The sequence below is a fragment of the Ictalurus furcatus genome, chromosome 25 (genome assembly GCF_023375685.1).
Source record: "Ictalurus furcatus strain D&B chromosome 25, Billie_1.0, whole genome shotgun sequence".
NCBI classification, from domain to species: domain Eukaryota; kingdom Metazoa; phylum Chordata; class Actinopteri; order Siluriformes; family Ictaluridae; genus Ictalurus; species Ictalurus furcatus.
In genome coordinates, this window is record NC_071279.1 from 3,150,783 (window position 1) to 3,439,140 (window position 288,358).

Consider the following 288,358-nt stretch of genomic DNA (forward strand, 5'->3'; position numbering starts at 1 on the left):
GTGATGTGCTGTGGTTTTTGTGCCAAACATATCTTATGGTATTCTACCCAAAAGGTTCACCTTTGGTTTCATCAGACCGTTACACATTATTCCACATGTTTTGGGAGATCAGATGTATTTTTTACATTTATATCTCGGTCTTGCCACCCTACCTCATAACCAAGAGATATTAAGAATTCAGGAGATTGTTGTCACACAGGGAGTAACCAGTACTTTCCAGGAATCGCTGCATTTCTTTTAATGTTGCTGTAGGGCTCCTGGCAGCCTCGCTGACCAGTTTTCTCCTGATCTTCTCATCAATTTTAGAGGGAAGTCCTGTTCTTAGTAGTGACACTGTCGTGCCATATTTTCTCCACTTGTTGATTTTTGTCTTTACAGTGCTCCATGGTATATCCAATGCCGTGGAAATTTTTTCGTAACCCACTCCTGAAAAGCCCATGGCTTTTCCAGTTGGATATTACCAAGACGATATCGGGAAAACCCTACATATTCTTTTTACGTCACAAAAACCTGCCATTTTAACAGGGGTGTGTAGACGTTTTTATATCTACTGTAAGTGCAAAGGCCGTTTCTCACAGAATGATCTGCTGGACCTCAAATGGTCTTGGGATTGAGCAGTAAGCCAAGACCACCCCATTGAATGTTGTTAGCATTAACACAAGACATGATCTGGCAATTCCCCAGTTCTTATTCTACTGGATATATCTGCTAATTATTTATTTATACAATGAATCATCAGATTCCCCTGGCCAACTGCTCTAATCTTAGCACTCAGAAGATTGGAGTCTGACCTCTTGGACAGATTATGCAGGATATTATGGAAAGCGCCAAGTCACGTCAGGTAATGATTGATCTACGTCAAGGATCTGTGCTTTGCCGTCTCGACCAGCGTGCTGCACTTAATCAAAAACTCATTCTCAGACATGATTCTAGAGTGTAATGATCTACCCAATTTAATTTGCTCAGCAGATTCCCTCATAATCTTCAAGAAGCTCCTGGAGGCTAAACTTTTCAGAGATAACCTGAACATTGGAGCAGAAACCTCTTAAGCATGTGTGTCATGTTCCGAATGAAGTTATTATTTTTTTTAACGTGATAGAGTGTTCTTCATGGTTATTCGTAACACTCTACACTCTTAGGGGAAAAAAGGCACTTGGAACCCTCTTTTAAAGGCAGACCATCTGTTGCAGAAATCTACACAGAACCTGAAAGTTTTTGATGAGATGGCGGAGATAAGTTCTGTAGCACTTATATCGCTGTTGAGTCCTTGAACAGCTAGATAGACATGCATGGCATGTGCCTCAAGTTGTGTTGAATAAAAGTAAATATCAACCGAATAAGAGTAAGTGTGAATGCGACAATCAAATGGAAGTTAAAGCACACCAATCAGATGTCTCTGTTTACTGATAAAGGCTATCAATAACTAGATGATAAGCTTTTTGGACAAAGTCAAGACCATTAAAAAAATTGAGCAGTGGGATCATCTGATAAGTTGTAAACTGGATTACATGTGTGTGCGCTCAGCTTTAGGAGGTAGTCCGAGTGTAGAGATCGATATGGTGGATAAAGAAGTTCAGGACTCCTATCACCTTTCATCCTCTTCCACCAGTGGAAACACGTTCACAGTGGCGGTGGTGAAAGCCCACTGTCTGTGGAGCCACTTCTTTACATTCATTTACAGCCTGTATCTTAACAAGCACATTAGTCGGTTTCTCCATTAGTGTGTACAGAGCTCTCATTCTTTTCTATTATTTTTACATATCTAGGCTAGGTTTAATTTAACGGTATTGTGTAGGATCATGAGTCAATGTCACCACACAGTGCGTTTCAGCTCTCACAATACTCAAATATGTTCATTTACCTGATCATTTACTGTAAATGTTTACTTTATAGAGATATACAGTTGGGTTAAAAAAAAAAATAATAATAAATCAAAGACCACATTGAAAATCTTGGATTTTTTTTTTTCCTTTAAGAAATGGAAATAAACTGTTTTAGACTTCTGAAATATTTCAACCAAATAAAGTAAATATTCAGTATCTTGACTATTTTAGAACCATGATTCTGCATTCAGGTTACTGTTGATAATATAATTACGTTAAAGTATCAAAATATTGAATGAATTTTTTTGACTTAAAAAGAAACAATGCAAAATAGAAGCATTTGCACTACTGGTCTCAGACTTTTGGACTCCAGTGTATAACAGCTGAGCTCATTGACATTCTGTAGAAAAATTGGTGCTCAAAATTCAGTGAATAAAACAAATTTTCTTTTCCTGAAGATTAAAAAAAAAAAAAAAACACATAACCCCAATCTCAAAAAGCTGCACTGAAATTAAATGTCTTGATTATAGGGGTGTAACACAATACCTATAGCTGTATCTGTGTACTGCTCCAAATATCTGTCCCAGTAGCTGCATTCAGAATTAAATCCAAATGAACCATAACAAACTGGGAAACACTGGGGAAAATAAAAAAGGTAGAAATGCCAGCACTGTCAGCAGTTCAGCTCTGATAGGTCATAAGTGGTCTCAGCTAGCGATGACTGCTTTTTAAATCCTACATGAACAATTATTATTTTTCATTGTACTTGCCTGCGATATTTTCTAATGAATGTAGTCGGTTCTAATTCCCAAAATATAACAAACTAGTAGCCTAATTTAAAGCACTGTGACCCTGACCAGGCAGTGATTAAAGATGAATGAAGGACTGATGTACAGTGCACTCCACTAATATTGGCACCCTTGGTAAATATGGGCAAGGAAGGCTGTGAAAAGTTGTCTTTATTGTTTAACATTTTGATCTTTTGTTAAAAAAAAAAAATTCACAAAAATACTCTGCTCACATGGACATCAAACAATTACAAACACAACACAGGTTTATCAAAAAAAAAAACTTTGTTAAATGTAGGTGTGCAACAATATTTCGCACCCCGATGAATTCATATGAGAAAAATGTATTTGAATTATATTCCCATTGATATTAAAAACAACAACAACAACAACAAAAAAACAAATTGTACACCTGGGTGACTAGGGACAGGAAATTGTTCAACCATGACTTTCTGTTTCTCAGGGGTATAAATATGAACTAACACATAGGCAAAATTCCCTTAGCTGAGGGCAAAAGGCTGAGGCACAAAATGGGAAGTGTCTAATCTTCATTTCCACCCTCAGGGCAATAATTAAGAAGTTCCAGTCAATTGGAAATGTTATGAATCGACCTGGAATTGGACGTGTGTCTATATCGTCTCAACACACTGTGAAGAGGACGGTTCGAGTGGACAAAAAATCCCAGAGGGTCCCAGCAGGACAATTGCAGAAGTTAGCTGTGTCTTGGGGTCAGAAAGTCTCCAAAACTACAATCCGAAGTCACCTACATCACCACAAGTTGTTTGGAAGGGTTTCAAGAAAAAAGCCTCTACTCTCATCCAAAAACAAACTCGAGTCTCTTCAGTTTCCAGACACTACTGGAACTTCAAATGGGATCGGGTTCTATGGTCAGATGAAACCAAAATAGAGCTTTTTGGTAATAAACACCAGAGGTGGTTTTGGAGCACACAGAGAGGTAGCCATATGGAAAAGTACCTCATGTCCACGGTTAAATATGGAGGTGGATCTTTAATGTTTTGGGACTGTTTTTCTGCCAGAGGACATTTTGTTAGGATACATGGCATCATGGACTCTATCAAATATCAACAGATATTAAATGAAAACTTGACTGCCTCTGCCAGAAAGATTCAAATGGGCCGTGGTTGGATCTTCCAGAAGGACAATGATCCAAAACATACATCAAAATCAACACAAAAATGGTTTACTGACCACAAAATCAAGGTCCTGCCATGACCATCCCAGTCCCCTGACCTGAACCCCATAGAAAACCTGTGGGGTGAACTGAAGAGGAGAGTCCACCAGCATGGACCTCTAAATGTGAAGGATCTGGAGAGGTTCTGTATGTAGGAACGGTCTCAGATCCCTCGCCATGTATTCTCCAACCCCATCAGGCATTATAGGAGAAGACTCAGAGCTACTATCTTGGCAAAGGGAGGTAGCACAAAATATTGACTAAAAGGGTGCCAATAACTGTTGCACACATATATTTAACAAAGATATATATATATTTTTTGATAAACCTGTGTTTTCTTTGCAATTGTTTGAAATCCATGAGAGCAGAGTATTTTTGTGAATTTTTTGAACAAAAGATCAAAAGGTTAAACAATAAAGTTAATTTCTCACAGCCTTCAATGCTCATATGTACCAAGGGTGCCAATATTCGTGGAAAGCACTGTAGATACAGTGTGTAGCATCATATGTCCATGGTCTTCGTTTGTTTTTGTGAGCTTCATATCTGACCAGTCTCTTGCGCTCGCGTGAAAGTAAAATTTGCCTGCTTGTGAGATTTTTTTTTGCTGCGTCCCATTTGCCCACCTCTAACCTTAATCAGATGCCTTGTGAAATGTCATATTCGAATACTTCCCTAGTCTTGATTACAGTCAATAGACGTACAGTTAATTATATAATATATAATTCCAGATATGTTAAAATATATGTAGACAATAACTGTCCCAATGAAAATATATGTAACATAAGGAAGTATATGTAAATAATTGCTGAATATAAGTAATTTGTAAATAGTTTGACCATCAGATGTGTTCTGGTCACATATTTCCAACCATATAAGCCCTGACTCTGGGTGCTCTCTTTGCCTCCAGGAAAACAGTTAATGTTCCAAGAGAACAGTTAATGAACTTATGTTCGCTGAAAGAATAGCAAGGTCATCATCTGTTCTCTTCTTTCAATCTCTCTCTGTCCTCCCTCCATCTCTTCTATTCCTCATGTTCTACACTGTTTGTGTGTTTGTGTGTATATCATAGGTTAATATAGAACATATACACTGACCTTGCAAACAAATGATATATCTGTGTCAGATGGATTAGACTGTACTCGATGATATTGCATTAATATTTACACAGGTTTTTAAGTTATGTCTAACTCATCCATCGGTACAATGCTGTAACATTGGTTCTTTCACTGGAATAATGGCATTGTAATATAAAGCGTTACCAATTAATGTTTATTACATAAAGAACGATTGTTTCAGTGCATCAGGCTTTGTCAAAATGTAGAACATTATCTTAATTATAAATATGCAGCACTTATCCGGCACTTTTTACAGTGGGGAATTCTTTAAGCGGCGTTCTGTTCCAGGTCCTCCAAGTGACAGATAGAGATGTTAGTAGTCATAAGTAGTCATGAGATGTCTCAGCAAACAGTGTGGTCCATCCATCCATCCATCTTCTATACCGCTTTATCCTTTTCAGGGTCACGTGGAACCTGGAGCCTATCAGAGGGAGCACCGGGCACAAGGCGGGGTACACCCTGGACAGGGTGCCAATCCATCACAGGGCACAATCACATACACATTCACACACCCATTCATACACTACGGATACTTTGGACACGCCAATCAGCCTACCATGCATGTCTTTGGACTGGGGGAGGAAACCGGAGTACCCGGAGGAAACCCCCGCAGCACGGGGAGAACATGCAAACTCTGCACACACAGGACCACGGTGGGAATCGAACCCCCGACCCTGGAGGGTGGGTTCTGAGTGTAATTATGTGTTATGTTTTGTTTTGAGTTCCTCCATTTGCCTTTTGTTTACATTGTTTTGGTCCTGTCTCCACCCCATGTCATGTCATTGATCTGTTAGCTAATTTGTACGCCTGTTCTGAGGGATAACAACCATTGACTGGTTTGTCTATTTAGACTGTTCTGTTTCTTCGGCTAATTGCAAGGTCTTATCATGTATTTTTGTAACTTTATGTCCGAGCCATGTTTTTGCTGTGTATTTCTATGTTTGTTCAGTGTCTTGACTCTTGCCTCTTTCACAAGGTTTCATCATGAATTGTTCTGTTTTAATGTAACCAACCTTTTTTTTTTTTTTTTTACTATGCTATGGACATTGACTACAATTCTTGCAGTAGACTGAACATAAGTCCATATTGTAATTCTGTTTTTCTATATTTAGCTACATGTAACATTGGTACATTCCATGTACAACAGATCATATACTTGAATAATGGTATTGTAATATAAAGCAGCACCCTTTTTCTTTTGCATCATGATGAATGGGATTAGGAAAGTAACAGCAAAGAAATATACTGTGCACTACCTTCCACTGACATAATTATTAATGGAGATAATTACTGCTACGCCTTCACCAAAACTAACCCTATCATTAACAAACAGGAAACTGTTTAGTGGGTTTTTTTTTTTTGGTTTTTTTTTCAATTACAAAATATTTTGGGAAAAAATGAAAGTTTTCCTTGTGGGGACCAGCCAAATGTCCCCATAAGGCCAAAACTGTCAATGTTTTCCCATCGTACATTTGGTCCCCACTAAGACATAAAAATATCCACACACACACACACACAAACACACACGGTAAACAGTGCTGAGTCCAGCAAAGGGAGAGCTATTATTATGACTCTCTTGGCTCAGAGCTTCTACTTGGCTGGGTTCCTCTGGGATTCATTTAAGACTTTTCTACGTTAGATCCTGGTTAGGTCCTCCACTGTTAGCTTTAGAGTTCAGCACTGCAACAGGATATTGGGTGAGGGCAAAGAATCTGGATTTTCACACTCTGTGGTTTTTTAAACCATGGTCCGTTCATTCATTAGACACTACACCCACAACAGCACAGGCAATCGAAAGCATATAAAATATCTAGATTTGTGAAGGCTTGGAACTTCATGCACCTCAGGGTTTCAAAGCAAATCTAACAGGTAGGGAAAGTATTCCATACATTTAATATATAGAATAACATAAAAAGAAAATGTATACCTGAAGTGACAATCGGGATGTGTGCATCTTCCCCTTTAATTTTCCGACTGCAGTGGGTAAATGTTAACTTCCTGTCTTTGCACCTCCTCTTCCTCCTCCTCCTGTTTTCATGGGAGTGGTAGGATTTTAATTAGCTCTGATCAATCTAATTTCATCTTTGCCTTAAAAATGATTTTTAAACTAATATTCTTTTTCTAAATCATATTTACTGCATTATTTCCCATGTATGATTTATTATTTTCATGTTTTTACTTTAATTAAGGTTTATGATTAGTTTTATATTGGCATCCTGTCCAGGGTGTACCCCGCCTTGTGCCCGATGACTCCTGGGATATCCATGTTCCCCCATGACCCTGAAGAAGGATAAGTGGTATAGAAGATGGATGGATGGATGGATGGATGGATTAGTTTTATGCATCATCCGTGAGCTTGAGGCACGTGTTAATTGCAGTGGACTTCTCATTTATTTTACAGAAATGTTGCGGGCGAAAGCACACATCGTTTGAGACTGTGTTATCTCTTTCTCAGGTATGTTTTTTTATTTATTTTTTTGTCATTTATGTTAAATCTTTATTTTATTTACCTCCTCTCTTCCCCCCTTTCCGCAATGTGTTTTCATGGGAGAGAAACGTTGAGGGCGAAAACACAGTGTATGAGACTGTGTTATCTCTTTCTCAGTAAATGAAGAGTCGTCCCAGATGCCGTCCGCCGATTTATTTGGTCAAAAGAAAACACACAACGGAGACAACAAGCAGTTACACTAACACTGGCTCTTTTGAATCATAGGATGTTGCGAGCAAGTCAATAACTATGAGCTCATATACTGCAGAGGAAAGTCAGACTTGATAACTTGCCAACCTCTACAATTATGAGTACTTGCTTAAGGCTTTAAACTCCTCAGCTCTGACTCCGGCATATTCTGCACATCAAATACACTGCATTGCATCTCTAAATTACTAGCTTTCAAAGTTGAAAACTTGAAACCAATGACATCAATAACAACACATCTCTGACTGTTCCTGAAACACGTGGCTATTCTCTGTGGTATGGCCCTGCGGCATTAACACTTACACCCCTGCTTACAACACTAATATATATGTCAAGCCAACCTTTCTAAATATGCTCAGAAACAACGATTTTAAAACAGTAGTATTTACATTTACTAAGCATTAGCATTACTGTTGCAACAAGGCATTAATTTTATCCATTAACAATGCATTAGCCTGGGCACATTTAATGGCTGCAAGCTTCTGAAATTAGAGAAGAGCTGACACATAAATACAAATACTCACACTCATTACAAAAAAAAAAAAAATAGCTTTCATGACAGCCATTAGATTGCAATTGCCTAGAATCAGCTGCAGGGGTACAGGAAATGGGATTGTCTGACTATAATGTATAAATTAACCAGAGAATCTGTATCATACCACCTGAGTCATACCACTTATTGCTATGTTTTAGTGCTGTTAATGTTCATCAGTAGCCAAAGGAATCATAAAGAGACTGCTAATGAAGGACTAGATGGTGTTACATTAGTGCTCTTTTGAGTGCCAAGCATCTGAATAAATGGTAGTATGGTAATTGATCTTTTGCACAATCCATATTTTTTTTCCACCCAAAAAGTATGGAAATTGTGAGACATGTCTGGGATTAAATCTTACGTAAGCCTCAATCGTTGTCTCTTCAACAAAAAAAAGTTTGTCCTTGTGTAAGGGCTCTTCTCTGTATTGATGATGATGTGACAGTACAGTAGCATCGGAGGCATTTGTGACAAGCTGTATCTGATTACTGGGAGAGTAACAGAGCACACTCTGTTCCTGTATCTGTATCTGTTTAGTTTTCCAAATATCTCTATCTGTATCTGTACCCAAATCCAACCCAAACCCAAAAGTGGGTGTGGCCTAAACCTGAAGGGGAAACTAACACCTCTAGTCTCAGCCTGACACCTAGACTAGTATGCCTCCTATTCATATCTCTTTTTATATCCATCCATCCATCCATTTTCCATACCGCTTATCCTACCCAAGGTTGCAGTGGATAGGGTGCCAACCCATCGAAGGGCACGATCACACACATTCACACTCTACAGACAATTTGTGTCTTTGGACTGAGGGAAGAAACCGGAGTACCCAGAGGAAACGCCCAAAGTATGGGGAGAACATACAAACTGCATGCACACAGGGCAGAGATGCCCAACCCAGGAGGTGCAAGGTGAGTGTTCTAACCACTGTGCACCACTTATATATGTCCACTTCAAACACAACTGTTCAATTCGAAATATGGATTTGGTTACATCCCTATTGATTACAGACAAAACTGTAACATTGGCTTATGACCATCCGTCCATCCATCCATCCATCTTCTATACCGCTTTAACCTTTTCAGGGTCACGGGGAACCTGGAGCTTATCCCAGGGAGCATCGGGCACAAGGCGAGGTACACCCTGGACAGGGTGCCAATCCATCAGGGCACACAATCACATACACACTCACACACCCATTCATACACTACGGACACTTTGGACATGCCAATCAGCCTACCATGCATGTCTTTGAACTGAGGGAGGAAACTGGAGTACCCGGAGGAAACCCCCCGCAGCACGGGAAGAACTCCGCACACACAGGGCCACGGTGGGAATCCAACCCCCGACCCTGGAGGTGCGAGACGAACGTGCTAACCACTTGGCTTATGTCTGTTTTGTTAAATCATTTTACTATAACAAAATGTTATCAAATTGTGAGAAATTAAATATATTTTTATCTGCCAAGGTTTCAAACATCTTTAGACAGCCTGACTGTATGGAAATAAGGATGCCCATCTATAATGCAGGCTTAAACTGTAGTAATCTTTGTTACTAATATAGAAATATGTGCAGGTCTGGATGAAACCTTGTAAAGGTTGCCGAATTACATATTCTTGAGTACCTTGAGGACTGGAGATGCTGGACAGGAAAAAAGCCCATAAAAATACCATTCATTCTCTATAATCAATAACACAACAATCTCTCATATGTTCTCGCATCGTGCCATGATTTAGTCTACACTTGCCGCTTTCTGCCACTGGCAAAAGTCTCTCTCTATTTAAGATATACACATCTCCTTTATTCTCATTATTGCCTTTTCCTGGTTAAGGAAAACAAATGCATTCCTTGCCGTTTTACTGGCAAAGCACACTCTGAATAACATTAGTGCTTGATCTGAATATAATTTCAGAAATATATCTTAACATCCATTTCAATATCTTGCTATAGATGTGAGTACAGAGCTGCCCAGGATAGGCTCATGGGGTCCTGGACGACTAGCTCTCTCATCCACCCTTTCAGACAATCTTCTCTGGCGTGATAGACTAGACACAATGTCAGATTTCCACACCTATCTGTTAAAACCATTTTATGTTTCATTTGTAGACCTGGAAGCTTCACTGAATACTAAAAGGTTTGGTGTGCAATGTTAAACCATAAAGCTTAGAATTAAATTACATTTCATTTAATTGAATTAAAATTAAACTGAGGGCTCTCACTATTACCAAGAGAAGCTATATCGTTTCAATGCAAATTCCTTAAATGTAATTTAAAAAAATAATAACTTCATTTAGTTCCTTGGGTCTTTACCTTCTTTTAACCATACTGGAAACATTATGAGCCATGCATCTCTTGGTAAAACGTATCCTTGTGTGAATCTGATTTACACCACACAATAATTTGGACCCAGCTATAATATGTGCTACTCATAAAAGAAAGAAAGAAAGAAAGAAAGAAAACCCCACATTTATGCAAATTTTGGTTAAAAGTAACAATTGCTATGCAGATGCTGTAGAAACAACACTTTATTTTTGGTTATTTTTCAGGAGCATTGCTTAAATTCAGCATACTTCATTGCATTCTGTTATTGCTTTTGACAGTTTATTTTTTATTTTTTTTTGACTGAGCTCAGTTACACAATTCTCATTCACATATAATCATCATCATACAAAACATCTGCAGTTAGAGAAAGAATTATTACAATGCAAATGGATTCGCCCCATTCAGGCAGGTTTAAAAGATACAGTATTTATGTACAGTATATCATGCTTGACTTTCAGAGAGGTAGAACAAATATAAATATTGTAAAGTAGGTGGCTTGGCACAAAGAAAATAAAATGCACAGTAAACAAGCTAGTGCACAGTATAATAAAGCCAATTAGTTCATGAATTCTGAAATGTTTCATTTAGTATCATGATCCTTTAGATTACTTTGTAAGGTCATTTTTTTTCTTCACTGACTTTTTCACCCATTTCCTTCATATACACTCACCAACTGCTCTATAAGGAACACTTGTACACCTGCACATTCACGCAAATATCCAATCAGCCAATCAAATGGCAGCATTGCGATGCATAAGGGCGTGCAGATAGATATACATGTCAAGAGCTTCAAATAATGCTCAGGTTAATCATCAAGAAAAGTAATCTCAGTGACTTTTACTCTGGCATGGTTATTGGTTTGAGTTTCAGAAACTGCTGCTCTAGAATGTTCAAGCGCAGGACTATCTACAGTTTACACAGAATGGTGCAAACAACAACAACAACAACAACATTGGGAATGCCTTGTTGTAGAGACAGGACAGAGGAGATTAGCCAGACTGGTTTGAGCTCATATGAAGTTGACAGTAACTGAAATAACCACCCCTATCTTATCCACACTGCATTGGCTCCAAGTAAAATTTCACATTGATTATAAATTACTACTATTAACCCATAACGCACTAAATGCTCTCGCACCACAGTATGAACACAAACCTTTGGTCTTTTATAATCCACCAGACCTATTTGTTGGTACTTCACGTAGTGAAGGCTACAGCAGGAGGAAGAGCTTTCTCTTACAAAGCCCTACAGTTATGGAACAGCCTTCCGATTAGTGTTTGGGACTCAGATATAGTGTTCAAGTCCAGGCTGAAAACATATTAGTTTGGTCAAGCTTTTTGTGAATAGTTTTTTCTTAGGTAAAGGAGCAGATTTAGAGGGCTCGTAGGCATAGAGTGTTGTGGTGAACTGGGATGTTTGGATGCCCCCCATGCGTTCACCCAGGTTTGTTGATGGTGTAGTGGCTCCATGCTTTATATCCCAGGGCACTCTGATGTCTGTGTTACCTTTTGGCTCTACCTTTTAGTTATGCTGTCATAGCTAGTCTTGCCGGAGTAACTGCTTGCACTCACACAAACTACATTATCCTAAACCATTACGGGGCAGTAAGCATACCTAATAATCTCTCCCGCTCTTTCCCTCTGTCTTTCTGTCGAGCTACACACGATACTCCTGATTCTGACCCCTTCTGCTCTCCGAACCTGCCTGATCCATCCTGTTGCCCTACTTTTGGTTTAAGTTCTCATTAATTGGAAGTCTCATGCTGCTGCTGAGGATGGCTCAACACGGTGCAGCCTAAAGATCATTGAGATTACAGAGGATGGTACCACTTAAAAACAATGAAGATGGCTTTGGACCTCAATTAATATGAACAGTTATGCTACGATGGCTAGGACTACAATTGCCACAAACAGTTTTGCACTCAAGTCTCCATCAGTGAACAGTGGAGAAGTTCAACAAAACATGTAAAAACTGTAATGAATTTTCCTGGTTACACAGCTGCATCATTTGACCATGTCGTATTAGCACATTTATAGGAGGGATTTATTTATAATTGTACTATCCGGTGTCACCCAGATGAGGACGGGTTCTGGTTCCTCTCAAGGTTTCTTCCTCGTATCGTCTCAGGGAGTTTTTCCTCGCCACTGTAACATCTGGCTTGCTGATTAGGGATAAATTCATACATTTAAAATCTATATCCTGAATTGATATATTTCTGTAAAGCTGGTTTGGTTTAACAACAATGTCCGTTGTTAAAAGCGCTATTCAAATGAAACTGAATTGAACTGAAGTCCTGTCAGCCAAGAACAGGAATCCGAGGCTCGTGTTCATCGAAACCTGGAAGGTGAAGATTGGAAAAAGACTAGACAACATTTTTCCAGTCTTTGTCTGCCCAGTTTCTACATGTTTATCCTAAACAGAAATATTTTTCTATTTTGCATTAGTACTGTATCTAAACCAGAAGTAAAGTTCTAGGATTTTAATGTATGGCTACCCCCAAAGGTGAGAGAATATCACATTTAAATATTGATTAATTCCAACCACACTCTACATCTATAATCTAATCTACTTATAGAAAAAAAAAAAACATTACTGCTCAATTTTCCATATTGCCAATGAGAAATGAGTTATCACTGATAATCAGCATCATCCATATCAGTCTCTCCACCTAAGATATAAGTCACTCATATCAGTATCAGTGGGGAAATAATCGCTGATTGCTTCAGTCAGTTCTCTTCTGCTGGCTAAATTTCTTGCTACTGATGTTCCCTTTCAAAGGGAACTTCGATGTTGCGTTTAGCATAACACTATGGGAGCGCCTCTCGTTATGCTAAACGCAACGTCTCGTTCCCTTCTCAGGGAGCAGGGCTACATGCGTAACCCAGACGTTTTTCTTGGGACATTTATATATTTTTAAAACATCTGACAGGTTTTTGCAGACACACACATATATATATATATATGTATATATATATATATATATATATATATATATATATGTGTGTGTGTGTGTGTGTCTGGCAGTTTATTTCTTCAAACCGCTGTCCATATGGCTTCAGTTTTGGGCTCAAATGTTAACGACTGAGAATCTTTCCTCTCAGTGTCACACAACAAACTTTCAAACCATTCAAACTTAAATATCAGCTGTAGGGTGTAAAATGCTTTCTAAATGGAAGCACTATATTTCTGTTCTAGTGAGCAGAAGGCTGTGAATTCAAACCCCAGTACTGATAGATGGATGGGTGGATAGATAGATAGATAGATAAATACATACTGTTATGCCCCTGCACCACCTATAAGCTTACACTGTATTCCACCACATCGATTTTCCACAATATTGTATTCTGTACTCAAATGTAATCTAGTCAGAAAGACAGCTGAGTCTCATTCTACTTCTGATAAATGGACATGTTTTGTGCTTTGTTGATGAAGGTATATTCTATATATTGATGGTTTGGAAGTGGCACACTGCAAAGTTATGGCCATTGTCTGCTTTTTGTTTATGCTACACATTAAAAAAAAGTCTCTCAGAGACTGTTAACGTGATTAAAATCTATCACCTCATTCCACGGTTCACTGATTCATTTACAGTTTCTTCATGAAGCAGATTAGAACTTGGACAAGACACGTTTTCCCAACCAGCTAATTTTTTTTTAGCTGTTATATTTACAGCCATGGGCCATATCATTTCATTGTAATGTATTGCTGTGCCTATTTTGACCTTAGTAACATTAGAATGTTGCCAGTAAAGCCCTAGGCATGAATTTGAGATTTGGTTAAAATGTTAAAATACCTCTATCTTGGAGATGGAAAATGTCTTATTGAACATTTCATGGAAGAGAGAAAAAAAAGACGACATTTCCTACCTTCTTAACAGTTACTATATATTATCATGACAGTTCCTCAGTAGGAAAGCATGTAGGAACCATTGCCTATAAAGCAGGCAGTCATACCTTTATTGTGTATGTGTGTGTGATTAGATACCAGTGTAAGTGACTTCTTATAAAGGTGAGCACACAAGCACTCGCTCAGCCTGCACAATCTTGGTGGCTGCCCTACTTTTCTCTGGAATAAATAGTGTTTGGCCTCGCCAGTGAACTCATTACGAATGATCTGTAATTGTTTGAAACATGTAAAGCACTGACCCCTTTGTAGCTTTTTTCCAGTGCTTTTCTTTGTTGTACCATCTATATATATATAAAAAAAAACAACAAAAACCACTCAACGGTATTCCTGAAGAGAAAAGGTAATTGCAGAGAGTGCTTTGAGGCTGTGTTTCAGGGCTGTGTCATTCCAATTTGAACAACTCCCTGGTGAGAGTGAACAAAGACTCTCTTGTTGTACAGATAGAAGTTCAAAGTAATCATTCGCCTCAAATGCCACATTTGTGCAGCGATGTCGACAGTAGACACAGAGGAACAGGAAGCTTAGCAGTGAAAACGAGGTAGGCTAATGCTCATTATTTTAGCATCGGAGGCTTAGAATGCCTCCTACACTTGAGCACAGCAAGACCTCTTCTATGGAATTAGTCACATGGGTGCCTTACAATTAAAGCTAGCCTTTATTTATTTATTTATTTATTTATTTTTATTACAGTACCTCATTAAAAAGAATAATAATACCTTGTGATATAAGCACAGCATATTCTTCCTGGGTGGGAGTTTGTGTAAATAACTTATCGTTTCATATGTTCATAGTTCTCTGTAGATTCATGTATCACTTTTACAGCTGTGAAGCATAACAGGAAAAAAAAAAAGTTTTAAGTAGATATAGGCCTCTGATGGTATGAGAGCACAGGAAAGGAAATTGAAGAAGATAATCTGTGTTAGACAGATGGAGCTTTAACTCTGATCCTCCCTCATGCAGAGCTGCTTCTGTCTATATAGGATGGATCACTGTAAAGGACAAACATAGAGTGAATGATCAGCAACAGACAGATGGGAGTTTAATTCTTAAACTAGCTGATGGCATACACTCCCACAAGTGCACACATGCACATTTACCAAGTGTAACATGTGTCATGAGCATATCATGGACAGCGAGACAGAGAGAGAGAGAGAGAGAGAGAGAGAGAGAGAGAAAGAATTATGCCTCTTGTGAGAATTGTGGATTGTTTTGTTAATTTCAGAGTGTGTGTGTGTTTCATATTTTCACACATACACACTATATATAATACACATAATAATAATAATAATAATAATAATAATAATGTTACTGTATAACAATATAACAAGAGAAATTGGGTGCAGTTTTCCCATATGAAACTGCACAACCGTCAAAAGGGGGCGCTGTTTTAGCCATTAGCACCAATCCTTGTTCACTTTTCTGAATGAGCAACTATTGGTAATCCGATAGGAAACAATAATTAACTTTTTTAATAAGAGTTAAGTGAAGAGTATCATGGTGTCATGGTCGATAACAGAGCCGAGGGGGACCTTCCATTTGCAGGAAATGTCCTGGAACAGTGATATATTATATATATATATATATATATATATATATATATATATATATATATATATATATATATATATATATATATATATAAATAAATGACTGATCCAGGACATATGTATATATGTATGTACTCCATCATGGTCCTGTTCTGTGTGCACCCTGCTCTGTGTGGATGCTGTAATAACTATGCGACGTGTACTGAATGCGTTCCATTGTATTATGGGATGTCTGGGACGATGCCAGTATCACAGAGAAAAGATGAAACCTTCAATGATTTTGTTGATTTTCAGCTTTTACGTTGATGTACTGTTCCAGTTTCCACCCCTTCATGCCCAGGCTACATTTCTCATGGTTCCTTCCGTGTGCGCTGCATATGTGTGTGTGTGTGTGTGTAGTCTTCCATACTGATGAGAGCCGCGAATGTCATGCGCGCGCTCTCGTTGACGTAGCGAAAAAAAAAGAAAAGAAAGAAAAAAAGAAAAAAAAAAGCGCTGCCGCGTGCGTCGCCACTCCGTTTCCATAGCGCGCGCGTCTTGCGCAATGTGACGGATTGACTGTCCGCACGGTCAGAAGCCCCGTCGCGTCGTGTAGTGGATGCTGCTGTTGCTAGGAGCGGGAGAGGGACTTTTATCTACCCAGTTCGTTTGTGCGGTTACACGCTACCATCCAGAAATAAACCGCGGTGCACGCGCCATTCTGTCGCGTCACGAGCCGAACCGTCTCCGTCATCCGTGCCGGAGGAAAAGTCGCTCTCCGGATGTGATTGTGGGAAAAAAAGAACAACTTCGGATGTCGCGAGCGCACTGGTGCTCGGCGAGAGGGCGAGCTTCGGGCAGACAGACGGACAGACACTGTGCGAACGCTGGAGAAGGAATAACACCGACGCTCGGAATTGCAATCACAGCTCGGTAATCGGCGATCTGCCGCCGAGGCGTGCTCGGCATCACGCTCGTGTGTGTGTGTGTGTGTGTGAGATTCAGAAGCTTTCCGCCGTTATTCGACGCTGAACTAGATTACTCGTGCGGCTTGTCATCAGCTGGCATCACAGCAGATCTGGGCTAGCCTCTACATCATACCGCTACTAGGCTACATATGGCACACCCGCCTTTGATGTGACGGCGGTTTGGGTCACATGTGCAACAATAACAACAAACAAACAAACAAACAAACAAAAAAATTAAAAACACCCCGGTCCGATTGATTGATTGATTGTTTTTGAGACCGAGTGGAAACCGCGCGCGCCGTGATCAGCGCGCGCCGTGCGTTCAACCCGTCCACCAGTGTCCAGAGCGCAAATCAATCGGCGCGTGAGCTCTGTGAGGCTGCTGTATGTGATCCCTCCACCAGCTGTTCTACACCAGGAAACACTTCTCTCGTTTCGACCAGATATGCGGAGATGCAAGTAAAGATGGATGGGATTATCAGCATTTTTGGGCTTATTACGCTGATCCTGGACGGCATTTCCGCTGAGGGAGTGTACGGTAAGTCAGTCGGCTCGATCGTGACCTTGGAGAAATACTAAATAGAAATAATTTGGATATCACCGTCTTCCTGATGCTTTAAATCTATAGTTGGTGCTGTTTTTTTATTTTTTTTATTTTTTTAGGAGTGCTGAATCACATGATATTTGAACACAGGTCACTGACGCGACTGATTCACATCCTACATGATCAGTAACTTAATGATGAATGCAAACTGATAGTTTTGTCAATACGAGCCATGAATAAAGTATTGGCTCCCTCAGTACCCCTCAGTAATCATGTTTTAATAAAAAATGATTTATATATATATATATATATATATATATATATATATATATATATATATATATATATATGTATATGTATATATACATACATGTATGTATGTGTGTATGTTGAGCCTGAAATATAGGTGTGTTCATGAGTAATGTAGTAGCAAAGTGAAAAAATTTCAGAAGTAGTGGCCATCCCTGAAATGCGGACTGCCCCCTCTTCTGTAGTGCACAGATAATGCAACTAGTGTCATTCTGGCAGTGTTAGTCCTTACAGGGAGAGCTGAGTGAGTCTTGCATCACTGTGAATCATAATGGGCATGGTGCAAAATGTCACAGGGGAAAACATCTTAGCGCCGTTTGCTCCGAGCTGCCGTTGCTCACGGACAGCGCAAGTGGAAATCATGGCAGATCTGGTCAGATGATAGGTCCACTCGTTGAAATGCTAGGAATAACTACAGAATGATTCACCATCCCTACCATATCAGTTCATGTATTGCAGCATGCATCACTGAAGAAGCGGAGGTTCTGCTGAACCATGAGAGACGACTTTAACCCCGAGCAAGTGCAGGAACGGATCATGTCCGTATCAGATGGACTTTGTTTCAGTCACAAATTCTGACAGAACAAGGCGGTATGTATGCAACTGAATTTTTAGCCGTTATCCATATTGGAGTTATTACAGACGGGATTAACCTGGACGACTGGTTAATGGGGTTTGACTCTCAGCTTAGCCGTTATGATTCAGTTATCAATCATACAGGACGTGATAGCACACCATGATGCCTGTTACACCAATGGTGGAGCCACTGTAACCGGAGAGTGTGTGAGAGCTGAGTAGCCTAGTCATTATAGCCAAGGTGTATCACTTATCTAGCAGGAGCAATTTATTTAAAATGAGGCTGAGGTATGGGATCTGCTGGGCTCACAGTATACATTGGCCCAAAGAGCCATTGTTTTATAGGTATTATAATTATCGCCTGTTGATTATCAGCTAACCCAATAGACTAGAAATGCTCCAAATTGGACCAAAAAAAAAAGAGGCTCATTTAGGGTTGAGTAAAGCTTATTACTTTGACCATAAAGTTGTTTTTGTTATTCAGTTCCAGTTACTGATGACGTATTCAACCGAGAGAGCAGAGACAGTCATTTGTGATCTACCATTCGACCGCATCACCCAAATCTCTGAACAACCCTCTGGTTGCATGTTTATGTTTGGCACAGTAAAATCCATTTAGGTGTGAAATTCCTGCTGTGTTTCTGTCTGTTCCTCTGCAAGTTGAGTAAAATGCAACCGTCGTTACTCTTATGTAACAACAGGTTCTGAATTTTTTTTTTTTTTTTTAATTTGCTTATTTTTGATGTTGGAAATATTCGTTTTTTTTTTTTTTTTAACAATTTAGTGTAATCAGTGTGTCTGTTTGCGTGGTCAGTTGGGAAATAAACAAACAAATAGTAGTTACGCCCAGACGTCTCATGAACAACATTTCGTGTCCCTTGTAGTTCTGTAACTCAGTTTTAATGAAAAGCATTAATCAAGGCACAATTGTATGCAATAGAGAAATAAATGTATAAATGCATGAAAAGCTTTAGTACTCAGGATTTGGTCACTGTAGGTATCTGAGCCAGGGTTTCCTGAAACTTACTAACAGCAATACATTAGACCCATATGTATATCATTTACATGTTACAGCACTTTCATACATCCAGTAGGCTGCTCAGTGTTTTCCACTGATTTAAACGGACCCTTGCTTGTTCATGTAATTATCCAATCAACCCATCATTTAGAGCAGCACAATGCATAAAATTATGCTGATGCATGATGGGGGGAATGCCTTGTTGATTAGAGAGGTCAGAGGAGAATGGGCAGTTTGGTTTGAGCTGACTGAAAAGCTATGGTAGATTAAATTACCGGTCTTTACAACCACGCTGAACTGAAAAGCATATCAGGATACAAAAAGCGCATTGAGCCTTGAGGTGGAAGGGCTACAAGAGTAGAGGACCACATCAGGTTCCTGAGGAATCTGAGGCCATGGCGGGCCCAAGCTTACCCAAACTGGACTGTTGAAGAATGGAAAAACATCACCTGCTCAGGTTTTTACTTTCATGCGGTCATGAGCGATGCATTTACTGCAGTAACTGCCTGATCTGGGTCGATGTGGTTTCAATTATGTGACAGTTTTGTTTATAATGGAAATAGTAGCAACTAAATTCTTAAAAAAAAAAATAATGAGCATGTGCAAACAAAAAGGGGCGCACGGTGGCTTAGTGGTTAGCAGATTCGCCTCACACCGCCAGGGTCGGGGGTTTGATTCCCACCGTGGCCCTGTGTGTGCGGAGTTTGCATGTTCTCTCAAACATGAGTTTGCATGTTCTCTCCATGCTGCGGGGGTTTCCTCCGGGTACTCCGCTTTCCTCCCCCAGTCCAAAGACATGCATGGTAGGCTGATTGGCGTGTCCAAAGTGTCCGTAGTGTGTGAGTGTGTATGTGATTGTGCCCTGTGATGGATTGGCACCCTGTCCAGAGTGTACCCCGCCTTGTGCCCCATGCTCCCTGGGATAGGATCCAGGTTTCCCCGTGACCCTGAAAAGGAGTAAGCGGTATACAGGGTGGATGGTGCAAACAAAAGAATAATTTATTTTTTTTAACACAGTGCAAGCTGTGAGCATGTGTAGTTGAGATGAGTGATGGAGGTGAGGTTGAGGACGCCAGACTTCACAGACCATGTAACTCATTAATCAAGCTGGATATGAACGGATTCATTTGCGAATTGTACGTAAGAGCATTTACACAAGAAATTCGATATTCGTGAAAATCCTGTAAATTCGGTAAAATGTCTCGTATTCATGGGAAATATTTGACGAAATATTAAATAAATAATAATAAAAAAAAATATATAGACAGTATATACGGCAGCCGTAAGCTTAGCTGGTACAAAGGGTACAAATGATATTACTGGAAGAGTTCGCAATGCCGATCTTAGGAGGGAACACTTATTTAAAGATCCGCACGATTTCTTTCCAGATTATGAAAGCTGGTTTATATATCACTTTCATTTTCCCTGGTATCTTTTTTTTTTAAAATCCTGTTCATACTAGAGCCAGCACTAATTCATCTGACAGCAAGATTCCTGTGCATGTCCAAGTGTTGTCCACGCTTGGATTGCTTGCATGTTTCAGAGAGAGGTAAGTGACCAATGTGGGATATCTTAAACTACAATGAGCCATAGACTCCCTAGTGTGCTGCATGCCTGAATACATCACAGCACAAATCCTGCTCCAACCTTAAACGGAAACTGTAGTGAGGACGTGTTTGGTGCAAGTCAGCGCCTCATCACGTCGCTCTAAAGCAAAGGTTTCTGGCGTAAATGGGAGAAATTCAGCCATCCATTTAATTTACTTTACTTTTTTTTTTTTTTGCAGTGACGGGAATATTTGTTTTAAACTTGAACTAATTTCCCCTAGAGTTGCTGCAATGTCCTTCACCGTTCCGAGCATAGCGCCCTGCTTTACCAAGACAGCACAGGACAAGACTCTTGCTTTCTGTCCATATTTCGGCCTTTTCAGGTGCTGTGACTGGTGGTTATGCTGCTAAATAATCATTTTTTTAATTCTCATAGATGTGAATCACAAACACTCCCACTCTGAGAAATTCTTCTTTCTTCCTTTTTTTTTTTTTTTTTTTTTTTTTTTTTGGGCAGTTTAGAATTCATTTTGTGCTTTCTGTTCTGTGAGCTTTGCCTTTTAGGAAGTTTTTTTTTTTTTGTCATCACAACCATCAAATATGCATGCGAGTATGAACAAAGTCAGTGTTTACGAAACTTCAGAAACAGAAATGTTTCACTGCGGTTCGGCTTGTGTAAACATACAGTATATACGCACGGCACTTCTGAAAGATTGATGAATGACTATGTCTGGGTTTTTCGACAGTGTTTTCCAGTGTTTCCACGAGAGCATATTGATTGTTTAATTGGGGAAAAAAACAAAACAAAAAAAAAACTGCAACCTTTCTAGTTTAGGCCATACCTTAAAAATATTCGGTGCACTGAACAGATACCGAGACTGTCAATGCGTTCCACATGTGCCCCGTTACAGCATGAAATTTTGGCACCTCCGCAAGACCTATGCTTCGTATTAAAATCATGTTTTAATACATCGCCTGATCGACAGAACAGTGCTCTGCGCAAGCCTGAGCTTCTCCTCAGCAGTCACTTAAGTACTACTCAGTTATAAATAGTCCGAGGCAGCATTTTATAAACAACTATAATGTATTTCAGTAGACTGTCCACTTTATTGTTGATGGCCGGTCATGATCATATGTACTGCTATAGCCACAAAATATATGTATAATGAGATTGTGAATATTAGGAGCTCCTCTGCCAGACTGTAGATATATATATCATGAATTTACACAGGCTGACTACTAATGCAGCACTTTGTCGGCTTCTTAACAATCGGACATTACTGCCTAGAAATCAGACGCCTAGAGTATTAATAGTTTCAGCATTAATAGGAAAAGAGAATGTTTTACCTGCTTTATCTGGTTCTTCTCTGTCATTAGTTTATGCTTCTGCCTCTCTGTTCTGTCTCTCGCCTCCTCCTCGTGGGTCACAGAACCCACAGTATACCACATAGGATACAAGTGAATACAGCTAGATTGCAGCTCTTAGCGGATTTAATATAGCATTACATGAATGATTGTCTTTCCTGTTTACCTTCCTATCCAAAGCCTGACTGCTCTTGCAACATTCGTTTGGTAATTTGTGTGTGTGTGTGTGTGTGTGTGTGTGTGTGTGTTTTAACAATCCAGTCTGGCCTTGCTGTCCTACTTGAGGCCAGCTGCATAACATAAACACATTTTAGGCAGATTTTCAATCACTAACACTAATGAGTTTGGAATGGAATTGGCGAATAACATGATTTGAAGCCACAGAAAGATTGTTTTTGCATGTTCCTTGTGAATAGCTCTGGTGGAGAAGTATTTACTAGAGAATCATTTTAATTCAATTGAAAATGCTAGAAAAGGGGGTTAATATATATATATATATATACGTATATATATATATATATATATATATATATATATATATATATATATATATATATACATATATATATATATATATATACGTATATATATATACATATATATATATATATATATATATATATATATATACATATGATAAGTTTCAATGTATAATCATTCATACAGTGGCAGGACATGTTCTTTAAATCGCCTTTTTTTTTTTTCCTTTTTCAGACTGCATATATTTGGGTGCTCATTTAATGTATTCTTTGCTTCACCTAAACAGTTATCAGCTCTTTACACTCATACAGTCTGGATATTAACTATGCGTCTTCATTTTTTTTTTTTTTTTAAACTATTCCTAATATATCTGATCAAGCTCACGAACAGCTTGCGAATTAGCTTTTCAGCTGGATCAGAGGATCTGCAGTACTGGAGCGGAGATCTGCAGTAATTAGAGCCTACAGTGAAAGCACTACCATACAGTCTCAGCTTTAGATGCACCACCCACACTTTTCTGGTTGCGTGCTTCAGGATCTTTATGGTTGCTATTAGTTTGCCTCTCTGTATTTCACTGTATATCCGTATATATGTGCTGGTTTATACAGGAAGAATAAAATTAACACTGCCACAGACTGAACTTTTTGGAGCAAGATAGCGTTTTATTTTTTTTTGTGATTGTTGTGGCCAAAAATGCTTGCTTTTGTTGTGGCTTTTTTTCTTTTCTTTTTAAACTTGTGACACAATTTGTGGAGTTTTTTGTGCTTTTTTTTTTTTGCAGAAAACTACTTGAATTGGCGAAATTGCAATTGCACGAAATTGTTTTGTATGGTCTTTCGTGGTGATGTTTGTTGGTAAATGAGACCTTTTTGCTGTGCTCATGTTCGACACAAATGAATCAAAGAGGGCTTCGGTTGCTGGTGCATTGTGATGATGTCACATGGCACGTCTTGGCCCAAATCTGTAGAAAATCTGTGGTAATTCTGAGAAATTGCAAGCTCGTATGAATATCGCGATGTTTCCTTGATTTTGCACAAATTTCTGTGATCGCAAAATCACAAAATCCTGGAGGGACTGAGATATAGTCACTAGTTTGAAAAAAAGAACACAAGTTTATGGGGTCCCGTATATAAAATAATTTGTTGTAGTATGTCATGAAATACAGCGTTGTGAAAAAGTATTACTTCGGTTTTTGTGTATATCTCAATAAATTGTTTCAGAAATGAAAACAAAATCTAGGATAAAAACAAAGGCAACCTGAGTAAACACAAAATACAGATTTTAAATGATAATGCTATTTATTGCAGTAGAAAAAGTTATCCAATACCAACTGGGAATGTGTGAAAATGTATTTACCCCCTGTAGTTAGTAATTCACCAAATCTATGAAGCTGCATTCATAATGGGGTTCAGCTGGACTAGACACAACCAGGCCTGATTACTGCAAACCCTGTTCAATCACATCAACACTTAAATAGAACGTTCTCAACAGCATGAAGTTGGTTAAAAGGTCTTACTCAGTAACACACTATGCCAAAATTGAAAGGAATTCCAGAAATGATGAGGAAGAAGGTGATTGAAGTGCATCAGTCTGGGAAGGGTTACAAAGCTATTTCAAAGGCTCTGGGACTCCAAAGAACCACAGTGAGAGCCGTTATCTCCAAATGGAGAAACTCGGCACAGTAGGAACCTTTGGAAGGTCGGCCAAAAAAGAATGTTCTGTGGATAGATGAGTCGAAAGTGGAACTGTTTGGAAGACAGGGTCCCGTTACATCAGGCATAAACCAAACACAGAATTCCACAAAAAACAACGTCATACCTATGGTCAAGCATGGTGGTGGAAGTGTGATGGTGTGGGGATGCTTTAACCCTGGGTAATTTACAATAATTGAGTGAAATATGAATTCTGCTCTCTACCAGAAAATCCTAAAGGAGAACGTCCGGTCTTTAGTCTGTAAGTTGAAACTCGAGCGCAACTGGATTATGCAGCAAGACAGTGATCCAAAGCGTAGGAGTAAAACCTAGTCCTAGAAGTAAGTGAAAGACTGATCTCCGGTTATCAGAAGCGTTCGGTTGCATTTATTGCTGCTAAAGTTTGCACAGCCATATTTTAAGTTTAAGGGGGCAATTAGTTTTTTCACATGGTGATAGATGTTGGATAACTTTTTGCTTCAATAAAAAAAAAAAAACAAAAAAAAAACTGTATTGTGTGTTTACTGCGGTTGCCTTTATTTTATGCTGCATTTCGTTTGAAGATATTTAGTATGAGATGAGAAGAAATCAAATGCTTTTTCACAGCACTGTCTCTTGATTGCGATTAGCTAGTTAACCTTCAAAGGCCTTTTTTCAGGCACCAACATAACTAGCATGCTAGCTGAACGTATAAATAAAATGCTTGGTTAGTTATTACCATTACAAACTTTGTAGATAATTGTAGATCATTTGTAGAAATGATGTAGATAATATAGCCACTTATTTATAGTTGGTATTTTTATAATTGCGCTTTCAATTGTCAGCAAGTAAGAGGTATTCAATATAGTCACCTGGAATCATTGTTTGTGCAATTAAAACCATTTTCAGTAGGTATTGTACTTTTGGTACACATGCTCATGTTAATAATGCATGTTAACATGCCTGTGACCGAGTCTTCAGGCTATGGGAAATACATGTGCGTTAGAAAAAAGAACCAGCTCTTGACTGTAATCTGCACGCTTATGCCTGGTTTACGCATGCTTTCTTCTGAAGAGGGTTTCTAAACTTTTGGAACAGCACACTGGAGGAAGAACAGAACTATCTGAAGCTGTCACTACCTTCACAGCAGATGACCAGCAGTGTTGTATGGAGGGGGTAGGAATTGATGGCAGCTTTGATTCATTCTGCTGCTGTGTTGAGATGAACATGAACATGAGTAGTGGTTATCTAAGACACAGTATTATTGCTACAGTATTGAAGATATGAACTACATTTTCCATTTGAAATCAATTAGCTATTAGTTTATTTTATCGCTTTATTAATTATCATCGCCTACACGGTATATACAGATAGTACGGGTGTAACGATACGGCATATCGTATTGTTTTGTTTGAGACAAGGCTAGGTATCAAAAAGTACATTCAACATAATGCATAATAAAATATGCCAGCACTAGCGTATTAGCTTGTGAAAAAAACCACAACAACAACAAAAAAAAACAGCAATGGCTGGGAATAGCAGCAAGCAGAATTCCCCCCAAAATTGTTATGTTGTGGTGTATGGGAGAACTTTGGATTCCCGGTAAATTACAACGCTGACGGTTAATGTGTGGTGGACAAAAAACGATACGGTGTGCCGAGTCTGCCGAATAAGAGTACCATACACGGCACTGAGAGCACAAACGCATCCATGCATCTGCTTCGACATCACCCTTTTTTGTTACTTGGCAGAACATAGATGAAAAACGTGAAGGAAGTAACACACACACACACGCACACACACACACACACACACACAGCATTTCCTGGCTGAATCAATCTGGGTGATTAGGAAGTTCATAGCTGCAGATATAAGATTGAAAAATCCATCTAGTGCTACACAGAGCTACCTGACTGACAGAACAACTACCTAACAGCAGAACAGGAAATTAAAATGCCCTGTGATAACCCAGTGAAAGCTTGGCCAGAGAGCATATATTTAATTAGCCATTTATAATTTTGTAACATTCTAATGCACAATATTTCTTGCTGCTATATGGTTGCAAGGATCAGGCAATACTATAATGCCATGGTAAAGTTTCATTGATTGTACTTTAATTATGGTCAATAATGGGCACATATTCAGGCTATGCTTATTTTTGTTGTATTGGAAAACTGTATCGTATCCAGGCATCACTGTATTGAATCAAATTCAGTTTAGCATTTTGTATATTGATACACTGTTAACAGACAGGTGACAAATTAAAAGAGAAAACAAGTATCTTGTTAAAGTGTTGGGACACGGTGAGCTTCTAGAACAGCTTCAGTGTATCTTGGCATTGATGCTACTCTATATCTCTGGAACTGTACATTGGCACACCATTGCACACAACTGTTGCATTGGCACACCATTCTTCTGAAAGATATTTCCACGGTTTTGATGATGGCAGTGGAGAGTGCTGTCTAACACGCCACTTCAAAGATGTTCGATCGGCTTGAGACCTGGTTGTGACGTAGGTCGTAGCGTAAGATTTACGTCCCTGGAAGAGACCACTCGCATCAGCATAGAAATGTTTTTCTCATAGAATAAAGGTGATCAGGATTTTATTTATTCGCAGTGATATTTGCTTCCCTCTAAAGAAACAATAAAACGCCCCAGCAAAAGGCCCACTGGTCCCAGCAGAACCACTGCTTTGTCCTTAAATCTTTCAATTTTTCACTTGTCTGTGTATATATATATATATATATATATATATATACACACATATGCTTTTTCAGCAATTCGTGCTACAGTAGCTCTTCTGTGGGATCGGACCAGACAGGCCTTCACTCCACACAGTGAGTCTTGGGTGCCCATGACCTTGTCGCCGGTTCACCGGTTGTCCTTCATTGGACCACTTTTAATAGGTACTAACCACTGCATACTGGGAACATCCCACAAGACCTGCCGTTTTGGAGATGCTTTGACCCAGTCGTCTAGCCATCACAATTTGGCCCTTGTCAAAATCGCTCAGATCCTTATGATTGAGCATTTGTCCTGCTTCCAACACATCAACTTAATGATATATCCCACCCCTTGACAGGTGCCGTTATAACGAGATAATCAATGTTATTCACGTCACCTCTCAATGGTTTTAATCTTACGGCTGAGCAGTGTATATATATATATATATATATATATATATATATATATATATATATATATATATATATATAAACCATCAGTGTACGAATTATGAGATTTTAACTTATGTTTAGATATGTTTAGAAGCTGTTTTTATAAAGTAACATTTAGCATAGCCAACTACAATTTAAAATACTTTGAACTAGTTGCAGTTGCAACTTCTGAGATGGTGCATTATATATCGTGGTCCTAAGATGACAATGAGAACTGCAACATCCTGCATCTCTGTTGAAGCATGTTGCCTTTTGCGTTTCAACAGACAACAACAAAACACATTCTTTCACCTATTTCTACGTGCTGTTTACTACACCACCCTTCCTGTTCGAAGGACCTCCTGCTGTTCCATGAACGTTGCTGGTTGTGCTCAGACTTCTGACAAAGCCTAAACCACTGCAAAAAAAAAAACAAAAACACAACAACAACAACAACACTTCAGCAAAAAGCTGACAAGGAACTCCATAGTTAAATGTGATGGCTGAGAAAAGGAGAGATGGTGGATCTCTCCGTTTCTCTCTGTTATTTTGTAAGTTGACAGGATCTTCCTGTTCCTGTTAGCACTGCAATTTTTTTTTTTTTTAAACCATTCCTTTTTTCCCTTCATTGGTTACTTCTGAACCTAACACAGCTTTTTGGGTATCTTTTCATGAGCTGCTTCAGATGCTGGACTTCTAAACTATGCAAATGTATTCGACGGCTGAAACTAAAGCAGCCTTTGTTGCTTTCCAGAGCATCCTCCAGAGTCCTTCATCAATTCCCTTGGATTGAGACCCTCTCATTTCCTACAGTGATGAGAAGAAACGAAAGACTAAAATTATTTTGCCGGCTTGAACTTTACTGAGCGGACTACTGGAGCACGTAGAGCCGTTCTGAAGACTGATCAGGGTTCATTTGCTCATGGCCGAGTCAGATGGCATGATTATGTGGACATTTCTTCTGAAGATTTATGCGGAAATTACTCTGTAATGAATATGAGCTTTATGTGGCTTGCTGCTACTTAATCGTGTAATGAGGATTTTAGTCCAAAATATTTCTCATAAATGTTTCAGAAAAATAGCATTAGCTCCAGCTTGACGGATGTTAGGGGCTTTCTGCAAGATGATGGTGTGTGATGTGCTGGGTTGTTTGAAGGCTAGGACCCACAGTTGCACAGGTTAGGATCAATAGACACATCTCGTCTCTAAGATCAATAAAGTGACAAAAGTCTTTGGTACTCTGTGTATGCTGTCAACACTGAGGTAAAATATCAAGGTATTTAGCACCATTTCTCCTGTTTGTAGCCAGCGATGTTTCACACTTCCTTTGCCCTGGATTACTGAATGACCCATTGGCTTTTGGTCTTTCTTGGGTTTTTATAACATATGCCCATTAAATCCATTACATCCATTACATTCAATTAAATCCCTTAGAGCAGCACTACTGCTTATTAGCACTCCCAAGACCAAATGTTTGTCTTCAGAAAAATGGCCCACAATCCACTGTGATGTTGTAGGTGGCCTCTCGTTGATTAAGATCGTGTTGATGACATGGGTGAGCGAGCGTTTGGCATGAGACTCATTGGCAGTCTCACGCTACACTTCCGTTGTGTCGCTCCCACACATCCTACACACCCATTCCATGTGCAGCTCCTCTCTGAAGTGATGTCTGTTGTCATGGTGACAAAATCCACAGCACACTCCTACTCAGACCCCAACTTCCTTGTTTGTCCTGCTCTTTACATGTCAGGGAATAAATCGCTGTAGAGAATGTGAAGTGATTGCAACCCGAGAGTCCTCCTCGCCCTACGCAAGCGTCGCACAAGAGAGTTAGAAGAGGCTTGCATGAAAAAAAAAACAAAAAAACAAAACAAAACACAAAACAATAATAATCTCCCGGGCAACTCGAAGGGGCTACTTATCTCGCTAGCAATCAGGCTTTTAAGCAGCTCTGACAAGCACAGAGCAAGGCTGAGCCAAGCGTGTTGACAGTGATGCCTTGAAAAGCTTTAAAATTTCAAATGTCAATGATAAACAACACGGCCGCAAACATATCTTTCCTTTTACCCATGCTTCTGTCTCCCATATTTTCCTCCTTCTCCTCGCTCATCTGCACCAGGGAGTCAGACAGCAACAAGCCTGGCTTTGCTGCTTCCTTTCACTCTAGAGCACTACAATGTTTCGGCATGTATGTAGGCCAGGCGAGACGAAGAGCCACAATTTAATGGGTTTTGTGCAAGTGTCCGTAGTCTGGTACATCAAATAAACGTAAGCAGATTCATCAAGGCATGGAAGAGACTCCATTAGTGCACATGTGACAGTGTGATTATGCATGTGATTAAACTCCCAAACACTTGCGAGCTCTTTAAGGCCATCAAACGTCAGATTCATTGTGTGGAAGAAGCACAGTATAATTGGACTCAGTAGGCAAACAACAAGGCAGAGTTATATTTACTATTCAAAAACCAACAGTGATGGTATCATCAGAGCAAAGTAGTGATTGCAGTTATTTAACCTACAGCGTATGGCCAAATGTTTGTGGACACCCGTACCATCACACCCATATGTCCTTGTTGAACACCCCGTTTCAACTTTAGTCCTGTCTTTGCTGTTATAATCACTTCCACTCTTCTAGGAAGGCTTTCCACTAGATTTTGGCTGTGGAGATTTGTGTTCATTCAGCCATAAGAGCATCAGTGAGGTCAGGCAGTGATGTTCGATGAGGAGGCTTGGGGTGCGGTTGGTGTTCCAATTCATCGTAAAGATGTTCAGTGGGTTGAGGTGTGAGCTCTGTGCAGGCCACTCGGGTTCTTCTACTTCAGCTTCGGAAAACCATGTCCGCACGCAGCTCGCTTTGTACACGGGGGCATTGCCATGCTGGAAAAGGGTTAGGCCCTGTAGTTCCAGTGAGGGGAAATTGTAATTCTACAGCATACACACATCCTATAAAATTGTATGTCTACAACTTTGCGGCAACATTTTGGGGAAGAGCCACATATGGATGTGATGGTCAGCTGTCCACAAACGTTTGGCATTATAGTGCATATTTAAATCACATATAATGTTTCTCTAGAATCTGGAATACATTATACGCAACCAAAAAATTGATCATGGATATTATTTACTGCCGTTCATGAATTCATGAATGAATTATCAGAAAATAAAATGTATATACAAGCACAAGACGTTATAAAGACAGCTCACTTAGTATTAGTAGAGGGAACCGACCGAGGAACCTCATGATTCAATATTGATAGATTAAAAATAGATTGTTTATGCATCTTAATTTTTAGTTTTTCATTTCTATCACCTACATTTGTACATTTTCAGGAATGACCACGTGCTGCTTTTATAAAAAAATAGTAATATAATAGTAATAGTAATATAATTTCTTCCATGATGAAAAAAAATTACTGTATTTCTTTTTTCATGGCTATCAGAATGAGTTTCATTGCTCAAACCATATTTCATAATATTTAATCATTCAAATATATAAAAAAAAGGACATTTTGGGATTAAAAACGCATGAAAATAAATGCATGGAATTTATAACATACTATATTTCTTTTTTTTTTTCTTTAAAAAAAAAAGAAAATAATTTTATGCTATGCATTGAGCTACAGATTTATTTTTATAGATAACTTACATAGTGGATAGTATATCCATCCATCCATCCATTCATCTTCTATACCGCTTATCCTTCCTTCAGGGTCACGGGGAACCTGGAGCCTATCCCAGTGAGCATCGGGCACAAGGCGGGGTACAATAGTGCCAATAGTGGATAGTATAGAACTGTGTTCATTATTTAGCTCATATCCTTATACTAAAAAAAAATATTCAAACGTTTTAGCCAAATGACGAAATGTCCTAGTTATCTCATAGTCTCTTTCGTTCTTTCTGTCTCTCTCTCTATCGCACTCTCTCTCTCTCTCTCTCTCTCTCTCTCTCTCTGTCAAATACTGTCAATGATTTTACATTTACCACAGTGTAGCCACAATGAGTAAACACATCTTCTCCAGTGTCCTCTTTCCTGACATTCTAATGACCTTTTGCTTCTAAATATTCTTATACGTTGCTAGTAGGAGGGTAATGGCAGTGCTGTGTAATATTATATGACCCTGCTGTTTAATACCAATTATTTTCCACTAAATCTCCACAGTTAATCTAGCATATCCATTTAGAACCTTCATTTAACACTATAGTTTATTTTGTAACTACATGAACGCATGCAGCTGTCACAATGACGCAGCAGGTAGTGCTGGTTTCTCACAGTCTGAGCTCCAGTTAGGGTCTGCATGGAGTTTGCAGATTGTCCCTGTGTCTGCATAGAATATCTCTAGGGTACTCAGGCTCACCTCCTCGACCCCCAGCCCTCCAGCAATACGAACTGTAATGATATAACATTCCTTATTCCTTTCTTGGAGATGAATTTTATTTGAAAAATGAGCAATTAACCACCATCCAGAGATTGCAACCTTCACAAATGTTTTGTTAAAACATGTCAGTTGCTCCCATAATAAATAGCACAACACATTTAATTCTATATTTGTTTGAGAGGGAATATGATTTAATATAACATAACATTCAACGCGCAGTATACTGAAGATTTGAAACTGGACTCGTGAAATCTGCAAGGTTTGGGGGAAAATCGTATTAACAATCCAACAAGAAAAGAGCAAGCACTGCATATTTCCTGTGCATACTGAATATAAATGAGATTGTATAATACAGATCAATCAGACGATACATTCAGGTTTTCACAATGACCTTTCACATTATAATTAATACTTCATCTAACACAGTCATTTTAAATGTATAGAATTGAAATAACTTTCATAGCAGGAATCTTTCATAATGGCATTTATTCCACAGTGCTTCCACAGTAGCTTACTGCTCAGAAGGTATTGATTCGTTTTCTATAACAGCACAGCTCTGGCAGTAGTAAAGTCTGAAACGCGAATCACAAGTTTATATCGACGCACTTGTTCTTCTACATCATTGTTTCAGTAGTGTCTAACTCACAGGGACTTGTATGATGGACACTGATCTAATCCTATCTGATATAGTCAGATTTATTATGTAGACACATGACCGTTACACCCATATGTAGGTCTTCCCCAAACTGTTGCGACAAAGTTGACAGCACACAGTTATATAGAATGTCTTCGCATGCTGTAGCGTTACAATCTCCCTTCACTGGAACTAAGCGGCCCAAACACGTTCTAGCATTACAGCGGCTCTGTGCACAAAGCGAGGTCCATAAAGATATGGTTTGCCAACGTTCTTGTGGAAAAAAATCGATTGACCTGCATAGAGCCTTGACCTCAACGCCACTGAACATCTTTGAGATGATCTGAAATGCCGACTGCATCCCAGGCCTCCTCACCCAACATCAGTGCCTGACCTCACTAATGCTCTTGAGCACAAATCTGCACAGCCATGCTACAAAATCTAGTGGAAAGCCTGCCCAGAAGTTTAGAGGATATTATAAAAGCAAAGCGGGACTGATTCTGGAATGGGATATGTGGCTGTGCAGGCCAAGTGTCCACAAATTTTTGGCCATACAGTGTATAATTTCACTATAGTGAAGCTTGCTGTAAAGAGAATGTTTATTTAGCATTTTTGGAAGGAGATTAGAGTCTGTGCTAAAACGGTTCTGTGCAGAACTGTGTGTGTTCTGTGTGTGAACGTGTTCAGTGCCGTCCTCATGCTTTACCACAAATGAGACTTGCTGCAGTTATATATTATTCACACGGGAGAGAAAAAAGAGAGGGAACTGCTACTTAAAGCGGTTATAAGATGATATCAAGAACCAAATTGTTTTGGGAATGTTCCACAGAATTAAAAGTAAGATACCTTTCTTTAATAAATACTAAATTGTAGATAATGGCGAATTGCTGTAGTATAAAGAGAAATAAAATGCTTCTGTTATAGGAAAATAATCACCTACACTTTGTGTTGGGCTCCAACACACTGCGCTGTTGTTGATCGGTTTCTTATAGTTGTTTCCACCCTGTCATTTCTTTTGTATTTTGTACCTTACATGCACAAAGGCATTTCATAAAAAAAATAATAAAATAAAATAAATAAAGCAACAACTTATATTTCACTCGGTCACCGTGACAGCGAGCATCACTTTTGCTGTCTGTAATTTCTGAACATTTCTTCCAGCAAATCACTAACCAATCATGAAGCCACAGTTGTGTAGAAATGTGCAATGAAGTGGGTCAGTTAATGGAACTATTACTACAGAGGTAAAAAAAAAATAAATAAAATAAAAACATTTTAACAAAAATGGTTCGTTATTGGATGTTTGGAATAACGAGGTTGAAAGTGTGAAATGAACAGAATGCTATTTCAGATTTTACTGTAAAGGCAAAAGTCATTTGGAGAAGGAAGATGACTGTCATTTGGCTAGTACGACAAAAATCAACGGACCAAATGATGTTTGTAAGTTTGAAAACATTCCGGACTTTCATAAAATAATCAGTAATTCAATTCCATTCAATTCTCAATTGAACTAACGATATCATGCTTAACGCAAACAGGGACAAATGATCACGAAACTCATCTTGAATGGTCGATCGATGTAAATTTCTGATTTTACATTTCAAACTTCGTCTCGCTAAATCCTCCCACGTGTTCTGAAAAAAGGAACGAAGCAGAATGGGCGAAAGGTTATATTCTCATGTATTTTAAATTGCGCAGTCATTACTTAAAATGTACAATCTGCAACAGATAAACTATTGCTTAGTGAGTTATAAGGATGGAAATCTCTCACTGTGTGCTGTCGATACATTTTGAATATTCATAACAAGCTGTTGGCGCTCGTGTAAATATGCAGTTTATCATTTGGGAGTCAGCTGGCATCCATCGGTGGTGATACAATAGACTGTCAGTGATATATTGTGAATACTGAAACGCCCTTATTGTTTATGTTTCACACCGCTGTAAGACAAATGCACATGTCCTCTGAGCAGATGCAGAGTGTTAAACCAGGTCGAAGCCCTGTGCTCTGTATCAGACACTGCCGTGGAGTGTGCACATTACAGGAGTATGAAATTATCACAAAGCATTACCTTCTTCTTCCTCTTATTATTATTACTATTATTCACATTAACATAAGCCTACATTGACATGTGCAAAGCTTTATTCCAACAGGCGTGGGTAGAGGTGCATGAGGTCTAAATGCACTTTTAACACTGAAACATGATAAGCAGTTCAATTCTATATCATTTAATACATTAGATGCTAAGGGCGCACGGTGGCTTAGTGGTTAGCACGTTCGCCTCACACCTCCTGGGGTCTGGGGTTCGATTCCCACCGTGATTCCCCCTGTGTGTGCGGAGTTTGCATGTTCTCCCTGTGCTGCGGGGGTTTCCTCCGGGTACTCCGGTTTCCTCCCCCAGTCCAAAGACATGCATGGTAGGCTGATTGGCATGTCCAAAGTGTCCGTAGTTTGTGTATGTGATTGTGCCCTGCGATGGATTGGCACCCCGCCTTGTGCCTGATGCTCCCTGGGATAGGCTCCAGGTTCCCCTGTGACCCTGAAAAGGATAAAGCGGTATAGAAGATGGATGGATGGATCCTTTATCCAGGTCAGGGTGATGGTGGATCTGCAGCGTATCCCAGGAACACTGAGTGCAGGGCAGGAATGCATTCTGTTTAGTTACTTATTTGTGTTATTTCATTTATGAAGAGGTTTTTTTTTATTCATTAAAAGGGAAAAAAAAAAATTAGCGCTAACGATCTCAATTTTGGGTGTTCAGTGACTTCAGTGGCACCAATTGTGTGTGTTTTCCCATTTGATATGGTTTTGGTATTGTAATACTACACCCGGTATTGGTATTGTAGTGAATATTTTGATATTGTGCCATAACAAATGAACAACTTTGCATTCATGGAAAAAGGTGACGAGAAGATACTAATATACAGAAAGTCTTCAGCTGAAAGCAGTTAGAGATTTGTAAAGCCTGTGTCCCAAGTCACTCTTTCATACACCTGTACGAGTTAAATGAGAACGTGTGGCAGAAGCAGACAGAAAGTTCTCTTTACCTGAGCAGGGGATTGCTGCAGAGAGAACAGCGCATGTGCAATATCACTCCTGCTGAGAGCATGGTAGACTGACAGCTCAACTATATTGAATAAAACATTGGATATTTGGAATAAAATGTTGTGTGTAATATTACATATTTAATGCTCATTAATGACAGACGAATATATTTTTTTTGCCAGATTAATTGATTAATCAAAATCATAATGGACCGATTAAAAAAAATCTGTTAGTTGGAGAGCTAGATATGACAAATATCCAAAAAAACAAAAAACAGAAGAGCTATGTCATTGTAGCATCATGACATAAAAATCTTCCATCCATCCATCTTCTATACCGCTTATACTTTTCATCAGGGTCACGGGGAAACCTGGAGCCTATCCCAGGGAGCATCGGGCACAAGGTGGGGTACAGCCTGGACAGGGTGCCAATCCATCACAGGGCACAATCACACACACACCCATTCATACACTACGGACACTTTGGACACGCCAATCAACCTACCATGCATGTCTTTGGACTGGGGGAGGAAACCGGAGTACCCGGAGGAATCGAACCCCCGACCCTGGAGGTGTGAGGCGAACGTGCAACTCACTTTACTTTATATTACTTTACATAATTACCATTATGCTTTATGGCATATCAGATGTACGTGCTACAAGGGCAGTTTTAGCTGAATCTGCTTAGAAAATGTCATTCATTCATTCATTCATTCAGTCAGTCATTAATAATCAAATAATAAAAAAAAATCTTCGTAACTTGTATTAGGTGTTATGTCAGCTGACATGGCGGTCTTTAAAGCTGATATCTGCTGGAATAAACCTTTGTACATGTTTATGTAGGGAGGCACAGTGGCTTACTGGTTAGCATGTTTGCGTCGCACCTCTAGGATTTGGGGTTCAATTCCCGCCTCCGTGCATTATCGGGTTCCTCCGGGTAGTCCAGTTTCCTCCCCCTGTCCAAAGACATTCATTGTAGGCTGTTTGCCATTTTTAAATTGTCCATAGTGTGTGTGCTCTCTGCAACCCTGTGTAGGATAAGCAGTACGGAAAATGGATGGATGGACACGTTTATGTTAGTCATCATCACGGGTGGAAAGAGTACCGACAAGTCATACTCACGTAAAAGTATTACTACTTCATAACGAATGTATTGTGAGTAGAGTAGAAGGATCCCAATCCTAAAAACGACTTACGTAAGCATAAAACAGTAGCTTGTTTAAATGTATTCAGAGTATTTCTTTAATTGTTAAGTGCCCTCCCTTCCTCCCTCCTACCCGCCTCTTTGCACGTCTCGTTCTTGACTTTGGAAAGCTCTTGCAGGTGAAGCCATGGATGTTCTGGTGTTGGAACGTTAATGCTGTTTATGGCATCCTCCACATCTACAATTACACCCTACAACCTACTATTATCTGCATTTAGTACTAGTTCTACTGTTGTTCTACCGACTGTTTTCTAGGTGAAGTGGAAAACAATTAACAAACTAATAAAACGAGGAGAATGAAGCACACACCTGAAGGAAAATAGCAGAGTACTGTAACAGTGCCTAAAGTGCACTAAAATAACAATAAAACTACACCCATTTTAATCTACTTAATTAAATACAATTCCTGTGGGGGGAAAAATGACTCAATTACAGTATTGAGAGTAATTGTAATCTGTTACGTTACACCACTGGTTGTCATCAAGGGCTTATAAAGGTACCATGAAGGTAGCCGTATGCACATGAAGCGCACTATTTCTAGGTAATCCAGCTTTTTCTTTCCTCGCAATGTCTTCAGTTTTTCTCCTGTTTCTATATTAAGGTTGGGATACAGCGAAGGAGTACGACACGGAGAAAAATAGACTGGAGTGGTCATGAGATTGGCGGCACGTTTTGCTGTGTGTAGAGGCCTGCATATCATCATGGAGATCAGAGAGCTGGTGATGGTTGCCCTCAGCCAATCTCTCTCCTCCTCTTCTGCTTGAGCAGGCAGGCACAGTGAGAGGCAGCAGCTGACACACAGAGTCTTGATTTCCTCCTCTTATTGCCTTCTCACCACAAAGCAAAGGCTGAGCTCTTGACACTGCTCCTGTAAAGATCCCCAAGGCTCAGCACTTCAGCTCCTCCATACTGCTTTACACCTCTCTCAGCAAAGCCTGGTGGAGCATCTTTTCTTCTACAAGTCAGCTTCCAAATCCTGCCTCAAATTCATAACGGCAGACATGGGCGATTCGATTTTTTTTCCGGGTTGGGGGGGGGGCGGCTTTGGGAGGTGCGCAAGAAATAAAAATGAAGTCTTTTTGTACCTTCCTCAGCAAAATATTTGCAGAACTTTTAAGCAAACGAGTTTAAGTATCAAAACAATGACATACTTAGTGAAGGGCTGAACGGCGTCCACCAGGCACGGCATCAAAGCGATTCACTGTTTTAAACCAAATCCACACGTTCAGTGTTCAGTACTGCAATGCCTGAGAGTCTCTCCTGTCTCATTGCGTTTCTCATGTGTGTTTTCAGTTGTCGCAAGCGAGAAAAATTTCTTTCATGCGATGCGGTGTTCATCGGCACAGTCAAGAATAACTTCAAGAGGTTGGCAATGTTTACCAGACTGTAGACTAGCTTTGACTCTCTGAACACTGACAGTCGATGTTCAAAACTCACTTCTCCAGTTGACCTAGCGTTGAAAAGTGACAATTCTGCATTCGTCTCCTCTTCTGGAAATCCATAGTGACGACAAATAAATGTCAGGTCCTCTTCGGTGTCCGAAATTAGAGCTGAGGATGTGATTAAGTGCAATCAAAGTTGTTAATGTCATTTTCCTGAAATCTCTCACGGATCTCATTAATAGTGTTGTTCAGGATGCTGAAATGCAATTCCTTGTAATAGTCCAATAGAGTTGAGGCTGAATTCGGTCCAGGAAGCGTTGCTTTGGTTGTTCTCGTCCATGGATGTTGCGGGCCGTGGTAGTTCAACTCGCGGGCACAACTCGACTGTGAACTCCCAAAGCTGCTGAAAGTGTTGATCAGTTCTCATTGCTAAAAGAGCAGAGATTGTGGAAGATGCTAGGCTTTTTACACTGGTATAATGTAAGGTGCATGACTGTAACGCTTTGGACAGTACATTGCACTGTATGAGAATTTCTATATGGGAACAAAAAGTGAAAATCGGTCACAGATGTCAGCAGACGACTTGCCTGTCCACCGACTCGCACACCGTGTACAGAAATTTCACTAAGAGTGTCAACGATAGTCTCAAAGTTATCAAGTATGGCCTTGAGAGCCTCTTGCACGGCAGCTCCATCCTGTGTCGCTTAGAGATTTCGGTGTAGTAGATTTACCTGAAAAGTCACAGCTCCGTTCTTGCAAAGACTCAGAAACCGCATGTCGTTTTGCTGACCTCTCGATGAAGTTATAGAGTGATTGAACGTTGGTCAGGACGTGTCTCACAGCTGTATCGGGTGCGACAGACATCCACAATGCAGAGGTCGAGGAGTGACGATGGACGTACATCGCCGGTGGATTTTCGTTTAAAATGCATGTAGCTACACCACGGTAGATTCCTCGCATACTCGCCACACCATCGTAAGATGTTTCCAGATTAAAGCTTGTCAGTACATTCTTTAAAAGAAGGGCCAAAGATTCACCATCTGTTCTGTCAGTCTGATAAAATACGATGAATGATTCATGGACGTCGAGGTCTCTGTCGACAGATCTTAAAACCACTGCTACTTGCTCATGCCTACTTATGTCTTGCGTTTCATCTGCAATAAGGGCAAAATTTCCGGCTTCGTGCACTCGTTGTATGATGTCACTTTTAACCTGACTGGCCATTATATTGATCAACTCATTCTGGTGCTTGCTATGAACATAATTAAATGATCTCTCTCTGTTTTTGAATAGCCGGTTAATTAGTTGGTTATCAGTGGCCCTTAAATCCATGAACAGTATGAAATTAGCCTGATTTTCTGATTCATCCGTTTCATCCTGACCTCGAAGAGCAATACCGGAGCGGCAACAGAAGAGCAAAGTCTCGCATATTTTTTTCAGATATTCTCTGTTCTCATCCACTCTCTTTGCTCTTCACGCTGATTTGCGTGGCTACGCTTCCCGTCTTAAGTGTCTACTGATGACTTTTCATTTCGAACCGAGAAGAAATGTGTACGCTGCTTTTCCGCACTGAATTTTTCAGTGGATTTTTTTTTTTTCCCAGTAGGCAAATCCAGTCACTTGAAATGTGATCGTCTTTGGTGAAATGCACGACACGTGAAACAAAAATGCTCGATCAATGGTGGGACTGTATTCAAGCCATTCATAAATCCCACACCGTTCTTTCCTGAACTTTCTACCGTCAGTCACTGGAGATGAAATTATTGGTTGATACGGCCCAGTGAATAAAGTTTGCAGATGTTTTGGGTCAGTGAACTGGATCTCGCGCAGGGCGCGTGCTATCTGTGGCGGCCTGACTAACCGGTTCAAATTGCTGTCGTACTAATGACGTTAAACTAATAAGTAACTGCTCTTATTTTGTTCCGTTGCCCCCTATCAACGTGGAGATGTACAAATAAATACATATTAAACAATTTTCTAATGTGAAACTCCATTACTACAATAAATTGATGGCGATATGGACCCCTTGCACCCCACCAATGTCGCCCATGAGGGCAGATATATGAGAATACGCCAGTCCACTTCTCCTCTACTGACTGTTTTCATTACATTAGACGTGCTCATAGTTAACCATTTATTTTACTCACTTCACCCATCATGGTAACAATATCAACATTACTTAAAATTTTGTCTAATGTCTATCATAGTTGTGTAGGTTCATTTTCATTCCGTCGAACTTGGTGTATTCTTTATGCATGGAAATAACTCTTTGGATGAATTGGAGTTATTTCACATACTGTCATGAGCATGATATCTATAATCGTACGTGTACAAAAACGTAATGAGCTGCTTGATTGTATCCTAGGTGACTGTATGTTGTTGATATTACTCTAAAATTCACTAGATAGTAGCCAATAGGCCATAGGCTATAGTATAAGTGTTATAAGTCAAGTGTTATAGCCTCTCAACTTAATTTAGTTTGAGGCTATGTGGTTATTAATGTTGTCTTGCCACATTAATATCTATGGTCATGAGCCGCTGCTGAACTAAACATAGCAGTTAAAAAATATGTGATAAATTAGTGTGCAAATAAGAACATATTCTGGGTGTAATTATGTTCTCATCTGGGAATGAGAGGCATCAAGCACTAATACCTGATCCAAAATCCTCTGGCTCCTCTTTACTGACATATTCTTTGTAGAGGTTTTTGAGAATCAGCCTTGAAAGCATGCTTATATATACAGTATGTCTCAATAACATGACATATAAGTATAACTTGTGTATACTTATTAGAAAGGATACATCTATACCAACACACTTTACTTGCTTATCCTTACTTTCGCTCTCTTTTTTCGGTTGTAATAATTGGATGTGTGTGCTGTCCCAAAATCCCCTGTAGCCCTAGGCAAACTCTGATTTTAATCCCCGTCTGTCTCCGTGGAGAGAACAGACTAACAGACAGACACCTTCTTTTAACTCACAAATATGAAAATGCTCCTGCTGGTGAACGGATTGCACCTGAAGGTGTCTTGCCGTTACCGCGGAAAGAACACAGAAAATTTAAGAGCAGCATAGGTAGGGAGTAGCAGTAATAATAATTTAAAAAAAAGGATCTAGAACTGAAGCTTCATTGGGCCTCCATCCAAAATAATCAGTAATCGAGTTTACTGCCAGGCTTGATTGACATGAATGAAACTTTACTAGAGGTGTACAGCAGTGGTACTTTTGTATATACATATCCATGGTTATCATTAATGTACAGTGTGCTTTTTAGTTCCTCGTTTAGTGAGAAATCAAAATTTGATTGAGGACCTTGTGTGCAACCAGGCTTAACTCTTGGCTCGTACATTTGCCAGTATTCTGCTTGTGTAAATGGAAGGTTCTGCATCGCGCTGTGCGCTAGTGGGCTTTAATCCTTAATTCTCTGTACCAGTGATGTGCATACTTCACTGCACTTTTCCCTCTTTAATACGACTTACTTTAATTATGAATGACAAACAAGCATAAGAAAAAGGTTGGAAACATCCGAGCTTGTCTCATTGGATGTGCATGAGAGTGCTGTCTTTTCCTGCGTGTGTGCATGTGTGTGTGTGTTGTTCAGTGGGGTGGGGGGGCGGGGGGGGGGGGGGTTGCTTTGATCAGAACTTGGCATGATTACTGCTTGCTTTTTATAGCTTTGTGCTCCAGAAAGACCCCCCTCCACCTCCAGTCATAGCCTAGGAAAATGGTTCTCCCTATGCTCACTGTTAGTCTGCCTCAGCCTTATTTTTCCCAGTATGCAGTGGGAAAGAATGAAAGAGAAAGAGTACCACGGGCTCTCTGCCACAATCGAGACACTTTTTCAGCAGGATTTTTGTTTGCTTCCCATTATCACCCTCTACCTTTTCTTTTTCCTTTCATCTATGCGCTCTTTTTTGATTACATAACATAGAGGAAATGTGGCATCGCCTTTTTTTTTTTTGGGTGGGATTATTCACTTACAGGGTCGAATGGTGGGTGGAACTGAAGCGTTTTTGAATTTTTAATTAACCTGAGACGGCAGCTTGGATTCATACTGTCACACGTCTTATACAAACATAAGTGTGTAGGTGAAAAAGCACTGGGACTCTCAGCACCACAACCTATCCTCTGTGTTCATTTCATATGTCTGGGGTTAACACACAGAGTGCTCACCTCATCTAAAATAGCACCACTGAATACATTTCCTGCAGCTGGTCTAACACTAGACGAGACATCACATTGAAGAAAAGTTAAACAAACTTAACATAGTTGATAGTCAGTTATTAGTCCTTGGTTTTGTGACTCACTCTGGCTCAAACCACCCGTTCATTTTTCTGCCAAAGCCCCGCAGGTTATAACTCTGTGGTGCTAGCAAATCTATGGCTGCTCCTTGGGGGACAGACCAAGCAATAAAATTACTTAAGTCTTATAGTGCAGTGAAAAAAAAAAGGTTTTTAACCTTCATTGCACTCCAAGGACTCATTACTTCCAGACAGTATCAGAGATTTCCATACAACATGCACTCTGCATTTTATGAACCTTTTAAAATTGTACTGTATCAACATCATTAACAGAACCCAAGGTGATTGCGATAAATGTTTCTGAATTGAATTGCCACGTGTCATCACATGCATTCTGGGAATTTAAAAAAAATATATTTATCCTTCACTTTTATATTCACTTTTATCCTAAGAGTGTAGTGAGGAGTTAATATCAAAGCATCCATTAATATTGTACATCAGTATTCAGCCCTCGGTATTAACAGCAGAATTAACACGGCTCACACAGTTAGGCGCAGTATAATGAAATATTACAGATGAAACAGTATAATATTGAAGATAATATTACATTTAGAAATATGAATTTCGATTAGTGGACATGATTACGATTAGGTGGTAGAGCGGGTTGTCCGCTAATCGTAGGGTTGGCGGTTCGATTCCCGGCCCACGTGACTCCACATGCCGAACTGTCCTTGGGCAAGACACTGAACCCCAAGTTGCTCCCGATGACAAGTTAGCACCTTGCATGGCAGCTCTGCTACCATTGGTGTGTGAGTGTGTGTGTGAATGAGACACAGTGTAAAGCGCTTTGAATAAAAGCACTATATTAGTGCGCCATTTACCATTTGCAATGGAAGCCATGCACCTTGGTTCAATCCTGATATCAGGTTGCTGTTTATGCAGCGTTTCACCTGTTCTCCAAGTCTGCATAGATTTCCTTCATGTTTTCCGGTTTTCTCCCAACTCCAAAAACATGTAAACTGGCTACGTTAAACTGTCCATATGTGTAAATCGGTGTGTGCATAGTGCCCTGCGATGTACTGGGGTCCCATCCAGGATATAATCCTGCCTCATGCACGTGTTCCCAGGATAAGTTCATGACCCATCTAACCAGGGTAAAGTGGTAACTAAGGACAAAAGAATAAATGAATGAATGAATGACAATTGCTTACACAAAGCCTTGGACCATTTTCTTATTTCCTCCACATGGAGGAGCTCAGAGGAGGTAGTGTATTAAACAAAGACAATGCTCCTGCACAGTACAACACTGACTATAGACAATTATACACTTTGAACTCTTTACGGTTATTCCAGAAGTTGTTGGCTTGCTGTCTTTGTCAAAAAAGTTCTGGGACTTTGACACTTGTACTCTTCTAAAAGACCAAATGCACTGAGTCACCCATTTTATATCACTAAATACAGCATAATGACCTACATAAATATTACATTTGCAGCTCCCGTTTATATTGGCCATGTCCATGTAATTAATGTAAAGTTTATTCATTTTGACCCAAAGATATAGTAACTGCTGACCCGAGACCTTCAGCACGACTTGCGTGTAACCACTGGCCCTGTGCTTTCTACTAAGCCTAGCTAAGCCATTTCCTGCTCTATTATAGAGGATTGTTAAAATAGATGATTAATAATTGATCATTTGATTAGATTACAAGATTATTTATTCCCTAGAAAGCTGTGAATGTACACAGTAAAATCCACATTTGTGTCCATTGGACTTATTTAAACACTGGGGTTTTTTTGCTGTGTACCTTTTGTTTTTTTCCAAACAAATGATCTTGTCATTTGTCACTTACAAAACGTGTTCATGATACAATACAATATATTAGCTTGAACAACACTATGTTTATTTTAAAAATATTTTCAAAGGTGTTTCTTGATGTAAATAAAGCTGAAATGTCGTGCCTTTCTATTATTTACTATTATAACCACATAATACTTGTTCTTGCCAACCTGAGCAAGTGGTACACCTCAATTAAGAGACCAGAATGAGCTGGTGCCCCTCAGGGGCCAGACCCACGGTTTCTATAGTTCTGGCCGAGGGTGATAAATCAACCTTCTGGCTTGAGACAGTAGATCCCTGTGAACAGGAATCTCCCAGGGAGTGCCATCTAGCAGGGATATTATCTCTGAGAACCATGTTCGAGCTGGCCAATAAGGTGCTACTTAGCAGCAGACGTAGATGGTCTTGGCGAACTCTTGCTAGAACTTGTGGGAGCAGAGCGATTGGGGGAAAAGCGAACAGACATGACCTCGGCCACGTGTCCACCATGGTGTCTAGCCCCAGTGGTGCAGGAGGAGTGAGGGCGAACCACAGCGGGCAGTGTGTTGTCTCCTCGGAGGCAAACACATCCACTTACGCTTGGCCGAACCTCTGCCATACGGACTCCACCACTTGTGGGTGTCAAGACGGTTTATATGCCACTCCAGATGAGGGCCGCTCCAGAGACCGTGAGTTGGACAGCACCCCAGCCTGTGAGGGAGGCGTCTGTCATTACCATCTTGCAATAAGGAGACGCCTTAAGAATGTGTGACCCAAGGCTAGAAACCGGGGACACCTCCAAATTTTCAGAACACGTAGGCATCACTGCATGACACTGATTATTCTCACTTTATTCTGACTTTTCAGCCACCACTGAAATGGTCTCATGCGCAATAGACCCAAATGTATGACCTTGGCTGCTGCTACCATAAGCCCTAACAGTCTCTCATAGAGACTGAAGGGGATGCCCAGACCCAGCTTTATCTTGCTCAATGTTGATACGATTGACCCTACGCTTGTTGGGGATAGAAAAACCCTCACTGTAGTAGAATCCCATATAACCCCAGAAAAGTTGTCCTCTGCACTGGAGAAAGCATACTTTTCTTGAGGTTCAACCTGAGCTCCAAGTTCCTCATTTGGGAGAGAACAACATCTTGTTGTTGAATCACCAGTTCCCTGGATCATGCTAAAATTAACCAGTTTTCCAGGTAGGTACATGGATGCCCTGGAGTCGCAAGGAAGCCAGAAAGGAATCCATGCACTTTGTGAAGGCGAGAGGGGATAACGCTAGCCTGAAGGGAAGAACCTGATATTCGTACGCATTGCCTCCAAATGTGAACTTCAGGAACGTCTTTTAAATCTATAGTCACAAACCAGTCCTTGAACTGAATCTGTGGAACGATAAGTTTGAGCATCAGCATCTTGATCCTGTATGTCCAAAGAGTACAGTTCAGATGGTGCAGATCTAAAATTGGCCGCATACTCCCATCTTTTTTGCAGATCAGGAAATAATGGCTGTAAAAACTTTCCTCCCTCAGGGACGGGGTACATGTTCTATTGCCCCTTTGTCCAAGAAGCATCTTACTTCCTGTGCTAATGTCGGGCTCTGCTCTGTGCTGACTACTGTGGTGAGCACACCACTGAATCGGTGGGTCGAGCTCTGAACTGGACCCGGCAACCCTTTTCTATGGTGGACAGAACTCATGGAGACACATTTGGCAGTAGTTTCCATGCTGCTAGATGGTCATTTAGTGATGTTAAATCTTCCATGTTCTGTTGTTGGAGGGAAAGAATCAGATTTTCATTGCCGTGTGACAGCTCGCTGACCAGAGAAGACTGAAAACTTGGGATGACATTGGCTAGGGGAGGCCCTACAGTAGTACGGGGGCTAACTGCCCTAACAACCTCATGTCCCATGATACTTCCCACCGCGACCCATCAGGACCGCTCCTTCTTTGACTGCTTGGCCTTTATGATCATCCTCAGATCAGGCGTACTAACAGGCTGTGACTTTGGCTGCCCTGTCCCCCTGGCTTTCCATGGGGGGAGACAGGCCACATTTGCCTTCTGTACCTCCCTTGCACAATTGCTGGCCCAGGCTCCGCTCATGGATGCCCAGACAGACTCGACATAACGGGAAAGGAACTGGCTGAACGCCACCGTTTGCTGTTTCGCCTCGTAAAACCTGTTGGTGCTGGTATTAACCACGCCACTGAACAGGCTGGAAGAGTTAACAGAGGTGTCTAGCAGGGAGACCTTATCTTTATCCCTCATCCCTGCGAGGTTCAGGCACAGGTACCTCTCTGCTGCAACCAAGCTACCCATTGAAAGGCCAATATGATGGTCTGTTTGCTTGGTCGCCCGGAGAGACAAATCTGTGGCACGGGGAAGCGCCACCACTGCCTCGGGCCCAATTCCCTCCCCGTTGTCTGGCTCACACAGCAGGTCTGCTTGGTAGGCCTGCAACACTGCCATTTGTATGCAGTGACCCACAAGTGAGAACCACTGCCGCATAGGCTTTGCCAACTAACGCCATGGTGACCTTACATGACTTGGATGACAAAGCCGGCCCCCCTAAATTTCCTGCCATGGATGGAGAGGTAGCTCGCAAGTGCCTCTTTGGCATAGCTAAATATCTGTGCTGTTCATTCCCCACAATTGCCAAATAATCCGACGTCTCAGGGTTTTAAACATGGCTGGTGTATGGTTTTCCCTAAAAGTGTGATATATCATCATGCACTTCTGGAAAAAAAGGGGAGTTTTCTGTGGAGTGAGGGAGATTTATTTTCACTGGGGAGCCACTTCCTCTTCCCCAGGACAGTCTAGATTTAGTTTTTCTACCGCCTAGTAATCACTTCAAGCAGCTCTTTATATGCTTGAGAGCTTCTCTCTGTTTTTGGTGCAATGGTTCCCCCCTCTGGCTCCTTGGAGGGTGTTTTGGCTTTCCATAATGGAAGCCAGCTTTCCTCCGTTGGAAGCCAAAATCTGACGGAGAGCCGCACCCGGAAGACAGAGTAAGAGATAGAGCAGCGCTCGTCTCCGGCTCCTCTTCCAGATCCATATGAGATCCCCAGCACCTGAGCTGTCTGGCTGCCTCGACATCAGCAGGCCCAGATCCGTGAGGCTCTAAAACCCAACTCCCTTTGGCTGAGAAGAGAGCGAGCCGTGAACGGAGCTGCCTGATTGTAAAGCGCTAACATTGCATGCAGTCAGCCCGGCTGTGGCAGGCTCCACCCCCAGGCAGTTCACACAGAAAGTGTGACCAGTCAACCAAGAAGAATAAAACAAGGGCAAGGTGTGACCCACTTCCTGCATTCTCTCTCACTCATACTCATTTCTCTTTTTTTCTTTTTTTAAAAGGACAGAAAAGTAGAGATTTAAAAAAAAAATAGAGAGGAAATGAAGAGTCTTTTTGTGAGCATTCACACAAAACGACCGCCATGCAGTCTCGCTGAAGATAATAAGGCTGACGGCATGGTTCATAGGTGCCATTTTTATAATCGTGTGACGTGCTTAATTGCCATGTCAGGCCTATAAATAAGTGTGATTTCAGACAAGCTTCAGATACCAGTCACGCGTGAGGGCACTTCCCACAGCGCAATGCTCACGCAACATTGAGTTCCCTTTGAAAGGGAACATGAATTTCGTCCCCCTGAAAAAGTAGTACCGTCTGAATGGTACTTTAGTGTACATAGTGTATACTGACAGCCATTAGACATTATTTTTTGAGAATAATGACTGTAATTCTGTAATTGTTTTTTAGATATAAGGCGATATTTGCACTCAGAGTATATTCCACATGAGAATTGGTGTTATTGTTGTGAAAACATCAGCGATGACACTTTATAGGGAATCACACTGTATGTTTTAACCCACAATTGCTCATACAAGCTTTTATTGCTGCGATTTGTAACAAAATAGGATGTGGGTTAGGGGGATGTGAGAGAGAGAAAGAGACAGAGAGAGAAAGAGAGACAGAGAGAGAGAGAGAATCATGATAGTCATGAGAATCATGAGGTATGGCCTCGACATTAGATCACCTCATCAACTTCTTGTAGCTGGATTAATTTGAGAGTGAGTGTCTGTAGCTGGCTGGGCTAATGTGGAACCTGCCTTCTTTCCTGAGCACGGCGGTGTTACCATGTGCATCCTGGTTGTCCATAAAACAGGTGCTCTTCTAAAAAGGATGCATTTTCAGCACCATGGACAGCAGCCCGCTTACTTTGAGTGGTGCTGTGAGTAAAATACAAGACCCACTATAACATATTGGATAATAAACAGAATTAAGCAAGTTCATTCTGTTACGTTACTGCATGTATAACGGATCTCTACAGTGAGGGAAATAATTATCTGGACACTTTTGTTTTTGTTATTTAAGATACTTCTAATGCATATATGTAATATCTTTTGACTTTGAATTTATAAATATAAACCAAAAATGTTGTATTCTGAAGCATAAACAAAGAAATATTAATACTTTGTTGCAAAGCTGTTGTTGGCAGTTACAGCCTTGTGATGTCTAAGGTAAGTAATTAGATTTTTACAGCATTGTGGATCAGTTTTGACCACTCTTGCCAAATCTTCTTCAACTCCCCAAAGTTATGAGGGTCCCCCTGATGGAGTTGCAATTTCAGAATCGTCCATAAATCTTCAATGGGATTCAAGGCAGGACACCGGATAGGTCATGCAAGGCCTTCTTCAGTTGTTTTGGCTATATGTTTGATGTCATTGTCTTGTTGAAACCTCAATCTTCTCCCCAGATTAATTTTCTTGGTAGATGAAATTAAATTCTCCTCTAATATGTCCCAGTACCGTCCATTCATATTTCCTTTGATGTCGTGTAGTGTCCCAGTACCATTTGCAGAGTAGCAGTCCGATATCATGAGACTCCTACCTCCATATACTTCACTGTGTATATGGTGTTCTTGGTATATGTGCAACTCTTCTTTATCTAAACATGATGAGTTGAATTATTGCCAAAGAGTGCTATTTTTGTTTTGCTGTTCCCAAAGAGGGTTTTAATTTTTTTTTTTGTAATTTGTCTAAATGCTTTAAGAATCACAATCCTGTGTTTCTTTTTTAGCAGAGGAGATTTGCATGAGGTGTAGGAATGGAGATGATTACAGAGCAGTTTGTTGCTTAGTTTTCTCTGTGTAACTGTTGATCCTGCTGCTCTCAGCGTGCCCTGTAGCTCTTTTTGAGTGACTCCTGGCTTGTCTCTTACCTTCATTATCATTAGTCTGTGAGCACGTTGTGAAGTCTAGCATGTTGCTCCTGTCCTGGGACAATTAGTTGCGGTTCCATGGATATTGCACTTGCATATTGTCAGGGATTTCCCCTCCCGCTGAATGCTTCGGCACTCGGCGTGAGGATGAACTGCCCGAAGAGCAACAACGCACTTAACATTGACTTTCTTTACTTTCTACATGTGTGTTTTGTTATGGTTTCTGTCCTGTCTCCACCCTTATATGTTATCAGATATCTCCCTCACACGTCCTCATCATTCACAGCTGTTTATGTTTTTACCATTGATTACATTTATTATTTAAACCCCCCGTGTGTCTTTGTTTGACGCGAAGTATTGTGTGTTTCTGTGTGTTTATTGCGAGACCCGTACCAACCACAAGGAATGGTACAATTTAATACCATTTGTTTCTGAGCATATATTAATATAACACTAGTGGCTGTACCCACATTGTTCCTTACCACAACTGTATTTTTTGTCTTGGCGCTCCACAAAGTTGCATGGGCTCTACCATGGCTTTCAGAGGCACTCTGTATTTAGTATTGGCAGACACTGCAGCAGAGGGAGCCCCAGCAGGGAACAGATTAAATTATCTTCCCCGGTAGGAGTACTGGTGTCTTCATTGGACTAAGGCTATTGTTAATATGCAGTGACACATGCATACATCTGAAATGATCCTGAATGTCTTGTCATGGATCATAAAATTCCCCAAGGTGCCTTTTTGCACATCACATATTCAGAACAGTTCCTGCACCTCTGTTATAAATCATAGTCTTTCCATTATTCGGAAAAAAAATGTCTTTATTATATTGGCCAAGACAAAGTTGTACTGATACTGCGCAATTTCACTACCTGGCTGTTGGTATCACTCTCTTTTGAGTTGGGGAGAGCAAATGGACTGATTTTCTGGTTCATGTGGTCTGTAAATAGGTGTGTGATTCCTTTGGGACACGGTGAAGAAAGCAGAGATGATTGATTCACAGCCCACCCTGACGGTACATTTCCCACATTTATTACTAAAATGTGTCTTTCAGCTAATGACCCTCCTTAGAATTCATTTTACACTTCCTTTGTAAATGACCGCGAAATGAGCTAACAGGAAAGTGAAATCTCTTTTCATCTCTGTTTTGAATACACTTTCTCCTAAAGTGTGTACATCGTAAGTATACTTCTACACTCTCTCTGTCAATTTGTCAAATCTTATTTAGATGGGCAAGTATTGAAAATACTTCAGTATTGAAGCGGTGGAAGCAAAGACTGACAAATTATTATTATTATTATTATTATTATTATTATTATTATTCATTCATTCACACCACACACACACACACACACACACACACACACACACACATACATATATATAATGTGAGTGTGTGTGTGTGTGTCCTCCACTTATATTGGCACCCTTGGTAAATATGAGCAAAGAAGGCTGTGAAAAATTGTCTTTGTTGTTTAACTTTGTGATATTTTGTTAAAAAAATTCACAAAAAATACTCTAATGGATATCAAACAATTTCCAACAAAACACAGGTTTGTAAAAAATTACTTCATTAAATATAGGTGTGCAACAATTATTGGCACCCTTTTAGTCAATACTTTGTGCTACCTCCCTTTGCCAAGATAACAGCTCTAAGTCTTCTATAATACCTGATGAGGTTGGAGAATACATGGTAAGGGATCTGAGACCGTTCCTCCATACAGAATCTCTCCAGATCCTTCACATTTCGAGGTCCACACTGGTGGACTCTCCTCTTCAGTTCACCCCACAGGTTTTCTATGGGGTTCAGGTCAGGGGACTGGGATGGTCATGGCAGGACCTTGATTTTGTGGTCAGTAAACCATTTTTGTGTTGATTTTGATGTATGTTTTGGATCATTGTCCTTCTGGAAGATCCAACCACGGCCCATTTGAATCTTTCTGGCAGAGGCAGTCAGGTTTTCATTTAATATCTGTTCATATTTGATGGAGTCCATGATGCCATGTATCCTAACAAAATGCCCAGGTGCTGTGGCAGAAAAACAGCCCCAAAACATTAAAGATCCACCACCATATTTAACCGTGGGCATGAGGTACTTTTCCATATGGCTACCTCTCTGTGTGCTCCAAAACCACCTCTGGTGTTTATTACCAAAAAGCTCTATTTTGGTTTCATCTGACCATAGAACCCGATCCCATTTGAAGTTCCAGTAGTGTCTGGCACACTGAAGACGCTCGAGATTGTTTTTGGATGAGAGTAGAGGCTTTTTTCTTGAAACCCTTCCAAACAACTTCTGCTGATGTAGGTGACTTCGGATTGTAGTTTTGGAGACTTTCTGACCCCAAGACACAACTAACTTCTGCAGTTCTCCAGCTGTGATCCTTGGAGATTTTTTATCCACTCGAACCGTCCTCTTCACAGTGTGTTGAGACGATATAGACACACGTCCAATTCCAGGTCGATTCATAACATTTCCAGTTGACTGGAACTTCTTAATTATTGCCCTGATGGTGGAAATGGACATTTTCAATGCTTGTGCTATTTTCTTATAGACACGCCCCATTTTGTGAAGCTCAACAACCATTTCCCGCACATCACAGCTATATTCATTGTCTTACCCATCATTATGAATGACTAACAGAATTTGGCCTGTGTGTTACTTCATATTTATACCCCTGTGAAACAGGAAGTCATACTCGAACAATTTCCTATTCCTAGTCTCCCAGGTGTACTAAAAAATTTTTAAATATCAATGGGAATATATTTTTCTCATATGAATTCATAGGGGTGACAGTAATTGTTGTTTTGGATAAACCTGTGTTGTGTTGTGAGAGTATTTTTGTGAATTTTTAAGGTTAATCAATAAAGACAATTTTTCAGAGCCTTCTTTGCTCATATTTACCAAGGGTGCCAATATTAGTGGAGGGCACTGTACACACACACACACACACACACATACATATATGTGTATACATACATACATATATGTGTATGTTCTGCCTGATCAAAACCACATCATGATTGTCAGTGGCATCTGTTTCCATGGCAACACAATCTAGCCAACAACAGTATTGGAAAAGAGAAACATTTCTTCTTTTTTGCTTACAAACTTTACAGGCCACAATGATACAAGGTCGTGTTTTTTTTTCATATGCCTAGGGCCGTGTTGTTCTCGGCAAGTGGTACAGTATAAAAACGTGGTTTGTGCACAATTGATTGCTTCTTGTCCACTTATTTCTTGCAATTATTTTTTTTTAAATGCACTCATTAGTATAGCACCATAGTGCTACAGCATTGTACAATCAGCACAATTCTGCTACTTGTTTAAAATGCTACTGAGCTACATCAATTAATTGAAATGGATTGAAGTTGGAAGTGGACCTAACCATATTTGTATGACTAATGCCTTGGTTTTCTAATGACTTGTAATGCTTGCATTTTGCACATTCCCAATTATTATTAAACTTTTTGCCACTTCACTGAGTTCACTAGGCCTTGGTAATTATTATTCATTATTACTTTTAGTGTTGCCTAATGGAGATGGGGACACAATAGCAATGATATGAATTTTTTTTTTATTTGATACATACTATGTCATATAAATATCATTTTGACTGCCTAAGTACATTCATTTCTGTGATAGTTCCTCTCTGATAACGCACAATAAAATTTCCCATGCGGTGCCTAGAATTCCGTGGTTGCTATTATAAGTTATTGAAAAAATATAATTTCAGAATATATTACTTATCTTGTACCCTAGTAGTTAAGTATGCTTGACAGAAATGTCGTGGATTTGTTATTTTACCAGCCAATTATTTACCAATTTTGGGCCAAGTAATATGCAATATTAGAAAAGTAAAGTAATAGGACCAGTGTAGTGTAAGTTTGATTAAAATTCCTAAAATTGTATCATTAAAGCTTTGAGCAGACTCTGTCCAGCAGATGCGTAGCTCATTAAAATAAACGAATCAGTGTCAAGCATGGCTGTAGGGGTTAAATATATCTAAGCGAGGCAATGGTTGTTTACTCAGTAATTGAAATTTCAGCTTTCTCTCCCTCAGCTAATTAAATGAGCTGTCATCCATGATTGATTTTCACATTTTCACATTTCAAGGATGTCTGCCTTTTTGGTGTATCATTAGCAACCTCATATTGACTTGGCTATGTGGCGTTTAAATCTGAGTAGCGCAAATCCATGTGCTATCACACTCAGGTTGCACGGCGATGTTTCAGTAATAGTGTGTGACAGGGCACCGTACTGGCTCATGTGACAGTGTTCTTGTTTGTCTACACGAATCATATGATTTCAGCTGTAGTGGTATCAAGACTCTCCTGCTGACCTGTTACTGAACATTGAGGCATTGTCTGAATGTGGGCGGTCCTTGAATGACTAATGTATGATATTTTGCCACATTCATTATGGTATTTTATACCGTGGGCTTTCATAGACAAGGCGTTTGTGTTCTGCTAAGATGGAATAGAGATGCGTAGCGAGGTTCCAGATACTAATTCCTCTTTCTTGGTGCTTACAGCAAATCTCTTGCACTGTTGTAGCTCAGCCGATAAGGTACTGTTCTAGTGATTGGGATGTTGAGATCAAATCCCAAGACTACCAAAGAGCCACTTTTGTACCATTCGGCAAGGCACTTAAACCTCAGCTAGTCAGCGTCTATAGAAGATCACTTCCTGAGCTGTTCTGAGGATTGGAGGAATTTCAGTGGCCCTAAGAATCTACTTATTTTCAATTCATGGCTTTTGGATTAATGTAGATTACTGATTAGATCGCATCTTGAAATTAATAAATTTTTTTGCTGCCGTTTAATAGAAATGGTCCAGAATAGCTTTTCTCAGTCCTGGTGTACTACCGTCTTCTACATTTTGCTATTATTCTTTCCTCTAACTCAACGAGTTGTTTGTTGATTAGCTGATGAGTTGAAAGAGATGCGTGTGGAGCAGGAAAAACATCAACATGTGCAGGCCAGTGGTCCTCCAGGACCAGGATAGAGAAAGACTAAAACACTAATTTAGTTGTGACGCTACCTATGTATGTCAAAAACTAAAACTCATTTCCATAAAGCTATTACAGTAGTGTACATATTTTGCTTGAGAGTATCTTTATCTCATAACTGCCATCCATCACATTTATTAGTTAAATTATCATATTTCTATGTAAGAGCAATGCTCTCAGCGCTGCTGCTGTGCAACCTGTGCAGGCCTAGTCTGTTGGCTATTATTGAGCTAGCTCCTACTGTGTGTCCTGGTTAAAAGGACTCATTGAAAAACACGCTGCAGCACTGATGGAATCTGCAAACAAAGAGCTTCTCAGTGGCCCACTTAATCACTCAGCTTCTCTGCTGTGGATTTGGCTCCTTTGGCCTTCACGTTTAAATGCCATGCATGTGTGAGATTAAGAGACCTGGACATACCAACGCTTTATTATGTCCTCTGAAATTTAGATGTTTAAACGAATGCATGTGTATACCTGTACACCCTATACTGTTTATACACCCTATACTGTTTATACACCTTATACTGTATATACACCCTATACTGTATATACACCCTATACTGTATATACACCTTATACTGTTAATACACCTTATACTGTATATACACCCTATACTGTATATACACCTTATACTGTTTATACACCTTATACTGTATATACACCCTATACTGTTTATACACCTTATACTGTATATACACCCTATACTGTTTATACACGCTATACTGTATATACACCCTATACTGTATATACACCCTATACTGTTTATACACCTTATACTGTATATACACCCTATATTGTATATACACCCTATACTGTTTATACACCCTATACTCTTTATACACACTATACTGTATATACACGCTATACTGTATATACACCCTATACTGTATATACACCCTATACTCTTTATACACCTTATACTGTTTATACACCCTTTACTCTTTATACACCCTATACTGTATATAGCCTATACTCTTTATACACACTATACTGTATATACACCCTATACTGTTTATACACCTTATACTGTATATACACCCTATACTGTTTATACACCTTATACTGTATATCACATTGGGTGTTACAAACTGAAAAAATTGTTAATTGATGTTATTTAATACATATAATGTGATATACAATAAAAGATTATTTCCAGTGGACACTTGGCATTTCTGAGTTGTGAAACATTTGCCCAAAGGCTACACAGGCATTTTGAAAATATGTAAATGTAATTTTACTTTTAAAACATTTAGCAGATGTTCTTACCCAGATTTCTTACAGAAATTCTTTGTAGTCTCCAAAGGTCAGGGTTGAAGAATACAGAAAATACCCCCCAAAAAGCAAACAAAAAAACAGTTGCAGTGGTTTTAATACAATGAGTTGATACAGCAACAGAGTGACAGTGTTTGTGTTCTGCTTTAGGGGGATTAGTGGTGAACACGTTTGCCCTGCATCTCCAGGGCTGGAGGTTTGATTCCCACCTCCGTCCTGTGTGTGCAGAGTTTGTATGTTCTCCCTGTGCTTTGGGGTATTTGGCATTTCCAAACTGATTGTAGTGTGTGCGTGTGTGTGTGTGTGTGTGTGTGTGTGTGTGATTGTGCCCTGCGATGGGTTGGCACCCCATTCAGGATGTCCCCCGCCTTGTGCCCCAAGGCATATCATATGATATAGATGTCTATGGACTGATATAAACAGTGCAACTGTGTAATTCAAAATAGATCAAAATATGCTTTAGCACTAGGCTTTGATATTGGCCTTAATTTTGGACGTATTGAGCATATCTGACCCTCCTCAGATACTGGTGTGTAGCAGGGCTGGGAAATCCCACATAACCTGGATCCAGGTGATAACTGATGGCAGAGTGTGTATCAGTGAAGTATGAGTAAATCTCTGGGGGACACCAGCACAGCTTGAAAGCTGTTTTGCTCTAGGCTTTGACTCATTGTAGCATTCACCTCATGCTGATGTGAAGAATTGGTTCACACTTAATTCTGATGAACATCACGGGCCACCGAACATTTTTACGCTACAGTATTTCATTGGAAACGTCTCACAGTTAAGGCTAGTGAATATTCGGATGCCAATTTACCATGTGCTTTATTGTACATGTAGTTCTGTGCAATGTTATTGTCAGAATTGGGTGTACCATGTTACAAAGTAACGCATTACTGTATTCTAATTACTTTTTTCTGATAACGCAGTAATGTAACGCATTACATTTAAAATTTATGTAATTTGATTACAGTTACTGATGTCAATAAAATTACGTTACTTGCGTTACAAATTTACTGTTAAGAAAACAATATTAAGTAAAATGTATTTTGAAATAAATCATGTTTTGCCCTGAAGATTTTTTCTTCAGCCCAGAAGAATTCTCCGCTCGGAGCGGTTTGTCAATACGTAACCGAACGTCAGTAAAAGAAGACGGTAACTTTAAATCTTCAGTGAACGGGGGTGAGAACAATCAGACGGGGTTTACAGGAAAATACGTGGAAACACTCGTGTCTTATTGGCTGACAGCTCTCAATTCTGCCAAATGCTAGCTCACAGTCCTCACATGTGAGGAAAAATGGATGTGCGCCGATTTTTTTTTTTAAACCAGTAAAGGTGTTGAAGCAGAAACAGTAACATCCTCTGAAGCTGAGCAGGAAAACAAGGTGTGTAAATATCTACATGAGTTCCAGTTTATGTGAACATGATATGAGCAGAGCATAAGGAAAGATAATGTACTCTGCATGGCACTGTAGCAGCTAAACCCATAGCTTAGCTGTGCCTCCACTTAGCTAGCGACACCAAACTAGCCTAGTTAGAACAGTTTATATTTCATCAGTCTGGTAGTCCTACAAACAGTAACAACACCCGAGGCAAGTTTTATGATAAATCCAACTTCTTCTGATCATGTCACACATTGATGCACGCTAAAATGACTGAAAGAACTACGAGTTTCACGTTGTAGTGTATTTTTGTAGGTTTGACTGGTTTTGAAAGTAAAGTAATTAGTAATCTGATTATTTTTACATGCAGTAATCAGTAACGTAATCTGATTACAATTTTAAAGTAGTAATTAGTAATCTGTAGTGGATTCCTTTTTTTAGAGTACTTACCCAACACCCAATTACTTACCCAATTATGTTATTGTTAACATAATTTTACAGTGTAGTACAACAAGCAATCATAGATAAACCAGGAAGTGTTGCATCAGCTCCTACCTTGCAGTTTTGCCTGATTAGTTGTTACTGACAGACCGAAAAGCTTACACGTACACAACACTGCAGATTCTAGAGATGTCTTGGTGCAACATGCATTCACATTATTAGCATTCGAGTCCACTGGGGGTTGCTGTGTCCATTTTGCTTGTGTCAGTGCTAATTAAGACCCGTAATAGGAAGTAAGAGGAATCCCAAAGGCACCGTACCGTATAGAATAGCAACTCCCTTTCGGAACTCTTTCCATCCCTGCTAACATCAACCCTAAACTCTAAAAACCTTGTCACTTTCTTTAAAGAGAAGGTTAGCAATATTTTCCCCGCCTGCCTTCACTCTCCCACAAGTCATATTCCCCCTTTCAGCTTCCTAACATATTTCTTTTTACTTGCTACCGCTACTAATACTCAGTAATCCCATTCTGAGTATTACATTACATGTACTTCCTCTTCATTACATGCATCATAAATGGTTCCATAAAATCAGACCATGTACTAAACACCTCCAACACTGTCAGGTTGTTAACACGTTATCAGAAAGCCCAGACCGAACCTCTCCGGCATCAGTAGGCACCCACTTGTATCTCTGCATTCTTTTCTTTCATAACGCATGCGCATACTGTTTACAATCAGTCGTCCTTCTCCAGACCCATCTGGCTTCAATCTGGCATTTGTCTAGACCTTTACATCAACCAAACTGTCCCACAAGACCTGGTATTTGTACTTGTATATTTTTCTGTCTATACCTGTTTTCTTGGGGATGTTATACATGGATTTTCCTACCATATTTACGCTGATGGCAGCCAACTCGTTCTTTCCTCCTCGCCTGGAGATTCCCATCAACTTGTATCTTGACACGTCTGGCAGACATCTCATCATGCAGGTCATCCTCTAAAGCGAAATCACCGAGTTAACAACTGCTAAAATCTGAGCTGCCATATTTTGGCAGCTGGGGTACCTTATACGGGAGTGCATGCCCATGTCTTGATCTTGTCAACTCCTTGATCACTCTGTCCAGAAATTCATGAAATGTTGGTGTAGTGTTGGATGATCAGATCTTGTTCTTGGTACACAATGCAAACCTTGACCTTCCATCCATGAAGAGACAAGACGGACAGGTTTCTTTTCTGTACTGCTGCACAGATGGCAGAATAAACCTCCCGAGGTTGTCGTTAAATACACACTGAAGACCACGTGTGCACTTGATATAAAAAGGAAGTATCGTTTTTTTTTTTGGTATCTTTAGAATTGGGCCATTAGCTTGTTTTTCACTATTTCCAACATTCATGCAGAAGAGTACTTCTAGAAGTAATGCTCAATAAAAGCTTTCGCAAAACACAGAAAATACACATAACATTAATGTAGCCGTCGTGTAAACATTTATTCTGTAACTAATCGCAGAAGTATTATTGAATGATTTTAGTTCAAAATGTGTTCGGCTTATTTATTCATCTTCAGTAACTGCTTTATTTACCGATAAGGGTCTTTGTTGGATCTGGAGCCTATTGTGGGAACACTGTGTGAGGCAGGAATACACACTGGATAGGATGGCAGTCCATTGCATGGCACCATGTGCACACAAATTCACACCTGGGGGACCTTTTGAGTAGCCAATCCACCTACTGGCATGTTTAAGGGAGGAAACCAGAGGACATTGGGGGAATCCACATGGACATGGCGAACAGGCGCAGAGAGTAACCTGAGCTCATGATTGACCCATGGACCCTGTGAGGTGGCAGTGCTACCATCTCTGTCACTGAGCCTCCTGTTTTGCTTTTTTTTTCTTCTTTTTTTCTTTTTTAAACACTTTTTGGTATTCCTGATGATTTTATTGTATTATTAATTGAATCATCCCCCCTCTCCTCTGAAAAACAGACGTGTAGTGAGTGAACGAGTGAATATACTGCTTTTCTCTAACGAATCTACCCTTCAGTCATTCCTTATGCTGAGGTTAAGCTGTAAACTATAAAATAAATATCTATACCACATTCTTTCACTATGTCTTTTCACCGAATTAGTTTTAATGTCTCACATTTCTTTATGATACGCTTAACTCCCCACTGAGAAGCCTTTAGTCTCGGATAAAAATTTATTTCTCCGAAAAGAGAATGGCTCAGGGGTTCACTCCGAGTCCCGTGGATCGCTCTGAAAAAGCTCGGTGTGGATTTTTACAGTTCTGATTCATCTTAAAAATAAATGATCCATGAATCCATAACCCTTCTGTCATACCAGACAGGAGGAAAAGCCTTTTGAAAGATTGCTGAGCTCTTTTCTTTCCTCCTTGTTTCTTCACCGGCCCAACGTTTAAGGAGTGAACCTAGTGTCTGACGAGGCTGCACAGGAGTAGAAATGCAGTACTAGCTCTTCTGTTGTGACAGGTATCTATAGATGCCATTGACTTTAAATTAAAGTGAGGTGTGTGGTGATCAGTCATAAGAGAACACCCTAGACAGAGGCTCAGAACTTTGATGCATTAGCCTGCTTCTTTCAGCTTCACAGCTATCATGCAGGGATCAGAGCTGAATTAGCCCAGTGACCCACAGCATTGTGTCCACACTCCCAGTTCCCCAACTGCACCCCACACAGAACAAAGGCTCTCTAGTAGGATCATATAAGCCTTTCTCTAGATATAGCCTTGTTTGCCAGTACCAAACTGTGTTCTTTTTGTATAGGCCATCCATCCAGTGCCACCTTTTAATAACAGTGCTATGCTCTGTATTGATGTTTGAACTTTATGACAAATGCTCATTGCATCATTTGATCAATTTGACATTTTTTTTTCCATGCGAAAACAGGCAACTGCACATTTTCTCTAGAGTCATTATTCAGCCATTGCTGCTGATAACGAGATAGTGTTTCAGTAATAAATGGTGCAGTAGGTGGGACTGTATAGTGTGCTCGCAAAGCACAGATTAGACATGGAGAACAATAGACCCATTCTGTAGAAAGCAACATGGTAAGCAAAAATAAATCAACAATAAATAAATAAATAAATAAATAAATAAATAAATAAATAAATCAGTCAAGCATACTATTCATAAGTTGTTGACATAAGATGGAAATCCCTTTTTTTTTGTTTTGTTTTGTTTTGTTGTTTTGTTACAAGAACACATTTAGAGCATTGCCTAACTGATCATGGAAAAAAAACAAACAAGTACATAAACAGAAAAATATCAGAGATTACACAACAAAGTTTGATAGCTATACACACTAATAGGTGTATTAACAGATACTACAGAAGAAATATTAGCCGAGGAAAGCCAGGCATAATGAAACGTAACAGTCATGGGTTCAGTTTTTAAGTCAGGCGAACACTTTTTGGGCCAGTGACTTTATTTTATTTTATTTTGTTATTCACACAAAGTGCTACCTCTGGCAGAAACCCAGCACTGCTCATCACCCTAAGAAAACCATTCCCACAGTGAAGCATGGTGGTGGTAGCATCAAGTCAAGTTGTCCTTGGCCTCTTGGTTGCTGCTCTGGCTAAAAGCCTCCTTCCTTTTCCACTCACTGACTTTTGATGTACGGCCTCCTTTAGACAGCGTATTCTTTCCATTTATTAATAATGGATTTCATTTATATTGATATTAGGTACAAGTAGACTATATTATATTACACGATACAGACAATAGTACATCTCTTTCTTTCTCTCTCTCTTTCTCTCTCTCAGTACTGCATAACTATATAAAGTCCCACTACTCAATTTCATGCTCTCGTGCTCACCTCATTGCTTGAGAGCGCATATTGACACACACTGCATGCCAGGTTGGTTATGATTGGCCATGAAATGTATTTTGGTCACTCTTTTGTATCACTGAATTGGGTTTCCAATACTTACTTTTTTTTTTTTTTGAAAAAGCAGCCACCCTATACTATTTTTCTGCACTTTATACACCAAAAATAACCAAGGAGAAATACACACTAATAAACATTCTGGAATGTCAGCTAATGAACTTATTAACTAGACTTGGTAGAAAAAAAAATGCTTAGATGACTTGTTTACTGTTGTTAAACAATTAGCCATTTATTAAACCGACGCTGTACTATTGTTCGTTCAGAAACTTGTTTTGATAGGAGGTCAATTGAGTAATTGAGCACTACAACTAACTGTCTAAAAAAACAAAAACAAAAACAAAAAAGAGAGGCACGACCCAAACCAAAACCCTTTTTTTTTCTATGTCATGTCTGTAGTACATCTTAGTTAGACTTTGTTATCATGGGATACCCCAATGTCTGTCAACACTAAAAGTGATGATGATCCCGTCAAACCAAGAAAAAGCTTCTATGACTTTTCAATTGTGCAGCTCATTTATTGCACAAAATAAAAAGGTGCCTGCGTTGTACAGGGTGGGCTTTAAGGAGATTTTGCTTTTCTATTCGTAAAGTAGTTAACCTGACATAACAGTAAAACATGATCAGAAAGAGCTTACTTACACTCTTAGGTAAAGTTAATTTAATTTCTGGAAAGATCTACTTAGTTAATATTAACAGGCAGTAATCTACTTAACATTCAATAAAATAGTGGCGTTTGGTTGCTTGCTGCAATATTCAGATGTTTCCACGTGGCTAGGACTATTGTTTATGTACACACTACGAAAACCATCCCCACAGTGAAGCACGTTGGTGGTGGTAGCATTATGTTGTTTTATCCTTGGCCTCCAGGTTGCTGCTCTGGCTAATGGCCTCCTTACCCAGTCACTGGTGCATGGCCTCCTCTAGACTCATGGTTGTGCCATATTCCTTTCCTTTCCTTTTTAATGAATAAATGTAATGGTGCTCCATAAGTTTTTTAAAGTTCATGTTTAGTTAATGTTTATAGGCATTAACCATATAACATTGAATTAAATAGCTGCAATTGGTTGTTTGCTGCAATAATAATAATAATAATAATAATAATAGTAATAATAATAAAGCTTGTCATCATTACTTATTTCACACTGGCTGATACTAGTTATTAGGGTAAATACTTGAAGGCAGCACTTATGATCCATCCATACAGTTACCTATTTTGATCATTCACAGCTTCATTATTAATTCAACAGAAATGACTCAACACCTAACGCTACCTGTCAGGACATCACTGTCAGCGATCTGACTGTCAGACTACGCATCCCAAGACACGTACACCTTAGCACGTCCACAGTCACCTGACTTCTAAACCATGCACACCTGTCGCTTATCATCACCTGCACTATATATTGGACTTTCACACACTGTTGTATTTAATTATTATTATTATTATTATTATTATTATTATTATTATTACTATTATTATTATTATTTTAACTTTTGCTAGCTTCTTGACTTTTGTATTTTGCCTGAGCCCTGATTATTCTGTTTGTGCCTTGCCTGACCTAGTCTGTTTTGACCCTGCTCTTCCCTTTTTATTTTTTTTATTTTTAATTTTTATTAAAACATATTATCAATTGCAACTGCTACTGTCTCAGCCTACTGCCTTATGACACTGTCACTCCTGATCACCTTCTTAACCATCTAGTGAATCAATGGCAATAACAAAAAAAAAGGATAACAAATTCCCCACTTTTGTTTATATTTAAATGATTACTTGGACTGGTTATGTGAAGAGGGGGAAAGTAGCAGTGGTAGATGCTTCCTCGTGAAAAAGTAGTTTGTTCACGAAAATAGCATCCATCCATCTTCTATACCGCTTTATCCTTTTCAGGGTCACGGGGAAACCTGGAGCCTATCCCAGGGAGCATGGGGCACAAGGCGGGCTACACCCTGGACAGGGTGCCAATCCATCGCAGGGCACAATCACACACACACTCACACACCCATTCATACACTACGGACACTTTAGACACGCCAATCAGCCTACCATGCATGTCTTTGAACTGGGGGAGCAAACCGGAGTACCCGGAGGAAACCCCCGCAGCACGGGGAGAACATGCAAACTCCACACACACAGAGCCGTGGGAATCAAACCCCCGACCCTGGCATTGAAATTTGTGATACTGTTGATTGTACAGTAGAAAAGCCTACAAGGCTGGTAAGACACACGTTTTCATTTGTTTGAAAACAAAAACAACATATTTTCACGGTCAAAAGTATACTTGGTGCGAATAAAACTTTCAGCATGAGCCCTGTTAAGTCTTATTAGCTTCAGCTACATCGCTGATTTAAGACTGCAATATGCTTTTTTTTTTTCTTTCCCCCTACATACTGTAGGTTGTTCTAGATTTTAAACATTAATTTTTAATGCACAAATAAGCCACTGATTTATTGTTCATGGGTCTACCTTAAAGTATGTGTACTGCAAGTATAAAGCTGAATCAGTTATGTCCTTAATTGGGCAATATACTATGCTATGCTAAGTTAAAAATATCTTCAGGCACAGCACATTTCCATAGGGACGACCTGCCTTCTTAGGATTACTGCAGTTTTAACAAACAACACAGAAACTTTTAGACTGAAAGAAGCAGCATTTGTCCACACTGATGTTCTAAAGCATGGGTAGGCACTTGATCTACTGTACAGCATGTTTGCTGTTTCACACAATAGCACATGTTTGGGATATCAGTAACACTAAATCGCAAATGTATTACAGTGCGTATCCGTTTCTACTCTGAATTGTGTTTAAATAATTCTCCTTAATTCTACTTTCAAATGGCTCTTAACTGAAATTACTTTATGTTCCTATGCTAAACTGGGCACAGCACGATCTGATTTATTTTTTATTCACTTGAGCATAATTCATCTCCTTGCATGGTATTTGTAGCTTGCTTGCCAAGATTTGAGCTTGGCACGATGCGATATGGGAACTATATGTATGCTAAAGAGAAATTTCAACAGTGCGTCACTGTTAATGGTCAGTTAAACTAAAAACTTGATTAATTACAAATGCTGCTCGTGCACAGAGCGAACAGGAAACAGAATCTGTTTAGGCAGCGTTCCTTCTTCCGCCACTTTGGAATAATCGCCCTTATTCCATTTGACTGTTCTCGTCAACATCTCCCGTGATTATACCCGAGTAATTATGTTGGGTTTGTGAGGATGTAATTATTTCTCAAAAGATGTCATTATGCAGTCACACCTTTGTTGTTCTGACACTGACGCACCGTGTGTTGAGGATAGAACCATTGTCGCTTCCTTGTTTAGACAAAAAAAAAAACAAAACAACAAACATGAGGTAACTAGACTTGTTTATAATATGCAAATTAATGTCATGTCAATTACAGCGTTAATCTGTTTTGAATGGCATGTTGGCATGGCGTGGTACGCTTAATCTAAACTTCCTGTAAACTGCTATTTTTTTTTGATCGAGATCACCTTTGGTTTTAATTGAACTCTTGTTGGAAGCCAAAGTGCTTGGAGTGTGCAAGAGACGACATTAATGAGGTGATGTAAATACACACCAATGTTTTACCCGTGAGGCCTTTTCTCTGCTCTGGTTTGTGAGTTCAAAAAAGTTTTAAAAAAGTGTCCTGTCTTTCAGGCCGTTTTTATTTCTCTGTCCCAGTCGTCTTCGGTTTCTTTCGAACTTCCGTTTTATCTTTTTTTTTTTTTGGCTTTATCATTATATTTTGCATCATTATCTATTACAGTCTTCCTTTGCTCGGATTTTTACGAAATGTTTTTCTTTGCTGTCGTTCCTTCTCGGGGACATTCTTTTCCTCTCGCTCTTTCTCTCTTAAAAACCCCCACAAGCTGCAAACACCATTCCTCAACCTCCAAATAAGCACCTTGTTATCATTTTGTCCTGGCAGGTACTTTTTTCCCTATCAGTTTTTTCCCCTCAGTGATGTTTGACTAATGGCCTCCCATCATTCTCCACAGAGACACTTTCTCAAAAGTGACACACATTTGCCGAAAACGAACTGTGTGAGCCAGTGGCTAATGCCCGCTGTTTGATTTACACCCGTTTAAAACCTCACGACGATTCTTTGTCATAGAAACATTTCACACAGCTTTCCTTTTCCCAGAGCACATTCATCATCATGTTGGGGGGATTTGAACAAAATGGATCATTTTGCTCCCACCGCTTTATTTCTTTATTTCCTGACATTAAAGCCTATAATGATGCATTTTAGTCACAGTCATATGGATTAACACATGGGATATCACTATTATTGTGTTTGTCAGTAATAATGCATTCTTTCAACATTGGAATCAGCCCTGCTGTGTAAAATTAAGCTCGCACAACTTTCAAGGTCAATGGAAAGAACTGAATGTTCTTCGAGTTGTTGTGTTATCCTTCCATCAAATGGATCCATCATGAAATATTATTGTGCCCTTATTGATGAATGCACTGCAGCTTATCATTATTGTTTTAATCAATAGTTACGCTTAGCCTAGCTTTCTTTTTACACGTGTATTATTTGCTTGTTGAAATATGACTCATTTTTTAAAGTCCGATAGAAGACTTGCGTCACAATCCAGTATTCCAGCCCTTGTTGCTTTACATGTATTTATCGAGTTTCTACACGCAGAAGACAAGATACATATGTCGTAATTGATGTCAGCCGGCCGCTTATTTCCATCTTTCACAGCCTCGTCCTTCTCACCCATGCTTCCCATGGCGACAGTGTTATTGTCGCAGTATACATCACAGAGCCTTATTCTCTGCTCGTCTGTCTATATTTGTCATTGACAGACATTCGCTTTGAAAAATCCTTGGCAAATTTTTTTTTTTCCCCCCTCATTTACACCTTTGAATCTTTGTATTGGATGGATATTACTATATGTGACCCCTTGTCTGTTTTTAAACTGCGGATTTTGAACTGTTGGCGAGGTTTGCACTTGTATCCCAGTATTTGTGACACTATACTATACTAAAACTGTGACAGAAAAGAGAGAAAATGTATTTGTAGTCAGTGATGTCAGCCAGTTGGTTATTTCTACCACTAAAATAGCAGTGTGAATCAGAGTGCCTTGCACACACCTGATTGCTAGCTGTTAGCTGTTAACATTTTTTTTTTTCTTTGATTGACATGTTTAAATGTGGGGTGATGGCATAATGTACTAGTAGTGGAGTTAATAGCTTATTAAACAGGAAATGGAATTCTAATAGACTTCCGTGTTAATTAAGGCAGCCTCATTGTAATCAAACACAATATACAGTATTTATTTTGTATTTATTTTACATTTACATTAATGGCATTTGGAGGACACCCTTATCCAGAGCGACTTACATTTATTTCATTTATACAGCTGAGCAATTGAGGGTTAAGGGACGTGTTCAAGGGCCCAACAGTGGTAGCGTGGCAGTGCTGAGGCTTGAACCCCTGACCTTCTGATCAGTCACCCAGAGCCTTTCATGTTTCTAATAAATTGGCAGACATTTCCCTGCTTTGTTTAGTCAATCATGATGAGAAAACACAGAAATGAAGAGCCATACTTCTCTGATGCCTGTGAGTGACTGCACAATGAATTAAGATTATGATTTTTTTTTTTTTTTTTTTTACTTGGTACTGATCTATAATTAATGTTAAATGTGTTTGAAGAAGAAGAAGAAGAAAAAAAAAGGTCATTGCTATCACTCAGGGTACTTGTGCCAATTCCAAGAAGATAATAAGTAATCAAAAAAGAAATAACGAAAATGGCTTGTTGTTATATACAGTATGTCATTGTTTCTATGATACTCAAAGCTGAAAGCATTTTTCTTTTACGTGCTGCATTCCAGAAAAAAATCATAATAAAATAAAACCTACCATGCAAAGGAATTACTAAAGGCAAATTAAAAAAACAATCTTAACAATCTTAACAATCTTCCCAGTTCTGTGACCACATGTGTAGCTGCAACAACCTGTGACTTAAGACTTAAGACTAATGTAACGTCTGTCTTCGTACCTTTTCTCTCCACTGGGATAGGAATAGCGTTTGAAAATGATTCCTCATTGACAGATTTCATCTGGTTTCTCATTTCAGCTCCCATTATTACCATCCATCCATCCATCCATCTTCTATACCGCTTTATCATTTTTCAGGGTCATGGGGGAACCTGGAGCCTATCCCAGGGAGCATGGGGCACAAGGCGGGGTACATCCTAGACAGGGTGCCAATCCATCGCAGGGCACACTCACATACACATTCACACACCCATTCATACAGTTTGGACGTGCCAATCAGCCTACCATGCATGTCTTTGGACTGGGGGAGGAAACCCGGAGGAAACCCCCGCAGCACGGGGAGAACATGTAAACTCCGCACACATAGGGCCACGATGGGAATCGAACCCCCGACCCTGGAGGTGTGAGGCGAACGTGCTAACCACGTGCATTTTGACAGTTCGTCAAATAAATAAGCCATGCTCCAGGTTCATGATGAGGATTATGGTACGCAACACACGTATAATGTCAACTCATAACCTTTTTGGCAGATATGCTGATAACGGAACTTTAAGGCCCCTAATGTCCAGATTCTGATGTATTTCGTCGAATATTTTAGCCTATATTGATGGCACCCACCAGAGTTACATGACCTACTGTTGTGTTTTGGTTATAGGCACTTGGGTATGAAATGTTAGTTTTTTAATAATAGTGTTGGCTTGTTTTGATATCCTGAAAACAATGTGTCAAAGCATTGCTATTTTTGAACCCTGGATGTGATTTATCTCGCTGGCCCTGTTGCTGTTTGGACTCTTATTGCTAGTGACATGCGAACTCATCTTGCATATCCAGCAGTCCTTCTGAGTCTCTTGAGGACAGGACGGGCTGTGGTGCTGGATATTAAATGCCCAACATGCATGAACTTAACTAAGTGAACTCAGGAAGAAGAGAAACTTGAGAGACACATTATGCAGTCTGCTGCTTAACTCCAGGAGCCATAATGCTGTTAATGCTAACCGTAAACATAGACTTATCATTCTATCATCACACTTGACCGAGCAGAATATAATCTCCATATATTCCCCGTTATTGTTTTTAACCCATAGTTTACGTTGATATGAGAATACAAATGATGGTGCGTTCTTAGTTGGGATTTCATTTCAAGAGTTTGGTGCTAGCCACCTGCGTAATTCTAACATTTATGGACATTCATGCGTATGATTTTAAAAATCCTCTTAAGGCCATTTTATACCGGCTGTGTCGTGCCAAAAGTCATCTGTAGCCTGACTTCGCAATTTGTGTCAAGGCCTCGTGTAGTTCCATTTAAAAAAGTGTTTCACCCCACGCCTGCTGTATCAGAGATGAGTCAGTGAAGTGTCAAATCAGTTCCTGAGTGCTACTCGGCCCTTGTTTGATGCTTTGTGTCTATTTTTAAGCCCAAGAGTGAAGTGTAAATTCCATAGATTCTCAGAGAAATCACACAGCCATACTTTCTCTATGCTGTAAAACATAATCAATAAAAATGTAACATGTGCACATGCACAGCAAAGTGTTTATACTGTATGATGCTCTTTTTTTTTAATGCCAACATGGGGAAACAAACACAAACATACCGTTTGTTCACTGTCCCACTGTCGTATGTTGAATTTTCAATATTGAATGTTGAAAAACAGCAAAAATTTTTCGGTCAGAAGAGGCACTTTGGGTTTTTTTCCGGCTGAAGAAAGAAAACCCTCTGCTAGTCACTGCAGAAGCATTCAAGCACTTTGTGTAGCAGCAAAATAACAGAAATGCAGAATGTCAGCATTATGTTTTATAACGGTTTACTGCTCATTACTGCGGAATGACCTAAAAATCCACCATCCTGCAGAGTTGCTGTGATCGCAGCGGTCGCAGTTCCCAACTGCACCTCCCATACTGTCCTTGAAATGGTACAAGGAAATGTTGTTTTGTTTTTTTCTGTCTTTTCCTAGGCTATTGGTTGTGGATGAATATATAATAATAAAAAATTGAATCAGCAGGGAAGAATCTATGTTGCACAAGCTTAGTCCATAGAGACATTTTGTGTCCGTGATCTGCAAACACACCATCATTGGACTTAACGTCCATCCTTAAAATATTAGGCAAAATATCGTGAAAACATTATAACAATAACAAAACTTGCTGGTTTGCATGACTGAATGGATTCCTCCACTCGAATTAAAAAAATACCCTGGGGTTCTACCCGTGATGTTATTCACTGCACGCTTGGAGTGATTTTTGCTGGATGACCGCTCCTTGAGTAACAGTGGTGCTGAATTTCCTCTATTTGTATAGCATCACAGTGGATTGGTGGAGGCCAAACTCTTTAGAAATGTCCAGCCTGGTGAGCATCAATAAAGCTTTTTTTTTTTGAAGTCCTCAGGAAATTCATTTGAATGCGGCGTGGCACACTTCCACATAAACCTGTGTGGTGAGAACCAGACTTTGATAGTGAAGACCCAATTTTATGTCTTGAAACATGGGAGGGCCTGCTAAACTCACACCTGATAAAGCCATCCCCTGGATTGAAACACCTGACTTCAATTACCCTTTTCAATTAACTCATAATCCTAGAGGTTCGCATACTTTTTCCTGACAAAGAGAGTGGATCATTTTGTTCAATAAATAAATAAATGTAAAAACTAGAACGTGTTTGCATCATTTGTTTAATTGGGCTCTCTTTATTTCATTTTAAGACTTAGATGATCACATTTCAGGTCAAATGTGTGCAGAATTACAGAAAATTGTAAAGGGTTCACAAACTTTCTAGCAGCTCTGTACAGTTACCCGAACTCAAGATTGAGCAGCCGTGAGGCGGGAATGTTACCCGCAGCACCACTGTGCCAGCGTAATGAACCTCACTGGTTCAAATCGGTTGAATTATGGTTAATTAGTTAACGATTATTGATAAGATGTTCTTTCAGTATTATTGTTGTAATGAATTTGAAACCACTTCCCAAGAGAAATACACTTTGCATACATACAATGCCAAAGAAAGCAGTGTAGTTATTCGAAATGTTTTTGTTCCAATTTGCAGCGGACCCTTTTAATTATCCTGAACTGGAAAATAGTGTTTAATAATTCATCATGGTTAAATAACTCACTTTAATCTCACAGCAGCAGGAAAAGGGGGAAAAAACAGACCGTGACAAATGTTCAGTAACTTTATAAGACACTATTTTCTTCTTTAGGACATGTACGTTAATCTGTTTTATGTAAGAATTCGGGAATTCAAGTAAATTGCTTTACATCTTTTTACATGAACGTATTTATTTCTGTAAAGCTGCTTTGTGACAACATTGTTAAAAGCACTATTCAAATAAAACTGAATTGAATTGAATCTTTTTACTTGACAATATTTGAAACAAAAGAGAGAAAATGAGAAGTAGGGAGGAGAGAAAGAATCTATCCTTGGTTATGTGGATATTCAATATTCAGTTCAGGAGTGAGCAGTCAGATATAAAGCCGGCGGGACAAGGAAAGGCCAAGTATAATATATTATCATGGGAGCATACTGTATAGTTCACACAGTGCTGTGCAAAACGTTTACCATGCCCATTCATTCATCGTTAGTAAATACTTTATCTTGGCCATGGTCATGGCGGTTGGAATTAAATTGGGAAACAGAACCGACTACGTTTGACAGGGTCAGTGCAAGTACGTTGTGGGAATGGAATTTGCATGCTCAAATTAATGCTGTCGAACAATAGATATTGCATGTATGTAATTTCCCCTATTTGAAGTTCTGAAATCATCCATCCATGCATTTTCCATACTGCTTATCCTAATGCAGGGCACAATCGCACACACATTCACACCCCCCTGACTATTTAGAGATGCCATTCGGCCTATAACGCATGTCTTTGGACTGGGGGAGGAAACCCCCCAAAGCAATGGCAACTCCACGCACACAAGGTGGAGGCGGGATTTGAACCCCCAACCCTGGAGGTCCGAGACGAACCACCTGAAATCATTTTTTAAATGATCTCCCAATATGTTAATATTATAAAAAGGGTTTCTCAAAAATTCTGACTTCATTTAATTATACATTAAACACATGAAATCCTGTGAAGGGTTTTCTTTGTGTACATTTTATGAACAGAGCAGACATCCTGTGTACACTTTTAAGTTAGATTCATATCATATTTTGAACAGTTGTTGTTGTTGTTGTTGTTTTCTAGGTCTCATGCACACATATGGCAAGTTTCAGTTTGACTCTTTTTACACGCTCTTTGAGATCTTACGTCATTACAGCTGTGGAGAACACGGATCACACCTTTCAATTTTACTGTACTTGACATCTGTCACGTATCCACGTAAGGGAGGTTTAGGACGGATGCAAGTGCAGTAAAAGACGTTTATTAGAGAGAGAGAGAGGCAGACAAATCCAAAACGGTAATCCAAAGCGTGGTCAAATAACATGCAAAAGGTCAGGCGATATACAAACAGGCATGAACAGGGCGAGGCTAGAATCGAAATGAGAAACAGAGAACAACCGCTTGGTAAAGAGATCAACTCAATACTACGCAATGTGCTATGAGACACGAGGGGTTTATATAACAAACGTAATCATGGGTTAAAGAAGGGACAGCTGAAAACAATGATGACACATTCGGGAAACAACCACTGACAAAATAGGGGCGGAGACAGAACATAACCATAATAAAAGCACGTGTCCAATGTAAACAAAGTCAATGACTACGTTTACATGGACAGCAGTAATCTAATTACTGACCTTACTCTGAGTAAGATAATAATGTGATTAAGGTGTTTACATGAGTCGCTTTTATAAAACTCCTGTCATGTTCCCATTTTACATGTTTTAGAACATAATTAGATTAACGGCACACGCCATTACGTCCCCACGCCACGCCATCCGACGTCCCTCCAGAATTTCACGCGTCAACATAGAGTTCGTCTTCGTTATGGTACCGTATACAGTTTTGGGTGTTTTTATGTATTTTTTTTCCGAACGCTTAAAGTGCAGTTAATTATTTGTCGTGCTGTACGTGCAAATAGACGACTGTTTGAAGCCGTGGGCTGCGTCCCAAACCGCGTACTTACCGTCTATATAGTAGCCGAGATACATGTATTTTTCCCCACTACAGGCCTATAGCAGGTAAGTACGCGGTTTGGGACGCAGACGTGCTCTCTTGTTCGCCGTAAAACGGTTGAGCGCTGCCATGTGTGATCGTGTCCTGTTGCAAAATGCGGTGAAAACTCTCACACGATGTTCATAGTGTGATTAAGGTGTTTACATGTCTGTAATACACGTCCATGATGCGAGTAAAACAGGAATACTCCACATGTCTTAATTCGATTTGTGTTTACTTCGAGTACGACCTTAATCAGATTAAGGTAATTAAAAATAGCTGTTTACATGGTAGTTTCTTAATCACAGTATTGTCTTAATCGGGTTAATAGTGGATTATTGTTGTCCATGTAAACGCACTGAATGTCACTGAAGACTGAAAATTTTGTGTTCGCTAAGAGCTCGTGCTCGAGCGTGCGCTTCGGCTTTCCGAGCACGCTGCAGTACTGCAGCGCTGACTCAAGGGGAAATCGTGACATCATTTACTCGATTCATTTTTGAGCCACAACACATTCACTAACTGCATGCGTAATTGAATATCTCGCACATGCCATTTAGCAGTATTTCTTTAGGATCTTAGTAAATCAGGGCTGTACGTTTATGGGCAAGCAGTTTATTTTCAAAAGGTTATGTTGATTTATGGTCTTATTGTTCATTTGTGGCATTTTTTCTGAACACAGACTTGAACAATTACTTTAACAGTGATACTTTCTGGACACTAATTATTTTTATTGTCTTGTTATTGTTAATCTATAACATTTTTGCAGTGACCTGAACAATTTTTTAAACAATGACTTTCTAGATGAATTTGGGCAACGTGTCAGGAGTAGACCAGGAATAAATCTCAGTTGAAATGAATGTGCAGTGTTGGTTTGATTGAAACGTTACCATTTGTCTCCGCCTTTTCCAGGGAGGAGTAATGATAAGCCTGGGGTATTGGCAGTAATTGTGCCCTCACTGGCCCCTGTTGTGGTTATGGATAGCTCAAGCTAAGCCAGTGGGCAAATCCAGCTCTCTGCATGCAGTACGGCCGCTGATGGGATGATCACTCAGCATCTGACATTTGCCAGATAGTCATTGGAGAGTTGCTTGGCACTCAGTAGTACATGCAAATCTCGGCGGGGAAACAGGCGGCCTATTCCCAGCCTTAATTCACATTTTTGGATCACTATTCAGCCAGTTCAACCTGGAGCCCATCACTGGTGTAGTTAATACCTCCGCCGAGCAAAAAAAAAAAACACCTTATTCTTAGTTTGGTGTAAACAGAACATTAATATTTATGACAATGAAAGGTCTTCACAAGGATAGTAAGACAAACATATTGTATGTGTGTGTGTGCATGTATAATATTTATGGGATAGAGTTGTATATGTGATGATTAGCCAAGTTACCACGGTAACAGTAAAATTGACAGTAAAAACGTTCATTTATTGATTTATTCCATGAAAATCCTAGCAAGTATTCCCACACATTAATATAATAGAATATTTTTGAAAAAGTCGGATGATGTGCTATAATAAAAAATAGAAACGACATGTGCAAATCGAGGTCAATTCTCGAAGCTCAGGTTATATCATTTAAACAGTATCTTTAAAAGAGAGTGTGAGACCTGCTGACCTGAGTGCACAGAGCACAATCAGCAAGTGTTGTCATTACGAATAAGCACAGGGTGCCTTGAATTGCGAGCACACAAAGGTATTCATGAGCAGTGGTGCAGTGAAGGGAGTATACAGAGAAACTGTCGCACATGAGAAAACTCGGGTAAACACTTTGTGGAGAAAAAAAAAAATGTTAAAGAAATGTAACAAAAAAATGATGGCCTTTACCCCATTGAGGTTCACTTTAATCTCCAGCCACATCACCAGTTTAACCATTTCCGTCCATCCATCCATCTTCTATACCGCTTATCCTTTTCAGGGTCACGGGGAAACCTGGAGCCTATCCCAGGGAGCATCGGACACAAGGCGGGGTACACCCTGGACAGGGTGCCAATCCATCACAGGGCACAATCACATACACACTCACACACCCATTCATACACTACGGACACTTTGGACACGCCAATCAGCCTACCATGCATGTCTTTGGACTGGGGGAGGAAACCGGAGTACCCGGAGGAAACCCCCGCCGCACGGGGAGAACATGCAAACTCCGCACACACAGGGCCACGGTGGGAATCGAACCCCTGACCCTGGAGGTGTGAGGCGAATGTGCCCAGTTCAACCATTTATTGTGCTTATTTTTCTCATGTAAGATGATTCTGTTTCTGGTATAGACAGAAGCGAACTGTTTAAAAGCACATTGTGTATTAATCACTATCGAACAGAGTTTTTAGTTTAAGTAAAATGCTCTAGTCAAAATAATTCACAAAATTTGAAACAGTTTTGTTCACTCTTTAATTAAAGCTGCACGTTGTGATTTTGCTAAACACTTTTATTAACCTGTCTGTATATTCTCACAGCTATCAATTAAGTAGGTGCTCAAAATTAAGTAATTGTCTATAATCAATACATACATACGTAACCCCTGAGCATCCCATGCGCCCGAACACCATCCCCACCTCGCCCCAGCGTGTCCTAACTCTATTCCTACGTCCTTCCTGTGAGTCCTAACACCACTCCCATCCTGTCTTCACATGTCCTAACACCACTCCCAACTCTTCCATATGTGTGCCTTACACCATTCTCACATCTTCCCTACATGCCTTGCACCATTCTCACCTTGTCCCCATTATATTGTTGGATGAGAAGGCCTGGATTACAGTTAGTGTTCCAGTTCATCCCAATGGTGTTCAGTGGGGTTCAGGTCAGGGCTTCGTGCAGGCCACTCAAGTTTTTCCAGTCCAACCTTGGCAAACCATGTCTTCGTGGACAGCACTTTGTGTACAGCGTCACTGTCATGCTTGAACAGGTTTGGGCCTGTTAGTTCCAGTGACGGGAAATTGCAATGCTACAGCACAGAGAGACATCCTATACAATTGTGTGCATCTGACGTGGCAACAGTTTAGGTAAGAACCACATATGAGTGTGATGTCCATAAACCTTTGGTCATATAGTGTACCTCATCTAATGTTATATGACATAGTTATTTAGATTTTTTTGTGCATTTTTGCTCTGTCTGCTTGCTGTTCTTTGGTCAGAGAGATTTAGCCAGACTATTAATGTAGTAGAGACAGTGCTAAGTTTGTTGAGGTTGTGTTAAGGATGTGTCTTCTGCCTAATTTTAATATTCAGACATCTGTAAGAGTTCCGTAAGAGTTACTGTTAGGAGAGAGTCTTTAATGTGGTGTAATAAAGTATCGTTTTCCCACTGCAATTCATTTCATTAATAACATAACAACCAGAAATATGAAACACAGTAGATCCTGCATCCCCGTTTTATTGGCAAAAAAAATATCGTTATACTTGGCTTTCCTTTTTCTCATTGTCGTCATGTGGATATTAGACGTAATGAATGCCTAAACAGTTATTTCAGTATTTGAGTGCTGATTTTTAACTGATTATTTGATTACCCATGCACACACTAGCTTCCTGTGGCCTGCTCTCTATTTCCTACAACAGTGCATTATCGATATTCTTTACTTTCTAGGGCAGGTGTCCAATCATGTGGCTGCAGGTTTTCATTCCAACAAAGCAGGAGTCACACATAATTCCATCTGTCTAATCAGTTTATCTTGGCCACACCGGCCAGATAGGATTGGATGCCCCTGATCCAGTGTATATCATTTGGACACCAGTCCTAACCAGTGATTTCATTAGTGTACTAGGCTTGCATGATATCCATCCATCCATCCATTTTCTATACCGCTTATCCTACAAGGTCACGGGGAACCTGGAGACTATCCCAGGAAGCATCGGGCACAAAGCGGGGTAGACAGGACAGGGTGCCAATCCATTGCAGGGCACAATCACATAAGCATTCACACACCCATTCATATACTGTGGACACTTTGGACATGCCAATCAGTGTACCATGCATGTCTTTGGACTGGGGGAGGAAACCCGGAGTACCCGGAGGAAACCCCCGCAGCACGGGGAGAACTCCGCACACACAGGACAGCGACAGGCGGGAATCGAACCCCTAACCCTGGAGGTGTGAGGTGGACATGCCTCACACCGCCTCTCACTAAGCCAACCGGTAATGTCCGATAATGTTTCATCCAATTAAAGTATATTATAATTAGAAGACCAGCCAAATTTGAAACATTTTGCATAGGAACTCTTGACTGGGCTGAAATGTTTTTAATTCATTCAAGTGAAATCTGTCAATGCAACGTTTGACTTTAACATTCAACGTTTGACTTTATTTAACATCAGTTAACTATAAATACTGTATTAGGAATGCACCAAAATTTTTCATCCAAAAATGGCCAAATCCAGCACTTTCAAGGGATGTGACTTCTGACCTAAAAATCTAATTTAATCTAATCTAATTTAATCAAATCGTGTCAAATCGAACACTTTACAAATAATATTACTTGTGATGGTAATTCGAACGCGGTTAAATACACTTTTTGTTCCCCTGCGCTGATGGATTTTGATGGATTTGCAGCAGATCAACAGTGAAAAAGTCGGCCATGTAGACATTACACCACCGATTGTAAAAGGAAAATGAAGTGTTATGCTTTATATTACACATTAATGCAGAATCACCTAAAAATGAGTTTTGCGATTGGCCCAGCTGATAATATTATACTCTTATACATGGCTACTAGTTCTAGTGCACTGTCTCGTTGCCGTTTTAAACATTCCACTTGTTTCATATATTCAAAAAAAAAAGTAATCATACGTGCTGTTTCAGGTTGATTGTTAAACGAATCAGTTATTTATTTTCCTACTAGGGAAAGTACTTGTTATTTATTTGTGCTTGGTAGTTTCTCCCAGAGACTATATGATGAAGAATTTGCCAGAGATATGCAAGAGTCTTTGAAATCTCCAACACTTTATCATGCAGTATGAAACTGTAATGCAATAAAGCCTGCTATTTTTATAACATTAAATTAAGTAGCTCTTGGTCATCAGTATATTGACTTAGTATGACTAGTGTATAGGCAATAACATCCTTCTTTCCCTGACCACTGCCAGACTGAGCCTTACAGCAAGGAAAGCTATCAGTGTACTTCCTTCGTAATCCCTTAAACATCCTCGAGCCAGCAGTGGGTCCAGATTTAGAGTCCGTCCTCACTGTCACGTCTGCATAACACAGTTCTGAGTGTTGAAACTCAACGTGGCCTTGTTTTTGTGCTGTTTTTCTTTCTGTTGTTGTTGTTGTTAATTTTATATCCATTTAAGACCTCAGTTTGACTCCAAACAATTGTGCTAATTGGAATTTGTGAAATCCACAGCACACTTCCTATTCATAGCAGTGTGTAGTGCACTTGTGTTAGTGGCTCTGGTCTCAGCCTCAGTGTTACAGGTGTCTCTACAGTCAATATGCGCTGTTGTTAAAAATAGCTGCCTAATCCTATAGTGGTGCTGGATCAAATTTATGCCATCAAATGAGTATATGGATAAACAGACTGACAGCTTTCGCTTGAAATGTTAATTAGTGAATTGAAACAAGAGCAAACATCAAGCCTCAACGAGGCTCTCGATTGCGTGAACGGAACCGACACATTTTGATTTTTATGACGTCTTTTCGCACTTTAAAGTATGGGATCTGCTAGAGTCTACACACGCCGACATTTTTCCTTGTTTGTGAGACAAATGCACTATTTTGTACCCCTAATACTTTGAAGAAATGCCAATCAAATGTGAACTATATAATATTTGAATTTGAATATTCTTTGCTGACAGTGTCATATAATTCGTCAGCCAGGGTCAACAATATTAGCTTTTCCTGTCTCATTTTACTGTAGGATGGAACAACACGCTGTGGTGCTTTACATGATTTTTGTTCACGTTAGGTAGTGACAAAGTGACAGGCAACCAGTCATTTTGCATTTATGTGTGTAAACTGGACCTGTGATTTAATGACAAGTGATATTTGAATTAGGATTTCCTCAACTCTGCAGTTGCAATCAAAATGATCCAACTCTCATTGCAAATCAGGTTTATTGTCAGAATGTACAGACTTTCAGCTGTTTGCGATGAACAAATCAAACAAAAGTAATTGAAATAGTTCAACACGGCGAATGCTTCAAGTGGTTTCCCCAAATTCAACTGAAAATGCAACTTATAATGACTTCTCCAATTTCAAAATTATTCACCCCCCTGTATAGAATCCCTCACAACAGCACAAATATGCAAAACAGGTGTTGTCTCGAGCACACCTGATGCAACTAATCAAGGGCTTCATTAGTTGCACCAGGTGTGCTTGAGCTGGAACACATGAACTACCTGAACTTTCTAGGGGCAGAAAATGTATTAAATACCTGGACGGGGCAGAAAAAGGAAACTATCAACAGCTGCATCCAGATTTCTGAGAAGGCAGGTTGTGAAAAACCCTCGAGTGACTGCAGAAGACCTGCAGCGAGACTTGGTGTAACAGGCACTGAGGTTTCAGTGAGCACAGTAAGGCTTGTACTAAACACAGAAGGTTTCCATGCCAGAACTCCAAGACGTTCACCACTACTGACCCCAAAGCACAAGAAAAGTCGTCTCAAAATTATATAAATAATCCACAGAAGTTTTGAGATTCTGTTCTGTGGAGCGATGAAACAAAACTGGAACTTTTCTGCACGATGGATCAGCGGTATGTCTGGAGGAAGAAGAATGAAGAAAGAACACTCTGTCCACAGTCGAGCATGGTGGTGGCTCGGTGATGCTCTGGGGCTGCTTTGCATCCTCTGGCACTGGAAACCTGTAGTGTGTCGAAGGCAAGAAGGATTCATTGAAGTATCAGGAAACCCTTGGAGAAAACCTCATGCTGTCTGTGAGGAAGCTGAAGCTTGGGCATCACTGGACCTTCCAACAGGACAATGATCCCAAGCATACCTCAAATTCCACCAAGGCTTGGTTGCAGAAGAAGTCCTGGAATATTCTACAGGGCCATCACAGTCACCTGACTCACCTGACCCATAGAAAATCTCTGGTGGGATTTGAAGAAGGCGGTTGCAGCACGCAAACCCAAGAATATTACTGAACTGGACGCCATTGCTCATGAGTAATGGGATAAGATTCCTCAGGAACGCTGCCAGAAGCTCTGCATCTCGTTTGCAGCAGGTCATAACAGTAAAAGGGTGCTCTACTAAGTATTAAAGATTCTTGCCATGAAAGGGTTGAATAATTTTGAGACTGGAGAAGTCATAAGTTGTATTTTCAGTTGAATTTGTGAAAACCACTTGAAGAATTCGTCGTGTTGAACTATTTCAATTGCTTTTGTTTGATTTGTTCATCACGAACAGCTGAAAGTCTGTCAATTTTGACAATAATCCTGATTTGCAATGGGGGTTGAATCATTTTGATTGTAACTGTATATAAATTAGGTATGATTCAGTAAAAAGACAGGTCCAAATGATTGGAGTGATTAATCCATCAGACCAACCATATGCTGTGTGTCATCTTACCTTTCCCTTTAGATTCTTTTAGTTTTTTTTTTTAGGTTTAGGAACTTTAGTTCCTATATGTAATTAGTTCTCATTTACTGTTTGACACACAAGAATAGAAGAAAAACGTATAAGTGTGATAAGTTCATCCTACCCTGTCATGTATGACCACTCATTAAAATGTGTATAGACAAGAAAAATATGAAGGAAAATAAAACTTGAAAAGAAGTAGCAGAGATCATTGGTGTCTCTGGTGAGTGTATGTAGCTATTACCGTTAGCTTGCTTTGCTATGTCAACAAAGGTAGAATTTTCTATATATCTCCATAAATATGACCTAAAACATCATCACATCATCACAAGAGTTAGAGTGCTAACTGTGTTGACAGGAACTTGAGTATGAGCATGATTTGAATTTGAATTTTAAGTCTATGATATGAAACTGAAGTTATCAACTGTTCACTGATGGAGACCTGAGTATAACAACTGTATACACTGATTTTATTAAGTTACAATATGTAGACATTTGTCACCTGGCTGTTCATATTAATGATGGTACTGCTGATTTCACTCAACACATGGAAGCACTGCTTGCATTACTATTAAATATATAAATCTAGCTCATTTCCTGCTATCACACAAAAGCTAACAATCTGGAAGGGTAAAGGTTCTCAGTGGGACAATCACCAGCTGTCGAACATGTGATTTCTTGAAGACAGACCCACCAATTTACTGCTGTGCCACTCATTTAAAAAAAAACCCAAATCTGTTCTGTTGTTTGTCACAAGTCAAGTCTGGTCGACTCTATTTATGTACCACAGTTAAAACCAAATGTCATCCAAAGTGCTGCAAGAAATCAAGTTAATATGAATTTATTTTGAGAATAACGTAAACTACTGTATTCAAACCTGGGCGCACGGTGGCTTAGTGGTTAGCACGTTCACCTCCAGGGTCGGGGGTTCGATTCCCACCGTGGCCCTGTGTGTGCGGAGTTTGCATGTTCTCCCCGTGCTGTGGGGGTTTCCTCCGGGTACTCCGGTTTCCTCCCTCAGTCCAAAGACATGCATGGTAGGCTGATTGGCATGTCCAAAGTGTCCGTAGTGTATGAATGGGTGTGTGAATTTGTATGTGATTATGCCCTGTGATGGATTGGCACCCTGTCCATGGTGTACCCCGCCTTGTGCCCGATGATCCTTGGTAGAGGCTCCAGTTTTCCCGTGACCCTGAAAAGGATAAGCGGTATAGCAGTTCTATTCAAACCTGAGACCCGAGTATTTACTGTAGGGTACTCACAACTGAATTTTAGCTGAGGTAGTAAATAAAAAAGTAATATTAACCTTGTTATTTGTAATTCTGTGTAATTGAGTTAGCAAAGACAGTTGTTACTTAAGTTTTGGCAAATGGGTGCTCGTAACCATGAAATGAAATGAGAGAATACTAAATCCTGTATTGATTCATGTAAAGATTATTAATCACAAGCAACTTTGCAATCAACCCAGACAGATTTGTCCTCATCTTGGGACTAATTATAAGAAGCTTAGTGGAGTAAAACGTGTTAGACTTTGTTTGTATGAATCCCTAGAGTCACTTTTTTTGTGTCTTAAGTGTGAGCTTCATGTGCTACTCCATAGTGCTTTGTCAAAATGCTATAAAACCTTAGGAATAGAAAATTGCTAATGTAAGTGTGAGATACACAGAAAGCACGGCAGATCCTCGTCCCTGGGGAACTGGTTAGTTTGGATCAGTTCATATATGATTTGTTTGTAGAAGCAGCGATAATGAAGTGAACCAACAAAGCAACGTAGTATTCAGTCATGGTGGAATAGAGACCGAACGAAAGGTGTTAAGATGTACGATAGTCACTTTGTACCGGGAAAAAGACACAGCTAGCTTCCTCAGACCTAAAGGGAAGACCTTGTTCTTCTTCTTAGCACCAGCGGAAAGAATGTGTAGGGGGCTTCTGTACAGGATCTCTCACACATCAAGTGCTTTTGATACCTGAGCATGAAGCAACCTGTTTCTCTCTCACACCTCGAGAGAGCCCTAATCATCTCCTGGAGATTTCCTGAATTAATGAGCTGACAGACAGGAATGTGATGGAGGGATACCTCACCCTTGTTCCACATCTCTGTCTTTCCTAACTGAATGATGTTCAAATGCAGATCTCTTTTGACTGTCGTTAAAATCAACTGTTATGATCGTGATCATCATCAGCATCGAGGTACATTCACACATAAAGTGACTCGCAGCGACAAAGTGACTGGAGAGCCGGTGACTTCTGGTGTCATGAGTGACACGTTACCATTGGCAACTAGATGTGGGCGTGTCCAGCGATGCGACAAAGTTGAGAAAAGAAAAACTTTTTGCAGATTTGGTGAAGCGACTTGATGCAGTGAATACCAATGGGAGTGAAGACAGTAGAGCGCACGTGATCCGCCATTTTGCCGGCGGGTCTGAATTGCTTTGTGGACCCAGACAGTCTGGAGTTTGCGCTTTTGCCGCAGATAGATGGCTGCAATGGCAAGGAGCTCACACTGCTTCTCCTTCAACTTGTAGGATATGATGCATATATAGACTGGTGATTTTTATATACAAACCCTCTCCCTTGGGCACACGGTGGCTTAGTGGTTAGTACGTTTGCCTCACACCTCCAGGGTTGGGGGTTCAAGTCCCACCGTGGGCATGGCTGTGTGGAGTTTGCGTGTTCTCCCAGTGCTGTGGGGGATTCCTCCGGGTACTCCGGTTTCCTCCCCCAGTCCAAAGACATGCATGGTAGGCTGATTGGCATGTCCAAAGTGTCTGTAGAACGTGTGTGACTGTGTGCCCTGCGATGGATTGGTACCCTGTCCAGGGTGTACCCTGCCTTGTGCCCGATGGTTCCTGGGATAGAAACACCGTTTCCCTGTGACCCTGAAAAGGATAAGCGGTATAGAAGATGGATGGATGGAAACCCTCTCCCTCCAGCATGTTTAATTTTAGGGGCAAGTAAACTGGTTTGTTTTTGTCTGTTTGCGCCACCCACTGATAAATTCCACTATGGCAACCAGTAGTAGGAACGCTTACTGGCGACTTCATAGTACAGCAACTGGCGACTATAAAATCACTGTATATGTGAGCGTATCTTCAGTCATTGTCGTTGTTTTCAACCTGATAATGATCGATATTGTCATCGTCATCATCGTTGTCATCGTCTTCGTCATTTTCATTGACACCCTCGTTGTCATGGGCATTATCATCATCATCTCAACCGGAATCTAATGACAAGTTTAATATAACACTTAAAATAAAATAAAAATACTTGTTCCATTAAATAGCCACAATTTTATCATACGCATTCAAATACTGTGCCTATTTTATTTTGAATAGTTTGTTTGTAAAAGAAAATGTGTATCGAGGGCGTCCATGATTTATTTTTGTGCAATTAAAGGGGTACTTGACTGTAAAACATCTGCGAACCTCTGCTTTGATTGATTCATTACTTATAATTAACTTTCAAGCTGGATCTGTTTATCTTAGAGAAGAATTCTCAGACTGTGTCTGTCATATATCTTTCCTGGGTGTGTATTTGACCCGTTGTATGTAGCCCCTTCAGCTTATTATTCTCTATAAGTGAGCATATCTTTTGCTTAGGTTCTTTTTTTTTTCTCCTCAGTTTCCATTCATTACTATGCACTATTGTGCAAAGTAATGCATGTCACCGCAAACTAGAGACTCCGTTTCCCAGAAAGCACCGCAAACTACAAACATGGCCGATGACTACACCTCCCAGTGGAACACACAAACACGACACCTTCTCCTGAGAACTAATCACACACACCTGTTCCCAAATCGCACTGGCAATCACACCACACTATATAAGAGACCGCTCATTCACAATGTCTTTGTAGAGTATACGCACAGTTGATATTTGTTGATTGTCGTTTACCGAGCCTTGATCTCACGTTGTTATTCTGGTTTTGCCTTTGTTTCTAGTTTCTTACTTCGTGCCCGTTTCCCGATCGCCTGACCTTTGCCTGTCTTTGTTTATGCCTTTTCCTTGCCCTTTGGATCACCCGTTCTTAATAAAACTCTAAACTACACTTGCATCCGTGTCAGCCTCCATTACGCGACAACTACATATTCATGAACTTTGTGTTTCATATCAAAAGATGAATGAGACTCAAGTACAGAAGTACAGTGGCACGTCTTGTTTTTAATCTTTCCAGTATTATCTGAGGATAAGAGTGTGTTCATGTAATGTCAGAATTACAGCGCTTACACGCTACTGATTTGTAAGAATCGTTCACATCTTTGTTAAATCTATAATTGCCAGTTTGGAGCCACTGACTCTTCTGAAAAGTCTCACCTGACAGTGGAGAAATGGCACAAGGCTTCCGCAGTTAAAGACAGCAAAGTGCATGTGGTCTACATTTAACTCTGTATGTCTCTATCAGACATGAACTATTATTTTCTAGTGTTAACACTATAATAAATAGCACAGTGTAGTTTAGCTTTTTATTCAAAAACAAGCACGGTGTTTGGGTTTCCATAGAAACTCATTTCTGTGTCCAAGGAGATTAACAGCTCCAAGTCGTCATCTCGTAATTACTGTAATTTCAGCATGAGGTGAAAGCATTGTTAGTATTAGCATAACACAGTGAAAAGATTTCCATTTGAAAAATATAGTCGTATATATATATATATATATATATATATATATATATATATATATATATATATATATATATATTGGAATGGCTGTAATCCTGCTTTTTTCTCTTCAACCTTGGTTTTGAAAGAATGGTTTCTTTGATGGTTCTTTAAGGGTTAGTTAGAAAATGAAGACTTCTGACTTTCCAAAACAGGTTTCTACTTGGAGCCATTTCTGAAACGTAAACAGAAGATGTCTAAATAAAACATTTAAGGGTTCCCTCTGAGGGACAACCAAGTAACTCTACATTGTTTAGGAGTACATTTGTACATACTTACACAATTTGAAGATCCAAACTAGCGACCAAACTCAGATTATTTACAGTAATGAGCGTAGGAGAAGCTTTATAAGATCCACATGTAGGTTCTTACATGTCGTTATTGCTGTTGTTTTGCTACCTTACACTTTTACCTGTAATGCTTTATGACAAACAGGTTAACAATACCGGTTTAAATTTATTGGTTATTTCCCCTTTTATTTTGTGTCTTTAGGGATAATTTTATGGAATTCTGCTAGTGACATTTTGCCCTTTGCTTTCGCTCTGTCCACAGCACCCCCTACTGTCCGGATCGTGCACTCAGGCCATGCATGTAACGTGGAGGAGGAGCGCTACACAGAGAGGGTGTACACTATCCGGGAGGGTGAGACCCTGGAGCTCACATGTCTGGTGACTGGCCACCCACGGCCACAGGTGAGGCTCCTTTACTCATCAGCCACGTATCGGCTTTCTTTAATAATGTTAAAATTGTGTCCATCTTTCAAAAGGATCTCCCTCTGGATTCGCAGTGTCTGCAATATTTTGATATTTCTATCTCACTCAAACGCAATGAGCTCACAGTTTCTGTCTTCTGGAACACATTTCCAAAAACACTAAAAACAAAACCAAGTGCTAGAGGGACTTTCTTGACTGCATTGCTCTGCAAAAATCAATCTCTGGATGTAAAACTGCACTCAGTCTCTCCCGGCTGTCCCCCTCCAAATCTCCACCCTTTGCCAAATCTGGGCAATTAAGACTTTAAGGTAAATTGAGGTGTCAGTTTTATTTATGAATGCTTTAAATGAGCCAGGCATAGTTGTAGTACTCATCATCTCCAGAGTTTCCCCAGGAGAGGCGGAGTGCTGCTGGGAGAAAAGGCTCTGCGCTCTAATCCATTCTGGTGCACCGGGTTTGCTCCTCAGATATTTCCCAGTTGAACATGGCCACAAAACCAACCGGATAAACACAACTAAACCAGAATAAATCTATTTGCTGGAGCTAAGTCAAGCGTTAGCTTACTTCACAAGTATACATTGTTAGAGGAATAGTCTTCACAGATCATACTGTTGCTTTGTGTATGTGTATATGTATATATATATATATATATATATATATATATATATATGCACACACACACACACACACAGTTGTGCCCAAAGGTTTGCACACCCCTTGCAGAGTCTGCTAAAACTTAATACTGTTAACAAAATAAGAGCGATCATAAAAATCCCATGTTTTTTTCTTTAGTTCCATCCTGAATAAGCTAATTCACATAACAGATGTTTACATATAGTCCAGAACACAAGATAATAGCTGAATTTATAAAAATGACCCTTTAAAAGTTTACATACCCTTGTTTCTTAACACTGTGTGTCGTTAATTGGATGATCCATGACTGTTTTTATGTTTTGTGAGAGTTCTTCATGAGTCTCTTGTTTGTCCTGAGCAGTTAAACTGCCCGCTGTTCTTCAGAAAAATCCTCCAGGTCCTGCACATTCTTTACTTTTCCAGCATCTTCTGCATATTTGTTAGTATTTTATCTTCTGGGAGACATGTAACTTTCTTATTTAGCATCTGATGGGCAGTACTAAATGGAAAAAAAAAAAGATCTTTAAACAAAATAATAACAATTTACACCGATCATAATGTTGAAAAGTTTACATCCCCCTGGAACTTAATGTATTGTGTTGAACTTCTTGAGCATCGGTGAATGTTTTGCACCTTATGTAATAGTTGTGTACGAGTCCCTCAGCTATCCTCAGTGTGAAAAGATGGATCTCAACATCATATAGCCGCTGTTGGAAAGGGATCAAATATGCAGAAGATGATGGAAAAACAGAGAATGTGCAGGACCTGGAGGATTTTTTCTAAAGAAATTTATTTGAACACTTAACAGAATGTAAATGAATATTTATAATATTTAGAAAATATGATAATGTTTAAAACAAGATAACAACTCAGTCTACAAAAAAAGTATTGGTGCAGCAAGGCTAATTCTATTGTTTTCACAATACACTGAAGACATCTGGGTTTGACATCAAAAGATGAATATGGAATTTCATATTTTATTCAGCTTTTATTTCCTCATATTTAAATCCATTATGTGTTAAACAACTTAGAACATGGCACCTTTTGTATGAACCCACCTATTTTTTCATGTGATCAAAAATATTGGAACACACGACTGACTGTGGTTTCTTGCTGCCCACGTATGCCCTGTAAAATGTAATGTTTAAAGAATTATTAACTCTGAATGTCTACTCTTGGTCTAAGCCCTAGGTTTTGCCTGTGAAGACTGTATTTGTTGTTAAAAATGATAAACCAACACGTAGACCTGTCTACGTCAAGCCGTTTTGAAGCTGAGAGAAGATGGAAAATCTATCAGAGTCATTGCACAAGCATAGCGAATACAACAATTTGGAAATCACATGGAACGGGTCAGCCAAGGAAAACAACAACAGCTGATGACAGAAACATTGTGAGAGCTGTGAAGAAAAACACAAAAACAACAGTTAGTGTCATCACCAACAACCTCCACAGGGCAGGGGTGAAGGGATCACAATCCACCAATTGAAGAAGACATCAAGAGCAGAAATATAGAGGCCATGCCACAAGATGCAAACCACTCATCTTCAGTAAGAATCAGAAATCCAGACTGGAATTCACAAAGAAATACAGAGATGAGCCACAAAAGTTCTGGAACCAAGATGAACCTCTACCAAAGTGATGGAAAGGCCAAAGTGTGGAGAAAGAAAGGATCTGCTCATGATCCAACACATAGAAGCTCATCAGTCAAGCATAAGCATGGTGGAGGTAGTGTCATGTTTTGGGATTGCATGGCTACTTCTGGAACAGGCTCACTAATCTTTATTGGTGATGGAACTCATGATGGGAGAAACAGAAAGAATTCAGAAGTTTACAGAAACCACAGAGAAATTTACAGAGAAATGCATCCAATCTAATTGGGAAGATCTTCATCATGCAGGAAGACAATGATCCAAAACACACTGTCAGCTCAACGAAGGACTTATTGTGGGAGGGGTTGGTGGAACTTTTTATACTGACCAAGTCAGTAACCAGACTTTAACCCAGTTGAGCAGCATTTCACCTCCTGAAGAGGGAAACTGAAGAGAGGAACCTCCTGAAACGAACAACAACTGAAAATGGCTGCAGTAAAAGCCAGGAAAACCATCACAGAAGAATAATGCACCAGTTTGCTGATGTCACTGGAAAGGGATATGCAACCAAATATTAAGTATTATTTACATTTAAGACGATCTTTACCTACACTTTTGCTCACCGAAATGTTGGGTGGTTTGCCAGGAAAGGTGCCATGATTTAAATTGTTCAACACATCTAGATGTGAATTTCAGGAAATGAAAGCTGAAATTCTGACCTATAAAATCATATCCATCTTTTGATGTTAAACCCAAATTAAACAATTTTTTTTTTTTTGCCATTTTAATCACTGTGGCTGGCATTTCGATTTTGGCATTATGACACATTAAATACTTTTCAGTGAATATCAGGGTGTTTCTTGTCTTTGAAGCATATTCGATGGTGAAGGTGAAGTAAATATTGAGATCTTGAAATGTAGGGATCAACTCCTGGAAACAGCCATCTTGGATTTTCAATTGAATCACCTCTGTGCTCATTCTTGTTTCAGTCTGTATACAGAGAAGTATTACAATTTAGAAAACATACAGGATTAAACAATGTATACTCTCTCTCTCTCTCTCTCTCTCTCTCTCTCTCTCACACACACACACACACACATACACCCACAGATAGAGAGAGAGGAGAGGGAGAGAGAACATTATACAGTAAGGACAAAAAATGAAAAATGTCTTTAAATAAAACATCTGGAATAGGTCTTAAGGTGTTGTGACCGTGCTATTCACTAAATAATTAACTCCGGACCGTTGAATTATAGAATTCTTATCATGGCTGCATTACCACGTCGTGTGTGCTTAATTTCTCAGTGGCCTGTTGTCGATTATTCCTTAGGTAACACACACCTAAATGTTATTATGACATTAAGTTAATGTTGTTTTTGTAGTTTTTCAAAATCAATGAAACTGGGCAATCTTGCAACCTCAGACAATAGCAGTAACAATAGTTCCCTTTCAAAGGGAACTCAACGTTGCGTGAGCTTCAGGCTGTGGGACCGGTATCTAAAGTCTGTGTGAAATCATGCCTATTTATAGGCCTGCCGTGGTCAGGTGACATGGCATTTTGCGTGTCGCGTGATTAAAAAATGGCGCCTGTAAGCCACGTCATCAACCTTATTATCTTCAGCGAAGACCACATGTCAGTTGTTTGTGTGAACACTCCTAAAAGCTCTTCACTTCATCTCTATTTTTTTTAGAAAATTAAATATATATCTTTACTTTTGTGTCCCTCAACTTTTTGAGAGAATGAGTCAGAGAGAGTTCAGGAAGTGTGTTACAGCCGTTCTCGAAGGGGGGGTGGGGCGACAGACACACGTTCTGTGTGAAGTGTCTGGGAGTGGAGCATGCGGCGGCAGCCCTCGAGGGGGCTGACTGTACGCATTGTGAACACTCCGGTCTCGGATCGCTCTCTTCTCAGCCGAAGGGAGTTGGGTTTCGGAGCCTCAGGGCTCTGGGCCTGGGATCCCATATGGAACTGGAGGAGGAACCGGAGACGAGCGCTGCTCCATCTCTTGCTCTGTCCTCTGGATCCGAGTCTCTGCTTCCAGGTTTGGAGCTCGCATCGTGACTCCTCCTTCCAGTATCGAGAGTCAACCCGCCCTCTCTGACTCCAAGGAGCCAGAGGGGGGAGCCAGTGCACCAAAAAATTTGACATAAATAATTTGACATAAAGAATTTTTACATAAATATTTTGAGAAAAAAATTTCCTCAGCAAAAATGCCTTAGTAAATAAATCTATCGTGAATAAAGGAAAACTTATTTAATGTTCTTCATTATGAGATTGTAACAAGTATTAGATCAATAGGCCAATTTCTAATCATAATGACTAATTAGAAGCTTACAATTGCAGATTATTTTGTTTCTTTATAGAAAATAAACATTCAAAATAAGCAATCCTGTCAAAAATTAAATCTGGCAAAATTCTGTAAAAAAAATCTACCAATAGAATACGATCATTTCAAGCTTGAATTAATTGAGTTAAAATATGTAAATAGGCTTATTAATCTAATTTGTTTATAAACAATCTAATAAGGAGAAAGCTTTGTTTAATTTGCCTATATGTTCAAGAATTTTACTCACTAAGATAGCATTGTTTTTGCAGTGCATTATTTTAAAACTAAGAGAATGATTTTGTTTTAGGAAAGGTAGATATTTTCTCCAACTCTTTATTATTATTTTTTCCTTCACGTGTATATTATTGCCTGTATCATCATGGTGATATTGTGATGGTACAATACATAATAAATATATGAAAAATGATTGAATACCCATATACTCCTCAGTACATGGATTATTGCTGTATAGCATTTTATTGTATGTTGCAATAGAATTTGTTTTCTTCTGCTCTAACAAGCATTCAGCATTCAGGTATCAAGGAGCAAATCTGTGTCACTGCAACACCATAACCACAGGTGGACCATGTGCTCCTGAGTGAACTTTATAGAAATTCTCCTGTCTCAAATATTCGTTAATTTAGAGCTTAAGAAAAATCTTGACCAATAGGTTGTTTTTGTAGAGAGCTTAATTGGTTGGATTAGATAAATGAAATGAGACCTGTTGGTGTCTTGGGAATTTACTCTGCCCATTTACTTTAATTAATATTTAATATGCCTTTGATCAATATACACCCCATTAATTTGCACACACTTGCCCTGTTTCTCGTGCATCGAGACTCTTATGTTCCATTTAAAAAGGTGAAACCTCTTGAAATAGTTTCGATGCTACAAATGTTTTCATTTTCAAGATTTATCTCCTCCATTCCACATGCTGGTGGCCTCTTGTTTTCTTAATTAAAAATTTAAGAAGTAGTGGAAGGGATCAAGAGTATTTCCTATGAAATCATATTATTATGATTATTAGCAAGAAGATGAGTCTTCTGGCTGTGCACCACAATAACCACCAGTGCAGCTGGGAAGAAATCATTCAATCACATCTTGGTTTCCCACTAGGAGGGACCATTTATTGGCAAAAAGATAATCTTTTATTCAAGGATATTTGAATTCATTTTAACATGTTTATTTAGTGACTTACCAATGAAAAGCAACCATTTTGCCCGCTTTGTTATGCTTTTGGCCCAATTGCTTGTAATGTTGAATTGTTTTCATTATTGGCTATTTGTGTGTACTACTTCATTTTCTATTTTAACACATATTCACACTGTGATCTATTCTATTCAAATTCTTTGAATAGAATCTTGTGTGGAAGTTTTTCTCTCTAGAAAACATAGTTTATCTAAAACAAAATAAATTCTTGTACGTATTGGGGTGCACGGTGGCTTAGTGGTTAGCACGTTCGCCTCACACCTCCAGGGTCGGGGGTCCGATTCCCACCGTGGCCCTGTGTGTGTGGAGTTTGCATGTTCTCCCCGTGTTACTCCGGTTTCCTCCCCCAGTCCAAAGACATGCATGGTAGGCTGATTGGCGTGTCCGTAGTGTATGAATGGGTGTGTGAATGTGCCCTGGGATAGATTGGCACCCTGTCCAGGGTGTACCCTGCATTGTGCCTGATGATCCCTGGGATAGACTCCAGGTTCGCCGTGACCCTGAAAAGGATAAGCGGTATGATGGATGGTTTTTCAATGCATGTAGCATACTTTTTTAATTGACAGTAGTAACGGATAGCATGGCCATGTAATGTCCGTCTAATTTCACAAGGGCTGTATGAATTATGTAGCATTGCTGTCTCAAAGCTTCAGAATTCCCAGTTCAGTGCTGAGCTCAGGGTACTGTCTATGTAGAGTTTCACATATTGTATGTAGGTTTCCTCAGGGGTTCTCCGGTTTCCTCATAAAAAACATGCCAGTAGGTGGATTGGTGACTGTGTGTGTGTGTGTGTGTGTGTGTGTGTGTGTTCGGGGTAGAGGGAGGGGGGTATACATGGTGCCCTATATTGGACTGCCATCCCATCCAGGGTGTATTAAATTAATTCTCAGATATTTTCGGTACCAATAGGTACCAATACTTCTTTCCTGTTCACCAAATATGACAATTAAACAAATCTTCTACACGTGTATATTACATGTTTATTGTCCAATTTCTTGTCGAGCAAGCGAAACTAAAAGACAGTTTTCCTGTTTAGCAAACCCAATAAACTGAATACTGCCTCATTATGATTGGTGATAAAAAAAATACATTTCGGGTTTAATTTTATTATCTAAGATAGGTGCTGAATCTCATCCCTCATGGCCATGAACACCCAAAATCTGTTCCAGTTTGTTAATCAGGAAAGATCAATGCACAAGTCAATCCTATCATAGAGGAGAGCTCCAATGATGTTCTTTTTCATTCGTTACTGAATGAACATGAGCATATTTGTGAATACACACTGTTTACAATAATATATGTATAATAATACCGAGCACAAACAAAATAATCTATTTATAATAATACCGAGCACAAACAAAATGTGTACTCAAATACTCAAGACTAATCAATTAATCAGGCCGTATTGATACCAATTGGAAAGCCACACTTTTAATTCCTCAACTGGAGATCAGCCAAGGCCTTCTGTTTATGAATGACCATTTCCATGTGAAGAAAGACCAAACCTCCTTCTTCTACCAACAGACCAAAAAGTCCAGTCTAGATTAGAACCTTTTTGTGGGTAGTAATCCAGTAGAAAAGAAAAGACTGAGGAGGACTGAATGACGTAGTTTTGGTAAAGAAAAGCTGAGTAAAGAAATGTATAAACCTCAAGCGCGCATTAAGATTCTGATCAGGGCGTAGATGTAAAACTCAGAATCTGCAGTTGTTTCAGAAAGGTATTCCAAGGTTAGAATATTAACCGTGGTCATCAGTTTCCTATGTCCTCTACTATGCTCAGCAGGGCAGCGGAAGGCATGTTGCTACAGTACCACAACAGCTAGTCGGTACTTCCATTAAGGTTCTCCTGAAGACAGCTAAGAGCTAGTGGTGTTGATTAGAACCACAGTAGGAGCTAGTCTTGCTCAATTTTGCTGGCCTCAATTCTCACAAAATGGTGACAGTACAGCACAACATTAAGACAGATGAAAGGCCTCTCAAGGCAGTGGGACAGCAAAGAAATGGCACATGACAACAAGCCATAGTAGTTACCAACCAATTCTGTTATTCACAGTTGCGACCATAGTTGGTGGGGACCAGAAATAATTTCCAGAACAGTACATGAGCCAAATATGTCGTCTTGCCTTGGAGAACTTGTTCTACCAACTCCTTGAACTCCAACATAAATGTTACCAAAGATGACACCATATTTGGTAATATGTGAGCACTGGGCCAACCATTAGTGCAGAAGGGATCATCCATTATATCCATCAAAGCTATAGTTTTAAACACTTACCTCAGGATATTAGCCCTTCAAACTACCCTGTTCTTCTACTCCTGTGTGTTGTGAGGGAGCAGAACCATTTTACTGAATGCATGCGTATAATAGAATCAGTAGCATGATCAGCACATGGGTCATTTGTGCTCTAAATAGAGCTGTGGTTGGCACTTTTACCAGCATTTCATTCTTTTCATGTTTTTCAATATGCTGCCACAATTAGCCAGACTCCCTTGGGTGGTCACTCTTAGATGGAGCTTCTGGATCTTGGCCAATGCCTGTGGCAGCTTTCACTGCAAGCTGTGGCCTTCCTCATTACACCGTGAAGGTTTACCCCTCCCCCCCCCCAAAAAAAAATGCATTTACCAACAATTGTAGTACAAAATCGCATTATTTTGAAGAAAAAGAAAAAAGACCTGCCTATGTGGATGTATGATGTAAAATGTGTATATACTATTGTGTATGTATACTTTTTAATCAGGTCACGTGTTGTATTACGATGTTATTCTTGTGTTGCCTGGTTACAAGGTCAGAGTTATAACCGTTATAAGATGTCCTCTATTGTGTTCAGCAGGGCATCAGAAGACATGTTACTACTACAACATCAGGTCAGAGGAAGGAACTAAGGCTCTCCTGAGGACAGCTAGAGTTAGAGCTAGGGGTGTTGATTAGAATCACAGTAGGAGCTAGGTTAGCTCTGTTTTTGCTGGCCTCAATTTTGACAAGATGATCATAGAGAGGTTTTGTTCTTTCTGCAGGATATGCAGTATCTGTATACAGTCTTTAATTTTCTCTCAGACTATACCAGAATACTGGAAAAATTACATTTCCAGATAAACTGATCACAGCAGGGTAACATGGGTTTATTATATGAGCTGTTTCCACATCACCTTGTTAGATTTGGATATCTAACATCTACTTTTACCAATGACTTGGACTGACAAGAAATGCTGTGGAGGTGGTTGCTTCTTTATTCAGAAAACAGATGAACATCATGATCTCAACAACCCACACACAGAGTGTGCGTCTGTACAGTGTATTTATTTTCACCTGAACTTGATGTAAACAAAAGACATTCAGAGTACAGACACCAGTGCAGACACAGCTGCCAGTAAAGCATATACACTCATCAGCCACATTATTAGGAACATCATTTTTTTATACTAGTCGGGACCCTTTTAAGAACAGCCTCGAATCTTCGGGGCGTGGATTCCACACGGTGTTGAAAACTTTCCTTTGAGATCCTGGTCCATGTCGTGATGATTGCATCATATCATCTCTGCAGATTTATCAGCTGCACATTCATGCTGCGAATCTCTGCATTCTACTGCAGGTGCTCTATTGGATATAGATCTGGTGACGGGGAAGTACACTAAACTCAATTTGAGAAGGTTTGTGATTGGTTACATGGTGCATTATCTGAACCGTTGACACAAGGCAGGTTAGGTCCGTGGAATCATGCTGTTGATGCCAAATTCTGACCATAGCATCTGCATTTTGTAGCAGAAATCAAGATTCGGCCATGTTTTTCCAGTTTTCAACTGTCCGGTGAGTCTGTCCCCACTCTAGCCACAGATTTCTGTTTTTGGCTGACAGGAGTGAAACACGATGTGGTCTTCTGTTGTTTGAGTGTAAGAAAGGAACAAGAAAGGAAATGCTTACACCATTTGAACACAACATTACAATCTTTACACTTTAATTGGTATTAAATACACTATTTCTTTTGACATGCTGTAGTCTTTTTATTTATGTCCTGAAACACTAATTGCTGGACTGAAATGCTGAGGATTATTGCACGAATAACAATAGAAGACAGTCATTGTGTACATGAACGAACAGATGATTAATTCATTTTCATTAATACCCTGGTCAGGGTCATGGTCGATCCAGAGTCTCTCCCAGGAACACTGTGCATGAGGTGGGAATATACCCTGCACAGGGCACTAGTCCATTGCAGGGCTCCATGCACACACAAATTCACCCGGTCGTTCACACCTAGGGGCAACTTATAGTCACTAATCCACCTACTGGCATGGTTTTTTTTTTTGAAGGTGGGATCTCTCAAACAATTCTGACCATTAACTGTCATCTGTATCTTGTGTGACATCCTCGTACTTCTTAGATCATGTCTCCTGTCAGTCTGCAGAAAATGTATAACCTTTAGGAACATAATGGAGCAGCTTATTTCACACTCAGTACGTTTACATGGACAACAACAATCCGATATTAACCCGATTAAGACGATACTCTGATTAAGAAACTAGCATGTAAACAGAGATTATTGATGACCTTAATCTGACTAAAGTCCTACTCGAAGTAAACACAAATGGTATTAAGACGTGTGGAGTATTCTTGTTTTAGTCGCATTATCGACGTGCGTTACAGACATTTACACCACACTATTAACGTCGTGTGGGAGTTTTCACCGCATTGTGCGACAGGACACGTACACACACGGCAACGCTCAACCGTTTTACAGCAAACAAGAGAGCACGGCTGCGTCCCAAACCACGTAATTACATACTATATAGTAGGCGATATACATGCATCTTGGCTACTATATAGAAGGTAAGTACGCGGTTTGGGACGCAGCCCACGGCTTCAAGCAGTCATCGATTTGCACGTACAGCACGACAAATAATTAACCGCACTTGAAGCGTTCGTAAAAATTTTGAATAAAAACACCCAAAACTGTATACGGTCCCATAACGAAGACCAACTGTATGTCGATACGTGAAATTCTGGAGGGACGTCGGATTTTTTTTTTTAGCTATTTTAATCTATTAATCATCCAAATTATTTAATCGACCTGGTCTTCTATGAGTACAGCAATTTCAAGAAGCATGTACAGAACAGTTTGTATGCCAGCCCTGGTACTCATATCTATACTCAAATAATAAGGACTAAAGGACACAGGATAAGGGATCTGTGTGTTCTCTCCATCTCTCTCTCTCTCTTCATCTGGAATGTTTGAGGGCATAGTGTAACAACACTGCAGCACTCTGGGTAAACACCCTGCGTCCCTGTTTCAATTGTCAGCCAGGTTCAAGCAGTGGAGAGCAGCGGGTCAGCGGACAGCAATTAGTGGACACAGAGGGTAGAGCTCACACAGCTCAGTGCTGCTGGCTCAAGAGCAAACAAGGCTACAAAGCCGTTGAGTCAGTCTCTGCAGCTGCCTATGCGGTGATCGAACACTCCTTTCTTTCTCTTTCATTCTGCGGACCGTCCTAGTCATTTTGGAATTTTTCAGCTGGTCTCTTTTTCAAACACTCATTATAAACACATTCAGCCAGCCAAAGTTACGCTGAGGCTCTTGATGACAAGAATGTGTGAAATCCCATGCCATGTTCTCACTAATAGCAGGCAATGGTGTGAGAGTCACTGTTTATTCTCTGATAATTGCAGCTCGGCCAGAAATGCTGTTTTTGGCCTTGTTTTTGTCTCTATTTTTAATTTGTCTCTGTTTTATTTAACAAGTTTCAATTTGGCTTTCATAGACTCTGTTAATTGCAGTTATTTTTTTATAAACAGTTGTGAAATGAACAGGATAAAGTATTGTCAAATTAAGACTTTTTTATTAGAGGAAAAAAAAAGAAAACTAAACAGAGCATTAGTTTATAATGGTAATAACCCTACCATAACCTTTTGATAAAAGCGCAGTGGTGTATCAGATAGGGTGCGTGCCTCACAGCTCCAGGGTTTGGGGTTCAGTCTTGAGCTTGGGTTACTGCCTGTGTTGAGTTTTGCATGTTCACTGCATGTTGGTGTGCGTTTTTCTCGGATATTCTGATATTACAAAAAAAAATCCAGAACAACCAATATGCGAATTGCCGCCTAATGCGAAAGAATTGGTTTGATGCCATGTGATGGATTAGAGTTCCATACAGAGTGTGTTCTTGCTTTGCACCCAGTGTTCCAGGCAGGTATGGCTGGTATAAATGGGCTAACTTTCAAAGTTTAAAAAAAGACATGAATATAAGGTTTCATTTTTGGCATTCATATCAGATTATTTGCTGTTAACCAATGTTTTAAAGCAGGAGTTTTGTAACAAAGCACAACAGCACCACCAGTGGTTGTAAGAAAAAATGCACAGAATGGTATGAAGACGTGAGGCTGGGGCTGATTTCTTTCTAGATTTACACAGCCTATCAGTAACACTCATATCAGGTGATTACACTGAGTGAAACTCCCCTTAGATTTGATCTTTATGTGGACTGATAGAGTATTTCTCAGCCCATTTTCACCCCATCTGTAACATATCATCAGCAGTGACTGGCCTTTTCCCTCCCAAAATGCCCTTGAGAATGACAGACTAAAAATAAACGAAGCACACGCTGTCCACATACAAATTACACAAAAGAACATATAACAGAACTGTAAGATTAGTGTTTTTGGGTTTTTTTTTTTTACAATTACAATTTTTCTGTTTGGCATTTAGCGTTATGGACTTGAATTTGCATTTAAGTGTGTGTAATCATTATTAAGCCATTGATGAGACCCTGTGATTTATAATGCATTTTTTCAAGTTTCAATCTATTAATAGATATTAGCTTTAGCCCTAATATAACCCCTAATATTATGACCTGATATCCCTGTTTCTGGGCGCACGGTGGCTTAGTGGTTAGCGCGTTTGCCTCACAGGGTCAGGGGTTCGATTTCCACCGTGTTCCTGTGTGTGCGGAGTTTGCATGTTCTCATCGTGCTGCGAGGGTTTCCTCTGGGTACTCCGGTTTCCTCCCCCAATCCAAAGACATGCATGGTAGGCTGATTGGCGTGTCCAAAGTGTCCGTAGTGTATGAATGGGTGTGTGAGTGTGTATGTGATTGTGCCCTGTGATGGATTGGCACCCTGTCCAGGGTGTACCCCGCCTTGTGCCCGATGCTCCCTGGGATAGGCTCCAGGTTTCCTCGTGACCCTGAAAAGGATAAGCTTTATAGAAGATGGATGGATGGATGAATCCTTGTTTCTAGGAATAGACTCTGGGTGAACCCTGGATCGATCCTGAATACCATAAAGCAGTTAATGCACATAAATGACTGTTTTTTTTTTTTTGTCTTGTTCTGTTTACTTTAGCTCTTATTGGAGATTTTGAGTTTGCTGTAGTATTCCTGGCTTCACTTATCACACTGTCCAAACCAACCTTTGATGGGGGGGGGGCAGTGCTGTAGTTAGAAAAGCAGTGTGTGACCTTTGGTGAGGAGTAATCTCAGTGGATTGTGGAAGAGATTTACTCACAGTTCGTGTCTTGGCATGTGTAGGCAGCATCACTGTAGCCACGCGCAGCATATCAATTAGCTGTCCTACTGACAACGTTTTCATCTTTGTTGTCAAACCCTCAGATTCCCCTGGCTGTGGATGATACAGGATCAGTGGTTGATCTTTGTTCTTAGCATTATACTGTATTTCACCTCTACTGAGAGCTAAACCGGCTTGGATAGTTCAGTTCAATTTAATAAAGTGCCACAAAGCAGCATTGCAGAAACCCTAATGCAGATTTAGATCTCTAATGAGCAAGCCAGCAGCAACAGTGGCAAAGGAAACAAAGAGACAATATAAAGGGGGAAAAAAAAAAAAACCTTGAGAGAAATCAGACTCAAAAGGGAACCCATCCGCTTCTCGGTGACACCAGATATCAGGTAGTACTAAGTGTGTTGACAGGATGTTCATATACATATATACTGTATGCACACTGGTGACTTTAATAGAAAAGTTCCATCAATATCATTGCAAGGAAAGTGTTAATATCAATAGAGTCTGATTACACACATTTTAAGTCAGTTAAAAAAAATTGAGGGATGCAAAATGTGGACTGAAGAAGGAAATTGTGTTAAATGTAATATGATATATTAAGCAAGAGAAAACTTAAAATGTAAAATCTGAAAAGAATATAATGACGTATGAGTGAGAAAATGGCAAGCGTTGAAATAAACATCTAATAGGAGTTTAGTATATTGTCAGTTTTTGATGCAGAAGAAGTTTAACAATATGGCTTCCATTATTCTGCAGCTTATAAACTAGCACTTGATCCAGCACATCCTATTATTTTGCAGTTTAGCTTTGATATTCTGCTACTACAGTTACAACTTAAATGAAGCCACAGAATGCTACACTGAGGTCATGAAATGACACAAACTGTCAATTGATAACCCGCAAGAAAACTACGCTTAAGTTCAAAGTCAGAATTACGGGTGACTGAGACACACCTATTTTCTACAAACTCCGCCATGCTTGCATAATTCTTGCAGATCTCCTTAAATAGCTCTAGTTACAGTCCCCTTTGAAACAATTGGAACGGCAAGGCCAATTCATTTGACATTTGGGTTTGAGATCAAAAGATGGGTAGGATTTATTTCCTCGTATTTACATCTAGATGTGTTAAACAACATAAAACATCGAAACTTTTGTATCCGATCACCCAATTTTTAGGTGAGCAAAAGTATAGGAACAGATAAGTCTTGAAGTAAATGAAACACTTTAATATTTGGTTGCATATCCCTTGCTTGCAATAACTGCATCAAGCCAGTGACCCACTGACATCACCAAACTGTTTGTTTCTTCTTTTGTGTTGCTTTTCCAGGGTTTTCCGCATCTCTCACAATGTTTCTGTCATCAGCTGTCGTTGTTTTCCTTGGCTGACCCATTCGGTGTCTGTTGTTCAGTACACCATTGGTTTCTTTCTTTTTATGGACAGTACAATGTTGTATTGGCTATTCCTAATGCTTGTACGATGACTCTTACTGATATTCCCTCTTTTCTCAGCTTTAAAATGGCTTGCTTTTCTCCCATAGACATCTCTCTGATCTTCATGTTGGCCTATCCTTTTTAACAACAAATGCAGGTGAAACTGAAGGCTAAAACCAAGAGTAGATGTTCATAGCTCTTTATTGTTTAAACAATCGATATAACAGGACACACCTTTGGTAACAAGAAACACCCAGTCAGTCACATGTTCCAGTATTCTGCTCACGTACAAATTGGGTGGTCTGATACAAAATGTGCTATGTTCTATGTTGTTTAACACATCTGCATATAAATACATAGGAAATAAAAGCTGAAATTCTAAACTCTCTTCTCATTTTCATCTTTTGATCTCACACCCAAATGTCTTCAGTCTACAGCAAAAAGAATTCATTGGCCTGGCCGTTCCAATAGTTTTACAGGGGAATGTATGTCTGAGGTCTGAATACCAGCTTCGGTCCATTTCAGAATTAAATCCTCACTATGCACACTTAAGTCAACTTAGTGTACATGAGTAATGGTATAAGTACAGGAAAGCCTTTATGATTATAGTGCAGTTAAGTCTACAGTATCCAGGTGAGATCATACACTGAAGCAAGGGTGAGACTTAAACTGCTTTTGAAAACTGTAAATATAGTATTCATGTGGGACCGTCCACAGCGGGCAGAAGTGAGTCACGAGTGCTGTAAGCACCACGAGCATCAGGATGAATCAGGCAGGTCTGTAAGGTGATAAGAGCCATAATGGTTTTTTGTGGTTAAGAGCCATAATGGTTTTATAATTTTAAGATTATAATGGATTTTTGAATGTCTCAAAAGTGAAACTAATTGTTAAAACTTTATTTGCAGATGCTATTTATAAGACATCTGTATACTGTGGTTCAAACTGTTGTGCTGTCCGTGTGTTTTTCTTGCTATATTACCTCCTAACAGAGTTTCAAGACCGATGGTATTCTTAGTCCGTGACTTAGTGAACCAGTATCAGGATGTATTTATTGACAGAGACTTCAAGGCACTTCTGTAAGTCGCTCAAATTGGTTTTAAGGCATTTTACACGAATAACATCCCAAACTCGACTGACATTGCATTTCCATAGTTAGCGGTGTGTAGGAAGTGTTGTTTACAAGTGAAGTGATGTTTACGAGTGATTAAATTAGAACCAATTGATTCATCTTACTGACTCATGTCTGTCTGGGACGTGACTTGTGTCTGACTGTCAGAAATGCATTTTTAACCGGGTGAGCTATGCTGACATGAACACCATCTCAACTATCAAGAGTATATATAAAGTATATATAAAAGAAAAAGTCATGTTAGCTGGATAGCTAGTTTAGCCAAAGGCTGTTACAGTTTTAGCAGCTTGTTAGGTTTGTTAGCTAGCTAGCTCATAGTAAATCATACATGTTTTATAGCCTCATAATGAGTTATGTAGCAAAGATGCCGCCTACGTGTTATCCCGAATGTTGCCTATAGGCTATAACAGAACTTAATCACTACCATCCAATGACATCTTAAGTTTAAGACAAGGCTTGCATATTGTAAAGTGTTATAAAGATCTGGCTAGCTAGTTTAGCTCAGTCAGCTAGCTAATGGCGTACCGGTATATGTTTCCACAGGTTGGATGTTGAGCGGTGAAATGCTGATAGCCCCACTGGTTTTGGCTTGATTAGTTTGCAGATCATTAGCATGTTGTTTTCTTTAAAATCATTTAAAACTGAAGATGCCTGATAAATTGGGACAATGATGCTCATGTATCTCCACTGTCTCAGACATTGCTGCTGCTAATTAAAGCATTTGGCACGTGAAGCATAGACCGTTTGGAAACTGAATTATGATTGGGTCTCGAAATTGAATGATTTAAAATGTGCACATGGTGTGTTTTAGTTGAAATAAAAACTCAAGTATTGAAAATACAATGATTTAATTATACTAAGAAAAGAAGCATGTACTCTGGTACTTTTTTTTTTTTTTTTTACTTTCCATGCCTTGTATATAATTGATGCAGCTATGTACATATCTATGTACTAATTACAATGCATTAGAATTGACCTAATGCCAGACCATTTTTTTGACCTCACTTTACACAAAGGAAGAGGAAATTAATGGAATATAAATATCATTATAGCAGAATTGTTTTGTTTGCATGGAGATGGGTTACGGTTCAGTCAAACAGCAAAAAATAAATAAAAATAAATAAATAAAAATGAGTCAATAAACTTTCCATCTCATAATTTATTTAGGCTGCAAATTCACAGAAATAGTGTTCTCCATAGTGGAGTATCCATGTTATAAGGCTCAAATGTACAGTAATTGACTCCCGTATGGCTGGAAATCGATCACCTGCTGAGCTGTGTCTTAGTGTATTCTGGAAATAAAAAACGTGGGGAAAAAATGAAAGTCAAGGTCTTTCTCCACCCACAACACTGTGTTGGTAAACACAAGTCAAATGTAATGGGTGTTCAGCAATTTGCAGCACAGACGATCCATCATTTCTTAGTGCTTTGGAGATTACAATGTGAAGAAGCAGTGATATGAGCCATGTTTCATCTCAGTTTATAGCTTATTAGTCGTTTATAGTTTTTTCAATCAAAATAAGACACCAGGGTTCATGAATGTCTATTAAGAAAGTGAGTCAGGAGAATAATTTGGCATTTTCCCAGCCTTACAGCTTTACAGGCCTTTACACTGAGACGTGAAATTGTTGCTTTAAAATTCTGAAAGATTCACACGTTTGTGAGCAGAATATCCTCGACTTGAGGGGGAAAAAAAAAATAATCTGCAGTCTCCTTTTTTTTCCCTGCTTTCATTCAAGGTGATATGTCTATCTAATTTGGTATTACTGGATATATGAGAATGTAATAATCACATCAAACATAATGCAATTTCCATTTCATGGGCTGCTAACCTCATCCCATGATATACCACATTTCCAGGCAATCAGAGTGGTTTGGACAGACTGCAGCACTAAAATGGTATCACAGCCTTACTCTTTGATGGAGGTGAGCAGATTTCATGAGGCTGTCATTTCCCTGTAGCGAATCAGATGCACAAGTGTGACTTGAAGCAGATGGACAGAAACACATGCATGCATGCTGCCACTGAGACCAGTTGGACATTAGTATGGTTTTGACTCAATTTGGCTTTTTTTCTTGCGTATTTATGATCACTACGCTGACTTTTGAGCACACTGCATCATGATGCTGCAAGCTTGCTCCAGTATAAAAAAAACAGTCAAATCCAGAGCCGTTGCTGAGCAGTGCATGCATTTATTAAGTGGAGAGATGGGACTAATGACTTGGGCGGACTCCAAAGTGTCTGTAGATGTGAAAGCTCTTATTGGCCAGGGAGCATGCAGGCCCTCCCTCCACTTGTTAGTCTTTCCCCCAGACCCTTTCTTTCAGACCTCTGCTTTTCTACCCATGCTCCTCTCTGTTCATGAAGGGCAGCTGCAGTAATTCTTCAAATCTTAGGTGGAATGCGTTTGAAAAGAGACGTGGGCAGTCAAACAGCATATTGTAACATTATTAAGTACAGTCACTGTAATTCTGCACATCTGACTACATCATATATATATATATATATAACAAAAGCTACTTCAGGAAGAACATTTTCATAATGTGGGTTATGCATAGATTAATCTCACAGCTGTGAGTGCCATTCACAGAGAATTCAGGGCTGCACCCCACTTCACACAGTGCACACTAAATAATGACACTATTAGTATACTGACAAACTATGTAGTGCATACATCATTACATTAACCACTGTAATTCAGTTCAATTGAATTTGATTTGTATAGGGCTTTTAGCAATGGTCACAATGCAGCTTAATCTCACAGCAGTCTGCTGTTTAAGCTTGCATCTGTCTGCATCAGAGATGGCTACATATATATTTGATTCATAGACATGAACTAGCCGGGTAACTGTTACTATTTAGCTAAAAGACAGCGCAGAGGAGACAACTATTAGGTCTGGTTGCTTCTTATGTGTGTATTTTTTTTGTGCGTGTGTGTGTTCTCTGTGTATTTTATAGTCTGTGTATTTTGCTCTCCAGTCTGGGTTAGCACGCTAGTCAACACACGGAACAGTATGACTCACTGTAGTTTGATATAACTCAGTTTAAAATACAGAAATGCAGAGAAACATACCAACAGCTCATGATACTCAGTAGCCAGCTGCCGTGAGTTCTCTAGCTAAAACAACCTCACTCGATTATCGTTCCACAAGATGGGTAAATTGGATGACTATCATTTGCTAGCTTCAGACCAATTTATAGAACAAACACATGCTTTACCCATTCAACAAGGAAAAATGCTGAAACACCGGTGAATGCTTTTTCCTCCCGTAGTATGATATTAGTGACTCTCAATCGGTTTGTTCTCGCTCTCTTAATTTTGCTCTCCTCTGATTACATATAGAAGATGTATGATGTGCATAGTAACGAAATGCATAATGAAATACATTCCTTCTGGTGGGCGAAGAGAGTTTCACAGATGAAAGTGTATGCAAAATGCATAAATCAGCATGTATGAATAGTGTAAGGTTAAGGTTATGGTTAGGGGTTGGTGCACTTTGCAAATCACTGACCTAAGCAAGAAAGAAAGAAAAGGAAAAAGCAAGCCAGAGACAGGAAGAGAAACATAACCAAGGACTGTATGACCATTTATATGTACACAGTGCCTGACAATGCAACAGTGAAACAGATTTAAGAACCTTTGCGGCTGTGGTTGAGGTGGTAGAGCCGGTTGTCCACTAATCGTAGGGTCGGTGGTTCGATTCCTGGCCCACGTGACTCTACATACCGAAGTGTCCTTGGGCGAGACACTGAACCCCAAGTTGTTCCCGATGGCAAATTAGCGCCTTGCATAGCAGCTCTGCTACCATTGATGTGTGTGTGTGTGAATGGCTGAATGAGACACAGTGTAAAGCGCTTTGGAAAAATGCGCTATATAAGTGCAGACCATTTAACATTTTAGTGGGTAAAATGTGGTAAAAATTTCCACGGGGCATTGTTTAGCCACACAACACACAAATGACCACAATCAGAATAAACATTTGTCCAAAGCTATAAAAGTGGAATATTAAGGACATCCATTGTGCTTTGTGGCACTGTTTGTGACACTGTTGAAACCACTGGTGCAAAACAACTGGTGCAGAAGTTGGCTAGATGTATGTGTATGCCTTTAACTATTAATTAGAGGCTGGAAGCAAGCCATATGACTGCTGTGCTTAGCCAATTAGCCAGTAATGTATGGCCTGACCCCTTTTAAATGTGCTTATATGGGGTAGGATGGAGGAGTATCATATAAAATGAGTTTATTAGGAGAAATCCAACAGTCATCATCATGATTCCAGGCGATGACCAATGATATGACAGTGGCGGAGACAGAACAAAACAAATAAACATGTGTGCAAACATTATTAAAACAAAGCACATGGAATTGTCCTATTTGAAACATGCTTAAATCATCGTATCACTAGCAAAGATGATGGGCGAATACTGATGTATGTACCAAACAATAGTTCATCATTAAGCAAGACAACTAGTTTTTGGCAGTTCATTCACCCACAGCAATCAAAAGCTTGCTCTAGCTAAATATCCCTCCTTTCACTGCAATTCTAATAAACACTAAAGATGGATAAGTCATGGGGAAAACATACAAAATGTTATGTAGATTGGCTGTTACTACACAAAGCTTATTGATGTCAAGATGGAGGTAAAGAAGAGCAATATTATGTTTAACAAACCAAGAAAACAATTAATATATATATATATATATATATATATATATATATATATATAAATGATGGACAAATTAGTCAACGATATTGGCATGTCTTCTGACATATGAATCTTACTGAACATAACTAAGTATATAAACTGAGTAGATCAGACATTATCGTTTGTAAACAGTTTCTTTAGCTGGCATATGAAAGACATATTCTTGAACTGCTGCTAACATTCCTGTCAAAATAAATTCAGTTCACAATGCTTGTTGAGACGTTAGTGTGCTGACACAAAGGTTTTGGACCACAGAAGACACACCAGTGACGCTTGTAGTGAATCGCAGTGTAGAAGTTTATACCAAGCTAAGACTGGCATGGATTATTTTGCCATAACAGCATAGCCCATCGTGTGTTATTTCTTACCTAATGACTGATAAGTTGCGCGTGGAGGCTGTTTGCCTTATAAGCGGTAACCTCAGAAGATTTGTAATTCATAAAATATTGTAGTGCTTTTATATGTTTAAATACATTTGTTGTTGTTGAGAATTCCTAAAACATGACTTACCTAAAATGAAAACTAAGCACAAGTGACAATTTTTTTAAGAAAAAAAAAAAAGAAAAGAAAACTAATTGTCTTTTTATGGTTCCCATTGCTATAAGTAATCTTCTAGCAGTGGGATCTATAAAATATCCAGTAAGATTAACATTTATTGGTATTGAAATTATTAAGAACAGGACAGTTTACCATTTTACTCTGTGACCCTGTCACATTTTTTTTTAAAAAAAGGAGTTACATTTTTTTTTTATGAAAACCTGATGAATCCACACAAAACCCTCTTAACTGTAAACGAATCCTTGTTACTCCCAAGCATTTTTAAAAAGAGTCTCTGCAAAAAAAAAAAAAAAAAGTGATTTCACTGTGTCTGATTTACTTTATTACATTTCTGTTTTGTTTTTTTTTGTTTTTTTTCTTGTAGATTCGATGGACTAAGACAGCAGGCAGCGTGTCAGACCGTTTTCAGGATTCAAGTGTCTTTAATGAGACACTTCACATCGCGAAGATCCAGCGGCACCAAGGTGGACGCTATTACTGCAAGGCTGAAAATGGCCTCGGCTCGCCAGCAATTAAGTCTATCAGAGTGGATGTCTACTGTGAGTATTCCTCACAGTTGATGACTGCAAATTCAGTATATTGTGCGCACACACACACACACACACACACACACACACATATATATATATATATATATATATATAGGATTTCAGTTATATAAGAAAGCACTTAACAGGGCTTAGCTGTATCGACGGAAGCAGCTCTAATATATATTTATTAGCCATGCATTATTTCTAGCATTGATTACTGATCGACTGCTTCAGGTTACACTTTGCAGTGCCTCAAAGGCTTTGCCCTTAGTTACTTCCTGACATCTCAAAATTTGCCTCTGGATTACATATTGATTAATTTATTAGCTGTATCAGTACCAACAGTGAAAGTGATGTCATCAATAGACTGTTTAAAACCCTTTGCAGATGTACACTTTATTTAAAGCCTATCCTAAACTAGTGCAAGACTGCAGTGTACTGTAGTGTAGTACCAACAGTCTCTGTAAGTGTTTTTGTTTCATTATTATTTACGCTTAATTCTCACATAGATGAGGTTTTAGGCATTCCACCAGAAATACTTGGGAACAGTATTCATGCAAATGTGTTATGTAGATAACAAAGTGGTAAAAGTAATGATATCGTAACACGTCATATTTAAAATGAAAGATGTGGATAATATGTATAAATATGATATGTACAGCTTATATAGTAAAAGGGGAAAATTGTGTTTTCGCTGCCGTGGCTTGAGTTGACTTAGCGAGAGAGTTCTTCTGATTGAACACCTATGATGAAACGTTTCTACACCGATGGGAGTGGTCTCTTGCAGGATGGCCCCACCCCCATCCACAGGGCATGAGGGCTTACTGAATGGTTTGATGAGTAGGAAAATGAAGTAAATCATATGTTACTGAAATCAGGGTTTTATTAATCTATTTATACTTAGTATGATGTTCCACTCATGTGCAGACACTTATTCTTCTCCAGTCTGCCAGCTCTGATAGGATTGCTCAAATTCTTCAGTGGTACATTAAAGAGGTCCCTTTCTTATCTGTTTCAGTTTTTGCCTTCTTAATTTTATATATATATATATATATATGTTCTGATGTAAGCTTCAGATTTGACAATGAAAGATTTCCGATGAAAGACACTGCATTTCACTTATATTGAAAGCCCCCTATTATCATTGTGCATTGTGAAATCTCCACTCAAAACCATTCATGCTGTATGACACTTTCTTTCATTATTGAATATGTCACAGCAATTACCATTAAAAAAAATCTTCATGAATAATTATTTTGGATTCAAGCCTTGGTGGATGTCTGGAATGTGGGCATGCACTGTAATAATTCTCTGAAAGCCAAACATAAAGAACCGGTGACGTAGCTTTTCTGTGGATGAATATCAGGATCCTAAATACATCACCTCCGATTCAGTGCTTGAAAACTGAGTGCAATCAAACTATCATGTTTCTTGGTTCTGATGCAATTCAACAGACTCTTTTCCCTTTCCATGGCACTTGATTTTCCAATTCACCATTTTTTTTTCATAGAAGTGGTCTGTAGTTGTTCCTGTAATTTCAGAAGAAGTACATTATCACTGATGACTCTAGAGATAGATGAAAAACATAGACATTTTATAGATGTAATGTTAATTATTTACTTTACTTGTAACTTGCTAACTCTTAAGCTGGCTTATAGTTGTATAATGAAACTGGTGACTTAATTCGATGTAGAAATTGATGCTAAGATGCACAACCAAGAGCGGAGGCATTAAAACATGTGTCAAAAATACCGTATACACCCGATATACTGCACTACTACAGGTACGCTGTTTAAATTGTGCCTGTAATTTTGATTTCGTAACTAGTAGTTAGCTTCATTATTCTGCAAGCTACAGATTGAACAGTTTTAATACACTGTATGCCTGCAAGAGCATTAGTGAGGTCAGGCATTGCTATCAGGCGAGGAGGCCTGATTCGCATTTGACGTTCCGCTTTATCCCAAAAGTATTCAGTGAGGTTGAGGTCAGGGCTTTGTGAAGCAGAGGGGCTTTGTCATGCTGGAACAGGTTTGCTGGAAATTGTGACGCTACATCATACAAAGACATCCTACACAATGGTGTGTCTAATTTTTTGGCAACAGTTTGTGGAAGAACCGCATATGGGTGTGATGGTCAGGTGTTCATCGAATCGTCGAATAACCTATTCATATTTAGACCGACCAATGTTTTAACATCTGAATGCACTGCATAATTGTGCAACAAGAGCTTCTTTTTTTCTTCTTTTTTGCCCTAATACTATAATGGTAGATGAACGGTTTTACAGTGACCAGCAGGCACGTGGGGGAACAGCTGCCTCTTGTTTGTTTAAGTCAAACTAGAAAAGTTAACGTTTTATTGCTGTATGTAATATCTTTTTCTTAGAATAGGAAGAAACAAGACGTGAATGTAAATTAACAGACAAACAGACAAACTAATATAGGTGCGCTGTACTTTCTATCTTAGCGAGTCATTTGTGAAACGCGATATTGAAAATGTGCTCTGCAGTAGGTCAGAATAAACTTGTTGGAATCGGGGCTGGAAAAAAATATCATTACAGTTTGGATTATTTGCCTTTTCCTCAGAATGGTTTCAACAATGGGGATCTGTTTAGAAGTCAGTCCTTGAGCCAAAATTACATCTTCTGTTTGGACCCTATTATCCGTTCTGTAAAATTAACAGTTTTGAGAGAGCAGAATTTCAATCACAAAGTGATCCATCTCCTAATATCGCTTAGTTTAGATGCTTGGGAAGCAGCAATTGTGGAGTTTGAAGATTAATAATAGATAGCAGTTGTTGTTTAAAACATACCGCATATCCTTGCCTTTGGCCTTGGTGTTGTACACAATGTATTTTTCATTAGTTATGTGAACATCTTGCAGAAATGCAGCTTCCTCCCCCAGAAATATATTGAATCAGTCACCCAATGGTGAAGATAATTGATGGGCCTTTGCTAGTTCCCAATATTTTTAGCACTTTAGTGCTGCAAAGCCTTGATTGCTAATTAGCACGGTAATTGCTACTTTGTATACTGGACCACATAACATTTACGGCTCGGTAACATTAACGTTGCTGAACCTACTCTTCGTTGCAGTGGCACTCTTACTGTCTTTGTGTGTGTGCCTGAAATGCGAGTGCAACCTGCCAGTGCCGGGATGGACAATTCCATTAGGTTAAAGCGTTTCTAGATAGACTGATAGTGAGAGACCAGATTAGGTGCAGATGCACTATTGGAGGCAGCCGTCAGAGCAAAAAAAAAAAAAAACAGTATGGAAATCCTTTTGAAGATTCCATCTCCCGCTTAGTGTTCTTTTTCTCCTGCTTAAATTGCACGATTGTTCAACTTCCTCTGTTCCAAAAGGATTTATGTGTGTGATTTCTATGGAATAAGTGGACAAAGAAGTCATCCTAAGTAGAATTCGTACCCCAACTGAAACCAGCCCTTGGGCCTTTCTCACAGATCTTAGAGAACAAGATAAACATGAGCATTATGACTGAAGCTCCTTGAAGCCAGTCAGGCAAAGCCACCGGGAGTAATCGGCACGCTGCTGATCCAGCTCTACCCGATCTGCTGTAGCGGCTTGGTGGTGGGATATGGATTGGGCAACAGAGTGAATTTTTGAGGTAATTTCCCTGGATACTTTGCCCAAGTGGCCTCTGAGCCCAGAGCTGCCCTGGTGAGAGCAAAAAAAATCTCTGAATCCTCAGTAATTAATGAGAATTGCTCTTCTCAGTGGCTCAGTAGTGCTGATATTGCCCACTCTCTTACTGATACACTTTCAGACCATCTTGAGCACTTTTAAAAAAAAATGTTTTATACCACAACACATTAAGTGTCTTTAAGTCTTTTCTAAGATTTGAGATAAACAGCTTCTGTCTGTTTGTAGATAAGCAGTGTGCTATTGCACTGTAGGACATTTTCACAGAATGGTTATTTATGTAAACAGCATTTGTCTAGGTAATTTCTCCTCTCCTCCTTGACCGGGCCAGTGAATTCACTGAAGTGGAGTAGTGTAGTGAAAGTGGAATTGAAGTGAAGTCGCTAGTGAAAGCAACATCTTTGGAACTTAATGGTTTCCCTGCTACATGTTCCATCATTAAACCTGCACAACGAAGAGAAACTAACAGCACCATTGTAGACACAGCAGCAACTCAATCTGTCCGATTAAAAATGGAGGCCATTGTTTTAACATATCACCTGGTTTATTGTTAAGCATAAATAATAATGAAACAAAAACTTTAGAAAGTAAAGTGGTGGATCAAGGAATGGCTGCACAACGTTTATTGTACATTTGTGTATGGATTAATCTTTTGAGGTCATGAAGAGAGGTAGAATTTGAGGCAACTTCATCATTCATTCATTCATTCATTCAGTCTTTCTCTAGTGTTATTTTAATTGACCGTCTACAAGGGTGCACTTTAGGCTCCTCCATATTCTTGCAGAGCACTTAAGCTGCAGAGGAGAGACAATTGGACAATTTGATGCGTATTTGAAGCCTTAGAAGACATTCAAATGAGTTTACATTTCAATCCTTTCTGAAAGCATAACTTATGGTATGAATATAAATATTGCACTAGCTGATAAAACGGAAAATTTTTAAAGTCAGCAGGTTTGATGCTGGTTAGTGTTACATGCTGTGGCCATGGATTTGACCTCAAAGCGTTGTTGTGGACGCTTCGTATGTTTTGCTTTATTAAGTTGCACTTTCACAAGTATACGTTTTTGTTCGAATTAAATTATGGAAGTGTACACCATGCAAGTCCTTTGAGTTAGTTGTTGCTATGGAAACAGTGTTTGAGCGAGGACATTAATATCTGCCTGTGAAATTTCTTTCGGCTGTCCGTTAGAGGCATACTGTTATAGAAAAGTAATCAGCGCCTAGACACAGTTGAAAAACCCATACCATACCTCTACATGAGAAAAACACTGTTTTCACTAACCGTGAACTAGATAGAGATGGGGGGATGGATGGATGGAGGGATGGATGGATGGTGACAAAAGAACACAGAACATAAAATACACAGTATGGACATGACTCGATTCATATGCTACACATATTTACATATACACAATGCCGAAGAGAAGATCACAACATGTTCAAATGGATCATTTTTTTATGGAGATATTCTTTCTGATTATCCATTCCGAAGCAGGATGGCACACTAGAAAATACATTGTGGAACCTGGCAGCAATGAGCAGAAAAGATCCATAATAGTGCTTCTCTTCTCCGCCACTGCCTTCAATGAGTTAGCACTCAGTCTGGAGAAGTTACAGACCTTCCAGGCGCTTGCCCCTGGACCGTTCACTACCACTCCCAACACACAATTCTGGAGTCTGACAAACTGTGGCCTGCTGGGCAGGTAGTCTATGATCCAAAATACTCTTGGGGCATCAACAATCATTGCACGGAATTTGTTTAGCAGTCATGCTGGTGAATCATGAGAGTTCACAGAACACTGAAGAAAACACAGTACATGAGCATGTAGATCTGTGGAGCATGTAGATCAGAGCACCCCCCATACCTATGTGTACCTACTAAGCAGAGCTGCTTGAGGACCAACCTCTCAAAGGTCTTCTTAATGGAAGTGCACCTGGTCTGTAGACCTTACAAGACGTCTATCAGAGCTGAGGCACTTTCTGAATTCCAGGTTGTCCCGGTACGTGTATCTATCTTTACTCTCATAGAGTTGCCTCCTAACCTGTTTAGACTGTACCTTTTTAATCTTCTCTTTATATGCTCGCCTGAGAGACCCTCCTTCTTTTGGTTCAACAGGTTTTTCAGATCCTTTCTGATCCATGGTTTGTTTTAGAGAAAACAGCACACTTTGTGGGAGTCTATAGTCTATAATGCACCGGCTGAGTCCTATAGTCAGTATTCCTCTCCATATGATGCACAGAGCATATATCCCAGTCTGTATACTCCAGACCATTCTCCTCAGCCTCCTCGGTGCACTTCCTCACAGACTAGCTAGCTCAAAGCTATTTTTACATGCCATTCAAAATCATAGACTTCATTTAAGCATCAATGTAATATAGGACAGTGATCAGTCGAGTCAAGAGTGACAGGCACTGGACTGACAACTTTTATTCATCCACAGTCTTTCCCTAGTGTCATTTTAATAGACAGAGGACTGACATGTTCCTCTGGAAATAAGACTAGATGGGTGATGAGTGATGGGTGGATGGATGATGGGTATGAAACTGATTACTTGGTTTCCACTGTAAACTCATAATCTTTGATAATCTGTCACTAATGGTGTTAACCCATAAATGACAGCTGATCTCAGGATAATATAACAATCACATTCAGATCATTCCAAATGAGATAATACAGACTATCCATCTAGTTTATTATGTAAACCTGCTGAAATCTAATAATCAATAGAGATTAGTTGCTTTTTTTTAAATTATTTTTTTAACAATAAAATGATTTATATTACTAAACATGGAATGACTGCTGGATGGACGGGACTTCTCAATAGTCTATCCGTCTGTAGATTATGAATAAAGGATTATTTACTGATTATGAAATGAAATGCAAATAAAATCAATGAATACCTGTGCTTTTAGATGATCAGTTTGTTGGTATCTTCCAGTGGAGCTGGAACTGTGTCTTTAAATGTTCTCAACCTTTAAATGTGATATAAATATGCTGTAACTTTATGAGGGTCCCATTCCTATATTTTGCCTACGGCCCCCGAAATCACTAAATTCGCCCCGATTACATAATGTCAAAATTTCAACATGTGAAGAGTTTACCCAGACTGCCACACATATGAAGTGAAAACTGGTGGTATGCTTTTGTGTGTGTGTGTGTGTGTGTGCGTGTGTTACCACTTTTTAGGCGTTTTTTTTTCTCTTTCCCATTGACATAGTGTAGCTGTTTTTTGTTATATGTATATATATATATATATATATATATATATATATATATATATATATATATATATATATATATATAATTGTTCATTGTAGTCTGCTTTAATTAAAATGCTTTAATGCTTAATGCCTTTAGTCTTTGTCAGTATGACAGTGTGAATGTAATCTCAAGGTAGTGCCAATACAGCGCTGGACTACAGCACCCATAAGGCATTGCACATCACATGCTTACTGCACGCACCATGTCACATGACCAGGAGCACCTGAATCATGTTGTTATCTAATTATCATGGGTATTTAAGTCACGTATTGTATAGCACTTGTATAGCACTGGTTGACCTTTAGTTGTTGTCAACTGTATGTATACCATGTTCACGTTGTTGTCTAGCCATGTTATTTATCATTCCTGTTTCCTCTATTTCACTGTAAACAAACTTTATCTGCACTTGCACTGCCTCCTTCTACCAAATCCTGATATATAAATGGATAGCATGTTGTTTTTGAGTCCCCGCTGTTCTAACTTTTATAGTTTTTGGATTATTCATAGTTTCAAAATGTGAAAAATTTATACAATTCCTGGATAGAGTTACATTCCCTGGCATGGTTTAACCTTGCTTTCTATATATATATATATATATATATATATATATATATATATATATGCCGGTTTATTCTCCTATTCATCATAACAATTTACAGCATTTATATACAGTTTTGTCTCATCCTTAAGAGGTTCTAGAAGTGTTTAATTAGGGTGAGCTAACTCATGTGATATGAGTCAGAGCTGGCTTTATGCAAAAGCACACCCCAAGTCCGCAAGGACCTAACCAGCAATTCTAAGATAGCAAGCGGAAACACACGTGTCGGAGGCAGAGCCCAGCAGGCCTGGAGCACTGTGTATTCCTGAGTCTCTAATTGTTTTTCTAATGTGTTCCAGAGTTTGATCAGGTCATCGCAGCACTCCTTGCTCATATACACATGGAGCTACGGGCCAGGATCTGGATATATCTGTGGGGTTAATTTAGTTTAAAACCAATGATCTACAAAATTGTGAGTAACGGTATACGAATGAAATCAGTTTATTTAGTGTTCGGTGTTTAGGTTTTAGAAAAATATACACCTTAAATGCCTGTTGGGCAACTGAATTTTGAAGCAAGTTATTCATAGCAACCTAGTAAATAATAAATACCCAACATTGTGGAATAATGCCAACTTCTTAGTAGCAGATATCACTATCCTGAAATTGTAGCTGCCTACTTAAAGCACTGCTAACAGTATGATTAGCTTCTGTAGCTAATCATATAATATAAGCCTGTATTTATTTGTTTGTGTGTTTGTTTCTTTGTGTTTTTTTTTCCACTTCATTTTTAAATATTTTACAAAGAAGAGTGTCCACAAATAGGAAGTTCAGGAAGTTCATTTTTAGATCCTCCACTGTCAGGTGTAGGTGAAGTGAGACATTTATTTTGTCTGGCTTTAATGGACGGTGGGCACTGTGGCTCCAGCTTGTTTTCCTCCGAGATAAATTGTGCAGGAGATGAGGCCAGGCAGACGCCACTGTCTCAGGAAGAAGAAGAGATTCATTACTCCCCTGACTTGCCTTTCCTATTGGGCCTCATTATTTCCTCATCTCCATCACTATGAGGAAGAGTGGAGATGGCTGGCATTGGCGCTGTCTATCCATCAACCCCTCCTGCGCCACCAACCTTTGCAGATGGTCCAATCAAAAATGAGCGGCACCTGTTACTGAAGAAGATAGGAGCTAAGCCATTAGAGAATAAGAGCGGCAAGGAGTCACGGGGCAACCGCTGAACAGCAAGGGAATGGTGTGTTTACACTTTGACACTGGTTTCTTTAATGCGTAATTGACAGACTGGATTTAGACCATCTAATTCTCTGTTCTGAAAAAGTTTTTACTGACAGTAATTTATAAGATGGCGTGCATGTAAACTTTTCTAGTGTCTACATGTTAACTAAAACGGACGAATGGCATCTTTCCCCCTCCAAGAGCTTGCTGGTTACCATAAAATCCTGTATACTGTACTGTTTAATTTGTTTATAGGTCTGTTTTGATCTTTTTACAACTTTCAGACAAAAAAGTAGAGTTTTCAGCCACAATCTTTCCACTGGCGTCAGTAATAAATGTAGTTAACTTATGTGACCTATATACGTGTCTAATGTTAGTCAAACATACATTTTTTTTTTCCAAATGAATATAACAATACATTCTCCATTTACCTTGACAGAAAGTGAGGCCTAATCTTTCAAGCAGGAAAATCAAGCTAAAATACGATATTAATAATGTGAGGTGGGAGAACAGAAGTGGGTGGGGCTTCCAGGGTGTTCCATTGATTCAAAACATATATACCTGTCAGTCATTCTAGATTCATAAGTAGACTGGCTCATCGGCTGTTTCTATTGGGCGAAGAAAGAAGACAGGTGCTTTTGCGTTGTTTTTTTTTTTTTTGGTGATAACTAACAGCTTACTCCAATGTTAAAATTATGGTTTTCTACACAAAATGCATACCGTTTTTCAGGTCTGATATAACCTCCATCTAGTCTTTTTTTTCTCTTTCTGATATGAGATTACTTAATAAGGACTTATATCTGCCTGCTGCTTTTGTTAATTTGTTTATAGCCAGTACCAAGTACTAAATTCATGATTCTCTATAGTTGGTGAGCTGTTATTCCTTTTTTTAAAAAAATTATTTGTAGGAAAGGTAAATAAAATGCAAATATTATTTTTGATAATATTAGCCTATTTCACAAACGCTCTACAATTACAGCTCTCTTTGATCATTTTTTCTTCCCGAAATCATTGTCTATTAACGATTAGCACCAATTTTGTGTTTGCTGATGTACATTTATGTGTCATTGGCAATCCGAGTACAATTTCCTGCTACCCAGTCCTACTAGCTGTACAAAAGGTTATTATTGTGTCATGTGTCTGTCATACATTGTCAAGATCGTTAAAAAGGCGCCTGCGTTAATTTACTTATAGAAAATGTCATTATTGTGTCATTGTGTCTGTCAGTGTTGAGATTAATAGAGCTACAGGGTTTTACAAAAAAATGTAAGCAATGAGTCATTTGTCTGTAATATAATGTTAGAAGGGGGGTTGCCTAGCTAGAGTAACTAATAGCATATCTCTTTTCTATATTAAGAATGGGTACACACTTTAGAAACAACAAAAAAATCAATGATACGAAATGTATACAGTGAATGAGTAACATGCCATTGTATATTATGACTCAAGTAGGCAGAAGGTACAGTGCTTTGCGCCAGTGGATGCTAACATGAGAATGATGTATCATGCACAAACTGCCATAACATTGCATCATCATCTTTACAGTGCATTGTCTTGGGATTAATTTTGTGACATATGATGAACGTTTTGACAGTTTACGAACATCATATGCTAACTAGAACACACTTAGCAGCCATTTGCATGAGACATAAGCTGCCTTGATATCAAACATTATGACAACGATCATGAGAGCTACTGATAATGATAATGCTGACATTACATTGTGATGTTACTGAATATCAACTCGTATGACGATTATGAAAGCATATGACGTTATATCAGGTATGACGGGTGTATGACCTTGCGACGTCTTGCTGCAAAGAAAGCTTTGCATTAGTCTTCACGATTACTTGTTTGTTTTGGAAGACTGAAGAGACAGCAGGCTGACATGTTGTTTCCTAATGGCTACACATTTTCTGTTCGAAATTGACCTTGATGAAAAAATGTATAAATACAGGAAGCTTTTGGTTGTGTCTGAATGCTACTTTAAGCTGTTTTATAGGGGTCGACTGGAACTGCTGGTCAAGTATTAGTCCTTTTCCATAATTCATCCATCCATCCATCCATCCAAAACATATTCTATCTAGTGCAATACTGAAAACAATGCTGTAGCCCAGTTGGAACATGGATCCACTAACACTGACTCACATAGGATATTTAACACTTAAACACCTTGTTGCTATTATCTCAGAGGGATTTTGGATTATCAGTTAATCCAGGCTTAAGGAACCCCACGGTAAGGAGAACGTTAATTCTGTCTGTGACCGAGGAGTATTGTTTGCTACGTTTATATTACGAGAGTCACTTCTTTTATTATAATTTGGGAGTGACTGCTTCATAGAAAAGCACATGCGCTAGGGATTGTTTGACCTTGATCATTTGACAGCTGCAAGTGAGTAATTTGCATTAATATTTCTCAAAATTAGTTGCAAATATTCTGTCCACTGAAGTCACAATCATTTCAAATAATATATGTGATTACGTTCAAGAAGAAGAATATGTAATCTGCATGTTCTTTCTGGTGGAATACGTATTGAATGCTACAGATAGACCGAATTCTTCTATGTGAGCGTTACTAAAGGACTTGTTTAAAACAATAATAATAATAATAATAATAATTCAGAACCTTTATTGTCCAGATTATCATTTGGCCAGGTCTGAAAATTGCATTGAGATTTCATTAGAAAATCAGTGGTAGCTCAGTAGTTAAGATGTTGGGCTACTGATCAAACCCCAGCACCGCCAACCTGCCATTGTTGGGCTCTTGAGCAAGGCCCTTAACCTTCAATTGCTCAGATGGATAAATGAGATAAATTTACAGTAAGTCGCTCTGGATAAGGGCATCTGCCAAATGCCGTAAATGTAAAAATTGATGGGATCCTTTCTGCCCACTTTCTGCAGAATATGCCTTCTGCTGTTTTTACGTAAAATGTAGTGATGCATTTATACAAGTTTATATATATATATATATATATATATATATATATATATATATATATATATATATATATATATATATATATGTATATTTATATATATATATATTGAAAGGGCTGTTTCAAGTTTGTGGACACCTGACCATTACATATCGATTCCAAATTTAGTCCCTCTTTGCTGTTAGAATAACCTCCACTCTTCTGAGAAGGCTTTCCACTACATTTTGGAACGTGGCTTTGGGGATTTGTGCTCATTCAGCCACAAGAGCATTAGTGAGATCAGACACGGATGTCAGGCGAGCGTTTCAGTCCATCCCAAAGGTGTTCTGTGGGGTTGAGGTCAGGACTCTGTGCAGGTCACTGGAGTTCTTCCACTCCAACCTTGGCAAACCATGTCTTTATACGCCTTGCTTTGTGCACAGGAGCATTGTCATGCTGGAACATGTTTGGGACCCTTAGTTCCAGTGAAGGGAAATTGTAACGATATAGTATAACTAAGACATTCTATACAATTGTGTGTTTCCAGCTTTGTGGCAAGACTTTGGGGAAGACGCACATATGGGTAGATGGTCAGGTGTCCACATACTTTTGGCCATATAGTGTACATACTGCTGAACAAATTCATACCTAAGTAACTATAATTTTGGTTATGACTTATGGACATTTATTTTATCTTGTGGCAGATTGACCAGGTTCAAAATTGCTCTGGAGTCAACTATAGACCACAGTTAATGTAGTAAAGTCACTCTATTTTGATTTCTTCTACTTTCTCTGTCTTCCTTAGACATTATCTGCAAGTAATTCCAACATCAAAAAAAAAAAAAAGAAAAAAAAAAGAAGAAGAAGTGGAATGCTTTCTTGGCTGCTGGCTTGAAGAAATTAGTGCAGTTATGTAAACATCTTGTGAACGTGTATGAATATGGATTAAAATATTCTTGGAAATTAGGGCTGCACCATTAACTGTATGTTTATCATTATAGCAATGTGGGTTGCAGCAGTAAATATGCTGTAAAAGGCTGTGATACTAGAACAGCTCAGGTCAAACCCCATTACTCACAGCAGAGTGGCTTGCACTGTAGGCGTGTGTGTGTGTGTGTGTGTGTGTATCATTTGCACAGAACCACTCACACCCAAATGCTAAAAGCACAACTACCAGCAGGAAAATATGTGAGAATGTAGTGGTACCACTTCAATGTAAAATGTGTCAGGTAATAGTTACCTCGTTCCAATAGATTTGAACATTAATAATAACTAGTTTTTACTCTTGTTCCAGACAGAAATGCACGTTTGATCTGTTCCAAGTTTTGGACTGTGACTGGCACTAGGTGGAGTGTTCAGCGCGATAATATGACATAATTATGCACATATATGATGGCTTTTTAATGTTTTTCTTTAGCGCTTTACATAACTTCAAATAACTGTGTTTGTTTGAATGGAGATCAATATTGATGGTATTGTTATCCATTCATTTATTCATTCATTCGTATTCTATAGGCGCTATATCCTGGCTGGGGTCACGGTAGATCTGGAGCCTTTCCCCAGAAATACTGGTTGCAAGGCAGGAGAAAATGGGACACCTGTCCATGACAGGGCACCATGCATACACATTTTCTAACCTAGGGGCAGTTTAGCATAGACAATCTGCCTACCAGGATGTTTTTAAAGAGAATAAAAATCACGATATTTGATCTATTTCAGCTTTCAAAGCACATGTTTACATTTATAAATAAATCGCGCATTTTATCTATAAATGAATTCAATTATAGCAGGCATCATTTGTTCCTTTGTAATTTTGTTCATTTGTGAAATGATAAAGGTACGTTAAATGGAATAATTCATTTTGCAGCTACTGAACCTTGAGTCTAAGGTTATACAAAGACAGAGTGCAGTGTCTGCAGGTTTCGGAGTATAAGGTCGGATCACGATCGTCGTGTTTCTGTATAAAAGAAGACGTCATAAATACACATTGAAGATGTGCAGTGTCTTTTCTCAGCCTATGACACGACGGCCGGACACTTATCAACTTATCAGCAGCCGTTATCGTAAACTCTGCTTGTACACTCACTCAGAGGTTTAGGTTTCCTTCTGTGTAACATGCCATCGGTTGCACTTTACCACTATTCAAAGCAAGAGTGTATATTTATCATTATACACCCTAATCCTAGTCTTGTGAGATATAGAATTGAACAGAGTTAGGTAATGCAGAAGAGAAAAACTTCAAAAGAATTTTTCAGTTATCAAAGAGCAAGACACACTTCAAAATCCCTGCAAATTAATAATTGAACAAAACGTCTGTATGCAATAACAGCTACAATTAAGGGCAGAGGTTCTGTTTTTTTCTCTCTTAAAAAAATAAAATAAAATAAAAAACTCTTTTGACAAGAGTAGCGAAGTATTATTGCAGACATCAAGGTGTTACATTATGTGCCGAGGTGACCGTTGATATTGATATGCCGTCTTGTGGTTTGCTGGATTCATAATTACAAAGGGAATTATAGAATTTCTGCCTGCCGAGTTCCCTTATAAAACATTCTATTTCCGTGATGATAAGTCTCTTTGCAGTGGCAGCTTTAATTTGCAAACTGATAGGTGTGCAGTATCTGAACGTTAGAAAAGTCGCTCTTGCTCGACGAAACCTTGCTGCGAACAGACACTTAATCTTGCCTTTGCCTGAATCACAATTTCAGCAGCCAGTCTTAATATGTGAAATCATCCATCTAGCCCTGAGAGAAAGGCAATGTTTGCAGCTTGGCTCTACACTTCGAACACAGATGATGCTGCAGGCTGTTTTTACATCTCAGAGCCGAGGGGGTGTTGCCCATCAGGGCTCTGTGCCTGGTAATAGCCTTTCCCTTTAACACCTTTACCTCCATATCTCAATGTAAATAGCTCCTGGGGAATTAGCCCTGTCTGCCTCTTGCAGTCTATGATCGTAGCAAACAGCCTTATCTGCTGCCTCATTAACTGTACATCTGGAAGTTGACAATTTGTACATTGCTCCGTTGCAGAGTTGGAGACAAATTGCTTATCTTTGGCCTAATGGGGCTATTTTTACATGGAAAGATGCAATGCAGATGTCACCCAGGTTGCCGGTGTCTCGTGTAATCAAGCTGGGACAGTGATTAGTGCCACCCAGTCAGGGTGAATTTAATTCCAGTCCTGTGACACCTAGCAATGACAGCTTGATGGGGGTTATCTCCATAATGACTGTTGTAGATTACACTGGGAAAGAGTACTGCATTTGATTAAGACCCCAGCCTGCTCAGTGTGGTGCTCTGGATTATATGCGTGTGAAAGATAGTGAGGGGGGAAAAAAAAATGTCCTCTATCTTACAGTGATAATGAAGGAATATTTATTCACTGTTGTGAAGGAGAAAAAAAAATCACCTTCACTATTTTTCCCCCTTTTATTTATTAAATGTACTTATTAATAGCCACCCATGGCCAGAAAGAAAAGAAATTATAATTGTTCTGCTCAGTCATGCATATTAAAAAGAAGAAAAAAAAAGAAAAAAAGTATTAAGTGCTCTACTCCAAGCATGTTTGACTGCCTTGTGATGCTGAAGTAATGCTGTGCCTGGCTTCAAGTATCTCAGCAGGATCGTGTGTTCGCCTCCAACCTCACAGGTTGACTGTTGTGCAACAGGGGAGTGGGTCAGTGGGCAGAAATTAAATGTGCCTAAATGAAATGTACTCGATCAAGCAATTCATAATTAGCCTTTCAAAACGTCATTCAGTAATAATGAATACATTTATACAGATAATCAGACAACATTATATTATTATTTTTTTTTTAAAAAGGCAGAAATTTGATATAAAACTATTAAGTAGTGTTGTTGTCTCACAGCTCCAGAGTCCCTGGTTCGATCCTGAGCTAGGTTTACTCTCTGTATAGTCTTCCTTTGTCCTCCGTTTTCCCAGCTCTCAAAAACATAACAGTAAGTAAGTCTGCAGATCCACCATGACCCTGACTAGGATAAACTAAGGATGAACGCATGAATGAATGAAGCCATTCTAAATGGTCTGTATATTAACAAGACCCGTTGCAGTGGAAGTTTTAATTGGCCACCTGATACTTGCACAGTATCTGACCCGTAGACCGGGATGTCTAAGGTTCCGGTGCTTCACGTGGTGGAAAAGTCTGCTTTAACCTTTCTTGACACTTCTGCTAATCTGTGATTACAAATGACTCTTCTCTTGTCCTAAATAAAAATTGTGAAATGCTTTCATGACATTTGTTGCCTCGCACCTTTGTGGTTGGGGGTTTGATTCCCACCTCTGCCCTGTCTCCCCGTACTTCGGGGGTTTCCTCCGGGTACTCGTGTCCAAAGACATGTGTTGTAGGCTGATTAGCATCTCTAAATTGTCCATAGTGTGTGAATGGGTGCATGATTGTGCCCTGTGTGGCACTCTGTCTAAGGTGTCCCTCAGGTGCCTCGAGTCCCCTGGGATAGTCTCCAGGCTCCCCGGTGACCCTGTGTAGGATAAGCAGTTCAGAAAATGGATGGCTGGATGGATGGACATGTTTATTAGCGTTTAAAAAAAAAAATAGGCTACTGTCTACGGTATATTATTTGCTGACCAGCTGCTGTTTGAACATGCAAAAATGAGTTAAAGTTGTGATTAGAAGAAGAGTAAGCACAGTAAAATACACAGTGTTGGATTACAGTGTTTATTCATGTCCAATTGGACACTGGGGAATTTTGGGAAATCATTATCAGGCAGTGGAGATGGCTGTAGGTGCAGGTGAGGTTTATTAATATTCAGCAAACAATCCAACATTTTAAGCAAGAGCAAAAGGCACACAAACAGGCAGGCAGGGATCAAGTCAAAAACCAAAATAGCTTTGAACAATGAACAATAAACAATAGATAAAGGCTTGGTAAGTCAGGCAGTGGTGCACTGAACATTACCTCGTGGTGTGTGAGTGTTTTGTGTGGACTTATATCGCCTAATTACAATTGAAATGATGTAATATTGAATTACAATTAGAAATTACAATTATAGGGTGCACGGTGGCTTAGTGGTTAGCACATTTGCCTCACACCTCCAGGGTCGGGGGTTCGATTCCCACCGTGGCCCTGTGTGCGTGGAGTTTGCATGTTATCCCCGTGCTGCCAGGGTTTCCTCCAGGTACTCCGGGGTTTCCTCCCCCCGTCCAAGGGTATGCCGGTCCAACGTGTCCGTAGTGTGTGAATGTGTATGTGATTGTGCCCTGTGATGGATTGGCACCCTGTCCAGGGTGCCCGATGCTCCCTGGGATAGACTCCAGGTTTTAAAGGATAAGCGGATGGATGGATGGAATTATAAATAGAAACTGTTTATAGTGTTTAATTGACATACTTTGTTGTATTATATGGTTTTTTAATAGAAATAATTGCCATCTTTGGTCAACATTTATCTATATCTACCACAGTATATATTTAGTATTTAGCACAAATTGTACAATATCTTAAAGAGCGTTTGTGGCCTGCGTGTTTACTGTAGTGTGGACATTATGAGAAAACTAAGCCTGCTTTTTGCTTACAGCCTCAGAATTTAAGCACAGAAATCTATCAAGCGTGACCACTGTTTTGTATGATAGATAATTGCACTACACTGTTGTGGGCAACTGCATCAGCAAAAACCGATGTATTTCGGCGGTTGGGTTTTGTTTGAAATTCATAGCGTTTTGTAACCCAATCTGCACATTTCATATTTATCATTCATAGCTACTAGAGCCTATTTCCTTTTTTTTTTTTTTAATTTATATATTTATTCTAATTTTTATTATTTATTTATTTTTTACATATGCTGACCTCTAAATAACCATCTCACAAACTGCACGCTGCCTCACAGCTGCTCACACAGTAACATTTAAAGGTTATATTTAAAGGGCAGAGAAATACCTACAAACCTGCAAATACAGTGACTACATGCTAAGTCCTACATGTACTCCACTTTTCCAATTGGCAGGCATGTTCAACATGTAAGGGTGTGTGAATCTGTCTCTGGCAGCCCCTTTTCTTATAACGGCTGTGTAATCAAACACAATAGGTCAGATCGTACGGTAGTATAAAGTGTGCCAATAAGCTTTGCGGCTCCTCCTTTCATTATAATGAATCAGTGTATTTATTTAAAGCAGTCGTCTCTGCCAAAATGGACCCACTCAATCGCTCAGTCTTATGTGTTGCCTTCGTCTTAAAGGTAATTGCTCTTACCTGCGTGGCTGTAATGGAACCTGGATGAAGTATTGACCGCCTCTAGATTTTGATTAAGGGGCTGTTGGGCAGAACGTGTCTTAATGAAAGTGTGGAATCAGCATTCTGGTGGGAACTCTGCGCTCTTTGATTAGGCTGGGATCTTCATTCACCCTGAGGAGGATTGAAAGGGGATGCTAAATTAAAGGGTGTGTTTACTGATTAACATTTTCAACATGTTCTGTATTTCCTCTCTAAATTGTAATGGCATGATTGGAGAACGTTTATTAAGATGGTTATGGACTCCATGGCTGGGGAAAAAGGTCAACTCCAATCATTTCTGTTTCCAGCTCAGAATGTCGAGTATTCTCTGCTTTTCTGACTTGTTAAAGCATGATAACGATGCCACAATCGATTGTGTCTTGCACAGAGTTGGAATCAAGGATCTTGCCTTGTTAATTCAGTGCACAAATGAGCAAGTGTAAAAAAAATACGACCATAAGAGGACCGTTATGGATTAAGAAATTAACCAGCGCAAGTAAAATAACATCAAACTTAAGATAACTGTGTTGAATTACTTACAAGACAATGCTTTTTTTGGACAAGTCAGGCCTACAACACACATTGCTGACATTTAAAACGTTTTAAAATGAAGTTGTCTTAGTTTTATATTCACTTATACTTAGTCTTATATTCATCTGTTCCTTATATGATTTGTTTCTGTCATGACATTATACCGAAGAAATCACATTTTCTGACATTTTCAATTCCGACTTGGCACACGTATAGTCGCAATCAAAATGATCCAACCCCCATTGCAGATCAGGTTTATTGTCAAAATTGACAGACGAACAAATCAACGGTTTGCAACGAACAAATCAAACAAAAGCAATTGAAAAAGTTCAACATGATGAATGCTTCAAGTGGTTTCCTCAAATTCATTTGAAAATGCATTTGAGGACCACAATGAAAAAACGATCGGAGTCACAAAACTGTATTTTTGGAGTTGTGCATCCACGGCTGTTGATTGAGCATAGGCTTTGAGTAATGGCGGACACCCAGCTGAGTGAATTTCATTGTTAACTTACTGTCAAATTTCTTCAACACATCTCATTACTAATTGCTCTCAGCAAACTTCAGTACTAGCCCAAACAACATGGATGAGTATCCTCAACAGTCTGATAAACCAAAGAAGAGACAGATACATGGAAGTAAGGCAGAAAAAGAACTCCCTGTAAATGACAGAATTGTAGATAATATTCAAGTTGAGATTGATGTATAATGTATCTTCTGTGAGTTTTCAGTATTTAAGTGATGTTGATGCTCAGTTGAATAAAAAGTTCATCACTGTATTACTGTGAATACCCAGGAAAGAAAGATCAGAGTCCGCGCAAGCATTTTTTCATGCTTCAATTAACACAATGTAAACAATAATGGCTGATAACTTTTGGTGACTTCATAAAAACTATGAATGGGTCTAACGAACAAATCATCAAAATTTTCTCTGTTCTCAACTATTATGACATAAGAAGGTTCTGAACTTTTAAATTCAAATTCTGGAATTCAAGCACAATGTGACTGATCGTTTTATCATCGGAGCCATCAACTTATAATGACTTCTCCAGTTTCAAAATTATTCAACCCCTTCATGGCAAGCATCTTTAGTACTAGGTAGAGCAAGCTTTTGCACTACCTCCAGTTGCAGTAGTGTCCAGTTCAGTAAAATTCTTGGGTTTGCGTTCTGCAGCCGCCTTCTTCAAATCCCACCAGAGATTTTCTATGGGGTTGAAGTCAGGTGACTGTGATGGCCCTGTAGAATCTTCCAGGACTTCTTCTGCAACCAAGCCTTGGTGGAATTGGAGGTATGCTTGGGATCATTGTCTTGTTGGAAGGTCCAGTGATGCCCAAGCTTCAACTTCCTCACAGACAGCATGAGGTTTTCTCCTAGGATTTCCTGATACTTCAATGAATCCTTCTTGCCTTCTACACGATGCAGGTTTCCATTGCCAGAGGATGCAAAGCAGCCCCAGAGCATCACCGAGCCTCCACCATGCTCGACTGTGGACAGAGTGTTCTTTCTTCATTCTTCTTCCTCCAGACATACCGCTGATCCATCGTGCCGAAAAGTTCCCAAAACTTCTGTGGATTATTTATATAATTTTGAGACAACTTTTCTTGTGCTTTATGGTCAGTAGTGGTGAACGAGTTCTGGCATGGAAACCTGCGTTTAGTACGCGCCTTACTGTGCTCATTGAAACCTCAGTGCCTGTTGCCACCAAGTCTTGCTGCAGGTTTTTTACAGTCACCCGAGGGTTTTTCACAACCTGCCTTCTCAGAAATCTGGTTGCAGCTGTTGACAGCTTCCATTTTCTGCCCCGTCCAGGTATTTCAATTATGTTCTGCCCCTAGCCAGTTCAGGTATTTCATGGGTTCCAGTTCAAGCACATCTGGTGCAACTAATGAAGCCCTTGATTAGTTGTATCAGGTGTGCTTGAGACAACACCTGTTTTGCATATTTGTGCTGTTTTGAGGGATTCTATTTACGGGGGGTGAATAATTTTGAAAATGGAGAAGTCATTATAAGTTGCATTTTCAGTTGAATTTGGGGAAACCATTTGAAGCATTCGTTGTGTTGAACTATTTCAATTGTTTTTGTTTGATTTGTTCATCGCAAACAGCTGAAAGTCTGTACATTTTGATAATAAACCTGATTTGCAATGGGGGTTGGATAATTTTGATTAAAACTGTATATGCTACTGAAATCAGCAACATACTGTATTTAAGATTTGGAAATGCCTCCAGGGTTGGATGTTGAATCCCGTCTCTGCCCCGTGTGTGCGGTTTTGCGTTTGCATGTTCTCCCCATGCTTCAGGGGTTTCCTCCGGGTACTCTGATTTCCTCCCCTGGTCCAAAGACATGCACTGTAGGCTGATTGATCTCAATAGTGTGTGAATGGGTGTGTGAATGTTTGTGAGATTATGCCCTGCTATGGCTTGGCATCCCGTCCAGGGTGTCCCCCGCCTCGTGCCCCGAGTTCCTAGGGCCAGGCTCCAGGCTCCCCGCGACTCTGTGTAGGATAAGTGGTACAGAAAGTGGCTGGCTGGATGGATGGATGGATAATCACAATGTACAACTTCACTAAGTACTTGTATATACTTTCATGTACCTACATCTTGTTGTACTAACTCTTCTCCAGCAGGGTTTTTGATATGTTTTCGATGCAGATTAAATGTTTTTGATGCACCACTTCTGTAAGTGGCTCTGAAAAAAAAATATGCATGTGCTAAATGCTGTAAATGTAAGAGAATACATCCAACTTCAATCCATTAGGAACTTCGATATTTGTCGCAATTTTGTCCAACTGGAACTTTGTTCTCCTCTGCATGCAGATCATTTCTGTAGTTCATAGTGTGGGATACAGGCCATATTTAAAAAAAAAAAAAATGTTTTAAAAAATAAACAATAAAATCAGATCTGAGCAGTGGATCAGAATAGAGCATTTGAGGCTGCAGTGTGAATGTAGCCTAGAGGCAGACTAAATGTTAGATCGAATTGTGTTGAGAAGCAGACTGTTTGTGGAAGATGTAATATACTATAGTAGGTCTGCTGTAATGCTTAGCCAGTGTCCTAGCTGGAGGCATCAGCATTGCAGGTCACTGATTAAGAAAGGTGCCGTGTCCTTGTGGGGTGCTGGAGTAAGATGGACTTGCAATCTGGCAGCCTCTATAATGTTTTTTCTTTACTACACTGGAAAAACCCATGAAAGTGCTGAGTGATCTGCCTCATCACAACATTTCACCTTTCAGCATCTCACCTGGTGCATATTTGTTGTAGATGTCTGTATGTGTTCGTGCACAGAAGCGAGTATGGTTGTAGAACATCTCACTTTCTTTTAATTTATTTTTAAATCGTTAATTAAATCTTTTAATTTATTTTAGCCAAACCGTAGCCAAAGAATATGCAGTCTTGCATTTCCCAATTGGAACCGTCTGTTCTTTCAAAACAAGCTGCTTCTACATGTTGAAACGATGGTTGTGAGCGAGTAGCTTCGACTTGAAAGTAAAAACTTTTCCTGAATGTAGTGTTTATCTCTGCTACTCAATCATTAAAACAGTTTGAAAGTTAAAGCCTCTTTTCTCTTTCAAGGACTTACACAGACTACATTTTAAAACTCCGTTTCCCCATTCAGGTTTAAATTGTAATGGGGAACAAGTTGGAGAATAGCCAAGCTTACTGTTTTAATCAATCTCTGAGTACATTTTAAAAGCCTCGGATCGTGCTTTCAAATAGAGATAATTTCCATTAGATAGTGCGACTCTATAATCTTCTGCAGCAAAAAACCAGCAACATTTCATCTCAGTAGAAACGCCTCCATGAGCGGACAACAAAGAAATGCATACTTTCTCATATCACTCCTTGCAGTTCACGTCCTGCCCCCTTGTCTGGTGGACAGCTGAGATCCTCCTACTGTTTTGAATAACATACGAAGGATATTCATTTCTGTTGGCTGACAAAGAATCATGAGCCCTTAATTATTAGTTTATTTGATTTGCTATCCTTATGTTGCTCACACAAAATTCCCAGTTAGGCAAAAAAAACAAAAACAAAACAAAACTAAATATGTTCTAGAACCATTACAGAAGCCTTTAGAAATGTTATTCAAAAATGTTCTCAGAACCCATCGAATATCCTGACAGGTTCCTTAATGCAAAGTTTAGAAAACATTCTAATAAGCTAAAATAGTCCTTTTTCCCTCTGAGTTATTGTTCGATACAATAAATTGGTTGGTTATTATACATTTATTTTAAAAAAAGTGACATTAAGGCTGCCAAATCTGTGAAAATGCTTTAAATGGAGCATTTGTTTAATTACTGTTTGCACATTAAGCCCTGGTAATGATCAGTTTTATGTTGTGTAATTATACATTTTATTAACCCTAATTATAACAATCACCTTTTTTTTTTAATACAGCTGATAATAGTTTATCCAAATGACGTACTTTTTCACAGTATAAAATTGAAATGTGTCCCCAGACCTGGATGACCCGGTCGTCACGGTTCATCAGAGTATAGGTGAAGCCAAAGAGCAGTTCTACTACGAGAGGACAGTTTTCCTCCGCTGCGTGGCCAACTCCAACCCTCCAGTGCGCTACAGCTGGCACAGGGGCCGAGATGTTCTGTCTCAAGGCTCAGATAAGGGTGTGGAGATCTACGAGCCCTTCTTTACACAGGTAAGAGAACTTTTATGATGTAAAACACATCTTATGATTACTGCAATAAAAAAAAAAGCATTGACGGACCGGTGAACACGATGAGTAAAGGTTTATTGACTTTGTTGTTAAACAGCGATGAAATGTATACGAATTGGCGAAGATCAGCAGATCTGATGGACAAAGAAAACACTGTTTTGCCAGGGTTATTATTCATCATCGGTGTCCTACAATGTATTAAGTTTCAACAGAAGACAATAAAGAACGAGATACAGATGAGGGCTTGGAAGAGGGCAGCATGCCATGAGCTTCTCGTTCAACGTTTTCAAACGGACCTCTAGAAACACAGAGGTGGCACACCAGACCCAGCATGGGAATAGCACTGGTAATTAGCAAAGAGGAGTGTGTCCTTTACATTTGGGGTTCTCATCTCTGTCTGCGCTAACTCTACCCCCTTCCCTGCTGAGAGTTTTCCAAAAACAACAAAATAGATTAACAGAGCACATGTGTGCATGTGTTGTTTTTTTGTGTCATTAAATGCCAGCTTAGCATTTCACCCATGGAGATAGCCAGAGGGAAAAGTGACTAGTGGTGACATTTAGTGCCGAAGCCCTCAATGCTACATCCAGGGCAGTGTTAAAAGCTTTACTGGCGCTGCTTGTAGAGTCAAACAGCTGGATATTGTTATACCCAGAGTCATGCCTGTGATTTTATCTTTTTGCCTAATATCCTTGTACTCAGCGTAACCCAGTAGATTTCCACAAATCTGCCCATTAAATGTAATTTCCCCATCTATCTTACTGTTTTTCAATCAGTCCATGTCTGTCCATTCCTCACCCCCTCTCCTTCTCTCTCTCCTTCACCTGATACTTGTGGCAAATGGATATTTTTTTTCCGGTCATGTTCCTGTAAGGGGTTTGGTGTCTGCATGCCAAAGACACTATGCTCTGATATCAGCCACAAGCAGCCTACTGGAAGAGAGACGCTACGGTACTCCTTAAACAGAATTACACTGAAGGCTTGAATGATGTCTGGAAAATGAAAGCGATTAATAATCTTATTTCTTGAAGCCTGGCACATTATAATCTGTTTAATATTCTAATCTGTGCTGATGAGTTGGACGGCGGATGAAAGACGCATCCCACAAACCTGCTTCCAGATCGGACCGGTTTGATTGTTGAGCTGCTCATACGGCATTCGCAGTCAACTGAACTAAAGACTCAGCCATTCATCAAACATGAAATGGTAGCAAAGTGCAATAGAGCATGAACGTACAGGACAGGCAATAGTGTTGTTTTTTTTTTCTTTTTTTCTAAACGAACATTCAAAATGCCGGCTTTGAAAACAAGCTGCCGTATTTGCTTAGACTCCACTAAACCCTATCAGCAGAGAACTGTGTGCAGGCGTGATTAGTGTGCTGCTTATAAGGGGTTGGTCCTGAAAGAGAGCACGTCCTAGCTGTGCATCACAGCGCATATTCATAAGGACCAACATTTATAAGGCTTCTCTTGATTTTCCCTACTTTATTATGATATTCTTCAAATGGTAGATCATTTGGTACATCCTAAGTGTTCTAGTGTCATGACGCTGGCAATCTGACATCTATCCAAATGCTAGTCCTCTGTCTAAATTTGAAAAAACAGTTTAAGTGAGTGAATGCTCTTTTAAAGAGAGCAAAGCAGTAGTACTGTACATTTGTGATTTGATTCAGTATGTTGATGACATACTTCTTTGATTCAGTATGTTGATGTATTCCCTTCTGAAATCGGAGGTGAAACAATCCTGACAGGAGCTTAGCGAGCTAGAAGAATATGAAGAATAGATGTGAATAGATTACAAAGTCATTTGCTTATGGTGATGGAGAAGCTCAGAGAGTGTATAAAGGTGGAATTGCATTCTTGCTCAGTCTGAGGAAGCGACATATTCCAGCGTTGAATAGCCTCAGTATGGTTTGCTAGTCACATAACCATGACTTACAAATGTAGAGCAAGACCTGCCTCCAGGGTCAGGACATAAAGTACTGTGTAAAAGTCTTGCAAGTCTTGCACATGTATCTTGAGTATCTCCAAGAATCTGCCACAGTTCTTCTGGAGATGTTCTGTTTTTCATGCAAAACCCAGCATCCTTCAGTCTGTGATGTAAGAACAGACCTCATCTCTATAGCATTATGTAATAATGTTGCTTTCTTTAATGACACACAAACATTTTTTTCTGTAACATTAAATACATTTTGTTCAGAAAGTAATGTCTGGAAATATAAAAATGTTTTTGTACTGACTTAATAATGCAGAGGTCATAAAATAAACCTCTATAACAAAATTTTATTTAAAAAAACCCCAAAAAAACAGAGCGAGGAACAAAAAGCAAAATAATAATAATAATAATAATAATAATAATGAGAAGTCTGTATTGAATGTACTGTATTATGAGACCTTGCCTTCGATGGTGCAGTAAACTTTGACTACATTTGTTTTTATTTTCCTATAAAACTATACAATGTCCCTCGAAATATCGCTTATTTCATGTGTTATTCGTTTTATACGGTAATTTTTGCTTATTTTCTTATCGGAATGCACTCTATATGTCCGTATGTGTTACTTGGGATGTAAGGGTGACCAAAAGCCTTCCATCGAGGGGGGTGTAGTGGTAGAAGTAGCGACAGAATCGGGGGGTTGTGTTTAATTTGCTGAGCCTCACTGTGCTGCAGCATTGAGTTATAAAGCACTGAAAGGCTGCATTACATACTAGGAGGGACAGCAATGGAACACACATTTGCACACTGTTCTCTGCCTCTCACTCTGAGCTGCAGGGGGAAACAAAGATCCTGAAGCTGAAGAACCTGAGGCCCAAAGACTACGCGAACTACAGCTGCATCGCCTCTGTCCGGAACGTGTGCGGCATTCCTGACCGTAGGGTCATCTTCAGACTCACCAATAAAACAGGTCATATACCATAAGCTCATCTCATTAAAAGATATGATGAAAGACATGACCACTCTGTGTAGCTGTGATCAAAAGATTTGTATATATCAAGTTACAACACTACATAGATTAAAGCAGAAAAGTTGGGTTTATTTGTTTGTTTATTTTTATTTTGGGGAGAATTATTTGCACTAGAACATGCACCACTGAAATAATAATACGTTGGTGATATATTATGGAATATATCATATAGATTGCTTAACGTATAAAAAAAAATTGTTAAAATGGAAATGTGCAGATCAAACAGCCAGTGGTAAGTTATTCAGCGCCAGGCAGCTTCTGGAATAGCTTGTGCTTTATGCAGTGCCCTCCATTAATATTGGCACCCTTTTTAAATATGAGCAAAGAGGCTGTGAAAAATTGTCTTTATTGTTTAATCTTTTGATCTTTTGTTTAAAAAAATGACAAAAATACTCCGCTCTCATGGATATCAAACAGTTGCAAACACAACACAGGTTGATAAAAAAAAATATCTTTGTTAAATATAGGTGTGCAACAATTATTGGCATCCTTTTAGTCAATACTTTGTGCTACCTCCCAGCTTTTGGTATTCTCCTGTAATGCCTGGTGAGGTTGGAGAATACATGGCGAGGGATCTGAGACCGTTCCTCCATACAGAATCTCTCCAGATCCTTCAAATTTCGAGGACCACACTGGTGGACTCTCCTCTTCAGTTCACCCCACAGGTTTTCTATGGGGTTCAGGTCATGGCAGGACCTTGATTTTGTGGTCAGTAAACCATTTTTGTGTTGATTTTGATGTATGTTTTGGACCATTGTCCTGCTGGAAGATCCAACCACGGCCCATTTGAATCTTTCTGGCAGAGGCAGTCAGGTTTTCATTTAATATCTGTTGATATTTGATAGAGTCCATGATGCCATGTATCCTAACAAAATGTCCAGGTCCTCTGGCAGAACAGAAAAACAGACCCAGAACATTAAAGAGCCACCACCATATTTAACCGTGGGCATGAGATACTTTTCCATATGGCTACCTCTCTGTGTGCCAAAACCACCTCTGGTGTTTATTGCCAAAAAGCTCTATTTTGGTTTCATCTGCCCATAGAACCCAATCCCATTTGAAGTTCCAGTAGTGTCTGGCAAACTGAAGACGCTCGAGTTTGTTTTTGGATAAGAGTAGAGGCTTTTTTCTTGAAACCCTTCCAAACAACTTGTGGTGATGTAGGTGACTCCGGATTGTAGTTTTGGAGACTTTCTGACCCCAAGACATAACTAACTTCTGCAATTCTCCAGCTGTGATCCTTGGAGATTTTTTGGCCACTCGAAACGTCCTCTTCACAGTGTGTTGAGACGATATAGACACGCGTCCAATTCCAGGTTGATTCATAACATTTCCAGTTGACTGGAACTTCTTAATTATTGCCCTGATGGTGGAAATGGACATTTTCAATGCTTGTGCTATTTTCTTATAGCCACTTCCCATTTTGTGAAGCTCAACAACCTTTTGCCGCACATCACAGCTATATTCCTTGATCTTACCCCTTGTTATGAATGACTAAGGGAAATGTTACCTCATATTTATACCCCGGTGAAACAGGAAGCCATGGTTGAACAATTTCCTGTTCCTAGTCACCCAGGTGTACAAAAAAAGTTACAATGGGATTTTCTCACATGCATTCATAGTGGTGCCAATAATAGTTGCACACCTACATTTAACAAATTTTTTTTTTGATAAACCTGTTTTGTGTTTGCAATTGTTTGATATCGATGAGAGCAGAGTATTTCTGTGAATTTTTTGAACAAAATATCAAAAGGTTAAACAATAAAGACAATTTTTCACACCCTTCTTTGCTCATATTTACCAAGGGTGTGAATATTAGTGCAGGGCACTGTATTTACATATTTTACATAGTTAAACAAATTCATCAGCTTCACCCAGACTCTTTCTGTGCAGACAGTTGTGACCTTTCCATTCATTAGCCATAATGAAATGGCCTTATGAAAACATAGTCTGTTACAAACCCACTGAGACTCCTCATTGCATCTAAAGAGCACATTTAAATACAACAGACAATATATACAGGTGCCTCAACTGGATTAAATTATTGTTTCACTAATTTACAATTTACTGGACCTGTGAGAATTTGTTATTCTGGCCAAAATGGGACTAAATGAAGTTGTGGGCTAAATGTTAAGTTTGTAAAAAGCATCTCTGTTTGAGAATGCTAACTAAACTGCTCATGTCTGCAGCCTCCCCATCCATCAAGCTACTGGTGGAAGATCCAATTGTGGTGAATCCTGGACAGACAGTTTCTCTGGTGTGTATTTCCACGGGTGGTGAACCTCCGCCCATGTTGACATGGACCAGTGTCTCAGAGCACCTCCCTGAGAAAAGTGTTTTGAAGGACGGCACGTTAACGCTACCGGCCATCTCTTCTGAAGACGCCGGCGTCTATAGCTGCATTGCCAGCAACAACGTAGGAAACCCAGCCAAAAAGTCCACCACCATTATTGTCCGAGGTAAAGGAACCGATTGCATGTAAATTGGCATACTCATTATACTTCAAAAACAGCATGATAAAGCTGGAATACTAATGCATGTCACGATATATTAGGAGAACCCATGACATGATTCATTAATATCCAGTTAAGCAAGGACTTTATTAAGTCCAAGAAGCATACATCAGTAAGTAACACAATTTATATCTTGCATAGTTAATGAAGTTGAGACACAAACAAAAAAAAAACACCCTTAACAGTTCTTTTCTGTATGTTCTTGAGTTTGAAAAATGGAAAATATCCAGGAAATTGCTCACACAACCTCACATCCAGTCCAGCGTCTGTCGTTGTGGACAAACCTCAGGATAGTATCAGCAGTGTCTCACACACTTTATCTCATTAAGACATTTTAGCAGCACATTCTGCTAAACATTCTTATTTAATATACACTCGCTGAATACATAAAGAGGTGGCTTAAACATACAAATTTGATCAATCATACAGCACTGACCTCTTACTGACTCACATGGTGAACTATTGATTATTTAGTGCATGCTGAAACATAATTTGTAAGAAATACAACATTATTGCTAGTGCAGAAATATTTCTTTCTGTACAGTTTAAAAGCAAAATTTTAGGAATGACTGTAACGTCAGCTTTGTGCACCTCTAAGGCCTTGAGTGCCTTTGTTCACATATAAATCAACTGCATTTCTTTTGTACATCTAGATGATTAGAATGCAACGTTCACAGACAAAATGAAAAACGTTTCATGATTTCATGCATAACCATATTAAAAAAACTTTAAAGTTTAAAAAAAAAATTAAAAAGTCACCATCTCTGTGATTGTTATGACCTTAAATTGAAACGAACAGGTGCACAAGACAGACCTTTCTGTAGGTTTGAAGCCTACATGAGAGGAGATTATAATAGGTAAACCATCAGTTAGGGTTCATACTCTATAACACTCTTGAATAGTTGTCACGTCAGGAGAGGCGGAGACGGAAGCAAGTGCGGATAGCGTTACTACAACCACAACCAAATACAAAACACGAACTTGGAACTAGTGACAAAAACACTAAGGCTAGGAATAAATACAAAACAAAGGCCATGAGCACAGCAGCATGGACAACGGTAAAGAAAGACAAAAGCAAGACAAGGAGTGCAGTGCAAACTGTGGCTAATATAGACGTAAGTGCTCGTTAACATGATGCAGGTGGTCATGTGACCGTGATGCAGTGAGGTGCAGCGGCCGCTGGGAACTGTAGTCCAGAATTCCTTCTGTGCTATTACATGACAATAGTGCATAAGTTTATGATTTGAGACACAACGCTAGTTTGCTTAGTCAGTTCTGACAGTATCACATGGTACTATCCTGCCTCCACTATTTACAGTCCATTGTTATTGCATGTCTTGCTTTTCTGAGGACTCTCCAAACGGCCTCAGGATATGTGCGGCAGCCATCTTGAGTATTGACATAAGTATGATCCAGGCTTAAGCAGCTCTGTTAACTACTTATTTTTCTTTCATTCATATGATTCCATTGCACTGCATTTGAGGTTATTCTATTCCTTATTCCTTTTCGCTTTGATAAGTCTTCCACTTATTGCGTTCTGTGTTTATCACAGCTCTTTCCATAGCGCTCATATTACTTGGAAAGGCAAGCCCTGTGGCATATTACTGTGTAAGTACTTATTAAATGGCCAATTACAGCAATTAAGTGAAGTCAGTCAGGCTAATCACTGAACTGGGGACCTGTGTTGTAGTCAGAAAAGAGTAGTTAAAGAGTAGCTCCTGACACAAAGCAGGAGAATAAAAAGTCTTAATACTGCTGCATGTTTACTCAGTGTAAACAAAGGTTTATCGATTTCAAATCATATGCAACATATGCTTTTTCTTTCTTATGTTTTTCCATCTCAGATTTACTCTTTTGAGAATTTCCTGGAGCCTGAAGGGAACTGATTATCTGGTTATGTAAACAAGCTGACCTTATGCCACCTTGATAATCTCCTGATATTTTCAGACAGGTTTGATTAACGTAAGCCTTGTATTGTGAGATGACCAGCAGTACTGACTGATACAGAAATAATCAAAGAGGGGGAAAAAACAGCAAAGAAATATAAATATGTAAGAAATTTGTAAGAAATATATAAATATTTCTTACAAAGTCAAAATTCCCACAACTGGACTAACAGAGAGAAGGTTACACAATTTTATTTGTGGGTTACACTTTTATCCAGCACGGTGGAGCATGTTTGAAACTGGGATGAAAGCCTTACAATTTGGTGTGTATATATATATATGTGTGTGTGTATAAAGCCTATATGCCAGTCTACCATGCGTGTCTTTGGACTGCGGGAGGATACTGGGGTACCCAGAGGAAACATTCGGCAGGAATTGAACCCCCATACCCTGGAGGTGTGAGGCGAACGTGCTTACCACTAAGCCACTGTGCACGCTGGTATTCAGGATATTACATGAAATAAAAAATTAAAAAACTTTGAGCCTGTTCAACTGAAAATCGTGTGAGTTTTAAAAATTAGTTTTTACACCAAATCCATAAAATAACAAACTGAGGAAGACCGAAAAAAACGTCTGGATTACTGAGAAATGAATGAGATGTTGCGTATGGCCTGCCACAGGGACTACATCAACAGGGGCGTGGCTGGCCGAAATGGCGGCCATGTAGACCCTCATTCACAATGAGTGCAGTCATCCCCCTCGAGGGCTGCCGCAGCAAGTGTGTGTGAGTGCATGCGTGCATGTTTGTATGTGTGTGTGAGTGCACCCATATGTGTATATGATGTGTGCATGTCTATTTCTCTTGTTGTTTATCACACCAGTCCTTGAAAAGCCCTCTTGGTGCATTGCTGCCAAAAGGAGCGTGTGTGTTTGGGCAGATCTCGCCTCAGCAGATGGTGGCTTTTCTGTGCACACTTCCCCACAGCCTGGGATGACTTTCAGCTTGGCCCTCTCCTCCAGTGTCTCAGCATGCTTCTGGCTTGCAAAAAGGCCCTCCATCATGATCCATCATGGATGAGGGGAGGCAGTCTCCCTTCCATAAGCAGGTTAAATTTGGTGCAATGTTAGGCTACTTGAGGGCGCCTCAGACAGCCATTTTTGGCTTCACCCTCACTTCTCTCTCTCTTACTCTGCCTCTCTATTTATTTTTTTTTAACCTTGCAAATAAAATTAGCTTAAATAGAAAAGAAAAAAAAACAGCAGCCAGTGCCAGCAGTCTTTTGAGGAAATTATGTTTGTGTGGCACGCACCATTGAAAAGTTCTGGAGGTGGCATACAAGATGTCTCTGAAGCACAACATTCATCCTTTTGATCTATCAATATTGCTCACTTCATTTAGCACCTTTAAAGGTAGCGTGGGTTTTCTTTTCTCTTTTCTAATATTGGGAAATGAGCCACGTAGCTGGAATCAAAGATCCGGTATCAAAGTCACATCCTGCTCATGTCTTGTTTGACGATTCCTCGAGGAGACCCGACAAGATTTAAGGTGCGCATTTTAAATGAATATCAGTCATTTGAGTCGGATTGAATACACTGACTGTCTCTCGCTCAGCAGGCTGTCTCGACGAGGAGACTTACTGTTATTTATGGAAGTAAACCCAGCCGACGCCTCCTGCTGTTCATATTTGGGTTTTTAATAAATGGAGAAAACAAAGAACAACCCCAATTTTTCTTACAGAATGCAATTTGTTAAAATTATGTGTACAGCTTGTAAATCAGTATGTGAATGGGATATAATTTCATTTCTATTAGGAATAGCTTTAGCTCCCTGAGCTCCACCTTTTTTTTCAGGTCTGTTCTCATTTTATCTTTGAGCAAGGGCCTGCTTTGTGATGAGTGATATGGACATCATTTACAGAGTAGGTGACACTTGAGCATTTTACTTACTACACTTCAGGGGATAAAGAATGAGTGATGTCACATGAAGCAGCTGAGCAGCACCCAGGAGAACGCTGTCATGGGTGTTTCTCCTTCTTTTTCATCCGAGTACCCTTGACTAATGTCACGCACAAGGTAGAGACAGCCATCTGTCCCTGTGGAGTGTGCTAAGCTGTACATACTGATTATAAGAGGGGAGCCCATGGGTCAACACACACATGCTCCTGCTAAAAAAAAAAAAAAGCAAGGTCACGTGAGGAGAATGTCTTTGCCTTCACCTAGGGTTATCGAATGAGAGAGAAAAAGGGAGTCGGAGAAAGTGCAGTAGAGAGAACATTTGCAGTTATTGATCACTGATATATATCCATGTTTGTTGTCCATGTTTACATGGGCAAAAATAATCCGATATTAACCCGATTAAGACGATACTCTGATTAAGAAACTAGCATGTAAACAGAGATTATCGATGACCTTAATCTGATTAAAGTCATACTCGAAGTAAACACAAATGGAATTAAGACGTGTGGAGTATTCCTGTTTTAGTCGCATTATCGACAGACATGTACACACCTTAATCACACTATTAACGTCGTGTGGGAGTTTTCACCGCATTTTGCGACAGGACACGTACACACACGGAAACGCTCAAGCGTTTGACGGCAAACAAGAGAGCACGGCTGCGTCCCAAACCGCATACTTACCTACTATATAGTAGGAGAAATACATGTATCTCAGCTGCTATATAGATGGTAAGTACGCGGTTTGGGACGCAGCCCACGGCTTCAAGCAGTCGTCTATTTGCACGTACAGCACGACAAATAATTAACCGCACTTGAAGCTTTCGTAAAATGAAAATTAAAAACACCCAAAACTGAATATGGTCCCATAACGAAGACCAACTGTATGTCGATACGTGAAATTCTGGAGGGATGTCGGATGGCGTGGCGCGGTGATGTAATGACGTGTGCCGTTAATCCATCTATGTTCTATAACACGTAAAACAGGAACATGAAAGGAGTATTCTAAAAGCGACTCATGTGAACACCTTAATCACAATATTATACGTCTTATTCAGAATAAGGTCAATAATTAGATTACTGCTGTCCATGTAAACGTGTCAACTGTCTTGCTATTAACAAATAATCAGATTAATGTTAATGTGTAACTGTAGTAGAGTGATTTCTGTCCATTAGTATTATATCTTTCTATTTGTGCAGTACAGTGACAGCCTAGTTAATCCATTTTATTTTTTTTATACAACAGGTATAACAGCTTTTCCCCTTCAGCTGTACTAATGCTGAACTCAGCTTCTAAGCATTAACTAAGAATTAGCCTCCATTAAAAACTAAACATTAGCATTAAGCATACACTACATACATCATACATTACCGCTATTATCTACAATTATTTGTAAGTACTTTCACATTACTGCAATTCTGTCATATTACAGTTATTTATATCAGAATGTTATTTGCACTTTATTGATATTTGCACATCTACATTTACTGTAATCCACTTTATGTAGCTACGGTATCATATTGCATGCATCATGCTGTTTACCTTTACCTGTACACTGTTATCACATCATAACCTTATTTATCTCATTTAACTTATTTATTATTTTCACAACTAGTTGGATACTAACTGCATTTCATTGCCTCTGTACTTGTACTCTGACAGTGTCGATAAAGTTGAACTTAACCTAACTTAAACAGGTCAGTTTCGTAATCAGGGTGCACATTTAATCATTTTGCTGTTTGAGGTCTCTCTGAGAAATTGTCTCATGGTTCCCTGAGGTGGATTGGCAACCCATCCGAGGTGTAATCCCAACGTTGCCCAGTTTTCCTGGGATAGGGTCCGGATCCACAGCGACCCTGACCAAGCTAAAGGTGTTAATGAATGAATGAATATATAAATACAGGTCTGTCCTTGGATTTGTTTAATTTAATTTAAAAAAAAAAAAAAAGAAGAAATAGCTTAGATGTAGTGTTTCACCAACAGAAAATCTAATAATAATGAATATGGAATTTTTATTGATGCAATGATCATTTCCACCAGAAATAAAACCTTCTCAAGCCGGCTGATTTCATACCATCTTTAGTCTCATGAGTCTGATGGGCGGAGCATTTGACTATACCATTGATAACGGGTGACGGATTTTCACTCGAGTAATGTTGGTCAAAAATTATATGTAGGCAATGCTAATTTACATATAATGTAGTACACCGTTGGGACGCATGGTGGCTTAGTGGTTAGCACGTTCGCCTTACACCTCCAGCGTCGGGGGTTCGATTCCCACCGTGGCCCTGTGTGTGCGGAGTTTGCATGTTCGTGCTGCTGGTTTCCTCCCCCATGCAAAGACATGCATGGTTGGCATGTCCAAAGTGTATGAATGGGTGTGTATGTGATTGTGCCCTGCGATGGATTGGCAACCTGTCCAGGGTGTACCCCGCCTTGTGCCCGATGCTCCCTGGGATAGGCTCCAGGTTCCCCGTGACACTGAAAAGGATAAAGCGGTATAGAAGATGGATGGATGGATGGAAGTAAACTGGAAGTACACTGTTTGTAATTAGCACACTGGGCTTTGCATCACTAAGGACTCACCATTCAGAGTTGGTGAGTCCAAAAGTTTCATCTGTACTTATGCAGGGAGAATTGGATGTATTCAGAGTTTGGTTTTTATTTTTTAAAAAAAGTATGTTGATTTTCTTCACCGTTTAGAATATGCAGATTACCTGTTTGTGAGTTCACACCTCTGAGGTTGCCAGATTTCTTTGAGTAAAAGCATCCAAGACAGGGTTATTCAGTAGCTTCTAGGCCACTACACTGTTACACACAAGCACATATCTGATAGAAAATATGGACTGAAGAAGGAAATAGCATTTTTCTCTTTGCTGTCAGGTGCAATATGGTGTAACGTTAAAGCAAATGACAATTTAAAAATGTAAATTAATAAAAAAGACCAACTAAAATGGCAAACTTTTTTTTTATGATCTAATAGCACTTTAATAGTCCTAGTTGTAATAATCACAATCACTGAAAATTTGTTTTAATTAGAAATATGGAGTCCACCCCCATTATTCACCTGCTTACATATAAAATAGCACTTGATCCAGCAAATCCTGTTATTTTGCATTTTATTTTGGATCTGTCCAATAGTCGATAGTCAGTTACGCAACACAACAACATGAGCTTCTACGAGTGCATGAAAATCGTTACGTGTGCATGTGCAATGAATGCTAATGTATCGGTCTTAATTTGCTGCTTTCAGTTGTTGAATAAATAAAATAATGCGTTTTTTTTTGCTAATTCAGTCTGCACTCCTGTAAAAAAAACAAAAAAAAACACATTCCAACTCTTTAAAGGATAATCTGACCCATACCTCATCTGCTATGTACGGAACCCCCCTAGTGTCAGGTAAGAAAAAAAAATACAGCCATGTGTAAACCGTACCCTCAGATTTGTAAATCTGAGGGTTGGGTTTACAAAACTGAGGGTATGGTTTACAAATCTGAGGGTATGGATTACAAATCTGAGGGCACAGATTACAAAACTGAGGGTACAGTTTACAAATCTGAGCGCACGGATTACAAATCTGAGGGTACGGTTTACAAATCTGAGGGTACAGATTACAAATCTGAGGGTACGGTTTACAAAACTGAGGGTAGAGTTTACAAATCTGAGCGCACGGATTATAAATCTGAGGGTACGGTTTACAAATCTGAGGGCATGGATTACAAAACTGAGGGTAAGGTTTACAAATCTGAGGGTACGGTTTACAAATCTGAGGGTAGGTTTACAAATCTGAGGGTATGGTTTACAAATCTGAGGGTACGGATTACAAAATATGAGGGTACGGATTACAAATCTGAGGGCACGGATTACAAAATCTGAAGGTACGGATTACAAAATCTGAAGGTACGGATTACAAAACTGAGGGTACGGTTTACAAATCTAAGGGCACGGATTACAAATCTGAGGGTACGGATTACAAAATCTGAAGGTACGGATTACAAATCTGAGTGTACAGATTACAAAACTGAGGGTATGGATTACAAAACTGAGGGTACGGTTTACAAATCTGAGGGTACACTTTAAAAATCTGAGGATACGGATTGCAAATCTGAGGGTACGGATTACAAAACTGAGGGTACGGATTACAAATCTGGCTATATATATATTTTTTTTACCTAACACTAGGGGGCTCAGTAGCTATGCTTCCAGCTCAATTTAACTTATTTCATAAATTTATCATTAAAAAAAATTGGTCCTCAAGAAAGGAAGTGTCTCTTTTAAAAATTTAAGATGCTGTCTCCTCCATGTGAAAAAGTGTTTGAAATTCCATCAACTTAAGGGTCTATACTATTGCCATATTTTAGTATTTATTATATGTATAATTAACATTGCCCTCAAATGGAATTCCATCTGGGTTGTTGTTTTGTGTGTGTGTGTGTGTGTGTGTGTGTGTGTGTGTGTGTGTGTGTGTGTGTGTGTGTGTGTATTTATGGCCCAAATTATAAACTTGTCAATCAGTGACATATTGCAATTACATCATCTTGACGGACAGTGGTGCTTGACTTCGTTCTTTGCTCCAGCCAATCTCACACAAAATAATGGACTTAAGTTCTATGTTCAAAGAATCAAAGGATAGTTCTATCCTGACTACCTCACGAGTTGGGGTCTGAATACCTGAGGTCTAATGTGTGCAATACAATTTCTGTATTAAATCCCTGCTCTGTGTATATAACTCAACTCCGAATGAGGCCCTAAATCACTGTAAGGCTGAGCCTCAAGTGACTTGTTTGTTTATTATAGATTAATGGTGGTCTTATTGCTTTATATTGAAGCTATTAATTCAGATTCCACACATTCTTTCTTTGGGATTTTAAAAATCAGCGTCCAGAGGAATTTACACTTGCTCATTGCTCAGAAGACACATTTATCCAAGGTGGCTTACAATTTAGACAGGTCACAACTAAGCAGTTGAACAGTCTTGCTCAAGGACCCAACAGTGGCAGTTTACTGATGCTGGGATTTCAGCTCACAACCTTCCAATCAGTTGCCCAATGCCTTATTCACTGAGCCACCGTTGCCCATTTGTTTAATGGTGTATAGTTTAAATTCCTGAATAGATCTTCAACTGAAGAAAAAAAAAAAACCCACACTGACATGACACTACCATGCAAATATGCACAGAATGCAAATATAGCGCTATGTACTGAATATTAATATGGACTACTGTATGTGTATCTCCATGAATGCTGGTAAATAGTCTCCACTTATCCTATAGGCCACTTCTAAGCTACAAACCACTGGACTGTGGTAATGAGAATCATTCATCAGGCACCAAGCACTTAAATCTCTGCTACATAAACTAAACTACATTATACACATCAGCAGATAACCAGTGCATTTGCATGCATTCGGAGAACGTGATTTTCTCCTTTTAATCACATCCTTTTTATCTAGGTGTTTTTTTTTTTTTTTTTTTTTTAATAAATGGCTGTATCCAGGAGTTTGGATTAAAGGCTGCTTTTCTGCAGATTCAGCATCAGTGTATATTCTTGTTAAGATCAAAGCTTCTGTGAAAGTTTATAGCCAGAGCAATAAATGAAAGTCTACACAGGAAAAGCTATGTCATCAATAATATAGAGCGAACATGTGGTTTTTCATGCTTTAGTGCATACAGTATGTTGATTTCTTTTGTGTGTAGAGTAAGACTCAGCTGCGCTGTTTCAATAGGATGCTAACATTTATACTACCGGAGGAATTTCTACTACATAATAACCCTAGTTCAGATCACTTATGACCTCTTTTTGTGACTAGGATTGAAAAATATCACCTGAGACTTAAAGCAGAAACGTGACTGAGTTGCATAGTAATCCTTACTAATAACATACTGTATGATGTTCAACGGCATTGTAATGAAATTCTCAATAGATTTTTTTTCATCTACCCACTGGTCTAGCTTCCTACATTACCCACAAAGACATTCTTGTTGATAGTGGTGCCAGTGTGATTTGACCCTCCCGTCCTCTAAGAACTAAGGTGGTATTACTGTATCATGAAAGAACTAAAGTGCTGGCCCGTTAGGTAGTAAAGAGAGCGATGCAGCAGCACTTTAGTTCTTTCATGATACAGTAATACCACTGTCAATGCCATCATGCTTGTCATCTCGTAGATCACGAACTAGCCAAGCCAAGTCTCTGGCATATCTCAGCACAGCTGTGTTATGTAGCTGCATTGCATTGTAAAACTTTGATGCCAGAGTTTGCTGTCATCACTACGTCTACATTGGATTTCCTCGTTAATTGGACATTTTGGGCGCACGGTGGCTTAGTGATTAGCATGTTCGCCTCACACCTGCAGGGTCGGGGGTTCGATTCCCGCCGCTGCTCTGTGTGTGCGGAGTTTGCATGTTCTCCCCGTGCTGTGGGTGTTTCCTCCGGGTACTCCAGTTCCCCCCTCAGTCCAAAGACATGCATGGTAGGCATGTCCAAAGTGTCCATAGTGTATGAATGGGTGTGTGAATGTGTATGATTGTGCCCTGTGATGGATTGGCACCCTGTCCAGGGTGTACCCTGCCTCGTGCCCCGTGCTCCCTGAGATAGACTCCAGGTTCCCCGAGACCCTGTAGGATAAGCGGTCTAGAAAATGGATAGGGACATTTTACGTTACTAGAAAATGGTGAGGGAGAAAACAAGCTCTTACACTTTTTTTTAGGAGTTAAACAATGAAACCTGATTGCTATTCCTAATGTTTTTCTCCGACTGAAAGCCATTGTAACTGTGCTAGCAACGTCTCCCTGCATCGTCCGAGTGCAAATTCACCGACCAGTAAATTAGCAGCAGAATTGCTAATCACATCACAAATATTTCAATATAAATATATTTATATCAAAACATGTTTCAGAGTTGACTTTTCCTTTCAGCAAAATGCAGAACTAATGTAACTTCCTCACAGCAGGACATACAGTATGAATGTACAAAATGGAAAAGAGCTGTTTTCATTGTATTCATGGAAATTTAATGAGGTACGATGTTTGCAAGGATGGATGGTTTAACACTTCTCTGACATCCAACAGATTGAGGCCTATACTTGCTCTTTGCTGTCTTTGCTTCTTTAGCTTTGTCACTGCTTGAGCAACAATAAATCTCCTGGTCAAGATTAACCTGGCCATTTGTGTTGTCACTATGACTATGGGTACACCAATCCTATACTGAATATCAGGATTAGAGTCGATACTGCCCTAAATCACTGGATCCAAATCAGAACGTATTTCCTGTGTGTGCTGTTCCCCGAAACAAATAAAGATCCTGCAGTAAGCAAAGATGTAACTTGACTTAACCCAGGCTTTCATCACACCTTATTAGTATTTCACATAATTTAGCAAGTAGCTTACAGATAGTTGGCTTGCTTATTAAGAGTATTTGAGTATCGGATTAGTATTAAGTATCTTCCAGTACCCAGATCACTGAAGTGCTGATTTATTAAGACCCCAAGTACAAGAAGAGTCATTTGTGGTTAATTAGTTTAAGAAGAAATGTGTGCTCTCTTTTTGAAAAGGTGTGTTTAAGGAAAACCTTAAAACACACGCCCTGTTTAAATGCACTTGGGATCAGAGGTGCAAACATGTGGAGAATATCTCATTTGAATCCAGTAGTAATATTCATTCAGAATATATTTCAGAGAAAACATCTAACATTTCATGCTAGACGTAATTTTGAGGAACTTTATTAAAATAAGGTTGTGTGCTGTGTTTGCTTTAGTCTTCTCTTTAGCATGTACAGACTTTGAGTACACTATCCTCATCCCCAAGGTGACTCTGATGCCGTATTCAGTCACACTGCAGGTGCTAAATGAATCTATTTTCTTGACCGTGTATTTTGCGCTGATTCATTAAGGCTAATGCACAATACAGACAAGCTTGCACGTTTTTGTGCATTGTGAAGTTATACACACAGAAACCTTTTGTGTATGTCAGCACCCAAATGTGTTATCATTTCCAAAATGCCAAAGTGAGATCAGTACCTCTCACCATTCTCAGATTATTGTTTTTTAGTGTTTATTTTTTGATATTGGATAATCTGCAGTGTATTGCCCTTTGATGATTGCCCATATTGACTAAACTACAAGTCATCCACAAGCTCACTTATAAGGATGCCATTATAATTTCAGATAAAGGTAAGACATTGGAAATAAGAGTAAAATTAGTCATCATAGTTGCACACCGTCAAATGGCATTTCATCGTCTTAGGAGTGTGCTGTCAAGAGCAGCTGTGCAATTGCAGATGGTGAATGAATGCCAGACAATGGTACCTGCTTGCGCCATTATCATCCAGTGTTCTGCTTTGTGCAGAGTCTCTGACTGTATGTTATACTGGTTCAAAGATTCTTCTAGCATACTGCAGTCTGGATGCAAAGTATTTAAACGAATCTCAAAAAATACCATGGCACAACATTCACTAAAAAAAGTGAAAAGCACAAGCTGCACTTCAAGGACTCTAGTATAGCAGATCTCCTGTTGCCACCAATCATATGCATTTATGTAAATTATTTACCTGAAGGCATCTCATCAAGAAAGGAACAAATATCCATGGATACAATTGAGGTCACAAGTTTACATATGCCTTGCAGAATCTGTAGAATGTTTTATGTATATATATATATATATATATATATATAAATATATATATATATATGTAAAATGGTAAATGGTGCACTTATATAGAGCTTTTATCCAAAGCGTTTTACACTGTGTCTCATTCACCCATTCACACACACACACTCACACCAATGGTAGCCGAGCTGTCATGCAAGGCGCTAGCTTACCATCGGGAGCAACTTGGGGTTCAGTGTCTCGCCCAAGGACACTTCGACATGTGGAGTCACGTGGGCCTGGAATCGAACCGCCAACCCTACGATTAGTGGACAACCCGCTCTACCACCTGATCCACAGCCGCCCTTATTTAAAAAAAGATGTTATGTGAAACGATTACAACTATTACACAACTATTCCAAAAGGTGCAAACATGCACTGATGCTCACGAACGGCAAATCAATAAACAGGAGGACGAACACAGGATCAAAAACCGTGACACAAGAACCACAAACAATGCTTGGTAATGCACTGGCGGCAAAACACAGAAACGATACTTCGCCCCAAACAGAGACACACGAGGGGTTTAAATACTAAATGTAATCAGGGGTAAAACCTAAACAGCTGAAACACATTAAGAGACAACCAGTAACTTAACACGGGTGGAGACAGGACAGAAACCAAAACAAAAACACACGGAACAGAAAACAAAGTCAATGTCAAAAATCCGGAAGTGCGTCCTGCTGGTGCTCGGCGTGAGGGGAAATCTCATAAGCAACATAATAAGAATTTACAAAAAGACAGATCCCAAAATCATATAGCCACAGTACTAAATAAAAAACAAAATGCAATTTTGAACAGATTTCTCATCTGGTCAGAGTTTGTGGCGCTAAAATTAATTTGAGGGTGCTGTGAATTGATGAACTAATCATTAATGGTTAAACATCAAAACATTCAACTGCTGTTAGTTTAGTCATGCTGGGGTTACATGTTGCTGGACCTTCACAAAAAAAATAAATAAAAACCCTGAGGAAACATGGAGAGAACATGCACAGAAACTCCACACAGACAGTCATCCAAGCTCAGGAGCGAATTTGTGAGGCAGCATTGCTGAGCTACCTGCTGCAAACAGACACCGTTCATCGCATATCATCACCACCGTGTACTTGCCTTTTTTCAAATAGGCTTGGACACTTTGTACTGACCTGAAAGTGTACATTTGAGAACCTGATGTTTAAACTCTGGTTGGACATTCATTGTAGAGCTGCAACAGTGAATCGATAAAATTGATAATAATCTATTGAACGAATCTCATAATCGGTTAGTCGGTCTACGCGCGGCATGGGGTACATTTACTCACTGCGTTACTCCTGTTCCGAAAACACACATCAGAGAGTAAATACTAAAGTTGTGCCCCAAATGACATACTCTACACTTACACTATGTACTATGTACTCTACCGTCTAGTGTATGAAGTTTAGAAGGATAGTATTGTCTCAAAATGGAACACTAACGTTTTTTTTTTACTAACCGGAAGTATAAGCCGTTTCCCAGTCGATGGCGCATGACACCAAAACGCACGTAATCCGACGCCGCTAGCTTTAGCAGATACCCAGAGTCAACGACAATAAATTTCTTCTTTACTGTTTATGTCACCGTTAACTTTTATACCCAACATGACCTCAGTCACTATCAGACGGAGGTGTAAGGCAGGGGTGTGTTTTGTATTAAATGCCACGGATTTTGTGCATCCATTAAAATAATGCATAAATACTTATATATAATAAAAACGCATATATATATATATATATATATATATATATATATATATATATATATATAAGTTTTATATAAGAGTGTCTATATTTGTAACTCTTATTTTGTGGATTTTATTTTAAATAAATGAAAAAAATGGTACTGAAAGTCCCCCCTCCCATCCGATTAATCGAAAAATAATAATAATAATAATAATCGGCTGATTAATTGATTATGAAAATAACCATTATAGCCTTAATGTAGCCTTAATTCATTTAATATATCATTTGAAAGTAGTTTTCTATTTGCACCAATTTTGCAGCACCTTTCACATTTAATATGCTTTAACTGGACATACTCAAGACAAAAAGTGAAATATTAGGCTAGCTAAATCAGTATCATATGAGTCTGTCTTATCGGTTAAATGCAAGATGATTGGATGGGAAATCTGGCACGGTTTTGCATCTGTTTTCAGTGCTGCAACTGTTTTTAAACTGCATTGGTTCTTTGAAATATGATTCTTGTTTTTGATATCAATTTCCTTCCATCCATCCATCCATCTTCTATACCATTTATCCTTTTGAGGGTCACGGGGAATCTGGAGCCTATCCCAGGGAGCATCGGGCACAAGGTGGGGTACACCCTGGACAGGGTGCCAATCCATCGCAGGGCACAATCACATACACACTCACACACCCATTCATACACTACGGACACTTTGGACATGCCAATCAGCCTACCATGCATGTCTTTGGACTGGGGGAGGAAACCGGAGTACCCGGTCGGGGACCCCCGCAGCACGGGGAGAACATGCAAACTCTGCACACACAGGGCCACGGTGGGAATCAAACCCCCGACCCTGGAGGTGTGAGGCGAACGTGCGAACCACTAAGCCACCGTGCGCCCCTATCAATTTCCTTATTGTACTGAATTATATTTTTATTTGAATAAAATTGAATTCTATAGCCTCAGTGGCTGAGATAACTCTCCTCGGTACAGCCAATAACACATGATTAACTGACAAGAGTCTCAAATTCCTTTTTATTTAATTTGAAAAAGGTCATTGCCGCCCATTGTATTAAGGTTCATTGACATCATTTTGTATCATGGGACCAGGGTGGAAATTAATCACTCATACAAATTGAAGTCTTCTGTAAGGACATGTCAACATTATTACAACAGGAATTAGCGAGCAGATCTATTTTCAGGATGGGATCGATTTTAAACAAAGGCATTAGATCTCATGTAGCGTATGTGGTGTCCTTCGCTTATGTTGTTTTGCTTTTTCAATTTCCTCTATTTGACAGGTCGTTTTTATGTTCGCTTTCCTCTTTTCTCTCCTTCTTGTTTTAACCTGATAATGTCATAGGAGAGTAGATGAAAAGATGCAATGGCTCTGATTGTTCTTTTGTTTGCGAGTTAAATTGCAAACACACAATCCGTGCTATGCAAACAGCATGCATAGGAAATTAATTTAGACCGTTATCTGAAGGTATCTGTAATGATTAATATCTGCCCACTAAACTCAGACTCAGATTGAAATATTTATTCATATTCATGTACTGATTAGCACATATTGTCCCGGAATAGTCAAGCAGTGGTGCTTGAAAGTTTGTGAACCCTTTATAATGTTCTATATTTCTACATAAATGTGACCTAAAACATCATCAGATTTTCACACAAGCCCTAAAAGAAGACAAGGAGAACCCAGTTAAACAAATGAGACAAACATATTATACTTGCCATTTATTTATGGAGGAACATGGCCATGAGGTGCCATGTTGAACTTCCAGTGACCAATATGAGGGAGTGTGAGAGCAGTGACACCAAATTTAACACACTTGCTCCCCATTCACACCTGAGACCTTGTAACACTAACAAGTCACATGACACCAGGGAGGGAAAATGGCTAATTGGGCCCAATTTGTACATTTTCACTTAGGGGTGTACTCACTTTTGTTGCCAGTGGTTTAGACATTAATGGCTGTGTGTTGAGTTATTTTGAGGGGACAGCAAATTTACACTGTTACACAAGCTGTACACTCACTACTTTACATTGTAGCAAAGTGTCATTTCTTCAGTGTTGTCACATGAAAAGATATAATCAAATATTTACAAAAATGTGAGGGGTGTACTCACTTTTTTGAGATACTGTATCTTCACACTGAAGCTTCTTGACATCATTTGCGATTCAAGAAACATTGTGGTGTTGACACAAGTAGTTTGTAAAGCATTAAAGCTCAAAATAAAAAAGAAAACAGATATCACCAAGGCACTTATTAGACCTATTCACATGTTAATGACTGTTTACCTATTTTCTTCCCAGCGCTGAAAAAGGGCCGCTTTTGGATCACGCCTGACCCGTACCACAACGACGACAACATTCAGATCGGCCGTGAAGTGAAGATCTCATGCCAGGTGGAGGCGACGCCCCCTGAGGAGCTGCAGTTCAGCTGGCTGAAGAACGGCCGAGCTCTGCGCAGTTCTGAACGCATGGTCATTACCCAGACTGACCCTGACATCTCCCCAGGAACCACCAACCTGGACATCATCGATCTGAAGTTCACCGACTTTGGCACCTACACCTGCGTGGCGTCACTCAGAGGTGGCGGCATCCCAGAGATCAGCATCGACGTTAACATCTCTTCCACCACTGGTGAGCCTCACACACACTTGCTGGCCTGATCTGCTGGATCACCACCCACACATTTAGTATTGCACTTCACATGTCAGAGTAATTAAAGTCTACATGCTGTAAGGGATAACTGCTGTGCCAATATATGCAAGTTTTATGAGAGTACTTCAGTTAGTCCTTTGCTGTACCCCTTGAGTGTTATGAAAGGCACCAACAAATAAAATGTATTATTATTTATTATTATTATTATTATTACTCCGCTATGACACACAATGTTTTCCTTAATAATGGGACCATTTTTTTCTCAATGTGTAATCACACCTGTATTTCTATATATGCAGCAAAATACGGTATATTTGCATTTTAAAGATCCTGATATTTAAAGCTTCATTATATCTGTGTAGGTTTTGTACGATTTATCCATTCATGCAGTATGCCATTAAGGAAGGAAGTCGAAGATGGAGGAAGTCGAAGGAAGAAAGGCAGGATAAATAAGCTAGCCCCTCTAATTAGCAGTCATTGAGTTAATCAATAAGCTTCCATCTATCAGTACAGTATCACCATTCATTATCATCATGCTCACCTTGGACTGAAGGGAGGTGAACCAGATCAGTACCCAGGCTAAGGAAGCATCGCCTGACCTATAGGAATCCAACCAGAATGCCTGACATCTCTGGCATCTCCCATCTGGTTGTCCGTCTGCTGCTGTTCAGTGATTTCTTACAGTTGGTTTGCAGGGATCTCACTTTCTTATAATATTTTTAAGCGAGAAGTAGTGAATGAATATTTAGAGTCCTGTAAATGTTTAGAAAAAGGGCTTCTCTCTGGTTCTTTGGATGGTTCACAGCTATCTAAATGGCTTTAACTTTAACTAAAACCCTTTATGAAAGGGAAGCCTTCTGGTAAATGGTCTGCACTTATATAGCGCTTTTATCCAAAGCGCTTTACACTGTGTTTCATTCATCCATTCACACACACACTCACACACCAATGGTAGCAGAGCTGCCATGCAAGGCGCTAACTTGCCATCGGGAGCAACTTGGGGTTCAGTGTCTTGCCAAAGGACACTTCGGTATGTGGAGTCACGTGGGCCGGGAATCGAACCGCCAACCCTACGATTAGTGGACAACCCGCTCTACCACCTGATCCACAGCCGCCCAGTGTAAGATTCTTCTGTTGTAAGGTTTTTTTTTGTTGTTTTTTTTACAGAGAAACAAACCGAAGAACCTTTTGTGGGCAAGATTTAGGATTTTCTAATGGAAAATGTAATCTGATCAAAGCTTAGAGAAGCTTAGTGCTGTTAAAGTTCAAACTTAAAGTTATTTTTTATTGATTTGAAAAGGTTTTTTGTTTTTGTTTTCTGCCAAGAGTAACATCTGATCTTTTAAAAATGTTATACATATTATTTTTTGTTTGTCTGATATGACTCAGTCACTTACCTGCCTGCTAATTAAGCAGGCTGTCAAGACAACATAGCACTTAATATTTGCAGAGGAAACCTAGCAGCCATAGACAATACAGTACAAGTCAACATCAGTGCTCTTGTAACATTTAAAACAATAGGATCAACCTTATTTACATATGACATATTAAATAATATGAATTGCATGCTCATTGATGCAGTTGTCCAGTCAGTCAATCACATGGAAACAATGCAGTGTGCAGAACCATGCAGGCTTACTGTAGATCAAGAGCTTCAAACATCACAACACATCACGCCTTGAGGAGGACAAGCTACTACAGCTGAAGACCACATCATGTTACACTCTTGTCACCCAAGAAAAAGAATTTGATCCAACAGTGTGTACATGATCATCGAAACTGGACTGGTACAGATTGGGGAAAAAAAAAAAACAACATTTTTTGACATTTTAAGAAAGTTGTGCATTCTGAGATGCTTTTTCTGCTCACCACAGGTGTAAAGAGTGGTTATTTGAGTTGCTGTAGCCTTCCTGTCAACTCAAATCAGTTAGATCATTCTTCTCTGACCTGTCTAATCAACAAGCCGTTTCCACCCACAGTCTGTGCAATCTCTATAGACTGTTGTGCATGAAAATCCCAGGAGATCAGCAGTTTATGAAATACTAATCTTTCACCAACAATCATGCCATGGTTAAAGCCACTGAGATTGCAATTGGTCCCAATCTGATGTTTGACGTGAGCATTAACTGAAGCTCTTGATCTGCATGTTATCCGTTGTGTTGACACGTTGGGTTGTACAGGTAATAAAGTGGCTGGTGTGTATATATTAGAAACATCATGACATCATTCCTTACATGAAGCCTCTTAATCAGATCAGATGATGGGTCAAAAATGTTCAGAAATGCATTAGGATGCATTGGTTTCCTATTTATTACCAGCTGTCTGCTCGCTCAAGCAAATCCACATCACCAGCTCTCATCTGCCACATTTGCACCAGCACTGTCTTGACCTTCCTGCATAATTGGGTAAAAGGGAGACTGTAATCCTTTGATAATCCCCGTTTCACTAATACTGTGTGATTAAGCACACCTACCATGTTTGTTTTCTTGTTATCTATTAAATACTGTAAACATATGTTACAAGTGTAATTTTTGCTATGGTGAAGTTGACCTCTAAAGTATGTGGAGCATCCACCATACAAGTCCCTTTGTAAGTTATTCCTATGTAATCACAGGTAGTGCTTTAATATATATATATACAGTATCTCACAAAAGTGAGTACACCCCTCACATTTTTGTAAATATTTGATTATATCTTTTCATGTGACAACACTGAAGAAATGACACTTTGCTACAATGTAAAGTAGTGAGTGTACAGCTTGTGTAACAGTGTAAATTTGCTGTCCCCTCAAAATAACTCAACACACAGCCATTAATGTCTAAACCGCTGGCAACAAAAGTGAGGACACCCCTAAGTGAAAATGTGCGTTTCATTGAGATACTGTGTGTATATATATATATATATATATATATATATATATATATATATATATATATATATATATATAGTTCAGATCCAGTGTAAAGTGTGTGGTCTTTAGATATGCTTGCATCTCTGCTGAGATGCTAATTTGTTTGTTCTGAGTTTATCTTGGGTGAGCCCAGGACAGTAATAACCGTTAGTCCGTGTGTTTTCACCCTGCGGCCTGTTTCGGATAAACCGTTTAGCGTTGGATGTAGGATTTCTGAAGGGACGCAACTGCAGGGCCAAGTAAAGTCTTAATAAAAGCATTTGTCAGCGATTAAGCGGCAGGTCTGCCAGCGTTTCATGCTGTGGAAATGTTTGCAATGAGATTGAGCCAAGAATAATGTTTGAACACATCTTAGCTATGCTAGGGCATGCCATAGACTGTGGTAAGGAAAAGCAGAGAATGAGAGGTGATGTGGGAAATTGGTCATAAATTGCTTATAGTTTAAGATGCATGTTTTTTCATGTTTTTGTAATGTATACATATACGTCAATAAAAATATATGAAAATATATTTCAAATTCTATCAACACACCTTTTGAAAAATATATGCAAATACATTTCCTTTGCATTTGGGACTGAATCCAGTTTCAATTTGAACAGTATGATTTATTCATGAAAAGTATCCAAACAAGTACTAAGGATTTTTCCCCCTTGAGTAGTAGAATGGTAAAAAAGAGTGATGAAACCCACGGAAAGGGAGAGTTGGCTCGATTTTTTAAGGAATGGGGTAAAATCTAATCAATCTTCATTCTACTTTCTAGCTTTAATGAAGCTGTAGAGAGCAAACTGGATGCTTCTTTTGGCCACCAGACATTTAATCTTTGCATGAGTCTGTACATTTAATCATGCAGCCCTTAGGAATGCTCAGAGAGGACAATGCGGATGTCCAAGATAGTGCTCCTTTTATATGTTCAATCAACATGATGGTTCCGTCGTCCTTTAGAGTGAATACAGAATCTATCAGACTTGTAATCAAAGCAATTAAGTTGAAGGTCTTTTGGTTTTGCTGCCATTTATCTGCAAATAGAAAGCATTTACAAAGGACTTGTCACAGGTGAAACAGAAAAGTATCAAGGCTGATTAACCTGAGAGCTCTGTTTCATTTTAATGTGAATTACCAAATGAATGTAAATGTATAAGGGTTACTTAGAGCTTATAATGGGATTTCTCATGCCTTACCCTTTATATTTATTTCTTGGATGATCCAAATTCCTTACGCACATTCCCTGTTTTCTTTATGGTTGACACAGCAGTGGCACAGTAACAGATACTTCATGCTGGAAATATTATACAGTATATGATAGTAAAAGTAACTTTGCTTACAGTGCTTTAACACACTCCATGCTCTGAGGTGAAGTCTTCAGAGGTAGCTAATGCTATTTATAATAGACTATTTATTTATATTAGCAGCAAACGGTGAGAAAATAAATTAATATACAATATATGGATGGCAGTTATTTCTATATATGAATTTTGCCTAGTCTAATTGTCACTAGGTCATGTTTTCTCCCCCGTAAGGTAATGGTAATATATATATATATATATATATATATATATATATATATATATATATTTATATATATATAAAATAAACTCCTGGAGGACATCCTCCTCTGGCTAATACTGGCAGAGAGAGAGAGAGAGAGAGAGAGAGAGAGAGAGATTTTTGTGATCAAACACTGTCTGATAATCCTGTGGTTCCTATACCTAGATAGCAAAATTGCTGTGGCCCAGATCTGGCCCATGCCTGACACTTTTATCCAGCCCACATACCACGTGGAATGATGGCACTTGGGCCGTTCGCTGCTGTTTGCCTGATTTGGGCCACAAGCAAACCATAGCAATGCCGTATGTCAGCCAAGAACAAAACAAATAAAGCAGAACTGGCCCAAATCTGGGCAACAGTTAATTTTAATTCCGGCCCAGATCCTGCCCAGATCCGACACCTTTCTCCGGCCCACGTACAGCATGGAATGATGGCACTTGGGCAGTTCACTCCTGTTTGCCAGATCTGGGCCACAAGCAAGCCATAGCAATGCCGCATATAAGCCAAGAACAAACCAAATAAACCACAACCGACTCTAATCTGGGCCACAGTTTGTTTTTATTCTGGCCCACATTCCGTTTCATCATCTGGCCCAAATCTGGCTAAATAAAGTCAATCGCATGGCAGGCCAATCCACAACTGATATGTCACATGTAGCCTCACATCCAGATTAGCCTGTACCAACTGTGTTGCACTGTTATGTAATGGAGGCTGATATGGAAGCAATTGCAGGTATGGCAGCTTTAATGAGAAAACAACAATCCAAAAAGCAGGGCAAAGATTAAAAACGAAGACAGACAAAACAGAGTCGAGGGCAAAACATAATCAAAACCAGAGAAACAAGAACAGAGCCTGGCTTGGTATAGACAGAGACAATGGTAATTTAGCAGATACCCACATATCAATGCTGACTGTGCCGTACATTTGCAAAAAGTGGTCCGAATTTGGTGTAATGTATTCGGGCCATATATGCTATGTCATATGTGGGCCACTTTAGGCTCACACCCACATTAGCCTGTGCTTACTGTGCCGTGTCTTAATATGTCAGAAATGTTTTAAGATAACTGGGTCACATTTCCTACAACATATGTGGGCCGCTTTTGGATTACACCCAGCAACTGTGCCATATTTTTGCCAAAGGTGGCCCAAATTTGTTTTGTGATATTTGGGCCATATTCACTATTTCCTATATGGGCCACTTTAGGGTCACATCCAGATTACACATTTCCGTGAGCACCGCATCTTTGCCTAAAAAGGCCCACTTGTGATTTGGGATATTCTGGCCATATTTACCATTTTACATGTGGGCCACTTCAGGCTCATATCCATTTTGTCCGGGCCAAAAGAAGGCCAGCAGTTCCACATCACATCCAGATGCTATCCGGGTAGGGAGCTTTGTAGAAATTATACCCTCTATGGGAACTTTAACACTTCCTGTTTCAAAGGAAGGATATGAAGGAACGAACAATAATTTACTGAATGGAAATTTCTGCAAACCCTTTAAAATACTGTGTGAAACATGTGTGGACATTGTGCTATTCAGCAATATGACAGAGCTCTGATTTTTACCCATTACACCGTCTTTCTAAATGTATTAGTCAGTAAGTTCAGAGAAGTGCATCACTAGGTTTTCTTTGAATACAATGCTGTAGGGTGAAGCCTAGTCCTGCTCAGGGAGTCCAATTAGCTGGGGAATGGAGCCACTGCTGTGGAGCGCGTTTTTTTTTTTGTGCAGTTCAGCTAGGACACATAGTTATAAAGATATCTGTATTTTCGTACATTGCTTCTTGGATAAGTCAGACTTGTTTGAGTATGCTGTTTTATCAGTTCCTCTAGTTGGCTTTCTGCTTTGTAGATTTCACTCAGAACCTCTTGTGCTGCGGTAATGCTGTCCGTTCTTGTGCTTCTTGATTGCTTTGAATCCTCTGTGTATGTTTGGAATAAGCTAGCTAAGGAGTAAATTAGCAGTGGAATTAGAAGCAAGTGTAAGTGTAAGTGATTTTAGTGTTTGTCTTCAGGTTGTCTTTGTTTGACACCGTCTTTTAACATGTTCCAAACTTCTCGATTGCACCGAGTTACCGTTCCCCTGAATAGTTTTGAAAGGAGTAAAATGTTGTCCTACTACCATCTTAAGGCCTCAAATGCATGGCATATCCTATAATTGAACCATCAGATGTGTTCTATTCTTGTGTCTTATTGCATCCTATTTATTCAGAGTCTCTGGCTAGCAGGCAACCCAGATACCATCAAAGAAAAAAAGGTACAGTCTGTTCCAACGTAAACAGGCTGGTGAGTGATAACAAAGCTGTTCAAGGCTTTGCTGAGTTCATGAAATTCTGAAGGCACAATATTAGAAGAATATCAATAAGTATATGGGGTTTATCTGAATTGTATTGCGCTCTCTGTCTGTCTCTCTCTCTCTCTCTCTCTCTCTCGATTTCTCTTTCCTAATATTTGCTGATTGCAGCTTTTTGCAGTCAAATATATTTTTTCAAATAGAAACCTGATGCCCTTTACAGTGCATGTCTGAGTTTACTCTCATCCAGCAGCTTTCACAGATATTTGATTAAAAAACGGGAAACGGGAGGTGTGCATATTTGAACCCGAATGGTTACACTGAGAATGAATGTCATGGCTGGCAGCTTTTATTTACTGACACAATTTTAATGCTTCCACTTTCCACTCCACCGGTAGCCTGTCAACAGTAACGGCTCTTTCTGAAGCATTGTTCAGAGGAAAGGCTTGTCGCTCTGCATTGTCATTCTAAAACCAGGCGCACATACTGTAAATTCAAGCTTGCATTTTATAGTGGAAAGACCCATTATCTTAAAAACTCACAAAGACACAATGCACAGCTTGTAGTGCAGAGAACTGCACACATATAAGCATCTAGAGAGACAGATACTGACAGGCAGTGTTGCTATGGCAATGAGCAAATGATGTCATTCCACTTATTTCAAAGGCCTGTGTCAGGTTTATTTATTTAATTGTCTTGTCGCAGCATTTCCTGGCTGGTCTGACTCCAAAACGCTCGCCTCTGCTTGGCAGAGAAGCTGAAAGCTGAGTGATGTTTTATGCTTTTAAACAATTCATATTTTGGTAACTGCTTATTGTTGGAAGAACTTCACATTTTCGAAAAGTGGTTAGGTTCCAGTCATATACAAGAAAGATGAGCAGTTTTGTTGTTTGAAACTGTCTGACAAAATGCATGTTTCTGAGCTGTGCTTTGTAGCTTTAGCCAAGGACAAATCACGCATGAATCATCTGAATACAGCTTTACCCAGGGCACAAATGATAAACAGAGGACAGCTAAACATGTTTGAAATTCAAATAATAAGAAACTGGAAACTCAGTCTGCTATAGTAAGCGAGCATGGTCATAAGGTTTATGCTGGCTAAAAGAAGAAATGCAGTTATATCTCAGCTGCTTTTTCTCTCAGGTACTATTTCAGCAGCCTTCTCTATAGTGATGATGGTTCCTTCGGGCTTCTGGTAATAGCTGTTATGGAGCAGGATTTCATTACTGTGGGCCAGAGAGAGCAGCCGCTAGCCCAAACAGCCCTAATTGCTAGCCAGTGTTGGTGCATTTACAGCCTTTTGGTAGGAAAGGTGGCTGGTGCTTAATGGCCTAGTGCTGAGCTTAGGTCAGGCCGTTCTCCATTAGTGTAACGGCTGTTCATTACAGCTTGTTTTCAGGACATTGCTAATAAACTGGAATGGCTTCCATCATTAAGCAGCACTGTGTTGTTCTACGTTAGTGTTTAAATCTAGTATGTAAAGGAACAAAGAATAATTATATTCACACAAACAACAGCTTATATAACAATGCCTTGTGCTCATTTTCTATAATTTCACAGATTTTCTCTCGCCTTGCAGGATAATGGAGAAGTACAGAGAGTAAAGTCCTTGAGCTTTGAGTAAGAGGTATTTGAAAAATGTCTGAACAATACAAAGGAAACTGAAGAAAGGAGCATAAAATGTGACACCTCTTTACTAGTAATTTCGTTACATTACTAGCTAGGTTGTATTATTTTATTAGCAATGCACCCTTAACTAATTCAGCAGACAGCTCATTATTGTGATTGCTCTTAAATGTTATATCACCTGGTTGTCCATATTGATTCTTTACTTTGTCACTGGAAGTAGCCTGAGATTGTTAGACAGCTTGTCCTGCTGTGTTTTGTGATCCAACACAGCAATGCAGTTTTAAACGGGATTGTTTGTTGCTGAATTATTCAGTGTTGAAACGTTATTTGAATGCATATTAATCATACATAAGAGTTTATCTGGTTTATCTCATTGCTCTGATGAAACTAGAATAAGGTTTTGTGAAATGTTCAGCGATTTATTTTGTCCACATATTCCTTCATGCTGTTATATTAATCTATTTCAGATACTTTTATCATTATTCCGACTGTTGTGGTTCATGTAATCTTTTATTCATCTGCTCCAGGCTTTAAATCAGACATTCACTTTCAGTCCTGCACGAAAAACACACTATGCACGTCAGCACAATCTGCCGCTGTAGACCATTCTGAGCGACCCAGTCGGTTAGCTTTCTAGAGCCCCATATCAGTCTCTCCTCTGTTTTTCTCTTTCTTAGTTCCTCCCAATCTGACCGTGCCACGGGGCAAGTCCCCACTGGTGGTGCGGGAAGGAGAGACGGTGGAGCTGGAGTGCCTTGTTTCAGGAAAGCCCAAGCCCATCATCCTGTGGTCACGGGCTGATAAAGAGGTACCGATGCCAGATGGAAACATGCAGATGGAAAGCTATGATGGTGTGCTGCGCATCGTCAACGTGTCTCGTGAGATGAGTGGCTCCTACCGCTGCCAGACCAGCCAGTACAACGGCTTCAACGTCAAACCTCGGGAAGCCTTGGTGGAGCTCATAGTGCAATGTAAGTGTCCCATCTTCATTCGATATCATTTGAAAGTTATTTATTAAGATACGACAGTGCTGTTAAATTATTTAATGGAATTGGCCAGAAGTTTGTTGATTAATTTTCTGTAATTGTACTGTCCCTGACAGTAGTGCTGGTTATAATTGAAATAATAGGTTTATATCAATGAGCTTGTTCTAATATGTTAACATTTATAGTAACAACTTATTCACAGGGACTTAAACAGTGGATGATTGACATGATCTAAGGCTAATAACAAATGAATATAATCCGTGTCGTTATTTAAGAAAGGAAAATATAATTAGGGATGAAATCGATATCGATAGAGGTATTGGCCCAATACATAGCTCATTTGCTTATATTCATAAACGATGCTTTGATACCATCTGACACTCTGTGACATAAGGCTAATTTATGTTGCAGTGCTAATGAACAGCCAACATGAAATAATAATTATTATTAATGTTATAATGATAATTATAATTAATGATCAAAGCTAAGCAATGTTCATTACTAACGTCACACAGCAGCAATGATGCAAGCTATGTCAGAAAAAATGTCTGCAGGCACTAGGTTATTGAAGCTAACAGCGCTTACCCAGTGTGTTGTTCTTGATCAACTGCCGCTTATAACAGAGATTCGGATGCGCTGAAAACAAAAACGTACTTTACATCTACAATCATACAGAAGCACTTTGTGAAACAAAACCCATTCTCCACTCACTGCAACATTACACCATCCAAGATAACTAATGCAGCTAGCTAATGCACTTCATTTAAAACACGTTCCATTCCAAGGAACAAGCTGACTGGACTGTGCATGGAAACGTTTGCGTTTTTAATAGTAAAGGATTTGTGTGCACTGATACTTCAACATGGGAAAAGTAAATAAACACAAATACTGTATACTCGTTATTTACCCACTGTCTCATTTTTAGCTCAACGGTTTTGCAATTACAGATGGCAGATCTCTACACACAAAACAGTCTTAGTAATGAAGAGTGCTCAAGAGCAAAGTAACCTGCTTCTGCTTCTTTTGGTTGTTGGCTGCTGTAGATGCAGCCTGTGGTGTTTGCGCCCTCTTCCTGACAATTTGTCAATGAGTTCAGGTACTCAAAAAGGCTGATTTAGATCGGCTTGCCTGAGATGGGGCACGGTTTTCACTGAGGGATGTAGTAGGTCTCAGACTAGGCTTATTCCATTAATGATTAAACATTAAGCAGTTAATATCTCTCGAAACAAAAGTTGTCTCCTCATAAGTGATAATTGAATGTTAGAGTTGCCAAAACAGATGAAAATCAAAGTGCCAGTAGCAGATATGGAAATGCAGCAGAGACACATCTAGTATCAGAATCAGTGTCACCGACTTCCAGAAAATGTGTCCTCAGTCTGAAAAAATGGCATTGATGCATCCCTACATATAATAGTTTTCTGTATAGAGAACTATTCTTTAAATTTTCTGCCTTAGGACAGAAATACATGATTGATTGATTGATTGATTGATTATTATTATTTTTTTATTATTCTTATTCTTATTAGCTACAGGAAAGGGATATATATATATATATATATATATATATATATATATATATATATATATATATATATATATATATATATATATAAATGATCGAGAAAAGGTGGAAAATTTTACAGGACGGCTTTTTCTGAGCCAAGAAAAGGTGGACGGATGTACATAGTGAGGATGCTTCTAGTGTCTGTAGCTTTCCAGCTATTCTGGAAATGCTTGAATGATTCTCTGATTTTAAAAGCACATACTACTGAGTCTAGCTTTCATGATTCGGTAATGTTACTGGAAACATTTGAAGGTTTTAAAGACACTCTCAGCCTCTTTATAACCGCCATAATAATGTAAAGTAATGTAAGGATGTACAGTGAGTATGTACAACAGGAAAGTGTGTTAGCAAAGTTTTGGATGTATGTTTGCATTTGTATTCACATAGATATGTAGGGTATATTTTGGCCCTGATATTTGCAATGCTCTAATGGCAGGCTACCAGCACTTTCTGTCAAAGTGGGCCTCAAGATTAGAGAATGACATGCAGCAACTGAAAGTACATTAGGATCTCTCTCGGTCTTCATTGCACTTCATTATGCTGATGCATTGTCACTGCCAGCATTGCCAGAGATTTCCTTTTTCTGCCTAGAAGCATCTGCATCCATGTTTGTTCCTTACTTCACTCCCTGCTTTGCCAACAGGGTGTAGGCATTATGCTGTTGTTAGGGCAAGGCTCAACAAGTGGTTCCCCAAGATGCACTGGTCCCAAACAATCTGGACAGTTTGGATTAGTCAAGTCCATCATCCAACTCCATAGGTGCCAGCTAAAACAAACAGCTCACCATCCTGCCCTGAGATGCAAGTGGTTGGGGAAGTTTATTTATTGACAAACACAAAATTATTCAACCCCCATTGCAAGTGAAGACTTTCAGCTGTTTGCAATGAACAAATCAAACAAAAACAATTGAAATAGTTCAACACAATGAATGCAGTTTCCCCAAATTCAACTGAAAATGCAAATTATAATGATTTCTCCAGTCTCAAAATTATTCAACCCCTTCATGGCAAGCATTCTTCACGAGCAATGGCGTCCAGTTCAGTAATATTCTTGGGTTTGCGTGCTGCAGCCGCCTTCTTCAAATCCCACCAGAGATTTTCTATGGGTTTCAAGTCAGGTGACTGTGAAGGCCCTGTAGAATCTTCTAGGACTTCTTCTGCAACCAGGCCTTGGTGTAATTTGAGGTATACTTGGGATCATTGTCCTGTTGGAAGGTCCAATGACGCCCAAGCTTCAGCTTCCTCACAGACGGCATGACGTTTTCTCCTGGGATTTCCTGATACTTCAATGAATCCATCTTGCCTTCCACATGCTGCAGGTTTCTAGTGTCAAAGGATGCAAAGCATGGGAAAAAATGGGAAAGAAGATGAATATGACGTAGCAGGGATTTTTAATTGGCTACCCATATGGGGTCACAGTCAAGGTGCAACAAGGTGATGACATTGTATTAGAACTCAGCAAGGAAAAACAATTTCCCCTGGAAAAAAAGTGCTGGAGTATTGCAGCGTGCTTGGAAACACGAAGCACGAGCTCGAAGCGAACGTACGCTTTTGGGTCTTCAGTGACATTGACTTTGCTTACTTCTGACACGTGCTTTTGTTATGGTTTATGTCCTGTCTCCGCCCCTGTATTGTCATTGGTTGTTTCCCATAGGTGTGTCACCATTGTTCTCAGCTGTCCTGTGTTTCACCCCTGATTATGTTTGTCATTTAAACCCCTCGTGTCTCTTTGCACTTCACAAAGTATTGAGTGTTATCACCGTACGAAGCGTTTGTACCCTGTTCCTCATTTTGTTTCATGTTCTCTGATCTTGTTTCTCGTTCTCAATTCTTGCTATGCCCAGTTTATGTCTGTTTGCCAATCGCCTGACATATTGGCTGTTTCTTGGCCTCGCTATCGTCTCATTTTTTGGATTTGTCTGCCTAGCTCTCTTTATTAAAAGCTCTTATCTGCACTTGCATCTGTCCACACCTTCATAACGTTTAATACGTGACAGAATACTTCGCCTCTTCATGGATGCAGCAGGAAGACGGAGGAGACGTCATGCTAAGGAAAACAAGCGAACCATCCCAGCTTTGGCTTCAATTCAGTTTCAATCGGTGGACTTTCGTAGATCTCCCAGATCGGTATGATGGATTTTTTGGCTACCTTGAATATTTTCTTGTTGACTGCCAGCTCTATTTTCCAAGCCCAGCAGGCCCCAAGCCCGGCGAGAAGCAATGGCTAAGGTTCAGGTTGTCCCGGTTTTTTGGCCCAGCCTGCCAGTGGGCACAGCGTCTAGTAGCCATGGGATCCAGGGGACTTGAGAATGTATCTCAATTTGTTGGACTATTCTTGATGGTCTCCGGTAGTCCAGAATCCAGGGCCGTCCTGGAGGATCTTTTGGAGGAGCCCTGTCTCATAGAAACACCTGACGTGCCGTTCACCACCTATTATGAGCAGGCAAACTGGGTGATCTCCTCCCCCAAGCTCCTGCCTAAGACCCACTATGTGGTCTCCTCTGCCGATCTCCAGACAGAGGACAACGTTGCGACCTAATCTCCAGAGCTCCAACCTGAGACCCTTGAGGTGGTCTCAGCTGCTGAGCTCGAGCCAGAGGTCAATGTGGTGACCGCTTCCCCAGAGCTCCAACCTGAGACCCATGAAGTGGCCTCAACTGCAGAGCTCCAGCCGGAGGTCAATGTGGCAACCTCATCTCCAGAGCTCCAACCTGAGACCCACAAGGTAGTCTCACCTGCAGAGCTCCAGCATGAGACCCACGAGGCGGTCTCATTCCCAGAGCTCCAGCATGAGACCCACGAGGCGGTCTCATCCCCAGAGCTCAAGCATGAGACCCATGAGGCGGTCTTATCCCCAGAGCTCCAGCATGAGACCTGAGAAGTGGTTATGCTCACGCCTGCAACCAACATCACAACCAACCAAGTTATGTTCATGCCTGAAACTGAAATCATGACTAACCAAGTTATGCTCACGCACAATCTGTTGACACGACCAACCAAGATCTCCTCATACATAAAACAGACGTCACGACCAACCAGGTTCTGCTCACACCTGAAGCCTACGTCACGACCAACCAGTTTCGGCTTACGCCCGAAGCCGACGTCACGACCAACCAGGTTCTGCTCACACCAGAAGCCGACGTCATGACCAACCAGGATCTGCTCACCCCCGAGTCTGATGACACGTACAACCAAGTTCTGCCCGCAGAGTTCTGTCACGATTTCCCCTCGAGCTAGCGCTGCAGTATTGCAGTGTGTTCGGAAACCCGAAGCGCGAGCTCGAAGCACAAGCCCGATGCGCGAGCTCTTAGTGAACTCATGCTTTTGGGTCTTCAGTGACATTGATTTAGTTTACTTTCGATATGTGCTTTTGATATGGTTTTTGTCCTGTCTCCGCCCCTGTATTGTCATTGCTTGTTTCCCATAGGTGTGTTCTCAGCTGTCTTGTGTTTCACCCTGATTACATTTGTTATTTAAACCCCTCGTGTCTCTTTGCACTTCGCGAAGTATTGAGTGTTATCACCGTACCAAGCATTTGTACTCTGTTCCTCGTTTTGTTTCATGTTCTTTCGTCTTGTTTATCGTTCTCGATTCAATCGCCTGACCCATTGCCTGTTTCTTGACCTCGCTATTGTCTTAAGTTTTGGATTTGTCTGCCTGCCTCTTTTTTATTAAAAGCTGTTATCTGCACTTGCATCCATCCTAATCCTAATACGTAACAAAAAGGGAATACTCCACTATTTCTAAACCACCCTGGTGGTCCAGAACATAAGGAAGAAGAACCATTACTGTAGTTTTATAATCTACTTTTAGTTATCTTTTAATATACCATTAAAAGGAAAACACACAGAGCTTGTCTTATAATGTTCTTCCATTTCTCCCTTTCTCTTAACCTTTTTTTCAGCTTCAGAGAGAAGTAGGATGCTTCACTATTAACTATAAGTTTAATTTAAAAAAATTGTAAGTGCATTTGTAGAGAGAAGCGCTCTAGAGCTGCCCTGCTAGGCACAGCACATTCACTCCACTTGAATTCCCCTGTCTATACTCAAAGCAAGAATGTCCTACACATTCAGCTATGAGTTACATTGCCACTAATAGCACTGAACAACCCCTCTAAGCCCCTACTACAGCACAGGCACATGCTTAGAAAGGAGAAAGAGGCAGTCTTCTTTATGCTTTGCATATATGAGACCCCTTGGCCACCTCATTCATTCCCTTATGTCCCTCTTTTAAAATGTCATTTTAAAACACGGCTTAACGCCCAATTAACAGCCAGCTAATTTATTCTAAGCAATACTTATTCTATATTAATTAATGGAGATTTGACCTGAAAAAAAAAATCAAAGCAATAACGCAATCACTTTTTGAGGATAAAAGAACTAAAATGAATGTAATGTGTATGAGATAAGGAATACCTTGAATACCTCTCCTGTGTCATTGAGGAAGCTGCAAAAGGTGGAGAGAGTGCTTTCTGTAACTCACCCTAAATGTATTATGCCTCTAAGGTCTTTCTGTCATCATGATCTTGTCATATTCTTTGACTTTTAGATAATTGCATATTATATCAGTGCTATTTTCATCTGGATAAAGATACATGAAAACTGACTTTTCATATAATAGACTGCACACAGTTGATTACCCATTTTTCATTTTCACTACAAAGTGTTAGTACCTTTACGTCTGTATAATAAATCTGTCAATATACTGCTTTAACTTGCAGTGACGCTGCACTGTTCCACTCTGTTCACATCTAAAATAAGACTTAAGTGATTGTTTAAGAAAGAGTGCATGAAGTGTCTATTTCTGTCTGACAGTAAAAGATTGTGATAGGATTTTTCCCTTTCTCCTTTCCCCCATTCCTTGTATATCTTTTCCATTAGGCTCACATCTTTTCTAAGCCACTAATGACTGCGCTCTAAGCAAAATTAATGACATTTGGATTGGCACTCAAGAGTGATTCCAATGCATTTTCTCTAAATTGAATGTGATTATGCAGCGTTGACAGCACAGATCAAAGGTTAGCAGCTTTTACATTGATGCAGTTCCCAGACTGTTAACAAAGAATTAAATTGTCAAGCAGATCGTACTCCTACAACATCCTTTTTATTGGTTGAATCCTAAAACTACTCCAAGTTTTGGGAGTTTCCTTAATGGCTGATTAAATCGGTAATTTCTTTATTTTCATATCATTAACAAGATGCACATGATCTCTACTGTCTACCGATGCAAGTTTCAAATGACTTTTAAATTATTTTTTAATGACTCCTTCAGCTTACTTCTTTTGTGACTCACTGCAGTCTCAATAGAAGCGAAAGACCCTGATTGGATAATTCCCTATTCAGACTTCGAATATAGTATAGTATCTATTATAGTAGTATATAATATACTATATATATACTAAAACATGACATTTGACCTCTAGTATATACTGTCACAAATTACATCACACCTTTCAACATGCAGTCACTCAATTTTGGTTTATATTCTTGTGTTTGAGCATACTGAAGTTTGATTGACTAAATAAAAAGACGACAGACCTTTTTTTTTTAACACCTATATCCGTGTAAGTTCATTTACGAGTAAACCACACACCAAGTGAGTGCTTGGGAACTAAAGAGGGCGATAAAATAAAGAAGGAAAGACTTCACAAGACCCAGTTGCTCTATAAAAGAGCTGCTTAATTAACACCATTGAAATAAGGGCCGCAGTTCTCATCCATGTAAGGCTTCATTCAGTTTCAGGTCAACTTAGTGAGATGAGGTTCTAAAAAATTACATGAAAGCATTTGCATCATCATGGTAAAGCTGTTTTATATTTAACATTTGGGTTTGTTTTTTTGATGTTGTTGTTTTTTTGTTGTCAGCTCACTTATATAACCAAACATTATTTTATACAGTGGATATAAAAAGTCTGCACAACCCTGTTAAAAGTGCAGGGTTCTTGTGATGTAAAAAATGTAACCAAGATTAACCATGTCAGATATTTTCCCACTTTTAGTGTGATATAGCAACCAACAAAATTAGTACAAAACAAACAGAAACATTTAAGGAAAAATACAGTATCCTGGATGCATAATTCTACACTCCCTTTTATAATGGGACATGTGACTGTACTCGGAATTAACCAATCACATTCAAACCTATGTTCAGAAGCAATTGTCCATATACCTGTCATCAATAACAGGTATATTTGATTAACGCCAAATAAAGATAAGCTGTTTCTGAAGGATTTTTTTTTTTTTTCTTGGTTTCATCTGACTGCTGAAGCCATGATCCAAAAAGAACTTACAAAGCATTTGCGGGATCTCATTGTTATAAGGTATCGATTAGGAGAGAGGTAGAGACATCAGGACAGAAGCATTTCCAAAATACACACTTTACACTGTGAACGCCATCATCAACAATGGGAGAAATGGGCCAAGAACAGGATGTTCCTCCAAAATTGATGAAAGGACAAGATGAAAACTTATCAGGGAGGCTGCCAAGAGACCTTTGGGATCATTAAACTAGCTGCAGGAATCTGGCAAGTACTGCTCACTCCCTGTGATATCTGATGTGATAACTGTCTCATATTCTTTGCACTTCTGGGCTATGTGGTTAGGGGGCTAAGCAGAAGCTCTATCTAATGGCAAAAAAAAAAAAAAACCCTTAAACATCTAAGTCTGCTTAAATCACCCCAAACTGTGTGGCATAATGTGTTATGAGCTGATAAGACAAGGTTTTGGGGCTTAATTTGAAAATACAAAACAGCTTATTGGTCGAAAAACTCAATACACACAGTGGCGCAGGGTGGTGGCGGCATCATGCTATGGGGCTGCTTCTCTTCAGCTGAGATTGGGGTTCTAGTCAAGACAGAGGGACTCATGGATCGCTCCAAATAGCAATCGATTTTGGCACAAAACCTCCAGGCCTCTGTTAGAAAAATTTCACCTTGCAGCAAGATAATGAGTCAAAATCAACAAATGAATGGATTTAGAAGAAGAAGATCAACATTTTGGAGTGGTCCAGTCAGAGCTCAGATCTAAATCCTATCCAAAACCTGTGAAGAAGGCTGTGAACATCACCTCACAATCTCATAGATCTGGAGCATTTTTGCCAGGAAGAATGGAATGAAATTGAAAGTTTTTTTTTTTCTAAATGTTTCTGTTTGTTTTCCACTTGAATGTTGTTGGTTGCTTTATCACATTAAAAGTGGAAACTGATCTGATGATGTTAGTTAAATTTTTTTTACATCATTAGACATTTCAAACCCATTGTAAATCCATAAAACAATTCATTTTTGTCATCATTTTTGCTTTCGTTTGCAGCAAACTAAAGTGCATGAGGGACAGACAGCATTTCCAGCTGCAACAGAAAACCTTATTGGGTAGCCTTGTGAAATGAGCGCAGGATGTGAGGTACACCTGTGCCATCCTTCTGAGATTTCAATTTTCACGTTTTGTTTAACGTGCTATGGGATTGAGTCACTGCCAGAGACATGTGAGCGGCTCCCTTGTTTCTGCTCATCACCCAGAGCTTCCCACTGAATAAGTGGAGACTTTCTCAGCTGGCGGAGTTCCTCAGTCTGTGAATCTCTCTGTGCCAGTCCACTGAGGTTGCTTTCCCTGGCTGTGTCATGTGAGCCCAGCGGGGGAAGCAGACGCTCGCCACGCCACAAAGCCGCCTTTAGTAACTTGATCAAGGGCCAAAACGCAGCTTTTCTGAAGCAAAGAACATTACAGGCATGTAGAAATGGCTTCAGCGAGTCAGCGGCTTTGATGTGTAAAAAACCTGCTGCCCAGGCAGTGAGGTGTTCTGTAGTGCATCTTGTTGAGAAGAAAAAATGACTTTCATAAAACATAGCCACAGTCCAGCTGACAATATTCTTAGGAAAAGAAGCCTGAGTGCTGAAGTATTTCTTTTTGTCTCCCAGGATCCAATTTGAGGCTCATCAGTGTGATGCAGTTCAGTTGTTTGCAATGCTTCATCCTGTTCTCTTCTTTCAAGCATGCTGTGAATCAGATAAGCCTGTGCTGTGAAAAAGGAGCTGTAAAGTTCTGCAATGTTTTAAGTAAACCACTCTCGCAAATGTGTTTGTGCATCTTGTACTAGAGAGAAAATGAAGCATGAGCAGTTTAAATGAATAGTTGTTTCCTACAACCATTTGAGTAAACTCAGCCAGTAGTTCTTTGTACTTCAGACCCACCAACTGCCGGACGGTCCATGTTCTGACATGCTGCGTACGTGCATGTAATCCAGACACACAGATTCAGACAGAGTGCTGCACAGACTTACATGGGGCAATTATGGCTTTGCAGAGAATTAGCCAATTAACATAATGAAGCCCAAAAAGATTAAGGCTGATGGATTCAATTAAAAAAAAAAAATTATAACCAACCAGTGAACAACCTATTCATTATCTCCACCTCCTTCAATTAATCATTACTTTTTCAAATCCTCACATTTGTCCCATTTTTTTTCCTGTTTATTGAACCAACAGCATAGCTTTTTTTATTTTTAAAAAAATAAATGTCAAAATGCTACTGCATGACTTGGCTCAGAGGCATGAGCAACCCTAAATTACTCACATCAAAAGATCCAATCACATATTGTTAGCAAATAATGAGTGGAATTTAACGATTATTGTTTTTAATTAATTTTTCTCCTCAGCATCTATTAAAAAAAAAAAAAAAAAAAGAATAGACTCATGGCCTTTTCATAGACTTGCATTATGGCCTTGGACGTGTATGAAATAATCTATTCGCTCCGGTGTAGTAAATTTCAGCTGAAATTTTAATGACTTCATTTTCATAGAACAATATTGAAATGACCAACCATGTTGAACGGTTGAAAAGGTCAGCATATGTGTCTGCTGTAAACAAAGTCATGAGGTAGCCCTGGACAGAATAGTTTATATCCTAGACAGATTGAGGCTAATATTAGATTGGAACTGCAGTTTATTCTGTATTGGAGATTATAAACTGACTTATTTTTGTGGTAAAACCTGAAGTGAATTTGTGTCATTCATCTTGAGGGGGGGGGGGGGGGACATGATACACAAACATGGTGGAATTTGGTAGCTTACATTTACATCTAGAAATTAGGTGGCTTGAGTTACCAAATCACCACAGACTGGTTGAACTGTGAGCCTGTGTATGAATTGATTTCTATATACCCTTGTAACCTATATATACACTATATGGCCAAAAGTTTATGGACACCTGCCCATATGTGCGTGTTGAATATTCCATTTCAAATTTAGTCCAACCTTTGCAGTTATAATAACCTCCACTCTTCAAGGAAGGCTTCTCACTAGATTGTGGAGCGTGGCTGTGAGGATTTATGTTCATTCAGCCACAAGAGCATTAGTGAGGTCACTAATTTGGTGTTTCATCCAGTAGGGTTGAGGTCAGGGTTGTGTGAAGGACACTTGAGTTCATCCACTCCAACCTTGTTAAACCACATCTTCATGAACCTGGCTTTGTACACAGGGGCATTGTCATGCTGGAACAGGTTTGGGAGTCTTTGATCCATTGAAGGGGAATTCAATTCCTACAGCACAAAGACACTCTATGCAATCGTGTGTTTCTTAATTTGTGCCAACAGTTTGGGGAAGAACCACATATAGACGTAATGGTCAGGTGTCCTTTTGGCCATATAGTGTATAACACAGCCCAACATTTTGCTTTCAGTTGAGTACTTATAGTTATTTATTTGGTGGCAAACAATAATGAAAATGTACAATACATTATTTCCAGACAGCCATACAAATATTTACAGATTTCATACTGTTAAAGACCCTTGATTGGTTTTCTGTTAAATACATTTTCCAATCATTATTGTTCATAAATCACACAATATAACACTGTTTTAGTTTTCACATATTGGTGACAGAACACCACTTCTGCCTCTCAGTGTCTCCGGAATGTTCTTCGAAACAGTCTTTCTCCCAGGGTCAATATTTCAGCAGCATCCTAATCAGAAGAACAGATGGCTTACATGTGCTGTTGTTAAAATCTGTTCTGATTTGGTCACAGCATTTCCATGGTTTCATTGTGATACCAGTCTCTGTGAATTCGGATGGCATCTACTTCAGTTTTCATTCTTACAAGTCATTACTATTTTTTTTTAGTTACTATTCTCAGTTAGATCTGATGATTGGAGCATTGTAGTTTGATGTTATTCTGTATAATGAGAAGATTACTTGGATTACTTTATGAGTCTTTTTTCTGATATATGCACTCTCCACTAAGCATCAAAATAAACTGAGAAACTCTCTCTATTTTTTTTTTTTTTTTCAGCCAAAAAAATCTTTTGTACCTTTTTTCAGCTTGTCACGAGATCTTAGTAAGGCTTTCATTGAAGACAACACACTCACTCTGTGCAGTCTTTCAAAAAATGTCCTCCTCCACAAAGCGTATTTTTTATATACAGAATTGAAACTAGACGGGGCAAAATAAAAATGCCCCTTCGGATACATGTGGTCCTGCGTTCATCATCTTTATGCTGTCATCCAGCGATGGTTAAGTGACCCTCTCTGTTTGGCCTTATGATGATGTGAAGCAATTAATTTCAGACAATTTAAGGCTTGGTTGTTTGTTGTTTCTTCCCCCCACTGTTTCAGCTGCATTATTTCCCCCACTGTGACTTCTGTCCAAGCCTGTCAAATTGGCACATGAAAGGCAAGTTAATTAGCCAAAGCTGTTTGAGTATATCTATGCCCTATATTAGTCTGGTGCTGGTAAACAGACAAGATAAAAAAAAGCTGTTATTTGCGAGGAGATTCATGATACTGACTTTGTTACCAACAATTCTGTGCAGATTGAGCATGTGCATATATCTTAATCTGACTCGGGAAGTTTACATGACTCAGTACCAATCAGAATATTGGCAAATTCCGATTAATATCGGAATACTGATGTGCTTGCAAACGTAGTCAATGACTTCAACTAATTTCTCTCAGTGTTGTGCATCATAATACAGTTTGTACTACATAGTATATGCCATGTGTTCTATCACATCCTGAAACTCTTCCTCTGGCTATCTGCAGACCCTCCAGCTGTGGAGCCTGTGTCGTTGGAAGTTCGTCAGGGTCTGAGCCGTCCAGTACCAATGACCTGTCGTGTGCTACGTGCTCACCCTTCACGTGTGTTGCGGTACGAGTGGCGTCTGGGCTCCCGCTTGCTGCATGCGGGCCACTTTGACACAAGCGATGAAACTGAGTACTCCGTGCGCAGCCTCAGCCGCGATGGCTACGGAGAGTACACGTGTGACATCATCAACGAGGCTGGAGCTGGCCGCTGCACCTTCCTCGTCACTGGTAAGACCACTTACCTATCTCTTAGGTGCACATTTAATGGAATATTCATAAATTATAACTGTATCATGCATTTGATGGTCTTTGTCAGTGCATGTGCAGAAAATGTGTATTTGAGGAACATACTGATGTAAGAAAAGTCAGAGACATAAAAAAGTTCAATAGTAAGGAATAAAGAAGTCGCTTTTGCTTCTAGGTCTCTCGAAATAATATATGGCAGTGGTTTAAATAAGCATTTACCATTCTCATTCAGCAGCAGGAAATCATATAGGTTTGTGAAATAATGATGAGAAGCAGCACAACAGTCATCATCTCCACCCACCATTCATTCATTGATCTTCAGTAAGCACGTTATACTGATGAATGTCGCAGTGGATCAGACCTTATTCCAGGAACACTGGACATAAGGTGGGAATACACTCTGGGATGCCAGTCCATTGCAGGGCACCACACACACACACACACACACACACACACACACACACACACACACACACAATCATTCACATCTAACTGACATTGTATGTGTGCTAACAATGTATGTTTCTACCTCAATGTCACAGTAACTTGGACTAATGATTTAGCTATTTGCAGTTATAATTAATGGAAAGCAGGGGTGAATTCTCAAGTATGAATGTATGCAAAACTGTATGAAAGTCTATGTAGAAGAAGAAATATCTCCGAGAACTGTTATAATAATTTACACACTTTATTATAGAGAAATGGTAATTATATGTGAGGGTGGGCATAGTGGCATTTTAACATGTTAGCCTCGCACCTCCACCCCTGTGGGCTGGGGGCTTGAATCCCGCCTCCGCCCTTTGTGCGTGGAGTTTGTATGTCTCCAGGTAGTGTATGAATGGATGTGTGAATGTGTGTGAGATTGTGCCCTGCAATGGGTTGGCCCCCTGTCCAGGTTGTCCTGCTCCTTGTGTGTTCCCTGGGATAGGCTCCAGGCTCCCTGTGACCCTGTGTAGGATAAGCAGTATGGAAAATGGATGGATGGATGGATGGAAATTATATGGATAATCTGGTATTATGGAACCTGCCTAAATGCAACTTTGTCAGCCAAGTTGTTGAAGTATGTAAACAGATAAATGTAAGTCAACTTGAAAGTTTCTAACTTTACAGTAAGAGGACTTGCCAAACAATTATTCTGAACAGACTCTACCCATGCATATAATATAATGTTCTGTTTGAGTCTGTTATTTAGAGTCTGGGTAACATTTCTGGCTATGAACAGTTCCCCCCTCCACCTGTGGGAACCATCACCTAAGTATTAACATCACTTCCTGTCTATAGCTTTATAAGTGATGTGCTTCCTGGGTTATGTTGCAGCGTATTGCCAGTATTATTCTGCCTTACTAAGCCATTTGTTCATGCTACCTATATTCTGTGTTAGTAACCCTTTTGCCTCTTTTCTGGCTTTTGCCTTTTGTCTTCCGTTTTGGATTATACGCCTTCAATCTGCCGCTCTGTGTATGAAACTCTGCCTGAATGTGACCACGCTTCTAATTACCCTGTTTGGATTGTTTACTTAGGCCTGTTGTTAACAAATCTCTGCAGTATGGATTCTAACCCTCCACGTGCAATGGCGTCCTTACAGAATATGCCTACTTAGAATCCAGCGGAGACGACACAGCTTCAACTACAATTGCCTATCAGGGTGAAATTTTGCATGGGTATCGGGAAAGCTGCCAATGACCATCTGACACATTACAGGCAGAATTAACCTTACCCGTACTGCTACACGGTAAAGATGGCACAACTGGAAAAGTGCGATGGATCAGCCGAAAAATGCAAGGGATTTTTGAGACAACGTGCGATGTATTTTGCTCATCAGCTGAACGCTTTTCCGGACAACAATGTTAAGTATGCCGTGGTGTGAAGTTTGCTTTGCAGTAGGACATTGGATTGTTCGGTTTGGGAAACTGATGAACAAATGCAGGAGTCCTTCTCGTATTTTTCACAACAACTGAAGGAAGTTTTTGAATACCCTGCCGGGGGACGGGAAGTGTCGGTGCAGTTGCTTTCTCTATGCTAAGGGAAGTTTTTGCATGCTAGCAGCGCTAAGCGGGCTGAATGGCACCACCCTGAAAGCTGTGTAGGATTAAATCCCACTCTCAAAGCAGAGCTGGCTTGTAAAGACACCGAACTGACCCTGTCCAAGTACATCACCTTATCCATTCAGATTGACAATCTCATGCGCAATCAACCACGATCCAGTATGCTCAGTTATTCTCCTGCTACTTCCGCATCTCCGGTTACAGCGTCAAGCGATGGGGAGAATTTTATACAAATCGGCCATGCGAGGGTCTCCGAGGCAGAACGCCGACACAGATGAATGGAGTGGCTGTGCTATTATTGTGGCCAACCTGGATATTGGATTAGCACCTGCCCAAGCAAGCCCAGGACCTCAGCAGAATCCTCTCAAAGTGTGAGCATTACTTCTCCGTCCATTTCTCTTCAGTATTTACCCTTCCCGTAACAATTCTAACAAAAGACCAATCATGTGTTACAGCGTTAGTAGATTCAGGAGCTGCTATTAACCTTATCCATTAGCAGTTGATCGACCAGCTCTGTATCCCTGTCACACCATGTAACCCACCCATTCACGTCACCGCAGTTGACAATGCGCCCATAGGCACCGGACAGATCACCCACAAGACCATCCTCATCCAGATTCAAATAGGATTGTTTCATGTGTAGACCATCACCGTCTATGTGATAACCTCTCCTCGCCATCCCTTAATCCTAGGTTACCCATGGCTGGCCATCCATGATCCGATAATCTCCTGGAGAGGAGGGGAATTGCTGCACTGGTCTCCTTACTGTCACACTCACTGTTTTCCCACAGAATTGATCATGCCATGCCTGACCACAAGTATTGAAAGTCCTCATCCATACACTCACATCCCGAAGGAATATGCAGACTTCATGGAGGTGTTTAGCAAGGAAAAGGCCACCCAATTGACCCTGCAGTGACCGTGGGATTGTGCCATCGACCTACTACCAAATACCTTTCCCCCGAGAAGCAAGGCATATCCTCTATCCCTCCCAGAAACACAGGCCATGGAGGAGTACATCGAGGAAGCATTAGCCTCGGGCTTCATCTGACCCATCATGTCACATGCAGCCACCAGTGTTTTCTTTGTGGAAAAAAAGATGGAGGACTCTGGCCATGTATAAATTTCTGTGGTTTAAACACCACTATGATTAAGTGCCCTTATCCCCTACCATTGGTTCCTTCTGCCCTGGAACAACTTAGTAACGCCAAAATCTTCATCAGACTGGATCTCTGAAGTGCCTATAACTTGGGCCGCATAAAAGAGGGGGATGAGTGGCGTTCCTCACCACGAAGGGGCACTATGAATACTTGGTAATGCCATATGGGCTGACTAACGCGCTTTCAGTTTTTCAGTCCTTCATTAATGAGATCTTCAGATACCTGCTTAATAGTTGCATGATTGCCTACATTGATGATATTCTCATCTACTCACGAATCAGGAACAAACACATTCAGCAGGTAAAGACCATGCTCCACCGCTTGCTTAACCACCATCTCTACGTCAAGGCAGACAAATGCGAATTTCACACCACCTCCACGAACTTCATCGGGTATCACATTAGCCCCGGGTTAGAGATTGAAGACTCCAAGGTCTGGGCCATCACAGAATGGCCAGCCCCTACCTCCGTCAAAGAACTACAGTGGTTCCTAGGGTCTGAAATCTTCTACTGAAGATTTATAAGCAACTTCAGCTCCATCGTAGCCCCACTCACAACACTACTCAAGACCAAACCCAGGAAGCTGCCTTGGCTTGAGAACACGCAACAGGCATTTAACAGACTCAAGTCTAGTTTCAACACAGCCCCGATCCTGAAACACCCGACCTGGATCATCCATTCATAGTAAAAGTGGATGCTTCAGACTGTGGCATCTGGGCCGTTCTCTCCCAAAGGCATGGCATTCCAGGTAAACTCTACCCCTGTGCTTTCTTTTCCAGGAAACTCATGCCAGCTCAGAACAAACACAATGTAGGTAACAAGGAGCTGCTATCCATGAAAGCAGCCCTAGAAGAATAAAGGCAAGGAGTAAGGCACCCATATCATGTCACCACTGACCACAAGAACCTGGAGTATGTCAAGAGCACCAAAAGGATGAATCCATAACAAGCCAGGTGGGCGCTTTTTTGTACCTGATGTAATTTTACCGTAACCTATTGTCCAGGAAGCAAGAACTGCAAAGCTGATGCCCTGTCCTGGACGTATGACCCAGTTCATTTCTTACCTCACCCCAAGTACATACTTCCACAATCCGCAGTCATTGCAGTCAGTGCACCTATCCACTGGGACATTATAGGGGAGATTCAGCAGAGGCATCAGACAGAACCTCCACCACAGGAATGTCCCCTGTACAAGCAGTGTGTTGCTCAAGCTCTCCAACAAAAGGTCCTGCACTAGGTGCATTCATCCCGAGGCTCTGGGCACCCAGGAACTCATAGAACTGCTACTCTGGTACATCATACTTTCTGGTGGCCCACTCTTCTCCAAGCATTGATTATGTTAATGCTTGACCTGTTTTGCAACTTCCTACTGGGCTACTACAACCTCTGCCCATCCCTCAACATTCCTGGTCTTTCATATTTCATGACTGAGCTCCCCAATTCCAATGGGTCCACGACTATCTGTGTCATAATTGATCGTTTTTCCAAGTCATGCCATCTCATCCCTCTGAAAGGTCTTCCCACAGCTATGGAGACGGCCAAGGCCCTGTTCCATCAGGTATTCTGGGTGTACGGCCTCCCAAAGGACATTTATACGGATCGCGGATCCCAGTTTACGTCACGGGTATGGAGAACTTTCTGTCACAAACTCAATATAAATGTAAGCTTAACCTCTGGCAAGACAGTCAAGTGGAAAGGCTCAATCTGGAAATTGGATGCTATTTACGGTTTTATTGGAGCCAAAAACAACATCAGTGGAGCACACAAAACTCACTCATCCACTGGGGTGACCCCATTTCACTGTGTTGTGGGTTATCAGCCACCTCTGTTCCCGTGGTCTGGAGGACCCTTGGAAGAGGGTTCCATGAGCTGTAAGCCGTAATCATCAAGATTAAAACAAAAAAAGGCTTTAAATATTTCACTTTATATACAGTGGGGGAAATAAGTATTGAACACATCAACATTTTTTTCAGTAAATATATTTCCAATGAGGTTATTCACATGAAATTTTCACCAGACTTTGGTATTAACTCATGAAATCCGGAAATATAAACAATTCACAACATTAAAGTCCAAAAGTAAAGTTATGTGTAATAAAATGGAATGACACAAGAAATAAGTATTGAACACGCTAAGAAAAAGCAGTTCTCCAAAGCAAGGTAAGGCAAGGAACCAGCTGAAATGCATAAGTCATCTCATCTGACCAGACTACACTATCCCAGTATACCTCCTATCTGTGCAAATTAATATCAGCTGGGTTAGTAAATTGATGGTCTATAAAAAGGCTTTTCGTTACCAAGGTGTCACATAAGAAACATCTCATGATGGGTAAAAGCAAAGAGCTCTCCCAAGACCTTCACAACCTTATTGTTACAAAACATATTGATGGAAGCAGATACAGACATATTTCAAAACTTCTGAATCCTACAGTAAGCACCATTGGGGCCATTATCCACAAGTCGAAGCAACATCACTCCGTCATCAACCGGCCACGCACAGGAGCTCCTCACAAGGTTTCTGACCAGGGAGCCAGAAGAATAGTCAGAAGGGTAGCCCAAGAGCCAAGGACCACTCGGAAAGCGCTCCAGAAACACCTGAAGGCAGCAGGTGCCATCGCCACAGAGAAAACGATAGGCAATGCACTCCACTGCTCACACTCAACCTACAAGACTCCATTACTAAAGAAAAGGCATGTTGAAGCTCATTTAAAGTTTGCTACAACTCATTTGGACAAGCCTATGAAATACTGGGAGAGTGTAGTCTGGTCAGATGAGAGCAAAATTGAACTTTTTGGCTGTCATACTACACACCATGTTTGGAGAATAAATGGCACTGCACATCACCCTAAAAACACAATACTAACAGTTAAGTTTGGAGGTGGAAGCATCATGGTGTGGGGCTGTTTTTCATCACATGGTACTGACTTCATATAATTGACGGAATGATGAATGGAGCCCTTTACCAGAAGATTCTTGAGAAGAATCTACTGCCATCCACCAGGATGATGAAGATGAGACGTGGGTGGGCCTTCCAGCAGGACAACGATCCAAAGTATACAGCAAAATAAACTCTCAATTGGTTACATAGAAAAAAATCAAGGCGTTAGAATGGCCCAGTCAATCACCTGACTCGAATCCAATTGAACAAGATTTAAAGACAATATGTTTAGAAGAAGCCCATTAATTTCTGCATACAGGAAGCGTCTTGAAGCTGTCGTTACAAACAAAGGCTTCTCCACTAAGTATTAAAGAAATTTCTGTTAGCGTGTTCAATTCTTTTTTCCCACTTTATTATACATAACCTTAATGTTTGGATTTCTTGTGTAAATACCAAAGTCTGGTGAAAATTTCATGTGAATAGCCTCATTGGAAATATATTTCCTGAAAATGTTGACGTATTCAATACTTATTTCCCCCATTGTATAATGAACATAGAATGCTCTATATGAAAGTTCCACTTTTTGAATTAAATTATGGAAAATAAATGAACATTTCCACCATATAAAATTTTTTTGAGATGCACCTGTAGACTGGAGTTTCCTACTGATTATCGCATCTCTCCCTCATTCCATGTATCGCTACTGAAACCCGCACCTGAGCCTGCAACCACCAAATCTGCACCACCTCTGCGTTGATGGGTCCCCTGCCTATCTGGTCAGAGAAATCCTCGACTCCCATATGAGGTTTAATTAGCTGCAGTACCTGGTGGACTAGGAGGGCTACAGCCCAGTGGAGAGATTCTGGGTGGCAGCCACAGACATTTTGGATCCCTCACTCATCCGGGTCTTCCACTGTGATCACCCAGAGAAACCAGCACCTAGACCCAGGGGACGGCCCAGAAGGAGAAAACCGGGAGGTGTTCCTAGAGGGGGGAATCTGTAACACTTTTGGCTATGAACAGTTCCCCCCTCCACAAGAGGGAACCGTCACCTGAGTATTAACATCACTTCCTGTTTATAGCTTTATAAGCGATGTGCTTCCTGGGTTATGTTGCGATGTATTGCCAGTATTATTCTGCGTTACAAAGCCATTTGTTCATGCTTCCTATGCTCTGTGTTAGTAACCCTTTTGCCTGTTTTCACACTTCTGATTACCCCCTTTGGATTGTTTACTGTATATCTTTTGTTAATAAATCTCTGCAGTATGGATTCTGACCCTTCTCGTGCTATGGCGTCCTTACAGTCTGTGAGTCCAAAATCATTGATTTTTTTGCACCTTCTTATATTCATTTGTCATTTGAATCTTTATAGAAATAATTGTATCAGTAACCCTGTACCAGTATATGTGATAAGGAAATTTGAAATAATATTATAACATTTTCTAACGCTGTAAAAATAAAAGACATTGTAGCAAGTGAAAATATGTTAGTTATACATAAATGTATCTAATACATATCATTAGTAATTAATTACTAACAGTTATAAAATCAATAAAAGCCTTTAAACCAAATTGGTTGAAATTATCCGCCAATAGAACAAAACAGTTTCATGCTTGAAATAAGTAAAAAGGTACAGAAATAGTTTTGATAGTCTGATGTACTATATGTGTTATGATTATTTTATAATGAAAAAATATTAGACTATTTAGGATGCTTTTAATTGCTAAGATAACATTTTTTTAGCAAGTGAATAATGCAGTACATTCAATAATAATATATGCAGTGAATAATATACCACCATTGGTGATGCTGTCACACAAAATGTTTGTCTCTAGGTGTGCATATATCTCCTACAAAATGCTATTTTTAAACCAGGGTGACCTACTTTTTTTCATTTCTTTTTTTTAAAACTGTATTTATCCATTGCTTTGATGAACTACAACAGCGCAGTGATCTTCTTTAATATTCTCATGCATTTCCACTGAATGATTATATATAATTTATTGCATACATCATTATTTAATAGTTTTAGCTCTTCAGACGAAATGCGGCGTAAAATAAAGGCATTCTGAGTAAACACACTTTGCAGTTTTTATTTATTTATTTTTATTGAAGCAAAAAAAAAAAAAAAACCCGTTATCCAACACCTATCATCCATGTGAAAAACTAATTGCCACCTCAAGCTTAAAATCTGGTTTTTAACTGCAACCAAACACTTCTGATAACTGGAGATCAGTCTTTCACAGCACTGTGGTGGAATCTCGTCTTTGCAGGTCTGCTTTAGTTCAGCCACACTGGAGGGTTTTCGAGCATGAACCATTTAAGGCCCAGTTGCGCTTGAGTTTCCTCTTACAGACTGAACACCGGACATTCTCCTTTAGGATTTTCTGTTAGAGAACAGAATTCATGTTTCTCTCAATTATTGCAAGTTGTCCAGGCCCTGAAGCAGCAAAGCATCCCCACACCATCACACTTCCACCACCATGCTTGATCATAGCTATGATGTTCTTTTTGTGGAATTCTGTGTTTGGTTTACGCCAAATGTAATGGGACCATGGTCTTCCAAACAGTTCCACTTTTGACTCATCAGGCCTGGTTGCATCTAGTCCAGCTGAACCTCATTATGAATGCAGTTTCATAGATTTGGAGGCAAATACATTTTCACACAGGCCCATTTGGTAGTGGATAACTTTTTTGCTTCAATGAATAACATTATCATTTTAAAAATGTATTGTGTGTTTACTCAGGTTGCCTTTGTTTTATATTAGATTTTGTCTGAAATTTTTAAATAATGAGATATATACAAAAACAGAAGAAATCAGAAGTATATACAGTCCGGTCCATACGCAATTTTGCCTCTATGTACTATTTTCTAAATTTGGATGGGTATAAGCATTTTTACTTTTTACTCATAGGCAGAAATGCACCCTCCTGCAATGATGTATATAGTGCAGTACAACAGAGGTTGTGACATTTGGAATCTGCTGTGCAAGGATTTTCTTTTCTAACCAATTATGGTTCAAAATTGTTCTAACTGTAATCCCTGTCAAGACACAAGGCTTTAAAGTCCTGTCTCATTTCTTATTAATGTCATCCCACTTTATTATAAATCAGCAACTTTTCAGGTGCTCCAACTACTAATTAAATGCAACAGAATTGCTCAATCACTTTTGAGTCTGGTTGCAGCAGCTCTTTATACTCTTGCAGATATAGTCTGAAATCCTTCAAAAATATTTCATTGTCCATATTGTTGTACAGTTCTCTCTAATAATATGATAAGCTGTTACAGCTATAGTTTATTTGTGTCAGTAAGCTGCTATTCTCTATGTGATTATATGAGCTTCAAAGGTCACCTAATAAAGTAGTTATTGCCTGATAACCGGTTAGCTTAACAAGAAAACCATTTGACTAAAATCATCATAGAGCGATATGAATGGATGCTTGGTCCAGCGTTAGCCTGCTGTTAGTGTATATGATGAGTGCAGTTTTGAATGATAGTTTATTTGCGTTAACTGTCAAGTCGCAGGAAAATCTGTTATGTAACGTAGTTAGCAACCTGCAACTAGCCTCAAGAAGCTTTCAAATGTAAAGGCAAACAGTTGAATGATTTGATGTGTATGGGTTCTGATGCAGGAGTGGACTGTTTGTCCCCAGTGTAAGACACATAACTGAGGATGGGAGATCTCTGTCTCTATAAACCAGTTCCGTAACCATTTCCTGTAAAATTTCGGCAAAGGTAGTGATCATCTCGTGAACAAAATTTTTTTATAAATAAACATGCTGTGCTTCAAAAGAAATTTAATGACAAGAAATGCAGTAAGACTAGAAGAAATACTCTCAGCAACTACTAGTGTTTTTTGTAATATGGAGTAATTTATTACAGGAGAAGGCAATGAAGAAGCCAGAATTAGCTATGTTGCTACTGGCACTTTTTGCAATTTATATAAAGCCATTCTCATAAATCAATATGAGCCAAATTTTGTGTGTTTATAGCATTATACTGTAACTTGGCTTACAAGCAGCTGAATGGTTTATCATGTAAATTCAAATGCTAACTTTGCTAACATGCTTGAAAGTCCTTGCTAATGCTAACTCTGGAACTCTAGGTTCTATGAGGCAGGATCTAAGGCGGAGTTTTGTGTAAAAGGGTGGCAATGGGGGAGGACTGAAAGAGTTAAAAAATCATTCACATGTTCTTGAGCCCACCTATTACAGACCTGATGTTGACTTATTTTGACAAATCTTACCTAATAGTCCTTTAACTCTGGTAAATAAATCTGTGTTATATATATATATATATATATATATATATATATATATATATATATATATATATATATATATATATATTTTAAACGAAATAAGTCTCAGATATTTAAATTCAATTAAAACACATCTCAATCCGGCAGATAATTATCAGCATCCCATAATAATTTGATCTGCCCATCTAATGTCGGAGAAAGCTCCCGAACAATAGCTAGCTAACATTTGAAAATATCCTCAAACAGAGCTGGTTAACTAACAACAGAGATTCTGAGCCAGCTGAGCCAGCCAGCTGTCTCGATGTTTGTTGTTCCAGGGTTGGATATTTATATCATCAAATATTAAGACTTTGATATTGGGTTGTAAATCTAGCACTCTGGCTAGAGCTTTTGTTTGTCCCTTAAGGGGAACTTTCAATGTGTGTATGTAGAACATGAGAACAGATGATTTTGCTTTCAAATAAGATTCCAAGCAGAACCTATTTCGGAAACATTATAGCCTTTCTCTCTGGATTTTTTTGCTCTTTCAAACTTACTAATTTGTCCTCGAGCAAAGTTATTCAATTTTCCTTTTTATTCAGAATCACAAATTAGTTTTGTCAGTTTGCATCCCTTATATCAAGGATCTGGTAATTGATAGAAAGGAATGGAAAGAAATCACATCTAGGCACACGGCAAAGACTGAATGGAGAATATTTTCAATAAGATTCACATCAGCTGCGTATGTAGTGCTTAATGCCAAATGACACGTGATGGTTAGGAAGAAGAAATAGCTGGGGGCATTGGAAAATTAATTCATTTTAAAACCCTATGGCCATTGGTCCTGAAAAGAAGCACGCTGAGCTGAAAGAAGGAATAGAATCAGGGCCATTTAGAGTCCATCACGTCTTCCATACCAGCGCCACATGACAGAACGAGATATGGATTGATGGCCACAGCAGTCATCTGAGAGCTCAAAGGAGCCGAGAGGACGCTGACTGTCAGAGTTGGCCGGCATTTGTTACCTGATCCTGGCACCACAGAAGCCTCTTCTCCTCCAGTAGTGTTTGGCTTTTAGGGCTGAAAACATGGACCTCTCTGCACTGCTTGGCATAAATCAAAGCTGCCTTCCCGTGAGCTGTAGGTAAAGCCTGAAGCAGATCTCAGCAGCCTGCATCTATTTTCTTGCCATGGAAAGGTGGAGAGCTGACTTGCCATCGTTCAGCAGCTCTCTCCTCTCCCCATGCTCTGCCTTCCCTGCCATCTGGACACAAAGGCAGTTGCCAGAGTTAGCAGAGCCTGCAAACTCCAGGGAGGGTAGTCTACTCCAGCTACTGATTAGCCCTAAAATCTGGCCCAGTTTGTAGGCGATGCTTCCCAAGAGGAGCTCCGTTCCTGTTCACTGTAGGTATAATGGCTCCTGTTTTGTACTCACAGTAAGTGAGCTGAGGGGGAGGAGTTATTTTAAAACAATGTTAATTTTGTTGCATGTGGACATTTAAAGAAACAGGATATATCAGACATCATAAATCTGCATTAGAAATACTTACAGATCACATGAAAAAAACAAGATGTTTAAAATGATTACCTTGGGGTCCAAAAGTCTGAGTGCACTAGTAAAAATGTTTCTACAGTGCTGTGAAAAATGATTTCTGGATCATTGTCTTGCTGCATAATCCAGTTGTGCTTGAGTTTCAACTTACGGACTGAAGACCGGACATTCTTCTTTAGGATATTCTGGTAGAGAGCAGAATTCATGTTTCCCCTCGATTTATTGTAAGTTGTCCAGGCCCTGAAGCAGCAAAGCATCCCCACAGCATCACACTTCCACCACCATGCTTGACCGTAGCTATGATGTTTGTTTTTGTGGAATTCTGTGTTTGGTTTACGGCAGGTGTAACGTGACCCCTGTCTTCCAAACAGCTCACCTTTCGGCTCATCAATCCACACAACATTTTCCCAAAAAGTTTGAGGATCATCAAGGTGTGTTTTGGCAAAATTCAAATGAGCCTTAATGTTCTTCTGGGTTAGCAGTGGTTTTCACCTCACCACTCTTCCATGGATGCCGTTTTTGCCCAGTGTCTTTCTGATAGTGGAGTCATGAACAGTGATATTTATTGATGCAGGAGAGGCCTGTAGGTCCTTTGATGTTGTTCTTGGCTCTTTTTTGACTTCCTAGGTGAATCGTTGATGTGCTCTTGGAGGAATTTGGGAAGGTTGGCCACTTCTGGGAAGGTTCACTACTGTGCCAAGCTGTTTCCATTTGGAGATAACTGTGGTCCTTTCAAGTCCCAGAGCCTTTGAAATAGCTTTGTAACCCTTCCCAGACTGATGTATTTCAATCACCTTCTTCCTCATCATTTCTGGAATTTCTTTCATTTTGTCATAGTGTGTTACTGAGTAAGACCTTTTAACCATCTTCATGCTGTTGAGAAAGTTCTATTTAAGTGTTGATGTGATTGAACAGGGTTTGCAGTAATCAGGCCCGGTTGTATCTAGTCCAGCTGAACCCCATTATGATGCAGATTCATAGATTTGGGGAATTAGTAACTATGGGGCAAATACATTTTCATAATTAAATTAAATTAAACAAGCATATTTGCAGCAATTCCTCATTAGGTTTAATAATAGTTTGCCCTAATAGATTGTATGAAGAAATGCCTTGAAGAATGAGCAGATTGACTTTCATTTCCGCATCCTGAGCTGTAAGTTTTACTCTACTACAGGCCCTTTCACACTGAGTGCGACACGATAAAGCGAAGTGAATCGGCAGTGAACGGTGCTTTCACACCAAATGCGAAATGATTGATCGCCTTAGGTGGCGCTGACCGAGAATGCATTTTACGCCTGCATACTAGGTGGCGCAACCAACTATTCAGCTGATCGGCCTATTGTCTTGGACTGCTGAGAAGAAGAATCACTTATATGTTGGCGTATAGCACCACAACACAAACTTTTAAGAAGCACAGAAACTACTTTTTCTTATTTTATGTGTATTCTACCCAGAAAGAGAGGCAGAAAGTTTTTTGTGTGTTTTTTGAACAGAACCATCAAGCTGTTTTAGTATGAATGAAATAATTCTAAATATAATGCTATAACACAGTAGTGTGACAAAACCCATTTATTTGTGCAAGATAAATAAAAAATAAATAAATAAAATAAAAGATTTTAAGATCTAAAAGTATCAAATATGAGATATATATATATATGAAAGAGCGATAAGAATAAGAATGATAAGAATAAAGGGGATTACAAGTATAAACTATATCTAAAAAAATAACTTTTTTGTCGATGTTTTTGTAGCCGCTGTGACTTTTATCAAAAAGTTCTCTGTTCTCAGACACCATTGATAACTAGAACTCAACATCCTCTCTCTTCTCTCTTCTCTCTTCCGGAATACTTTACTTCGGTGTTTACACTGGTTTTCAAAACAGTTTTCGGTGCTATAGCATCACCTATCTCGCCCTTTTGTGCAAAAGCAGCGGCTCCAGGCACGTGATCTAAAGCTCAAATCTAATTGGATTCATCATGGGGTGACGGTGGGGGGGGGGGGGATCGACACACTGCTCAGAAAAAAATAAATCTCACTTTGTTGCACTGTGACTGATCACACCTGGTGTGAATAGATATCAATTGTTTCAATTCAAGAGCGTCATCGCATCATACATTCGTGTTGCTTAATCGCACTCAGTGTGAAAGACCTTTACTTCTACTTCCTTCCTCCCTTCTGACGTCTGGAACAGTAAGGCAGCCAAGACGTATGAGATGTGCCACAGCCAGTTGCTTAAACCAAGATCAAAATGCACTCTGTAAATCTGATTACCAGACCATGCGAGAGGCCAGACTTTGTATACACAGGCCTGAGATCAAGCTCAATGCTGAGATGTCAGGCTGTGACGTCTGCAGAGCTGAGTTAAAGAAGCTATTCATTCACTCTGCCAGGCTAACACCACGCATCTTACTCTAGTCTTAGTCCATTTTTAAATATTAGTGGTGTTTTTGTTGTTGCAGATGTTGTTGTTGTTTCCTTTCTTCCCTTGTTAATTTTAGATGCAACTCGCCTTTAAATCTGTAAAAGCCAAGCAGAGAATTAAAAAAAAAAAGGACTTAACAAAAGGGTTTAAATTCTTATTTAATTCCACCAGAAACCACACAATACATTTCGACATACACTCATTGCGTGACTCTCAACTGTAAAAATGCTCATTTTACTGGTTTGTGGCTTACCCTATGTGGTAGGCACACAGCTCAGTTACCTTGAGTCATTCAGGGTTGCATCATATAAATAAATAAAATAAATAAAATAAATAAATAAATAAATAAATAAACATCCTGGAATTTGAACCTGAATCTCAAGTGGGAACGATCTAAATCCTGCATAATATTTATCTCATATTACAGATAATGTGAAGATCCAGAGCTGAAAAGCTGTGATATTTGAACAGATACAATCTGCTCTAAAAGATAAACATGCTATTTTAACTCACTCACTGATAGATTCGGTGCCTTAAGGAATGATGAGCTGTTTGAGCACTTGATTCATTACATTTACTCCTGACTAATTTTTAGGACAAATGAAGCATTTACCAAGAACTAAAATAATCAATTAATCTTTAGCAACATTCTGTTCATTTCAACTGCTTTATGAATTATATGGTCCATTAAATTATATATATATATATATATATATATATATATATATATATATATATATATATTTTTATATATATATATATATATATATATATATATAATATATCACATATATATATATATATATATATATATATATATATATATATATATATATATATATATATGTGATATATTTTTTGATAAATCTGAGGGAGATCTTAAGGATTTAAAACGTAAAACAGGATTTATCCTCCACTCATTTCATCTTCCTTTTAAGCTAGTGGTTAGACATGTAGGTAGTGAGATTTTAGTGAAATCTTATTATATTATAAGTATAAGTACATATCTCTGGAACTTTACTGGACAGATTAACACAATTCTCAAAAGATTCCCTCAGTTGGCGTTCTAATGGTGGAGTGGTGAGATATACAGTGCCCTCCTCTAATATTGGCATCCTTAGTGAATATGAGCAAAGAAGGCTATGAAAAGTTGTCTATTGTTTAACCTTTTGATATTTTGTTCCAACAATTCAAAAATACTCTGCTCTCATGGATATCAAACAATTGCACACACAACACAGGTTTGTAAAAAAAAAAAAAAAAAAAAATCTTTGTTAAATATAGGTGTCCAACAGTTATTGGCATCCCTATGAGTTCATATGAGGAAAATATATTTGAAGTATATCTCATTGATATTTTAAATTTTTTTTAGTACACCTGGGTGACTAGGAACAGGAAAATTTTCAAGCATGACTTCCTGTTTCACAGGGGTATAAATATGAGGTAACACACAGGCCAAATTCCCTTAGTCATTCATAACAATGGGTAAGACCAAGGAATATAGCTGTGATGTGCGGGAAAAGGTTGCTGAGCTTCACAAAATGGGAAGTGTCTATAAGAAAATAGCACAAGCATTGAAAATGCCCATTTCCACCATCAGGGCAATAATTAAGAAGTTCCAGTCAACTGGAAATGTTATGAATCAACCTGGAATTGGACGTGTGTCTATATCGTCTCAACACACTGTGAAGAGGACGGTTCGAGTGGATAAACAATCTCCAAGGATCACAGCTGGAGAATTGCAGAAGTTAGTTGTGTCTTGGGGTCAGAAAGTCTCCAAAACTACAATCCGAAGTCACCTACATCACCACAAGTTGTTTGGAAGGGTTTCAAGAAAAAAGCCTCTACTCTCATCCAAAAATAATCTCGAGCGTCTTCAGTTTGCCAGACACTACTGGAACTTCAAATGGGATTGGGTTCTATGGTCAGATGAAACCAAAATAGAGCTTTTTGGTAATAAACACCAGAGGTGGTTTTGGAGCACACAGAGAGGTAGCCATATGGAAAAGTACCTCATGCCCACGGTTAAATATGGTGGTGGATCTTTAATGTTTTGGGGCTGTTTTTCTGCCAGAGGGCCTGGACATTTTGTTAGGAAACATGACATCATGGACTGTCATGTCAGTTAGGTTAGGACGGATACAAATGCAGATAAGAGCATTATTATAAGCAAGATAGTCAGACAAATCCAAACCGTGAGACATAGGCGTGGTCAAACAGGCAAATGGTCAAGCGATTGGCAAATGGGCATAAACAAGGCAAGGCAAAACGAGAAACTAGAACTGAGATCAAAAACAATGCAACAAAACACGATGAACAAAGGCTTAGCACGGTGATAACACTCAATACTTCGCACTGAACATAGACACACGAGGGGTTTAAATAACAAATGTAATCAGGGTGAAACACAAAACAGCTGAGAACAATGATAACACATGAGGGAAACAACCAATGACAATACAGGGATGGGGACAGGACATAAACCATAACAAAACACGTGTCACTGAAAAACCTGGAAGCACGTGCACGCACTTCAAGCTTGCGCTTCGGGTTTCAGAGCGCGCTGCGAGCTCCAGCGCTTTGCACAAGGGGAAATCGTGACAATCTCTAAATCGATTACACAGACATTAACAAATCTTTTTACTGAGGTCTTCGGTATGTTTGAGACAATTATCCATTATGAGATGGATAAATTAAATGATCCATTATGAGATGGGTAAATTGTGTTCATAAAGGGATGCGCTTGGTCAGCAACAATACTGAAATTGGCTGTGGCATACAAACCTTGCTTATTTGGTATTAAGGGGCCCAATGTGTGTCAGAAATACATTCCACACACCATTACACCACCACCACCATCTGAACTGTTGACACCGTGGAGTCATACTGTCATTTGTATGCTGCAGCAATCCTTTCTTCAACTGTCCAGTTTCAGTCAGTCTGGGCCCACTATGGCTTCAGATTCCGGTTCTTTGCTGACAGGAATGAAACTCCATGTTTCTTCTGCTATTATAGATTGTCGTGTTGTGCATTCTGAGATGCTTTTCTCTTCTGTCCTCTCTCATCAACAAGGTTTCTGCTGGGAGATCAGATATCGCTAAGCTGAATATACTGGAAGTAATGTCATTTTTTAACCATTATTCAGTACACTAAAAGAGCAGCGCAATCTAGTTCTCCCATGCATTAAGCAAGAGTAGCTTAGATTAAAGCTGCTGTTTTGCTCTACTTCAGGAGTCACAATACTTCTGTCATAGCTTAATAAATCTGTTCTCATTTGGTGCGCTCCTTTCCCCTTTCTTGCTCTTTTCCTCTCCCACCTCTCTGTCTCTCTCTCTCTCTCTCTCTCTCTCCCTCTCTCTCTCACTTACCCGCTCACTCACTCACTGTTTTGTTGTGCCATTTGGGATGTGCTTAGGCAGGTTCCTGATGAGATTGCGATGGCCCTCCTCCCAGCCTGCAGGGCTAAATCTGCAGATCATTAAAAAGTGTCTGGGCCACCACTGCCTCTTAATAAGTCATGGCTGACATAAACACCACTGGCAGGTTTATGAGACTCCTTGCAGAGATCAGCAACTTCACATCCCTCCATGTCAATGGCCATGCGCGCTTCCCTTACAGCTCCGTCTGTGGTTTCGTCAGCACCTGTCATGAACACAATAACTCTCTGAAAGCTTTGACCAAGTCATCAACTGCCAGGTTCTGGATATTAACAGATAAGGCTGAGACTGTTGATGATGCCGAGTCCCTCTGAGACCAATGTTTTGTCAATCATGATATGAAGTTGTCTGGGCAGCAGCTGCTTTTTCATGCTGGTTCATAAACTGACCAACTTTCAGAACTCAGCAATCAAAACTCACACCTGCTTGAAGCACATTGCTTGGTTCCTTTGCTTATTTGCAAGTTATTAGTTAGTTGTTTTTTTTTTTTCTCCAAACAGTACATTCATGACACTGAGAACGTGTATGTGTGCTTCATAATAGAGTTCTTAATGAAAATCCGATTACCACTTTATCCTGAGGTTGTTATATAATTCATATGGCTTGCATATGTCCTTTGTAAATAAATGAAGTAACATGGCTCTTTGTAGTAGTTTTCATTTAATTCCATTCCAATATAAAGATATATACAGTAAATATACTTCTCAAAAGGTTAGCTGAAAGGTGGACACTTTATAGTAGATTTATATGAATATATATATATATATATATATATGTATATATATATAATATACTTTATGAATGAGCTTCATGGATAGTAAGCCCAAAATAATGTTAAAAAAAAAAAAAACAGTCGGCTCTTCTTTATCTGAACCTACATTTGGTCTTCATAACATTCATAAACTTTGCATTGCTTAAGGTTTAACATAAGCCTCTCATTCCAGAATTTCTTTATATAATATTTATGCATTGTTTATGAATGTGTTATAGAGGCCCCATATAGGTTTCCTTCAAATACTAATGTGTTATCGACTCTTCTGTATGCATGTTATGTATAATGCCTGTATGTGAACTGATGCACGCGATCACATATTAAGATGAGTAAGAAATTGTCTGTTTTCCCTCTACAGGAAAAGCTTATGCTCCAGAGTTCTACTACGACACCTATAGTCCGCTCTGGCAGAACCGACCCCGAGTTTATGGCTATAAGCTGCAGTGGACTCAGATGAACCCAGACACAGTGGACCGTATCATGGCTTATCGTCTTGGCATACGACAGGTAAACAATCATACATCTAGTATAGCACTTTTAAAAATAGATGATGTCCAAGAGAAGCTTTATAAAAGCAAAGCAAATGAGATACAACATTGGCAAAAAGCTTATTTCATGAGCCCGGTAAGGCTAATCATATGCTGTGAAAGGCACACACTTTACACTTGGAGTGGGCTAGGATTAATGGACCTCAATTTTTCAAGCTGGATTCAAATCAATTGATTCGCAAATCATTTGTACAAGCATTTGCTCAAGAAATTTTGCATTCATGAAAAAATTCAGCACAACATCCTCATCCTACTTGTTCTCCTGAGTGTATGAACATTTGAGCATAAGAAGACTAATGTAAACCTTGACTTGATCTACTTCAAATCAGATCACTTGCATGGATTACACTTTTATTGTATGGTATAATTTATATGGAGTATACTTGAGTTTGGAGTGGAGTTTAATTTGCATTATTTTTTATTAGGTTTACAACATGTAGCAGACATACTTCTCCAGAAAGACTTATTGAGGTCCTTTTTGGAATCTTTATCAAAAATACATCCTCATGCTAGTTCACCAAGACAGAGACTAAAAATAGCATCAAGGGAAAGTTTGTGAAAAATGGTTGTCTTATATTATTGCCATTAATTAAAGAATATGAAAAATAAAGTGAGCCAACACAAACTCTTAAATGAAGACAAATAAAACTAACACTGTAAAACCGGATAAGTTCATTTAACTCCAAAAATTTGAGGAAACTAATTACCTCAAAAATTTTAAGTTGATGAATCAATTTCTTTAAGCCAAAAACACTTAAATATAACAAGTTTGAGTTAAATTTTTGTTATATTTAAGTGTATTTGGCTTAAAGAAATTGATTTATCAACTTAAAAATTTTGAGGTCATTAGTTTCCTCAAATTTTTGGCGTTAAATGAACTATCCGGTTTTACAGTGTAGGCTTCCTTTGACCCTGTACGACATATTTATAATCGCGAGTTTCGCTTGGAAAAAAAAAACATTCAAGGTTTCTCAGAAACATCCGTGCTGTGAAATGCATCTTCAAATGATTCTCTCCGTTTTTCTGATATCGACTCGATCCACTACAGCATGGAGACAGTGAATATAGCTGTAATTACTAGTTCTAGTTCCTTAGTTTCTCTCTCTGTGTATATTCCTTTCTCTCTCTTCCTCAGTCTCTCTTTCGCTTTATGATATGCTCATGACAGTGATTGAAGTCCCGAGTACTGTCTCTCTACCTACATTTGTCACCCCTCAGTGACACTTGGGGGAGAGAGATGGTGGACATTTTTTTATGTAGAAAAAAAGAAAAATGGCAGCATATTTTAAGAGACTAACTTGAAAGACACCTTTCTATTATTTTATATATACACCGTAAAACCGGATAGTTCATTTAACCCCTTTTGATGTTGTTGAATCAATTTCTTTAAGCCAAATACACTTAAATATAACAAAAAATGAACTCAAACTTGTTATATTTAAGTATATTTGGCTTGAAGAAATTGATTTATCAACTTCAAATTTTCGAGGTAATTATTTTCCTCAAATTTTTTGAGTTAAATGAACTTATCCGGTTTTACAGTCTAGAAGATAATATCTTTTTTCTTAACATATTTAACTTTTTTCTCTCGTTTATGAATGACATTAAACATACAATCCATGTTGATGTACATTAGTATGAAACGTAAACGTGAATATCGTCCATGTAAAATGTCAGAACCTTTTGGAAAACCTTGTTCATGAGAGCCAAATTGGAACTGAGACAAAATTTTAATATGGAGACTGGATCTGAAGGTTTAACTGTTTAGAAGGTAAAACAAAATGGCATTATTAATAATTTATCCTAATGCAGTAAATGCAAGTCATGAAACATTGAAAGCGTTGCGTAATAAGCATTAATTCTGTGTTGGGTGAGAGGATTCCTTGGGTTTTGTATCTCAGAGGGACAAAAAAAAAATTAATCTAGTTTTGTCCTTTGGCAATAATTACTTCATCTAATATTATTATTTTACATGAGTGATCTTTTAAATTGCTTTTTTTAAATTTATTCAAATGCTGAATCCCCGAGATATTATGTAAGTACTGCCGTGTGAAAAATGTCCTGCAGTTCTCACTCATAGTTGTTGTCTCAGGGGTGGCAATAATCAAAAGGTAAATATTTGTGTTCATTAAGCTGTAATATTACAAGTATAATTGGCGTGAAATCTAGTTTTCTTATCCAGTGTGGTGCACCAGAAAGAATTGTGTAGTGTGAAACGGATAAAGGGGAGGTTGTACCTCAGAGGCACAGACATCAAAACTTACAGTAAGTAGCGCATTGAGTTAATAGTGAGTCAAAGCTCCGATTTTCCAAGTGTTTAGTCAGTTTGGTTGGAAGGAAAACTCAGTGCTTGCACTTATAAACTAATCTGCATGCTGTCAGTTTCTCTTGGGGTTCCAGCGCAGGGCAATTAAGACCCGGCTGTTGCAACAGCATCTGAGTCAGTAGCACTGCCAGGTTTTTTTTTTTTTTTTTTTTTTTTTAAATTCATGATGTAAGGTGAGCTCTTTTCATGTTTTTTTTGTTCACGGTGTGAAATTGAAGCCTGTTTTTTTTTTTTTTTTTGGAGCAAAAATCTAAATCCACCCCCTCATAACAGGCTGGAATGATTAAACATGAATGAGAATGCAGGGCTGGTGCGGTGGAAGGAGCTTCTTCTTAAATAAATAAATGTCTCCAACTCCCCATTGCTCAACACTGTGCTGTAGCACGGCAACCAGAAGCCTCGCACGTGGAGGGATGTGCTGCTATTTATAGCCCAGTGCAGCCTGTTCTTCACCGTTCCCCCAGAATCATTATCATTTTGCCCTCGCCACAGCCGTTGAATTAATAGTGAAGGCTGCTGGGCTTTGCAGCTTCATAATGGATGATTTTCTGTTATCTGCGGCTGCCTTTCGTGAGGCAGGCATGAGTGGAAAATCACTTGAAAGACTTGGTCTCATAAAGTGAGAATCACCTTGACTTTCTGACACTTTGGCCTGATTTGTTTTTAACCTCTTTCTTTCTTCTCTTCCTGACTGCATTGGCCACGCCCCTCTCAATGGCTGTATTCCTCCGTCTTGTCGTCTCCCTGCAATCAATCTGTCAGTCAGTATGGCTATCAGCATGCACGGTTCGGAGAGTGCGATCGATATGTGCCATGGTAATTACATACGGGTTGTTTGGTTCAGGCACTGCCATTTCCGCACAGGCACATTGATTAGTGTTTCGTTTTGGGGGTTTCTTTGCCTTTTTTCTCGACTCCTCTGGCACTCTCTTTGATCAGATTCGTCTGTTCTGAGTTCTTATAAAGTTCGTATGAACCAGCTCATCAAGAAAACAAGGATGACAGTCTGGGGGAAAACGACTCACATCGTCATTAGGACAGTTAAAGAGATGACTTAGATGCTCTCTGAAGATAGAAACAAATAATAAGCTCCTATAAATCTCACTAAGACTAATTACGGCTAAATGTCGCACTGTTTATGCATGATTAACATTTGTAGGATAACTAATAGAATGTATTAGGAAACCATTGCAATCACATGAAATAGAAAATTTTGCTTAATTTAAATTTGATGGTGTGTTACTCTTGCACCGAGCTTGGCGTTTAACACGACCATCTGCTCCCAACTGCTGTGCACACACTTAAACACTCTGATCCAATTAATTCTCATTCCAGGCAGGAAGGCACGATTGGATGTGAGTGGCAAGTGAAGGTAAGGGCAGCCACTGAATTATGTGGGCGATTACCAATAACAAAACAACACTTTTCCATTTACCTGGGCCCAGCCTAACAAAAGCTGTTATCTCCTCATGCCTTGGCTTCTTAACTTCAATTAAAGGTTTATTTCAGTGAGCTTTCTTTATATCAGCACAGATTATTGCAAGCTGACCAGCTTTCTGCTTTGGAATGTCTGTTTATTCAGTGCCAAGACAAGTGAAAGGAGGAAAAGATAAAAGACATGACATTATTTTATTTTCTGGAATGTTTTTTTTTTTTTTGTAGATAAGGTCAGAATGCCTAATTTAATCTGAAGGAGCCTTATAATAGTGATGCAGTGAGCTAATGAGTAAAAGGCTTCAGCTATCCTACATCATGCAGGTACACTGCGCTACACTGCAGGAATAACTCAAGGAGGCCGATGCCATTATACCGTATCAAATTATGACTTGTGAGGAGAGTATTACAGTCTGACCAGGTTACCCATAACTTTACAATCCCTTTTAAAATCGGAATCTAAATTGTCCTCATTTCGAGTAATTGGATTTGGAGCATTCATTAAGATTTTTCGTGAAAATGCGAGCAAACAAAGAAACACTTCAGAGAGAATGAGGAATTACCTTAAACTCGGGAAAGCTCGTACAATATGTTCTTTCACTGTAAGAGGGAACTGAGGGAGTTAATGCAGGCTGGCGAAGTAAGCTTACTGTTTATTACCATTTTGTTTCTCTTTAACTCGACCTCAGCTCGTAGCTAATGTTCCTAATTACGTATTGCGTGTGAATTTCGGTAAGATCAATTTTTGCAATGGGATTCATGATTGAGTACAAGGAACTTTGTCTCGGAGGCTGTTTATCATGATGCAAGTACTTTATCTTGAGGCATCTGTCATGTTAGGATGAATACATTGAGGATGATTTATGATGAATACATTGTTGCAAAGGTATTCATTCACAAGGCTTATATTTTGTGATTTTATTTAATCATGTTACTGTTGATTGCTGTTATATGTAGTGAACTGTAACATTGAGGTTCTTTGGTTTAATTTTTTTTAATATAACATTATTGATCCCAAGGGTCTATTATTATATAGGGTTAATATATATATATATATATATATATATATATATATATATATATATATATATATATATATATATATATATATATAACAAGTTAAAACAATTAAGAATGGGTCAGTATTTCATGAAAGACATCTATTTTAATGCAGGCTAAAAGGCTGTTACCTTGTTTCCCATTTTCATTTCGAAACAAAAAAAATTATTTAACACAACATACAGACACTATGATTAAATAATTATGTCATATTTTTCATAGAGTATTTCAAAAATGTATTTTCCACTCTCTTTCGTTTGTTGTTGTTGTTGTTGTGGAATTTACTGTGATTATTTTCACTTCCTGGTCCATTCAGATCACTGCTATCAAGAGTAAAGCTTTGGCCACAAGCTCTTTTCTCTTTTTTAATGAAACTCTGGGATGGAATAGCGCCGCACAGCACTGGTCAGGCCACAGGTCACATTCAGAATTGCATGCTATAGCGTCATGAAAACAGTTTTCTCTGCAGGGTTAGGGCTCTGCTAGGCTTTGTTATGAACCATTGTCTGCCATGTCTGATTAGAAGAATCGATCTTGTAGGGATGCAGTATTTTTATGTCCTCTAGCTGGAGACAGGCCACATGCTGTGTCTCTTCCTTGCCACAAGGCCTTGAACTTTATGCTGTCAGGACAGCCTTGTTGTTTACGCGTCATAGTTTTTAGGAGGCCATTGAGACAGTTGAGTAAACCTCAACAAGTAAATCCTGAGACAGCTGGTGCTTATGGGGGGGGGGGCATAATTGTCTGTACATTTCACTGTACATTTCAGAGAAAGTCAAACACCCACATATACTCTACTTGTAACTCTGATGTGTGTGTGTGTTTTTATTCCCACCCAAATGTATCACAGCTGTTTAAACAGCAGGAAATTAACCCAAAGGCTGAACTGCAAACGGCTTCCTTTGGTACACGACATAGACTGTGGAAGCAAGAATTGAAACTAAATACTGTATGGATTGCATTTGGAATCATTTTTGTTGTTGTTGTTGTTCATTTGTTTGTTTGGTTGTTTTTTTGTTTTTTTTTGACCGTTTAATTTAGAACTTTGCTGTAATTGTCATTGTAAACATGGCAAAAACAATGCTGTAATCTGCAATCTCTAGACTACTTGAAACAACAAAAACTAGATAAAATTAAAACTGCAAGAAGCGATGAACGGACCCTCACACCCGGGTGCACGTTGGAGCTGCTCTTCCAGGGGAATGTCATTGCATTTTTTAGCACTTTTTAGCACGTATATGTTGTTAGGAGTGTATTACGATGTAAAACATGTCATTTCCTGTTGGCAGTAGGTGGCACTATGATTATAACTGAATACTGGCACATAGATATATTCTGAGGCAGACTGGACATTGTATGTTTGAGTTATAACAACTTCCTGTTTCATGGTGAAACAGCGAAGTTTGTGAGACCGCCACACCCCCGTCGTGCTGCAAAAACTAAAAAAATTCGCAATTTAGCAACGTCAAGGCCTTTAGATTAGACAGACAGAATATCATGTCAATCCGATGAAATCTCTAGGAGGAGTTCATTAAAGTACGAGGCCTGGAAATGGCAAGATCTGAGCAAGAATTGTTTCATGAGTTTTTCGAGCATGTTCAGGCCTCAAAAATGTGATTCGTTTCATATCGGAATTTCTCAGGCCGCCACAGACACGTCGTTAGATTAGGCCTCCTTTGCAAAATATAAGATTAGCAGGTCTTTTAATACAAAAAAAAATCTGAATATAATATAATGCAATATAAAAGATTAACATCACTGCATATTGTGGATCACTGAGGATAGTGTAATATAGTGTAGGGATGATAAAATGGTTATATTGCACAAGCCTAGTGCCAGCATAAAATACTTCACGTGATTGTAATGACTGATAAACACACAGCCAGTGTCACACTGCTCAACATCGCTTGGGGAAGTGCCAGCTCTCTGACTGATATAACAAGCTTCTCATTTGTTGAACTACCAACTTGTTTTAACTGAATAGAGCAATAATTATTTGTTTGAACGGGTTTACGGTTCAGAAATGACACTTGAAATAATAAAATCTATCCCCAGGCATGTTTCACCAAAGCAAAGCAACACCAGAACAATTTACACTGGGAGTAGTGCTTTGTTCTGCCTACACAACGGCACCCTTCATGGGTCTTTGTGAGTTACAATACAGCTGCAGTCATTTTAATATACCTAAAACACTGGACATGTCATTTACATTAGTTTTTTTTTTTTTTTTTTTTCTGTTTAATGTATCATTTGTCCATTTGGTAGTACAAACGATGACGAATGTGTATACCTAGGTAGCTGGTATACACTCTGGAGACCTCATGAGGGTTGTCTTAGAGTCTAATAACACATCCTTAATACATCTCCTCCTTATTGTAGAAGAACATTTGATTATATAGAGCACAAAGTTACATTACACATTGCTGTAATAATGGTGCCTTGGGTTGTACAGTTCTTTCTGACACAATCCCACTCAACTTTTAGCAAGCTTCAGGGATTTTTTTCCCCCCACTTGTTTTATTTGTATAACACTTGGTTGGAGTAGAGTCTTCCTCTCATTTTATGTTTATATCTCATTTCTCACACTTCAGGTTGCTTTATGGGTTATAAAATAAAGGTAGAGAAAACCTGCACCAGCAGTGCTTGAATGTGTATAAACGCTTGTTTGTGCTACTCTTCCCCAGACTGGGCAGCCGAGATGGTGGGAGCAGGAGATCCCTGTAGAAGGCCCCATTCAGAAGGGAGAGCTCATTACCTATAACTTGACAGAACTCATCAGACCTGAGGCCTATGAAGTGCGCCTGACCCCCATCACCCGCTTCGGTGAAGGAGACTCCGCCATCAGGATGGTGACCTACAGTGGTGAGTGTTACAGAACTGTCACTAAAGCAGCTATTGATCCAAATGCAAGCCAACAAAATGTAATAATAGATATTATTAACTTGCCTGGTTTGTGTCTATTGACATTTATCTTTATGTATCACTAAGTCAAGGGTTACCAAACCAGGGGTCAAGACCCCTTGTGGTTTGTTTTTATAAATTTATAAAAGGGGACGTGTGAGAAACTCACAATTTCCTCTATTGTTTTAGTTATTATTATTATTTTTTTTTTTTTTTACAAAATAATATACTGAATATGGCTTTAATTATGAAGGTGAATTGTGTGTACTACTATTTAGAAATGTTACAAGTCACATTTAATAAAGAGTGTAGGTGCTATTTTAGTTTTTTTGTTTGTTTGTTTGTTTTGGGTTTTTTTTGGTATCCTGACATCCTGCCTGTCTACCTCCTCTAGTTCCTTAACAACACTGAGTGGCTCTGAGTGGAACAATAAAACTAAAAGAATATAAACAACAAACATAACTATGCCAAAACTATGATTGAATATGAATTTATAAGTCCTAAATTATAAATCTGGAATAAAAAAATAAAAAGTGTAGGGTGGTAATGGCTTTGGGGTCAAAAGAAAATTCACGATGTCCTTATGTGGACTTTTTTGTAAACATTTGGGAGCTGCTGCACTAAGCGCTGCTGTCAGGTGCTGCTAATGTGGAGTTAATTCAGCTTTACTGGGGCTAATTAATTGTTCTTATTTGCATGCAACTTTTAGAGAGTACATGACAAAGCCATCATAATGCTATCTGCTTTGTTACAATGTAACAAAATCCATTCATGTCTAGTATAAATGAACAGAAGAGAGTGGACATGTTATGCTTAACCCTGATAGCTAGGCATTCTGAAAAAAAAAATATATATATATATATATATATATATATATATATATAAAAAGTTAAAATTATGACTGGTAATTACTTTGCTTCTTGTGGTTTAGTTCCTACCAAGAAAATTATATAATCTTTAGAAATTGATTGGATTTAGAGAACAATCTAAGAATTTAAAGGGAAAATCGTGTTGATGTAACACAGTGGATTGGTCATTGGGGAAGGCAAACTAATTTCTAAGGATATAACACAGTAAATTATGTTGAATGTAAATATGCTCATTAGACAGGTTGTCATTTTATTGAATTATTTTTGTTTTTATAATAGATGGGGTACAACTAGTTATGATCTATCGATCTGTAAACTCAAAATTCAGTGAATCCCTAGGCGCATAAAAAAAAGCATGGTATGATAGGAGTGACCTGATTGAATTTGTAAGTTATAACCAATAGTGCTTAGTAATTAAAGCAGTGCAATGCTGCTTACAATCAGTTCTCAAAGATGATGTGTTGGGAGCAGGAAAAATGGGCAAGCGTAAGGAACTGAGTGACTTGATATGAGCCAAGTTGCGATGGCTAGATGACTGGGTCACAGGGTGATGGGTGCTCAAGGCTCATTGATGCGTGTAGGGAGTGAAGGCTTGCACATCTGGTCTGATCCCACTGAAGAGCTACTGTAGCACAAATTGCTTAAAAAGTTACTGCTGGCTATGACAGAAAGGTGTCAGAACACACAGTGCATCACAGCTTGCTGTGGATGGGGCTGCATTGCCACAGACCGGTCAGAGTCCCGTAATGACCCCTATCCATTGCCAAAATTGCCAACAATGGGCATGTGAGCATTAGAAGGGACCATGGAGCAATGGAAGAAAGTGGTCTGGTCTGATGAATCATGTTTTCTTTTACGTCACGTGGATGGCCGGGTGCGTGTGCGTCACTTATCTGGGGAAGAGATGGCACCAGGATGCACTATGGGAAGAAGGCAAGTCGGCAGAGGCAGTGTGACGCTCTGGGCAATGTTCTGCTGGGAAACCTTGGCTCCTGGCATTCATGTGAATGTTACTCTGACACATACCACCTACCTAAACATTGTTGCAGACCAAGTACATTCATGGTAACATTATTTCCTAATAGCAGTAGATAATGCGCCTTGACACACTGCAAACATTGTTCAGGAATGGTTTGAGGAACATAACAAATCGTTCAAGGTGTTGAACTCAGCATCTGTGGGATGTGCTCGACAAACAAGTAAAATCCATAGAGGCCCCACCTCACAACTTACCTCGCAATTTAAAGGATCTGCTGCTAACATCTTGGTGCCAGATACCACAGCACACCTTGTTTACTTGCTCAAGATGACCTAATATGCTCAATAAAATGATTTTCCTTGTAACGTACATAAGCTCTGTATCACTCCTCACTGCATAATACATAGCAAACTCATTCTACACTATGCATGTCAAAAGGATAACACTCAAATATCCTGCTCAGCCATTCTTACAGGTTACTACACTATCAGAGGCTGTTAGAGCTGCTTGCTGTTCACAGAGGCTTGGATTAGTAGAGGCAACATGGTGCTTGCAATTAGTTGCAGTTGATTGTCCTGGCAGTGACAAACAGTGCACTGAGCTCATGCTGTTTTTTCATGCATGAGCTTTACAGTATGTTATGTATCGTGTGTTGGTGTTGTTTTTCCTTGAGAGCAGTTTTGCTGGGTTTTTTCAGGTGTTTATGATGAGGTTTTGAACTTGAACGACTCTACTCTAGACTGAAGACTTGCCAAAGAACTAATACATGAGGACTGCCAACCTAAATGCAATAAATCAATGCAACTGTTCTGCTTCTGTTCTTAATTGTGTGTTTGGTTGTGATGCAAAATAATTGATTGCAGAACTAATTAAGCGATTCACTTTCCTCTAATAGGGAAACTTCTGTGTAGTATTCTTAGTCCCTGACCTATTTGTGCTAGCATGAGGATATGTTTTTGATAGAGACTACAGAGCATATATGTAAGTCAATCTGGAAAAGGGCATCTGCCAAATGCTGTAAATGTAAAATGTTCGTGTAAACTTTGGGGGAAATGCAAGGACCAGTGCTTGGAGCAGAGCTGATTTCATTACACGGTTGAAGTGCCCAAAAGGCACATCAGGGAAAAAAAAAACCAAGTATCATTAGTCACAGAAGAGTTCTACAGCTATATCCAAAATTTGCTACATACAGGAGTTCTGTTTATTCTTGCATTATAGCTTCTGATAAGGACATTCATAGTGTTCACTATTTTATTCACTGTTAATGTTATATATCGCTTTTCAAGCCAGTGTAGGAAGCATGCAGGTGTGTCATGATAGAAATGATTAGCAATTTAGATTATTATCTTGATCCTCTATAAAACATGACCAGAGGAAGACTCTTGTTTGAGTCTGTTGGAGAATTTTAGGTGCTCTGTCAGGTTCTGTTTGAGATATTTGTCTGCCATTGCAGAGGAAATTGTCCTCACCGTAGGAGATCATGAGTTTGAATCCTAACAATCCATGGCCAGGAGTCCAAGAGAGCAATATTGGCCATGCTCTATGGAGGGCGGTATGGTATCTCTCTCTCTCTCTCTCTCTCTCTCTCTCTCTCTTTCTCTCTCGTGTCAATCACAGCAACACTAACCAAACATGGGTGTCTGTGAGCTCGTGTATGTGTAAGAGAGGACATAGTGCTTTCCTAAGACTGTTACACAGCCCTGTGACACTGCATGAGAAGCAGTTTGAAAAGATGGATTCACATGTCTCAGAGGAAGCACGTGTTAGCCTTCAGCCTCTCTGGTTTGTTGCTGTCATATGATAGGTGAGAGCTGGCTGGTTGAATTAGGGAGCTGTGCTTTAAACTCATGCACTGTGCAGCTGCACACAGTAGATCCTCCATCTCTTCCTTGCGTACACTATTAAAATATATGTAAACATGTATTTAAAATCAGAGATGGGTAGAGTAGCCAAACATTTTTACTCAAGTACAAATAAAACTACTTATAAAAAATAATCACTCGAGTAAGAGTAAAAGTAATCATGTTAATAATTACTTGCGTAGGAGTAATAAAGTATCTAATGAGAAGACTACTCGAGTTACCAGTTACTTCAGATCTGATTAAAATGAAGGGAAAATCCTGAATCTCAGACTACAATGAGAACTGTAAGTGTGTGTGTGTGTGTGTGCACATGCACGGCCTCCGTTGACACGCTCGCTTCTTCTCCCTCTCCGAGACTGAGCCGCTAAAAAGTTGAGCGGTTGCTGCGGACGCATTCAACGTATTGTGAGACTCGTGACCTCATTATGCGTGATATAAACTAATTATTAAAACTACATATAGTCCTTAACATCTAACAGTAACGGAGGAACAGCACTGAATATAGCTAATTAAAAGTACATTTCTGTGATTAAAAATGAACTGGAGTAAGAGTATAAGTATGGTCAGTTTTGTTTTGTTTTTCAAAAAAAGTTGTAAATATAACGAAGTAAATGTAGCACGCTACCACCCACCTCTGTTTAAAGTATACAAATATTTCAACATAATAATCTCTTTATTATGGCCGTTGATAGAAATGTGCTCTGCAGGTGAACACTCAGACTCAATCTAGCACGTTCCGCATGCATAGTATTAACATACAAGTCAGTGCTTAACTCTGAGTCCTGAGCATCCTCAGACACCAGCTTGTCACTAGCAATTAAAATCAGAGTTACAATGTAGTTACAGTATATTTTTATGGCATTCTGTGGTGGGTTGTGTGGGGGGGGGGGGGGGGGGGGGGGGGTTACATTTATCTTATCTGTCATCTTAATGGTATTTGCTACCATCATGATTCTGCTAAAAATAGCACCTTTTCGCTAATCTGACTCCAATGTTAATTATTCAGATCACAGTGGAAGTAAACAAAAATTAAATGGCAGCTTGCCAGCGTGTTGATAAAATCAGGACAGAGCGTTGATTGTAAAACACGTCACACAGACACACACACACACACTACACACTACAGCTGTACTCAGAGAAACTTTTGAGGTTATTACTTAACATTTTGTACTGTCTGCTCAAGATAAACAAGTCAATGCGAGTGGTCACTAGACAGTGGTACCTTTCAAACAAGTAAAGTAATTAAAGTTGTATAGTGATGATTATCGTCTGTTACACGTACAGCAGGTTGCTATTAAGCATGCGATAATAGCGTAAAGATAAGTGGGTAATGAAAATGGATGAACACGTAAATATTATATTCTTTGGTTCAGCATTATGAGATCAATCTGTATGCTGTTTGAGGGTCTATTCACCAAAGAAGATTCTGTTCCTCTGTCTTTCTACCTGCTGGGGGGAAAAAAACAACTTGTCCGGATCAACATAACTAGGACAGTACAATCTTCAAACAGTCTCACAGTACTGCCTAAAAGGCATGTTGTGATGCTGCCAATAAGCCAAGCCTTTCTTTCTGGTGGGATTCCTGTGTAGAGTATGGTTGTACAATACTGTACCACGTCTCCATGTGAAATAAATGATTTTGCACATGGTCTTTTTAAAAGACTGCATATCTGACACGTAGAATAAGTCACACTATCATTCTGTGTCCTTGCTTATCTAAGCGTTTAGCTGCTAACATAAAAAATAGCCTTTGCATAATAACAGGCCCTTCGCTGCGTTCCATATTCAGTAGTTACATCATATTAGTTTTAACCTTCAGGAAAAAAAAAAAAAAGTTATTCTGTGCCAACATGGAACAGGCCATTATATTCAGCACACTACTCCACTGAAAAATTGTACAAGATTTCAACAGAGGGAGAGAATTCCTCTACGGTTAAATATTTAAAGCCTATTTAAGTGGTTTTTAGGATTGAAACCAGTAACATAATGCTTACAAAATATATTTTTTTTAAACTGTGTTTATTAATACGTAATGACTGACTTATCCCATGCCTTTTTGTAGCTTATTTGTACACATAAAACTGTTAGAAATGCTGCAGCTGTCCTATCCCAGTCATATCCCTATACATTAAAAAAAGACATTTTGTGATGATGCTTTGTGTGAGTTTGCTGTCGTGACACACGTACGATGTCGGAAAAGGTCTGAGTCGGATAGAACATGGCAGATGGGTTTGTTTGCAGTATTGTCTGTGTGGGTGGCTGTACATATGCTCACATTGTCTCATAGAGGAAGTCGTATCAAATGGTATGTCATATTTTTATGAATCGTTTTTATACCAAAAAAACAACAACAAATTGACCACTGTATGTTAAATGAAGTCAAAATTGGAGTATCTTTTTATATATATTCTTTTTGCATTTCCCTTAAAGTGCACGTGAGGACAGGACAGATCGGTCATAAGCTCTCGTGCCATTTCTAACCCAAAAAAAAAAAAGTTTAAGATATGGTAATGATGTGCATTTTATTATTTGTATCATTTTGAAATCTAGGTACTGTATCATTAAAGCACACTCTACATCTCTCTCATCTCGTGCTTTGTTTCCCACTGCTCTGCAAGACTGACTCAGGATCTTAACCAATATTCCTTTACACATGTTTGCTTTGCGGGAATGATTTCTTATTAGCTAGTTTAATCGAGTGAATTAAAATCAATTCTTTCCATGACTTAAAGCATTTCATAAATCATTCCGTGGTAACAAAGTTTCGGGGTTAAGCTGATGCTCCACATTTATTCAGCGTGGCAGAAATCGATCATGAAAAAGCCCATGCATCTTCTTGACAGCTTAGATTGTATTTACTCTGTGAAAGAAATTACAGTGACTTATTGAAACAAACTGTGTTTTTGTACCCTTGACCTTTAGCTTGTTTTCCATGGATGTATCCTTCTTATGTTAGTAGCGAGGACTGCATATTGAGAAGTACCTGCTTTGAAATGCATGAGTATGGCCTTGTAAATACACAGTGTGGAAATGCTTCACTCTGAGCTGTATGTATACTAATTTGTGCACTGAATAGCAATTGGGTGGCTAATATCTGGAGATTATATATATATATATTTTAAAATATTGTATTCGTTATGCTGAATTATCCATTCAGTGCTTCAAGGATCAGGGATCAATCCAACATGGACTTCAACAGAGAATATTTTCTATGTTTGTTTGTGGATAATAAAATATTAACAACAAATTGTTAATAAAGCAAGGAGTACATGCCACTATATTGTGATTCAACAGTCTGGTATTTCACAATTTTACTATATGTTGTAAAATATCTAAAGAGGGTCGTTCTTAATTTCTCTCTTATGCTTTTCTAATACATTTCTTGTAAAACGGTTCTTTAAACATTGATTGGTTATCATCATGAATATAATTATGTTGCAAGTTACTAATGTTGTGAACTTTATAATGCACGTGATGAAATTTGAGGTGAAATTTTATACCATGTTGCCTTAATGGAGTGCTTTTGGCAAACTTAGCCACCCACACACACACACACACACACACACACGTTTCTGGTTCAGCTAGTACCTGGTAGCGTGTGGACTTTTAGGAAAACCTGGTTTCGTAAATGTCAAGTGTGCAAAGCTTTATCCTTACTGACAAAATCTGTTTTGGTTCGTGTAACACTTTTCTTGGTCACTGCGTAATTCCATATTTATATGTATATAATTTTGTATTGTTAACGTCATTATTATTCTAAAATAGTGAAATGAAGAACATCAGAGCAGCTTTTGACTAGTCGTATATACACAGTATATTGTTTTCATTGTGCAGTTCCCTGTGTGCTTTTAACACCTTTTAAAAACCTTATCCCATTTTTTCTTCACAGCTCCCATTAACCCGCATCTGAGTAAGTATCCTATTTTTATCCCTTAAAAAAAAAAGATTTTTTTTTTTTTTTTTTTTTTTTTTTAAATGAATCCCCTGTCTTCGGGCATGAAAGTAGGGAAGGTTCTCTTGGACTTCGTTAAACAAAAGCCAGTGATCTGTGCTGAGAGATACCTCGGTTAAAAAAATTTTTTTAAAAAAAGAATACAGCTCTGTTTGAAGGTCACCACTCTACATTGCTCCCAGCTATGTTTGAATAAAATCAATGAATATTTATCATAAACCACTCAAGCGGAATGTCAATAGCACAACAGCGAGCGATGCCACAAAAAAAAAAAAAAGGCAAGACAGGCCTTTAAATGGTTCATCGGTGGCTCTGGCATTTTCATCGATTGATTTTGTTGTAAGGGTTTGTCAGTGTGTTAAGGAAGTTATGCATGATTAAGTAAGCTCCTGATCATCAATGCTGAGGTCTTTCTAAGCTTTTTAACCGTGTCTGTCACTTCTCTCCTTGCTCAGGGGAATTCCAGTGCAGCTTTGAAGAGGACCCTATTTGCATGTTTACTCAGGACAAGAATGACAACTTTGACTGGACAAGACATAGCGCCGCTACACGCGACACTAAATACACTCCCAATACAGGACCCAGTGGAGACCGCAGCGGCTCCAAACAAGGTTTGTATGACTATCAAACATGGGAAAGATTCACCCCTTAGTACGCGGGCAGCTTTTGGCAGTCGTTAAGGCTTCATCTTTTACTTTGCTGGTAAGCTGGGATGCATTTAAATGAAGTAATCAGCCACTTCCTGTTAAGTCCTAAATGCCAGATTCAGTAGTTTAATTTGGACATAATTCAGCTGTACAGATTAGGCTGTTTCCATGTTGAAATGAAAATTTTTCCTAACAGGCAATAATGGTTTTGAAAGTGACTTCAAAGAGAGAAAGGCTTGCCAGTTACAACAGAGATTCAGTCTGACCTCCCTTTATTGACACTTCCACAAAGAGGCTTTTGATAGAAAGAGGAAGAGGAGGGAGGAGGAGGAGGTCTGTAGGGAGGCATGCTGGTGATTGTGGCTTTTATGGGAATGCAGTAGCAGCTGATGTTATAAATAATACATTTGCTTTAATCATCCTGGCGGCGGACGGAAAACTGTATAAAATTGCATTAACCTCAAGAGTCTTCCTGGCTTTTAATTATCCTGTAATAATATAGAAATAGAAAACAATCTGTTTCCTTTTGACAGGAGGGCCTTTAGTATATATACTGTGTATTAAATAGGGGTCGCTTGGTGGTGTAGCCAGTAGCGTTGGTGCCTCACAGCTCCAGGGTTTGGTCCTGAGCTTTGTCTGTGTGGTGTTCTGCATGTTAAATAGTGATTTTTCCTGTCATCGGCAGGTTTCTATATGTATATCGAGACCTCCAGACCCCGTAAAGAAGGCGACAAGGCCCGTTTGCTGAGCCCCACCTTCAACGTGGCGCCTAAAAATCCCTACGGCATCACCAACCCTCCAGCATACTGCTTTGGCTTTTATTACCACATGTACGGGAAACATATCGGTAAGTCAAATCCGAGCTCTATCCTCTATAACGCGACAGTGACTGGTTTAAGTAACGTCTGCTTAACCACCGAAAAAGTGGCGAAGTGAATAACGCCAAAGACACACATTTTGTGACAGGCATTTGAAGCATTCCCACATGACTACACCATTAATGTGACAAGTTGCTGGACTGGACAGTTTCTGTCAGCTTCTGGCATGCCATGCAAGGAGGAGAATAGCAGCACATTCTTTAGCCAGTGTGCTTGACCTAAATCACTCCGGATAACATCACTGGAGCCAATCCTGTCTCATGTGCAGAAACACAGCAGACGTGTGCGTTTCCAAATAGAGCTGTAATGCCATTGTGTCAAAGCACATAGAGTAAAGCTGTAACAAGGCAAATGTAGCTTGTCTTTCCCATTCATGACAAAATTGTCGCTGTCTTACTGTGGCTTGTTATTGTCCTTTACCATCGGGCTGTTTTAAGTGCTGAGTGCACTTTCACAAGAGTGCCGAGCTTCTATTCTTCCCTCCGTCTTGAAAGGAAAGACGTGTTCCCGGCAGGGAGGAAACACATCACATATCAAACAGGTGAAACTGAGTTCGGACCTGCTGTGATGTCTGTTATGTCGGTGAGTCCAGAGGGAATTTTCCACACTACGCTGTACGTTGTGCCATGACCTTTTCTTCTGACCTTGAACCTCAGCACTAACATTTCTGCTTAAGCACTAATGTGATGAAGACCACCACTAAACTCAGGGTGGTCTCAGGATATGAACAGAATTGTGAACAGTAATAGGCTTTGCAGTTTGTCTATTTCTAGGTTCGTATTAGATCTTGCACTGATGTGTGTAACGGTCTGGAAAAACCATCGGAAGTCGTTCAAGCTGAATTCTGTAAAACAGATGAAAAAGATGCGAAATGACATCTCTGAAAGTGACATGGGAATCGTTTTTATTTTATTTATTTATTTATTTATTTATTTTTACCTTGCCTCGGCGGCTTCCTGCAAAACATAACGTCAAGGAGCCATTTTAAGAGTGAATTTTTCCTCAGGTAAAGACACAGAGCCTGAATTAGAAGATAATCAGTGTTTCCCACTGTAAATTTATAATTCCTTCAAATATGATAGTAATGATAATGATGTTTATCCATAAGACGTTTCACTTATGAATGTAGAGGTGGGCATCTAGCAGTGGAATCAGAAGGAAATCTTTAAATAGGACTTTATTCCTTTTTATTTTTGGGTGTAACCAGACTAAAATGCTAGAAGTTTACATCTGGGGGAGATCTGTGCAGAAGCATATTTCATCCATCCATACATTTTCTACCGCTTACTCCTTTTCAGGGTCACGGGGAAACCTGGAGCCTATCCCAGGGAGCATCGGGCACAAGGCGGGGTACACCCTGGACAGGGTGCCAATCCATCGCAGGGCACTCAATCACATACACATTCACACACCCATTCATACACTACTGACACTTTAGACACGCCAGTCAGCCTACCATGCAGGTCTTTGGACTGGGGGAGGAAACCGGAGTACCCGGAGGAAACCCCCGCAGCACGGGGAGAACATGCAAACTCCTCACACACAGGGACCAGAACCCCGGACCCTGGAGGTGTGAGGCGAACGTGCTAACCACTAAGCCAATTTAGAAAAAAAAAACTTGTTGTTTTCAGAACTATATAAAGTTGTTTTTTTTGTTTTTTTAATGTCCAAATTCAACCATGTGGAGGGTTTTCCCAGGCTGCCACACATATAACAACAACCATAACTACTACTATTTAGCAGGCACTCGTGTCCAGAATTACATACAGAAGTGCTTTGTAGGTTTTCATAACATATCCTCCTTCTCTAAGAATACTATCAAGATAAAACTCTGTTAGAAAGGCATTAGTATGGCAAAAAAAAAAAAAAAAAAATCCAACAAAAAAACAACAGCATGATTAGAAGCGGAGGGGTTATTTTTATTTTCTATCTTAGTGTAACAGTCTTCATATATAAATATTTGTGCTTAGTGAAGAGAGAGATTAGATATAAATGGAAATGGTCTCATGATCTTACAGTATGATACAAGTGTGATTGATGCTTTGACATGCATGGAGTTGTGGTACTGTAGGAATAAATAGGAAAAAGATAATGAGCGACAAACTTTACCTGGTACAAAAGTCAAAGCCTTTGTGAGCTTCACCAATAAATCTGAAGCACTGCACCAGTGTGGAGGTGTGTGGAATTTTATAACCTTCATGAATTTTTAATAGACACTTACCTTGTTCAGTTAAACATTTAAACAGTTAACATTCACCTTTTTAACACACAAGCACGGCACTCCAGCCCGGCTGAAATGAGAGTTGTGGCGGCTTCTGAGGGTTGACATTTCCGATTTGGGAGACATTCAGTCTCACATTTGTCTTGCTGGAGTGAAAGGAAAAATCAATGCTCTACCCATTCTGTTTTTTGTTTTTTTGTGTTTTTTTTCATTCAGAACAGTTTCTCTCTTTGTGAAGGAATTTTACAGAATTTGCCATAAGGAATCGCACCGCTTGGCTGTAACCTATTCTTTTTCATATCGCCTGACCCGGCTTGAGAAATTTCCACATGCAGTTTTGCCTGTTTCCAAACCTAATGCACTTCTGTAATCGGTTTTTATTGTTGTTTGTTATTACAAACCTATAATCCCCAAAGCACTTTCAAAATGAATCCTCAGAAAGCATTATTAATGTGCGCCAGAATCATATATACACAGAATACGGCATATACACGCAGAGTACGGTGTATACTTCGAGGGCTGTAGTTTGAAGGAGCTTGAAGACCCAGCAGTTATGCTTTAACGTGTTGACCATGGTACCTGGGAAGAGGTTGGAGCTAATTAATGAGACACTTCAAAGTTTGCTGTAGGAGCCCTTTTTCTCTCTCTGAGTTTGTTTATGCGATTAAATCACCCAATTCAAAGCAAACACTCACTCCTGAATGCCTGTCCCTACGAGGCAAAAGGATCACGGCATATCCATTAGAGCGGATGGTTAATGCTATTCATCTTCTGCAGCGCGTCCTCCATGGTGTTACAATGGGTCACATCCAAGTGAAAGCATACCTAAAACTTACCATATTTATCAGTAAATGAAACTGTTTATCCCTGTAGGTTTCCTCACACACCGCAACCGCCCCCCCGCCCCCACCTCTCTCTCTCTCTCTCTCTCTCTCTCTCTCTCTCTCTCTCTGCAAATGCAAAATAATGAGAACGGAGGAACGGAGGTGTTTGCAGAATTAAAAGAAGAGCACTTTATAGGAAGAGATATATAGAAACTCTATAGTGCACCATTCTGTATTCCACAGTGCATAGTATTTTAAAGTGCAATGATGAATATTTCATAAGGTTAAGGTATTTAGTATTTTTTTAGTAGTATTTTTAGTTTTAAAGGCTATTAGTTATGTAGATAGTGTGGATTCATATTTTTCTAAAAGACGTGTATATAACTCTCTCTAGGCACTCTGAATGCATTTATGAAGCAGAAAGGTCAAGCTACTTCGGATGCTAGTCCAGTCTGGTCACTCAGTGGGAATCAGGGTGAACGGTGGAAACAGGCCAAAATTAGCATCCATCCCACTGCCTCCTTTCAGGTAACACACTGACTGATCAGCAGCATGATGCCTCATTGATTTATATTACCTGTAATCACTGGGTAAGATTCCTAAGCTTCTCATGTGGCCATTTTCTTTATATAGATTCATCAAATGTACCAGATTTTGAAAAAAAAAACAAACAGATTTTGAAAAGTCATCACATTTTGAAGCATTCATGTTTGCACGTTTAATACAACATATTCGTTATTGGAACTTTTTTTTTTTCTGTGTGATTTTTGTCAAAATGTCATTCTGATCATCTTACTTTTACATTTATTATTACTACAGCAGATCGGTAACTGAAATATTCTGTGATTTTGGTCCTCTGGGGCCTTATTACAGGAACATCCTGACTATCAAACTGTGAAATCCTATCTCATATATTTATTAACCATGACCGTTTCAGTTAGGATCTCATTTAGGACAATATCTGTTAAAGAATAAAAATTCTTCACTTTATTATTTTAACTCTGCATAGTAAATGAGGCTTGCAGAACCATGCTAACGTTATAAAATCACCTAAATAGTGTCCCAACTTTTTCTAATTTAAGTTTAGCTTAAGCTGTGTTACCTTTACTTCTAGGGCTTGTAAAGATGGAGCTATAAAAAGTTCGTCTTCATGTTGTAGTTTTGTACATTTATAACAGTTCAAAACCATAACGTGACTGGGACTGTCATCTTTAAGAACTGGACCGCTCACATATCGCCTCATTATATATGACATATTTTATGCTTAACACTCTCTTGGTTGGCATTTGTTTATTTGGAAACATCTGACTTTAACATCCATGATTTATTACAATAAAAAAAATAGCAGAATGACTGTATAACCTGATTTTAAAAATACAACACCAATTCCAAAAAAGTTGGGATGCTGTGTAAAATGTAAAAAAAAAAAAAAAAAAAGAAAATTCAGTGATCTCATAAACCCATACATTCTTCACAATAAAACATAGAAAACATATCAAATGTTTAAACTAAGGAAATGTACCATTTTAAGGAAAACAAAATAGGTAATTTTGAATTTGACAAAAGGCTGGGAAAGTAAGTGTTACTAAAAAGAAACAGCTGGAGGAACATTTTGCAACTAATTAGGTTAATTGGGAATAGGTCAGTAAGATGATTGGGTATAAAAAGAGTATCTTAGAGAGGCGGAGTCTATCAGAAGTAAAGATGGGATGGAATCTGGATGGAAGCAGAAGTTGCTCTAAAACCTGTATATACTTTTCAGCATTGATGGTGCCTTTCCAGATGTGCAAGCTGCCCATTCCATAGGCATTAATGCACCCCAATAACATCAGAGATGCAGGCTTTTGAACTGAGCGCTGATAAAAAGCCATACGGTCCCTCTCCTCTTTAGTCCTCTTTAGTTTAGAGGATGTGGCATCCATGGTTTCCAAAAAGAATTAAAAATTTCGATTCGTCTGACCACAGAACAGTTTTCCATTTTACCTCGGTCCATTTTAAATGAGCTTTGGCCCAAAGAAGACGGCGGCATTTCTGGATCATGTTCACATATGGCTTCTTCTTTGCATAATCAGGTTTTAACCAGCATTTGTGGATGGCTCGGTGAACTGTGTTCACAGACACTGAATTCTGGAGGTGTTTCTGAGCCCGTGCAGTGATTTCCATTACAGAATCAGGCCTGTTTTTAATGCAGTGCCGCCTGAGGACCCGGAGATCACGGGCATGCAGTATTGATTTTCACCTTTGTCCCATGCGCACAGAGATTTCTCCAGATTCTCAGAATCTTTTGATGATATGTACTGTAGATACTCTACACATAATCTCCATAATTTTACTTTGAGGAACATTATTCTGAAATTGTTCCACAAATTGTAGACGCAGTTTTTTCGCAGATTGGTGAACCTCTGTCCATCTTTTTCTGAAAGATGCCGCCTCTCTAAGATCCTCTTTTTACACCCAATCATCTCACTGACCTGTTCCCAATTAACCTCCAGCTGTTCCGTATTAGTAACACTTACTTTTCCGAGCCTTTTGTTGCCCCCGTCCCAACTTTTTTGGGATGTGTTGCGGCCATCGAATTCAAAATGACTTTATTTTTTTTATTAAAATGGTACATTTACTCAGGTTAAACATTTGATATGTTTTCTATGTTATATCGTGAATAACACATGGGTTTGTGAGATTTGCAAATCACTGCATTCTGTTTTTATTTACATTTTACACAGCGTCCCAACTTTTTTTTGGAATTGGGGTTGTACTATAATAGTTTTCCTTGATCTTTAATCAAATTGTGCCCGTTAGTACAGCTGCAGGCTGCAGCTACTTCAGCAATCCTTGCGATCAAGTCACAGTATCCTGTTGGTCTACAAGCTGTCAGAAAAAAAACAGCTGTAAAAGCAATGTTATCCCACAGAGGGACAGTAAACTCAGCCTGGCAGCAATGTCAAAGAAAGGCAGGGACAAAAAAGCTTTTAGATTCCGGTGAGATATACTGTGTAGTTATATTTTTGCACAAGTGACTGCAGTCGTAATCATTATTTAAAGGTTTGTTTGCCTTTATGGCTTCATAAGCTCTGAGTAGCTGTCACTTCTGTTGATATAATAACCACATTAAGATTGGTTTAATTTTTAACATTCATAATTTCAGTGTGAACATCATTCTAACAGAGCCTGTGGAAAGGTTTTTATGGACATAGATTGCACAGTAATGTCTGGATTTATTTATTTTGGAGGTAGGTCATATTTCAAGTTATTTGGCAGTGAAAATTACACTTGGCTTTAATAACACGGATGTCCCTAACATTTCTATATAAAATGAGAAAGAAATGAACATAGTGCGAATGCACCTAACAACGGTTTGAGTTTCATGATAATAAAGTCAAAACCACCAGAGATGACTCTGGCAAATATTAGAAGTCAAATAATATGCTACTTAGCTGCTAGTTTCTATTGATATTGCTAGCTTCCATGTTAATGCATTGGTGACTAGCAGATGAAGGATTGAGTACAACCAACACAATATGGTGCTGTGTATGACTTTGGATAAATTTTTTGGCTTTTTTTTTTTTTTCCAGACTGAGAATTATTACAGCTTTTTGGTGCTCATTTATACTGATACTGAAATAACCTGCTTCGTATTAAGCAATCATGGAAGTCATGTGTATTTTATTTAGCTCTGTATATGTTTTCCTGGTTTAACCGGTGCCCATAAAAAGCACACACGTTGTGTTCATGCATTAGGCTGCTAGGTTTGTTCTTAGGCAATCAGGTTACTTGTATTGTATAGGAAGGTGCTGTAGTTCCTCCTCCTGAGATGATTTGATGACACCATTAATAACAAAATACATTGAAAAACAATGTCCAGATTGTTGTCATTTTATGTCATCTGTTCATTAGCATGAGAACAAATGTATAGCTTGCTGTAGATAGCGTCACATGATATCAGATGTTGGTATCGGAGCATATTTTTATCAGTACCTGTATAGCTGCATCACTAATTTAAACCAAATAATTATTTTATAATGCACATCTCATATTAGTTTATGCGGTATATAATTTTGCTGCATCTTGTTGTTTGCTTTTACACAGGTGATCTTTGAAGGCATACGAGGTCCAGGGATCGAGGGGGACATCGCCATTGATGATGTCACTCTAGAAGAGGGGGAGTGTCCTGACCCTCCATCCAATCGTATGTATTAAAAAGATGCTGCTTTAGAAAAGGCTCCTAAATTACATTAGTGTGTGAGTGTGAGTGCTAGAATTAGTTGTACCTGTTGGAGGTCTGTAATTGCACTTGCAGACAGGCAGAGAGCAAAAAGTGGAAAGCAAGACAAAGTAATGGTCTGGAATTGATTAAGCTGTTGAAAGGGAAATAAAGATTTTGTTCTTCTCAGCTTGGCTTTTCTTTTCTAAAAAAAAAAAAAAAAAAATATATATATATATATATATATATATATATATATATATATATATATATTTTCTTTTTTTTTCCGGAACCAGATAAACCAGAATAGAGTATTTCTGTCTTTCCTGGAAGTGGGAATCTTTATCTCGTGATTGGCTGGAAATGTTTTCATAAGGAATGTTTCATGAAGATGTCTAAAAAATGTGTTTTAGTAATTCACAACTCTGAAATTGTTCCCAACAAGAAATATTTATTTCAGTCCTTATTTATTTGATCAAAATCTAAATCGCTGTCTGTGTGTTGGTCTCTTCTTTCTACCCCCTTCCTTCTCTTGTCGTCAGATATCAGATCGAAGGCTCCATTCCAAGTGACACATATATGGCCGTTATGCCCCGCCCTGGCTTTCACACTGTTTCAAGGTCTTAGGTGACCACCTCGCTGGGTGGAGACTGGTGGCGCTGTCTGAGGCCGCGATCCCGTACCCTCAATATAATCACCAAAGATTCACTTTTTCAGATGACTAAGAGGGAAACAGCATTGTCTCAATATGGATTATCAGACATAAAATCATGAAAAATGGAGAAAAAAAAATGTACACAAAAAAAAGTAATAAGGATTTGATATATCTACTGAAAACAATCTGCAAACTATTTTGCTCCCAAGGACTTGGATGAGAGCAGCTTACTGATGGAGTAGCATGAGGCAGGGCTCATGTGAAGGGCTCCTACGCAGATCTGAGGACAGTTTGTAAAGCACAAGGACAACTTTGCCAGCTGGCAGTTAAAAAAAAAAACAAAAAACAAAAAAAAAACTCATTATAAAGGTGGGGAAATGACGGGTGATGGCAGTCTCCACCAGCTCTTTACTATGAACACCTTTCAGTGTCTCATCCTTCCTGTCCTTCATTATATATTCCAATCTTATTAGCTTTTTTTTCTCCACATCCGGCCCTGACACACACATGATTTAACTTTTTTTTGGCTTGGTGCTTTAGAACACATATGAAAAACTATGGCAAAAAAGAAATACTCATATCTGCTTTATATCCCAACCTGGATAGTGGCCTGTTTTGATTTCCAACACTGTGCTCACATCCCCTAGTGGCAGGCCAGGGGTAGGAGACCAGGCCAAAGGAGCTAATTAGCACCTGATGAAGGAGAGCAGAAGAGAAGAAGTGCAGAAGCCTGAGGTGGAAGGCCATGGAGGAATACAAGAACAAGTTAAGAAAATTGCTCCTCTTTTCTCTTTGGCAAGAACATTAACAACTTTGGAGCCACTTTTTGCCATGAAATACAAAGTGCCTTCCGATTATGAGCAGAATTGCGAGCCTGGCCATTAACACCAAACGTGTAACGTAAATATTTCTAACGTCACCGTTGGGCTATTTTGTACGATTATTTTGCTCCTTCAAGTGCTGATTTGAATGGTGGTGGAGGTGGAAGATGGTTCCAGAAGTCAGCACAAAGACATGCGTGTAATTTGCAGATTAAACACAGCTAGCTATGTTCCCTACCGTAAGAGCAGAAATGTCTTTGACTGCACTCAGTGTCACATAGCTGTTGTGCTGTCTTCAGAACTGGCAGGATACTGCGCTGTTGGTTGGAAAGGTACATGGAGACATAGTCTACCTGCCATGTCACTGCTTTATACAGACTCCCATCAAGTGGGCCTTAGAACAGTAAGAGATAAAAACAACACCATGGAGGTGAAAGCAAGTGGCAGAGCCTGCACAGGACAAGGCCTACTATCCCTACCCACACCTCTGCCATTTATATTGAACAGTGTGCATTCTGAAAGAAAAAAAAAAAAAAGATGATATTAATAACAAAATATTTTATTACACTAGCGAGAATGTTTCTCTGATTTTACACAAACTGTGAAAATAAACTGTGGAAGAAATTTACCTGAAAGTAACCGTAACCAGCTGGTTTTTAAAAACATATTCTAAAAAAACAAAAAAACAAAAAAACAAAAAAACCAATGAAAGAAAGAAAAGAACATTTACGTATATTGTTGGTTATGAATAATGTTTTGAGGAGGTGTGTCTTGTTTCTTAATTTTTATGTTAAAGCTGTTATGACTTTTTCGCTTTCTTTAATTCTTGTTGTCTCCCTTGCATCGCTGAAATATCCAAATGGTTGGAAACATATTGAATAAGTTGGTTTGGTAAATGTAAACAAACCTGTATATGTAAAGAAGCTCTGTTAATCAAGGTTTATATGAAATGTTTATGTATGAATACAGGAAGCACAATATTTAAGGTTCCACATTAAAAGGCAGTTTTAATTCATGTATGTGACTTTCTATTCGCAAAGCCAAGAATATGAAATTTGCGGATGTAATTTTTCTATTTGAATTTCCTCTTGTCTTACCAGAAGAAACCTTTTTATTAAAAAAAAAAAAAAAACATTCAAAATATTACTAGTATTCGGTCATCAGTATGTCTTGAAAGAAGGCTGTTCTAAACCTTCCATCTTGGCTTTCATCTTCGGTCATAAGTGAGGGAGAATTTGAACGCAGAAGCAAAGTACTGGACAAAACGTACTGATATCATTCGAGACCTTCATAGTCTTGGTTTTGTCAGTGTAGGTCACATAGATGTCCTGGTATATGCAGTGTAAAATAGGTGTGCTAGGAACCAGATACAATACATGTTGACGATGTGACCAAACCAGAGCACAATGACTGACAGTCATTACAGGACATATGAATACTGCTTTCATTTACATTTACAGAATTCGGCGAACACCCTTATGCAGAGCAACGTACAGAAGTGTTCTGTAGTCTCCATAAAAACAAAAAAAAATGTCCTCATACTAGTACAAATAGGTCAGGGTCTAAGAATACTATTAAGCTAAAACATTTAGTTGATGGCCTATACAGGCCATTATAGAGCTCAGGTCAGTTTGCAGTGTTATTCCAAGCATTATTTATTTTTAGCATCAGATAAGAATAATTCAAAATGTACAAGCGCCAACTGACAAAATTACACCCCAATAACATAACCATTAAAGGCTGTTGTTAGAGCAAGACAACCTAAAGTTGTCAGACACACATTACAAATAATAGACAGTTGTGTGAACTTACAAATTGAAATGAATTTAGTAATTGGTCTTACCTCAATATATAATTATATAGTCATATTATTATTATCATTATTATTATTATTAAATGATATTCTTACCTCTCATTATTTCAACAGTATTTTGGCAACGTGTGACTCCTCTGCTCGTTTTATTTGTATTAATTATATCAACACCGTTCCTACATGGCCTTTCCTTTACATAATCCATGCACACGTATAATAATTAAAGAGTTTAATAATGTCTGCTTCCTATTTGTTATTGTGTTTGTTGTATATATGTGTACAAATAAATGTAAAAAAAAAAATAAAATAAAAATAACAAATGGTTTCATGTTATGAATAAAAGTCCAGTTGTTTCCAATGTCAAAATTCATAGAGGGAAAAAGAAGAAAAAAAAAAAATTAAGGGCCATTTCAATCTCATTGAGTGTTAAAGCCAAGGCATATGGAAGGTGGAGCTAGCCAAGATATGGATTCGTTATTTCTTGTAGAACCCCAGTCTCAAATCTGAGCCAAGATGGTGGTCCAGAAACCTGTTACCTTAATGCTGCTTGCACAATCCCATTTAAAAACACTTCAAAATCCGTTTCAGATTCACAGATTTGGCATCACGTCAGAGTTGAAATGTTCTTAAAATTGCCTCCTCGTATTATTGATATTTAAATGATAGCTATTTAGATAATATCCGAAATGTTCACTGATTTATCTGTCAGCACAGATAAAATAACATTATAACACTTTGTAAATTAGCATGTTTTTTCCCCTAAACACCTGGCTATAAAGCACTGTGTGTATCTCAATACTTCACCTAATGATACCAAGTTGTTTTCATAGCTTAAATATCTGCCATCAACAGAAGGGCTTTTAAAATAATATTATTTAAATTCTGTGGCTCATGCCTAGGCAAATAATGCTAATTCACAGCTATTAATACTGATAGTGTGCCCTGGTCCTCTATTGCCTCCATTTGTGTACTCTCCCCAAACATATTACAAGCGACTAAATGAAAAGTTTCAGAGTGTATTGACTCCAGGCCAACTTCCTGTACTGACATACCATCATTGTACTCTGCTTTGTGCTCTGTTTAGGCTTCCTTTCACTGTATTTTTATTTTTTATTTTTGGATTTATTACTGATTCTTTGTGCCATCCCTACAACTAATGATAAAACAATAATAATAAAAAAAGCAGGTATTTTAAATCAGCGTTTGAAAAATGTTCTTTCACAGAAAAAAAAAAAAAAAAAGTTTTTTGTTTGTACTGAAGACTTGCGTAGATGCACCTCAGAAGCTTATACATGTATGTGTTTATTGATGCTGTTTGTAATGGTAACACTTTAGTGTAGTGGGTCAGAATCAGGCAATTAATTCATAAGTAATAAGTGTGCATTTAAGTAGTGCATTCAGCAGTTACTTGGCAACCGCTTATTAGTGTTTTGCTTAATGAGCTTATTTTCCTCTCTTAAATTGTAGTGCTTACCCATAATAACTGTTGTTTCTGGATATGTGCAGGCTAATTCATGAAATGAGACATAAGACAAATTTGAGAAATGAAAACACTTCAGGATGTGCGGAGAACACCAGAAGTTGATTGTTTTCCTATAACAGCACATCCAGTCTTGTTTTATTACTTACACACGTCTTGAAAATGTGCGGTGTGTTGTTAAAAGTGGAGGGTTGTTACCACCCTGAGGTGGATTATTTTCCAGTAACATCACATCCTGATGTGTATTATTCCTCTTACACCACAGCAATTTACCAGTGCTGTTGTATAGAGAAAGATAAGCTGCTAAGTACCAAGATAGCTTAATTCAGTTATACAAAAAAATAAAAAAAATAAATACAAATCCAGACATGCTTTGTGTAGGGGCCAGATGAAGACGGGTTCCCTTCTGAGTTTGGTTCCTCTCAAGGTTTCTTCCTCATATCATCTTAGGGAGTTTTTCCTCGCTATCGTCACCACCGGCTCGCTTATTAGAGATAAATTCACACACTTAAAATCTGTATCCTATGTCTATAAGTTTCTGTAAAGCTGCTTTGAGACAACGTCCATTGTTAAAAGCGCTACACAAATAAAACTGAAATTGAATTGAATTGAATTGGTTAGCGGTTAGCATGTTTGCCTCGCACTTCTAGGGTTGGAGGTTCGAATTCCACTTCTGCACTGTGTGCACATAGTTTGCATTTTCTCCCTGTGCTTTTGGGGTTTCCTCCCCCAGCCAAAACACATACATTGTAGGTTGATTGGCTTCTCTAAATTGTCCGTCCCCCGCCATCCAGCGTGTCCCACGCCTTGTGCCCTGAGTCCCCTGGGATAGGCTCCAGGCTCTCCATGACCCTGTTTGGATCAGCGGTACAGAAATGGAATGAATGAATGTTTTGTGTATTATAGAAGACATGAAAATGATATTTTATATAGATTTAGTTTTAATAGGGGAATGTCTCAAATAATTAAAATATGGGTAGTAGTTTATATTAAGGGTTATATAGTTCCCAGAATTAAAGATAACCAGATAACAATATAAAGTAAGAATATGAGTTTTAATTTAATTAGATAAATTATACACTAGTTAGCTGATAATGTTGCCAAATAACTGATTTGTTCACTACTTATATGCAAAATAATAAGTCATTGTAATATATGAATCTGTAAGTCAACTCACTGTAACACTGCACCATGTCAGTGCTTACGTGTTTAACACCAGATACCAGATCATATTCTCTTCAGGTTACTGTACCATTTTTGTCCTAGACACTGTTTTTCAGAAAAAGCTACTTTGCTACAGACTTTTTTATCCTCCTCTGTGTGGTGATGAGCTGCAAGTCCCTGTGGCTCAGTGATATTTGTTACATGGCTCCATCTTTTCACAGATATGCACCATGTCTGTTCAGGTGAGAAACAGCCCGTATATTGGGTGCTACTGGTGTTATATGGACTCACGCTGGTGAAACACTGAAGTGCTAATGGTTTAAGGCAAATATCAGTTCTCATTGGAGAAAAACATAAGCATCTTGGGGTTTTAGAAAAGCATTGCTTTATAATTGCTTAAAAGCTGTGAGATTAGATCTTTAATACCGTATAGACATCTTGCAACTGCAGTTTAAGTCTGTGTGAAAAGATTACAAAAGAAAATCAAGATTGCTTATATATATATATATATATATATATATATATATATATATATATATATATATATATACACTCTGGCCATTTAAATAGGAACACCTTTACACCTGCACCATTATCCAGTGTTTGATATGAACATTAACCGAAGCTCTTGACATGCATATGAATGATTTTATGCACTGCTCTGCTGTCACATGATTGGCTGGTTGAACAATTGCATGAATGAGCAGAGGGACCAGGTATACACTCCATGGCCAAAAGTATGTGGACACCTGACCATAGCACTCGTCCTTGTTGTCATCCCATTCCAGCTTTAGTCCCCCTTTGCTGTTATAATACTCCACTCTTCTGAGAAGGCTTGGCTTGGGGGATTTGTGCTCATTCAGCCGGAAGAGTATAAGTGAGATCAGGCACTGATGTTGGATGAGGAGACCTGGGGTGCACTTGGTGTTCCAGTTCATCCCAAAGGTGTTAGGTTGAAGTCAGGGCTGTGTGCAGGACACTCGAGTTCTTCTACACAAACATTGCCAAACCATGTCCTCATAAACCTCAAATAGTTTTTTTTTTTCTTTCTGCAAAGCCTCAAGAAACCATGGGATTTTTTTGTTTGTTTGTTCCATAGGATCATTCTGCCTCCAGACACCTTGAGGTGTGTATGCCTATGTACTTTTAAACTTCATTTGCATTTTAAAGAATTTTAATAATCAATATGAGACACTAAAAATCTGTGCAGGTAAGCATGAAAATAGAGGCTACTAGTCCTTTTTCATCTCCATTTTGGAGCACTGTTATATCAAAACACTAAACCCAGTATTTCCAGGCTTACATGCAATATTGTGTGTTTTTTTTTTATTGCATGATATTTTTGTATGTCTATGCACCTTTTGTGCAAGAGATTAAATCTAATAGAGATTATTTGAAGTTTGTTCTTAGATCCAAGGTCCTTTTGCCTTTGACTCAACTTTCATGGTTAAGTTTGTATACAGTGTGAGTAGTTATCAGTTATAGCACTGATAACTACCCTCCTTAAACTTTAAAGTCTCTCAGTCACCTCTTCACACCCTTCTCTCTTATCTCCCTCAATTTCCGTTTAAGCTGATCTAATACTGACCTCTAGTTCCCAATTAAAATGCACTTCTGGTACACCATCCAGTGTACAATGTCATTTTGTATTGCGTTTTGTCCCCGTTTTTTCCTTGCTGTGGCTGGTGATGGTGTTCCGTTTACATGCCAGCTCCTGTATCCTAAACACATGGGGAAATGTCAGTGAATGCTAATGCATCGCAATGCCCCTCTGAACAGTGTGCACTGTCAATCAAGGCTAATCCATATACCATGCAAAATGTCTGTCAAAGGCCCACAGACAATTGTCACAAATAATGGATCTAGAGTCATTTGTGCCCAGAATCCACCAAGCAATTTTCAAGGTAATGTGTATGCATAGCTACACATTAGGATTGATCCTACAAGTTACAGCCAGAGCAAATTCAGTGTCAAAATAAAGAGGGGGAATATTTTGTCCTCGTTCAATAATAAATATGCAATTTTCTATGCAGAAAGGTGGAAAATACAGTCCTCATATGTTTCATATCATCAAATCAACAAATTCTTGCTGGTCACTTGCGCCATCCACTCATGATGAATAGCAGCTCATTGGAGGACCATCAGAGGTGTGCTTAGGTGCCAGGCTATTGCTGTATGAGTGCCATTACATCTGTTTTCATTGCAGATCAGAGAATTTGCCTAATGATAGGCCTCTGGCTGGTGAGCTAACTGATGATCATCTTATCTGTGTTAATTTAGATTAAATATAAGAGGATTTTCTTTTAGTGTTTCAAACGATTTCATGATTATATATTGATGAATTGAGATAAATTCAGATTTAGTCAAATGTTTCAATAAAGGGATTTTTGTGCAGATTTGAAAATCTGCTGTTCTGCTTCGTCTCACAGAATTGAATACGGTTTCAAAGATACTAAATGTGTGAGCACAGATAGGACTTATGAGAGTACCATGGGTCCATCTTCATTTCACTCAAATTTATTCCAGGGCTGATGCTTTGGAAAACTCAAGGACTGGGCTGATGCTGAGGATAACCCTGGGCCTGATGCTTGTTAAAACTCACAGGCTCTAGCTGATGGCAGGGAAATTGTGGAGACTGGAGCTGGTGCTGGGGGAAACTCAGGGAATGATGCCAGGAAAAACCTGGAGATTGGGGGATTACTGCTGGGGAAAAACTCAGGGACTGACGCTGATGCTTGGGATTGGGTTTGATGGGAAACTCAGGGTTTCTGATGACCCAGCAAGTGCCTGTGCAGGATTTTCATGAGCTGTCAGACCTAGGTTAGAGAAGGAACGGGTGCAGCCAGGAACATGGGAGACACGAGAGGTCTGGGCTTACAATTACAGTAGGAAATGCCCAACTCTGGCCTCTGGGTTTTATGGGATTACTCTCCTCTTGGCCTCTACTTGCTGGGCTGATTTGAACACACAAAAGGGACAGTGATACAACCACTGTCTGGCACGCCAAGTTTTTAACCCCATGTTTTGATATTTACAATTTTTCTCACTAACAATCACTCCCAGTTGGCCATGACATCAGGATGAAGGCCCTCTCTAAAAAAAAAAAAAGGGTCCTCTTACCAGATGTGCTTGTACAGTAACCACTGGGGAAGATGGGGCAAATAAGTATTCGGACACCATCGTTTTGTATACTTCCAGTGCATATATCTACTTCAAATTTATACATATACACAGTGCAGTCTTTTGACTTTGTATTTAGGAATATGAACAAAAAAGTATGTGTTCATAAGCTTAAACAATGATATGTTTAAATACCCAAAGTTGATAGGGATAAAAGTATTTAGACACCACAAATCAACAACATTAGTACTTTGTTGTAAAACCACTGTTGGCAATCACAGCTTGAAGTCATCTACAGTTAGAAGCAATTCGATTTTTACAGCATTGTGGTTCAATTCTGTCCCATTCTTCATGACAAATTGTTTCCCATTAACCAAGATTACAAGGTTTCTTCTGATGGACTCGCAATTCTAAAATCCTCCAAAAAATAAATTCCGGAGATTGTCTTGGTCGTGCAAATACACTGAATTATAGAGGTCTATTTGTTTCCAAAAGAGTTCGGATTTGTCTAATTGCTCATGTGAAAATTTTAGATGTGCATCTCTATACTTCTGCTTTGCCTGGGGTGTAGGAACGAATATGTTTTTTGGTGCAGTTCACTGAGTATTGTTTTCTGGGTAATTGGTGATTTCAGGACATCCAGCTCTTTTCAAATGACTGCTGGCTTCTCTCTTACATGAGAGTGCATAGTGAAATCTTGCATTGTGTATTGTCTGAGGACAATTAGTTGTGTTTACATGAACTTTTCACCTGCATATTATTATTATTATTATTATTATTATTATTATTATTATTGTACTGACAGGAATATTCAAGGTTTTTGCTATGGCTCTTCGCAGCAGCCACTGCACCTCTGCATCACTGTCACATGACCACCTGCAACTGATCCTCATTCATGTTAACGAGCACTTGTGTGTATATAGGCACAGTTTGCACTACACTCTTTGTCTTGCTTTAATTGTCTTCTGTTGTCATGTTATGCTGCAGATTTTTTTTTTTTCTACCCAAGAGAAGCTCTTGGAGCGCATGAAATTAGAACCAAAGGGGAGGGAATTGTAGATCAGGGCCACAGAAGTAGTCTGCTTTAACTCAAAGAGCAGAATTGACCAGTCATGCTGGGTGGAGCTGAAAAGGTCACTGAGCCCAGTGTTGCTGTGATGACACTGCAAAATGCCAGTATTTTGTGAAACTTTTTTTTTTTGTTGGTATGCTTTGTGTGCGACCACAATAGAGGCAAAAAAAAAGGGACTCATGGGTAAACTGTGAAACTTGACATGTATGAATGTTTGACATTTGACATCTGTCAAAAAAAAAAAGTCATTATAAACGTTTATTTAGGTTGATTTAATTTTCATAAAGGGTTTATGTATGTGTCAAGAAAACTTATAAACATTACCCTTAAATAAAGTTACTTGAACAAGTAGGGGAACAGGTGAGTAACACAGTGAGTGGATTGTAAGGATAGTAAAAATGTGTTGCGTGATAGTGCTTATAGTTTAAATAAATTGATAGTGATAGTTTTAATAAATTGAAACATTACAGGATGTCTCAAAAGTTTCCATATATAGGGGACTATGTCTGGCAGCACCACGATAGTTGTGCCTTCATCAGTAGATGTTTGTGGAACGTCAACTTCTCGTTTGGTCTGCAACACTTCCAGTCTTTTTGAATTTGTTAATAAGTTCGGAAACAGTGACTACGTTTACATGAACAGCAGTAATCTAATTATTGACCTTACTCTGATTAAGATAAGTCGCTTTTAGAATACTCCTGTCATGTTCCCGTTTTACATGTTATAGAACATAATTAGATTAACAGCCCACGTCATTACATCACCACACCACGCCGTCCGACGTTCCCTCCAGAATTTCACGTATCAACATATAGTTCGTCTTCGTTATAGTACCGTATATAGTTTTGGGTGTTTTTATTTCATTTTTTTTACGAACGCTTTAAGTGCAGTTAATTATTTGTCATGCTATACGTGCTAATAGACAACTGTTTGAAGCCGTGGGCTGCGTCTCAAACCGCGTACTTACTGTCTGTATAGTAGCCGAGATACATGTATTTTTCCCCACTACAGGCCGATAGTAGGCAAGTACGCGATTTGGGACGCAGCCGAACTCTCTTGTTTGCCGTAAAACGTAAAACTGCCGTGTGTGATCGTGTCCTGTCGCAAAATGCGGTGAAAACTCTCACACGATGTTCATAATGTGATTAAGGTGTTTACATGTCTGTAATACACGTCCATGATGCGAGTGAAACAGGAGTACTCCACCTGTCTTAATTCAATTAGAGCTTAATTCGAGTATGACCTTAATTAGATTAAGGTAAGTAAAAATTGCTGTTTACATGGTAGTTCCTTAATCAAAGTATGGTCTTAATCGGGTTAAGAGTGGATTATTGTTGTCCATGTAAACGCAGCTAGTGTCAAGCGTGATGTGCTTGTCATGTTTCATGTTAAAGTATGAAATAATTATTTTGTAAGGCTTTTTGAAAAAGTGTTAATTTCCCATATGTATGGAGACTTTGGTGATACCCTGTATTATAAAAAAGAAAAAGAAAATTTTAGTAAAATAAATAATAATAATGAAAAAAATGCAATTTCTGAAATAGAGGCTAAGAATCTTTATATCACATCAAAGCTGTAAAAGCTTGAGATGAAATAAAAAAGTTCTGTAGAGTCGAGTGTGCTACCAGTAGAGAGTTGCTTCAAAGCATATGGGTCTGGCACTGGGTGAGCTATAAGAAGTCCTTTCTGAGAAGTACTGCTTAATACAGGCAACACTGTGAACGCAAACAATAACACAAAGCTGGCATGGGGGTGGCACCACTGAGAGCACGTTAGTGACTTGTCTGCATGCCAGTCTTCTCTGATGTTAGCCAGCTTTGCTCTCACAGTACGTGTATGTGCCTCAAGATTTATGCAGAACCCTGTGGTGCCGCAACACTCTTGGCAATGGCAAGACAGGAAATTACAATGCAGTGACAGGCTGAGCTGATACATTTTGGTGATTTACCTCTGCTTAATAGTTATTGTGACTTTTGCAGCCGGAGACAGCTGGTGATAGACTCATCCCAAACTAAATGAGGAAGTCAATTTGTTTCATCAGAAACTTGATAAGAGCAACAAGAAAGGCTATTGGATGACTTGGTGACATCTCTGGACCAATTACATTGACAGGTACAAAAATATTGCCTACATTTTGGATTATGCTATGCCTGACATATTCATTTACAGGATCCCTCAAAATATGCAGAAGCATATGCAATATGTTTATATGCAATCATAGTGTTGTATTTGGAACATATTTGTGATTGATTAATATTTGTTATGAAAAGCTAATTAACCTGACCTAATGAAGACTTTGTTCATATGAATGTTATGGAGTTGCTGTGTTTGTAGATCTGCAATTCTGCTTTTAATTTTATTGTTATTCTCTAGCTGCTATCTTTCTATCTATCTATCTATCTATCTATCTACAGTTGCAATCAAAATTATTCAACCCCCATTGCAAATCAGGTTTACTGTCAAAATGTACAGACTTTCAGCTGTTTGCAATGAACAAATCAAACAAAAGCAGTTGAAATAGTTCAACACAACAAATGCTTCAAGTGATTTCCCCAAATTCAACTGAAAATGCAACTTATAATGACTTCTCCAGTTTCAAAATTATTCAACCCCCTGAATAGAATCCCTCACAACAGCACAAACATGCAAAACAGGTGTTGTCTCAAGCACACCTGATGCAACTGATAACATGGGCTTCATTAGTTGCACCAGGTCTGCTTGAGCTGGAACACATGAAATACCTGAACTGGCTTGAGGCAGAAAATATATGAAATACCTGGACGGGGCAGATGATGGACGCTATCAACAGCTGCATCCAGATTTCTGAGAAGGCAGGTTGTGAAAAACCCTCAAGTGACTGCAAAAGACCTGCAGCAAGACTTTGTGGCAACAGGCACTGAGGTTTCAGTGAGCACAGTAAGGCACATACTAAATGCAGAAGGTTTCCATGCCAGAACTCCAAGATGTACACCACTACTGACCCACAAGCACAAGAAAAGTCGCCTCAAAATCATATAAATAAGCCACAGAAGTTTTGGAATTCTGTTCTGTGGAGCGAGGAAATAAAACTGGAACTTTTCGGCACGATGGATCAGCGATATTGTCACGTAATCCATGTAATGATGGTTAGGACGGATGCAAGTACAAATAGGAGCTTTTAATAAAGAGAGGCAGGCAGACAAATCTAAATCATGAGACAATAGCTTGGTCAAAAAACAGGCAATGGGTCAGGCGATCTGCAAACAGGCATAAACTAGGCAACGCAAGAAAGGACAACGAGAAACCAGAAACAAGATCAATGAACATGAAACAAAACGAGGAACAGGGTACAAACTTTTGGTACGGTGATAACACTCAATACTTCGCAAAGTCATTGTGTTCAAACAGTCTCTTTATACTGTGGTTGTGAGTGCTGTGAATTTGATGCAGGTGTGCATGATTAGAATGAATGTGAGTGTTCTGGAAATTGCAGTCCATGGTGGCCATGTTTTTAGGCCGCATTGCAGGATGGGAAATGTAGTCACTGGTTTGGTGTGATGTGACAGAACACCCCCCGCGCTAAAATACACTCCCTCCACCGACGGTCCTGGCCCTCTGGGCAAAATGTTCACACAGCCCTTCAGGTTCCAATGTAGGCATTGTCCAACAAGGAGCCGAGGAGCAGACATGGGTCTGGGGCTGGTTCACCGGGGTCATTAGGCAAGACCCAGGCTTGGAAAGTTGTGTCCTCAGCATTAGAAGGGGGCTTGCCTTGGTGTGGAGCGATGTCCTCAGCGGAGCACAGAGATGGAGTGTCGTCCTCAGCCACGCAGGGAGGCTGAGTGTCATTCTTCACCGACTCTGCAGGCTGAACTTGGTTGGCTGTGTCAACAAACTCGGGCGTGAGCAGAACTTGGTTGCTCGTGACATCGGCTTCAGGCGTGAGCAGAACCTGGTTGGTGGTGACGTCGGCTTCAGGTGTGAGCAGAACTTGGTTGGTCATGACATCGGCTTCAGGCGTTAGCAGAATCTAGTTGATCATGATGTCAGCTTCAGGCGTTAGCAGAACCTGGTTGGTCGTGACATTGGTTTCAGGCATGTGGAGAACTTGGTTGGTCGTGTCAACAGACTCAGGCGTGAGCAGAACTTGGTTGGTTGTGATGTTGGCTTCAGGCTTGAGCAGAACTGGGTTGGTCGTGTCAACAGACTCAGGCGTGAGCAGAACCTGGTTAGTCGTGACGTCGGTTTCAGTCATGAGCTGAACCTGGTTGGTCGTGATGTCAGCTTCAGGCATGAGCAGAACCTGGTTGGTCGGGACATCGGTTTCAGGCATGAGGAGAACTTGGTTGGTTGTGTCAACAGACTCAGGAATGAGCAGAACTTGGGTGGCCGTGTCGGTGACCTTGGACTGGAACTTGGTGTGGGAGGTCCCCTCGTCGATCTCAGACTGGAACTTTGCGTGGAAGGTCACCTCGTCGATCTCAGACTGGAACTTGGCATGGAAGGTTGCCTCATCAACCTCAGACAGGAACGTGTCTTGGGAGGCCATCTCTTTGACCTTGGACATGAACTTGGCTTGGGAGGCTGTCTCTTCGACCTCGGTCAGGAACGTGGCTTGTGAGGTCGTCTCTTCGACCTCGGACAGGAACTTGGCTTTATACTGGAGCTCTGGAGATGAGACCACCTTGTGGGTCTCATGCTGGAGCTCTGGGGATGAGACCACCTTGTGCGTCTCCTGCTGGAGCTCTGGAGATGAGGTCGCCACGTTGACCTCCAACTGGGGCTCTGGAGCTGAGGCTACTTTATGGGTCCCGTGCTGGAGCTCTGCAGATGAATCCACCGTGTGGCTCTCAGGTTGGAGCTCTGGAGATGATGTCGCCACATTGACCTCTAGTTGGACCTCAGTAGATGAGACCACCTCATGGATCTCATGCTGGAGCTCTGGGGTGAAGGTCGCCATGTTGACCTCCGGCTGGAGCTCAGCAGCTGAGACCACCTCATGGGTCTCCTGTTGGAGCTCTTGGGATGAGGTCACAGGAGCTCGGCAGGTGAGACCACTATTCTGGTCTCAGGCTGGAGCCTTGGGGAGGAGGTCACCCTGTTTGCCAGTTCATAATAGGTGGTGAACGGCAGGGCAGGTTTATCTGCGAGGCTGACCCCCCCCAAAAAAAAATTAAAAAGATGTTCCAGGACGGCCTTGGATTGTGGACTCCCGAACACTGTCATGAATGGTCCCACAAGCTGAGTTACATTCTCAAGTCTCCTGGATTCCATGGCCACTAGACGCTGCATCCACTGGCGGACTGGGCCAAAAAAAACGGGACAACATGAACCTTAGCCACTGCTTCTCGCCGGGCTTGGGGTTCATTAGACTTGCAAAATAGAACTGGCAGTCAACAAGAAAATATTCAGGGTAGCCAAAAAACCCATCATAAAGATCAAGGAGATCTATGACAGTCCACTGGGGTAACTGGATCGATTCCAAAGCTGGAACGGTTTGCTTGGTTTCCCTAGTGTGGCGTTTTCTCCGTCTTACTGCTGCATCCATGATAAGGCAAAGTATTCTGTCATGTAATCCATGTAATGAAAGTTAGGATGGATGCAAGTGCAGATAAGAGCTTTTATTAAAGAGAGACAGGTAGACAAATCCAAATCATGAGACAATAGCGTGGTCAAAAAACAGCCAATGAGGCAGGTGATCTGCAAACAGGCATAAACTAGGCAAGGCAAGAAACAAGAATGAGAAACAAGAAACAAGATTGATGAACTGGTGATGACACTCAATACTTCGCAAAGTCATTGTGTTCAAACAGTCTCTTTATACTGTGGTTGTGAGTGCTGTGAATTTGATGCAGGTGTGCATGATTAGAATGAATGTGAGTGTTCTGGGAATTGTAGTCCATGGTGGCCATGTTTGTAGGCTGCAGTGCAGGATGGGAAATGTAGTCACTGGTTTGTTGTGATATGACAGATATGTCTGGAGAAAGAAGAATGAAGAAAGAACACTCTGTCCACAGTCAAGCATGGTGGTGGCTTGGTGATGCTCTGGGGCTGCTTTGCATCCTCTGGCACTGGAAACCTGCAGCATGTGGAAGGCAAGAAGGATTCATTGAAGTATCAGGAAATCCTAGGAGAAAACCTCATGCTGTCTGTGAGGAAGCTGAAGCTTTGGTGTCATTGGACCTTCCAACAGGACAATGATCCCAAGCATACCTCAAATTCCACCAAGGCTTGGTTGCAGAAGAAGACCTGGAAGATTCTACAGGGCCATCACAGTCACCTGACTTCAACCCCATAGAAAATCTCTGGTGGGATTTGAAGAAGGCGGCTGCAGCACGCAAACCCAAGAATATTACTGAACTGGACGCCATTGCTCATGGGAACGGGATAAGATTCCTCTGGAACTCTCCCAGAAGCTCTGCATCTCATTTGCAGCATGTCATAACAGCAAAATGGTGCTCTTCTCAGTACAAAAGATGCTTGCCTTGAAGGGGTTGAATAATTTTGAGACTGGAGAAATCATTATAAGAAATTATTATTGAGAAAGTATTATTGCATTTTCAGTTGAATTTGGGGGAAACTACTTGAAGCATTTGTTGTGTTGAACTATTTCAATTGCTTTTATTTGATTTGTTCATTGCAACCAGCTGAAAGTCTGTCAATTTTGACAGTAAACCTGATTTGCAGATGACTCATATACTCATTTCTCTTCTTGGTCCATCCATCCATTCATCTTTTACCACTTATTCCTTTTCAGGGTCACGGGGAACCTGGAGCCTATCCCAGGGAGCATCGGGCACAAAGCGGGGTACACCCTGGACAGGGTGCCAATCCATCGCAGGGCACAATCACATACACACTGACACACCCATTCATACACTACGGACACTTTAGACACGCCAATCAGCCTACCATGCATGTCTTTGGACTGGGGAAGGAAACCAGAGTACCCGGAGGAAACCCCCGCAGCACGGGGAGTACATGCAAACTCTGCACACTAAGGCCCTGGCGGGACTCGAACCCTGGACCCTGGAGGTGTGAGGCGAAAATGCTAACCACTAAGCTTCTTGGTATATTTTTTATTTGCATAGGGTTACAAAGACAAATTTCCAAATGACTTCCAGTTCTCCAGCCTCATTTTGAGAATGAACAGCACAAGCAGTGTAAATAAAATTGTACTTGGCCTTTAGTGTGTGAATTTTTTCTGCTAAAAGTGTAAGCCACCCTGAAAATTTTGTAATAGTGATTCTGAGTCAAAGCTGTCAGGTTGGATTTAAAGCGAATTTTACAACATATGCATACACACATGTCATGTGTCATAATGCCAAAACCTTAGGTAGAGATTTGTGAAACCTATTTCAAACAAGAGGCATTATAAATGGAGGTTAAGCATGTGGGATGCCTGTAAATGCCTTTTCCTATTACACTTTAAGCAAAAATCAAACAAAACAAAGATAGAACTCTAGAGATATGAAATGCAAAAATGTTGGAGCACAGAAAGACCAAAACTAACTTTACATATATTTTTTTTTTAAATACAACTAGCTTGAAATAACATATTTCTACAAGAGTTCCACAATCCCCAAAAGTTATGTATGGCTGTTTTAAAACAAGCTATCTGAAGCCTTTCCATGAACCTGTTCTTACAGTTTCTGTGATCTTTGCTGTTTCATTTTTATTGTCAGTCCTGCATCCTTTGAAGTTTACACCACAATCGGTAAATTACTATTATTATTATAATTTTTTAGAAATTTGTTTGGTATTAGCAGACCTCCTAAGGGCTAGGAGAACTGGTTCATTTGTATAAACATGTTCCCGTACTTCAAAGTTATCAGAATGAAAGTGGGAAAAAGACAACAGAGATGACTCTTTTCCCCCTATGGACATCAATGTCAAAATAGATTAAAAACCTAGCATGCACGTTCTAATATGAAAAACCCCTCAAGCTTAGAATATTTAAGTTTTTCTTTTTTTCAGGGTACAGAGTGTACTATTCTTGAGGCCACAGCGCTTTATCAGTGCGAGCTTGATGGCAGACGTATGAAGAATATTCCTTTGTCAGTTGTGTGACAAATGATGCTGGTCTTCTGTTCTACTTCATGGCTCCTGGCTTTTCCAATCATTTCAGCAGTCCTGAATCTTGCCCTCTGTAGCCACAAGCAGAACAGTGTTTGTGCTGTAAAAAGTTCATATACAGTGTATCCCATACATCTCATTGTCTACGATGTATGTCATTGTGGTCTCTAATAATATTCACCTATATTCTAGTAACAGCTGCACAGTCCTGTGAATGGTTTTATGCAGAGCTTAATTTGATCCAGATCCTGCCGGAACAGGATCCAGAACCCCCGAAATGTATCACACCTGTGTTCTGGAATGTGTTTATGTGGATTCAGAACCTCTGCAGCTGGATGATTGAAGTCTCATGCAGCAACATTATCAAAACAAATAGTTTTAGTTTTTCATTCCCCTAAAGTAAAAACCTGCAATAAAAATGCTAATCTTATATTACCGGTTCAGTTCACCTGAATTTGTTGTCATGAAGTGAAGTTTACAATCACGTACCATGAATAGTAGAGTGTGTCAAGGCGAAAAGAAAGCAGTTATCATTAAAAGCACTAAAAAGGCAAGAGTGCAAGAGAGCAAGCGGCAGAATGTCAGTGATGAAGCAGTTTGGTGACCGTTCCGACGACTAGCAGTGATAATGCTAGCCTGACTGTGGGAGGTTTTTAGAAATGCTTTTGAGGCTAATCGTTGTCAACCTGCGCATGGCATTGAAAGTGAGATTGACTGCATGGAATTAAATGGCGTTAACAGCTCTTGTACACTCATTTGGGCTTTTAGGGAGTACAGGGACTCAATACACAAAAAGATCCAGAAGGACTGCGACAGTTGTTGGCTGTTGTGAATACCATACCAATCACAAGTGGAGCGTGAGCAGGGCTTCTCCAAAATGAATCTCATTTGTAGCTTGCAGCGTGCATCCCCACATCATCTCTGATGTTTTTGAACATTGTGGGTCCACCGCTTACAGAGTTCAATCCCGAGCCATTTTATGCACTCATGGATATGTAAGGGACACAGGGAAGAGGAGGACACTAACATGACAGCTTTGTGGAATATTTTGTGTTAGGTAAGATGCTTTTTTTCTTGAATTTGTTGTGCAGTTAATGTTAGTTTATTGTAAGTAGGCCTAGAAAAACCTTATTCCAGAAGTAATCAAACCCCTTCTAAAAATAATCAATTCTTATTATTGTTAATAATAATTCTTCTCCTAGCACTGGCCTAAATCATTTAAACTAGCAGTTATCAAACCCCTGATTAAAAAAACCTGACCTCGACCCATGTCAATTGTCCAGCTATAGGCCAATATCAAATCTCCCCTTTATCTCCAAGATCTTATAAAAGGTTGTAGCACAGCAGCTATGCTCTTACCTACATAGGAACAACATTCATGAAATGTATTAGTCAGGATTTAGGCTTCATCATAGCACAGAGACAGCGCTGGTTAAAGTGGTAAATGACCTACTACTGGCCTCTGATCAGGGTTGTGTCTCCTTGCTTGCGTTGCTTGACCTTAGTGCAGCTTTTGATACAATTGTTCATACTATTCTCCTTTATAGACTAGAAAATGTTGTTGGCATTAAGGGAAAGGCTCTCTCCTGGCACGGGTCTTCAGTTCATAGATGTAAATGGTGACTTCTCTATGCACACTGAGGTAAAGTTTGTTGTTCCGCAAGGTTCTGTTTTAGGCCCACTACTTTTTTATTTATATATGCTACCTCTGGGTCAAATTGTAAATATGGAATGAGCTTCCACTGTTATGCTGATGACACACAGTTGTGTGTTTCAGCAAAGCCAGATGACAGATACCAGCTTAATAAAGTTGAGGAATGTGTAAAGGACATTAGACACTGGATGCTTATTAACTTCCTTTTACTTAATTCTGACAAGACAGAAGTACTTTTACTATGACCTCATGCAGCTAGAGCTTCACAAAATGGGAAGTGTCTATAAGAAAATAGCACAAACATTGAAAATGCACATTTCCACCATCAGGGCAATAATTAAGAAGTTCCAGTCAACTGGAAATGTTATGAATCAACCTTGAATTGGACGTGTGTCTATATCGTCTCAACGCACTGTGAAGAGGACGGTTCGAGTGGCCAAAAAGTCTCCAAGGATCACAGCTGGAGAACTGCAGAAGTTAGTTGTGTCTTGGGGTCAGAAAGTCTCCAAAACTACAATCCGAAGTCACCTACATCACCACAAGTTGTTTGGAAGGGTTTCAAGAAAAAAGCCTCTACTCTCATCCAAAAACAATCTCGAGCGTCTTCAGTTTGCCAGACACTACTGGAACTTCAAATGGGATCGAGTTCTATGGTCAGATGAAACCAATATACAGCTTTTTGTCAATAAACCTCAGAGGTGGTTTTGGAGCACACAGAGAGGTAGACATATGGAAAAGTACCTCATGCCCACGGTTAAATATGGAGGTGGATCTTTAATGTTTTGAGGCTGTATTTCTGCCAGAGGACCTGGACATTTTGTTAGGATACATGGCATCATGGAGTCTATCAAATATCAACAGATATTAAATGAAAACCTGACTGCCTCTGTCAGAAAGATTTAAATGGGCCGTGGTTGGATCTTCCAGAAGGACAATGATCCAAAAAATACATCAAAATCAACACAAAAATGGTTTACTGACCACAAAATCAAGGTCCTACCATGACCATCCCAGTCCCCTGACCTGAACTCCATAGAAAACCTGTGGGGTGAACTGAAGAGGAGAGTCCACCAGTGTGGACCTTGATGTTTGAAGGATCTGGAGAGATTCTGTATGGAGGAACGGTTTCAGCTCCCCTACCATGTGTTCTCCAACCTCATCAGGCATTATGGGAGAAGACTCAGAGCTGATATATTGGCAAAGGGAGGTCGCACAAAGTATTGACTAAAAAGGTTCCGATAACTGTTGCACACATATATTTAACAAAGATTTTTTTTTTGTTGATAAACCCGTGTTTTGTTTGCAATTTTTTGATATCCATGAGATCGGGGTATTTTTGTAATTTTTTTTTAAACAAAAGATCAAAAGTTAAACAGTAAGGACAATTTTTACAGCCTTCTTTGCTCATATTTACCAAGGGTGCCAATATTAGTGCAGGGCACTGTAGCGATTTTATTATTATTATTATTATTATTATTATTATTATTATTATTATATAATTTTGTTACAGTGGTGGAAATCACATCCCAGATCACTGGACCTCAGTGTGTTTAATTTAATCCTCAATAACTCAAAACCAAGTTCAGGAATAAAAAGCTCCAGAATATTGTTCAATGTGCCTAATATTTGATTAGTTGGATTAAATTCATAAAATAAATGAGCTGAGTGAATCCGTGAAATTGATTTGCAGTTAAATGGCTCCCTGGCTGCAAGTTTGAGAAGTTCTGCTTTATCACTGGCACATTTTCTTCCTCCTGCTTAAATTTATCCAATTGCACCATTGAAAAAAAATTATTTTTTCAATCACGATATTTTGTCCAGCAGTTTCAACATTTCTATATATTTTATCTACATGTCTTGCCTTCCCTTGTTGTGTCGGACTCTTATAGTATGGCCTCAAATTGTTGGACAAGTTTACAGTAACGCTGGAAATATTTCAACTCTGAATGTGCATGATTGTGGATTATCTAGAGATAAGGCCTGTGCATTTGTATTCTTACCATAAGGTTGTTTTCACTCTCATCCGAGAGCTGATATATAATTCACGATGCAACATCATGGCCGTGAGATGAATACATCTCAAAACACAACCAAAATGGGTCTGAACATGGAGAAATAGTGTCATGAAAGTTGAAATTGCACATTTCAGTATGTATGTTCTCTCAAATGCTGGGTACTGAATTGCATGTGAGGCATGTATTTCAATCGTGTTTGACAGTATTGACAAAAAAACAAACAAACAAACAAAACGAGATTAAACTCAGATGAAAACAAGCTTTTTCTAGACTTCTGCATTTAGAATTAAGCTCTGCAAAAATAGTTCACTGTCTACAAACGGGTTGAGCTACCTATTGTGTTGTCAAAATAACATAGAATCATTTCCATTTTACAATATAACCACTTAATTTCGAGCATAAACGAAGTCAGTGGTCAATAAGGAAGGTAATACGTGGTGCTTAGAAACCAGGAACATAATTTCTTCATCACAGTAGTGAGACCTTACACTACTGAGCAAGACAAGATCAATAAATAGAGATAACTAACTTCTGTGTAAGCCTCCCGACAATTGCTTTATATAATGAGTGAATCTCCTTTACATTCTTTAATTGTAAATCTTTAATTGCATGCAAGACACTATTGTGATTCAGGGCAGTTATACTGAGGCTATATGGATATACTGAGGTCATGAGCTCCTACAACGAACTGATTAAAGGAGAATATAATTATAAACACATTCTCTGATCCAATCACCAAAGATACTTCTTCAAGGGTCAAAAGGTGAAACAAAACACAAGGAGCTTTACAGCTGCATCCAACTAATTGTACAAGTCTTCAGACATCAATACCATGTTTTTACACTCTATGCCTAGGACATTATCAGCATACCTTTACCTGTAATGATCTGTGTTTGCATGATTCGTTACTTTCAGCCTTTAAATGGCATTGAATCCATGATTCATGCATGTATTATTATATTTGTGCACATCCATTACATTGGATGTGTAAAAAATAAAAAGAAGTCAAAAATAGTGGAATGTAAGCAATAAATCATGTTTATATCAAAGCACTGTTAAATTCTCAAATCTGATTGGTCAAAAGGTGTTGATTAATTTTCCTTAACAGCAGCTCTGACAATAGTGCCAGCTATAATTCTTGTTGAATTACCATTCACTGGGACTTGGCAGATGCACCACATAATCTAAGCCTAATCATGAATGGATTTTTAAAGTGGTGTTATTTAACAAACCAAAAAAAGTAATAATCACTCATATACTGTAGTTTTCTGTTATATATATATATATATATATATATATATATATATAGCATGCCTTGCTATTTCAGGTGCTCTTTCCCAATGCAGGTATCCAATTAAAGTCACACTTTGTGAAGAGGTGAACAAGGCTGATGGGGATGATTTGATTGCTCTTGAAATTGAAGGGGTACTCCTATGTGAAGGGGATAGAGATTCCCTAGTCCCTGGTTGCCCTTGACCAGTGGCCAGTGGAAGTCATGTGAGGGCTTTATGAAGGAACAGCATGCCCTTCAAACCTCCTTTCAGCTCTATCTAATTTCTCTTCTCCAACTCCATAGGAAAATGGACAGAGTAATCAGCTGGTCTACTCAGAACCCCACTACCACCTACTTTTCACATGCTTTAGGATTGCGGAGTTATTTTTTCTCTTCAAAATGTGTTCAGAAATATATTTTGTAGCTCAAAGGAAGGGTAGTAATAGCAGTGGCAGCTGTGGTAGTAAAAATAATAATAAAAGAAATAATGGTAAATGGGGCGCACGGTGGCTTAGTGGTTAGCACGTTTGCCTCACACCGCCAGGGTTGGGGGTTCGATTCCCACCGTGGCTCCGTGTGTGTGGAGTTTGCATGTTCTCCCTGTGCTGTGGGGGTTTCCTCCGGGTACTCCGGTTTCCTCCCCCAGTCCAAAGACATGCATGGTAGGCTGATTGGCATGTCCAAAGTGTCTGTAGTGTGTGAATGTGGATGTGAGTGTGCCCCACCTTGTGCCCAATGCTCCCTGGGATAGGCTCCAGGTTTCCCCCGTGACCCTGAAAAGGATAAGTGGTATAGAAGATGGATGGATGGATAATGGTAAATGGTGAAAATAGCAGTATTATATAGAAATAGGAATGCAATACATGATTAAAATGCAACGCTGTTTATATTAGACATTTTTTCCACCCACCATGTGCAGATCAGTAATGAGTTTACTTTATTCTGGAATTTAAAAGGTATGTCTACATTTTAACTGTACGTCCACACTGTTAAACCGGATAAATTCATTTAACTCAAAAAAAATTGAGGAAACTAATTACCTCAAAATTTTTAAGTTAAACACTTAAATATAACAAAAATTTAACTCAAACTTGTTATATTTAAGTGTTTTTGGCTGAAAGAAATTGATTCATCAACGTAAAAAATTTGAGGTAATTAGTTTCCACTATTTTTGAGGGTTTTTTTTTTGAGTTAAATTAACTTATCTAGTTTTACTGTGCATGTCTAAAATTTTCACAACATTTTTGGAAGAATCTGCTAATTTGTCTGGAGTTCACTGCAGCATATTTTAGCTGAAAACTTAAGAAGTGCCTGGTGTTATCTAGTGAAACTTTTTGCTTCCTGCTATGATTTAAAAAGCACGCAACTCTCCTGGGTTTTGCAATAAATACAACAGCCCAGTGCAGAAAACCTGTATTGAGCTACATCGTTAATAGATCCATGAGGTATGACAAGGCTCTCTGGAGGCACTAACTTACTTTCTGAAATGTTTTTAGTGAACAAAGGAATTACAAAATGCACAACACTAGAACAAGAGCTAGGAAATTAGTGAGAGCAAAGCAATTTGCAGTTCTGTGAAACATTACTAGGGCTGCTAGAAATAACAAGAATGTATATTTATAATAGCCTACAATGATTTTCAGTGCTTACAATCTAACCAACATTAGTTATTGATTTTCTCAAATGAAGTCATTTTGTTGTCTTGTTTCTGAATTAGGTGTGAGTTACAGCAATAATAAAGGAGAGAAAAGTATATAATCAAAAGTAACTTGCTTGCAAGTGTTCATGCACAATGAATTAAAATGTTAACAAGTTCCTTACAGCAAGACACTGTATACAATATAAATTTGCAGTTTTTCATTTCCACTCTGTTCACACAACCGTACAGAAATTGGGAAAATGTACTGGTTCCTATTATTTATTGAGGATGTTTGCACTGCTACAGATCTGCTAAAGCAGTATACTGTATCTTTGTGTTAACATGCATGTGTGTTAGCTTCAGTTTTGTGCCACAACTACATGTTTTTTTTCTGAGGTGTGTGTGTCCTCAGTGTGAAAAGATGGATCTCAACATCATATAGCCACTGTTGGAAATTGGGTCAAATATGCAGAAGATGCCGGAAAAGCAAAGAATGTGCAGAACCTGGAGGATTTTTCTGAAGAACAGCGGGCAGTTTAACTGCTCAGGACAAACAAGGGACTTGTGAACAACTCTCACAAAACATAAACACAGTCGTGGATCATCCAGGTAACGACACACAGTGCTAAGAATCAAGGGTATGTAAACATTTGAATGGGGTCATTTTTTATAAATTCAGCTATTATCTTGTCTTGTGGACTATATGTAAACATCTGTTATGTGAAATAGCTTATTCAGGACGGAACTAAATAAAAAACAACATGGGTGTCTCGTTTCAAGGTAGATTCGGAAGCAATCGCAGATATACAACGTTTATTAAACAAATAAACAAACAACAAAACTAAGACAACTTGGCAAAATACTGTGGCAAGAAACAAAACACGGTAACATGGAACACGGTAGTCTAAGACAAACATAAGACAGAGAAGCAGTGCAGACAATGGCTATATGTAAGTGTGCTCATTAACAGAAACGTGATTCAGGTGCAGGTGGTCATGTGACATGTAGTACAGCGCAGTGGCTGATGGGAACTGAAGTCCAGAGTTACCTCCTTGATATATTACAGTGGGATTTTTATGATCACTCTTATTTTGTTAACAGTAAGATTTAACAGATTCTGCAAGGAGTATGCAAACTTTTGGGACAAATGTAAATAAATAAATGAATAAATAGATAAATAGATAGATTAAATTAAAAAAAAGTCCCCATTATCTTTTTTGTTGTTCACCAATATTTATACGCATTTTCTATTATTCTTATCTGTCTAAATGCATAGAATCAGTGAATCAGAAGGGTTCATGAGCACATTACGTTACTTGCAAACACATTTTTTTTTCGTTTGGAGTACTTTTTTTTTTTCCGGTAAGGGATTTGTTCAGCTTGACACAAAAAACTAACCCCTAATATTACAACAACTTCTCCAAAACCTTCCATGTTAAATTAAAAGTTCTCACATGGGGCAATGGCAGGAGGTTGATTACAATGTGTTTTACTTTATTGGACTTTATTTTTTATTTATTTAATTTTTTTTTTGGAAGTACAAAGATGGCTTCCTCCAAACCATTTGCTACTTTATGCCTAGGATACATATACGGGAGTTATAGATATTAGACTCACGTGGATGCTGGGTTATTGTCATTGTATGATAATTATACATGATGTATATTAGTAATTGATATTCTGCACATTAAGAGCTTGCTGTTCATATGTACTTTTTGTTTAGGTTTAGCTCATTATAGTATGTTTTTTTTTTCTTTATTAAAGGTTTGAATCATTATTTTACTATATTTTGAAGAAGGAGAAATCTCTTCATAAGCATAACAGTGAACAAAAGCTAAGATGGGGGTTGAGCCATATTTATAAATGGATTAGTCTGATCAGCACAAAGAAAATTAACCTAATCGGTTTCACAATATGCCCCGGTTCAAATCCAAAACCAATCCCTTATGGCAAATACAATGCAGCTCCCATGTTTTCTGTAATTGTGCTCAGTTGGATGCAAATGAAAAATCACTCATCTTTGACAATTATTCTGTTGCAGGAGATTTGTTCAGAGTCATCTTCATTATCTTTAGTTATGGTCTAGCTGAATTTAGCGATTAGAATATAATTACAAATTTGGCTACCCCATAATTTAAAGTGGCAGTTTAGTCTCTCAATCTGTGCAATGCAGCGTGCACCATTGATCATAGATGTAACGTGAGTGGAATATCTCTGCCCTGGAGAAAGTTCCTCACTGTGAAGATAGACTGAACATTAGTAGACTATTTATCAGTGTCATTGATGTTTTCCCTAAAAACACACAGTGCAGTAATTCATCATACTAACTGTGATGGTTTAAACTCTGAGCATGGTAAATAACCTAGTGGCGAGGCTTTCATGCTATTAGTCTGGTTGATTTTATTATAGTCTTAATTAGGGATTGAATTAGGTAAATACTGTTTAAAGAATAAACCCCAGACACAAATGCACAGTTTAAGCCTTTATATGCATGAAGGCTTCCGATAGCAAAGAGGAAGAGCACACATTAGGGCCATTTTTTAAAAGCACTGAGATGTATTTAAAATGATGCTTTTCTCTATAGTGTTTTAGGAAAACCAAACATTTCTATTGCTTTCTTCACCAAGAAGACACATATACATTAATACAACTTTACGTACATGAATACATGTCATAAATTCCTTACATGGTCTCTTGTTTATGCAATTAAAATCATTTTGTACATTTTGAAGATTCCCTTGTAAGGAATGTGAATCTCATAATTCTTCCATCCCCTGCTCTCCTGATGCATGCATGTTGATTTAGTCTATTCCAAGACAGCAAGTCCCATGGCTTTACGTGTATCTTGCAGTAATATGGATGAATGAGAGAAGGCGGGTTGCTGGTATTGCACACACTCATGCCAAAGCACTAGAGAGTGTGTATGTGTGTGGAAAGAGGACTGGGATTCGCAATTCGTCAAACACACAAGATTGTCAGGGGAATCCATTCCATTGCACACAGCACATACTGTATATATGGGTAAAGCCTGGAAAATGATGGATAAATCTTAAGTACCATGTGGGAATACATACTGGGTGTTAAAAGAGTACGTATTTTACATATGTTTGCGTACGTATAACACAAACACAGACAGACAATACAGTAAAAATGTATGTGTTTGTGTTATACGTACGCAAACATATGTAAAATACGTACTCTTTTAACACCCAGTATGTATTCCCACATGGTACTTAAGATTTATCCATCATTTTCCAGGCTTTACCCATATATACAGTATGTGCTGTGTGCAATGGAATGGATTCCCCTGACAATCTTGTGTGTTTGACGAATTGATTTTTGCATATTTATTTTGGCACAGTTATTTTTTGCAGAATTGTACATTAAAACTTATACTTTGCAATTGTATGTAATCTTGTTTCAGCTGATTCTTGTTACATGCATTTAAAATGCAACCTAGTGTGAATCCAGGTAGACCCAAAACTCTCCATAGACTTGCACAGGTTTACAATTGAATCTGGAACATTTAATATGACAGATGATATTTGCATAGTAACCTAGTTGTTTTATTGTTACATGACAGTTACATCATACATGAAAATGTTTACATAGAGGAGATGAAAGAACACATCCAATAGCACATCTTGATATTGTTTATCCAAGAAATTCTGCCAGTTTTTTCCCCCTCATCTTGAGTCTAGTGAGTATTCAGAGAGAGAGAGAGAGAGAGAGAGAGAGAGAGAGAACGAGAACGAGAGAGAACATCTATGAAAGAGAAATCAGCATGTGCCTTTCTTTATTTCTCTGTCTAACTATCCCTTCACATTTCCTCCATGGCACCAAGGCTTCTTATCAAGAGAATCATCAGTAACATGGGGAGAGAGGATATAAAAGGAAGGCACTATCATTTCAGATATGAAAGCTAGACAATCCCTTCTTGTTTCCCTTTTATGTCAAGAGGAAAACTATCATAAGAATTGTTGTCTTGGTTACACTGGAGACAATCGCTTTGTGGTAGCAAGATCAATTAAAAGTTGTCTGTTTGGCCTGTTTGACCAGGAGTCAGGGAAGATCTGTGGGCTTAGTCAGTGATAAAGGCAACACTGCATTACTTCATTATGCGACTCCTGCATCAGCACACTCAGGGAAGCCTACTCCCAAAGAAAAATGGCCAAATCTGCAGTTTGCCAAGGAAAACATGATAGCAATTTACTTTCCAGTACAGTAAGTACCTATAAGGTAATATGTACAGTATGTATGTAGTAATAACGTGCAATAATGGGGTCATACTTTGCATATTGGATTTTAAAGTGCATAATTGGTTATGATAAATGGAGAGCAGTACTTGGATATTCATAAGGACATCCTTATAGCATTACTGTAGGTCAAATATGGATATGCTGTATAACATACTACAGCCGGTAGAGGAATGCTCTAGACAGGTCCTATAAATGTTTTAAAACTACATTGATATTAAGATATTATTATTAAGTGTGCTTCCTTGAAGTCATGTGAAGCCAGCCAACGTATCTTTTCAAACTGCTGCTCATCTTGTGTCACAGAGCAGTGTTACACACTCAGAGGAAAGTGCTATTAACCTTCTTCCACATCCATGTGATTGTCAGGGGAGTGTATGTGATCCCACACCCACAGACTGTCTAACAGTTGTCAGGATTTTAATTCTCAATCTCCATGATATTTCAAAATTTGCAATCTCCCTATGATAGAGTGAACGGTTTTCTGTTTGTGCCACTCAGGAGTCCTGATATTATGTCATTGGGGGAAAAAAAACATCCAATAATGTACATATTTGTGTCGGTGGGATTCAGAAGACATCCTGGGGATGTTATTTTCTAAGCAGGGAACACGATATTTATTCAGAATTCAATAGTTAATAACGTAATACCTTGTAGTAATACATTTAGTTTTAGGGATACACTTTAAGGTTGATTTTTGTTTAATTTACCTTATCAGTTGTGAGACAGTTATGAAGTGGATTTTTGGAAAAGCAGGCCAAACACAGATACGCCGTCAGCTCAAATACTGATTATAGTGTTATAGCTGTTTGTTTCTCGAGCTCAATAAATAACTAATAAATTCTAAGAAGTAGAGTCCGGACTCGAGTCCAATTATAAACGAACTCGGACTCGTCACGCACTCGGGTACATTTGTACTCAAACTTTACACGGACTCGGACATTTTGGACTGGGAAATTTTTCCGAGTACAGTCGAGTCGGGTGTCATGTGTAACATGAAAAGAAAGGTAATAATAATAATAATAATAATAATAATAACAACATAAAAATGTAGATAACGAGAAATTAATGAATGTCTCTCTGCCTGAGGACTTTCTGTGCAGAGTGCCACTTCATCGCGCGAGTACTGAATGGACTCTGTGCACGATCGCTTCCGCGTTTTGTCTCAGCCAGCTCAGTTACATCCGGTGTCACAGTTACATCCGGTGTCGAGCCTGAAGCCGTTTTCGCTATTATGGAGTATGACATATGACACTCGCTATTTACAAGAGCTTCCCATGATTACAGTGAATGATGTTTATCATATTGTGAGGCAGTCAACAGTAAGATTATCAGACGTGAATGGCAGCCGGTCATAGCAGCTTTTAACTCTTGTTAACTTTTTTTCACCTCTTTTTGTCTTTCTATCATTCTGGTTTTACGTTAGACTTTTATTTCACTTTTATTGTCTGTATGTGTGCCCGAATTTTTCCGTTTTAATCGTGTTTTTCCCGTATTTTTTCGGACACACCAAGGTTATTCAGACAGTGCTTGTCTATTCAAGGGAGCAGCTCCTGATGTACCAGACATACAGAGGCTCAGGTGAGGTGCGAGAGCAGGTGCGGAGGTTAGGGAGAAGCGGGAGAGAAACAGGAGACTCAAACCTTGCCTCATTTGTTATGGGGAGTGTAAGATTGCTGGCCAACAAGTCGGATGAGATTGCAGCACTGATGAGCAGCCAGAGTGAGTACCGGGGAGGCCAGTTTGTTGTGTTTCACAGAAACCTTTTTTTTTTTTTGAGAGGAAACTAGTTGAGGTGTTGATGACATGACATGACATAAAAATTTTAAATGGCAATGACAAGATGTAATGGCGGTATTGCTTTGTGAAGGTCAAAATATTAATTTAACAGCTCAGTGTTGAGTTTACAATTGCAATTTAAAATCTTTTTTCAATGTAATTAATTACTTTCTGGACTCGGCCGGTCTCAACTCGGACTCGGCCGTTAAGGACTCGGACTTGAGTCCGACTCGGCCACATCTGGACTCCGACTGTATTGGTTAAGGACTTGGTCTCGACTCGAACTCGACTAAGGTGGACTCGGACCCAACACTAGTAAGAAGAGAAAGTTGTTTTTTGAGTTATTCAAATGACATTATGCACTTTTTAGTAAGCTTTTATTTTCAATATGTTTTATTTTTTCGGACTGTGTTATCAGAATGTATTCTATAATATGAATGTATTACCTATGAATGTATTATCTAAAATATTTCACTTTACAAAATGTTATTTCTAAGCCAAATGTTTCGTCTTAAATTTTGATCTGAAAAGCTTTTAACAATGCATGCAGTGGATATAAAAATTCTACACACCATGGCAGTTAAAATGACAGTGATGTGCTCAGAATCAACCAACTACATTCAAACTCATGTTACGTACTAATCAGTATACACCTGCCAGCATTTAAAGTGACTGATTATCCCCAAATAAAGTGCAGCTGTTCTTATAGGATTTTCCTGATATCTTCTTGGTAACATCCAACTGGAAAAACCAATACTCTCAGGAGAGGGTTACAAAAAAATTTCAAGGCATTGTAGCAATTTCTAGCAAGTACCGAGTGCTCCCTACATGTGACTACAATCTCCCGAATTCTTCATATCTCTGTGGGGTAAGGTGGCAAGACAGAATCCTTTTTTTTTTAACCAAAAAACAAATCTACCAAAAAAACAACATGTGGAATAATGTGTTATTGTCTGATGAGACCAAAGTCGAACTTTTGGCAAGAATACAAAAAGATATGTTTGGCACAAAAAAACACAGCACAGAAAATGTATCCGCACTTTCATCCGTCTTCGCCTCCATTACCCTACATGCGATGGCTGCTTATGTTACCTGTTTATCCTGGATGGTGATTGGCTAGCAACTTAAACCCGTAGTGATTTTTAACTTTATGTAGTTAACCGATTTTCAACCAAAATGTCAGAGAGAACCTTTCAATAATGAGATGTTGAATGAAAATGATATAATTATTAAACATTCATCTGTACAGTAAATTATTAATAATTTAATGCGGAAATATGGATCTTAGCATCAGAGACTTCTGTATACCTGGTATTTCTTTTTATATCACTATGTATTTAACTTCCCAACTTGCTCAAATTATGCTCAAATTATTACACATACTCTAAAAACCAAATGCAGCATTTACTCATTAGGTTATGAGTTATGAGTTTTAATTGCACCGTAGTACCGAGTACTCCTGTAGACATCTAGGAGTTTTGACATCAATTGCCATGTAAATTGATATCAAACATGCAAAGAACAGACCATTTTGCTGGTGATTTACTTGTTAAGTACTACTGAAAAATAAGGAGCTACCAAAAACATTTAACATTCTGTTTGAGCCTATAACACTGTTTAACATGTTTACAAATTCCAAAAAAAAAAAAATAGTATGTGCTTTTACAAAATTCATAAAAATAAATTCTTGCCTGTATGTTTGCATTAAATATGATCAATGTGGATATGATCTTTAGAGATTTTTGGAAGAAACAGGAAAGAAAGTGTTCATCCAGAATGAAAAGAAGGGCTCCACCTGCAAATCTACAGCACTGAAAGAAGAGTCCTTCTGGCAGGGATCATAGAAGAGGCGATAATCTCCACCCCAAAGGTGTAAGAGGCCATATGCGGCTCAACACTAGGAGGGCTGTTTTTCTCATCATCACCACAGATGACTGTGCTTGTTCCCTGGGATTGCAGCACTGGCACCCAGATGTGCCATATATTTATACCTTGTTCAGCAATACCACAACTCAGTGGATGCCATCAAAACAGAAAATCCTAAAACAGCAGCACATAGAAATAGTTGTTAATAATAATAATAATAATAATAATAATAATAATAATATATATATATATATATATATATATATATATATATATATATATATATATATATATATATATCGGTCGGAAGTTTACATACACTCATCATGGACAATATTGGGCTTTCAATAATTTCTTTGAACTTTTCTTATTCTGGGAGAATGATTGTACAAGGAATTGTCAGGAATGTCTCTTCCAGGATCATCAGTTCAAACAATTGTACGTAAGTACAAGTTATTGGGAAGTGTGCCAAGGTCTGGAAGAAGACTCAAACTGTCACCCTCAGCTGAGAGGAAAATGGCTCGGATGGTCAGGAAAAACCCAGGAACTGGTGAAGACTACATGTGGAATTGTGGCGTGTGGAGTTGTGCCACATGAAGTTGACGGCTATGTTAAGGAAATACTGTTTGGATTCAGGGAATGAATGAGATGAGGTGATACCATTTGTTTTATTCGCTATTCGTGAGTCTTCCCAAGAGTCTTTGCGATTAAGCCTGGCCGAACTGGACATTCTGTACAGGGGTCGTTGAAAGATCTCAAAGAGAAAATGCTTGGTCTCCAGGATAGGTCCAGTCCTAAGGTGAGTGTTCTGGATTATGTGTTTTGTTTGCGTGAACAAGTGCAGTGCTCATGCTAAGAAAGCCCGGTCGAAAGCCCAGAGTAACATGAGACAACGCTTTGTTGAAACAGCGGTAGCACGCTCATTTACTGTCAGTGATAAGGTACTTGTGTTATTCCCTATTCCAGGGTCGGTGTTGTCCACACCTTTTGTTAGACTGATTACATTATTAAAAAACCCGATAGAAAGAGACAAAAGCACATCAGTATGCTCAAGGCATACCATTCAAGGGAGGAGGCACAATCTCTCCAGCCGGAGGGGAACGCAGGGCCTGTGATTTCTTCTGTTGGTGTAAGTTTTAAGATAGCAACATCCTTCAATAGCATTTCTGAGATTGATGCTGATGATATGATACTAAAGGCTGATCCACCGCCTTCTACTCATTTGTCTAATTCGGAGATGATATCTGATCTCTTGAAATTGTTGTCATTTGACTGAGAACCAACACGCAGATGTAATTATGCTTATTCTTAGTTTTCCTCAAATATTTGGTGATGTGCCTAGACAAACGGATGTGCTGTACCATGACATTAATGTTAATGGTGCGACCTCAGCAGCACCCGTACCAGATAAGCATGGCAAATGAGGCTGCTATGAGAGAGGAGGTTGAATATTTGTTACAAGAAGGTCTGGCAAAACCCAATGTCAGTCCTTGGAGTTCTCCGTACATCCTCGTCCCTAAGGCAGATTCGATTCTGCATACGGGAATCGATTCTGTACAGATTTCCGTAAAGTTAATTCCCTGACTCTTCCCTACTGTTTTCCATTACCAAGAATGGAGGACTGTATTGATCATGTGGGGGCCGCTAAATTTGTCAGTAAGTTGGACATGCTTAAAGGGTACTGGCAGGTGCCGCTAACACAGAGGGCATCGGATATCTCTACATTTGTGACTCCCAAAGTTTTCCTGCAATATAAGATGATCGTTTTCGGCCTGCGAAATGCGCCAGCAACCTTTCAGTGACTGGTAAACACAGTCTTAGCGGGAGTGCCAAACTGTAGTGGTTATTTAGATGACTTGGTTGCTTACTCCTCCACTTGGTCTGAAGACATGCCTGTACTAGCTACTGTTTTTCAACGACTCAAGGATACATCTTTAACCCTGAACTTGGCCAAATATGAATTTGGTAAGGCTACAGTAATGTATTTGGGTAAGCAGGTGGGAAAGGGTCACGTCTGCTCCGTGGAGGAAAAAAATTCTGCTATTAAAGGGTTTCCTGCAGCAACTACTCGTCAGGAGCTGAGGAGGTTCCTGGGAATGGCGGGTTATTACAGAAGCTTTTGTAAGATTTTTTTGTTGTTGTTGCAAAGCCTCTGACCGACTTTCTGAGTCCTGCAAAATAATGTTTGTGGTCCCTAGAGAGCCAGAATGCCTTTGATGTTATTAAGGGTTTGCTATGTAGTTCTCCAGTGGTGTCTGCTCCTAACTTTTCCCTACCTTTCAAACTAGAGGTGGATGCAAGCACATTTGGAGCAGGTGCTGTTCTTCTTCAGGAGGACTTGGAAGGAATTAATCATCCAGTTTGTTATTTCTCTAAGAAATGTAACAAACACTAATATAACTACTCAACGGTTGAGAAAGAAGCTTTAGCTTTGTTGCTTGTATTACAGCATTTTGAAGTGTATGTTGGATCTACCTTGTATCCAGTAATACTTTACACTGATCATGATCCTTTAACCTTTCTGTGTTGCATGTACAACCAAGATCAGAGGTTAATGAGGTGGTCCAAAAATACAATATTGAAATCCGGCATAAAAAAGGAGTGGATAATGTAGACATGGATGCCCTCTCTAGAGTGTGATGAGATATACACACATACACTACACGTCAAAAGTTTGGAAGTTGTCTTTAAGTTGTGTGTGTATGTCTCCCTTTAGGCCAACTTAGGGGACGTAACACTTGTGCATAGCATGTGAAATGTTCTGTAATGACAAGGACAATGGACAGTCCTTTGGAATCAGATTCCAGCTAAGGAAATCTATGCGTACAAGATCAAGTGGTCCATTACTAATGATAATAAACAAGAACCTCCAGAAGATTCATATCTCCTATGGCCTTCTCCATCACTCTCTGGAACGTTGCTGGTGCTCCAATGAACCCTTGTGGCATCCATTTAAACTGATAAAGCCAAGGGGACAGATGAACGCTGTTTTATCTTTGTCTTGCTCTGCCATCTGGATTTGGTAGTACACACTCTGTAAATCCAACACTGGAAACCACATACTACAATTTAGACAGTCAATGGTTTCATCAATCCATGTATGGATTCGTGCATTCAGTGTCCTGTAATCAATGCACATCCTTGCCGAACCATGTTTTCGGTGCCACAATAATCGGTGAAGTGTTAGGGCTACGAGACTCCTTAATAATTCCAGTGGCAAACAAGTCATGAAAATGGCATCTGATCTCATCAATATCAGCTGGACCTCTCTTGAAAAGGGATATTATCCAATAGACAGATATGATGTTCCATTCTTTTAGCTAATCCTACATCCCACTCTGACAAGGAAAATACTCCTGGTCTTTCGGAAAGCCTTTTAGCTAGTCTCGTTTTCCAAGAAGGAGGCATGGGAGAATCTCCAAAGGTAAACAGATTGGAATCAAGATCATTTTTTCCCCTCACAACTGGTTCTTTGTGACATAGTAGCAACGTCTGTTAAGTACACATGAGCAATTACAGTGCCCACTGGTATATAAACTTCTTTATTGGCCTCATTTCTTTAGACTACTGGGAAATTCTGGACCTCTAGGGCTGAAGAGTGAATAATAGTGGGAGTCACTCCAAGCTGTCTCCAAGCTGTCTCCAAGCTGTCTTCGCCAACAGGAGTGGGAATAACTCCTGAAAACGTTCTCAGCCGTCTGAATGTACTCTGCTCACCTGATGTTTTGGACAGTTTAGCTAATAGATCCCCCACAGCTCTGATAATGGACTCAGGAGAACTAGCATTCAGTGGATTAAATGAACTGCTATTCTCTTCCATCTTACTGAGATGCCGTTCCATTGATTTTTTTTCTCCCCCATATCATTAGGGGCAACTTGTCCTTCTTTCCATATCTGCTTTAATGACCCATGATTCTGATCCATCTGCAGGGACAACTTCAAAAGGGATTCAATCTTTTTCCACCTTTTCACAGCAGTCACATAGCACAATCAGGCATTTTGCTATGGGATTAAACATCCGCCCTCTTACTCTCACCCTTCCCAGAACTTTGATAGAATGCAGGATGTCTTCTGTCATTCCAATTTCAGTGTCCTCTGAAATCTCACTCGCTATGATGGTGTGCGCTGGGTCTGTACCCTCCCCTCTGCACCAACCATGCAGATCCGGCATTGAAAACAGGTTCAATACTTTTCTCCTGTGTCGTTTCACTGTATTACACATAACTTTATTTATGCACTTTAATGTTGTGAATTCTTTATATTTCCGGATTTCTTGAGTTAATACTGATGTCTGGTGAAAATTTCATGTGAATAACCTCATAGGAAATATATTTACTGAAAAAAATGTTGACTCGTCCAATAATTATTTCCCCCACTGTGTATGTGTGTGTGTGTGTGTGAGTGTATATATATATATATATATATATATATATATATATATATATATATATATATATATATATATATATATATAAAAATAAAATGAGTGCCTACTCAACGTGGTTCAAGGTCCCTTTCCAGAACCTTCCACTAACTATTCACTGAATGAACTTCCAACCTCAATCCAGACAGCAGAATCTGTCACTATCTTCAAAAAAGAGCTAAAGACCCACCTCTTCCGTGAACACGTAACTAACCCCTAAAATATCAACCACACATTATCCTTTAAAAAAACAAAAAAAACTTACTCTGGTGCTTTACACCTCGACGCTGCGCACGTTGCTTTTCTAGAACTCAATTAAAGATCTTGTACAGTAGCACTACTTGTATTGTTCTCCGCTTGATATATCACTTTGCTTGGGTTTCCTCATTTGTAAGTCGCTTTGGATAAAAGCCTCTGCTAAATAAATAAATGTAAATGTAATTTTCGTTAAAATCAATGTGAATCAAACACTCATGATATTTCATGCTGTTCTTGCGCTCACAGTAGTGGATGTATTGCATTTAAATTGATGCCTTGTGAAAACTCTCAGCTGGTTCTGGAACATATCAGTCATATCTCCTAGAGAACACTCCATCTCCTTTTTCACAGTCATTTGGACTGGATGTGATTTCTTTCTCAATTTCTTTGTTTTTTCTTCCTCCTTTCTCCCAGTTCGGTTGTCCACTGAACAAATCTCACTGGAGCCTCAGCATCATAGTCAAGGTTGAGCTGATAAACATTACTTCTGCATTTTGCACATTCGCCATACGTTCATTCTTTGCTTGCAGGGTGACAGCATATAGAGTGGGCGATGATTTCCAAGTCAGTCGTCCCAATGCTTAAATGTGATTTGGAACATTTCACTCTGTTAGTCATCATCAGCGCTGTTATCATTAAACTTAAACCATTAACAGAGTTGACGATAACAGAGTTGAAATTCTCCACCATTTTGTGCTTTAACTCCATGTGCTAACCTCGAACCAGATACCACATGGCATGTCTAAAAATAATGTTTTATGGATTTTCATCCATCCATCCATCCATCTTCTATACCGCTTAATCCTTTTCAGGGTCACGGGGAATCTGGAGCCTATCCCAGGGAGCACCGAGCACAAGGCAAGGTACACCCTGGACAGGGTGCCAGTCCATCGCAGGGCACAATCACATACGCATTCACACTACGGACAGTTTGGACATGCCAATCAGCCGACCATGCATGTGTTTGGACTGGGGGAGGAAACCAGAGTACCCAGAGGAAACCCCAGCAGCAGGGGGAGAACATGCAAACTCCGCACACACAGGGCCACGGTGGGAATCGAACCCCCGACCCTGGCGGTGTGAGGCAAACGTGCTAACCACTAAGCCACCATGCGCCCTGGATTTTCATCATATTATTTATTTTTATTTTTAAATGAATGAGAGATTCACCACAATATCACAATAACAGATTTGACATATAATGAATCAACTATTTGTGTGTCATAAACATTTTATACAAATTAATGAGAGGAGAAGCATGACATACCTCACCGCCTTCCAGAGTTTCCCGCCGAAGGAAGTGACATCACTGGGTGCAGGTCACATGCTTTTTTATATGAATGCTTTGAAGATGTTTATGCATTTTTATAACTGTTAATTGTTGATTGTTGTATAACTGTTGATTGTTGTATAACTGTTGATTGCAAAAATGGGTTTTAAACATGGTTAATTAGCAATTTAAATGTCAATATTTAATAATAATTATAATAATAAAAATAATGAATGCGTCTTTATTTGTATTTTGTTTTTCAATTTTGAAACCAAAAACGAATGAATGCAACGTACACGGACCGTGGTATCATGTGATCAGTTATTCTGTTTGCTACTACAAATGTATTGGGTGGATCTGAGTAGGAAAAACTGCAATCAGTTAACTATGCAAGAAGATGGAATGTGCTCTTTGTTATTTTAAATAAAAGAAAATCATTTTGTATATCTTTGTCAATAGACAGGTTGTTCAATAATGGATGCTTTTCCATTTAATATTGTCTTTCAGTAATATACAGTATACTCTAATGCTGTAATATATACCCAAAATTAATATTGGGTATTTTGTGTTCCTATTTGGGTAAACAAGTTGTTTTATTTATTTATTATTTATAATAATAACAATAATAATAATAATATTGTTATTATTATTTTCCTTTCATATCAGTGGGAAAAATATACTATACTGATGCTCAGGTGCTATAAATGTCTACAAATAAATAAGTCCATCATTATACATTCCAGTACAGTTATAGACAGTTCAATATGATGTGCAACATAATATAAAAAGCCTTTATTTGTCACATATACATTACAGCACTGTGAAATTCTTTTCTTCGCATATCCCAGCTTGTTAGGAGGGTGGGGTTCGAGCACAGAGTCAGCCATGATATGTTGCCCAGGAGCAGAGAGAGTTAAGGCCTTGCTCAAGGGCCCTACAGTGGCAGCTTGGCGGTGCTGGGGCTTGAACCCCTGACCTTCTAATCAATAACCCAGCACTTTAACTGTTGAGTATCATCCCATCAACTGACTTCTGCTAGGGTACATTGTTTGTTCCTTTTTATTTTTTATTCTCTTTGCATGCTAGGATTTTCTTGTTAGCAATGTTGGCAGCTCTGTATTGATCTTGAGAAGGTATTGAAGATGACACGAGCACAGGAGTATGGACTGATGAAATTCAGTTTGCCACAGTAATTTGAGGTGAGACACAAGAAAGTCTACAGAGCTGATTACATTATATTTAATGTCTATTTCCGCCCTTGGAGTCTTTCAATACAAATTCTTTGTGTACATGTATAAGATATACATTATAAAGAACGACAGAATGACAGAGCAAATTGATGGCCAGTCATTACTTCCATAAAGAGTCAAGTGAAGCACCATCTCTTTTTTTCCCCCCACACACGCATGATCTTACACTATCATTTCATCTTTAACATGTAATGAGAGATGTATTCTGCATATAGTCCTGCAGTTTTCTGCTTGAGTACTGTGTCGTTATCTACTCTGCATGTTGTCAAGTTCACTGTTGCTCTCTGCAGACCCTGCAGTAATTACATGCCTGTTGGAGCACTGGATTGAATAATGGGCATCTACATTTACCTGCAGAATGACTGAAGAGAGATGAGACCATCTGTGGATGTGACATTGTGCTACTGTACATATATTGGAAAAATGGGACAGCAGCTGTTTCACTTGTCCTCAACCACGTGGTTCCAGATGTCTTACTTCACTCCTGTTTGAACCTGTAGGGAAGTACAATGTAATGTCAAACATACTGTTTTTAGACTTTTAAAGATGGTCTGATTTTTTGGATAGAAATAATAACTGGTTTAGCAATTGTAAAAGAAAAAAATCTTGATTGGAATTTAAAAAGAGTGTCATTTATTTTTTCTACTTGCACAATACCAGAAATGCGAGCGGCCTTTCTTTGTGCAGCTAAAGTGCAGACTGATATTTCAAAATCACCACGATCACACTCTCTGTATGTCTTCCCTGTAATATTGTGTTGGGTAAGCACATCATCCATGTCTAATTTCTTTCTCATGGCAGCCATTGTATGATGCAACAATAATTAGCCACACTTTGTTTGTGGGTCACATTTATCCCTGACATTTCCAATTACAACAAATTACATGCCAAAAATACATAATTAGAGGAGGAAGACTGAGTAAGCGTGGCGAGCACTGTCACCTGCCTCTAATTGGTGTAATTTGGTTTGAATTGCGTCATGTAGCTTGGGGGTGTCACAGGTAGCATTTAGATTAATTGTGCAATTGTTCAGTTGGTTGTATCTGAATGAGATAATTGCAGATCTGAGTTTGGAGATCGAGTTTTGAACGAGACCTGATGAACAGGCAGACAGACTAGAAGGATGCATTGTAGAGAGTCATTGGGAATATTTGTCTTAATGTTGTCCTTACAGCACATCATGAATGAGCTAAAAAAAAAAAAAAATCTTCTTGGATGTATTTAGGAATATGAAGCATGGTGGTGTAAGCAATATTTATGGTTCGCAAAGGTGGCAAGATGATTACGTGGAAATAACATAGGATTTATATGTACACAATAGATAAATATGGTCAAATGATAAATAAAGATTCAGCATTGTATTACAACATTATTACCATACTACATTATTCCTAAGATACATTTGATGCCTCTTCAGAAAACCACTGTTTATGGTAGTGCTACTCCGGTCTCACCTTTTTCTTTAGCAATTTCAGTAAGGGCATTCTGAAAGACCTTGGGAGAAGGATATCCAATTTAAATCCAAATTGGCTCAGCAGTGGAGGGATATCTTCTAGCCTGGGCTAAACCACATGGAATATACAATGTGTAGGCTGCCTGGATGAGTATGTGTATATCCAGAGGGCAAGATAAAGAAAGAAAAAAAAAAAAGTTTAATGTCGGAAGAGGCCCAGTGAGAGAAAAGAGAAAGATATGAGGATAGAGACCTAAAAACAAAAAAAAAAACAAAAAATAAAAAGCACAACGCAGGACAGAGAGAGAGAAAGAGAGAGGGAGAGTGCAAGAGAAAAGATATTACTAATGGAGTTCCTCTTGGTAACAGTGCCGCTAATGAGAGAGCAAACCAAGAAAGGGTCATGTGTGGGGACACAGCAGCGTAATTGCTATTCAGTCCACAGGTAAGAAAGGTCTAAGGTCACAACAGAGGATTAGATAATGCAAAAGTCTTGTTCCACACCATCCATTTTAGGAGTAATCTTTACTTTAGTTTTTAGCAGTAATCTAGTCCTAGACACAAATTCCTAAGACTAGCATTAGGACCTAGACAAAAATGACAACTGAAAAATGACCATATGATCAGGGTTTGGCACGTCAAGCATGTGACATAAGAGTTCAATGATTTTTATTATTTTTTTCTTTCTTGATAGTGAAGCAGAGGGAAGCTTAGAAGATAAAGAGATGAGCTGTAGGGTTTAGCCTGGAGACATTGTTAGCTTCTTCTCTGACTGATGAGGACTAACAAGTGCCAGTGGCTTCAGTTTCCTCAGCAGGTGTCATTGGAGCGTCTGTGAGCCAGGAGCGTGTGCCAAAACAAAATGGCTCCTACTGGAAAGACCGTAGTAACACGTGACCATTTTACAGCCTGCTGCAGTGCCTCTGGAAAGAAATAACGGAATATGTTAGGCATACAGACAAGGCAAATAAAATGTAATAATAAAGTTAATGCATGTTTTGCAGTGCCATAAATTGTAAGTTCACTGAACACTTTTCTCACATGAATAATTCTTTTTCAGATTTTTCCATAAGTACCACGATGGTAAGTACATAAAGTTTACTGTAATGCCATTTACAATAAACTTAGCTTTAATACCTATGTTTAAACAGGAAAGTACTACATTGGAAAACTGAAAATTACAGTGTAGATGGGGGAAAATGTACGCAGCCTAAAAAAAGCTAACCACAGAGACATTATGTCAGTATAATTTAAAACTTTAATTTATATGCTGCTTATCCTGTATTTAATTGGTAACTGCATAATGTTATGCAGTTACCAATTATAAATTATGCAGCTATATGTATAATGGCAATATCTTATTACATTAATTTTCACTGTATTTCCTGTGTTATATAGGGCACATCAGGTATTGTTGCCGCCTCACAGCTCCAGAGTCCTCAATTCACTATTTAGCTTGGGTTACTGTCTGTGCGTTCCCTCTGGTTTCCTCCAACCTCCCAAAACATACTGGTAGGTAAATTGGCTATGCTAGATTATCCCTAGGTGTGAATGTGTGTGCACACATTGCCCTGCAATCGACAGGCATCCCCTGCAGGCTCGTCCCAGGATAGGCTCTGGATCCACCGCAATCCTGACCAGGATAAAAAACGGTTACTGGAGATGAATATAGTATGCACCTGTCTATGACTACAACGTATAACTGAACCTGGGCTGGAAAAGAAATTGATTCTTGCTATGGTTTACTGGATCCCTATTATGTGCTTCAGTAAACCATACCATTCCCAGAACCAGTCACTTGTGTATATGGTACAGTGTAAACTTATTTTCCTGCTTAAATATGTGGTATTACAAAGTCATTTAATGAATGTTTCTACTTACTCCCAATAATTATCTAGTTAAAAGGTATTTTATTTTTGTCTTTTTTCTTACTACCTAGAAATTATCAGACATTTCTGTGTAGTGTTGTTAAGCTATTAACCTTGCTTGCCACTGTTTTATGCATAAATGATGACCCTTTTTGTGTGTTTCTTTTACCTCACACTTTAATAACTAGAACCTCTCCGGTATTTAAGAGCATTTTATTAAAATGTCTTGATCCATTCAACAGTCCACTGGTCCACAATAACTGGTTACAGGCCTGAATGAAAAGCAACTGAGGACCTTTGGCCAGTGCAACGTTACCCTTCCAGTCAAGGAAGCTGAGTCAGATGAAAACTTGGCACTTAACATGCTACACCTAATGAGTCCTGCCAGTTCCCTAACTAGATGAGACTTTGAGAATAGTGGACAAGGTTAAGACACTCGAGGTCTCAGCAACAACAAACCCAATAGCAATCACAAGCAGCACTCTTAACGTCAAAGCTCTGCAGGTTAATTAGACAGTTTCTTTGCCACTCACACAATGCCCTGTATTTCATGAGTAATTAAATTCTTTTATTAGCCCTGCTTCCTGTATAATTAACTTGGTGTAATCTAAAATGTAGGAAATGTAAGATGCATTTCATTGAGCTGAGGTACCTAGTTTAAAAAGCTAAACTCACCACTACTAATGCTTCTTTTGTCAATCAACATCAAGAGGGCTGGAAATATTTAAGTGATTCTGATTAACCCCCAAAAAAAGATCAGCTGTAAGATTTTCTTAACATCGTCTTAGTTTCAACTGACTACTGATGCCATGTTCCACAGAGAAATTACAAAGCATGTACAGGATCTCATGAAGGCCATCATCAACAAGTGGAGAAAATGGGTCAAGCGAGTGAAATGACCAAGAACAGGACATCCCTACAAAACTGACAAAAGTACAAGATGAAAACTGCCAAGAGACATATGGCAACATTAAAAGAGCTGCAGGAATATCTAACAGGTACTGCTCACTCCCTGCATGTGATAACAATCTATTGTATTCTGGGTCACGGGGTAGGATGGCTAAACTGAAGCCCTTTCACACAATAAAACAAACAAACAAACATCCATCCATCTTCTATACCGCTTTATCCTTTTCAGGGTCACGGGAAACCTGGAGCCTATCCCAGGGAGCATGGGGCACAAGGCGGGGTACACTCTGGACAGGGTGCCAATCCATCACAGGGCACAATCACATACACACTCACACATACACTACGGACACTTTGGACATGCCAATCAGCCTACCATGCATGTCTTTGGACTGGGGGAGGAAACCGGAGTACCCAGAGGAAACCCCCACAGCACGGGGAGAACATGCAAACTCCGCGCACACACAGGGACACGGTGGGAATCAAACCCCCGCCCCTGGAGGTATGAGGCGAACGTGCTAACCACTAAGCCACCATGTGCCCAAACAAACATACAAGTCTACCTAAATTTTGCTAAAACACACAAACAATCCACCCAAACCATGTGGCAAAATGTCTAACTGTGTGAGACCAAGGTGGAACTTTTTGGTTAATTCTAAAAGATACAGTACTTTTGCCATAAGAACAAGACATCTTATGACCTAAAGAACACCATACTCATGGTGAAGCATGGTGCTGGTAGCATCGTACTATGGCACTGCTTTTCTTCAGCTGGGACTGGGCTCTAGTCAAGATAGAAGGACAATCTGTAAGCAAGTAGTTAAAAAATGAACTAGATATGCTAGCTGGCTATGCTATTTTATTTTTATGAATGTAGTGCAGCAATAAACAGGCCCGGTTATCTGTCTAATGCATATTTGCACACATCATTTATGTGGAGAAAGGGTTAATAGTAAGTTAAAATGATTATTTTTTTCTTAACATATATAATGAAAAAATAAAAGTGACACTAATTTTACTATTCTCCATTTTTTTTGTCTGTTTGTTCTTTTTAAATCCGTTATTGCTATTGATATGGGCTTGAGCGTTTCTTAATGAAGAAGTAAAGTGGCTGGTAAATTGTTGTGAAAAGAATTGATTCAGTTATAAAAGAAATATATCACTCCTCAAGCAGTGAGTGAGCAACTGAATTCAGTTTTCTGTATATTTAATAATAAGAGTGTCTCAGAGTAGCTTCAAAATGGGCTTATAATAGAAAACGGATCTAAAGATTGAATTTAACACAGCTTTTGTTACACTGATTATTCTTGTACTATAATCTGTTCATGTATTAAAACTGATTTTTGCACAGTAAAACGACATTGATGGCGCACGGTGGCTTAGCGGTTCCACGTTTGCCTCACACCTCCAGGGTCGGGGGTTCAATTCCCACCGTGGCCCTGTGTGTGCGGAGTTTGCATGTTCTCCTCGTGCTGCAGGGGTTTCCTCCGGGTACTCCGGTTTCCTCCCCCAGTCCAAAGACATGCATGGTAGGCTGATTGGCGTGTCTAAAGTGTCCGTAGTGTATGAATGTGTATGTGATTGTGCCCTGCGATGGATTGGCACCCTGTCCAGGGTGTACCCCGCCTTGTGCCCCATGCTCCCTGGGATAGGCTCCAGGTTTCCCCGTGACCCTGAAAAGGATATAGAAGATGGATGGTTGGAAAACAACGTTGATATACAGAACAGCAATGCATAATACAGTACAATAAAACACAATTTTAGCTTCAGTGTGCCTGCTCAGCTTAGCTCTGTTAAAATGGAAATATGCAGTTCACTTCAGTTGCACAAATCACTTGTCTGTAGCAGAATATTCCGATGTTAAAATACAGCGCTTCTACACAAAATATGTGACGGTTGCAGATTGTCAGCTTTAATTTCAGGGTATTTAACTCTAAGATTTACAAACCCATTCACAGTTAAAAAAAAACAAAAAAAACAATAATGGTTAGCTCAGTAATTTTAAATATGTCAAAGACAGTTTTATTTTATTCCTTATAAAAAAGGAATACAGCAGCCTGACCTAAGTTACATATTAACAAGAAGCCACTGTCATATGTGTGATCATGTGCTCCATCTAAATCCCCTCGAATAGCATCAAATGAAGAACATCTGAAGTTCCAGCACACTGCATTCAGGATGAGGCTATTGGGCGATCATTGCCCATCTTGGCCCACAAAATGAGCTCCAAATTGTTAGGAAAAAGAGGGTGCATTTTTGACAGCCGATGTGCAAATATGAAGCAATAGAATCTCAATGAAGCCTGAAAAATGGAATGCATAAATAGATTAGATTGAATGTGCCTAAGCTGCATGGAAAGCAAATCTAATTATGAAGCTACTGTGTCTCCTGATTTAGGAAAGGGAGCTCATCTTTGCCCAACAGAATCAGCAGATCCACACAGTGGCATGAGCCATCGCTGATGAGACATATATTTGAGCTTGTTATGAGATGAAATCCATGCGTGGTAGCTAGGGATCCAGGGTCTGTCTGGCACATAGCACATTTTTGATCGAAAACAAAACAGTACAAATCTACCCAAATGTCTTCAAGGCAGAAAGGCATAAGTCGCTTCATGGGAGCTGTACTGGCATCCTGAGAGGAGAGGTACCTTGCAGCTTGAAGATTTGTCTGAATCATTTAAGGTGCTAAAGGTATTTTTATCCATGTTGCATTAATCTCCTGCATCCGCACTGTTTGATAGGATATGAATTTACCAAGAAAAGTCAATTACTGCATGCTAAGTGAACCACGCTAAGGACGAGTCAAGATAAGCAGAACATTTCTCATCAGTTTGTTGTTAAATGCCATGATATCCTTGGGTTTTCCAATGAAAGTTGAATGAAAACTCAAAAATACAAATTGAGTTTGGGAAGACATTTGCATCATAACTAAGGAAAGTAAAATGTACAAACCTTAGGGTACAGCTATAAAACGTTTTCTCTTCATCAACACACTACATGATTCATTTCCCTGTGTACATGGTTTCATTATGTTGATCATGTTGACTTTAACGATTATTATACATGGATTTTTTAATTTTTTTGTAGTCTCATTTCTACACAGTGCTATAAAACTATCTTAACAAGGGGGGGAAAAATGATAAAAAAAATATTTTAATATGCCAATGCATCAATGGCAGGGCTGAGACACATGCTAATTCATTTTTTAGGAGCAATGTCATAACTGAAGTTCATTTACATGAATTACATGTCATTAAATAAAAGTTAACTTATATTTCTCCTAGGGCTTTGAGTGAGACGTTAATGCATGTGCATAATTGAAATCCGGCAGCATCTTAATAGGTCATGCAATTAAAATTATATTGGCAGGGTTGCATCACAATTATTTAAGCATATTATAGAGTAACACAGGGATTTCCGACTGACTGACTAAGACTGAAATCTTACTGAAAAGAATTAAAGAGAGCCAAGTTCCTTCCATGTGTTTAGAATATTATAATGAAGAAAAAAAAAGATCTTTCCCCTTCAAGCACAAATTTAAAAAGTTACACATTATAGGAATCAAGTTACAATGTAAAGTAGTGAGTGTACAGCTTGTGTAACAGTGTAAATTTGCTGTCCCCTCAAAATAACTCAACACACAGCCATTAATGTCTAAACCGCTGGCAACAAAAGTGAGTACACCCCTAAGTGAAAATGTCCGAATTGGGCCCAATTAGCCATTTTCCCTCCCCGGTGTCATGTGACTTGAAGTGTTACACGGTCTCAGGTGTGAATGGGGAGCAGGTGTGTTAAATTTGGTGTCATCGCTCTCACACTCCCTCATACTGGTCACTGGAAGTTCAACATGGCACCTCATGGCTAGGAACTCTCTGAGGATCTGATATAAAGAATTGTTGCTCTACATAAAGACGGCCTAGGCTATAAGAAGATTGCCAAGACCCTGACGCTGAGCTGCAGGGTCATCTAAATGCCAGAAAATGAAATGTTTACAGCAACTGCCGTTTGTAAAAACGCAAAATTCATGTTGAAACTAAATTTTATGATGCAATGCGTGTAAATATAGATGGTTTCCACAGTGCACTGCTGTAGAAGTGAAAAATAAAAAGTGAAATAGAATTGTTCAAAGTGAGTCACAGCCTTACCTTTGAAGGATGTACCTTTCATTAATTTACATTTTCAGGCTGTTCATCACAGGGCAGATAAGGCACTGCTTAGTGTCCCTCCAGGCAAAAAGAAAATCATGTCAATTATAGAGAACTGCATAGAGGAATAATCACACTGGCGCCACTACTTGCACATTAGCTTCAGCTTGTCTCTTCAAGGACAAAATCTATAATTTAGTGGAGTGCAATGTGAGGTGAGGGTGGAAATGAAAAATTAATTTTGCGAGGGTTTTTTTTTTTCTGCTCTAAAAAACAAAACTTTCTTCGTTTCCGAGACAATATTTTAGTGAGCTAGCATGAAGACTATTGATCATTTTATCCATTCATACTGGCTCGTCTATTCTGTGTACGTGTGTGTACGTGTGTGTGTGTGTGTGTGTGTGTGTCTGTGTGTGTGTGTGTTCCTTTGATCAGAAAACTGCAAATGGGAATTCTTTATCATCTCTACAATTCTTTCTGGTTGCATGACATGAGGAACTTGTGTAACGCTATATCAAAACTATTCCCAGCTGTGGGAATTGTCCCCTTTTCAAAGCAGTTCATTAAAACGAGAACAAGAATATTTATTTAGACCAGTACTGAATTCAGAGGTCGGCTGTGATTTCTCTACTTCTCTTCTACTCAAGAACACCTGGCGTTGCACTCCAAAATTGTTCCCCAGGTGCAAATGCTTACCTCAAGTGAGTAATTAAACTCATATCCAAACATCGAAGTAGGAGATGTAATCAGCATTAAAGGCAAAGCATCTTTCACATCTAAGATTTATGCTTGTGTAAGAGGCAATAAAAGTCACCCTGAAGTACCTTCAACGTGTCTTCACACTATGATACTGATTCACTATTGTTGTCACAGACACTAAGCTGATTACGCAAAATGATTCTGCGTTATGAATCAAGCCTTTTATTTTGTACAAGTCGCAGTGAAATCAGATATTTAGTTTTCAAAAGTCAAAAGGTTGCAGAAGTAGGATTTATTTATTCGGGGAAAAAAAAAAAAGGAAAAAAATCATGAAGAGGCCCTGACAAATTTGTTGAAAACATGACATGAGAGTCATTGACTAACATGTATAAACATTCCTGAAACACTCTCAACCTGAGCTCATCTTTTGTAAAATATGAACGGGGGGGGGGGGGTGGGGATAATGGAGCAAACAACCAAACTGTTATTATTATAATGTGCCATTTGGGAAATGTTCCTAACTCCGACATCTTTAAACCCTAATTAAATTTCCACATTACTGCCACAGAGAACATCTCCAATTTTGCACAGTATTATTTATCTAATTCTTTAACAAATGTCAAATGTTCATAAATCTCAATTAAAATATCCACCCATGAAATATAAATCTGAAGTGCTGTATAATGCACATCCCGTGCACCAGCGATCACTAGCCCTGTTCTGCTGAATTAGTGTTCCAATTTAATTATATACAAAGTTAGATCTCCAGAATCACTCCTGGTCTTAAAATGTCCCAACCCCCCGCCCACACAGTTCCTGCTCTTGCACTACCAGTCATGCTTTCTCCGAGGTCCAGTTTCTTGTGATTGTTGGTTTTCCTGTGTGTATATAGCCCTCCAGCTGGGTGGAAATGCTGACAACTTTTCAAATTCCTGATCAGGACTTCGCCAGAGCCATATCTAGCCTGGTTTCCCACTGAAGCTAAGCAGGGTTGAGTCTGGTCAGTACCTGTTTGGGAGATTTCCTGGGGAAAACTAAGGCTGCTGCTGGAAGGGTCAGGGGGCGCTCACCCTGTGGTCTGTATGGGTCCTAATGCCCCAATATAGTGAGGGGGACACTATACTGTAAAAAACATAAGCTGTTAAACAAAGGTTAAACAGAGGTCCTGACTCTCTATGGTCATTAAAAATTCCAGGACACTTCTCGTGACGAGTAGGGGTATAACTGGGGTGTCCTTGTGAAATTCCCCCATTGGCTCATATCTATCATGGCCCCCTAATAATCTCTATTCCTGAATTGGCTAAATCACTCTCCTCTCCTCTCCACTAATAGCTGGTGTGTGGTGGGCGTTCTGGCGCACTATGGCTGCCATTACATCATCGAGGTGGATGCTACACACTGGTGGTGGTTAAGATAAGATAAGATAAGATAATACTTTATTAATCCCCAGATGGAGAAATTAGGGTGTCACAGCAGCAGCCAAAAAAAGACAAGAAGAAAAGAAAGAAGAGTTAAACGAGATATTAAGGAGAACAATACAGGGATATACAAAGAGTATATACAGGATGTATAAATATGTATAGACATAAGCGCAAATTATATGTATGTATATATATGTATATACACACACACACACATACATATGAGCAGTATATACAGCAAGCAAGAATGTACAGTCCAACTATGCAAGTAGCCCATGTACATATCGCATATGTACAATACTATATACATATTGCAGCTGTATGGTATGATCAGTGTGGACATATAACAAAAGCTTTGAAGCAGTGATGTGATTTGTGAGCAGTGCAAAAAGTACAGTATGGTACCCATATAAAAGCAGTTTAGCAGTGTATTTGTAGTGTAGTCAAAAGTAAGGTCAAGGGAGGGGGTGGCTAAGTGTTGTACAGCCTGATGGCTGTTGGCACAAAGGAACATCTGAAGCGTTCCGTCTTGCACCTTGGGGGGGATGAACCTGTGGCTGAAGGTGCTCTCCATCTGCCGTTAAGGAGATTTCCCCCCATACAATGTAAAGTGCTTTGAGTGCCTAGAAAAGCTAAGGAATTAGTTCAAGTTCAAGTGGCTTTTTATTGTCATTTCAGCCATATAAAGCTGGTACAGTACACAGTGAAACGAAACAACGTTCCTCTAGGACCATGGTGCTACACAAAACACACTAACCACATGAGACACAGAACTAAATGAGATCCACAAACATTCTACATAAAGTGCACGTGCGGACATGTGCTAACAACACAGGACAGTACAGTAACTATTAAAACAGGACAATAGACACAGTAAGTGACAGTGTAGTGCCGAACAGTACACAGTTTTAGTGTTGAAGTGTCTGATATACAGGTAGTGCAAAAGATAGGTGCCAAGGAGTAACAATATAATTTAAAAATGGTATAAATGTAAACATAACATGCTAAGACTGAGTATTCAGCAGATTAGCTTATACCAAATACGAACATAGCAGTTATTTTGGTAGCAGCCAGGTAAAGTGTATATAAAGTGTATATAGTGACAATAAATTAGATACTATATTTTTATAATACAGTAGCAGCAAAAAATGCAACAGTGTCAATGCAGGAATGTGCAAATATTTCAATGGGAGTTGAATGGTGTTCTGTTCAGAGTCTCTGTGTGTGTGTGTGTGTGTGTGTCAGTCCAGTCTCTGAGTATTGAGGAGTCTGATGGCTTGGGGAAAGAAGCTGTTACACAGTCTGGTCGTGAGGGCCCGAATGCTTCGGTACCTTTTGCCAGACGGCAGGAGGGTGAAGAGTGTGTGTGAGGGGTGTGTGGGGTCATCCACAATGCTGGCGGCTTTGCGGATGCAGCGTGTGGTGTAAATGTCTGTGATGGAGGGGAGAGAGACCCCGATGATCTTCTCAGCTGTCTTCACTATCCGCTGCAGGGTCTTGCGATCCGATGTGGTGCAATTTCCGAACCAGACAGTGATGCAGCTGTTCAAGATGCTCTCAATAGTTCCTCTGTAGAATGTGGTGAGGATGGGATGTGGGAGATGGGCTTTCTTCGGCCTTCGCAGAAAGTAGAGATGCTGCTGGGCTTTCTTGGCTATGGAGCTGGTGTTGAGGGACCAGGTGAGGTTCTCCGTCAGGCGAACACCAAGGAATTTGATGCTCTTGATGATCTCCACGGAGGAGCCATCAATGTTCAGCGGAGAGTGGTCGCTCCGTGCTCTCCTGAAGTCAACAACCATCTCGTTTGTTTTGTCTACATTCAGAGACAGGTTGTTGGCTCTGCACCGGTCCATTAGCTGCTGCACCTCCTCTCTGTATGCTGACTCGTCGTTCTTGCTGATGAGACCCACCACGGTCATGTCATCGACGAACTTGATGATGTGATTGGAGCCGTGCATTGCTGCACAGTAGTGAGTCAGCAGAGTGAACAGCAGTGGAATGAGCTCACAGCCCTGGGGGGCGCCAGTGCTCAACGTGGTGGTGCTGGAGATGTTGTTCCCGATCCGGACCGATTGAGGTCTCCCAGTCACCAAGTCCAGGATCCAGTTGCAGAGGGAGGTGTTAAAGCCCAGCAGGTTCAGCTTTCCAATCAAGTGCTGAGGAATGATTGTGTAGGTGTCCTTCTTGTCCAGGTGAGTGAGGGCCAGATGTAGGGTGGTGACGATGGCATCATCTATTGAGCGGTTGGGACAATACATGAACTGCAGCGGGTCCAGTGAGTGGGGCAGCAGGGTTTTGATGTGCCTCATGACGAGCCTCTCGAAGCACTTCATGATGATGGATGTGAGTGCAACGGGACGGTAGTCATTGAGGCAGGACACTGGAGACTTCTTCGGCACAGGGACGATGGTGGTAGCCTTGAAGCACGTTGGAACGATGGCACTGCTCAGGGAGATGTTGAAGATGTCAGTGAAAACATCTGCTAGTTGATCTGCACATCCTATGAGCACTCTGCCTGGAATGTTGTCTGGTCCAGCAGCCCTGGGTTGACTCTGCATAGAGTTTTCCTCACATCAGCCGTGGTTAGACACAGCACCTGGTCGTTGGGAGGAGGGGTGGTCTTCCTCGCTGCCACGTCATTCTGTGCCTCAAACTGAGCGTAGAAGTTGTTCAGCACATCTGGAAGGGAGGCATCACTGTCACAGGCGGGTGATGTTGTCCTGTAGTTGCTGATTCCCTGAATGCCCTGCCACATGTGCCGTGTGTCGCCGCTATCCGTGAAGTGACTGTGGATTTTCTGGGTGTGTGCGCGCTTTGCCTCTCTGATGGCCGGGGACAGTTTGGCCCTCGCTGTTCTTAGGGCCACTTTGTCACCTGCCCTGAAGGCGGAGTCTCGGGTCCTCAGTAGTGCTCGCACCTCTGCTGTCATCCGCGGCTTCTGGTTGGAGCGTGTGGTGATGGTCTTGGAGACGGTGACATCATCAGTGCACTTGCTGATGTAGCTGTTCACTGACGCCATGTATTCCTCCAAGTGGTGGAGTTGCTGTCAGTTGCAGCCTCTCTGAACATGTTGCAGTCAGTGTGCCCAAAACAGTCCTGAAGAGCAGAGATGGCTCCTGCAGGCCAGGTTTTCACCTGCTTCAAAACTGGTTTGGAGCATCTGACGAGCGGTCTGTATGCTGGGATTAGCATAACAGAGTTGTGGTCTAAGTAGACGAGGTAGGGGCGGGCTCAGCCCTGTACGCGCCGGGGATGTTTGTGTACACAAGATCCAGCGTGTTCGCCCCCCTCGATTTATTATTATTATTGCTAATTCGGTGTAAAAAAGATTAGATTAGATATTTGGGAATGTTCTCTGTAACGAAAATATGTACCGTACTAGTCTGGCTTCCCCATTCCTTCAGGAAAAGCCCATTTTATATACACAAAATAATAAAAAGATGGATTAGATCTTAATCTGTATATTGGAATTTGTCAAAGGGTCGTGTCTTAACCACAAAATTGCTTTTTGGCCTTCTTTCTAGTACTAGACCAAAGGTGAAAAATAAAAAGGGAAAGACAAAAAACCAGCAACCATTAAAGAAAATATTTCATTTGGAATAATACATACCATTTGTAAAATATTCTTATGCTATATTTTCACCTGTTCCCATGCCCCACTATCAACAAATGAAAAAAAAAAACAAGTCAGATAAAAAGCCTGGTCATGGGTAAGTAGGCCAATGATTCAGTGGTAATAAATCAAATCTAACACTAACAATAAAATAGGCACTTACGCTGTTTTTACTGTATTGCTTTTTGTAGTTGCAAGGATTTAGGATTTTTTTTATATATATATATATATAAACTTCTAACAGTATTAGCTCTTGTTCTGCCAATAAAATCAATTAAAAGCTCTTTCATGGCATCATAGTTAGCCAATTGTTGAATTGCTGATCATAGTTTCAAGTCAACATGGCGTGTATGGTTATATTACACAACTTAATGTGGATATTCGATTAAGTACTTCAATCAAATAAATTGAACCTGTCCCAGAGGACAGTTCCTTTTCTTAATGTTTCCTCTCTGATATCTCAGGAGATTTAATGGGGATTCTTACTAGTGTTTCATTTACTCACAAATGTTCTTCCTAAACCTCCACACTTGGAATCACACAATCTTCTGATCAGGAAGCAAAGCTTTACCTCAGAAGTACCTGGGAACTTGTTAATTGATGCATTTAAATGAATTTTAATTGACCTGAAAGTACTAGCATATCAAAAACACTAGTGTGCTTCGCTTCAAATATACATAGACATGATATTTTATCAAAAGTAAACTGTACATCTCAAATCCAAATATACATTAGTATGCTTGTAGTATATTTGAATGAACTTGACACATCATTAACTTGGGAGGTCTCACGAGGAGACATATGTTAGATTATTGCCTTTTTTTTTTTCTCAGAAGAAAAAACACTGAGAGACAGGAGACTTAAACAGATGTCTTACTTTTATCTCCACTTGATCTCACTGCGTTTTTTTGTTTCTATGTGGTATTATCACAAAAAGCAGATTTGGTATTCGTCATTAGGTTACAAAGAATGTGACCCTGGTCTTTCGTTCTTTGGTGAGAAATCTTGCTTGTGTGAATGCATCATCACAAAGCTGTGGTTTATTAGTATCTTCGGGTTCCCTAGTCTGTTTGTTTATATCCTGACCTTGCTACCTGATGTATGATGGATTTTTATTATTTGTCTGCTGATTTTATGATTCTGTCTGCTGCTAACACTAATCCCTCATGAAAATGCCTTAATAAATCCAACACATTCGTCCAAACACCTCTCCCTCCTCTTTTATATTTATCTATGCAGGTTCCTCATCTCTTAAAATGCCATGCCCTTGAGCGAGCCCAGCCTCAGTCCTACCATCCTGAACACAACCAGGGTGTATAAGCAGCTGTATGTTTGAACAGATGGTAAGCAGCAATAGCCTGAGAATGTCTGCTAAGCAGATGATTGTTGACTGCTACATGCTGTCTCGCAGCACAGAGTTACTGCCCCGAGTCTTGGGTTGTTCTCTGTTGAGGAGCACAGTCCCCTCCGCCAAATCTTCTAGATCTTAACCCCTGATCAGGCACACACATCTTTTCCTCTCCTCGATTCCTCTGTTTATACCATTTTTCCGCTTTTGCTCATGTTCAAGGCAGCAGTCCCCTCAGATAAGGCATGATGAATGCAGATTGTTCGCAGCCCGACAGTTCTCATTAGTTTAGCTGGGGGTTAGAGCTCAGCATGATAGGCCATGTTCAGTCTCCTTCCTCCTCATGCCAAAGGTTCGCAGGAGGAGAGGGATGATAGCTGCACTGAGGGGCTATTGGAGTGAAGGGGGTAAGGGGAATTTAATAAACCTGCACAATTCCATTTCTTGAATGGGTCCACATTAATACTTCAGTGAGTGAGCAGTGTAGGAGTTGATGACTCAGGCGTATGATAGAGCATAGCTGATGTCTCGGTTGCTCATTTATTAGTAAGGCATGTTGTTTCAAGGAGTGTTTTCCATTTTGTGCTACGTGAAGGTTACAGCAGTCTGCATGAACAGATAAAGGCAGTCGTCTGCAAAATGGTAGGCTTAACACTGTGAAATAAAAGTATGCACTTCAAAGCTGTTTCAAACTGTCATTTTGTCAGATAGATGCAAGTTGTTAATGGAAGCTGTGTACAAAAGAAAAAGCATTTCTAAATCCTGGACAGTGCTTTGAGGGAATTTTACAGATTTGTGCACTGGAATGTTATGTTTAAATATTTAAGAGAAATTAATAAAATTATAATTTTTTTAATATAATTATGGATTATTATTTTTTTTTATTATGGCAGCATATTGCTTTGCACAGAAATCAGTAATCAAGTGCACATGAATGTCGTCATTATGTGGTGTCCGTCCTCTGTCTTAATATATGTTGAACACAATAGCTTTTCCGGCGTCACCACAGTTTTTTGAACTTTTTGAAAGAGCCTGTGTGTTCTCTCACCACCTTTCCCTGGCATAATTGTATACAGTAAGTGACAGGCGTACATCAGCCTGTATTCCACTGCGAGGAATACTTGTGTCAGACTAGCACCTAATTAAATCCTTCAGCTGATGCCAGGCTAACCTCATGTGTGATCCGTGAGCCTCAGAGAGGATAATGATGCTTGAGACTCAAGTGGTTTGTTGTCGGATGTTACACTGGTTTATCTTCCCCCTAAAGAGCTTTCCTCTTCTTTCCATGCACATGCCGAAGGGACTTGCTGTGCTACTGGACAAAGATCAACCGGAGGGTCAAGAATAGTGAAGAAGATTTGGCAAGCCTCTGAAACTTTAATAAGGTCCATGAATTAATCAATAACGGGGCAGGATAAATGAAGCAAGTGGCGGGAGTCAAGCACTGGTAAAGGGAAGAGCCTAGTGACCCACCAAACTGGCTGTGCTGAATTAATCATTTCCCATGAAACTCAGTGCTGCTTACTGAGGGGATGTTGATGTCATCACTTCAACTTCACCACCTGAGCAGGCTGAGTGAAAGGCCACGCACATGAATAGAGAACAAGGTTTATAGATTTCTACTGTGAAGGAACCTAGAGTGCACAATTAACCAACATTTCAAAAGATCGAATTATTAAGGCTTATCTGCCAGCAGTTGCATGTAATCAAATCAAAAATCAAAAAAAAAAAAAAAAGTTGATCCATTTTTAGTTTTGTTGGACAATATTACAAGGTACAGAAGGATGTTCTGGAAGCATTATAAATGTTACAAAAAAAGATATACAGTGTGTGTTTTGAGATGTCATTGGAATGATAACATTTAAAAGATATTAAACAGTATCCATATTTATCCCTGTGCTGGTTTTAAGTATTGTAAATAGAGATGGCATGATATCGATTTTTTTTTCTTCTTGACGCCAATACCGAAACCTCAAGTGTCAACTCGATACCAATACCCATCCAATATTATTTTCTTTAAAAACATTGCCGTTTACATACTCATTCATGTCTAGGAGCGATTTATTTTAGCCAATTCACCAAGCGGTATGGGTATTGTAAGAGGTAGGAGGAAACTGGAGAATCTGGTTGAAACATGAACAAAACCTACACACAGAAAGTAACCCAAGCTCAGGATCAAACCTAAGACCCTGGAGATGTGAGATAGCAATGCTATATGCTGAAATGCTCTGATATTTCAGGCTATATTTCTTACAAATTTGGTTTAAAATTCCTTCTCCTTTTTTTCTCTGATATCCGATGCACTATTTATTTTATTTTATTTTTTTTACTAGTATGATCTGCATACCGATTCCATGTATTGCATCAGTACTTTCTATATTTGTACATGTTTCTTTAATAGCAGAAAAATCTTCTTGGAGCATCCTAAGCATGTCAGAAAGGATGTTCTTTCTACTCTTCATTGACTCCCCACAAAGTAACGTCCTCATTACTTTCGAGGATGTCCTGAGGACATCTTTTTCTTCTTCTTCTTCTTCTTCTTCTTTTTCAGCTTAGTAACTACAGCAAATCATTACTTTGTACCCAATATAAGACCTAACATCATTTCATAATTTGTTCTTCAGAATAGTTTGTATATTTTGATGCATATTTAATCAGTAGTCTGTTGGGAATTCAGTTTGTTCATGATTTATGGGCACCGGCATTAAGGTTCTCTGTGGGAGCCCTCATGTTTAAGGACATGGTCTCCCATCCTACAAACAAGAAGGAAATGTTCATGGAGCTTCTACAGGGTGCCCGATAAGATATGATACAGCAGCTAAGAAAATGCATAGAGCGTAAGGGTGAACATGTAGAGCATATATTGTAAATAACTCTCTCAGTGGTTCCCGATTTTCAGCGTATTTTATTTCTCTTTCGCGTCGAGTAAATGAAACTATTAAAAGTGCAGAGAGTTTTCTCTAACGTTCTTACCAGCTTTTGAAGTTAGCACACATTGCTCAAGTCTTGTTAATTATTCAGAACATGTCCTCAAGTGAAATCTGATGTACGGTTTAATTGTGTTATTTTTAAGTAAGTCTTAATTGAGACATTTATTTCCTTTGTTTGTGCCCCGTGCAGCATTAAGAATAAGCCCTGTGACGTGCATGCAGGGTGAAAACACCAAGATCTTACTGTAATCGACATCCTCATGCAGTTTCATGAAGCAACATTTACAGGAAATAACTTTTGAAAAAATAGCAAAGAAATACAGTGGAAAAAGAAATGATGACATACATAGGATGGTACACGCTGCTTTGCATAAGAAATGTAGCAGAGTTACAAGACATCCATCATGCGCTGTGTATTCACTCTCCTGGGTATCGTTCCCCCCACTATCTCATTGCATGTGCACACACACACACACACACACACACGTATGCACACACGCACACCCACACACAATCTTACACACACAGACGTGCACACTGGAGTGGAACAATCTAGCATTCCTTCACTGCTGCTGATATTGGTGTGATTAGAGAGGAGGAGAGGAAGAAGAGTGAGGCACTAGAGGGCTGGAGAGAAATGGAGGTGTAGATCCTTTCCTAAGTCGTAATGAAAGATGGTGCTGTGTGTGCTAATACGTTTGCGTCACTTTAACATACAGGTGCATCTCAAAAAAATTGAAATATCATGGAAACGTTCATTTTTTTCCCCCTGTAATTGAATTCAGAAAGTGGAACTTTCATATATTCTAGATTCATTACATATAAAATGAAATATTTCAAATATTTTTTTTTTTTTTGTTTTAATCTTGAAGATTACAGTTTACAGCTCAAAAATCCAGTACCTCAAAATATTAGAATAACGAATTTATAATACAGAAATGTCGACCTTTTGAAAAGTACATTTACTTGGTGTGGGCTTCTTTTGCAGGAATTACTGCATCAATGCGGCGTGGCATGGAGGTAATCAGCCTGTGGCACTGCTGAGGTGTTATGGAAGGCCATGTTGCTTTGATAGCGGCCTTCAGCTCATCTGTATTGTTCGGTCTGGTGTCTCTCATTTTCCTCTTGACAATACATGTCAATATAACAGTCAGGCGAGTCGGCTGGCCAATCGAGCACAGTAATATCATGGTCAGCAAACCAGTTACTAGACGTTTTGGCACCGTGGGCAGGAAAATCACAATCTCTAATCAGTACTCTAAAATCTCCTGGTGGACGGTGCATCGACTCTCGACTTGAGAAAACACAGTGGACCAACCCCAGCAGATGACATGGCACCCCAAATCATCACTGAATGAGGAAACTTCACACTGGACTTCAAGCAACTTGGATTCTGTTCCTCTCCACTCTTCCTCCAGACTCTGTGACCTTGATTTCCAAATGAAACACAACATTTCCTTCCATCTTCCCCGTGATTGTGGTTGTGTGTACTGAGAGATTAAAGACTCAGGAAAGCTTTGCAGGTGTTTTGAGTTAATTCGCTGATTAGAGTCTTCTCAGGTCGACATTTCTGTATTATAAATTCTTTAATCGAATATTTTGAGATACTGGATTTTTGAGTTCCATGAGCTGTAATCATTGAGATTAAAACAAACAAACAAAAAAAAGGCTTGAAATATTTCACTTTATGTGTAATGAATCTGGAATATACGAAAATTCTACTTTTTGAATTAAATTATGGAGAAAATGAACGATATTCAAATTTTTTGAGATGCACCTGTATGTTAAAGTGAGGCAAACATATTAGCACACACGGCACCGTCTTTCATTAAGATACACAAAAGACATAATCTCATATATCAAAGAATTTTGGGCTGGGTGGTTGGCTTGTGGTGTGGTGGGGGGATATGGGGTGCAATCTCTGATTTTTAGAACAACAGCCTAGTGATTGCACCGTTTGACTCATTATAACACTAAATAAGCGAGCTTTAAAAGTGCTGTTCCGTTTCCAAGCACCCTTTTTGTAACATTTGATCTTAACTAGATAGAACATGCATGGAAGAATATCACCCTTTCAGTGTTTCAAAGGCCATCGACAGTGTAATGACATGATGTGAATATGTATGACCACCTCATCCAGACCTGTCTCATAATTGTATTGAATATAATATTCTCTTTCTCTCTGAGTATCGTGACACCCTGACTGTGTGGTCTGGAAAAAATCAGATATCATTGCACTCAATTCTACAAAACAGAGAGGTCGTGTTTTTGGATAGATATAATGTACCATGTTATAGCGACAAGGACATAATTTTGTGATCAGATTCCAGCTGCCAAACTGCCAAAAGAAGAGGTCCTGTTCACACCTGGCGTTAATATGCATCAACCTGCTTGATCCGATTGTAAGTGAACAGCGCTAAGTACTAATGTGTATACAGGGTCCGATGTGTCTCATAGATGCACTGTGATCCGATCACGCAAACCACCTCTGACATGCATGTAATGTAGTGCAATAGTAGTGTGAGCGCAAAAGTTTCCAGATGAGTCCCAGAAGGACCTCCAAATGGACTGCGTCATTTCCCAAACCGGGAAAATATGTAATGATTGCAAGACTGTTTTGAAATCGTGCTGATTGGCAGAGTTCTTCACTGCTAGGCTAATGGATAACGGTAATGCTATAAACAGCAGTGATGAAACAGCTTGAAACAGCCCATATACTGTAGGTACATGAGACAGGATTCGCAGGACGTTTCTGCCTGAAAACAAATGCAGCAGTAGACTGAGGTTATAAATGTGTGGACACCTTTCCTCCAGTGGAAATGACGCATGAAATCCTATCACTGGAGATAGTAGTCACTAGAGATGCTTTCAAAATGCCAAGTGTGTTCCGGCTGTCCACTTGTGATCGGATCACTGAAGACAGATGTTAATACCAGGTGTGAAGGGCACTTTTACCCACTCACACAAAGTTATGAAATGTTTAAATGACCTAATAAAAAGACATTAGTAACAAGAAATTTACTTAACAGAACAGAAACAATGATACGTCTTGTGTTGAAATGAAGCAAGTGAATTTTACCTCAGGTGATGAGACAGAAACTGATGTGCTTGATGCTGATAATCAAAGTAAGAACTCGTTTCCCATTGTAAAACTAATGTAGAAGTAGGCTGGCGTCTTTTAGTGGAACTGGATTGGAAATTTTAATTGTGATTTATTATTTTTTTCCCCCTCCCTTTTATCACCTTTGGAGGTGAATAAACTAGAATAAATTCCCAACGCACTTATGAATGAGACACACACAAAAGAGAAACCTATTCCAGTACAGGAATGTGTGTACTCACATAACTATATACTATAAAGTATAAAATGCCCAAAATTTGTTCATGTAAACGGCTTTCCGAGTTCGCCGCACCTATTGGAAAAGATGATGCATGGATTAACATGGATTCTAACGCATGGATTATTGCAGCATATATTTAGGCAGAGCATTTTTCTTGTACTTTTCCTGCCATTTACTGATTAGATCTAGCAAAGGGCTTCAGGAATATCTCTGCCTTCGCACTCCTTTTCTTTCGTGTAAGCACAACTGATATCTGCCAGCAGGTGCTGAGATGAGCGGAGAAGCAGCTTTCTCTTTCAGAACCCATAAAGCGCTGAAGGAAGTTACTGTAATACAGAAGCACACCCCTCTCCCTTCCCCAGCCTCCAACAATCTGCCTTACACTCCACTCAGATTGTCTACTCTGGAAGTCTTCGAGACTGTTTCACTTGATGGATTAGGCCATCAGTAAGAAATAATTAAGAATGTGCCGCAGGCTTGTCGGACCGAAAACAGCATCAGTTGGGGAGCAAGGGTCAACTCCTCAAAGCTACATCTTTCTGTTACACTCTCTTAAAGTGTAATAGAACTATATCCATTTACCGAACTCTAAACACAAGGTCAGGGGGTAATGGGCTTTGGGTGGAGTGCAGTAAGCAGTCCGAGCAAGCATTGTACACCCTCTAAAGCCTTTATTCCCTCTAGCTGTGCTTGAGCAATAACAGTGTCACTGTTAATTAAATTACTATTGTATACATTTCACACATAAGCTCACCTAAAACTATGCCTAAATTTAGGCTTGGTGTTTGTTCATTTTTGACTGTTCTGGTTCATGCTTTCCATGCAACACGAGTCTCACACAAAGTGCATCATTTTGAGTGCAATTTCCCAACATTTCAGAAAGGTTTGACATAAAGCCTCAGAAGGACCACCAATCTGAAGATATTAAACACTAGATCATTTTCAAACTCCTTGCAGTGGTTGAAATCTATTCAATTTATATCACTATAGTGTGTTGTTTCTGCAGATGCCAGAAAAAAAAAAAAAGAAAAAAAAAATCACACTGCAAGTATCTTATGGACATTTCAGTATAACAGTAGTGCAGTAATGACTTTTCACTTCTCTTGGCAACATTTCATGCTGGAAAATAAATGTCCTACGGTCTGTAGATTGAAAAGTATATTGTGCAAATAAAAAAAAAAAAGATTGATTCCGTTTTTGTAAGTTCCCGTTTTCCATTTCACTTTTAATGTCCTGGCTTTAGACCTTCCCGGAGCTTACGTATATACACTATAGGATAAATGAATGAAATAAGCAATGGGTTTTAAAGATAATGAATATTTGGTAATAAGAATGCAGAGCATAGGGATACGGACACCTGTGTACATAAGCAGCTCATAGAAACATTTCATGCTTATTCTAATAGATATCCGGTCTAAAACGGTCATAAAACTGTTGTCACAGTCATGTAAAGTCACAATATCTTTGTCGACTTAACACAGCTTAAGTTGTGCTCTGACACTTTCCAGGCCAACGTTCATTATAACATCATGACAACTAACATTGGAGCTCGGTGAACTTCTTGCATCGGTCTGCGTCATATGAATACCACATGACATGAAACGGTGATGTCATACCTGTGTTGTTTGTTATCCCATTTTACTTTTAATGTTATGAGAACAACACACACACACCCACACACACACACATAGTCATGTGAAAAAATAAGTCTGAGTGCCGATAAAGCTAAAGGTATCATTTTAGATCTTATAATATTTAATAGAAGCAAAAACACAGCTATAGTTTGATCAGTATACAAATTTAGCATTGTTTACAAATAGAAAAATCTCAACAGTATGTAAGACTTCAGCGTTCATCCAATTTTAAGCACTGTATGCTAAGAAACTTCAAAAATACAAATCTCCCCAATGAGAATAAATGTGTCATAACCGGGTGCCTATTTCATTTAGTATTTTAATGTATTTTATATGGTACATGGTTTGCACTTATATAGCGCTTTTATCCAAAGCGCTTTACACTGTGTTTCATTCACCTATTCACACATACACTCACACACCAATGGGAGCAGAGCTGCTATGCAAGGTGCTAACTTGCCATCGGGAGCAACTTGGGGTTCAGTGTCTCGCCCAAGGACACTTCGATATGTGGAGTCACGTGGGCCGGGAATCGAACCGCCAGCCCTACGATTAGTGGACGACCCACTCTACCACCTCATCCACAACCGCCCACTATATGCTTTGGTTACATATTTATCTGAGAACACTCCAACAGTGGAGAAGTTTTCCCACTATAGTTCATCTAGACAAAGAATTAGAGAAGTTGCATCACATTTATGATAGCCTGCCTTTCAGCAAAGATTATGAATATTTCTGTTTAAATATTGTATTGCTCTATATTACTTTGTAGAGATGTGCAATAAGTAGTAATAAACAGTGGTAAAATAACTCAAACTTAATAGTAGACAGACACAGTACGTGCCCACTCGAGGCTCTCCTTCTTATTTTTAGCCTTTTATCAGCAAGCAACACTGCTTCATTTCTGCCCTACGATGACAAGCAGGAGTGAGACACATCACCGACTTCGCAAAACATGCCTGTTCTTTTGGAAATATCTCCCACTGTCAAGCAAGGCTATCATATCTCTCTCCTACTCTTCTCTTGTGGCACTGTTTACCTGCTGATAACACTCAAACCGGCCTTCCCTCGTACCTCCTGTAGTCAGAGGAATAAAAAAATAAATAAAATAACAACTAAATAAAAAAATCAAAGCCATTGTCAAGTCACACTTACATACACATCATACACACATCAGCTATAAACCAGTGATATGGAGATTATACCTTATCAAAAAAAAGAACTGTAGAAAGCTGCCTTTTCAGCGAAGGAGATGGAGAGAGAGATGTTCATGCTAGAGAGTACAGTAATGGATGCGAGCAGAGCTTTGGGATAGAGGAGTGTTACAGTAGCATGGATGATGGAGCAGAGCACAATCCTCCGCCTACTGTATGTTTCACACCTACTGCACAGGGACCATCTCTCAAGCTCTGGTGCTGAAACCCAGCCTCTGCGTTCAATGAAAGCAGCTCAATGAAAGCAGAGACTGACACACACACACACACACACACACACAGAGAGAGAAAAAGACAGAAAAATACAGAGACAGACTGGAGAAGTTATCACAAATTCCAGTTTTAATGACTAGACTCAATACATATTACAGAATGTCATTTTGGACACATTTGAAAAAATCTGCTCAGTTTGAAACCACACAGCTATGACCGACTCCGTCAGTCATCTTTTGTGATCTCTGAAGTGGAACCAGTGTGCCAGAGCAGTGAAATGAAATCCCATTTGAACACAAGCCTATTTTCAGTTACATAAAGCAATGTTAGACTTTTGATAGAAAACATTTCCATTTACAATTTCTCTAAATCCAGGAGGATTTCTTATTACAGTTTGACAAATATTCGTGGACAAGCATCATGCCAGCACAGACAGATTCAATTTAATGGGTATGAGATTATTTTTTAAAAACTTTATTTATTTATTTATTTAGGCAAGAATGTGCAGGGTTTTATTGTTCTAAAATACAGACAGTGCAGTTTTAGATCATGCTGACCAATTTTTATATATATATATATATATATATATATATATATATATATATATATATATATATATATATATATATAATTTAAACCTTTTGACCTGATATTTTGTGACGCAAGTAACCAAGCAAGTAGGACCATTTTCCCAAGACGATTTTGCTTGTTAATCAGCGAGGCTGTGCTAACTCGGACCAACCAAAGCAGCAGATCAGCTCTAACAGGAGCACAGCAGTCCTTCATTATTTTCCTACAGCTTGCTGTTCTCACATCAACACCTTGATAAATGATTAATGATCTTGGGAAATTGTATAAGACTCCCAAAGCACGGGGAGAACATGCAAGCTCCACACACAGAGCGCAGGCAGGATTCAAACCCCCAACCACAGTGGTGCAAGTCATTACTCAAAATGAACAATTGATATGAATAGAAATACAAATAGTAGGTGTGCAATTTGTTAAGAAAGTTGGTCAGAAAGGTGCATAGGTCATCTGGTTGAGACATGAGGTGCGCATCGGGACTGGTATTAAGCTCATGGGACAAACGGACGAACGGATGTTCATTAACATGCAATACATTCACAGCATCCTTAGTATCCGCCTGGTCAGGGTCACTGGTTTAAATTAAGCTTCGAGATTATTTATATTTTAGTAAACAGAACCAACTACATTCATTGGAAAATATTGTGGGCAGGGGCAAACAAAAATAATAATAATAATTTAAAAAAAATCTCTATTTGACAACTAATATTAATGATGAACTTGAGCGATGTAGCTGAGCTTGAGGAACTGTAAGAGCCACAATTCACATACATACACATTGTGACAGTGTTGCCATTTCTAGCATATTCTTTCTAGGACATACTGATCTCCTTTGTTGCCAAATGAAAAAGAGAAACAATGCGTGATCTTAACTCGTTTGTCATTCCTTTAAATTCTATTGTACGATTAAACAGTTAATACAAAGAAGTTAGGAAACGAACTCGTACAGTTAGTTAAAACAAAAGTTTGCACAGGCTTATAGACTTTTCACTGCTCTAGGACCGAACCTTAGGCCCTGTTTACATCTTGCCTCTCCAACCATTTCTGGTGATCAGATCACATTCGATTTTACACCTTGCTTTTACATCCATTTTTGGTGATTGGTTCATTTTTTGAATTTCACTTGATGGTATGAAAAGCCAGGTGCAAACAATCCTAGGACAGACTGTGATTAGATTACAAATTAGATTACTACATTCAGAGGTCGGGTGACACATCTGTAGTGTAAATGCTAATACTCCCTGGTCCATCATGGATAAATTTGAAGGACAGCCAGATTTTGTTTTTGCATGGAATCCAACTACTTTTCACAAAGGCAATACATGCTGTTGTGTCTTTTATGCATGTTACAATCAATTAGTTTTTATTTATTTATTTGGGGGCTGGTTGCAAACATCATATTAATTAAATCTCCAATTATACTTTCAGGGTTCTGCATGTTCCCTGTCTCTGTGTGAAGATAAGATAATCTAGGTGTGAATGTGTGTGTGTGTGTGTGTGTGTGTGTGTGTGTGTGTGTGTGTGTGTGTGTCTTGTAATGGACTGGCATCCCTTTCAGGGTATATTCCTGCCTCATGCCTAGTATTCCTGGGATAGGATATGAGGGCGACAGGGTATCTGCAGGTATCAGCACTTCGAATGTAATACTTTTTAATATCATATTCAAGACATTTCCAAAGATTTTTAAGACCTGCACATCACTTCAATCATGGTACACGATACATCAGCTACAATGGATTGTGTTCATGCAAATACAGCCATTTCTGGGTTTAAGTAAACTATAGCAGGGTATACTTCTATAGAGGGATATGGGAGACCATAGCAAATATCCTTTTTGTATTACCATTTGCTCCAACAGTGAAAGAAAAAAATAAATCCAGTATTTCCTTCCTATGACTTTCCTAGAGAGGAAAAAATATATATAGAGAGAGATGGATTACAGCAATCAGAAGAGAAAAAGATGTCAAATTTACCATCACTCCCTCAGCAGCTGTATTCGAAACCGTCTTGCAGCAGAGTTTACTAGTCTTTTTGTAATTTAATGCCAGGGTAATATAACAAGTAGCGTTATAAATGTATATACATTTTTGTAAAGAAGAATATATATATATATATATATATATATATATATATATATATTAAAAAACCTTTGCTATTTTGTAATATTATTATTGCACCGAATAATACTTAATAATAATATTTATTATTATTATTATTATTATTTGGAGTACAAATAGTAATATAGTAATATATTTCTGACTTAATTCACTTTCATGTGTAAGATCTCGTGGCTTTTATTTTGGCAGAAGACGGCAGGAAGACCTCCTTTTAGTTGGCAACGGTTTTTTAAATTCACTTCTCATCACCAATCAGGTGAAATGCTGTAAACCTCTGCCCACAAAAATTCTGTGCATGTGACTCTGGTGCGTGTCGTGTGTAAATGCAGGTTATAAGCGACTCAAACTCGCAGCACAGACAGAGATGAAGTCGGTGTGGACCGAACCGTTCTAAAACACCGATGAGCCACACACACACTCTGAGTTCAACAGTCATACGGGTTTACCGTCTCAAACAGCAACGAAATAAAATCTAAATCTGATTTACGGTGTCAGTTCTGTTACATTATTATTAAGACCCTTGAAACGTGAATTTAAGACATTTTAATGCTAATTTAAGCCTTATTTTCATACAAATCAATTTAAGACATTTTAATGCTAATTAAGGAATTATATTTACATTAAGGAATTTAAGACGTTTTAAGACTTTTTAAGGATCCGTAGACACCCTGGGCAAGATTAGCCCAACATAAAGCTGCTATAGTATAAGAACTGGCAACCATGGCTTTATATTACAAAGAGGCTGACCCTGGCAGTAGCAATCCATCCATCTTCTATACCGCTTATCCTTTTCAGGGGAACCTGGAGCCTATCCCAGGAAGCATCCAGGCACAAGGTGGGGTATACCCTGGACAGGGTGCCAATCCATCACAGGGCACACACTCACTCACCCATTCATACACTACGGACACTTTAGACACGCCAGTCAGCCTACCATGCATGTCTATGAGTGGGGGAGGAAACCGGAGTACATGGAGGAAACCCCCGCAACATGCAGACTCCGCACACACAGGGCCACGGTGGGAATTGAACCCCCGACCCTGGAGGTGTGAACCGAACGTGCTAACCACTAAGCCACCGTGTTCTGATCTGCTATGGAACATACAGTAAACTCAATAAGAGGTGGAGACAGATTAAAATATATATGGATATATACATTAAAAGCAACACAATACCCAGGTTTAAATGGGGAACTGGATTTCTTGCCCTTTTTTTTTCTCTGATTTAGCTATCTGGGTACTTTGTTTTACATCATGTGCAGATTTTCCTATATGTATTGAAAACTTTAATATTACGATGTTTCTATACATCCTTTTTTTGTTTGTTAGTTTATTATCGTTTTACTCTGATAGTATGTGTATATTTTAATGCGTGGTTTCTTCTGTTCATTATGCTTTGAAAACAGGGTCTGTCACATGACTTCACCTGTCCACGTTAATCATGAGTCTATATCCCATGTTCCTTCTGATCATGTGATTACTCAGTGAACCCTGATGAAGGCCTTAATGAAATGCTGAAACGCGTAGGCATGTGTTTTAACTGTAACTATGACTTAATAGCCAAGAGGTATTAAAAGCTTTTTAAATCAATTACCCTTCTGAGTGCCTCATAGTTCTTCAATAATACTGAAATGTATGAATGTATTTGAAACTGTTCACACATTCTCATAATAGTGATATACTGTACATAAGCAAACATGATGTTTTTAGCACCTTAATAAATTAACTATGTAGGGAATCTTTTATCGTTTTAACGTTTATCTTGCTGCCGCATAAAGAAATAGCCTACTGTAGAAAAAGCATACTGTAGAATTCTAGACTGTCTTGATATTTGACTTTAATACAGTGTGTATATATATATATATATATATATATATATATATATATATATATATATATATATATAGTGTATACATACTTTCAGAAGGGACGTACAGTATTTTATATTGGCCGTTACATTCAGCTGCCACATTGAACTGTTACAGGAGATGTTATTTTGTTGAATATTACTGCTAGAGGAAATTAAATCATAATAAACGCATTGAGAACACTAAAAAGTCAGAAAGCAACCAACAAATAATTGACTAGACATGAGTTTCCAACTACGGTCTGATGTGTCCTAGAAACACAAACTTTATAGGCTTAATGAGGCATGTCTGTGCAATCATGTGAGAGATGCATATAAATTAAATGCAACATAAAAACAAACTAAACATTAAGAACTGTACATGTGTAGGAGAAACGCCTGAACACGGACAACGCACGCCACACTCCTGCTATGCAGCTATGCAAGTGCTACAGGATCTTTTTTAAAATAAATAAATAAATTTCCTTTGCCAAGCTCTTTTTTTTTTTCGCGTGACTGATGACATGTATTTAGCTGAGCAAAAGCTGCACAAATGCTGTGCAGTCTGCTATTGATGGTAGCCTATATGTAGGGCCTAAAGCCTTCATCCTCACGGTTAAATCAGGAAATGCTTTCAGATATCTTAATAGCTATATATAATGCCAGCCTAGGAAAACCCTTCAGATTTCGAAATTTTGATATTTCATACAATATAAAGTTTTAAAAACTACATGCTTCCCTGAAATGAAATATTTCTCTCAAACACAAGTTCTAACATTTTAAACTCTGCTTAGACCCAAGGGAGAAAATCACATTTAACGACTCCATTCCAATTGCACTGTGACACAAACATGGAATGAATACAATACTAAACATTATTATGAATACTGTCTTGCCTTTATTCACAGCCTACAGCTGTTTTTATCCACATAATGTCATCTTTGCAAAACGCTTTCACATGTTTAGTTAATTAAAACATTAAGGCAGAGGTTCTCAAACTTTTGTAACTAAAGCCCCCCCCATCATGTGACACCCCCCATTGGAGGAGACCAGGTATAATGGTAATCTGTTCTATATAAAATCTATCTATCTACCTAATTTAAAACAAATTTTACATGTAAAACATGTTGCAGTCCATTCGTCTTGCTTCTAAAGACATCCGTATATGAATGATGTAAATTGGTGCGTCTCTTTATCCAGGACATTGTTAAATCTCCGGCTTTCAGCCCCTCACTGAACAGAGCAGACTCAGAGAGA

The 288,358-nt window shown here is 39.3% G+C and overlaps 1 protein-coding gene across 1 annotated transcript; it reads left to right on the forward strand.

Annotated features, from left to right (window-relative positions):
- Positions 1 to 16,728: 16,728 nt before the first annotated feature.
- LOC128601554 (MAM domain-containing glycosylphosphatidylinositol anchor protein 2-like) lies at positions 16,729 to 219,411 on the forward strand. Its single transcript, XM_053614848.1, has 17 exons — positions 16,729 to 17,405; positions 85,289 to 85,428; positions 106,905 to 107,079; positions 129,905 to 130,101; positions 132,890 to 133,022; positions 135,272 to 135,541; positions 152,100 to 152,429; positions 161,509 to 161,802; positions 174,409 to 174,678; positions 193,559 to 193,707; positions 201,252 to 201,429; positions 209,068 to 209,088; positions 209,586 to 209,741; positions 210,463 to 210,624; positions 214,095 to 214,228; positions 217,787 to 217,886; positions 218,444 to 219,411. Exons 1-17 carry the CDS (start codon positions 17,321 to 17,323, stop codon positions 218,530 to 218,532), a joined length of 2,883 nt encoding a protein of 960 aa, XP_053470823.1. The 5' UTR covers positions 16,729 to 17,320; the 3' UTR covers positions 218,533 to 219,411.
- The last annotated feature ends 68,947 nt before the right edge of the window (positions 219,412 to 288,358 follow it).

Excerpts from the sequence above, each read along its gene's own strand:
- LOC128601554 (XM_053614848.1), top strand. The coding sequence starts at position 17,321 with ATGCAAGTAAAGATGGATGGGATTATCAGCATTTTTGGGCTTATTACG. Across the intron at positions 17,406-85,288 it reads TTCCGCTGAGGGAGTGTACG|CACCCCCTACTGTCCGGATC; the intron begins GTAAGTCAGTCG and ends CTCTGTCCACAG. Across the intron at positions 152,430-161,508 it reads TAACATCTCTTCCACCACTG|TTCCTCCCAATCTGACCGTG; the intron begins GTGAGCCTCACA and ends TCTCTTTCTTAG.